The 225,375-nt window shown below is 37.1% G+C and overlaps 4 protein-coding genes and 2 long non-coding RNA genes across 12 annotated transcripts in view; 2 read left to right on the forward strand and 4 right to left on the reverse strand.

Moving 5' to 3' along the window:
• Positions 1–49,837: 49,837 nt before the first annotated feature.
• kcnb2b (potassium voltage-gated channel subfamily B member 2b) lies at positions 49,838–174,336 on the forward strand. Its single transcript, XM_051882787.1, has 3 exons — positions 49,838–50,230; positions 51,404–52,102; positions 168,265–174,336. Exons 2-3 carry the CDS (start codon positions 51,521–51,523, stop codon positions 170,200–170,202), a joined length of 2,520 nt encoding a protein of 839 aa, XP_051738747.1. The 5' UTR covers positions 49,838–50,230; positions 51,404–51,520; the 3' UTR covers positions 170,203–174,336.
• Positions 126,405–174,950, reverse strand: LOC127506400 (uncharacterized). Its single transcript, XR_007927972.1, has 3 exons — positions 174,803–174,950; positions 174,325–174,389; positions 126,405–127,903 (listed from the first exon to the last, which is right to left on the reverse strand). It is a non-coding gene; the product is annotated as an uncharacterized LOC127506400 (long non-coding RNA).
• A 1,563-nt stretch (positions 174,951–176,513) lies between these two features.
• Positions 176,514–185,008, forward strand: terf1 (telomeric repeat binding factor (NIMA-interacting) 1). The gene is made up of 10 exons (XM_051882836.1): positions 176,514–176,764; positions 176,947–177,048; positions 178,801–178,925; positions 180,163–180,249; positions 180,328–180,477; positions 180,911–181,011; positions 181,255–181,293; positions 182,174–182,271; positions 182,694–182,764; positions 184,483–185,008. The coding sequence occupies exons 1-10, from the start codon at positions 176,590–176,592 to the stop codon at positions 184,642–184,644; spliced, it is 1,110 nt and encodes a 369-aa protein (XP_051738796.1). The 5' UTR covers positions 176,514–176,589; the 3' UTR covers positions 184,645–185,008.
• Positions 185,009–185,046: 38 nt separating this feature from the next.
• On the reverse strand, positions 185,047–198,290 carry LOC127506386 (somatomedin-B and thrombospondin type-1 domain-containing protein). 2 transcript variants are annotated; one of them, XM_051882844.1, is made up of 5 exons: positions 197,678–198,290; positions 190,661–190,855; positions 189,386–189,461; positions 188,780–188,956; positions 185,047–185,241 (listed from the first exon to the last, which is right to left on the reverse strand). In XM_051882844.1, exons 1-5 carry the CDS (start codon positions 197,901–197,903, stop codon positions 185,124–185,126), a joined length of 792 nt encoding a protein of 263 aa, XP_051738804.1. In that variant the 5' UTR covers positions 197,904–198,290; the 3' UTR covers positions 185,047–185,123. The 2 variants fall into 2 exon arrangements, with proteins under 2 accessions (XP_051738804.1, XP_051738805.1); XM_051882845.1 differs by lacking the exon at positions 185,047–185,241 and having other exon boundaries at positions 188,776–188,956.
• Positions 198,291–203,771: 5,481 nt separating this feature from the next.
• Positions 203,772–207,705, reverse strand: LOC127506390 (L-rhamnose-binding lectin CSL3-like). 4 transcript variants are annotated; one of them, XM_051882848.1, is made up of 10 exons: positions 207,589–207,705; positions 206,355–206,403; positions 206,245–206,268; positions 206,038–206,106; positions 205,836–205,971; positions 204,817–204,926; positions 204,662–204,706; positions 204,235–204,355; positions 204,048–204,157; positions 203,772–203,918 (listed from the first exon to the last, which is right to left on the reverse strand). In XM_051882848.1, the coding sequence occupies exons 2-9, from the start codon at positions 206,383–206,385 to the stop codon at positions 204,052–204,054; spliced, it is 642 nt and encodes a 213-aa protein (XP_051738808.1). In that variant the 5' UTR covers positions 206,386–206,403; positions 207,589–207,705; the 3' UTR covers positions 203,772–203,918; positions 204,048–204,051. The 4 variants fall into 4 exon arrangements, with proteins under 4 accessions (XP_051738808.1, XP_051738809.1, XP_051738810.1 ...); XM_051882849.1 differs by having other exon boundaries at positions 206,355–206,400; positions 207,589–207,699; XM_051882850.1 differs by having other exon boundaries at positions 207,522–207,663.
• Positions 207,706–225,168: 17,463 nt separating this feature from the next.
• LOC127506395 (uncharacterized) overlaps positions 225,169–225,375 on the reverse strand; it is a 3,508-nt gene continuing 3,301 nt past the window's right edge. For all 3 annotated transcript variants that reach the window (XR_007927967.1, XR_007927968.1, XR_007927966.1), the window contains exon 7: positions 225,169–225,375. This exon is cut by the window's right edge. This is a non-coding gene — a long non-coding RNA (uncharacterized LOC127506395).

Below are 225,375 nucleotides of genomic sequence, written 5' to 3' on the forward strand. Positions count from 1 at the left end.
AAAAAGTACCCCTATTTTTCTGCAGGAGGTCCTGGACATCTTGTTCAGATACATGGTATCATGGATTCTATCAAATACCAACAGATAAAAAATCAAAACCTGACCACTTCTGCTAGAAATCCAATAATAGGCCGTGGTTCGATCTTCCATCAGGACAATGATCCAAAACAAACATCAAAACCAACACAAAAATGTGTCACTGAGCACAAAATGAAGCTTCTGCCATGGCCGTCCTAGTCCCCTGACCTGAACCCTAAAGAAAATGAGTGGAGTGAACTGAAGAGAAGACGCACCAACATGGAGCTGGGAATCTGAAGGATCTGTAGAGATTCTGCATGAAGGAATGGTCTCTGATCTCTTGTCAGGTGTTCTCCAAACTCATCAGGCATTATAGGCGAAGACTCAGAGCTGTTATCTTGGCAAAAGGAGGTTGCAAAAAGTATTGAATAAAAGGGTGCCAATAATTGTGGCCAACGTGTTTTGGAGAAAAACATTTATTTCATAATGTGATTTTCCCCCCATTTTCAATTCTTTTCCTACAATGAAAGGTTAGATTTTTGCTAATTTTATGAATTAAAGATCAAAAGGATAAACAATGCAGATTTATTTTTACAGTCATCTTTGATCATATTTACCAAGGGTGCCAATAATTCTGACCACAACTGTATATATTTAGAAACTTTTATGTTAGATGTGATTAATCACAATTAATTAACTTGACAGCAATAATATGAATTAATATTGTATTTGTACAACTTTAAATAAAAAAAAAAAATATATATATATATAAAAAAATAGAGCTTGTTCAGAAATGATCCACTATATTCTTGTTTATAATATTTTTAGAGGCATGATTGTTGATTGTGGTGAAATAATGCCACCACTGTCACAATCACTCCAGGATGTCCCTCACTCACTCAGGGGCCATTTACACGACACTGTTTTCAACTAAAAGCAGAAAAAATTTTCATTTACACGACAACAGCAATTTGGTGGCCTGAAAATGCAAACTTTTGAAAACAGGTTTCAAAGTGCAAGTTTTTGAAAATGGTCTCCGTGTAAACAACAAAAACGCGAATCTGTGAAAATTATGACGTCATGCACATGTGCATTACATGTTCAGTCTATAATGTTTCATCACCATCTAATGGCCTGCCTGCAGAATACAGCGTTTTTAGTCATTTTCATGGATTCGTATGAATGGAGATCGTTTTGACAATGGTGTCGTCTGTACGCAGAAAACTCAAAGGAAAAACTTCTCCATTTTAAGCATATCGTTGTCGTGTAAACGTACCCTCAGCCTTCACAGTCACCAGAGATCTGATCACGCACACCTGCCACACATCAGCACTCATCACCAGCAATATAAGGCACTCAAACACACACACCACTAGTAGTTGACGGGCCTCATCTGAGAACACAGACTCTCTTACCTGGAAATAGTCTACCGTAAGCTTCAGTGATTGTCTGCAATGCTGTTATCCTGTTCCAAGTCATCTTCAAGTCATCCAAGTCATTACTGCCTTCATGTGCTATTGGAATTATTGTAAATACAAGCTTCCTCGTTGAAAATTGGACATGAACGCCATCTCAAGTCATATTTACCACTGGGTAGCTCTGGGATAATTTTGATACCCAAGTTCCCAAGTTGGTCGTGCCATAAACTTTAAACATGGCGGAGTGGAGAACGATTGCTGCTGTGACAAGCGCCAAGTAGGACATTTCAGAAGTGGCAAGTAGGACATTTCCGATTACACGTGAAGACAGCAGTAATAACAACTTCACAAGTAGGAAGTAGGACATTTTTGACAGCACGTGAAGGCAGCATAAGTCATCTCGTCTGCTCCCTTGTGTGTGTGTGTGGGTGTGTGCCTGGATCTCCTGTAAGACAAAACCAGTTACCATCTTCATAGTCACCATTGCAGCTATTGACCCTGCTCATCATTGCTTACCTGCATTGGACTGTGTTCCTGCTGCTTGTATTAATAAACTTGTCTGTTTATTGTTCATTCAACTCTACCATCGTCATTGTGTCAAAGTCCTGTTATGATAACCACAGTGTAATTTTATTTATTTATTTATTTATTCATTATATTTATTTCACTCTTGTTCAAAAATGTAAATATATATATATATAATGTAAAAATATTGTTTATTATTATATTTTTATTTTAAGTTTTGAATGTTCATAATTTCAGATTAAAAAAATTTCAGCACAAAAATGGCCTAGTAAAAACATTTTCAGACTGCAAATTCTCTTCATAATTAATAAAGTTTTTTGTTTGTTTGTTTGTATTGTTTAAATTGAAATCTGTTAGTTTAATAAAACTAAACCCTTGGCACCCAAATTTTCTACTTTATGTTATGGTCTAGACACTATTAGCTCAGCTGGTGTGTATTCAATATCTGTTCAGTTTTGTGAAAACACCTGTCATGATGATTGAATGTTTGCCTTCCCCAAGGTCATATTTCAATAATTTCCTTACAGTTTAATTACTCTACACTAGTATACTCACAAAGCAAATAAAATCACAATGGACACCATAAAAAGGTGTAATGTTCCTTTTATAAAGATCCACATTCACTATCCTAGAAGTCCGTTTTATATTTTCCAAATGACAATTAAACACCATTTTCCATAACCATTTGTGGTTTTAAATATGTCTCATGTTCTAATAAATCTATCCAGTTGTCCTTCCTGACCATAGCATATTACTAAGTGCCTTTATAATGTAATAGGCCAATTGAACTGCATGTAATGCTTTTCACAGAACAATGAAACCTGATCTTCACACTTATTGTCATGGGCAAACTCCTCCACATCCCCAAAACGTCTTTGAAACTGTTGTTTAAAAGACTCAGGATCTGAGAATTATCAGCTTTCTATCTATATAACTGTGAATCCCAAGAGAGCAGAGAGCACTCTGTGGAAAGCTTTTTTCTAGTAGTTTGGCTAGTACATTGACACAGACATCCTGGGTGAGTGGTTACATTAATAATCTGCACCTGCTGTACTTACAGAAATCAAAAGCTATGATGTATTTTATACCTGCAGTGACCTACATGGTAATGTAAGATTTACCACCAGATTTATTGCATCCACATGTTTTATGTATGTTTGTCTTGGAGAATTCATAAAAATATAATTTTGTGTCATTAACTTTAAAGCACCCGTATATAACACACTCTCTACTTTAAGTTCATGATGTTCCAGAATTCTGCCTTCGGGCTCAATGTCTGATCCTTTACTTCATAAGACCAGACTGAGGTTAAAAGTTTACATGAAGTTCAATCTTGTTCTAAAAGTTGGGAAAGCACTCTTAAGGCCAATTCACACTGCACCGACAGATGCAGACCAATGTGGACAGTCACCAGATTACAGCACGTCACTTGTCAGACATTCTAATTCCAATTCAGCATGTTCAATTGGCAAAAACAAGCTCTGACAGACGCCCACAAACTCTGACAGGGGTAACACACTGATCCGACAAAACCCGACGAAGTGTCTGTTGCCGTCTGTCGGCGCAGTGTGAATTGGCCTTTAAGAAAAAAGGTTCAACGGGGTTCTATAGAAGAAGAAACGTTGTTTAGACTTAATTTCGATAGTCCACTTTTTGACATTCTACTAACTATAAGTAACTTTGCAACTACATGTCAACTAACTCTTATTAATTTGAAACTACATGTCAACTAACTCTCATTAGAGTATTAGTCGACTGTTATAGTGTGTTCAATTTGTCCTCGGAAGTAGGAAATTCCTACTTCCCACTAAGAACTTTTAACTGGAATGCCCACTCAAGTCAGAGATGCAACTGGAAAAACTTGGGGGAAGCGCAACAACCCCAACTTCAGAATCCAATATGGCTGCATAGCACATCAACTGTATTGAAACAATAGTAATATATTGTTTATTAGCACTTCTGTTCACCTGTCTCAATAAACTCAATCACCCACACAGTACTATCGAACTTCTATTTGTGGACATGATACTTCGGCATTATATGTTTGTATTCCGAAAGAGCATGCACAACAAAGGTTTCTTTTGGTTTATTTGTTGTTGTTTTTTTAATTTAGAAATTTAGATTTAGAGTGTTTCTTTTCTTTCTTTTTTTTTCTTTTTTTTTTTTATTGAAACAACAGTAGGGGAATACATTTGAATCTATAAAACAATTAAATCAAAATTCTGTATCTTATATCACAAATCAATCATGTTTCTATTTCATTAAGTATCCTTTTCAACAGCTTAGATGTCTTAACAGCTTTTCGATTGTTCTGTATTGAAGTTAGAGAGTGATAAAAAAAAAAATCTTCAAATCAGTGGAAAATAGTCTACCATTTGGAACAGTCGATATATATTTTGCTTTATGTATATGATATTTCCCTAATAGAATAAGAAGTTTAATTATGTTATCCATTTCCAATATACCAGTATCACAATCCATAAATAAGACCATTACATCGGTTATTGTGACAAACTTGTAAAACAAGTAAAAAAGAAACTTGGGACCAAAATAATTTGGTATAATTACAACTGAAAAATAAGTGTACAATTGTTTCTGTTTCTTCTTTACAAAAACTACATAATGGCGAAAACCCTTCTTTAAATTTACTAATAAAATTGTTACATGGATAGTATCTGTTTATTATTTTAAAGTGAGTTTCTTTGACTTTATTAGGAATTACAAATGTATTTATATCTGACCACAAATTTTGAAAAAGTGATAATCCTGTTTCCACTTCACCATTGCCTTAGGTGAAGCACTTTTTTCTTTGGTTTCGGGGAGATACAATGAATGAGTTTTAAATATTCTTTAGAAGATACATTTGTCCCAAGATAATTAACAAAGGCATTATAATTATATAAGTCACCTGACTGATTTATCAAGTCTGTAACAAAAATTAACCCTTTGTTAAACCAATCATTCCAAAAAATGGTTTTGTTTTTGAATAATATTGATTATTCCAAATTACACAGGAATGGGGAGAGAAATTGTGTTTGTAGATTAATTTCCACGCATTCAAAGCTTGTTTGTGAAAATTAGACAACTTAATTGGGAGTTTAGTGCATTTAAAATCACAAGCAAGTAGAAAATTAAGACCACCACATTCTTTGAAGATTGGATTGGGAATAAAGAACCATGGAAAGTTATTTTCACAAAGACAGTGCTTGATCCAATTCATTTTAAATATATTATTGATAGTGTCAAAATCTAAAGCATTTAGTCCTCCTTCTGATACACTTCTGATTATGGTTTTCCTTTTAATATACTCTGTCTTGCCTCTCCAGATAAATTTAAATAAAATGTTATCACCTGCGGCACACATTTAAGAATCTACATTAAGAGACAATGCAGGATATACAAGTCTGGAGATCCCTTCAGCCTTGGAAATCAATACACGACCTTGATAAATTTCTTTGGAGCCAACAAAGAAATAGAAATATTTCTTGTTTTTTGTAATCTTTGCGAAAAATTCTCTGTGAGTCTCTCTGAGGCTGATTTACTAAATACAATACCTAAGTATCTAACTACCTGTTTAACCTGTATTCCAGATATACATGAGTCTTCTAGTTGGTGTACAGCCATAATCTCACTCTTAGACTGATTCACAGACAGACCTGAGGCATCAGAGAACAGTTTGAGTGCCTCCAGAATAGCAGGGACCTGATCTTTGTTTTTCGAAAATAAACAAGTGTCATCAGCAAGTTGACTAATAGTTCAAGTGAAATCTCCTATCTCAATACCTATAATTTGGGAGCAATGCAGAGTGTAAAGATTTAAAGTTTCAGCTGCTAATAAAAATAAAAACGGGGAAATAGGACATCCCTGTCTAATGCCTCTTCGGATAGCAAAATGAGAAGACGTACCACCGGATAAAGAAATACTACTTGAGATATTATTATAGAATGTGTGCATCATATTTGTAAAGGTTGGGCCAAAACCAAAGTGACTAAGGGCCTGATACATGAAATTGTGCTCAACGGTATTGAAAGCCTTACAAAAATCTAAAAACAAAATAAGAGCTTCCTCATTTACTAAATCTGAATCATCTAAAATGTCTAACACCAATCTAATATTGTTTTGAAATATTTCTTCCCTTCATAAATCCAGACTGTGTGACAGATATGATTTCCTCCAAACATGGTTTTAACCTATTGGCATATAGAGACGCTAACAATTTGTAATCTGAGTTAATGCGTGTGATTGGGCGCCAGTTGTCTAAGTGCAAAATGTCTTTATTAGGTTTTGGAATTACTGTAATTACTCCCTGTTTCATAGATTCTGTAAGTTCTCCATTTGCTGCACACTCATTGAACACATTCAAAATAAACTCTCTAATATCTTCCCAAAAAACTCTGTAAAACTCAAAAGGTAAACCATCGGGTCCTGGGCTTTTGTTAAAAGGTGTTTTTTAATGATATTATCTAATTCTTTCAATGACATTTCCTCTTCACAAAGGTTTTTGTTATTTATACTTATACAAGGAGTGAAAGGCCATATCTTGTTTAAAAAATAAATCACTTGAATCAGGGTTAAAAGACGATGTATATAATTTTTGGTAAAAGTCCTGAACAAATTTTGAGATTCTTTTGTCATCTGATATAATAGTGTCATCAATATACAAAGAGGACATTTTTTTTAGTTTGGCTCGCTTTTTTCCAAATTGAAAAAGTATGGGGTTTTTTTTCTCCCGGCTTCTAGCCATTTGGCCCTAGGATCTAATAAAGGCCCCTTTAGCCTTTTCTATGTAAAAGGAGTCTAATTTTTCTCTTAATAGGTATAAACTTTCTTTCTCTGCATCATTTGGATTGGCAAGACAAGTAATACGGTTAATTTATTTTAATATAGATTCAAATTGTAATCCTTTTGATTTTAAAAGATCTTTACTAAATTTTATAGAGAACTTTCAACACTCATATTTAAACAATTCCCAATTTAAGGTATGAGAAATATTAGTTTTTTTTTTTTAAAGAAACAATTATGCCTTTAATACCCAAACAATAATTAGAATTGTGTAATAAAGAGGTATTTAATTTCCAATACCCTGGTTTCCTAAATGAGTTACAGTTAAGGTCAGAAATTATTAACTCGATACCTGAGTGATCAGTTAAAGGTGCATTGGAAATAGAATATGATTTAACAGAATAAATCAGACTATCAGATATTAACCAAAAATCAATACGTGATTTTTGTGTCAAATCAGATTTGAACCAAGTAAAGGAAGAGGACAAGTCATTATGTAAGAATCTATGAATATCTACCAACAAGAGACTGGAACATATTTAACTTATTATTTTGTTAACAGTGGTAGTGCCATATTTTGGAGGAAATCGTCTCGGTTACGTATGTAACCCTCGTTCCCTGAAGGAGGGAACGGAGACGTACGTCAGTAGTGACCAACGAATTGGGATATCGCTAGAAAGCCCTATCAGCTTCGAGTAAACTACAACAGGCCAATGGAGTTGGCGTGCGATATTTGCATAATGCGCACCGCCCCCGCCAGGTGGTATAAATAGGGGAGCAGATGCCATCGCACTCTGTTTTTCGCTGAGGAGACAACCTAGTCCGCACTACAGCGAGGGTACAGAAACTGTGGAGACGGGACGTACGTCTCCGTTCCCTCCTTCAGGGAACGAGGATTACATACGTAACCGAGACGTTCCCTTTCAGTCGGCCACGTTCGACGTACGTCAGTAGTGACCGACAAATTGGGATCCCAAATAAAGCGCCAAAGTTATGAACCCCTTCCAGTGCCCAGCACAAGCTCTAGCCATCCAGCGCACCAGTGGGACGGGGAAGGGGGCGAGCTTACGCCGAGAGAGTCTACTGCTGTTCCGACATACCCACTAAGTAAACTAGACTACACTGGGGAAGCGAACCCATGGGGGACGCTGCGGAGACCACTACCCACCCGTAGGGGAGGAATTTACATGGAGAGTACACATATGGACTGGCCGTGGGCAGTACGCATATGGAGTCCCTGGGATGGCTCCACCTGGGTAGGGGGAGACTCATCTGACAGGTGACAGCAGAGCTGGTTCTGCTAAGGGAAAGACACAGGCTCACCGTGGGGGAGTTGACCGTAGACAAATACACACATGGGACCACTCACGTAGAGGGGTCACGACATGTGTAACCCAGCCAAACGTCAACGTCAGTGACGGAGGTTTGGCCTGGCATCAGACACTCCACAATGTCCGAGCTGAAGGGGGAGGCGGAGGAACTCGACAGGGTTCGCCAAGCAGGGAACTCGACTGGAGTAAAAAGGATGTACGTATCCGGCCCAGGGGGCGGGAGTGGCATTGCAAGCCAACACTAGAACGGGCTCTTCGTGTCTACCGGCTGGTGGAAGCGAGTACACGGGAAGATACCAGTTCTACACGAAGGCTATAGAATCTAGCGAATGTGTTAGGTGTCGCCCAGCCCGCAGCTCTACAGATATCTGTCAGCGAGGCGCCGTGCGCCAGCGCCCAGGAAGAGGCCACTCCTCTGGTGGAGTGGGCTCTCAACCTGAGTGGGCAAGGCACATTTATATGTTGTCCACTGTAATTTTCTTCCCGTCGATGATGGCAGCTGAACCCTGAAACCCTGCACGTTTACCTTCCAGTCTAGCTTGGTTCATGAGTGGCCACAGTTTATTTCAAGCTTCCCTTGTGCGTTGTGTTAAGTCCTCTGTTATCCTGATATTCTTTTGTTTGAGAATTTCGGAACACTTCGCGTCGGCCCAGATGAGGTCACAATGCTTGCGAGAGGTGAACTGCACAATAATGTGATGAGGCTGAGTGAGTCCTTACTTTCCAAGCCTGTGGGCCACATCGATAGAAGACTGGAGAACATCTACTAGACATGGTGAAACAAAACGCAATATTTCCATCACAGCCATCTTTACATTTTCACCTTCCACTTCAGGGATACCAGCAATCCGTAGGTTCCACCATCTTTTGTATGCCTCCAATTCATCCAGCTTTTCCCAGAGTTGCTTGTTTTCGGTCTTTAGTGACGTAACTTGATCCTTCATCGCACTGGAGTTAGTAACGGCAAGATCGGCCTTATCAGAGATCATGTCCATTTTAGTTCCGAGTTCAGCGATGCAGTTTGAGTTACACGAGACAGAGTTTTCAATTGCCGTTAATTTCTCTAAAAAAAAAAAGAGAAAGAGTTTTTTTCCCTAACTGTGGACTCTTGGTGGGAGTATCAGGTAGTAACGTTGAAAGAGCAGCTTTATCCTCCTGCACAGGTGCCATTATGTAATCATGCACACGTTTCACTGCTAAAGCATCTTCCATTTGTTGCGATGAGGAAAATAAATTTTATGACGAGACCGAATTGTTATAACCGATAGAAAGAGCATTCACTTCTCAAATAGCAACTAGCAGGCTAATTTCCAAGAAAGTGCGTATAGGAAACATCCATGATCCTCAAGAAAAATAAGGGTTCTTAATTTTGTCAAATTAATAACATTTAATACTGTTTTTACTCACATGAGGACAAGTTAGGTCAAGAATTGCACAAAAAACGTTTAAGAGCAACTAACAACACGACTTACACAGGTGCCATCTTGTCTCCGCCCCTAGCACAACAAAGGTTTGCCTGGACACGTCAATCTTAGTTTTCTTTGACCTGTGTACTGGCATATGGTCAACTCGGGTGTAACGTCATTCCCAGCTATGACATCCTTTTTGCAAGGTAAATGGAACACAGCCTTCGGTAGGGTTCGGGTTAGTAAAATAAGTTGACATGTACTTGCAAAGTTACTTATAGTCAGTAGAATGTCTGTTGGTGGACCATTAAAATAAAGTGTTAGCAGTTTTTAAGCAGACAGTCTACTAATACTCTTAGTATTAGGAGACTGTCTGTTGACATGTTAGTTGACATGTAGGTGCAAAGTTACTTATAGTTAGTAGAATGTCTAAAGTGGACTATCAAAACAAAGCTCGTTACCGTTATTATGATTGCATTATACTTTCATGTTTAACAGGTTATTTAAATTTTTAATTTTTTTTCTAGTAATACAATATGAGCTTTTTAATTCATAAAATGTAATTAGAATTAAAAATTAGAACAAAATTAATCTCTGCCTAAACGCGGAACCAGGTAAGTGTTGCGATGCACACTCAGATCCCACTGTGGACACACCTGTGGCCCCTTTGGTCCCGCTTGCACGGTCTTTGCGAGCCTGGCTAGCACTCCCCAGTCCGTCTCGCTGGCTCATTCGGACCATCAGGCTCGGCTATGCGATTCAGTTCACCCAGCGTCCCCCCAAGTTCAGAGGCATCCAGTTCACTTCTGTGAAAGCTGTCAATGCTCATGTCTTGCGAGTGGCGATCGCAGTTCTACTGGTGAAGGACGCGATAGAGTCCCTCCAGCCGATATGAAGTCAGGGTTTTACAGCCCCTACTTCATTGTACCCAAGAAAGGCAGTGGGTTACAACCAATCTTGAACCTGTGAGTTTTGAACCGAGCCTTACACAAGCTACCATTCAAAATGTTGACAGAAATTCATTTTTGAATGCATCCGTCCCCGAGATTGGTTTCCAGCGATCGACCTGAAGGACACGTACTTTCATGTCTCGATTCTGCCTTGACACAGGCCGTTCCCGTTCCATACTAGCACAGTCCCGAGATCAGTTATGTGAACACAGGGACTTGGTACTCAGTCACCTCAGCCAGTTGGGTCTTTGGGTCAACTGGGAAAAGAGCAAACTCTTGCCAGTGCAGAGGATCTCTTTTCTCAGTATGGAGTTGGATTCTGTTAAACGGACAGCATGCCTCACAGAGGAACATGCCCGGTCGGTGCTGACCTGCTTGAACATGTTCAAAGGCAGGACGGCGGTCTCACTGAAGATTTTTCTGAGGCTCCTGGGGCATATGGCAGCCGCAGCGGCAGTAACACCACTCTGCTTGCTTCATATGAGACTGCTTCAGCACTGGTTTCACACCCAAGTCCCGAGATGGGCGTGGCAACACGGCACTCACCAGGTGGAAATCACACCGGCCTGTCGCCAAACCTTCAGCCTGTGGTCAGACCCTTCGTCTCTCCAGGCCGGAGTGCCCCTAGAACAAGAGTCCAGGCATGCTGTGGTATTCACAGATGCCTTTGCCACCGGCTGGGTTGCCACGTACAACAGGCATGCAGTCTCAGGGGTTTGCTGGCAGTATGTCTTGCATTGAGTTGCCTAAAAAAGCGCCTACAGGGCAAAGACATGCTGGTCCGTACAGGCAACACTGCGGCAATTGAGTACATCAACCATCAAGGTGGTCTATGCTCCCGTTGCATGTCGCAACTCGCCCACCATCTCCTCCTCTGGAGTCAGAAGCATCTGAGGTTGCTTCGCGCCATTCACATTCCTGGCACGCTCAACTTTGTGGCCGATGAGCTATCACAAGCTGCGCTCCCAGGAGAATGGAGACTCCATCCCCAGGTGGTCCAGCTGATTTGAAGGCGTTTCGGAGCTGCTCAGGTAGACCTGTTTGCCTCTCCAGAAACCGGACACACTGGCACACAGCTGGCCCCGGGGCCTATGCAAATATGCATTTTCCCACTGTGCAGACACTGTGTAAAGTCAGGGAGGATGAGGAGCAGGTCTTGCTAGTTGCACCCTACAGGCCCAACCGGACCTGGTTCCCAGAACTGATGCTCCTTGCGACAGCCCCTCCCTGGTGGATTCCTCTGAGGAAGGATCTACTTTCTCAGAGACGGGGCACCATATGGCACCCACGTCCAGACCTCTGGAAGCTCCATGTCTGGTCCCTGGACAGGACGCTGAGGTTCAAGCTGACTTACCCCCAGAGGTACTTAACAAAATCATTTCAGCATGAGCACCGTCTACGAGACAAGTTTACGCTCTTAAGTGGAACCTGTTCGTCGAGCAGTGTTCTTCTCGCCAAAAAGACCCCCAAAATTTTTCGATCAGTGTTGTGCTTTACTTCCTGCAGCATTGGTTGGAGCGAAGGCTGTCACCCTCCATCCTCAAAGTCTATGCTGCTGCAATTTCTGCGCATCACAACCCCATAGGAGGCAAGTCGATTGGGAAGCACGAGCTGGTCGTCTGGTTCCTTAGGGGGGCGAGACGGTTAAATCCTCCTCGACCTCCCTCCATACCCTCTTGGAACCTTACTCTGGTGCTCAGAGCACTTCAGATTGTCCCATTTGAGCCTTTACAGTCAGTTGATCTAAATATTCTGACCATAAAGACTTTCCTTCTGTTTGCATTGGCCTCCAACAAGAGGGTAGGGGACCTGCAGGCATTTTCAGTCTACAAATCGTGCCTAGAGTTTGGGCCGGGCGATGCCCATGTGGTACTGAGACCCTGGCCTGGCTACGTGCCCAAGGTTCCTACCACTCCTTTCAAGGACCAGGTAGTGAACCTGCAAGCGCTGCCCCGGAGGAGGCAGACCCAGCTCTTGCTTTGCTTTACCCATCCATGCATTACAAATGTACATAGATTGGACCCAAAGCTTCAGGACCTCAGACCAGCTCTTTGTCTGTTATGGAGGCCAGCAGAAGGCTGTCTCCAAGCGGAGGATGGCCCACTGGATCGTAGATGCCATCCGTCTGGCGCCAGGCCTACATCTGTTGTATCCATGTGAACCAGTTCTAGGCTGGGTGCCCATATGTGCGACCCTGAGGGGATCCCATATGTGTAACTTCCACGGTAAGCTCCTGAGCGGAAGCTCCGTGTCTTTCCCTTGGCAGAGTCCGCTCTGCCGTCTCTGCCATGTGTTGCCTCCTCCCAAACAGGGTGAGAGCCACCTCAGAGACTTCCATATGAAGCACAGCCCTTCAGGGTTAGTCCATATGTGTATTCTCCACTAGACCTCCTGTGGAGGATGTGGCTTCCACAAAAAGTTCATTTTTCTTATGGAAAGGGTATGCTTTCCCAGTGTTATCCAAGTTCACTGTGTGGGCAGTGTTCATCTCTCTGCGTAAGCCCTGTCCCATCTTCGAGAGGGCTCAGCAGGCTTACACAGGACACTGGAGGGCGGCAGCAACTGTGGCACTTTGGTAGGGATCCGAGATGTCGAGAGTGACCGTCTCATCCCATCGCCACAGCTGCTGTACCGCTGCTGGGGTGCCAGGTCACCAACTTTGGCTCAGCTCCTCAGCAAAAACCTGAAGTATGCGATGTACCTGCTGCTCGTTAAATACCTGCATGGCAGGACAGCGCAGCTGATGCAATTATCACATTTTATTTACACTCGAAGTAGATTGGCCTCTCTAATGAGATCCCAATTCATCAGTTCATCTCCGACGAGACGGCTCCGTTCCCTCCTTCAGGGAATGAGGGTTACATACGTAACCGAGACGTTTCCTGTGTTCTAGTCACTAGCTTGTTTCTATGGTAACTGATTATGTTGTACACCTGTTTCTTATTTTGTTCTCATTATCCTGTGTGTATAAGCCCCTATAACAATAATGATAACACTTTACAATAAGGTTCATTTGTTAACATTAGTTAATGTATTAACTAACATGAACTAACAATGAGCAATACATTTGTTACTGTATTTGTTAATCTTTGTTAATGTTAGTTAATAAAAATACAGCTGTTCATAGTTTGTTCATCTTCATTAGTTTCACAGTGCATTAACTAATGTTAACAAATACAACTCTTGATTTTAATAATGTATTAGTAAATGTTGAAATGAATTATCAAAGATTATTAAATGCTGTAGAAGTGCAGTTCATTATTAGTTCATGTTAACTAATGTAGTTAACTAATGGTAACCTTATTGTAAAGTGTTACCATAATAATAATATTTTTGCATTTAGATCCTTCCTTCTCATTTTTGCCTGATACTCTATGACAATGGTTTGCTGAGTCATGTTCAAAGTGTTTGTAAAACACTGTATAAACACACCTGTGACCTTATTACATCAGTGATACATCTGTGTTTCTTGACAACCATTCTGCTACACTGCTGAAGAACTACAATGCTTGGTGGAAGAATTATTATTTGTTATCAATAAATTACTAAAATTTTTTTGCTGTGTATTTATTTTATGAAACCTTGCCAAAGTATATGTACTGTAGTAGATGCTCTGTGCCGTGCCCCTTTTCTGTTCTAAAATCACTGTAAACCACAGCTTTTCGGGGCTTATTGCTTTATTTTATAATCTGTTTGTCTAAACCAGGGGTGGGGAACGTTGATCCTGGAGGGCCATTGTCCAGCAGAGTTTAGCTCCAACCCTGAAAAAAACACTCACCTGCCTGTAACTTTAGTAATCCTGAAGACCTTGATTAGCTTCAGGTGTGTTTAATTAGGGTTGGAGCTAAACTCTGCAGGACAATGGCCCTCCAGAATCAACATTTCCCACCCCTGGTCTAAACTAACCGATTTACTAGAATGAATTGATAATTGAATGAATCAGAGAGAGGACAGAGAGATAGCATTTCTACTTTTAGTTACTTCCATAATAGTATGGTTAGTTACTGCATAATAGTATGCAACCACACAGGTGAGGAAAAGGTCTGATAGGGTCACAAATGCATTATAAACATGCACGTATGATAATATAATATTAAATTGATGAGGATGGAATAGCAAAGAGTGCATTAAATACAGAGAATTCGATCAAAAGTGCTGAGGAAACTGTATCTTAGTCAGGAACTGCATATTTAAGTAGACTGCCACATAACTTAATAATATGAGTCAGAATATAAGGGACAGGAATGTAAGAAAAGAAGAAAAAAAACTCAATTCATATTTATATTTTTTAATTTAGCAGAACCTTTTATCCGAAGCATCCTACAAGAGAGGAATAATAAAAGGAGATAATAATATTACAAGTCAATTAATTATGTTCCTATGAAATATTGGTCTAATGCACCAATCTGAAAAAGACAAACAATTGAAAGTCAGCAATATGTATGGCTGTGCTTACTCAAATACTTAAATGAGATACTTTGAGGCATCACACAAAAGTATGGAAGCCCATTTCTACCAGATAAGAAAAAAATGCTTTGGTAAATCATAATTATGACATACCAAGTCATATTAATGAGATGAAAAGTCAAAATGATGACATTCTGTACTGTCATAATTGAGAGATGAAAGCTGAAATTATGACGTAAAGTCATAATTATGACACAAAAATTCGACATTATGGCAAAATGTCAAAATTATAACATTTTGTCATAATTATGACTTAGCATTTCATAATTTTGACTGTCATCATTTTGACTTTTTAATGTCATCCTTATGACTTTTTAATGTCATCCTTATGACTTTTAAAGTCACAATTGACTTTTTACTGTCATACTTTTGACTTTTCATCCTATAAATATGACTTAGTATGTCATAATTATGACTTAGTATGTTATAATTATGATTTACCAAAGCATTATTTTTTCTTCTTGTGTGGCAGAAAAGGGCTTTCATACAAAAGAGATCCACAGATGCTATAAACTGTATAGTCTCAAACAGGGTGAATTGTCTTTACAATAAGGGCTTCTCTGGCTGGTATAAACTTTTAAATAGCATGCTGGTGCTTATTTTACTACGTAATACTTTTAGTCATATTATATTACACAGCCAATGATCATGCAGATGATGTAAATGTAATGACTGATCTCATTTGAGTATTCAAAATCTAATTCAATGGTCAGAAATCTCTAAATGCACCAATGTTCTGTGACTATTTGCTTGTCTCTAGTTCATTCCCTCCCAAAAAAGAGGCCATGTAATGTAATCTAAGGCAATGTAATAGAGATACCAGGATTATAATAGTTGAAATGGTTCCCATAAAATTCAGCTTTAAAGTGAAATATATTAGGCCTACTTACTTTTTTCCAGCTCTTCATAGAAGAGACTTTATCAGTCCAATTCAAGAGGATTTTCTTCCTCTCTGCAAACATTCGTCTGTTATCTGACTGCTAGGTAAGCCTTAGTTTCAACCTCAGACGTCACGCCCACAGACCGTTGGCTGAACATCTGATTACGCTTGCATCTTTTGCTGTTTTACCAGTATTCAGTAAAATCTATTGGATTATAGCATTGTGTTAACTGTATTTCATTGTCTTTCAGGTGTATCTCTTAAGCTCTCTGTGTGTGTTGGTTTGCAGTTTAAGGAAGATATTCCATTATGTCAGCCGGCACCTTTGAGCTCTAAGTCCTCTTAATTATCCACAAATCTGTACTTACTGATATAGCTGCAAAAACGCAATTGAGAAAAGCTACCTGAGTACTACAGGTTAAGCGCATTACAAATGCATGCATGAATGATCATTTTAATACACTGATGCATATTTTCCCAAAGATTTGAATCCAATCAAGCAGAATCAGTTCTAGCATTGGTTAAGTCTCTCATTGATAGCATTTGTTTACTTCTCAGACCCTTCCACCTGCTTTAATCTTATTTTCAGGCACACCACCATATGTCTCCATTTCTCTACCCCAGGCCACTTACTGAGAAAAAGCAACAGACAGAGTGACTTTTAGCACCGTTAGAGGCCATATAACCTCTGCACATTTGATGCTATTTGGCAGGAAGGGTATGAATGTATCAGCTCGAAATGCCTCGCTGTCAAGTGCGTTGAATAATGAAAGCATCTTCCTCCCGTACCAAGCCAGTCATGAAGGTCAATACCAGAGGTCACAAGTGCACTCAAGCGTATGATTCCTTTCAGGCTTCATAATAAGGAGTGTGGTGTACAGTTTCATGACAGTGGATTGCAATTGGATAGAAAAACACTCCGCAGGCTTTCCGTACATGACTCTGATTGAAACTGACTATTTTTATTTCTCTTCCTACAGGAAAAACACAGTTATGCAATTCTGCAGTTCTGTTGTTAATTGTTTGAAATTGATTTATTTGATCAAAAATGCAGTAATACTGTGAAATAGTATTATTATATAAAATAACAGTTATCTATTTTAATATATTTTAAAATGAAATTATTCCTGTGATGGCAAGCTGAATATTCAGCATCATTACTCCATTCTTCAGTGTCACATGATCCTTCAGAAATCATTCTAAAATGCTGATTTGTTGCTTACGAAACATTTCTTATTAATATCAATGTTGAAAACAGTTAATATTTTTGTAACAACCATGATTAATTTTTTTCCATGATTCTTTGATGAACTTAAAGTTCAAAACAACAGCATTTGTTTGAAATGGAAATATTTTATAACATTATAAATGTCTTTGCTGCCACTTTTGATCAATTTAATGCATTACTGAACAAGAGTATTCATTTTGTTAAAAAAAAAAAAAAAAAAGTAGTGTATGTAGAGAACAATTATTTTTTAGCACTTTCCCTTAAAAATGTTGCATTGGTTCTATGAATGTTTATAAGTTATGACAGTTTGGTGGGCCTATTTTCATGATCTTACCTACAAACTCACGGGCAGGCCCTAGTATTAACCTTTAAGCTATATTATTAATAAAATCATTTAAATGTGTTTGTGTTTGTGGATGGCTGACGTTCAGCTAATAGCTAATGAGCACATCTCCACCTTGTGGACATATTTTGACAGGCAAGATTTAAAGAGAGTGGAAGAGTTTGAGGTTCAAAATAAAGAATAATATTTGACATTCAGAATAATGTAGGTTTTAAAATATGTTTCTGTGGTCCCATGAAGCTTTCTGCATAAAAAGCCTATTTGCATTTCAAATATACCCTAGATCAAAAATAAGTACAGTTTCTCAGTGCTGACTCAGTGTGGACACTGTGAGTTTGTTCCATCTGTGCACTCTTTGAAATTACTGCATGAGCTCATAAACACACTGGTTGGCTTCCTATCATCGGCTGAAAAGTAATCTCATGAGTATTCGTGTGTATTTTTAAATAAAGTGTGGTTTTACCACATGTACATTTTCATACACACTGAAACATACAATACTGACGTATTGACAGCACTAAAACGTGAACTGTATGAACAACTTTTAGATTAACAAATGTATACGAATCCTTATTTATCACTAGTAAAATCGTGGCATTAATATTTTGATTCTATTGTATTTAATCATCATGTCAATGACAGTATGTTTTCAGTCGCATTTATTAAATGCAGTTTACTCATCTACTTTATATGAAATTATAACTCTGTTGTGACTTCTGCCTGAAACTTCATGAAAATGAATTCATATCTGTATGATATTAAAGGATTAATTCACTTTCAAATGAAAATTACCCCAAGCTTTACTCACCCTCAAGCCATAGGTGTATATGACTTTCTTCTTTCTGATGAACACAATCGGAGATATATTAATAAATATCCTGACGCATCCTAGATTTATAATGGCATTGAGCGAAACCAACAAGTATGAGTACATCCGTTCATCATAAACATACTTCACACGGCTCTGGGGGGTTAATAAAGTCCTTCTGAAGCGAAGCGTTTGTGTAAAAAAAAGCTAGATATTTTACTTCATAACTTGTCAAATATGGATTTTTTTTTTTTTACACAAATGCATCGCTTCGCTTCAGAAGGACTTTATTAACACCCCGGAGCCATGTGGAGTACGTTTATGATGGATGGATGTGGATGGAAGCACTTTCTTCAGCTCATACTCATTGGTATCGCTCACTGCCATTATAAAGCTTGGATACGTCAGGATATTTATTAATATATCTCAGATTGTGTTCATCAGAAAGAAGAAAGTCATATACACCTGGGATGGCTTGAGGGTGAGTAAAGCTTGGGGTAATTTTCATTTAAAAGTGAACTAATCCTTTAAGCTGTAGCCACATTAAACCACATCAAGTTTTCGGACACAGCTTACAACTGATGTATGCTCACCGGCTACAGAATACCCATAATGCACTGTGAGGGTCATGCCGAATGAATTCCAGCGTCTCGCTAGAAGATGGCACCCGCAGCTACCTACTACTGGAGCTGCCAGTTTGCCAAGTTTCAAATGATTATTAAACAGCAAGCAAACTATACAAAAGCGGAAGCCCTTCCAGCTCACTTAGTGTCCGAATTCACTCACTCGTTTTTATTCACTCCTTCAAGAGGACTATTAGTGAAGTAATATAGGGAATAATGAATAGGAGGCGATGTCAAACACAGTCCAAGTTTTACAGCAGTTGATATAAAAAATTACATCAGACTAACTTCTCAAGGAAAAGTCCTGTCAAAAGTCCTGACTAAATGTCTAGAGGTAACTGGCTGTAAATATTGATAAAAATCAGAAAAGGAGCCAACATAACATCATGACCTTCATATTTTAAAAGATCAAGTTTAAAGCAAGATGCTGACACAGATTCAAAAAGTGTTTGTAGGAGCTTGCATATAAATAATGCCCAAAACATGCCTCCTCAGCACGTTATAAATAATGAACGTGTTTATAGTTTAGAGATATTTACAGCCTCTTAGAAGTTGTGCAGTCCAGTGATGGGGGCATTCGTGTTATTACCCCTTTTATCACATAAATAATCACAAGTTTGGAGGGAGAAAATTTGACAAGAGATTAGATTGATTGGCCAGGCCTTATATAGAACGAGTTTCTATACTAGACGCTTTTCATTTTAGAGTTGTTAAGGATGGTACTCGTCTCATAGTGAGCAGCTTCCCACATGCAGAGCCCAGGCAGAGGTTAAGCACAACGTCCTGGCGTAGAATCATTATCCAACCCTGGACGAAAAGCCTTATGAAATAAAAAGTTTAAGAAGAATCAGTTTGACTGTATGTGTATGTGTACTGTACAAGGAAGGTTGAAGACTTTGACCTGCGTGTGGGTATGTTCTTCCTAGCGTGGGATGCAGCGCCATGGGAGAAGACATGCCACCCTGACCTTGCAGTAAAGCATGGAATAATTTATTCATTGCTTATCGTACTGGTTTTGCACACGCTGATGCAATGGAAATGTGCTTTTCCCCTCACTTTCTGCTGTTTTAATAGGTTCCCTTTGAATTGTTTTTTGACCCGGTGTGAGACCTATTGATTCCATCTCCATCTTTGCTTGAGAGCACTCAGATTGTGATCTTAATTTGCAGTCTAATCTATTTGTTTTCAGTGACTTTTTCTCCAGTTTAGATTAAGTGAAAACTGCTTCTCCCCTTTAGCACATACTCATTCATGCCTACCCCCATTGTAAAGTCAAAAGTCACCTTTAGATCTAATTATTTAAACTGCTGTGCCTCCCGGAGCCATTAAAGTGGCCCTTATCTGAAAGTGTCCAGCTGGCAATGTCAGATAAATGGCACGCCATGAATCTCTATAACTTTTTTACAATATCAATCAACTGAGTTGTTGATGGCATGGGCTTTCGCAGAATAAAGACAATATGTACATTATATAAAAAATTAATATAAAAATATAAAGAATGCCTTCCATAAATAATCATCAATGAATTCACCAATAAAAACAGTAGTAAGGAGAAATGAAAAGAAATATGATTTCAGTTTACATCTGTCAGGATCGATTAGTTTAGTTGTCTTTCTGTTCCTGTGTTTTTGTTTCTTGAGTTTCATTGTGGTTTAGTCTTGACTACTTTGTTGTTAGTTCCCTTTCATAGTGGAACTTTGACGCTGCGTCTTTGTGTTGACGCTATGGGGAACGCCCTCGGATTGACCGGTGTCTGAGCACATGTGAACATGCCAATCTGTTGGCAGACGGCAGTCTATGACATCACATGCAAAGTGCCCATGCATATAAAAGTTACACATCATCAGCTTTTTTTGCCTTTAGGAGCCAATTGTTTGTAGCACATGTCAATGGAGAACAAGATTTTCAAGAAGTGTGTTCCTCCGTGTCCTTGCTTTATGACCACAGAGGACATGCACAAGCTCTGTGTTATCTGCCTTGGAGCGTAGCACGAGTATTCAGTTCTTGAGGGAGCTGATTGAGCTCACTGCGAAAAGTTTTCAGTGAAAAAACTTCGATCATGCTCGTCCCTTTTTTCAAAGGAAGGGGAACGAGGTTACCCGAGGTTCGGTGGCGCAGACACTCGTCACCAAGGCAGCACGGTGGCTCCGTTTGTGGGGGTCGCAGGTTGAGCTGGCAGGGGAGTTCAGGAAGGGGGTGTCCATTTCCCAATCTCCCAAGCTCATGAGAAGCAGGAAGTCTCTCGTGGTTGATTGGACAAGGTTCTAAATCTTTATTTAATGTTGTTTTTGTATTATTGTGTGTCTTACCCATGGTTACTTGTGAGTTAGTTCACGTTCCCGCTTACCGCGCTCTCCAATTGTTTAGATTGAAGTTTCAAGTAGGGTTAAATGCTTCCCTCTAGAAGCCTCTTCTAGTATGATCCGTGTATAGTAGGGATGACAGTGGAGGTAGATTGCTTGGAATATGGTGTCCCTCTTATTTGTTACCCACTTAGGCACAGTGCTGGAGATCGCTGGAGATTACCTTTTCTGTAGTCAGGGAAAGAGCTGGATAAATAGGAAAGAACATAGTGTCCCATTCTTATTCCACTCTCCCCAACTACTTATTGGGATTTTAAGTAGGGGTTATGCTCCCCTCCAATTCCCTTGGGGTATAGAACCTGGCAAATGAGTTTTGGGGATGGGTGAAAAACAAAAATGATATGCCCCATTTCTCTTGTTTGTCAAGGGACATTGCTCCTCTTTGGGTTATGGCATTCTGAAGGTTGTAGCCTGCCCTTCTTACTAACTACTGAGGTTGGAAACATTTGCATGCACCCTTCAGTTGGCTGCTCCTGATGAGCCTCTCAGGCAAGAATATGTTCTGCTTGGGACAAAGGCTTTAGGGAACAGAGCCACTGTACAAGTCACATGGCTAGGTGTTGACATGTTTTTTGACTCTAGCTAGTTCTGCATAGTCACTTAATGGGTGCGTCTCAATCAGCTCCCTAGCTTCCAAGGTCGTGAATCAGTATATCATCTACACAAATTTGGGCACTGGTAAGGACAGTAAGGAAGACCCTGGCTCACTACACATTGGGACACTGATGACTCTATGTCTGGTGACATAACAACGTCCTCATTGTACAACATAACTACTGGTTTTTATGAACAACAGCAGAACTGATATATTTCTGACATTATGTTTTAATGTTATTTAAAGTACAGTATGATAAATACTTTTCAGCTGTCAACATTTCAGCTGTAAATAAATTATAAATGTTAGATTATGTTCATTACCTCTCTAGCGATGTGTTTATGCTAAAATATAACTAAATGGTTTGTATCAAAAAACAAACAAAAAAAAAACATCTATTGCATGTCATTATGTGTAGTGAGTTGGCTCATGTGATTTATGTTTCGCACATCAGAACTTCCGTTAGGGGAACATATCAAGCATCATATCATATCATGCTCCCTGATTTTCACAATGCATTGACATTTTATGAATGAGGCCCTTATAATGGCCAACTCCCTAATCAGTGCCCTGATTATTGAACTAGGAAGCTGAGTGAGACACACCCAACATTTCTTACTCTGTTTGTGCACATTTCACTACCTAGTGAGCAGAAAATTCCTCAGCATGGTGTAGTGGGTATTGTTTTCCCCATAGCGTCAATACCAAAATGCAGTGTCAAAGTTCCACTTCACAAGGGAATAATGGAACATCTTAGGTTGAGAGGGGAACCAGGCGCTGTGTCTCATTGCCATACTTCAGGGCATGCCTGCACATCTCCTGCAGACAAAATAGTTGATGACGTGTAACTTAGGCCCAATCCCAATTCTATTTTATACCCCTTCACCTACCCCTGCACCCTTCCCCTTGCCCCTTGAAACAGAGTGGCATGGTGTAGGGGTGGAAATATTCCCCTAAGAAATGGGACACCACTACTACATGCCATCATATCTAGGTTCTTTTATCAGTGTCCTGCTGTATGAACATCATTTAAGTGCGCAAATCAACAGAAATCAGGCGAGGCCACGTTTAACAGATTACTCACTCCCAAAAATTTTTTTGCGCTCAGTTTCAGTTCGAAAACGTATGAGCTTTCAAGGTTCAGAAGACGATACGGAATGATACAGAACATACAAGACTGGTGGAGACACTTTTCCATTGGGCTAAGCTGTTTGTTTAACCATTCCATTTTGTGCCGAGCCGGCTGTACGGATATGGTTTCGTTTTATATTGTGGTGCTGCGATAAAGGAGCTCTTTGAAATGTAATACAAACGAGTCAGTTGTTGCCTTAGTAACGCAAGAGTTTACAGACGATACAAGATGTAAATAGCGACTGCGCTAATGACCAGACATTTCAGTATAATAAGTATTTAAGTATTATTTATTGGTGTTCACATCATTCAAGCTACGGAGAAACTGGCAGCCAGGTAACACACAAGTGATCGATCCTGAGTGGAAATATCACTACCACGATCACTACACGCATTCTAGCAGCACGGTAGTCAGTGTATTCAGGAAAATTTCTCATACCCCTTTGTTCGAAGTGCGGTCCCGAAAAATCTTCGTTTGGAGGGTTATCTGGCCCTTCCCCTTACCCCTACCACTCCAGCCAAAAGAGAATCAAGACACCCCTACCCCTTCGTTTTGCGCATTCACATGAAGGGGTATCGGTGTCTTGAAAAAGGGAAGGGGTAAGGGGTAGAAATGGGATTGGGCCTTTTATGTGCACGGGTGCTCCGTGTGTGAAGTAATGGACTGCCGCCTGCCAATAGACTGATGTGTGTTTACACATGCGCAGTAGAGGTTGCACAGACTAGTCAACTTTAACGCTTTGCCATGACACTTTAAGCTTGACGTTGACTAGTCTCTGATCATGTGATTTTGACACTAACAACATGGCCGCCTTGCCAGTGGGTCATTTATTGTACATCTAAGTTAATCACCGTTCTAAACTAATGTGCTGCTACATTGTAACATGCACACATATACAGACAGTAAGTTGCACTTGTCAGTGCTGTCCTGTGATTTATCAATAAAACAGCTTAAAAACGGAAAAGTTCTAGCATATTTTTCTTTCTGTTTTTTGAAGAAACTAAAACCCTCAGCTTCACTATTAGTAGAGAGACGCTGCACAGACAGGATTAATTCACACATGCAATCGCTCTCTCACGAATGCATTCAAATAAATGTAATCTTACTGTGCTACTTTATCTGTATATGATTTAGAATGAGCAGAAATATAGCGACCCATAAACAAAACAACCGATAAAAAAATCAGCTGTTACGTTGGAGCAATAGCCTTGTGGGCAACGTTCTGACATATGCCGCAGCTGTGTACAAGGTGCCCCATAGCATCAACACTACAACGCAGCATCTCGTTCTCAACCTAAGACGTTTCCTTGTGTAGGTAAGGACTAGGACAGATGACACTAGAACAAAATCTCTGAACATACAGAATAGAAAGTTGGCTACACCATGCATTCAAGAACAGGGAAATGACTATCCATTTAAGAATAGGGCACACATGTTCAGTAACAAGGATGGCAAAAAGATGTGGGTATCATTACAAAAACAATTTATTAATTCCACATAAATAGATAAAACAGTCAATATGACAGGGCAGGGCATAAGATTACTTCGATGAGCAAAAATCAACAACAAAAATCAACTAACTTACACACAGCCGGTATCACTATGACAAAAGGGCAGGTGCGTGTGCACAACTCAATCACATATGGCAATAAGCAGGGCAAAAAAGTGAAAGTGACATGATGTAAAGGCCAAGTATGTTAATCAATACTGTTAACATCTGTATTTAATCCATCCAAGTTAGTGCACACACATTAGGAGCAGTAAGTAGCGAATACAGACACATTGCAAACCGTAGACACACACCCAGAGAAGTGGGCAGCCATTTGCTGCGGCGCCCAGGGAGTGATTGGAGGTTAGGTACCCTGCTCAAGGGCACTTCAGTCGTGGGTATTGAGCGTGAAAGAGAGCGCTGTTCATTCACTTTCCCCACCTACATTTTCCTGCTGGTATTGAGAATTGAAACCGCAACCTTCAGGTTACAAGTCTCTCTAACCATTAGGCCCACAATTGCCCTAAACAGATGCTATACCACCCAGCCACCAGCTTTAGCATGAGAGAAAACAAAAAATAAATTAAAATAACAAAACAACCACAAACTGCACACAGCAAAACTGCACACAGCAAAACAGCAGTGCCGTCCTACTATTATTTATGCAAGAAGTGATGACCTTAACGTCCCTATAGAAACAGAATGCCCACAAAGAAGTTGCCCTATTAAAAAAACAAATAAAAATTTGTTAACCAAAAACCCAACTCACACGTTACTATAAAAAAAATAATATGCGTACCAGATAATGATCACTGAAGCATAGGTCATACAGTTGCCCATGGTACAGTTTGCAGCAGCTTATATTATGAATGGTACAAAAGCTAAATAAAATAAACACACAAGTTACCTCCAAATAAACAAGTAGTCAAAATCAACATACTGTACCTGGGAGTAATAGACAGCTTGCACACACCCGCAAAGCCTCAAAGATAGATAAGGATGATTTAATAATGCATGTGTACAATTAGCCAAACAGCTAAAAACATACCTTTAAACGGAAGCGCACACACCAAGGGGCAGAGATAGCAATAACACATACAGTACCCAGGTGGCATAACCACAGCCTTTAAATAAGCAGGGATTGAGTGCTGAGATTCACTCCTGACAATCATGCAGTGAAAACAAATACAAGTGAGGGAACTTACCTACCCTGCCATACTTGGGCTGCGTCTGAAAGCTTAAAAATGCTGCCTTCGAAGGATTCATTCCAAGGTAGGAAGGCATTAAGGCACGTCTGAATCGAATGTTAGCTTCACTTCCTGTCTCCTGAGATACCTTCATCCTTCGCTGCCTTTTGATATCCCACAATTCTCTGCGTTCCATTCCATGACAATTGGGCTAAAAATAAAAATGGCGTCTGAAAGTTGTGGTTGGTGGTCAGTTTGTGTGTAAATGAACGTTTCTGACCGTTATCCACTTTTGATGTAATTACAAATATACAATAAAACAAAGATACAAATGAAATAAGCAATGCTTTAAATAAGAAACAACAAATAATTATCAAATGTAAAAATAAAACACTGCATAGTCTTCACATGAATTAAATATACATTGATTCATATTAAAGCTACAAGTTATTCAGTCAAGAGCAGTGAGGGATTTTCTCTTTTTCTTTTGTTGTTTGATGGACAGCAGCAGGTATACTGTATTAGGCTGCTGTCACTTTAAGACCTAATAGCTCTGATATGTTTGATTATTTCCAAATGTAAGATCTTTGGAGTCTCTTCTGTGCTATAAGATCGAGTGGGTATATTTTCCATCAGAATTAATTACGTGATGTACCTTTGTATAAAAATATGTCTGTTTCAATCTCTGCAGATGGGATAATGCAAGATCTGTGATATTCTCTATCTATTTTCATCTATCTTTCACCGGTCATGCCGACCTAGCCTTTACACCAACTATGACATGATGGATAAGTCCGTTTGACTTTTTCTTATCAGACCAAAACATAAGTCTAGGAGGATGTAAGTTTCTTGTATATACAGGTGCTGGTCATCTAATTAGAATATCATCAAAAAGTTGATTTATTTCACTAATTCCATTCAAAAAGTGAAACTTGTATATTATATTCATTCATTACACACAGACTGATATATTTCAAATGTTTATTTCTTTTAATTTTGATGATTATAACTGACAACTAAGGAAAATCCCAAATTCAGTATCTCAGAAAATTAGAATATTACTTAAGACCAATACAAAGAAAGGATGTATAGAAATCTTGGCCAAATGAAAAGTATGAACATGAAAAGTATGAGCATGTACAGCACTTAATACTTAGTTGGGGCTCCTTTTGCCTGAATTACTGCAGCAATGTGGCGTGGCATGGAGTCAATCAGTCTGTGGCACTGCTCAGGTGTTATAAGAGCCCAGGTTGCTCTGATAGTGGCCTTCAGCTCTTCTGCATTGTTGGGTCTGGCATATCGCATCTTCCTCTTCACAATACCCCATAGATTTTCTATGGGGTTAAGGTCAGGCAAGTTTGCTGGCCAATTAGAGCAGGGATACCATGGTCCTTAAACCAGGTACTGGTAGCTTTGGCACTGTGTGCAGGTGCCAAGTCCTGTTGGAAAATGAAATCTGCATCTCCATAAAGTTGGTCAGCAGCAGGAAGCATGAAGTGCTCTAAAACTTCCTGGTATACGGCTGCGTTGACCTTGGACCTCAGAAAACACAGTGGACCAACACCAGCAGATGACATGGCACCCCAAACCATCACTGACTGTGGAAACTTTACACTGGACCTCAAGCAACGTGGATTGTGTGCCTCTCCTCTCTTCCTCCAGACTCTGGGACCCTGATTTCCAAAGGAAATGCAAAATTTACTTTCATCAGAGAACATAACTTTGGACCACTCAGCAGCAGTCCAGTGCTTTTTGTCTTTAGCCCAGACGAGACGCTTCTGACGCTGTCTGTTGTTCAAGAGTGGCTTGACACAAGGAATGCGACAGGTGAAACCCATGTCTTGCATACGTCTGGGCGTAGTGGTTCTTGAAGCACTGACTCCAGCTGCAGTCCACTCTTTGTGAATCTCCCCCACATTTTTGAATGGGTTTTGTTTCACAATCCTCTCCAGGGTGCGGTTATCCCTATTGCTTGTACACCTTTTTCTACCACATCTTTTTCTTCCCTTCGCCTCTCTATTAATGTGCTTGGACACAGAGCTCTGTGAACAGCCAGCCTCTTTTGCAATGACCTTTTGTGTCTTGCCCTCCTTGTGCAAGGTGTCAATGGTCGTCTTTTGGACAACTGTCAAGTCAGCAGTCTTCCCCATGATTGTGTAGCCTACAGAACTAGACTGAGAGACCATTTAAAGGCCTTTGCAGGTGTTTTGAGTTAATTAGCTGATTAGAGTGTGGCACCAGGTGTCTTCAATGTTGAACCTTTTCACAATATTCTAATTTTCTGAGATACTGAATTTGGGATTTTCCTTAGTTGTCAGTTATAATCATCAAAATTAAAAGAAATAAACATTTGAAATAAATATATCAGTCTGTGTGTAATGAATGAATATAATATACAAGTTTCACTTTTTGAATGGAATTAGTGAAATAAATAAACTTTTTGATGATATTCTAATTATATGACCAGCACCTGTATATATATTCGTTGCTTTTATTTTGCTCTTCACTTCTGCTTTTTCTCTTCTACCTCTTCTTTCATTCTGCAAATATAACCTAAAACTTTGACTTTTTGCAACTTTCTGAAGTAGCCTATTAAAATCATTCAGATATTGCAAGCCGCTGCGATAGTTTCGATATATCATGCAGCCTTAGTGTATATATACTTCCTGTTTCATTCTGTTATTTGTTGGTTATCATCTTTGGTTTGCAGTGGTTGATGTCGATATCTCTCCTGCATGTTTTCTTTATTAAAGAATATTTAATAATATTGATTTTAATGATTTTAGCATTTTTAATTAGAGTTAGATTATATTGTTGCTTTATATTTTTGCTGAGGTTGAGAACCATTAAAAAAAAAAAAAAAAAAATGGTGAAAAAAGTGATACAAAGAAAACATTCTTTGTATCACTTACACTTAAAAAGAGCCACGGTCAAGTTTCTTCTTCATTCAATACGGTACATACTGTAGTTTATTATTTATAGACTGCAAACAAAAAACAAAAAAAAATGACTATCAATTGTTAAAACCACTATATCTTCACTATATCCTGAGTACTGACGTTTTCCATGACTTTGAAGTTTAATGATGCCAGTCTATTGCACGCAGAATTGAACACCAAAATAAACATTTGATTAAACATTCAGGGACACGCACTCTGTGTAATTAAACTGTATTAGGTTAATTACCTCTCCCTCGACAGTCTAATTAAGTAGACCGAGCTTGACATCCCTTCAGGTGTGGGTTACACAATTAGGTGTACTCTTACAATTATGGCAAGTACACAGAGAGGTGAGTCGTAAAGACTATGATCCCCTGAAACTGACCTTGGGGGGAAAATTTTCCAGAAACTTCCTCCAGTTGCAGGACGTCCTCAAATAGACACTCACTGCTGGCAATTTCCCCGTCAACATCCCCCTTTCAACACAGTTGTCCATCATCGGATGGCTGATCTGAAGGTTATTTCGCAATGAGCACTAAACTAACTGTCTTTGTATGGTTTTTTTTTCAGTATTGACCTCTAGTGTTCAAATTGAGCTTCTAGTTCTATATCACATTGGATTTATTCAGCTCAACTCTACCACTAGAAGTGGGGGAAGTATAAAGCACTAGAACCAGGACTTGCATGTGACCGTTGGGTCTTCTAACACCCGTTGCAACTGGAGGATAAGATCAAACAGGCCAGAAACAGGTATCATTACATGTGCTGTCAAGGCCATTGATACGTGTCTGTAAGCATGAGCAGCCTGCTTGCGCACATAATCAATATTAATGAGGTAAACATTCCGCTGATTCATTTTAAATGTATTAATGAGATAAGTATTCTGCTGATTTATTTTTAAATTGCTTTAATTATTCTTGCAATTCACTTGGCTACAAGGTATCATTAAAGTTTAATGATGCTTGTTGCAAACAAAGTTAACTGTAAAGACTTGATAGTTAAAGGTGAAGTGTGTTTATTTTTCTACGTTAAAATACTTTCTCCTGTCCTGTGATTAATATGCAAAGACAAACATCATTAATATGCAAAGACAAACATTATACAGCTCAAAAGTTTGAGGTTAGGAAGATTTTTTTAAATGTTTGTGAGAAGTGAAAGTGTCTAATTCTCATTAAGTCTGCAATTATTTGATCAAAAATAAAGTAAAAACTGAAATATGTTATTTAAACCGTAATTTATTCCTGGTGCAAAGCTGAATTTTTAACAGCAGCCATTACTCCAGTTTCAGTGTCACGTGGTCTTTCAGAAATCATTCTATTATGCTGACATTTCTAATAATTAACAGTTTAAAACAGTTGTGGTGCTTAATATTTTCGTGGAAACTGATTGTAGAACATTTTTTCAGGATTCTTTGATGAATAGAAAGTTCAAAAGAACAGCATTCATTTGAAACAGAACATTTCTGTAACAATGTAAAAGTCTCCACTCTAACATTTGATCAATTTAATGCATCCTTGCTGAATAAAAGTCAATTTAAAAAAATCGGTAAATTAAAATTAATCGTACAGACCTCAAACTTTTGAATGACAGACTTTTGTAAGTAGTTTGACTTTCTGAAGAGACGTTATTGTAAGAGAATGTATTAGTCTGTGTCTGTCTTCCATCATTTGTCCAGCAGTCAAACATTTTTGAATAACACTATTGTCGAAGGCAACCCAATATAAATAATACTAGGGATGAACCAATGTTAAAATTATCGCTGCTACCAATGTTCCTTTTTTAAACACAGCTCTCTTGAATACTAAATTCTGATTGGTAAATTGCGCCATCCAATAGTCTGATATTTCCTAATTGCCTTCATCCATGGCAAGACTGTACTGCATATGTCACAGGTGATCTGTGTTCTTAGTATGTTTGGGTGGTTTTGCACTAGTTTAGTTCAGTTTCTTGTGTTTTCAGTTAGTTACCTTGGTTATTCATTGTTTGATTATAGTTTGCACTTGTGATTTGTTTGTTTAATTAATTTGGTCTGTGTATTTAAAGGGTTAGTTCACCCAAAAATGAAAATTCTGTCATTAATTACTCACCCTCGTGCTGTTTTACACCTGTAAGACCTTCGTTGATCTTTGGAACACAAATTAAGATATTTTTGTTTAAATCCGATGGCTCCGTGAGGCCTACATAGGGAGCAATGACATTTCCTCTCTCAAGATCCATAAAGGTACTAAAAACATATTTAAATCAGTTCATGTGAGTACAGTGGTTCAATATTAATATTATAAAGTGACGAGAATATTTTTGGTGCGCCAAAAAAAACAAAATAACAACTTATTTAGTGATGGCCGATTTCAAAACACTGCTTCAGGAAGATTCGGAGCATAATGAATCAGCGTGTCGAATCATGATTCGGATCGCGTGTCAAACTGCCAAACTGCTGAAATCACGTGACTTTGGCGCTCCGAACTGTGGATTCGACACGCTGATTCAAGATTACGTTCCGAAGATTAACAAAGGTCTTACGGGTCTGGAACGGCATGAGTGTGAGTAATAAATGACAGAATTTTCATTTTTGGGTGAACTAACCCTTTAAGCTCTGCATTTCTTTCAGTTCATTGTCAGTTCTCCTCATGTTTACGTTGGTTGTTCTGTTGTTGTTTTCTAGTCCTGGGTTCTATGCTAAATAAACCTTCAGATCGCTGCATTTAGATCCTGCACTCATCGCTGTTGCAACCATTGGTGATAGAAGAACTGACCTCAAGATGGACCTAGCAGCAGTAAAAATTATCCTCCTCTCGCAGGGGTAACAGTCCCTCAAGAGACACACCCGAGCTTTCCTGGACTAATACCACCTCCTCCACAACTTTTCCCCCTTCACCATCTGTGAGAGTGAGGAGGTAAACAGCGCACCTTCTGCCGCCACCAGCCCAACGACAGACCAGTCTAAGCCCACTGCAGACTATGAACTGGAGCCCACCACGATATCAGCGGCAGTAACTGAACCTGAGCCAAGGATCGTCCTGGAGCCTGACAAATTGTCTGACTAGGTGCGTGAGCCGGCTACAAAGTCAGTTTCTGAGGGATTACTGGTGGAGTATGAGGGAATGGAATGGAGCCTGTGGTTAATGAAGAATTAGATGCGTTTGACTTTTAGCCCCTAATTGACTCTAAAAGTTATTGTATCCTGTTTTGTCACTATGCACTGAGCCTGTTTCATCGCTCAGCACCGAGTTGTTGATGTCTGTGTTCCCTTCCTGCCTCCCACTCCCACCACCTCTGCCTGTTCCGCGTCAGCCAAGAGAGCCGTTCCAGAAATGTTTGCCTGTTCCACGTCGGCCAAGAAAGCCGTTTCTGAAGTGTCTGTCTGTTCTGCATTGACCAAGAAGGTCGTTCCTGAGATTTATGTCTGTCCTGTAACAGCCAAGAGAACTGTCTGAGAAACCATTGTCTGCACTGCCTAGTACTTCAGCCCTGCCTGAACTGCCTCTCCTGAGCTCTTCATCTCCTGCTCAGTGCACTATAGATTCACCTCAGGCTGAGTATATACCAGTCAATCCCTAGAGTGTTAACCCACTAGCTCCACCTAGAACCTCGTCAATTCACCTCGGCCTGTCAACCAGTCGGCTCCACCTGGGACCAACATCCCTACGGCTCCACCAGGCTTCCTCATCCCTCCGGCTCCATCTTGGTCAGTCATCACTCTGCTGTCACCATGGATTCACGGTACTTCATTGGTGACTCGTTCCTCCAACCCTTTGGCTCTGGTGGGCTCCTTCTTCCCTCCAGCTCCGCCTTGGTCCTTGGCCGCTCTGCCTCCACCTCGGTCTCTCATCGCTGTGGCTCCACCTTCTGTGTCACCAAGTCCCTTCAGGTCTTCATCCCCGCCTGGGTCTCAACTGCCAGCAGCTCCGTCTTGGTTCATTGTCCACCTGGTTCTGGTTACCAAGCCTCCATGGCTCCTCCCTCCCTCGACTCCACCGTGGGCCTGCATCCTGGCCTTCCTGCTGGGGGTTCCACCTTGGCTCAACCCACCTTCATCTCTGCCCTGGCTCCTCCCACCTTCATTTCCACCCTGGCTCTTTTCATCTCCATCCTTGTTCCTGTTTTGCATTCCTGCACAATGTCCTCTGCCTAAGTCCCCTCCCACCCTCCTCTGTTGGACTTTCTGTTATAATTAATGAGGCGTGAGGACGCGCCTCCTTGATGGGGGGATATGTCAAGGGTGATCTGTGTTCTTTGTATGTTTGGGTGGTTTTGCACTAGTTAGTTCAGTTTCCTGTGTTTTCAGTTAGTTGTTTGGTTATTCATTGTTTGATTATCATTTGCACATGCTGCTCAATTGGTTATTTAGTTTGGTCTGTGTATTTAAGCTCTGTGTTTTTTTGAGGCGATCTGCGGGATCTGTTCTAGTATTGCTAACTTGACAACTCAGCCTGTTCATTAACAAAATAAAATAGTCAACCAAACATATAAAAAGTTACACTACTCAATTTAAATAGTCTGTAGTTTGCCAAGCAGATTTTTGCACATGTGAAGGATGACGTTTTACATAAATATTGGAACACGAGTGAAGTACACAGCTTAGTTTACATAATAAATAATAGTTTAGCATCCAAATACTTCGTTAATATAGAAACATTTGGATTCGTGCCGAAATGAGAAAGGTAGCCTACATGAGCCCAATGCCAGTTTCTGTTTCGGTTTCACTTTAAATGATTTTGTTTTGGTTTGATGTTAATAGGCCTACTTGTTTTTCATTCGTATACTTTTCTGAATTCTGTTCAATTTAAAGGATTTGTTGTGGAGTGAAGGGAACTAAAATAGATTTTAGCTATGTTTATCTGTGTTTATAATGTTAACGGTTATGAACACCCCTAATAAACTGAAATTGAAATAAATAAGCTAAAGCACTAAAATTATTAACTGAAAATAAATAAAAACTAAACTAGAACTGAAATAAAAAATGAATTAAACCTAAATGGCAAAATTAGAAAACAAACTAATAAAATCACAATCGCAAATAACGAAATTACTAAAACTCAACGCTCGACGCTATATCGGAGTGGGGGGCCTTTAGACAGGTCCATGCCCAGGGCATTGCAGTGTCATAATCCATCCCTGGTTGTAATAGACTATTTTGCTCTAAACTTTAAGGAATATACAGATAAAATTATAAAATTATTTCAACTTAATCCTCATGTAAATGCATTTATTTATTTAGTGACAAGCTTTGTATTAAGCAGGATAATGTCAACTAGTTATTATTACAAAATAAATCCCTTCGGGGTGATTCAAGACGGGGTCATTATCCCTGTACATTATCCCTTACATATCCTCTTACTTGAAGCAATTAAAAGGTATGCTGCAATGCTAATTTTGAGCTAGAAACCAGAAACTGATTGCCCTATATCACTTTAGGATGAACTGTCTGGCCTACAAAAGCCATTTTCACTCCTCATCACTATCAGATTCAGTCACAATGATTTTAGCAGTAAACAATTGTATTAAACTTGAGGACTTTACCAAATTAGATAAGATTAGATGCACTTGTTCTCCCATCCATTTGTAGCCTAAAAAGCTTTTGTCAACCACAGTAATGGCACAAATAAGACTCTCTTTCTGACCTTTTCCCAGATACCATGGGGCACAGCCTTGGCTGTCTGTACAAATGAAGACTGCCAGCAAAGTGGCACAGAGGGATGGCAGAATGTCAAGAAGTTCTTCATTGCTGTGATATGACACCGATCTGCTTGGAAACCGTAAATAACGAGCCCTCGTTCATCAGAAACCAGACTGCTGACGTTTTGTTGCCCAGCCAAGACTGACCTAAGCAGATAGGTGAGTTTCAAAGAAACTTGACCCTGATTATTTGTGCTTACAGTCAAGTGGAAGTTAAAATTTTTATGGTCTGAGATTTTGATGAGTGCAGAGAAATTTCTGAAGCATAGCAGAGACGGAATACATGAATACATAAACTCAATTCATCCAAGCATTCAAACAAGAGCAAACTAAATGGCATAGTACATACCACAGGGACCCAAGAGAAACAAGCTATCATCTACTGTGCTTTCAAAGAAACATGTAATCGTGACCTGCAAGTAAATAACCAAATAACCATCTGTAGGATAAACATAAACTTCTCTTTTCCTCCTTCTCTCATAAACTTTTAAATCGATACTTGAGATGTTAAAGTCATCATGAAATGAAAGTGTGATAGTCTTTTCTATTGTGATGTATATCCGAGTGAAACGGCTTCTTGAACAAAACACGCAAACAAAAAAAGTAGGGCGGGACTTGATTTTGTCCATTGGGAATTGATCGTTGGATGTGGTTTGCTATTGTTGTGACAGATTTTCCCACCCTTGCGCCAACAAACATGTCATCAGAGAAGAGATGTCGCTGCAATAACGAGGGGAAGTTATTTTTATTAAAGATTATTAGGGCACATCAGTTTTTTTTAAATAATGATGTGCATGGATAAATCATTTGTAATAAATACTGCAAAATTCCATAAAAAAAAGAATTGCCATTTTGATTTCATGGTGACTTTAAGCACGGCGTACTGATTCTGCCTAGAAATATATTCTTTTATTTCTTCATTAGATTTTACTCTTTTAATCTCAAGATTAGTGTTATTATCTAGCTAGTTATCTATGCCCTTGTGCAAGTGGCTGTACATTTCAAGATAAAAGTAATATATTTGCTTTATTATCTCATGTCAAAGAGGCGAGAAACCCTTTACCCCTATGCAGGAACAGTAATTTTTTTATATTGTGTGATTTATGGGATTTCACCTACACTAAAATAAATAAAAAAGTGTGTTTTTTTGTTACAAAGTCTTAGAAAACATGGCTTTGTGTCTTTTGCTTAAATATGACCTCTAAAATGTTCGACTTGTTCTGTACTTCATATTGAAGTCCAGATACTAACTATATAATTAAAATTCATGTTTGGACTGCAGTGAGTTTCCATCCTCTTTTATATTTAGCCCTCAGCCTTTTTCAAGTAAAGTTTCAGAAATGATCCCATTTTAAGAAACATCATTACACAACCTTAACTTTAACTCTAATAAGGGGAGTCTAATTTCTTTATAATATAAAGAAATATGTTGATTTTATGTAAAAAAAAAAAAAAAAAAAAAATTGCGCTTTCTGTTTATACAATAATTGAAGTCATTCATTGAGGTGCAACTGAGAAGATAACAGTTCAACACAGAGGTAAAACGCAGTGGATCACATATTTCAGGAGTGATGTTAGTATTCACAGAAAGTTTGTGTGGGCACATCCATGAGAGAGTCTATCTGTGTGTGGGCCTCTCTTTGCGTGTGTGTGTGTGTGTGTGTGTGTATGATTGTTGAGGACTCTTGTGAAAGAGAGAAAGCTAGCAAGTGATGGAGCTTCGTGTGGCCTTGTTACTACGAACATGAAACGTGTGTAAATATGCTGCTTGAGCGCACCTGTCTCATTCAGGGTTTGACAAATCACCTCTATAAGTTTGTTGCTACAGTAATTACAATGTGAAGCAGGCCCGTATTGCCCATATTGATTTTAGTTGCTATCAACGTCTGTTTCATAATGTCTGTGCAGATACACATAAACAGTGTCCAAAATTAACACCCGCCAGGTGCCAGTAAAGTAAATAAAACTAGTTACTTGCCAATTGACCAGTAGCAATTTTTAATTTTATTTATTTATGTTTTATTAAACATAGCATGTGGTTCAAATCACAATTTATAAAACCGATCTAGTTTCAGTCCTGGCTTTTGCTCTGCATCGTCCTCAGAAATAAACCTTGCAAATCCACCATAAATATATTAATTATTATACAACCCGAATTCCGGAAATGTTGGCACGTTTTTTAAATTTGAATAAAATGAAAACTAAAAGACTATCAAATCACATGAGCCAAAATTTTATTCACAATATAATATAGATAACATAACAAATGTTTAAACTGAGAAATTTTACAATTTTATGCACAAAAGGAGCTCATTTCAAATTTGATGCCTCCTACAGGTCTCAAAATAATTGGGACGGGGGCATGTTTACCATGGTGTAGCATCTCCTCTTCTTTTCAAAACAGTTTGAAGACATCTGGGCATCGAGGTTATGAGTTTCTGGAGTTCTGGTGCTGGAATTTGGTCCCATTCTTGCCTGATATAGGTTTCCAGCTGCTGAAGAGTTTGTGGTTGTCTTTGACATTATTTTTGTTTAATGATGCGCCAAATGTTCTCTATAGGTGAAATATCTGGACTGCAAGCAGGCCAATTCAGCACCCGGACACTTCTATGATGAAGGCATGCTGTTGTAATAGCTGTAGTATGTGGTTTTGCATTGCCCTGCTGAAATACACAAGGCCTTCCCTGAAATAGACGTCATCTGGAGCAGAGCATATGTTGCTCTAAAACCTTTATATACCTTTCAGCATTCATACATGCAAGCTGTCTATACCGTATGCACTTATGCACCCCCATACCATCAGAGATGCTGGCTTTTGAACTGAACGCTGATAACACTCTGGAAGATCTCCTTCCTCTTTAGCCTAGAGAACACAGCGTCCGTGATTTCCAACAAGAATGTCAAATTTGGACTCGTCTGACCATAAAACACTTTTCCACTTTGAAACAGTCCATTTTAAATGAGCCTTGGCCCACAGAACACGACGGAGCTTCTGGACCGTGTTCACATATGGCTTCCTTTTTGCATGATAGAGCTTTAGTTGGCATCTGCAGATGGCACGGCGGATTGTGTTTACCGACAGTGGTTTCTGGAAGTATTCCTGGGCCCATTTAGTAATGTCATTGACACAATCATGCCGATGAGTGATGCAGTGTCGTCCGAGGGCCCGAAGACCACGGGCATTCAATAAAGGTCTTCGGCCTTGTCCCTTACGCAAAGAGATTTTTCTAGTTTCTCTGAATCTTTTTAGTTGTAGTAGTAGTAGTCTTTATTTCAAACTCGAGTTAATAAAAGAAAAAGACAAAAATAACAAAATATATATTGAGGAAAAAATAAAAAAATAAAAAAATAAAAAAATCAATAACATAATAAACAACACAAAATTTCAACATAATAATACTCAACCCGTTCGAAAAGGGATAGGTAGAAGCCTTAGGCTTATTAAATCCTACCCCAGTACTTAACAAATCCAAATCACAATTAAACCAGATAAATCCAACATACCACTTTGACTAATACAAAAATGCTACTCCAATTTCTATCCTACATATCTAATATAAGGAAGAACAAACCGAAACAAAATTCAAGCAGCATTAACAACAACTAAATTATCTCTCTCCTTCCCCACTTCTTTACTTATCAAAAATAAATCTCTTATACCTTTTTTTAAATTGCAAGATATTTACACTTTCTTTGATAGAATTATTCAAACTATTCCACAAAATCACCCCACAAATTGAAATACACATACTTTTGAGCTTTGTTCGAGCATTCTGCTGTCTAAAATTTAAAGCCCCTCTCAAATTATAACCCCCCTCTCTATCTGTGAACAGTTGTTGAAAGTTTTCTGGCAGCTGTTTATTTTTTGCTTTATAAATTATTTGTGCAGTCTTAAATTCTACCATATCTTTAAACTTAAAAGTACGTAATTTTAAATACAGTAAATTGGTATGCTCATAATATCCTACATTATTTACTATCCTAATTGCTCTTTTTTGTATTGTGCTTAATTTTTGTAAGGTGGTTTTGTAGGTGTTGCCCCACACTTCAACATAGTAATTCAAGTACGGCAACACAAGTGAACAATACAAAATATAAAGTGCTTTCTCATCCAACACATGCCTTGCTTTTCCCATCACTCCAATATGTCGTGCTACTTTTGCTCTGACATGTTTAATGTGGGGTTTCCAGCAGATTTTGTAATCAAGAATCACACCCAGAAATTTATTTTCATATACTCTATCTATTTCAACATTATTAATAATTACTTTTACTTGTGTATCAATTTTACGATTTCCAAACAGCATAAATTTGGTTTTATCTAAATTTATAGATAATTTATTTAAGTCAAACCACATTTTTAACTTATTCATTTCTGCTGTGACCATCTCCAACAGCTGCTGCAAATTTTCCCCAGTACAAAACATATTGGTGTCATCAGCAAAAATCACAAATTTTAAAAAGTTTGTCACCCTACATATATCATTTATATACAAAATAAATAATTTGGGACCCAAAACTGACCCCTGTGGGACTCCACATATAATATCCAAGCACTCTGATCTATACTCCCCTATTTGCACAAATTGAAGTCTGTTACTTATGTAACTTTTCATCAAATCAAGTACAACCTCTCTGATACCATACTTCTCCAGTTTAGTAATTAAAAAATGATGATCAATTGTATCAAAGGCTTTTTTCAGATCTATAAATACACCCACTGCATATTTCTTATTATCTATATAACTAGTAATGTCTTCAATTAACTCCATTAATGCCATGGATGTTTATTTAGCAATTTTCATTTTACTTGGAAATACACCTGTTTTAAAGGATAAATTACAAATATAAGTTAACGGTTTTACAATTACACCAATAACTTCCTTAATTAAAACCATAGCAATGTCATTCCAGTCTGTAGACCTTTTATTCTTCCATTTACTAACAATTTCAATAATCTCATTTTCATCAGCAGGTTTCAGAAACATTGTATTTGGGTTACTATCTAAATAATCCACAACATTCACCTCTCTTATTTCTATCTCTGGATTTTAATTTACTCTGCCAAATTTGGTCCTATACTTACAAAAAAAATATTAAACCCATTAACCACATCATTCATGTTACTTATAGTCTTCTCATTATCTATAAAGTACTGAGGGTATTCTATATTCATTGATCTATTCCTGACAATATTATTTAACACATTCCAAATGCCCTTGATATCATTTTTATTATCATTTAATATTTTATTATAATAATATTTCTTACTTATCCTCATAATACTAGTCAACTCTTTTATACTTGTTCTCAGCTTCTATATTTCTATGTTTTATAAATTGTTTAAACAAAGTATTCTTTTTTTTTTTACAAGCATTTTGTAAACCCTTTGTCATCCATGGTCTCGCTTTATATTTTTGCTTTTTATTAAATTGTTTCAAAGGACAATGTTCATCATATAATGATTTAATTATTGTCAGGGATGTTTTGTAAGCTTTATTAGTATCAGTCTCCTCAAACAATTTATTCCAGTTATGTTTTAATAATTCTTTTCTAAATGTATTTATTGATTCAACTGTTCTAACTCTCCTGTAACTAATCCCATTAACATCATTATACTTCACATAATCACAAATACACATCACAAACACTGGTAAATGGTCACTTATGTCATTTAAAAGTAACCCACTCTTTATGCTATTATCCATTCGATTTGTGAATATGTTGTCTATTAAAGTTGCACAATGAGATGTTATTCTGCTCGGTTTAGTTATTAATGGAAAAAAAAATCATACTGAACATTACATCAATAAATTCATCAGTAAGTTTATGCTTGTTGGGATTTAAAAGATCTAAATTAAAATCTCCACAAATGAACACAACTTTATGATCTTTCTTAGCAAACAATCTTTCCATACTGTTCTCGAATGTTTCAATATTAGACCCAGGCGCTCTATATACACAACTAACGTGCATAACATCAAGTGCATAACATTTGATGATGTTACGCACTGTAGATGATGAGATTTGCAAAGCCTTTGCAATCTGACGTTGAGGAACATTGTTTTTAGTATTCCACAATCTCTTTACGCACTATTTCACAGCTCTGCCCATCTTTACTTCTGAGAGACTCTGCCTCTCTAAGACATCCCTTTTATAGCTAATCATGTTACAGACCTGATTTCAATTAACTTAATTAGTTGCTAGATGTTCTCCCAGCTGGATCTTTTTAAAATTTCTTGCTTTTTCAGCCATTTGTTGCCCCCGTGCTAACTTTTTTTGAGACCTGTAGCAGGCATCAAATTTGAAATGAGCTCATTTAGTGGATAGAAGTGTAAAATTTCTCAGTTTAAACATTTGTTATGTTATCTATGTTCTATTGTGAATAAAATATTGGCTCATGTGATTTGAAAGTCTTTTAGTTTTCATTTTATTCAAATTTAAAAAACGTCCCAACATTTCCAGAATTCGGGTTGTATGTTTATCACTAATCAGCTAAAGAAATAGCAAAATAAACATAAATCATTACAATTTTTATTGTAAGAAGCTGATTTATATACATTTTTCAAACTTACAATTCTCACAAAGTTGTATTCAGTTCTGCCATACCAAGCAATTTTGCCCATAACGTTTAAGTCTAAGTAAAATTAGTGTACTTGGTTACCAAGTATATAACAGCATCAATGAAAAGGTTAAGAAGAAATATGAGACGTGATATGTGAAGAAAACCTAGAAATCAAGGTATCATTGAACATCATATTTTTTGCGTCATTACCAGTCGAGCTGTAATTTTGTCAAATTATGCGAACAGTGTGAAAATATTATTTAATTGTGTGTTTACGATATATAAATATAATATGAAATTAGCCTTGGTAAGACAAAAGAGTTGTGTTGTGTTCAAGCATGAATTATATTGCGACTATTATTTTGAAATGTTGTGTAATGATGTTATGTGTGTGAGAACAGAAGTGATGAGTAAGTACGAAGATGAAGTATGCTTTTCCTGTCTCGTATGTTTCATGACTCCTGACAGATACCAAAAGTTGGCCATTTTATTCTAAAAATGTAAAAAATGTTGTTACCATAACTGTCACCATCACAGATTTCTACTAAACACTATATATATATATATATATATATATACATATATATATATACACTGTAAGAAGTGGTGGAAATGACATTGTCTAAAATTTCCATTACTTTTAAGAAAAAGAAAAAGTCTAGAATGTCTATTTTTGGAAAAATAAAATACATCGCTAGTGAAAGTGTGAAAACTGTGTTCTACAAGACTTTTTCAAATCATCCACAGGGCCAAAATTGCCCATAGAGGACGAAACATCCATACTGTATATGACTTTAGTTATTTTCCTTTACCGTCATATCTCTAGAACCTCATAGGGTGATCTTTTTCTGGTGTTAGTGCACCAAAATGAAAATTTGGAGAGCAATAAATAAATAAATAACAATGGCGCTTAATGTAAGAAGAGATATTTAATTGAGGAACTGGCTATGACATTGCTCTGCGAACATGCAGTGGAAAAACAGCTAAAGACATGTTCAAACAGGGAAGGTGTTTCAATTCTGTTATCCAGAACTGAGATTTCTCCGTAAGATAATATCTTTCACCGCAGTGGCTTTCTTGAGTGTTGCTTCAGAGCCTAAAAATACCCCAGCAAACAAATGGATGAGTGCCATTGCTTTTTTTCCTGTTGACATCAACCATCTCCCCCTCATCCTGGCCTGACCATGGCTGCTAGTCCAACGGCTGCTTCATTAATGCGTTTTCTTCGCCTTGCGCTTCAGAAATCCATTAATCATTAGAATTGAAAAGTACATCACTCCAGGTCTCTCACTTAATTTGTAATGTCGTCTGACAGAAGGCTGTTTAGTTGACACCAAAAAAAAAAAAACTGTGACAGAATTTCCTACCACAGCCATTATGTGTAGTTTCCAATAGGGCGTATTTTTTTCTTATTTTTATTGTCACTTGTGTGACATCACTAAGAATAAATGAGTGTTTACACAGGTTCCACTGTGTGTACATCATTGACCCTATATTATCCTACTTCTTTTATGGACACACACACACACACAGCAAAATCCAATCCAGAGCTGCTTCTATTTTTAGCAAGGGTCCTGCATCGATTGGGAGCTTATTATTATAATTTAACTGAGCGGTCCCTCCCGCCTCTCCTTCCTGCAGACGTTCACTTAAATTATAGCCGTCCACCTCCCCCCACTTTCAGCTATCTGATAACTTAATGCCATGCACATACACATATATACTGAGTAAATAAACAGAGCAGCTCACTAGTACCAAATGTCTTGCAAACTCACAAGCTAGCAGCACTGAAATGCTTCAACCGTGTCTATATGGAACCATTAGTCTTTCTGTGTATATGTTATGCTGTTTATTTTTGGTTTCATAGAAACGGAGCATCCGGCACTGTGTATATTTGGAGGGGTCAGAGGGACTTTACAGCAAATGGGAAGGAACAACTGGGTACCGGTGTGGGCAACTACCTGTTAGATGGTTAAGCTGAAACTATTTCTTAAATCCCACCATAAACACTCCCACTATAAACACCCACCCGCAAACACACAAGCATGTACATACCAACACTGGCATGCACACATGACACATGCATGGGCTGCATACGCTTGCATATTTTCTGTTTTGCGAGCACTTGTACACACACTTTTATGTACAAGGCCCTCATGTTTGCTTTATGTACAAAATCAATCAGATATATTGATAGCATCATGCAATTCTAGCTCTGAGGCATAACCCTTTTGCTGTGCCAAAATGTTACTTGTGCATGATGCTAGGATTGGTGTTTCTATGGCAACTGCCTACACACACATGCCCACATGATACTGAGTATTAAACATGCATTACATTCCCAAAATGTTTTGTAGTCTTGGTAACACGGAGTGCTTTGACACAATGTAAAGTTTATGATTAAAGATGAAGAAGCTCAGTATCATTTAATCATCATTCACATGAAGCCCAGAGTGCCTCTAGACAGCAGAAATTCAGCCTTATTTACACTGGTAATACCGATGTCAACACACACCACTATATACACACTGAACTGCATGACTTTTCAGATGGAATAACATCATAAACTATTATAATTAATTATTTTAAATAAATATCAAATATCAATAAAATATAGTGGAAAAAAAATGATCACAGTCCATCATATATATATATATATATATATATATATATATATATATATATATATATATATATATATGCAATATCACACGAGTAGGAGTGCGATATGGCTCTACAGACCTTAAGCGCCAGAGAAACAAGCATGCAGCCATCTTTAGAATTTGTGTGCTCTGTATATTTCTATGGCAGCGCTGTCAAAAAGTAATTAGTTGGTAAAGTGGATTTACTTATTGTAGAGTTAACAAAAGTTATCATGAGCATTGTAATGAGCATTGTAATGTTTGTTATCGTGAGCATTTGTAATGTAGACCGGGAAGTTTTTAAAACATGAGGTTCAGTCATAAATCCATCAGATCTTACCTTCATGCTGTGGAAATACAAGTATTATGAGAGAGAGATGAGAAAGCGTTATCTTTGTCTTATCCTTTTAACAGTTAAGGGGATTTCCCATGACAGCGCTAGTCAATGCATTTGTCTTATAAGGTGTTGCTCAAAGTAAAAATAATGTCTTTGTTTACAACCTTATTTCAGTCCCTTTCAATATAAAAGTCTTTGCTACTGACTAGCTCATAAAAACAGTCTTTGCTGCCATCTAATGGTGTAATAATGTAGCTTTCACTGAAGTCAAAATCACAATACAGTAACTAAAAGACCCTTTCTCAATACCAAATACGGCATATTAGTTCTATTAAAATAAAATATTATTTAACAATAATAGCCACTATAAAAGTACACTGTAAAAAAGTAATGCGCTATATCTACTCATAATTGTGGCAACAGATTACAAGTAATATTATTAATTAAATTCAACAAATAGAATTGAGTTAGAATTAATCAAATTAATTCCCTAAATGTCAACCATTTAAAAAGAGTAAAATTTAAACAAAAACATCTGAATAGCAGGCAGACGTCAAAGATTAATTAAGAACTCTTTATTTTTTATTGACAGACACCTGATGATAACAAGCAGAATTACTGAAGGAAAGAGAAACACATGAATTAACAGAGGTTTAGATGTTGATGTTGATTTTATTGAAAATGTTTGGTTACCATTATGGCAATCAGTGTTTCATTTAGTTGGGCAATTTGACTATTTGCTTTTTATGTCAGTTTGGAGGCAAGAAGTTTGTACAATAGGAAATAAACACAAGCAACCAATTCAGTCAAAAGTAGAACAAGTAATAGATTAATATGACCAAAGACTGTCTGTTTGATATACCTAAAATGAGTTATATCTCATGTTTTACCACTATCTACATAAAAGCCATCATCAAATTCCCAAAGGACTGTCCGAGATAAAGCTGTTCTCGGTGAGTACATGAGCTCTGTGAACGGCCGCTGACGGCCTGGAGCTCACATCTCCTTAAATGTCTAAACAAATTTTCAAGTAGGCGCTGTTTATATAAACAGCATATTTGAGGTCTAACTAACTACATTCTCGCCTTAAAAAAAAAAAAAAAAAAAACTGTTAAAGGATTAGCCATCCTAGCTTTCTTCTTTCAGATGAATACTATCGGAGTTATATTCATAATCACCCTGATGCCCCTAAGCTTTATAATAGCAGTGCACGGAAATCACCTGTTTGAAACTCAAAAAAGTGCATCCATCCATCATAAACGTACTCCACACGGCTCCAGGGGGTTAATAAAGGACTTCTGAAGAGAAAGCAATGCGTTTGTGTAAGAAAAATATCCATATTTAACACGTTTTAAAGTAAAATAACTTCTGCAACGTCAGTTACGTTTTTTTTTGTTTGTTTGTTTTTTTGTTTTTTGTAAGTTGAATACAGAAGGCGGTCTGGCGGAAGCTAGTTATTATATATTATATATCGACTGTCAATGACGTCATGTGTGCACCACCTTCGATTTCCAGTTTTACTAATATTGAACTAGATTACTGCAAAGTGAAACTCTCATTGCAGCCAATCAGCTAATGCACAGAGTAACGTTATAACATAACTTTCAACACACTCAAATGTATTTATTATCATTGCTTTAACCATATAAAACGGCATTGCATTACCCCACATACGCAACGAAAAGAGTGGAAGTGGCCGACTGCAGCAAAAGCATAATAAAAGCTCCGCTAAACTCGAGATCGGTGTGCATCGCAGGTGTCTATCATTATCACTCCAGAGGCCTCATCCCACTCCCACAGCTCTCGACCCGTCCTGTTTCATCCCACCGTAACGTTAGTAAAACTTTAATACATTAGCTCATCCATGAACATGATTTCTGCCCATCGGATTCCTTTCCATCGGCTGTGGAGCTGAAGACAACAACGCCCATGATTCACACGCTCATTCACGGCATCATCAAGCTACGCCTTTGTTTTGAATAAGCGACCTCTAGTGGTGAAAAATTACATATTGTGCCTTTAAAATCAAAATATTTTTTTTTATTATTGATGAGAAATGCAAACTACATATACATACACAGAAATCCATGAAACTGGTCCCATTCTGTGGCTCGATGGGCATAGCAGAAAGATGTTTACTAGTTATGGAACACTGATATAGATGGCTTTTAATATATCTCCATATATACAGGTGCTGGTCATATAATTAGAATATCATCAAAAAGTTGATTTATTTCACTAATTCCATTCAAAAAGTGAAACTTGTATATTATATTCATTCATTACACACAGACTGATATATTTCAAATGTTTATTTCTTTTAATTTTGATGATTATAACTGACAACTAAGGAAAATCCCAAATTCAGTATCTCAGAAAATTAGAATATTGTGAAAAGGTTCATTATTGAAGACACCTGGTGGAACACTCTAATCAGCTAAATAACTCAAAACACCTTCAAAGGACTTTAAATGGTCTCTCAGTCTAGTTCTGTAGGCTACACAATCATGGGGAAGACTGCTGACTTGACAGTTGTCCAAAAGACGACCATTGACACCTTGCACAAGGAGGGCAAGACACAAAAGGTCATTGCAAAAGAGGCTGGCTGTTCACAGAGCTCTGTGTCCAAGCACATTAATAGAGAGGCGAAGGGAAGGAAAAGATGTGGTAGAAAAAAGTGTACAAGCAATAGGGATAACCGCACCCTGGAGAGGATTGTGAAACAAAACCCATTCAAAAATGTGGGGGAGATTCACAAAGAGTGGACTGCAGCTGGAGTCAGTGCTTCAAGAACCACTACGCACAGACGTATGCAAGACATGGGCTTCAGCTGTCGCATTCCTTGTGTCAAGCCACTCTTGAACAACAGACAGCGTCAGAAGCGTCTCGCCTGGGCTAAAGACAAAAAGGACTGGACTGCTGCTGAATGGTCCAAAGTTATGTTCTCTGATGAAAGTAAATTTTGCATTTCCTTTGGAAATCAGGGTCTCAGAGTCTGGAGGAAGAGAGGAGAGGCACACAATTCACGTTGCTTGAGGTCCAGTGTAAAGTTTCCACAGTCAGTGATGGTTTGGGGTGCCATGTCATCTGCTGGTGTTGGTCCACTGTGTTTTCTGAGGTCCAAGGTCAACGCAGCCGTATACCAGGAAGTTTTAGAGCACTTCATGCTTCCTGCTGCTGACCAACTTTATGGAGATGCAGATTTCATTTTCCAACAGGACTTGGCACCTGCACACAGTGCCAAAGCTACCAGTACCTGGTTTAAAGACCATGGTATCCCTGCTCTTAATTGGCCAGCAAACTCGCCTGACCTTAACCCCATAGAAAATCTATGGGGTATTGTGAAGAGGAAGATGCGATATGCCAGACCCAACAATGCAGAAGAGCTGAAGGCCACTATCAGAGCAACCTGGGCTCTTATAACACCTGAGCAGTGCCACAGACTGATCGACTCCATGCCGCACCGCATTGCGGCAGCAATTCAGGCAAAAGGAGCCCCAACTAAGTACTGAGTGCTGTACATGCTCATACTTTTCATGTTCATACTTTTCAGTTGGCCAAGATTTCTAAAAATCCTTTCTTTGTATTGGTCTTAAGTAATATTTTAATTTTCTGAGATACTGAATTTGGGATTTTCCTTAGTTGTCAGTTATAATCATCAAAATTAAAATAAATAAACATTTGAAATATATCAGTCTGTGTGTAATGAATGGATATTATATATAAGTTTCACTTTTTGAATGGAATTAGTGAAATAAATCAACTTTTTGATGATATTCTAATTATATGACCAGCACCTGTATATATTTTTTTATAAATAATTTATAAATAAACATATTATTATATAATTAAATATTATAAATATAATAAAAATATTCACAGATCATCATGAAAAAATGTTAAATTGTTATATATTTTAAATAATTATAATGACATTTATATACTTGTATATAAAGTACTGTATATATAATAATGTTTAATACGGAAGCCAATAAGATTTTTTGTAATGATGAGAAATGTAAACTAGACAGAAACCTGTGTGAACTGGTCTTATTCTGTGGTTAAGCTGGACAGGCATAGCAACAAGGTGTTTACTTACTAGGGTGAACTGAAGTAGGCGGCTGACTAGCATATTTCTATTGAACTGCAGTGGCAGTAGATTACTACTCCTTATTAAATTGTGTCTATTCCTTTGTCACTATTTCATCTATTTTTTCCAACTTGTCCTTCACCCTCACATTATGGCTCATAGCAGACTATGCACAGGAGTCAGAAAAATCAATGGAGGTGTATTGATCACCCATCATTTGAGGCTAGAACATCAATCACACGCCGCACTGTTTGGCTTCACAAAAATGCCGTGGTCAGAGGAAAATTTCAAGTGACAGAAAACATTAAGGTGAAAGGCATTTCTCTAAAATACTAAAACACTAAAACACAACACAGTGTGTGAATTCGATTTGATAATTGTTATTAGCCGTACAAGTCATCTAAAAAAATGAATGTACACATAAATGTCACCCTTTATTCCTTTTCAAGTATCATTCACGGATCACGGATCTATTGAAATCAAACCACGGCCCCTTTAATACGCATAGAATATATTTATAGCACGCACCATTTGTTCCTCAACCATTGTGTCTCCTGTAGTCCTGTGACATCTCATGCGTATAAATGGACAGTCTCCAAACTATTGCTTCCTTTCATCTTTTTCACTTGGCCCTGTTTGAAAGACAAAGCAGATGCAGTTTTAGAGGCTTAATTACTGTTATGGAGGGAACTTTAATAGCACAGTCCCAGGCAGGTCATTCAACACTGACTGAAACTCAATACAGCTGCTTCATATCTAATAATTGCTGTGACTACATATCCTCACGTAGTGTTATACATTTTAAATCACACTTCATACCGTACACATGGCTCCCCAGGCCAATGTAATAAAAACAAGGTCCCACTGCTGCCACTGCATGGCAAAGTGCTAAAGAATTTTATGGTTTCTTATATCCTGTAAAATATTTGCTAGTAATGCAGTACATATACGGCTTAGTGCCAAATCACATATACTGTACAACATATTGACTGCTGCCAGTCATAAAAAAGTCAATATATAGAGGTTTCAAGTCACCTTTACTGGTGATTATCAGTATAGATTTATTCATTATTATCTGTCTTAAAGGGTTAGTTTACCCAAAAATGAAAATAATGTCATTTATTACTCACCCCCATGTTGTTCCACACCCGTAAGACCTTTGTTCATCTTCGGAACACAAATTAAGATATTTTTGATGAAATCCGATGGCTCAGTGAGGCCTCTATTGCCAGTAATGTAACGAAACAAAAGATTCGTAAAGATTCGTGTTTTGAAATCGGCTGTCACTATTGTTGAAAAGTCGTTATTTTGGGGGGTTTTTTTGGCGCACAAAAATATTCTCGTCGCTTTATAATATTAAGGTTGAACCACTGTAGTCACATGAACTGTTTTAAATATGTCTTTAGTACCTTTTTGGATCTTGAGAGGTTCAGTGACATTGCTGGCAATAGAGGCCTCACTGAGCCATCGGATTCCATCAAAAATATCTTAATTTGTGTTCCGAAGATGAACGAAGGTCTTACGGGTGTGGAATGACATGAGGGAGAGTAATAAATTACATTATTTTAATTTTTTGGTGAACTTACCCTTTAACTGTAAGTCACGCTATACAGCACAAAAATGAGATTATATTTAAAAATGCAATTTTACTGTAAAATATTTTAGAAATAAAAGTTTGGATTGCCTAATAATGTACAGAGAAAGATATTCTATGTAAATAATATCATGTTTAACAAGGCAATATATATTCTTTTAGTGTTAAATATTGTTAAAAATGGTTGTTTTTTAAGTAAAAATGTATATATATATATATATATATATATATATATATATATATATACATATACTGTATATATAATGGAATATAATTTTATATAGACTATGCTTCCTGTAAGTGATACATTTTACAGGTGGTCAATATATATTCATTATACTTTGTTTATATAGCTACTCATAAATGTACGGGACATAAACTTGATAGAGAGAGAGAGTTCCTGCTGAAGTTGATCTGCTGCTGCCCTTGCTGATGTACAGACCAATCCAATTAGGTTTCACCTCTAGGCTGTGATGCAGTTCGTGCTTCAGACGATCCATTCCGTCCACACACACACACACACGCGCGCTCAGTGTCACTCTGCAGCTTCACACACAGTGCGCGCGCCCTCCGCTTTTACGCGTCCGACATCTGCAGACATCCCGACTCACCGTATCAAACCATCCATGGAGGTAGCGCTCTTAGCAAGACAAGGGGAGCTCTTTTAGTGACAGTAATTTCCCGGTGTACTGCGAGATCTGAACAAAATGTGGAACACATGTCCGGTCATAACTGAAGCCTCCGTTGAGAGCTGGGAATTTTGAAGGAAAGCCGCAGACGTCTTTTCTCCCGTTTGCACACACAGCGGTTTGTATATGCAAACGGTGGTTTACTTCAGGAAGGTAAGAAATATAGTTTGTTGGATTGGCAGAAACATTGTTATGGCAAGTCGTGATGCCTGGACGTCACTTGTTTGAGTGGAACAGCTGAAATGAAGTGAAAGGAGATTTGCTTTTCAGAACAGGTTCATTTTTTAATAGCAAGGCTACAAAGTTAAAGGCACTGCAAAGCACCGAACGGTTTTAATATACACTGATGACGGCTCCTAATGTGAGAAACAGTGGCACAGATGGACAAACAAGTTGTAAACGTAGATACTTTGCTGTTATATGATACTTTATTGCCTTGATATATTAACTTCTAAAATAAAATATGATAATAGAAAGATTACTGGAGTGAAAGGGTCTGTTTGGGTTGCAGTTCTTTTGTTCAAGAACATGTGCAATCAGTACTAAATGCAAATAACTGATAACCTTGTAAACTAAAATCTTTCTAAATTATATAGTTTCATTAGAGTCAAAAATCATGTTTATTACATGACAGAATTAACTTAACACTAATGAATGTCATCTTTAAGGGATCAGAAATAACACCAAATATTGCTTTTTGAGTGCTGTTAATGTCAGTGAATGCAATCAAATTTGTGCAAAAAAGTAAAATAAAGAGGTTCAGAAGTAGCTGAATATCAGTAGTGTACAATAAAACATTATTTGCTGTTATTTTATGTTTTAATATTTGTTTAAGAAAGAAGAAGGAGAACAGCATGTTCTATAATGACATCCTTTATATCCGCTCACATATCGGCTTACATTAGACTCCTGAACGTAACCTTGAAATGATAGAAGGCCAATGATGAATACTGAATGTGGCAACAAGATAATGCTTGTGTTAATTACTAATTCTCTTTAGTTTAAACAAGATGTGCTTAGATGTAGCTTAGGCGTTAGTGAAGTATACCTTCTTTACATACAATACATGCTTGGCTTGTGATAAGTAAATGGGATCTAATGCCTCCAAATGTACTTTGCAAAACATATACAGTACAATCTAACATATTCCTAATGGATCTCAGAAGAATGCCATTTCCTAAACAATTTTGAGCTGGAATATTGTGCACTGCATGAAAAAATGTTATTTCACACAACGTGCAAGGTGGAAACAACAGGTGTCTGTGCATGATCAGAACATTTACTTCAGATATTCCAGCATCCTTTTTCTTGTGTCTGTCTTCACAGCCATGGAGGGACTCGTCTAAGGAGGACCCAACATAATTGTCTTTTCCCAGTTGTCTTCTGGTTGATTTTAATCTTTACACCTCTTCCTGGCAAGAGTCGCCTGTCTCCTCACGCACAATGGCAGAGAAGACTGGACTGGGGGTTCCGAAACCTGGAGGCAGATCCACGTCTTCGCTTCCACCTGAGCCGATCGAGATCATCCGGACCAAGGCCCGCTCCAGGAGGGTCCGCATCAACGTCGGGGGCCTCAACCATGAGGTCTTATGGCGGACATTGGACCGGCTTCCCAGAACCAGATTAGGCAAGCTTAGAGACTGTAACACCCACGAGTCACTAATGGAGGTCTGCGACGACTACTGCCTGAATGAGAACGAATACTTCTTCGACAGACACCCTGGCGCGTTCACGTCCATCTTGAACTTTTACAGAACTGGAAAGCTGCACATGATGGAGGAAATGTGCGCTCTGTCTTTCGGGCAAGAGCTCGATTACTGGGGCATTGACGAGATCTACCTGGAATCATGCTGCCAGGCTCGCTACCATCAGAAGAAAGAGCAGATGAACGAGGAGCTGAGGAGAGAGGCAGAGACTCTGAGAGAAAGGGAGGGAGAGGGGGAATTTGATAACACCTGCTGCTCAGACAAGAGGAAGAAACTTTGGGACCTTTTGGAGAAGCCAAGTTCCTCAGTTGCTGCTAAGGTAAGGTGTTGCGGTACACCTTGCGGTACAGTTTGGGCCTCCTGGGGCCTTTGACGGCTCCACAGTAACCATTGTCATGCAACAACACAAGCCCTTCTTTCCTTATTAATGATGAAGTGCAGTTGTGTGCTCTGTTTTGTCAGTACATTTGGTTGATTCAGAGTAGCTCTGTTCCAGAACCGAGTGAGCTACAGGTTCCTCGCGTGTAAGACAGTATCCTAATCTATGAAACCTCATAAATGACTGGCTTTGGAACAACCTACATTGGCTGTACCGCACGAGAAACTCAACTAAAGAGTTTGATGTTAGCATGTTGCTAAGCTAACAACACGATACTCTAATAAGCATGAATACTGCCTTCTGTTTTGTTCTGTTCCAAAACTTAGTAGCTACTTCATTCACTCATAAGTGACCGATTTGGAACACTCCTCATGGGCAGCTCTGCATGGGAGACAGTAGCTGTGTCTCATTTCGAAGGCTGCGTCCTTCGGAGGTCGCATTTGTTATCAAGGATGTTTCACTTCAGAAAAGGAACCAGTTATAAAATTGATAGTCATTCCTTGTGAAGTAAATAGTTGTAATTCCTTTATAACTTTGGAATGTAATTGTTACTTCACTGAAATGAGGCAGCCTCAATGACGTATGAGGACGCAGCTTTCAAAACGAGACAGCTTATTTTGACGTTAAAATCTTTGACGTTAGCATGTTGCTAAGCTAAAGCACAATAAAGGTGCAGTCACATTTATTGCTGTTTAGGCGAATTTCCGCAGACAAAATCCAGTCAATCAATAGGAATCAACGCGATTGGGAATTTTGTGTGAGGGCTAAAGATTTTTTCATGCAGATTTTCCAATGGGTTCAGATTGGTCATGTGAATTCACTGCATTGACCAACAGAAAGCTGTTTGGTTTGAAAGTGACTTCTGTGTGAAATGACAGTGGACCTTTTTTAAAATTTCGCTAATGTGACTGTACCTTAATTAGAATAAAAACATAATGCACACAAATATTGTGTAACCTCCGGGAAATCACTGATTATAAAAATAACTAAATAAATAAATAAAAAATGAACTTAATTCATTTGTCCATCCACTATGATAAGATGTTCTGAATCCATACGTACAGAGCCAAAGCTCAACCAAAACAATGTTCTTCCGCAAAACGCATGCAGTTTTATTTTTTAACCCTTAGATGGCCAATAGTTACATAGTGTAGCTTTAAAAAAGAAACAAATTTCATATATATGGTCTCATTAAGTTTTGGAACAGAGCATTTGTGTTTGGATATTATATTGCTCAGGTGGTAACAGACTTATTAATTGATTATATTTATGCCTACTGGAAAAATGCTGTGCAAACATGTTTGGCAAATTGAGTGTAATGCTAATTTCAATAGAAAGGAAATAACTTATTTTTTTTGGACCGGAATACTAAGTGTATCAAGCAGAGCATGATTAGAGTGGATGCAAAAATGTTATAAGTTTTGATGCTGCAAAGGTTTTCGTCTGTGGTGGAAGGGCTTGTTTTGCCGTTTCTGATCACAGACAGTTGGCACCGGTTGGCAGTTAGCTGTTGAATGCAATGTGTGCAAGAGCAGCTCTGCTTGTTGAGTCAGAATGACCATTATGTCACATTAAAACTTATGAATATATCTTGCATAATTTTTAGATGATATTTAGTGCTTGCTGAATTTTTGAATGTCACATTATTATTTAAATATATCATATAGACAATTTCCTTTTGATGTGGTTCATCTCACACAATGCTACATCTATCCGATTACATTCATTTGATCTTTCATTGTATTTGCTCACAATGCAGGGAGAACGAATGGTTGTATGTCCTGTGTAGTTTCTAATGTGTGCCTGTATCTAAGGGTGTACAGTGTGCTCTAAGTCATCCATTGGCTGAGGGGAACGCTGATGAAATTCAATCACTGATCATTTACGAGGAGTATCCAGCATAGAGCTCAGCGCAGAGAAGGATTATATTTCACGTCTGAGATAGCAAATCATAAAAACATCCCCTTAAAGTATGACAAAACTACACAGCCATGTGAGACATAATGAAAAAATACAGTTGTTAACATAACCGTTTTGGACGTCCTGCAGTGCATGTTGTTTTTACCACAAATGCAGTGTCATCCGTTTTGTTGGACATTTCCTCCACCTATATGGGAATCATGGCTGATTCAATTTCAGCCTGCCTCCACCCACTTAATTTATGATACAGGCTCATGATGGAAAGAGCAGGAAGATTGTGGTAATATAGAAGAGGCATTGGCTGTTTCCTGCACAGGGTGTGGATTATAAGAGCTCAGACACTCACTGTGGTCTGGGAACACTGTGGTAATGCCTTGATTTTACCTCACAGGCAAGTGAGGGAGAGTCATTTGTGTTTGTCAGTGCTCTGTTAAGGCTTTCTAAACAGCATGCAAAGGCACAAAGAGAGGAAATTACATGCTTGAAGTGAATAGAGTGCGCATGTGTGTTCCCAAATGTACAAACAACAGCTTGCTCATAGATCTTTGCCTTAGAGCTTCATGCAGTTTGAATGAGGGAAGCCTCTTTATATTCACAGGAAACCCCTCATATCAAAATGTGTGCATGATTTAGGGAAAACAATTTAAAGCTGAAGCGTGTCATTTTTTTTTTTGTCACAAAACAGAATGATTGTGTCAAACATGGACAAATTGTAATTTATTTATCTGTTTTTAATTTTTTTGTCAGTTTGTCTTGTCAATGTAGTTTGTTTCTATATACATAAACATCTTTAAATTAATGGTTTTATATTTCTCTATTTTTAATTCAATTGTCACTTGCAATGCTTCATGGGATTGTAGTTCTTCCCTTCATTAAAGCTGTTAAGTACACAGTCATGTACCTTTGTCTTTTTGTACTATTTTCAAATACTTTTTTGCTTCAAATCAAAATTAATTCACCTCATAGCTGGTTGCTTTGGTTCATGGCCTATAACTCTTTAATGACTTTTCCTTAAATCCCTGTGCGAAAAATTTATGGAAAAAAACGGCCGCTCAAAAAGTGGACGGGCATTGTTGCACTCTATAACACTGTAAAGTTTCCAAAACATTCCCCTGACCAACTAATGTTGGTCACGCCCCTTGTCTGCAATTGGTTGGACAAACAGATAGTCCCTCCATAGTCTCGCTTAACCTTGGCCAATGAACTACTTTCATTGGCCAAGGACCGCTCAAGAGGACGTTTGACTGACATGTAACACAACCAATCACAGTTAGTTTTTTTTTCCATGTCATGTTTAGGGGCGTGAAAATGTAAAGTCGATGTCCCTACAAGAACAGACCGGCGTGCATCTAATAAATTATTTGAAGGATTAGTTCAAATTTCAAAAACTTTCAAATTAAAATTTCCTGATAATTTACTCACCCCCATGTCATCCAAGATGTCCATGTCCTTCTTTCTTCAGTCGAAAAGAAATTAAGGTTTTTGATGAAAACATTCCAGGATTATTCTCCTTACAGTGGACTTCAATGGACCTCAAACGGTTGAAGGTCAAAATTACAGTTTCAGTGCAGCTTCAAAGTGCTTTAAACGATACCAGACGTGGAATAAGGGTCTTATCTAGTGAAACGATCGGTCATTTTCTAAAAAAAATTAAAATGTATATGCTTTATAAACACAAATGCTCACCTTGCAAGTGCTTCCTGCCAGACCACCTTCCGTATTCAACTTATGGAAAAACGTAACTTGTGCCGTGTTCGTTCCGTAAGTTTAATAGGGAAGGCGTAGACCCTTATTCCTCGTCTGGTATCGTTTAAAGCCCTTTGAAGCTGCACTGAAACTGTAATTTTGACCTTCAACCGTTTGAGGTCCGATGAAGTCCACTATAAGGAGAATAATCCTGGAATGTTTTCATCAAAAACCTTAATTTCTTTTTGACTGAAGACAGAAGGACATGGACATCTTGGATGAAATGGGGGTGAGTAAATTATCAGAATTTTTATTTGAAAGTGAACTAATCCTTTAATAACATTGTGCAAGTTTACTGCAACAACAGAGCCGCGAACTTCACATACTTTTGAAAATTCAGCGTTTAGTTGATCCTGGTAAGCGCTCATTGTCACAGTTGTAAACACGACGGCGTTCTTCTTCCACGAGGGGGTTTGGCGTCACGGCATTTGTTTCCAAGCGGACCATTAAAGAATGCGAGACACATGTCTCTGGGAAATCCTGTAGAATTCAACCAACCAGATGATGACTTCGAAAGTGTTTCTAGTTAAGTGTGCCATATGCATTAGACGTTCAGCCAACGGTCCGTGGGAGTGATGTCTGAGGATGAAATTAGTCCCTCCCTAGACTCAGGAAAACAGGAGCTTTTTTTTAAGGAACTTGCTTATTTTGGGCTTGTTTTGTCAGATCAAATTACTTATTTTTCTAGAGAGAATTGATAGACTGACAGTTCAACAAAGTCAGCATGAAACGGAAGTTGCGATAGTCTTTTCTTCCCTATTGTGATGTATATCTGAGTGAAATGGTTGCTGGAATGAGGGAAAAAAAACATAGGGTGGGACTTGATTCGTCCTCGGGAATTGACTGGATTGTAGGAAGTTGGGCTTGGCTAACTAAATGGACTCAGATATGAATGCCAGTTTGCTGTAAGTTATGGAGGATATTTAGTCCCAACCTCTGCTGAGACATTCGTCATAAAGAGAACAGTTGTGATTTGGAGGGAGAGGGGAGATTAACATTTTTTGATGAATGATTACAAGGGAATATGAATTTTAAAAAGTGATGTGTACAGATAAATCATTTATAATAAACACTGCAACATTCTATAAAAAATATTTAGATTTCATGGTGACTTTAAGCTATAGAACAGAGAGAGAGAGAGAAAGCAGAAAAATAATATAAATGCTCCATTTGGAAATGATCCGTTCTTTGCCTGGTCAGTAAAGGACCATTACATGCTCGAATCCCCCTCGCACCACTGCGACACTGCTTGCACACATGCAGAGATCTTATTACATCTCCTCAGAGGAATCTCCACTAATGTGTCCAAACATTACAACACCGTGCAATCATTTACCACACTTCCTTCGCTGTGAACACAGGTTAAAAATGGAAAGAGGATGATTGACACATTGTTTAGGGGGTCCGATCAAAGGTAGAGTTGCATGAGTCCAGTACAGCACGTATTCTGAGAAACTGATAGACTGAAGAGAGAGAGAGAGAGACTCTGTGGTAATCTAAACGAAACCTCAGCATGCATCTTTTTCTGAATCAGTTCTCTTCAAACATTCACCATGAATAATAAATGTATTGGTCAGTTCACACTCGGACACGCACACATGCAGCTCGATGTAATGTTGTGGTCCTGGCTTACAGAGGTAACATTCACAGAGGAGAGAGAATCATTTGGGAGAGTTGCACCTTGACGCTATAAATAGGCAGCTGGCTAATGCAACAGTAGCCTTAGGTGAGGGTACAACGTTTTCACTCACCAGGGGGATTGTACTAAAGGACATAGATATAGAAAGTCCTTCACAGGACAAACCAAGAAGGACTGGTAAAAACAAAACAAGATACATTAATCCAAAGAAAGTAATTCATCTTCATAATGACTTTATCTTTTAAAGTTTAAATACAGGATTTAGATGATGCTGGACTGCATCAATAAATCAAGGTGGAGATGATCGAAATGCACTTTTATGTACTGTAGTGGAGTGTTTGTGGGGCGTTATATAGGGTCATGCATCATTAAAGCATATGTTTGTCCACATCTGCAAAATTTTCCTCCAGGAACTAAACCGCATTGGGTAAAATTGGGTCGCACACGTCTTCCATTTTATTATAATCAGAGTTGTACTGTAAATAAAGAAAGTAACTGTAAATACAGCATTCAACGTAATGGTCGACCACATTCCTACCAGATGCACTGCTTCAGGTGATCTTAGTAAATGTGTCAATGAATAATTTCTTCTTCTTTTCAGGCATTTCCTGCAAATCAAATTTTCAGTGCCATATTCCTATGAGATTTCATTACTATTCATAGTTTTTTTTTGGTAACACTTTAGTATAGGGAACACATATTCACTGATAACTATGACTTTTCCCTCAATAAACTCCTAATTTACTGCTTATTAATAGTTAGTAAGGTAGTTGTTAGGTTTAGGTATTGGGTATAGGATTAAGAATGTATAAGAATGTAGAATATGTATTAGATGATGGCAATGATAATCTAAATGTAAAAATGGGGCATGTAATAAGTAAAATTAAATATACTGTACATTACCAATACCAATTTATTCCATTTTCAAATATTGGCAATGATGGTTGCAATAATGATGAGAAAATCATGATCTAATCACAGCATTAGTAGGGCTGGGCGATATGGCAAAAAAAATAAAATCTAGATATTTTCAGAACGATTGACCGATTCACGATTTCGATTTTTTTTTTACTGTTTAACTAGTCAACTTAAAAACTTAACTACAATATGATATTTTTTACATTCCAACATTGTAATGTTGGAATGTTACATTTTACATTTGTTTTTTACAAATGTAAAATTACATTCTTTACATTACATACAATGTTACATTTGTAACATTCCAAGTGCACCACACATGAAGTGATCAACATGGTGTAAATGTAAAACAATTTGTTAAATATCTTTGCAGAAATATGCCTGAAATATGAAGGCAAATGTTGTAAAAACTTATCCTAAACACATCCTATATACTCAGAAATAATATAAAATAAGAAAATGCTAAATATTTCTTAGCCAAAAAGTAATAGCAATAAATAACACCAGTAATAGGCTATTATTAACAGCAAATGCTTTGTAAAAACAGAAAACAACAGCAGCTTTCAGCCTGTCACCATCATGCAAACATGAAATATCAAACAGGTTTACAGGTTTTTGCATTCCATTGCGCTATTTGTCCTATTGTTTTTATGTTTGGCGGACATGTTTGGGTGTTGCACTCGTGTCTCGCGTCTTTTGCAGCGTCTCACCTATGAAACTCGGCGGTCAAGTTAAAAAAAAAAGCTCAACTCGTGTTTAATAACTTTGCCTTTTTTTCCTCATTCCACTGTCTGCGTCTCATTTTTATAACGCAATAACGCATTTCTGAATGAACAGCCGCTTAAGAATAGTGATGTGTTCTACGTTCATAGAGCATCACATGAGAGCAGTTAATCAGACGCGCCGGCGCCATTATGAGGTTGGTTCATTTTCTTCTCCTAATACAGTTATCATTGCTGTATTGTCGACATGTCCAATTGTAACGCTTGCTAACATTTTTATTCAAAATCACTATTTCTCGATTTTATAAATAATAAAATCGAGGCAAAACATTAAATTTGAATTAATCGAAAAAATCCGAAAAATCGCCCAGCCCTAAGCAGTAGTGATGTTTATTAACAAGGAACTCAAAACATAATATTCAGGAATACTCTTGACTTGAAAACTTGAACAGGACAACCATGTGAACAGATTATGAACTGAAAGAAACATAGCTTAAATACACAAACAAACCAGTCAACAAAATAAATAACAGGTGCACATGATCAAATCAAAGAAAAACCATGGAAACAAATACAAACCCAAGAAACAGAACTAGAACATGTGTAAAACCAAAACCAAACAAGAACTCGAATATCCCTTAGAAATATCAGCCAGTGTATCATGCCTCTTTAATCTATAAACAGCATAAACAGGATTTGTAAAGATATGTACATATAGAGTACATAAAAAGTACTTTTAGAAGCTGTCCATACTGATATTCTATGTATTAGTGTCTACCTAAAGGTGAAAAAAAAAAAGAGCTAGAACTACACTGCATGTACTTCACCACTTGATAATATAAATAATAATGAAATCATGTTGCATAATCAGCCTAAAACTGCCTTGATTCTTCAAAATAAATAGAAATGCACAGCGAGGCCTTGAAGCTCACTCAATTCTTGGTTGGTTCATATTATGTGATTTATTTATAGTCGCATATGTCTCACATTCACCGCAGTGCCAGTGTATCTTTGTTATTGCAGAGTAACAGCTGTGCCCTGTAGGTTTAAGTGACTGTCGCAGAATTGTAGAGCTCAGTCAAACTTAAGTTAATAACCTTACTGAGGATTCATGCTAGAAGTGTCGTTTTTACATATTCAGCTAATGCACCTCTCGCCTTGTATTTATGCCCACGTTTCAAACAGAATTATGAGGCTAAAATATGCTACAAATCTCCACCACACTGGAGCTCGCACTCGCAGGCTGATTTAAATGAACTGGCTTGATTTAAAAGAGGGGTACAGGTCCACTTAATGTCAGGTCTTCGAAGCAAGAGTATATTTGCCACCGTCTCAAATGTAGAGGAGGTCTCGTCATAATGGAGTGTGAATAGATTTAGATTTCGTGGGTCTGCTTCGGGATTATTATAGATTTTAAATTTAAATGTAATTTTATTTAACGCTGCAGTCTGTAACTTTTTTTGGTTAAAAATGATCCAAAATCAATTTTTGAGCAAGTACATAACCAGCCAGTGTTCAAAACTATCTCCTTATCTTAGCCCGATTTATAACGGTAAGCTTGTAATAATGTTTTCTAATTCGGGTGGCACTGGTGAGTTTCCGTGGGAAACTTGAGCATGCAGCCTTTCGTCTTTGCGTCATTACGTCATGTTTGTTTACATAAAGGAGTCCCAGCTAGTAGGCTATATCATGTGAGGATGCTGCAGGTGACGGATCATTTATAGCCTTTTCTCACAGCAGCTGGAATAATTAAACATCATTTTGATGGTGGATTGTATGGTATGACAAATTAACGTCAGAAATTAGATTGTACAGAAATTTAAATCTACAGGTAACACTAATACACACTAAATACACGTAGTCACGCAATGCTGATGTTGTTAACATTAACAATTTGAGAACAAAGTACAACAATAATAATAATTTGCACGGTTTGACTTGATCCGAGCTAAGCGATCGTTAGATTTAATCACCATTGGTAGTGTGATTTATTGTAATGCTTTTTTTCTCAGTTGGTCAGAACAAAAGTGGCAGATTTGGTACATTTTCCAGTGAAAATTCTTATTTTGGTCATACTTCCAAGACTACAATCTGTGATTCCGAAGTAACTGTACAGTATCCACCGGTGCAGTGACTGACAGCCACACATTCTCCTCAAAACATTAGATTCATCTGCGCTGAGGAGCCGTGCCGATGCACAACCCACGTAAAGATGATAATTCCACAAATAACTGCAATTGCAGGTTTTAAACAGAGATGGCGACAAAGAGGCAAAACTTACATACTGCAGCTTTAAATTTTGCAAGTTTTCACTTTATTTTTTAAAGGGTTAGTTCACCCAAAAATGAAAATAATGTCATTTATTACTCACCCTCATGCCGTTCCACACCCGTAAGAACTTTGTTCATCTTCGGAACGCAAATTAAGATATTTTTGTTGAAATCCGATGGCTCAGTGAGGCCTGCATAGCCAGCAATGACATTTCCTCTCTCAAGATCCATTAATGTACTAAAAACATATTTAAATCAGTTCATGTGAGTGCAGTGGTTCAATATTAATATTATAAAGCGAAGAGAATATTTTTGGTGTCCAAAAAAAACAAAATAACGACTTGTATAGTGATGGCCGATTTCAAAACACTGCTTCATGAAGCTTTGGAGCGTTATGAATCAGTGTTTCAGAGCGCCAAAGTCACGTGTTTTCAGCAGTTTGGCGGTTTGACACGCGATCCGAATCATGATTCGACACGCTGATTCATAACGCTCCGAAGCAGTGTTTTGAAATCGGCCATCACTATATAAGTCGTTATTTTGTTTTTTTGGCGCACCAAAAATATTCTCGTCGCTTTATAATATTAATATTGAACCACTGTACTCACATGAACTGATTTAAATATGTTTTTAGTACATTAATGGATCTTGAGAGAGGAAATGTCATTGATGCAGGCCTCACTGAGCCATCGGATTTCAACAAAAATATGTTAATTTGCATTCCAAAGATGAACGAAGGTCTTACGGGTGTGGAACGGCATGAGGGTGATTAATAAATGACATTATTTTCATTTTTGGGTGAACTAACCCTTTAAGTGTTATATCGTTGCTGAAACCTTGTATCTCCAAAAACGCTACTTTTCAGGAAAAACACTCTATTATTTTAAAATAATTAAAAACTATGTTGTCAAAGTTGATATTGTAGCTTTATATATGTATGACACTTGCATGCATCGCATTACGTTTTGATCAGCTTACAGGTTATAAAGTTTATTGTAGCTATGTTGGTGCTCAGTTTTTTTTCTGTCATTTGGCCAAAATCGTATAATATTATAAAAGACGAAGTGCTTCGCACAGGCTTTTTAAAACAGTTGTAGTGATTTTTTACTTTCGCCCATCCAAGGATGCGAAGCAAAATAGGGATTGGTACTCATGTCACCACTGACGTTGTAATTTTTGGATCACACGTCTCTTAAGGTGTGGTTATGAGTACATCAGATGACCACTTCCCCCCTTTTCCTAGTTCAGGGCACCAGTCAAGGTCTTTACCTTGGCAGTATGAGAACACTCCCAACAGGGGCTTTCATTCATTTGGAATTAATGTAAAGTGGTCAGCTGATTTATCTGAAAGATTGGTGAGATTGCTAACTTGTAGAGCCTTTTCTGTATTATCAGCACAAGGAAGACACAAGTGTAATAAAATAAATTTTATTAACAAAAGATAAACAAGAATAACTAACACAACTACTAAATGAATACCATGAATGATAAAGGAATAAAGTGCATAAGATACATAAAATACAAGTGATTAAGTTGGTGTGGCTATGGAAGAGTTACGTTATCTTATGGAAAGATAAACTGTTTCTCTGAAAAATAATAAGGTGGAGAACCTTATTATGCACTAAACAAATAAACGAAAGATTATTTGTTATTAACTAACATCAGCTATATTACATCTAATGGGAATTAGGAAATTATATACTGATAATATACAACAATGCCAAGGTCTCTGGAAAGAGGTTTGGTTAAGTGATATTTACGTTCCACGTGGTTGAGTCCGATGACGGTGACGTCTTCCACTGGTTGTGCTGGGTGACAATGCAGTGGGGAGAGGAGTCAGAATCTGTTTCAACAGTCTTGAACACGAAGCTCTGCGGGATGCTGATCTCCGGAAGCACCAAAGGGTCCTAAAATCTGGAACACGCAGATGAGGCCCTGGTGTAGGTGCAGAAGGTCCTTAACAATCTGGAACACGCAGACGAAGGTACCTTGGAGTGAAGGTTTGCTCTCCTGAGCTTAACCTTGTTGCAGATGTCGTTACTGTCTCGCTGGACGGAAACTCTGAACGTAGTGTTTGTTAATGTCTCTTTCCTCACAGGCTGGAGGCTCAGAACGTGGTCGTCTCTGTTGCTGCCTCGCCAGCTGTAGACTCAGATCATGGGATCTGTTGTTGTCTCTCTGGACGAACCAGAGGCTCAGAACGAGAATGTATCTGTCAATGCCTATCCCCGTGCAGGACAGACTCAGAACGGTGTATCTGTTAATGTCTCACTCCTTACAGAGTTGAGACCCAGAACGGTATATCTGTTATGTCTTTCCCCTTTGAAGGGCAGACTCAGAACAAGGAATGTCTGTTGAAAGGGTACCTTTATCCCTTTCCGATGAGGAGGAGATTGCAATTTGGCGCTTCTCCATTCGAGTGCTGTGATTGGCTGCTGGCATCAGAGGGGACACACATAGTGTGGCCCACCCTTCTTTCCCCTGTGGAACTCATTTGCATAAAGCACAAAGTTGGAAGTCTTTACAGTGTCTTTAAAGTTTACCAATGCATTTCTCACTTTCCAAACCACCACCAGAATACCTTTGGCAATATTCTAAACAAATAGAGACTAAACATGATGGAAGAAGATTGAACCGTCATGCTTTCATTCAATTGTACATTAACAGCTGAATCTGTGTCAGATGTTGCACTGCAAATAGCTGTCACTGAGAATACTTATTCCTGTGAATAAGTATGAAATGGATGTGTAGTTTGCATCAGTTCTAAGGTTTTCAAACATAGTTTTGAATGGCTTTGGATGGATCTTTGTGATCTCTCTTTGCTTCACCCATTGCTGCTGAGGTCCCAAGGAATTTTTATGGCAGTCTCTGGCCAACCTTAGGAAGTAGTCTCTAGATGGGTGAAGGGCAGAAACTGCATGTGGACCAATGAGAAGTCCTGTCCTTCCCAGGCTTGGTACAAGAGGTCGTCTTCTTGCCCTCTAAGAGAGGTCTGGATGTTGTCCTTACATCTTTATCTGATGGCGTTGGACAGTTTGTTTGTGTTAGTCCACCAAGATCCAATCAAAATGTAGCAAACCTTTGTCCGCTGTTACGGACAGAGAGGGACCCAGCCATAAACTGGGCCCTGGAATGTGCTGTTCACTACACAGTTCAGCTATGACTCGATGACAAATACTAGATTAAAAATACTTGTTTAATAAATGTGGGTTAAAAAATTTGAAACCTTTACAATAAATTCTGTATCTGAAACTAAATTAATTTAATTTGTGGTCATTTTTATTTTATTTTAGTTGGTTTTGGAGTCATGAAAATGTAGTATAGTTCATTTCTTATTTTAGTATTTTTGATGAACAATTATAACACCAGTCTGCGCAACACACATCTTCACACATGTGTGAATAGGCAACTGTGGTCTGTTCCCAAGAAAGTCTCAGTCAGAAGTTGACATGGTTCTTCACTATTACCAGTGGTGAAAAGAAGCAGCTGGCGGATCTAGCATTTATTACTCACCTTTCATCCGTGCGAATTGTGTTTTGTTCTAAAAAAGGCGAAATGTTTTCACTACATGGATCTTTTCTGATGCTTCTTCCTACTTTTGTGGAAGCTTAAATAAGAAGTTGGACTGTACAATAGTTTTGACGTTTTATTAAAATCATTACTTTTATCAAGACGGAATACTTTGGGTATCATTTACCACTTTGCTTGTGTGCTCTGTGGCTGTGTATAATAACACCAAACTTACTTTCAACGGCATGTGGTCCTTAAATTAGAGGACCCCTCAGGTCCAGCTGTCATTTACAGAGCAAAGGCACCCTCTTCTAAACTGCACTAGTGTAGTTACATAATACTTTCCAGAGAGACCTAATCAGCATTGGCTAACATTTAGGTGCCACGTCCTAAATCCTCTTTACGCATTCATAATCAGATAAGAACTCTTTGGATTATGGGTAACAACGGTTCCTCTGGCTTTGTATTGGTTGCAGAGCATCATGACTGAAGGGGATGTTCCAGATTTTGCCCTTTGTTTAAAATGTAATCAAAAAAGCTTAGATTTCATAGTGCTCTTCATAATGCTTTTGAATGCTTGAGCATTTACATTAACATTCAACTTACTGATATACAGTAATCCAATTTAAGCTGTGCTCACATATCCATTTAATTCGATTATAGTCATAAAACCTTTATTTTGTCATTATTTACTCATCCTCATGTTATTTGAAACCCGTATGACTTGCTTTCTTCTGTGGAACACAAATGAAGATGTTTAGGAGAATGTCCAAGCTGTCCTTTTTCTTTTTTTCATACAGTGGAAGTGAATGGTGACTACATACTACACACATATATTTTAGTGAACTTTGGTCTGTTCTTCACACTTTTAACCACTATTATGATGCTTTTGTCATGATTTTTTTTTGGGGGGGGGGCTTGAAAACCCCAGTCTCCATTCACTTTCATTGTATGAAAATAAACTGCAGCATAAACATCTTTCAAAACTTCTCGTTTTGTGTTCTATAGAAGATAGAAAGTCATACAGTATTGGCACTATATGGAAAGGGGTCAATAATTTATGACTTTTACATTTTTATTTTCAAATTTTAATTTTTAGGTTAAATGTCCCTTTACATACTGAAGCAAAATACAAATCCTTTTAAACAAATGTAGTTTAGAGACAATCCACTTGCTTGTAAAAAAACTGAGTGGCAGACTGTACAACCATGTGGACATTTTTCATTTTGTAAAATAAACCCAGCACAGAAAAATTACTAAATTTATAGGTCGGAGAACAAGTGATGGAAGTGGCAGAGTAATTATAAAATGGTGCCGGGATAACACTAACCACAACAAAGAGCAATAACCCCAGACACAAACAAATCAGTGTAAATGACATGGGGATATGATTCAGGAGGCTTTGGTTATCTCAGGAGCTTAAGGCATCTAAAGTGATCCCATTTGGCCCTAGTCAGGTATTTAAGGACACAGCGGTGAATAAGAAGCGCAAATGTATTTTACCTGAAGAGCAGGAGTTACTAAACTGGAAAAAGAGAGGAAATGTCACTGGGTAAGAAAAGCTAGCATTTGCCTCTTCCTGTTGGACTCATTCATTGATCTGCACCAATGAAATCCTTGGCATTTCTGATTTGCAGTTTTAATTATTTCACACATAACCCAGAAATCAATGGCCCCGGTAATTACAAAAGCATGGAAGTGTAAAAAACAAGAAACAAGACTTTCACACCAAGCTCAAGACAAATATGCTTCACGCTTAGTGCTTTGTTTTAATGGCCCGGCAAGAGAGCTTGCTGGCGGGAGACATCTGAAATGTTGGCCGGGGGTCATAACATCCCCATGAGATGCTAAGGTATTGCATAGCATGGCTTAATTTTATGTGCTGCTGTGGTTGAAGACAACACAGAGACGAGCATGGGGTGAAAACAACATTTATGTCTAATGTTGATGAAAGACGTAATTTGATGATTTGGATGCCAAAAATAACTGTGAAGCAATATGTGTAGAACTCACATCTATAAAAACATAGATCAAAGTCATGTTCAAGAGGGAGGAAGACTTTAATAATTGGAAAAGTTGACAAGAAAAAGTCTGGATTTGCGTTTTGAAGTATTTGAGACAGAGAAGCACTGAATGAAAATGCCTGGCTCTTCTAAATGAGGTGATGGTCTAGTAGCTCTATCGAAGCCCCGAAGAGACCTGGTTTTGAATTCCTCAGTGGAGAATTTTGATCTCTGGTAAGAGTCCTGCCATAAAAAATAAAAAGCTAGTGCTGTAAAAGTGCTTTAAAAAATAATAAAGGTTTGACAGCCTTTTTAAAAACGTTTGCAGTTGTGAAAGAATATTTTGACCTGACATACTTTACAACTCTCAACATCTTCATCCTCAAGAGACACACAGGTTAAGTTCATAGCAGAATGCACTTGTCAGTCCTGTTTAAGAGTGGCAAATTGTGAATTGAAAATATATGGAGAAACATAAATTTCGCAAAAACTCCCATATATTGCAAAAACGTTTTTACACTCGCATGAGGTGGTTTTTCAAGCAATTCGAAAAAGGAATATTTCGCAAAACTGCAATATAAAGTTTTTTTCGCATTTACAGATCACCTGCCGTATGTAAAAGTCAATCATTCTTTAAAGAGGGCTTGGTATGTTTGGACAGAAGACAAGAGTTCTTCATTAAACTCATAAAAGACAAAAGTATTATGGGACTACTGGATTTTAAACAACAAAGAAATGCCACAATTTGAATTTATCAAGACCTCGAAGCAGATAGGAGGGAGAAACACCCAAAAACACCTCATGGCCACTCCCAGGTATAAGGGGCTTTCCTTGCCATAAATGCTTGGATAACATGCCTACGTCTCCTTTGATTAAAATTAATGGCTAGTGCAGTGGCTGGGATATGCGTAAACCTCCCAACATCCGTTGCCATGATTTTTGGAATGAGGAAAAAAAGACGTTTTAGTCGCAAGTGTAAAAAGTCGCAAAAAAATATCGCGAACGTTTTGCGCAAATCTGTAATGGAAACGCAGCTATTAAGTCATTCATTGAACCAGTTCATTCAAAAATTATGATTCGTTTTGGAACGAAACATGCAAACAGTGCAATTTAGTGAGTAATTGAATCATTCATTCAAGCGATTTGTTGATCCATTGAGCAAGAAAACACAACTGTACTGAGTTTTTGCTTGAAGACTTGCACTGGCTAATTCACTTTTTGAATTATTTGGAATTATATCGATTGGCACAGCGAAAATACACAGAAGAACTGGAAAAATGGAAAAAAGTTACTAATTTTAGCTTTGTATTTATTGAACTGTTGTATAAATATCACACTTGCAACAACTCCTGTTGTTGGTGTGATTATGGTCTGAACTTTTGCCTCAAAGGGACACGCCAAACTGACGCCAAAGAACTAGCGCTGATGAAAGCCGACTGCGTTGTTGCCTCGCGTCGGGGGAAAAAATCTGTGCTTGAACACACCGAAAGGACTACAGGCGACTGTCAACTAGCACACACATTCTGCGCCTGCGCGTAAAGGAGATAACTGTCTATTTAAGCAGATACATTCATCTATATTTGTCATTCAAAAAGGAAAAGCGAAACTAAGGGCCCTATCATACACCTGGTGTACCGCAAGTGTTTTTTGCTAGTTTCAGCCTGACGCAGTTATCATTTTCACATCCTGCGCCACGTTGTTTAAATAGCAAATGCATTTGCACCCATTTGTGAGCCCATGGGCATGCTGGTTTGAAAACGAGGTGTGTTCAGGCGCATTGTTGGCACGTTACTATTTTGAGGCAACTGAAATAGACTGTGCCATTGAATAACTGAAACCTGGTCTAAAGTCAATGGCGTAGTATTTGTTTTGTTATTTAAAGAGCACGTTAGTAATGCGGGTGCACAATGTGCACACACTCTGTTTATTACACACACACAGGGACGCGCAGCAGCACACAAACATGCCAAATATTAAAAATAAAAGGATTACAATGTAAAAGATTATTATTGTGTGCATAAAGGTAAAAATGCTTTGGTGGAATCCGGCTTTTCCTGTAGATGGTCTGCTCACGCGCTTTAAGCAGGTCCGTTTCCTCGCTAGAGAAGCGTTCAGTTTTTCCGCTTGCAAATTCCGCCATTTAAATAGTGAATCTGCCATGGCGCAAGCGCAACTGGCTTTTAAAGGGAATGGGAGATGAGACTCTGATTGGTTTATTGCACATTACGTCCAAAACACACTCATTACTCATTGAGAGAATAGGGACAACCCTTTTAGACCATGCACCGGGCGCTCCGACCATTTTCCCCGTTCTTAAACTAGCAAAAGCATTTTTGAACTTAAAAAAGCAAGATGCAGGGCAGTGGAATGAAAAAAAGGATTGGAATGCAATAAAAAAATCTAGAGATGTGTTTTTAAAAAAATGTAACTTCTTTTAACGTTGCGTCGTGCACAAGATACCTCAAAAGACGCGAGATGAGAGCGAGAAAAACAATGAAAAAGCAGCACAGTGGAATGTAAAAATCATGTTCTTTGTTAACGTATTCTTGCGGTTATGGAAGACTTTTTTTTATATTTACTGTAGCTATTGTTCCAGACAAGAACAGAAAAGCTTCACTTTCTGTTATTAATTTATATTAATGTTATTCAGTTAACTTCTGCAAGTTGTTCTTTAAACAGGACAATTTAAGACTCACACCTGTTGAGGCCAATTCACACTGCACCAACAGACACTGACCAACAGTTTTGTTGGATCAGAGTTTTGTTTGTCGTCGGGTTTTGTTGGATCACTCCTGTCGGCATCTGTTGACGTTGGTTGGTGCTTGTTTTCGCCAGTTGAACATGTTCAGTCGCTGTTTGTCAGGTCGTGGAATGTCTGAGGAGATGTGATGTACTATGATTGTCCGTATCTGTCAGTACAGTGTGAATTGGCCTTTAGTAAATACAGTTGTCAATCTCAAACTTTGAGCGGATAAACATTGTCAAAACACGTAGAATGAGATCCAGCCAGTCAAACTTTTGTCCTTTTTTTTCTTTTGTATGATCTAACACATCACGACTGTTAGTCTGTAACTCCGCCCTGAGCTGTATCTTTCTCGAGGTGTGGGAAGACGTGAAATCTTGTGCGTCCTGTTATCTTTCGGGGATGAGAAGACATGGTGGCATTGGCACCTAATGCAACACTTCTATATTTGGCTGGTAGTCAATCATGTTTGCGATGCTGTATGTGTTCCTCCAGGTGTCCCTGCCATGATGGGCCACCTGCTGCTGGTCATTGTCAGGGGGCAGAAGGCGTGTCGTGACTGCATCCTTCACAAACACTCGCAGTGGGAGTGGTGCAGATGATTGATGAACTAATTGACTCAGTAAAACATCATGTTAGATGTCAGCAACTGCCCCTCTGGTTGTTTTTTGTCCTTGCTGGCAAAAGAAAATAGTCATAACAGCTGAAACGGAAGTGAGAGGGTTGGAAAAGTAGGAATAATAATTAACTACACTTTTTCACCCCTCTCTGTGAAGAAAGCCCATGTTTGCGGTGTTGCCATGGAGATCTGGAAGGGTTTGGTGTATGGGTGTGAGTCTGACTGCTATCTTAAACTAATGACTGAGCACAATTCTACTTACCAGCTTGGAATAAAAAGGCAATCATTTAGACCAATAATGTGCATAAAACAAAAAGGTGACTGCAGTTGGACTTTCGTCCTTGTTTATACCTTATTTATGTAGGACAGGATGTTTCTTTATTATTGTTAATAGTGCTAGTTTCATTTTTATGCTAGCAACAAAACTGGAAGCTTTGGTAACCATAACTTTAGCATAAATTGACAGTAAATAATTTGTTTTTTTTTTTGTTTTTTTTTATATTTTAAGTTCATTTTAAATGATTTGCTCATGTTTACAATATTTTACATTAAAATGACATGCATTGTCTCGTTTCACATATAATTTCTTTGCCATTAATTATAATTAATTTGCCTTACTTTAAATTATACAGTTGCAAGAAAAAGTATGTGAACCACTTGCAGAATCTGTGAAAATGTTAATAATTTTAACAAAATAAGGGAGATAATACAAAATGCATGTTATTTTTTATTTAGTACTGTCCTGAGTAAGACATTTTACATAAAAGATGTTTACATATAATCCACAAGGCAAAAAAAAAAAAAAAAATAGCTGAATTTATTAAAATAACCCCATTCATAAGAATGTGAACCATTGATTCTTAATACTGTGTGTGGTTACCTGGATGATCTACGACTGTTTTTTTTATTGTGTGATGTTTGTTCATGAGTCCCTTGTTTGTCCTGAGCAGTTAAACTGAGCTCTGTTCTTCAGAAAAAATCTCCAGGTCCTGCAGATTCTTCAGTTTTCCAGCATTTTTTGCATATTTGAACCCTTTACAGCAGTGACCGAATGATTTTGAGATCCGTCTTTTCACACTGAGGACAACTGAGGAACTCAAACACAACTATTAAAAAAGGTTCACACATTCACTGATGCTCCAGAAAAAAAAATGATGCATTAATAGATGGGGGGTGAAAACATTTGGAATTTGAAGATCAAGGTAAATTGTATTTAATTTGTCTTCCAGGAAACATGCAAGTATCTTCTGTTGCTTCCGAAGGGCAGTACTAAATGAAAAAATGATATTCAAGCAAAATAAGAAAAACTTGAACCTCTTCATCCTGTTCAAAAGTTTTCACCCCCCGACTGCATCGTGTTTCCTTCTGAAGCATCAGTGAATGTTTGAACCTTTTTTAATAGTTGTGTTCGAGTCCCTCAGTTGTCCTCCATGTAAAAAGTCAAAATCATTCGGTCACTGCTGTAAAGGGTTCAAATATGCAAAAGATGCTGGAAAACTGAAGAATCTGCAGGAACTGGAGATTTTTTCTGAAGAACAGAGCTCAGTTTAACTGCTCAGAATAAACAAGGGACTCATGAACAACCATCACACAACAAAAAAACAGTCGTAGATCATCCAGGTAACCACGCACAGTATTAAGAATCAATGGTTCATAAACTTTTGAACTGGGTCATTTTAATAAATTCAGCTATTTTTTGTCTTATGGATTATATGTAAACATCTTTTACGTAAAATATCTTACTCAGGACAGTACTAAACAAAAAATACCATGCATTTTGTATGATCTCTCTTATTTTGTTAAAATTTTGCACATTTTCACAGATTCTGCAAGTGGTTCACATACTTTTTCTTGCAACTGTATATATATATATATATATATATATATATATATATATATATATATATTTATAATTTTTTTACAATATGTTTCAGTGAAATTACATCTTGTTCAATATCATAAAAACCACCTAAAAATCACCCATTTTTATGGTAATTAATTTGCTTCTAAAAAAGAAAAACTTTGACAGTAAAATGACTAATTATATCAGTTTTCATTGTATAGGGTGAAGTAACTTACTGGATTTTTAGCATTTTACATTCTTTAAAATTGAGATTATTAATTTTTTTAACAGTGTAGTTTATGTTTTCACTTCTCATATTCATCTCTGTGAAAGTCCGAACGAGTGCATGAGAGAACGAGAACAGATGATGTTATGCAGCAGCCCCCTCAGACATACTTACACGTTCTTGATTTTTTGGCACCTAAACTGCCCCATCCACTCTATAACTGACCCATCTGCGAGCAGAAACAGTGGTTGAGGAAAATAATTGTTCTGCAGGACATGTAATTCTTTTCTTTGCCATTGATGAGCTTTTCCATCATTTTTGACACAACGCTTCCCCACCATTGACAAGTTTTTCCGGCTTCCTGTGTTTTCACTGTTGTGCGTAGGTGGCGCTGTTACAGATCTTCTTCATTGTTTTCAAAATCCGAAAACAATAAAGAAGAAGATATGCATAAACCAGAAGGAGCGGATAGAAGTTGTTTATGCACAATTAAGCTAACGTGATTGTCAAACAATCAACAGCATATAAATTAAAGTGTTAGCGAATGAATGTTACCGAATGAAATGTCAAACCCATGAAGAGGTATAGGACCCTGCAAGCTTTGGGGCTGTTGATGGACTCGATCTACTCATTCTGTGTTTTGATCATCGTTCTGAATCCAATCCAGACAACGTCTTTGATAAAAATTTGATTTTTGTGAATATAATCCAAACTGCTGGCTTGCAACTTTTTTAGGGGCCTTTTACATGACACCGTTTTCAACTAAAAACAGAAAACTTTTTATGCGCTTTGGCCGTTCATTTACACAACAACAGCGTTTTAGGAGCCTGAAAATGCACAGTTTGGAAAACTGGTTTCAAAGTGCAAGATTTTGAAAGCGAATTTGTGAAAACGTGACGTCATGTACAAGCGTATTACATGTTCAGTCTATAGGTGCGTAGTTTTTTTTACAAAGTGACACCACCAACTACTGGCTTCACATGAATAATACAGCATTTTTAGTCGTTTTTGTGGATATGTCTGGACAATGTTGTCGTCTGTACGCAAGTGTTTTGAAATCGTCCATCACTAGATATTGTTGAAAAGTCGTTATTTTGTTTTTTGGCGCACAAAAAGTATTCTCGTCGCTTTATAATATTAAGGCTGAACCACTGTAGTCACATGAACTGTTTTAAATATGTTTTTAGTACCTTTCTGGGCATCTCAAAGTGTTAATTATCTTGCTGGTGATGCAGGCCTCACTGAGCCATCGAATTTCATCAAAAATATCTTAATTTGTGTTCCGAAGATGAAAGAAGGTCTTACGGGTGTGGAACGACATGACATGAGGGTGAGTAATTAATAACATGTTTCCATTTTTGGGTGAACTAACCTTTTAAGATAAGACAATACTAACATTTACTACTTAATACATTCAATTTTAAATATTAAATCATCTAGCTTGTATTTTGATGAGTTGCCAGCAAATGAATGTACGCACTACTGATTTCACAGTGAAACTCTGCACTTTGCATGGTGCTGTAAAGCACATGTATCATGGCTGCACAAATGTGGATGAACAGTGCCAAACTGGAGTCGTAGCACATATATTTACTTAATTAAATCACAGTCTGCACGATTCAGTGGTCGCACTAAGCCATATCACGATAGCGATATCATGCAGCCCTAGTACAAACTGTTATCAACCTTTTAGAGTGTTACATCAAGCGGCACAAGCCACTGTGGGTCAATGCCAATTATGTGTCCACACAGTTTATTTAGTGTGTGCCTGTAGACAGCGCTGTTACTCTCCTGGGTCTTCACTCCTGCTCTGCCCTCAAAGACCTATGCCCTGATCCGGTTCATGATGCGTTTGGCTTTTAATGAGCTTAAAGTCCAGGGTCTTGGTCTTGGACCTGACGGAGTCATTCCCAGTGCCCCATTGTGGTCAGAACACCATAACCCCTGTTTAACCAACCTTATAATTCATTTTCAGTGCCTGAGGGTCATTGCAAATGTCAAGAAAATAGTACGAAGGTGCAGTATCTGTGTGCTGGAGACTTTTGATGAGCAAAGGTAAACTTGACTGCTCTTTCTTTGTCCTTCCTGTTTGTCTTGGTAAGTCTCCTCCCACACACTCGGAGTTGCAGGTGCTATTTTTCCACACAGGATTTGGCACCGTAGTAGGCTATTTGTCTAAATTCAGTGACTGCTGGAATATTGCCTTTCTTATTTGTTTGATAATGTGATAAAGCATGGCTGGATCAGCAAAGACCATAGGGCTGAAATAGACCCCCAAAACACTCAATGGCAAAATGGCTATTGCTTTGACAAGAATTACAGTTACGTAGATAATGAAAAGCTGCATCATATTATTCTTTCTGCAATGAATTAAACTGCCAAATACCAAAGTAGTGTAATGTTTCCCGATTTGATAAAGTACAACATCTTCATTCAGATTTTTTTTTTGTATATATATATATATATATATATATATATACATATAAAACCAAAAGGATTTTCAAAGAACAACAGTTTAAATCTTTATCCAAGATTAATTCAAAAGTTTGATTCCCACATATTTATGTACTGTATATTGTCAATGTTCTGTGGGATAATACAGATTATAGTGGGCTTTAAAAATGTGGAAGTCAAAAACAATCTTTCATATTCTGTGACTGTCATTATTTCAGTATTTGTTTATTCACATTTATGTGAGTCAGTTTGAAATGGCATTTTCTTTCAATCTGGGCTTGCAAACCAGCCTGAACAGTTGGCATGTTCTGACCTTGATATATACTTTCTCCTTGTCACTCAGACAGCTATTAGCTGCTAAATCAGACTAAAGAAGATCATTTCGCATTTACAATGCACTGATATGTTATTTTAAAGAAGAAAGATCATTTTCATCTTCAGGCTTATTGTGTTTTATATATATATTTTTTTTAATATGAGGACTGAGTGGTGAATAAATACTATTACTAATGCAGGATTTCAATCATATATATTACTGTTCAAATTTTCAGGGTTAGTAAGATTTAAAAAAGAAATAAATTAATACTTTTATTCATGTAGGACACTTAAAATCGATCAAAGGTGACAGTAAAGACTTTTATAATATTACAAAAAGTTTCTATTTCAAATTAATGCTGTTTTTTATCTTTCTGTTCAATCGTGGAAAAAAATGTAGCATAATATTAAGCATCATAAATATGAATTGTTTTCAGCATAGATAAGAATAAGAAATGTATCTTGAGAAGCAAATCAGCAAATTAGAATGATTTCCGAATGATCTTGAGACACTGAAGACTGGAGTAATGATGCTGAAAATCTAGCTTTATTTTAATATTTATTTTAAATTGTAATAATATGTCACAATATAACAGTTTTACTGTATTGAAAAGAGACTTCTTTAAGTTTAAAAACATTTAAATATTTTTTTCAGGAAAACTTTTGAATCATAAGCCCTATTCAGGCGGTAGTTGTTTTACATCTGTATAAATAAATTTGCATAGCACCTCAGTAATAAAACTTATGCATTCAGATGACGATTTATTCACGATGGAGGAGCGAGTTTAGTGATCCTACGAACTCAGGAACGTGCTGCTCACACGGTCACATGATTGTCTGCTGTAAATAAAATGGCATAAGCTTGGAATAATACAAATAAATTCATATTTAATTTAATAATAGAAAGATAACAGCCTGTTTATTATGTGATTATTTAAGTCTCCTGTTTAAAAATAGGAAGATAGACACGCTATAGTTGAAATGGTTTTCTGTCTTGTATTTTATCTCAAAATGATGGATGTAATTTAAAAAAAAAGAAAATTAGCGGAAATAGGTTAATGCAGTCTCTTATTTACATGAGGTAAACAGAAAGCTGCTTGGTTTATATTTTTAATGTATATAGCTAATTGTACAAAAATACAAAAATCGTATTGCTGTAACGACCCATTTAAAATATTTACGTGCCTTTTTTTGGCTGAGGTGGAGCGGTGATGAAATATTATCCTTGTAAATACTTCCCAGCATTTCAGTAATAAAAGTGTATATATTTAAAACGCATACAAATTACAGTGAAGTGCAACAGTCGTACGGTGTTCCACAGTGGTCAAAAAGGATTTAAACAGTGAATTTTGAATTGATCTCCTCTTGTAAACTCAGAGATGTGGATTCGGACTGCAATTAAATTACCACACAACCTTGGTGTTTGTCAAAAAAAAAAAAAAAACGTAGGTAATTTGGCTGGGGATTTTTACCCAGGTATTGGGAGGAAAACACTGACATTCTGGATTCGGACGGCAATAAAATCACCCCTGTAAATGCTGAAAATATCTCAAGTCCCTATAAGAAACAATTACCGTCCGAATAGGGCTATATTGAGCTGGGGTCCCAGCTGGTTTTGTGGGTGGGGACCCTATCACTAATCCTCTTTTGCGGCATTACCAAGTCTTAATGCAAATAATTCTGCTGTACTTTCGGGTCAACGTCCCACATTGTTTATCCTGGTCTGGTCTGTCACAGAGATCATGAGTTGATGGTGGCAGTTAATCAATTACTGGGTTTCATGCATCTAATGAAATCTGTGAGACTTGGCTTGTCCGTATCCTAAACAAAACCCTAATGAGACTGAATTACCATGAGACTGCATGTTGTCTGGGTTGGCCTTTTATTCCATGTGTCTTAAGGATAAGCTACAGAGGGAGCATGGAGTCTTGAGCGCAGCTGGGTTCGTAAGGTTTTAAAAGAAGATAAAGGCTCAATCCTAAAACATATAGTGTGCTGCCTACATAGACAGCATTTTTAGATATGTGTGCTCTTTTTTTGTCTCAAACTGGAGGCAGTTAATTGTATGTCATTTTGAGTGTACGTTCCCAGCTAACAAAACTATGTTCTAAAACAAACATTTTAAAAATGTTTTTTCTTGGTTATGCAAACATTAAGGGAACATTCCATTTTATCATTCTTGAAACATTATGGGAATGTTACCTTTGAATGTTCTCTAAACATTCTAAAACAAGTAGTAACATTTAAAAAACAGCCGAATTTCCAACTATAAACCATTTCAGAAAAAAATGCTTCATGAACAATGTAGAAATAACGTTTTTGTGTTAATGTTTTGAGAACATTATTAAAGGATAAATTACTTTGAACGAACATTCCATTAATATTACTGGAAGAACGTTTGTTCACCACTTTGAGAGAACCTTGCCAGAACATTAGCTAAAGTTCTGAGAACATTTCCTGTTAGCTGGGTTGTGTGTCCTTTTAAAGGGATAGTTCCCCCAAAAATGAAAATTATTCCATAAATTACTCACCCTCAAGCCATCCTAGGTGACTATAACTATCTTCTTTCAGACGAACACAATCAGAGATATATTTAAAAATATCCTTAGTCCTCCAAGTTTAATAATGGTTGTGAATGGCAGCCCAGATTTTGAAAACAAACAAACATAAAGCATCTATCCATAAAAAAATGAATCCATACAACTTCAGGGGGTTAATAAAGGCCTTCTGAAGCGAATCGATGTGTTTGCATTTAACCCCCTGGAGTCATATACACCTACGATGGCTTGAGGGTGAGTAAATCATGGTATAATTTTCATTTTTGGGTGAACTATCCCTTTAAAGGTAAAGCAATCCCACAATGCACTCTAAGTGGGGATGTTTTTAAGTAAGTAACAACAAAGTGGTTGTTTGTGTACATTTTCACATTTACAGTTTATCTAAATGTGATCTGAAAGACAGAATTTTTTAGGACAGAATTTTAGGTTAGCCTATCTGACAAGCTAAGCTAAATATTTACAAATTTGGACGGAGCTTAGGGAAACATACATGTTTACTCATGCTCAAAAGTGATTAGGAAAGGCCAGTTTGTAAGGATCACAGATTTTATCCAGTGTTCATGTGCGCTGCATATTCATTTACTTATTGGTGTATTGATTTTTAACTTTGCTAGATTCATGCTAATGTGAAAATTAGCTGTGTGCATTATCTCTCTACAAGAACATTATTTGCGAGAGTGCCTGCTAACAAAGTTACCGCCTATGAAAAGTGTCTTAAATCAGGTGCTAATTTTCCACTTAGGTTAGTTTAATGTATATGTAGACAGCTGCATATATAGGAAGTAGACATCAAGTGAGCTCATATGGTTTTTAGACAAAGCCACTATAACTATAGGGAGTTTCAAAATGGTTTGGAGTGCAAGAAAAGCCTTGTGGTTGTTTGTGGCCAATGTGTAAAAGCCATTATGTCAAAGAAAGCAAAAGTATGTGTGTTAATAAAGAAACAAGAAGCCTATTGCTTTTATAGTTGTGTGCTCGTTTTGTGGTAGACGATCGTAAATTAGTTTTATGAAATAGTTTCTTTATTTTCATTAAACAATGCTTTATATTAACTTTCAAAATATGTTTCAGAACAAGTCCAAAGAGGCTGGTGCCTTGCAGGATCCTAATACATCCTTTATTTTGATACTCGATTATTTGGGTACTCAATTAATCTGTTGAGTATTTTTCCGATTAATCGGAAGAAAAAAACTAAAAACTTATCAATTTAAAATGTTTAAAAACAATATATTATTATTAATATATATTTTGCTGTGATAAACAATAGGCTTTAATTTGAAGCCCCTAATATGATGAAATCCCATGTTTAGGACATCTTGGGTTGTGCACTTTTCCTCCAGCACCTCACTCTTTGTTCTGCACTGTTTTCCAGATGTGTTTTGTCCATAGAAATGCTTTATTCACTGCTGTAAAATGACATGACTAGGAGATGTTTTTCGTGCACAGTGTGCAGACGTAATAAATCGATAATGCAATTCGCTTTCAAGTATTTTCATTATCAATTATTATTGATTTTTTTTTTTTTTTTTTTTAACGATTAGGTGTTGCAGCCCTACTTTCTTGTGTTTGATGTTTTAACCTGTACTCTAATTTTTATTTAAACCAGTAGGTCAAAGAACAGTGACCGAAAGTAACATAAAAGCTTGTTGTGTTTCATTCCTATCGTTATTTGTTTAGTCCAGCGAAGCCTTCAGTGTGGATCTGTCAGCATTTGTATGTTCCATTGAAAGCATCTGAGCACTTTAGACTGAAATATTGATGGGAACGACATTCACTACAAAGCAACAGAGCGCTGCAAGACACAATTTGAAGTTTATGAACAAAAATGGAAAAAAGAGAATATCAAACTAAAAGCGGAGGAGTACTTTCAAAGAGAAATGTTCAGACCACAGTGACACCGGTTGGTTACTCCAGTGGTCAGTCTGTTGGGTTGTTTTCAAGACATGTTAAATCCCTGTAAGCCCATGTTTTACCCCCTGAGGGATTCCTGTATTAAGGTAATTGGTCACAATAGACAGTAGATTGCTGTCTTTCCACTCTACTGGGATAAAAAATTGCCAGCCAGTGTTGTATGGATGTGATCCAAGATTTGTCGGAGGTTTTTCTTGACTGTAGTCAATGGTGATGTATTATGGGAAGTTAAAAGCCTCCCAGACCATGCCGGGTAAGTTTAAGCACCTTTGGATTTGAAGGCCATGGTTTTGATCTCTGTGCCTGATTGACTCAGATCTAAGTCTGCCATGAGGAGTCCACGAGGACCAGAGACCTTCTGCTGACTGAGCAAAAATGATCTTCCTCTCAAAGAACATTTTAAAGCAAAATGACGTTTTATCAGTGCCATAACAGTTATTGGTCGATATTAGAGGTTTTTTTTTTTTTTTTTTTTTTACTGATATATAAGTTTTTGGTAACACTTTACAATAAGTTCTCATTAGTTAACATTAGTTAATGTATTAACTAACATGAACTAATAATGAACAAAACATTTATTACAGTATCTATTAATCTTTGTTAATGTTAGTTAATAAAAATACAGTCGTTCATTGTTCATTTTAGTTCACAAAGCATTTTCTGATGTTAACAATTACAACTTTTGTTGTTTTAGTAAATGTTGACATTAACATTTAGATGAATAAATGCTGTAGAAGTATTTTTCATTCTTAGTTAAGGTTAATTAAAGTAGTTAACTAATGACACCTTATTGTAAAGTGTTACCAAAGGTTTTTTTTTTTTTTTTTATTAGACTTTTAAAACTCTGTATTGGTTGATATTGGATATTTAATTGTGAATGCTTAATAGATTATAGTTTTAAAAGATTTAGTTTTGCTGTCATCTAACTCTCACTTAAAATGAATCTTAAAAAACTCAAAAAATTTAATAACATGGCTAAATTTAATCTTTAGCAAATCTCAAAATGAATATCCATTTTTATACCATGCATTATAATGTTTTAATTATTTATTTATGGCCTTATCATACACCCGGCGCAATGTGGTGGCAGGCGTGCTGGCGTGCTGGTCTGAAAACGAGGTGTGTTCAGGCGCATTGTTGGCGTGTTGCTATTTTGAGGCAACTGAAATAGACTGCGCCATTGACCAACTGAAACCTGGTCTAAAGTCGATGGCACTTTTATTAATTTTTTGTTATTTAAAGGGTGTGTTACTAATATGAGCCTATAGGCAGGTGCGCTTTAACCTCACGCACGAGCAGATCCGTTTCCTCGCTGGAGAAGCATTAATTTTTTCTGCTTGCAAATTCCGCCATGTAAATAGCAAATCCGCCATGTAAATAGCAAATCCGCCATGGCGCGAGCGCAACTGGCTTTTAAAGGGAATAGGAGATGAGACTCTGATTGGTTTATTGCACATTGTGCCCAAAACACACCCATGACACATTAAGAGAACAACCCTTTTAGACCATGCCGACCTTTTTTCCTGTCGTTAAACTATCAAAAGTGGATTCGGACATGCCCTAAGTGCACTTGCTCCATGCGCTTCAGACCATGTGCTTAGATCATTAAAATAGGGCCCTTAGTGTTAAATTGTTTTAGACAAAATAGTAAAGAGTTTTAGGTAACACTTTAGTTTAGGGTCCAATTCTCACTATTAACTAGTTACTTATTAGCATCCATATTACTAGAATATTGGCTGTTTATTAGTACTTACAAAGCACATATTAATGCCTTATACTGCATGACCATATTCTACATTCCTTAATCCTACCCAATACTTAAACTTAAAAAGTAATTTACTACCTATTAATAAGCAGCAATTAAGAGTTTATTGAGGCAAAACTCATAGTTAATAGTAAGAATTGGACCCTAATCTAAAGTGTGACCTAATTTTAATATCAGCCATTTATCTGTTATTGGCCATAATTAAGAAAAAAAAATAAAAAATAGTGGCTCATTGGTATCAGCCAAGCCCTAAGTTGCTTTAACTTTGGCACCAAAACTAGGCTTGGCTCTGTGTTGAGTTGACACTTAATGTCCAAATCTGACTCCTGAAGCAAAAGCACTTGAGAATCTCTTTTGTAATGCTTCAGTGTTATACAGCCTTTATTTAAGTCAGAGGGGCATGACATACTCAAAATATAATTTTTAAATATTGATGGTATCTATCATCTTCACATTACCTGTTTTTGTGTGTCAGTTCTAAAGATGAATTTCTGGCACCTTTGCCTCTTCTCTATTTCTAAATCTGCCTACTTGAGGTTATTCTTACCATGCATCTCTCTGTCATGTCTCCTACCTGTCCTCTTTCCACCCACACACCCATCTCCTATATCCCACAAAGCACTGCAGCACTGCCCTCTGAAGTAATGTGGTGACAAGCCCAAGACTGCAAGGAGTACTGACACGCCGCTGAATATCGCACGGTGTCATGTTGTCAAACGTTCACAAAGAAATATGCGAGATGAAACGACTGTGGGTGATGCCTGTATGCTGTGTTAGCTGTTTCAGGTAAATCGGCTGTCCTACCATCTCAGTGAGTCTGCTCCCTGCCTGGTCCTCAACAACTTCTAGGGAAAAAATAATCCACACAGTCATGTTTTCAGTAAAAAGAGTTTTCATTTTGTGAAATGGTAAGCGTGTTTGGTGGTTGGGTACCTTAGATGTCTTTCTTCACCTCACTGAACTCTGAGTAACAGACTTCCTTCTCACGAGTGCAAGTCACTCATCTTCATCTGACGCCACCCTTTAAGACGTCTTAAGCAAATGAGGCAATGAGTGGCGTGCCTGCGGTAATCCTTCTATTTTAAGTTCAGTTTCCACTGAAATAAGTCAGAATTAGACAGCTGTAGTAGATGCAGTAGATCATTTTTGTTTATCATTTATTATGGAAAGATGCATATAATTGAATTGAAGATCACACAGATGGAGTGCAGTGCTAACTGGAAGAAATTTTTGTACTGTATGTACCCAAATGGTGAGCAGTTACAGGAGCTAAAATACAAAGTACTAGAGTAAATTTCACATACATGGATATAATAAAATGATGCATGGAAAAGAAACTGTCTGTGGTCTAAGGGGCCGTTTACACAACTAAAAACGGAAAAATTTTAATGCGTTTTGGCCGTTCATTTACACGACAACAGCGTTTTGGTGGTCTGAAAACGCAAACTTTTGAAACGGGTTTCAGAGTACAAGTTTTTTAAAATGGTCTCCGTGTGAACAACAAAAAAGCGAATCTGTGAAAACGATGACATCACGTACATGCGCATTACACGTTCATCGCCATCTAATGGTGTTTCATCACCATCTAATGGCCTGCCAGCAGAATACAGCGTTTTTAGTCATTTTCATGGATTCGTATGAATGGAGATCGTTTTGACAGTGGTGTCGTCTGTACGTAGAAAACTCAAAGGAAAAGTCTCAGTTTTAAGCATATCGTTGTCGTGTAAACGTACCCTTAGTGAGTTTAATTCATACATTGATCGTTTGCGTTAATTATACGATACAGTGAGCAGTTTAGCACTGCTGCAGTTCATATTACAGTTTCCCCTGCATTGTTGATTATTAGGGACAAGAAAATTGATTATTTGACAAATTCGAAAGATGTTTTAGTAATATTTAACAGCATGAGTGAGATTAATTTGTTGATTGATCGATCATTAATCTGGTTAATGATTTAATGCACTGAGCACTGCTTATATCACAACACTCTCCGACAGCAGTATGCTGTGTAATTTCAAAGTGTAATTCCTAATTAGAATGATATCTTAGTTTTATATATCATTTTGTGATTGCGTTTTCTAAAGAAGACATGCCATGGTAGACACAAATAACATTAAAGCGACAGCACTGGGAACTCTTACAAGCGTTTTCACAGTACAAAGACTAGCGACAAAGAACGGGGTGTGAACAGGGCTGAATATGACATCCAGCTATCGCTGTAGCTTTTTGACTGATTAAACATGAAGAGAATTAAAGGGTTAGTTCACCCAAAAATGAAATTTCTGTCATTTATTACTCACTCTCATGTCATTCATAACATTAAGGTTGAACCACTGTAGTCACGTTGACTATTTCAACCATGTCTTCAACCCTTTAACACACCATTGCGACAGTATATGGTTTATCCTATGGTTTATGGTGTTGTTGTTGGTGTTTTCATAAGGATAATGTATATTTATTATGCAATGCCAATCGACATAGCCTTTATCACTGTATAGAATACTATAAAATAATATAATTTCTGTCTCATTCTGTGATAAGAAGCCACATGAGTTCAAAAAAGGACGTTATTGGTTTTTTCCCCATGAAACACTACAACAATCGGGTGCCCTCTTAAAAATACTAAGTGGATAACGCCCCTGACCAGAGGCTAGTATTGTACCAAAACCCAGAATTTCGGGATATCGATCCAATCCTACTAGAAACTTCCCGCTTTTTTAGATTACTTCCAGAAAGCTCTGTGTTGAATTGATAAAGAAGCCAAAGGGACTGCGAGTCATAATGCGAACCCTCTCTTAGCCTTCAACACAATGTGTGTCATCTTCTAAGACATTTATCACTAAATATCTCAAAATGTTCCATTCTTAGCAGAAATGAACACCAAGCAGTTACAGCAGGGCTTTTCCCGGCGAGTTTCACTCCACTAGCCGCCGCAGATGATGTCTAATGTGTTCTTCATGGTGCAGCACCATGCGGAAAGAGTCCATTAGCGGGGCACCGCACTGGAATGTCCTTGCTATGTCAGCTTGACAGGGAGGGCAGGATGCTTCTAACACAAACCAATCTGTAAGGCATTACCCGTGATCCCTGTGTCACCACAAAAGGAATGAGGCTTGTATGGTAAATCTGCTCAATGGCATTAGACTACAGAAGTAATTGGCGCCAAACAGAGCCACGTTTAATAGCAGTTGCCTTTTCGAGCACGTTCTGAACTAGCCAACCCCTTACACGCCCAAATGTAATTAAAGGGCTGATCTGAGATCAGTATGAAAGGTAAGCTGAGCCACTCCAGGCATCCTGATGCGTGTGCGTCAGCTGAATCATCACCTGCTGCGGTTGCTCTTCGCTGTTCACAAAGGGCTTACAAGCAGAAAATAGCAGATAGGTCATCAGACAGGAAGGATTTTAATAGCAATGTGTTGCTTAATCAGATATGATCGGCTCTCCTCTGTCACTTGTGACTATTGTCACACTCTCTAGTAGTCACTGAGAAATTATTGCAGGACAACAATGGCTTTCAACAAGAGTTATATTTAATACAACAACAATAGAACTGTACTAACACAATATGATTTGTTCTCTACAAAAGTGACTGTAAAACTACGCTGAAACACCGTAGTCTGTTACCAATAGGACAGGGTCTTTTGCCTATAGGTAGCATCCTAACTGATGTGGAACCACAAAAAAAAAAGTGACTCTACAAAGGCTGCAACTATGGAAGACTCGACTGGCAGTTGTTTTCTATGGAGTGCTTGTTCACTTTGTTAGAATTTTTCCCATTTTTTACATAGGGATTTAAAAAATGTCCTTGTTTAAGAGTTATAAGCCATGAATCAAATCAACTAGCTACGAGGTCAATCACAACATTACAAGCAGAAAAAAAATATTTGAAAATCAGATAAAAAGACAAATATGTGCACTTAAGCATCGCAAATGACGATTAGATTAAAAACAATGGAGAAATATAAAACCATTAATTTAAAGATTATGTATAATATACAATTCACGTTTATTGCAAAAATATGCATATCTATACAAATATTTAAGTAGTCTGACTCTTGAGACTGGCTCTATTACCTCATATGCAGTGTTTCATGGGAGTGGGCTGGTGCTAAAGAGTTGCCACAATTTGATTAGGCTCGTTTGGGATGAGCCGAACTGATCACCGGTGATCACTGCAAAATTAGAAATGTATCCGAATGTGGTCCGACTTGCTGTGCTGTCATACTGACGTATATCAAAACCTCTCGCGACGACAAGGCGACCATGCCAGATTGCGCAGACAGATCTGATCAAAAGCATAATGGGAAACGAAGCATAATTGGTTAAACAACCGTAATGTGATGTATCGTTTCTTATTTATAGTTTGATTTTATAACTCTGATATGTGACAGTGAGATCTCTCTATGGGATGTGTCATTCTAAAATAAAACATAAATAAAATACATGTCAATATTAAACTATAATAGATGGAAACACGTCTTTCAGATGGAGTTAATAACAAGCACTTTTGGTGTCTTGTTTATCATATTTATTTTCATATAAAAGCAACAGAACTTAAATTACACCTAGTTTATTAGCATCAAAGTGCATGAGTGTGAATCACGCGATATCTGCCTTTGATCTTATAGCTGTCTGTCCACTATGAGAAGTGAAAACTGTCCATCTTGCCTACACTTATTTCACTCCTTCCCATGCAGCTGCCTACTTTAATCTAAATTTCAGGCGAGGTAAGGCGTATCTCAAACGAGTCTACTGTTGCAGTTCTCTAGTTTGTTTTTGCAGAATCATAGGTAATGTAGTTTCTCACCAGGAATCTAAAATATAAGTTGAAAAAATGCGGGCTGAGGGCTTCGACAAAAGCATTTAGCATAGTTAAACGACCTCGTAACTCATAGTAGGTCTGTTTTTAAAGGTTTGTAAGTGTTAAAAACCAATTCCCCTATGGATAAGATGAATTGGATTTTTACTTCCAGAACCTGACTATAGAGGGTATGCATAGACGTCACTTTCCCGCCGGAACGCGCTCCCTCAGCTGGACTGAGTGGCAAAAGAACCTGCTGCATGACTGGATTTAATAGAGGAAACTGTGAAAACGCGAGTAAAACAAACGATTACACTAAAGGTTGGGCTTGAAAGTGTTCCTTATGACATGTCAAAGAAACCTAATCCATGGATATTGGCATGCAGCCAGGAATTATGTTTCCTGACATTTATATGTGCCTGATTTCGACGCCGGGGAAATACATAAGGCAAATCGGCCTGTGAACGCTTTATATAAATACAATATAGGTAGGTCTAAATTGGAGCGATCACTTATATCAATGTTATATATTTCGACATATCGTCCAGCCCTAAAACTTGTATAGTTTTTGTCAGTGTGGTAAGATGGTAAATATTTAATTGATGAGTTGTCAAAACAATATATAACAATACAATATATAGGGTATGATTTTACCCCAAAATCCAACATTTTGGGACAAAATGATAACTGCAAAACATGTTTCTTTGCCTGGAGTCCAGCTGTTTCTGTGAATTGCTTCGACCTATTTGCTTCTTTTTTCTGTAGCTTTCAGCAGTCTGTAAAAATATACCTCAGATTTTGTGTCAAAGCTATTTGTACAGTCATTCGCAAAGCTCTTTCCCGTTTTGGATGAGTTTTGTTCATTATTCACGGCATTCACGCTGAAAACCAACACTGCCACTCAGTCTTTTGTCACTCAGTGGGCGTAACTGCAGTCGTAACGGTCGACGGTGACGTCACGTGCACACCCTCTATTGCATTCTATAGAGTTTGCTGTTAGCATGTTGCTAAGCTAATGGCAAAACACATACATAGTATGCAGAAATCTTGGGTGAACGAATTAATTATTATTCACACTAAATCTTTACTGTTGTTTTTCAGTATTTAAAATAATAAGAATTATTAGATCTGAATTATAAGCTATACGTGGCATTTCTTTACCCTAGTCAGCCATTTTAGTTGTTTTCCTTCACTGAGCTCCTCACAGTGCATTCTGGGATTGCCTTCTCTCTGAAGCATATATGTGATACTGCTTTAGGATAATAAATAATGCATAATAAACTTGTCTACCTTTTGAAATAAGCCTTGGAGCACATCAACAATTCTGTAAAATGTTTCCTCAGTAGGCAGCTCTCTAGATTTTGGAACAGAGGAAATGTTTATGTACAGCTTGTTTACAGTACAGTAGCTTGACGTATAAGTGTTTAAACAGCATCTGTACAGCGCAGCGGGCTGCAAAAAAGAACATTTCCTAACATTTGGAATGCTCATATTTGGTTCAGCTGGGAATTTTCCATTCCGTCCCCACCGGTTGTGCTTGTTCTATTCTGTAAATTATCAGGGGAGCGTTTAAGATTTTTCAAAACAAAACCATTGCTGGTGATGTAATGATTTACTTCTTCTGCAGAACACAGTGCGGCCGTCCTCCTCGTCGAGAGCTGGACATTATTTTTAGACATTCGGTGAAGGGGGGGGGGGGATAAGTAACCAAGACAACCGTGAATTCCATCCACAGGCAGTAGTAGGCAGTTGGCAGTGTGATCACCTTCAAGTAATTTTCGCAGGGAGTGAAAAGTCTTTTTTATTACATCACATTATACAATGCAGTATGGTTGGTGTTGAAATTCATGGGTTATAACACAAAAGTTTAATGGGTGCCCTCCCACTACAGTATTTCCTGTTGTCCCTTAGAAAAAAAGTAATTACATCAATTGTGAATCCAGTAATGAACATGTATTGCTCTCTCTCTCAAGTGATATTTGACAAAATGAGGTGGAACCTCCTTCTGTGCACTTTATATTTGGCTAATAAGCTTGCGACACTGGACTCTGCCTATTTGTTTGACTCTTAGCCATAGATGATGGATGAAGGAGACGTGGCTAATGAACAGTAAAAAAGGGCAGAAAAATATGATTCGGACCATTGGTTTGCTGATTAGAAGACTGTTTTAAAAAGAGTGATTATGCTCACAGTGTATGCAGTTAATTAAAATGAACTTGGCAGAATGTTGGTGTCATGGAGAGGACGAGATGTAAAGTTCTCAAAGGGGAAAGGACACACTGCTGTGTACTGAAGTTTATGCCTCTGGCCTTTCATAGAGCTCCCTGATCAATGCCAAATCCCCCTATGAGGTGGGGCACCTGGCATCTCTTAACATAATTGATTTCCACCTGTTGTTATCGCATTTCAGTGGATTTAACAACCCCTGACCAAAATATCTACTGAGTGCTGCTCACAGAGGTTGTTTTCATTCTTGGCTCTCTAAGGCCATGTTCAGACTGCCAGCAAAAAATAATTTTTTTGCATATAAAGATTTTATCCAGATGGGTTTTTGAAAGTCTGGACAGCAAAAAAACACATGATATCAGATTTTTTTTCAAATCTGATTCAAACTACATATGGAGGTGGTTTGAAATGTGATTCCAATCAGCTTTTTACAGATGTATCTAATCAGATTTCAAACTGTCTTTTCATTCTGCGTCACTCTTAATGCGACACACAACAATAACGTCAAAACTGGTGATGGAAATGCTGGAAGTAATCATAAGGTGTTTAAATGGTATGTCCAAAGATTTTGGCATTTTCCTGTGCAACGGAGGAGTTCTGCACCGCAACTCGACAGGGCGCTTATTTGGAGAGCGAGATGATGCACCTCCAAGCCTCGCCACATACGTGGGTACGCCCACGTCATTACCAAAGTAAACCCATGCAGATAGGTTGGTTATGTCTGAATACACAAATCTTATTTGATCACTTGCAATTAATATTGCGGACATTCTGCATGAAATGATCTGATTTGAGAAAAAAAAACTGATTTGCCTGCAGTCTGAACATAGCCTGACATATTGAATAGCTGTAAATTAATTTTTGGTAGCACTTTATTTTAGGGTCTTTTAACTAGTTGCTTATTAACATGCATATTAATAGAATATTGGCTATTTATTAGTACTTATTAAGCACATATCAATGCCTTATTCTGCATGATACATTCTTAATCCAACCCAATTCCCTAAGTTAACAACTACCTTACTAACTATTAATAAGCAGTAAATTAGGGGTTTATTGAGGGAAAGTCATAGTTAATCGTTCATATGTGTTCCCTATACTAAAGTTTTACCGAATGTTTATATTTTAAAGGTATGTGAAAAGTGGCTAAAAAATAAAACCTAATACAAAAAAAGGTATTTGATACATGAAATGTAAAATAATAAATGACTACACTACTGTTCAAAAGTGTAGGGTAAGATTTTTTAACGTTTTAAAGATCCTTAAAAAAAAAAAAAAAATGTTTTAAAGATCCTTTTAAAGATGTATTTATTTGGTGCTTGAAAACGTTGAAAACATTTGTGCTGCTTAATATTTTATTGGAAATTGTTGAAATTGTCTTTGATGAATAGAAAGTTCAAAAGCATTTATTTTACATTTTTACATACTGTAACTTTCGATCATTTCTTTGTAAATTTTGTAAAAAAAAAAAAAAAAAAAAAAATGTATAAAGATTTCCCAAAGTTGGATACACGTCACACTTTCTATGCAATAATTATACACTCTAAAAATGCTGGGTTAAAAACAACCCAAGTTGGGTTGAAAATGGACAAACCCAGTGATTGGGTTAAATGTTTGCCCAACGTGCTGGGTAGTTTCATTTAACCCAACTATTGTTTAAAAATTACTATATGGCTGGCTTAAAATGAACCCAAAACAGGTTGGAAATTAAAAATCAGACACATATTTACTAGAGGCAACAGTAATAATCAAAAGGTGAACATTTATTAATAAGCAATTTAATAAATGTTTATTGTTTAATTATTATTCATTAAACTTATTAATAAATGTTCATTTCCAACATACTTTGGGTTCATTTCAAGCAAGCAATACAGTAATTTTTAAACAATAGTTGGGTTAAATAAAACTACTGAGCAGGTTGGCCAAACATTTAACCCAATCACTGGGTTAAAACAACCCAGTCGCTGGGTTTGTCCATTTTCAACCCAGCATTTTTTAGAGTGTATAATTTTGTATAATAAAAAATGACTTTTAGCTCTATGTTTGTTATTAACACAATCCTACTAGCAATTTTAAACATTTTCCTGGCAGCTCAAGAATATGTGACTGTTTAAGATTCATTTGACCTTTTTAATGTGGTCTGACTTGTTCTTGTCCTCATGAACTTATTCATTAAAACATGTTGTCCTGCGTACTGTAGGTCTCTTGAACCTTACAGCAGGGGCTTGTCCTGTTTAACATTTCAATTCACAGATGTGTCATTATACTCATCTATAAGTCAAACGAGTGAGAAATGCCATCCTGCCTGTCTCAAAAACCACATCTCCATATGACCTTTGCTAATAAGCTCAATGTACACAATGGCGTTTGACTATCACTACAAAGGCAACATCACAATTAGTTAAAGTTTCTGAAGAGGTGAAATAAAAGGCATTGGTTGTTAAAACCAGCTCCTGCAGTGAGGATTCAGCTGCTCTTGCATTTAAGTTCATTTGCATTTCCCTTATTTTACAAAGTCTTGAGGGAGAATTTTTGGTGAGCAGTTTTTGTTCCTGTCCTTGGCCCATCGCAGTTGATCCCCATCCTTCGCTTTAGATATTAACTGGATAGTTCAGAGAGCTGTTGATTCTTTATCAAAGATGTCAGTTGCTGTGGCCCTATCATAGTGAGTTTTGACTTCTGTCTATCCTAACGGCTTATTAAAATGAGAAAATTGTCCAAAGTTAAGCAGAAACGTGATTTACATCAGTTTGACGGCTCAGAACACTTTCTGCTGACAGATATCTGCCAAATACTAAATGTGCTTGAACGACCTTGTTTAAGGCAAGAATTGCCTATTTTACATACTTGACCTGTGTGTTAGTCTTTGAAGAAAATATGTTGACAGCATTGGTGCTGTTAAAATGTAATCGTTTTTTGGCAGAAAAAAAAATCTCTTTTATGCAGATTGTATTATTTGTTGGACTAGACTATTTATGTCTGTATTTTTAAAAAGAAAAGGACATAAAACTGATCATCTCTGCTGGAAAAAAAAAAAAAAAAAAAACAGTTTAGCATTTATTACCATGCTTTCCATGTCCTGTAAACAGTCAACAGCGCCACAACACTACTGTACTGTACCTACAGCGATCTGACTAATGTAGTCCAATTCACAAACTAATAACTCCTACACTGTGTCTACACTGGAAGCTGCTTGACCAAGGGAGGCTTCCTGGTTAAGCTAGTTATGAAGCTGGATGGGGAAACCAGCACACCATCATCCAAAATACAAACATATGCTGTTGACCAGCAGTGCTGGTATTTTCAGCTGGGATATGTCCACTGAAAACTGATGCAGGATTCTTCTGTGCCAAGACATCTCTAGCCCAGAATGTTTGCTTACACTGATTGTACAGTGCATTCAAATGTATTCATAGGCCACACTAGAATCAGCATGCACTCTAAAAAATGCTGGGTTAAAAACAACCCAAGTTGGGTTGAAAATGGACAAACCCAGCAATTGACCATTCACAAAGACTTTAGTTACTGTTGCTATGTCCAACAAGCCATGCCGATCTCTCGCCACACATCATGTTCTCACGCAGTGAAAAATACATTCCGGAGCAAAGAGGACAACGCGTCGACAAGACAGAGCAGGTTACTTTTGATATTAAACAACGTCTCAAATTTCAAATTTTGTCATTTTTAAAGAAATTTAAACAATAAATACCGTTTTGTGGCTCTTTAATGTGTCGTGACAGACCGCTGTAGCGACTTGGTTTAAGCAGCTCGTGAGCCGATCATTTCTTATTACTAGTTCATTTATAGCATCTAAACATGAATGAACATCATAAGGAATGTTGTTTCAATCGCGGAAAGACGCCAGTACACACCAATTTTCAAGTTCAAGTCCACCGACGTTAATCTGCTAACTCCCCTGACTGCTTTGTCGGACAAAATGGCAGATTCGGCATTGGATCGCCTGTCAATCAAACTCCTGGTGAAGGGTCAATTGGATCGTTTTAACCCAGCGGTTGGGTTAAATGTTTGGCCAACTGTCACATGTCCTGTGTTTCTGTGACCTAGTTTTCCCCAGTCTGTTTGATTAGTTCATTTGATTCACCTGTCTAGTTAATCATCTCATCACCTCGTTAAGTTCCCTTTGTTTGTCACATGTATTTAAACCCAGCGCTCTCCTTCACTCCTGGTCCATTCTCGCTTACGTTTACGTTAACATGTATGTTATGCTGTCTCTACCCTGTTGGAATCTCCTGTGTTTGATTAAAGACCTACTCGTATACTCATCTTCATCTTTGTTGTGCGTTTATATAACAGCAACTGTAACAGAAGAACGCAAACAGTGATTTTTTTTTTGCGGCGTTTTTTCCTCAGTTTTTTTTTTTTTTTTTCCCTCATGAATCTACCTGCTGTCCAGCTTCTCTGCCTGGAGCAAGGAGACCACTCGCTGGAACAAAATACCAGTGACTTTCTCCAGCTTACGTGCCTGACTCACTTCCCGGACCGCTGTGTATTTTATCACACCGGCCTGAGCGAGCGGTCTAAGGCACGCATTCGAGCGAGCGGTCTAAGGCACGCATTCCAGCGGGCGGTCAAACGGAGGACTTCGCCGCATACGTGGAGTGGGTGCTGGTGAACAACAACTCTCCGTTCACCATCGGCCCTGCTGAGGATGACACCAGCGCCACTCCACATCCAGAGACCAGCCACCCGCCACCGGCTACGTGCACGATGGAGAGACGAGAGGCCACAGCAAACCGTGGAGTTCAACCTGCCGGGACGAACGAGACCGAACCTGAGGAGGGGACGGAAGGAGTCGTCGCCCCGGGATGTGAACCGCAAGGTGTGTCTGACCAGGTGCGTGAGCCGGTTACATCGTGTGCTGCCGAGGGAGTGTTAGTGGAGTTCGAGGGCTGGGAGGAAGACCCCGCCCACAGCCTCACTGCGGTGGATGAGATCGCTATGGCCACTGGAACTTTTTTGGAATTACTGGATGTGTTTGAGGAGGTTAATTCCCTGTGTCTCCTTTCCCCGCTGGTTCCGTCCAGCCCTGAACTGTCTGTCTCCCCGCTGGTTCCGTCCAGCTCTGAACTGTCCGTCTCCGTCACCAGCCTGACTGTCCGTCTCCCGCTGTCCCAAGCCCTGTGTCTCCTGTGTTCCCTCCCAGCCTCCCTCTCCCGCCTCCTCAAACTGCCTGCTCATCATTCCTGCCTCCTCTGGTACCCTTCAGCCCCTCTTCAGCTCCATCACTCAAGTGTATGGACCCGATTCAAGGCTTCAGGCCACCAGCTCCACCTAGGCCAGAGGATCTCCTGGCTCCGCCTCCAGCCTCCGAACCCAACACTCCACCGCGGCCTGTCGACGCGTCGCCTCCGCCGTGGCTCCTCCCTCCCTCGGCTCCACCAGAAACCCTCAGCCTCAAGACTCCACCGGGCTCCCTCGTCCCACAGGTTCCGACATGGTCAGACGTCGTCCAGCCTGCACTTTCGGTTTCACCTGGCTCCCACTTCCCCCCGTCTCCTCCTTCATCCTCAGTCACACCGCCTCCGTCTCAGTCTTCAGGTTCCCGGACTCCACCTCGGATCCACCTGGATCTCCATCGTCGGTGGCGTCTCCATCGGCCGTCCCTAGGGTGGTGCCTCTCAACTCTTCACTATGGCGTCTCCCGTCCTCGACTCCACCCTGGGGCCTCATCATGGTTGGTCTCTGGACCAACATCTGGCTCCTCCTGCTCCAGGCTTCCCGTTGGCTCCTCCCACCCTCCACTCCCCCTTGGACTATTTTAGTTGTTTTCTGTGGACTTTTGTTTAGTTCCTCTGCCCTTCGCCCCCCCTCCAGAGCCCCCCCACCCCTCAGTTGGACTCTATACGGTGCGAGGCCGCGCCTTCCCAGAGGGGGGCGATATGTTACATCTCCTGTGTTTCTGTGACCTAGTTTTCCCCAGTCTGTTTGATTAGTTCATTTGATTCACCTGTCTAGTTAATCATCTCATCACCCCGTTAAGTTCCCTTTGTTTGTCACATGTATTTAAACCCTGTGTTCTCCTTCACTCCTGGTCTGTTCTCGCTTACGTTTATGTTAACATGTATGTTATGCTGTCTCTACCCTGTTGCAATCTTCTGTGTTTGATTAAAGACCTATTCGTATACTCCTCTTCGTCTATATACATCATTTATATACAGCAACTGTAACACCAACCTGCTGGGTAGTTTTATTTAACTCAACTATTGTTTAAAAAATGCTGTATTGCTTGCTTAAAATGAACCCAAAGTATGTTGGAAATTAACATTTATTAATATGTTTAATAAATGAACATTTAATGAATAATAATTAAACAAACATTTATTAAATTGCTTATTAATAAATGTTCACCTTTTGAATATTATTGTTGCCTCTAGTAATTAAAAGTGTCTGATTTTTAATTTCCAATCTATTTTGGGTTCATTTTAAGCCAGCCATATAGTAATTTTTAAACAATAGTTGGGTTAAATAAAAAAACTGCCCAGCACATTGGGCAAACATTTAACCCAATCGCTGGGTTTGTCCATTTTTAACCCAACTTGGGTTGTTTTTAACCCAGCATTTTTTAAAGTGTGAGATGAAAATCACACCACTTTTGTTTAATTGCACTTTATTTCACCCTCTTAATGTGTGAGTATTATTTTGGCATGTAGTTTCAGGACCACCATTTTACATAAATACAGCTGATGTTGTATCCATCACGGATCTCACAAATATTCCAGGTATTTCCATCTGTCCCATGCAGACTTCCCCGTGGGTGTTCTGGAACTGTGTTTATGCCGTCGGTCAGCTTTATCGCGCTGTGTTTTGGAGATGTGAGCAGACTGCGTGATACTTCAAACACATCCTCTAGTATTTCACTCACTCTATATTCTCTCTCTTCTTTCTTTTTTCTCTCTCTTTTTTAAACCATCTCCCCTCCCTCCTCTCCGTCTCCCCATATTGCGGTGACCTAACCTTGACTCATCCCTCCCCATGGTACTTTTATCATTCACTTCCCAATTCTCTGGAATTTCCAACCAAAGTCTTTGTATTGTGCCGAATGTCAAGGTAATATGAATACAGCGGGACATAGTGTACTAACATTGTGATGTCATCACACCTTCTCCCTGACTCAGACCGTATATGAGGTGTTACATTAAAGTCGGCCTTCCCGACATCAGATTGTGCCGCCGGCGTCAATAATGAACAAACATGGAGTTCAGCTGATAAAGCAGTGCATCATGGGATGCGCAGAATACTAAATGAGCATCAAGGACATGCAGAATCAAACTTCAGATCTTGTCGCCCGACTTGGCTATGCCTTTACATGCCCTGCGGATGTATATCGCAGAATGATTTAGCACAGGTACTGGATATTGCGGCCCAGGTCGTAAAGGGCAATTGACTGTGGCTCCGCCACGTCCCAAAATAAAACCAACCGCACACCTTTTTCCCTCGTCATACAGGACTATTCTTTATAAAGCACTAAATGCTGGCGGTAACTCTCAGCTAGATGGATTACAACAGCCTTTAATGAAACAAGATAAAGGGTTTTTACGATAATGACATTATGCTGTACATTCACACAAAGGTTAGTTGTAAGTTTCGAGAATAATTGTCCGGCACAATTCCTCGTAATCAATAATCTGAGCCGATTAGGTCCGCTGGAGTAAAATCAATGTGGTATGAAATGTAGGGAAGGGTGTGCCGAAGGGCGTCCATCACCTGAGTCACATGCTATTTAATAAGGTAATCCATTAAGAACGGCCGGGATGATGAGCTAAAGAGGAGATTAGAAGCGCAGGTCCACTTTTTTCGTTCCTAATATTACTTTGACATCACAGTCACGGGGCGGGAGAGTAACTCACGCTGACGCGTCTTCTTTTTGCAGTAACCATCATTTTCCAGGTCCATTTGTCAAGCGAGGCACGGAGGACAGCTTGTGATTAATGGACGTTTTATATGAGCGAACACGTGTTCAGGTTCCTTTCTCCCTCTCCCTTGCCGCGCTCTCGCTCCTCGTGCTGGCATTTGACACAGACACCTGTGTCCGCTGTGAGTTATGTATTTTTACCTCTTTCCCAATGACACATAATACCCAGAGCTTCTTTTGATTTATGCCGTTGATTGTGAGGCTTCTGTCGCATTGGCGGACAGATGCTTAAATTCTGACTGAGGGATTACAAGACTCGATGCGCCCATGATACAGTGTTAATTGATTTTCCTCGGAAAGAAAAAAAAACAGAGATAAAAAAGGAAAAGCTTGGCTTCTGATGAGATGAGATACCACATGCCTTCCTATCTTTTCCAAAACAAGACCGGAGAGGCTGTGAGCCGCCCAGGAGACCATGTCTCTCGGTTTCATCGCTTATGTTCCCGCTTTACTCTCTCAGGCTTTTAAGCGCTTGTTCACCACACCCTTTGACATATGTGGTGTAACCGCAGAAGAGATTATGGCAGCAATTATGAGAAACAGAAAAAGGCTAGTGCAGTTTGTAACCCCTATTATTTATGTGCAGTTCTTTGATACTTCTGTAAGCACAACTTTATAAGTTTATAATGCGGATGAAGAGACTAACATAATTGCGTAAGGTTGGCAAAGGAGGAACACCAGAACTGAAAGTTTGTTTTTTTGAATAATATTCCTATTTTCTAAACAGTACAGCAAAAAAGTTTGAATTATTTATGTAATGTTTGCCTACAAATCCTGTAGCTCGATTCATTCTAGTGGATCAGTTTGTCCAAATGGTCATCTCTTATATGTAGCTTTGGAAAATTGGATTCATTCAAGTAAATTGGTTCATACTGTTCTATCTCTCAAAAATGTAGCTTTGGAAAGTTCATTTACTAAATGGTCCTCTCTCATTTGGAAAATTGTATTCATTCCAGTGAATCTTCATACTAACCATTTGCTCTCTCATTTCTTTGGAAGGTTCAGTTCATTAGAAAATCAGTTTGTCCTAAACATTTCTCTCTATCTCTCATATTTAGTGTTTAAAAAGTTCTATTCATCTCTCTCTCTCTCTCTCTCTCTCTCTCTGTCATTGGTAAATTTAGAAAGTTTGATTCAATGTAGTCAACTGTTTCGCCTAAACAACGCCTCATTCACATACGTACTGTTGGAAAATTTGATTCATTCTTGTGAATTCAATTGTTCTTAATGTCTTCTCTCTCCAATATAGCATTGGAAAGTTAGGAAACTCATTCTAGTGAATCGGTTCCTCCTAAAAGATCCACTTTCTTCTGCTCTCATATGCAGCATTAAAAATTTTGATTAATTGTAACGAATCAGTTTGTTGTAAACAATTCTTACTCCTATATGTGGTGTTGAAAAGTTTGATTTACTCTTGTGCCTATATTCTAAATGGTCATCGCTCATTCAGTCCATTCTAGTGAATCAGACACCTTGAACATTTCATTCATTAATACAGTTTAGATCTCACAGTTAAACTGTGTCAGAAAAAAATAATCTTATTTATGTCAGATAACACTTAAGCAAAACATGGTCAGGTCAAAGTGTCTGAATAATTTTTGGTTCCAAATTTTTATCATTTTTACTGGTATTCCACTGTATGAAGAATTTTTGGGTATAATATGTCACAGTTTACTTTATTTTGCTATCCTCACTTACATAAATGAACTATAGTGTATCAAAAATATCAAAAATGTCTGAATAATTTTTGGTTTGACTGTATATTGCAAAGTTTGATTCATTCCAGTCAATCAGGTGGTGGAAGGTTTGGTTCATTCTAGTGAATCATTTCTCCCTAAAGTCTCTTTCTCTCATATGTAGCATTAGAAAGTGTAATTAGTGAATCGATACGTCATAAACAAGTGTCACTCTTATATGTGGTGTGGAAAGTTTGATTAATTCTGATTTATGTTCTAATAACGTTGTGGGAAAAGTGATGTGCAATGTTTCTAAAATGCTAAAATGTCTTTTTTTTTTTTGGCAACATTATGAGAACATTCATCAAGTACAAATAATAATCATAAGGATGTTTCAAAAAAGTTTTTCTCAAAATGTTTTCTCCCAACAATATGAGAACATATCATCAAAGTCTGTTTCAAGGAAAGTCTGCTCACTCGGCAGCCATATTCGCAATGCCTCTGGGCAGCTATTTCAGGCATCCAAGACCAAGTGATATCTATTTGAATGGGGGGGATCCTGAAATCTCAAAAACTGCTTGGCAAACTTACATTTAAATAACATATTTCAAATCAGCAACAAAATCTGACATGAACTGTCCCATAAATGTTGTTTCTTATGCTCAAATAGCGTTTAAAAAGCTTATTTTTCAGGCTAGACCAGCCTATGCGCATGTATAGTCCTAAGCGTGAGTCTCCGGTTTCTACAGGAACCGGAGCTTCTAACGGCAGCTGCAGTGACGTAATGGCTTTACCAATCAGCGACTGGCTCATTTACTTAGAAGGTGGGACATATTCTGCCATATTGCGCATTGCAGTTTCACCCATTCATAATTAAAAGGAGTGAACCGTCTTTCTCTATCTATAGTCTTTGATATCATATTTAATAATAAGAGGAACATTTTATAAATGTTCTTTAAAGAATGTTTTATCTTAACATTTACAGTACGTAACCTTTATAAAACATTACATAAATATACAGTGAATCAGTTCTGATTCTCATATGTAGCGTTGGAAGGTTAGGTTAATTTTAGTGAATCGGTTTGTCCCTGCTCTGCTTCTTTTTTAGGAATATTTAGTTAAACACTGTCGGTGCTGTTCATCACCATGCTTTCCTAACACCTGGAACCTGCAACAACATTGGAAATTCATGTTGTTCTTTTCAGCAAAAAACAAAAACAAATCTTTCACAGTCTTCTGTTAGTGGAGTGTGGTTGTTGTTTGTACAGGGTAAGCTATGAGTATACACGCATCTTCTCAGTATTTACTGTGCTATTGAACAGTGCAGACAGCCGCATCTGGATTTCACCACGTGTGTTTATCATTAAGCCATTGGCTCTGAGCACTGCCTTGCTCTGTGAACAGTATCATTATCTCCTGCCGTACTGCTATCAGAACACAGCAAACTTGAGAACGCAATAAATGATTTACACCCCAGTCCGCATCTTATGCACTAATGGAGGAAGACGGGCTGCCCAGCGGAGTCGTTTGCTGAAAAGCAAAACTGCAAATGCATTTGAAACCTGCTGCAAAGTGAGAGTCGCTATCAAAGCTTTCTGTTACATGCTGGTGTTCCTCTGCAGGCCAATTAAACCTTGTATCATTTGAGAACATGAACAGTATTGAGATTTACATATGCGTAACTATGACTCCATAAGGAGGCATTCTTTACATGCCTTCCTGCTCATACATGATTCATGGGTTTCATTCCCCTTCTTTCTACCTTGCACAAGCCAAACTCAGAATCCATGTTTTAGATGATAAATCACTTCCCAAAAGACATGTTCACTTTAATTCAGTTCGATGGCCATGTTAAGTGTATTTATTAGTCAACTATGCATAGCTGTAACTTAAAAGTGCTTGAGCAAACAAAACTGCTGAGTATTTAGAGTTTGAAAGTATGTCCAATATTATGCAATATTACCACCATAGCTCATGGATGATTAATTCAGTTATTAAATATATAAGAAGCTCCTGCAGTTCTAATAAGAAAATTCTGTGCAATCAGCTTCATCAGGAACCCGCTGCATATGTTCAAACACTAAAAACATCTCCATAATATGAATCAATGTCTCACAGATGCCATTAGCAACATTATGATTAGTGGAGCTGTTGATGAACACAGACCTTCAAAAAGGGATGAAGTCATGTAATGGGAACTGTACCTCACTGAATCTATATAATATCTATATAATATATAGGTTTGAATATATGAGCAATTTAACAGTTGAGCCCAAGCCACCGTTATTAATTCTAAAATGTCAATTTAGAACTAGTAACGAAGGATCGTTGAGTCGCTTCATTGAAACTCACTGTAATATGTAGAGTATTATGAGAGAGAGATCGCCTGAGCGAGTGTATTACCTGCATCTAGCTGATATTCTTCAGGTCAATCTTATATTCATAATCACTAAATCAGTTTGAATGTCCGCTGAGGAAAGCATATCTTTGTCTTTGTCCTTTTAACATTTAAGACATTCCCATGACAGTGCTAGTCAATGCAGCTGCGTCTCATAAAATGTTTAAAGTAAAAACAATGTCCTTGTTTCCTCAGTCCATTTCAATATAAAAGTCTTTGCGACTGACTGACTCACTCATAAAGTCAGTCTTTGCCACCATCTCATGCCGTATTAATGTAACTTTCACTGAAGCTGAAATCACTAAACAGACTCTTTCTCAATACCAAAAACTACAACATGTTATTTATATCTAATATTATTTATTAAATAATAATCGGTCCCTCCAGGATTTTGCGGGACTTTTTTCTGATTTCTGCGGCCTAAAATGACTGATTTTGCGGCGGCTTTTCTCAAATTTTGCGGCAATATTTGCGGCATTTCTTGTGTAGTTTTTCAGTAAAAATAGTCAATATTCTTCTAACATTTTTATTACTTTTCTGAGTTCAAGAAAAAGGAGAACACTGATAATAACTTAAAATATAATTTCAACATTTTATTTCATATGTAACACCAAATAAAACAAACATTTTTTTTTTTTATAAAATGTTATATTGCAGTGTTTCCCACATGATTTTGTAAAAGGGGGCATGGTTGTCAGGTACTCTAGGTGGGGTCTGGGGGTATATGCTCTCCCTTTAGAAAGGTTTGTAATATTTTATCAAACAATTTTGTATATTTTATGTATCAAATATGATACAACAGGCTTTCAGGAACATTTATTTGTTCATCTCTCAATCATCATTGTATACCTATTGCATTGCATTGTGTTTTGCCCCCCACAATAAAAATTATAGAGCTTAGTTGCGCGCTTACAGCGGGAGCGGGATTGTTGCGGTGGTTGACTGACTGACAGATGCATTGCCGAAGCAACGCCGCAAACAGTTGTTTATCGATTGATTCAAGTTCAACGCACGTTCTACTTCGAAGTGGACTTTCCTTTGGCTGAATGTACGTTGTGATGACGCCACACGACGCGTTTAGGCCCAAAATCTGCGGAAAATATGCGGCAATTTAGAAAAGTTGCAAGCCCCTCCGCATTTTGCGGAGTTTGCTTGATTTTGCGGTAAATTCTGGAGGGACTGAATAATTTTTAAATTAACAACAACAGACATTATAACAGTATAAGAAGTAAAACAGGAAATAAACACAGTTCAGTCAAACGTACAAAAGCAGCATTCTAGTTAGTACAGGATGTAATTTCAATGTAAATATGAAGTTATGAAATTTAATATAGCCCTTAAGCCAAATCTATTATCTCTGGAACAAGTAATATATTAATAAGACCAAAGATTGCCTGTTTGATATACCCAAAACGAATTATACGTCATGTTTAAACACTATCTACATAAGAGCCAGCGGCAAATTCCCGAAGGACTGGCCGAGATGAAGCTGTTCTCTGCGGGTACATAAGCGCTGAGCGGTCGCTGACGGCCTGGAACTCACATCTCTGAAAGCATCTAAAAAAATTTTCAAACAGGCGCTATGTTTACATATAAATCACATATCTGAGGTCTAAACAACTATATTCTTGCCTAAAAAACTCTTAAAACTACATTCCGTTACAAAATAACCGTAGTATCTATAACAATATGGTGGGTTTGCTCGTCCGCGTCCACTCCATCTGTGAGAATGCTGACAGCGGAGTGATTCACACAGTGTAACGGTTCACATGGCGATATTGAATATCACATGGCTTGAAAGACCTCTCATCCAATCAGATTCGAGAACCAAAAATATGGATGGATGGATAAATATATTTGGTAACACTTTAGTATAGGGAACACATTTAAACTAATAACTACGACTTTTCCCTCAATAAACTCCCAATTTACTGCTTATTAATAGTTAGTAAGGTAGTTTTTAAGTTTAGGTATTGGGTAGGATTAAAAATGTAAAATATGGTCATGTAGAATAAGGCATTAATATGTACTTAATAAGTACTAATAAATAGCCCATATTCTATTAATATGCATGCTAATAAGCAACTAGTTAAAAGACCCTAAAATAAAGTGTTACCATATATTTAATTGTTACTCTGATAATAAAATGAATAGAATTTAATTAATGGAACATTTTGTGTTTAACAATGAAAATAGGAGTCTTTTGGACCTAATGAGTTTATTGAGTAATCATTTCTGTCTGTTTTAAGATAGCACTCTGGTCCATTTGTACTTTGGTCCATTGCTGATCTTTCAGTAGCACCTTATAGTAATGGTGTGAGATAAACCACTTCCAAGTTCATCGTAGCCTTTTAAGTGGGCTGTTCGAGGTGACTGCTCAGGCAATACAACAATGACAGTCTTATTAAGAGACTCTGCTGGCACTGGGCCCTTCTTCCAATTTGGGAAGAATAAAACTGGAATTAAAAGAGCTTCTGTTCCTCAAAGAAGACAAAAAAGGTAGAGAGGAAGGAAAACTCATATTAATCAGTTAACGTTTCTGTATCTCCCCCACCACACCCTCAGCCACACTTCCTCCATCTCCTTCCCTGCTGCGGCCCATACATAATTCATACGGTCATTACATGAACTGTACAGTGTCCTCCTCCCTTGATGCACTGATTAGGCCCCGTGTCATTCTGTGTCCCTGAGTTGGCCGCGCCACATGCCCCCGTGTACGGCCCAGTCGCAGCTGCATGGGCAGCGGAGGAGAATCTAGATTGCGCTGCAGAAAGAACTATTAAATATGGATGTACCTGTTTTTTATTTGCCTGAGATTCAGCAGAAATGGATACGTTTTTGTTACTCAGTTTTTGTAAAGGGATAGTTCTAGTTATTGCTTTTATAAAACTGTTACCACACAATACAAATATTAAAGTCATGTCAGGGATTCTGCAGGTCTTAAAAAGGTCTTTAAAAGACTTAAAAATGTGTCCTTCCACAATTTAAGGCCTTAAAAAGGTCTCAAGTCAGAGCACAAAGGCATTAAGGTCATGGCATTAAAGGGTTAGTTCACCCAAAAATGAAATTTCTGTCATTAATTACTCACCCTCATGTCATTCCAAAACCGCAAGACCTTCGTTCCTCTTCAGAACACAAATTAAGATATTTTGGATTAAATCCAAGAGGATTTTTATCTCCCATAGAAAGCAACAAAATTACCACATTCAAGGTCCAGAGAAGTAGTTAAGACATGGTTAAAATAGCCAACGTGACTACAGTGGTTCAACCTTAATGTAATGAAGCGACAAAACATACTTTTTGTATGCAAAAACAAAACAAAAATAATGACTTTATTCAACAAATTTTCCTCTTCTACACAGTTGACAGTGAACGCAGTGCAGAGCTTCCGTGTTTACGTCAGAACGCTGGCTCAGAAAGTATTCAAAAAAGGCAAAAAGTATTCTTGTCACTTTCTATGGGAGATTAAAAAAAAAAACCCTCATAAAAATACCTTAATTTGTGTTCCGAAGATGAACGAAGGTCTTACGGGTTTGGAACGACATGAGGTTGAGTAATAAATGACAGAAATTTCATTTTTGGGTGAACTAACCCTTTAAATGTTGCATGCGCTGCAAAAAATTAATATCTTCCTCAGTATTTGTGACTTATTTTTCAGTACAAATATCTAAACATCCTTAAATCAAGATACATTTACTTGAGAAGCAAAATGAAGATATGAGGTCTTGTTTTCTGAAAAATTAAGACAAAATTAACTCAGATTACACTTAAAAAAACAAATATGGCAGATATTTCTTCTTGTTTTAATCATAAACTCACTTGATTTTGATCAATTTCAGAGGAAACAAGATGACTACTTATCTTAAAACAATTCTTATAGTAAATGTATCTTGATTTAAGAACCTTTAGATATTTGCCATGGAAAACAAAACAAAAATACTGAGAACACCAAGAGCATCACTTTTTTACAGTATGATCAGAAGGTACAGTAAAAGTTATATCCTATATTCTAGTGGTTGTGAGCAGTTATTCAAGCCTTAAGCTATTTTTTGTAAAATGAATTAGTATCTGTTGTTGGATATCTGTTGCTTGATTGATATCTGAAATGTTGCTAATACAACTCAATGTGTTTCTCCCTAGATATTTGCATTTATTGACATATTGACATGCTGTGTTCCCTTGACTTTATTGCTTAAATTTTCTTTACTTGGCCTTAAAAAGGTCTTAAATCTACCTTTATAAAACCTTCAGAAACCCTGCATGTCATTTATTTTTTAAAACAATATGAGATATTTCCTCACACGCATACATATGCTTATCTCTCAGCATGAGAAAACATTTGTTTTGCTGAAATACATAATACATGCAACAGTTTTGACAATGTATTGATTGTTTATGTTACTAAGAGTGGTTTCACAGTTATACACATATGTGTTCGGTGAAGTGGTCATAGAACACAGCTACAGACCAATCAGCATCAAAGACCGGAACTGTATCCATTTTATAACATACAGTAATTCACACTATACATCTGTGCAGTGCCGACAATGCGTGTGTGTTCAACGTGGGCCCTTAATGAGGATTAACACAGGAAATAGGCATGGAGAAACCGTTTTCAAATCATCTTTCAAGAGGTTCCAGCTTCTGTGTGTTTAGGCTTGGCTTTCTGTAAAAGCCATAATCTTGTGTTCCGTCAGGGATTATTGAATGTTTACCCTCCGAGCATGTCCAATAATGACACCATGCGGGCTGAAATTATGACTTCTACATTAATCTGACATATTCCTTTTGTTATTCGTGTAAAAATGTCGTCTCATTTATCCAGAGCTATCAGACATCCAGAATGCGATTGCAGCTGTCACTGTTTTATGCCAGAAAGGCTTCAAGGTTTGAAACGTGTTCAGCTTTATGTAACTCTATTAAGTTGGGATGGCAGAGAAATGTAATCTAGTAGTATTATAGGATACTGACAAACATGTCAATTAATATGATACCCATAATAATCCACCTTTTCGATAAAAGGCTGTTGGGATAAATCTGAAAATATTTTAAATGAATTAACTGTTTATCATGTAATTAATTTGATTAATCATAATTCATTTTTTATGGTTCAATGACACGACGGTTAATTTTTTTGTGCAAAGGCCTTAATAATAATAAAAAAACAAAGATATGACATTCAAAGTATGTAAGGTAGTACAACTAGAACTTTAATTATATTTTTCTATGGGTATTTTAAAGATTTTGAAGTGTCAAAAGGTCATTCAGTTTAACCATCCAAAGGCCAATACAGCCATTTCACTTGTGATTAAAATATCTTAAAATGTAATAAATGTATATATTTTTTATTCTGGCATGATTTTATAACATCATATATCAACATGCAAAATGGTATTAAAATTATGTGTAGAAGTCGTTGCTTTGTTATGAGAAAGAATGTCCGGGAAAATTAATTTAATTGATGTCATTCGGAGTAACCAATATAAAGGGACCATTTTGGATCAAGTCATGCCGTCAATATCATGTGACAGGATGTGACATCATTCAGACACCTGCAAAGGACCACATGGTCTTGAAGCAAAGTAACTAACTCTCCTTTAACCATTTGAAAAATTCATGTTTTCACTTGCTCATATGCATGTTCCAAAACATCAGGTCATTTGGTACAACCGCTATAAAACATGGAAAATGTTGTAACTTGTACTAAATTTGAAATGTCTGATTGTCCTTTTGCAAGCTAGCTAGTAAGCTAATTAGCTAGCTAGCTAGATATCAGCCTGTTAGCATTGTTTGAAAACATCGTCATTCGGTATAACCAAAAGTGTAATTCGGTAAAACCGAAATTTTGGTTAAACCGAATGGCGTTTTTGGTGACAAATTTTTTTCATCTTGTAAAAAATGACAAAAGCAGTGTTAATTGATTATAAAAAACACAATCTCATTGTTAACACTTAATAAAACCTCAAAATTACCGTTTAAACGTTTGGGGTCACATTTTAGTAAATACTTATAGTGTTACAAAAGATTTCAAACAAATGCTGTTTTTTCAACTTTCTATTCATCAAAGAATCCTGAAAAAAATTATCACCATTTCCACAGAAATATTAAGCAGCACTACTGTTTTCAACATTGATAATAATAAGAAAAGTTTCTTGTGCAACAAATCAGCATATTAGAATGATTTCTGAAGGATCGTTGTTTTGGACCCCATTGAGTTTCATTGTGTGGTCAAAAAATCTACAGCTTTTTTCATTTTTACACGCTGAATTTTATTTTCTGGTGAACTATAACAGTAGTTGAACTTTAAAAATGTCTTAAAACCATTTTTGACCTCCATCAAGATGTTTTAATTGGGGTCATTTTTTTCCATACTCAATCACACTTAATTAACATGTTAAATTGACAACCCTACAGACAAGTGATGCCTGTAGTCACATGTCAGCCTCTTTTTCTGATCGTTCAGGTAATGAAAATCTTTAATGGGCAATCTTGGACAGAGCTGCTGATCAGCACAAGTACTTGTGAGAGACAGAACGCTCAGGACTCACTTCATTAAGTACTAGTGATTTCCTTGTAATGCAGTCAAATCAATTGCATCTGGTACGCTGTGCCCTGCTATTGTTGTGTGATGAGATAATATTGCAATCAATTGCTTTAACGCAGGTCAATTCAGATTGAAGAAGTGAGGTTAAGTGACAGAAGGTGAGATACTGTAGGCAAACAAAGACGGCAATGTGGCTGGTTACCATGACGATCCATGCCATAGACAAATCACTCTGCATATGTGGTAGATATGGAAATGCAGTCAGACCCACAGGGTACACACAGTACGTATCTCAGAGCTCGACCGCAATACATTGTGGGAAATATGTTATTACCCATGTTTTGTTTAGTTTATTTATGTTTCTCATTCTTATCCCTCGTCTCTCTGTCGGCAGGTATGATGATAGGCACTAAAGTGGAAATGGGATTGTGTGTTTGTTGGATTTATTTTAGTTTCATTTTGTTATCTTGCTGAAGCTGCATGTCTATAGTTACATAACCCAGGGTTTTACAGAATGAATATTTAATTTGTGGCCCTGTGAAGCATTCGCACATGAGAGCATGCAAATGAAGAGGAGAAAGTGGGCGTGGGTCGACGTGCAGTTCCTCTGCCAAGTCCCTTCTCTGCTCCCCTTTAATGCAGAATGAGTACCGCCATATATATATATATATATATATATATATATATATATACACATACACATATACATATATACATATACACACATATACAGAAATATTTACCATTGCTTTCACGTTATCTGTTTGTCACTCTAAGACAAACTAAGAACACAAAAGAACTAACTGAAAGAAAGAAACAAACAAACAAACAAACAATAATGGATACCATGGCTTGCTTTTGTCTTGTGATTGCTGTGTAAATTCAGATGTGGCTTCTTTAAAGGTCTTGCTTATGTTAAATGTATTTCTAACCTCTGGCAATGTTCCTCAAATATTTTATTCTTAACTATAAGAATTAAAACTGAGAATAAAATCTATAAAAAAAAAAAAAAAAATGTCAAAAAATGTCAAACGGTATACTCTCAATGGTAACCATCAAAATCATTGCTAAAACCAGTGTTATTTTAGTATTATTTGTATATTATTTATTATAATTTATTATATATTTATTATTTTTATATATATATATATATAGTTTTAGCTTTCATTTTATTTTTAGATTACATTTTAGTAATTTTGTTATGTATTTTGTTACTTTTTATTAGTTTTTTAAATATTAAAGCTTTAAAGGCACAGTATGTAATTTTCGCCACTAGAGGTCACACATTCAAAACAATAACAAAGGTGTAACTTGCTAACGCTATTAAAGAGCGCGAAATGATGGGAGTTGTCGTATTCACCTCCGCAGCTGATGGAAATCAATCCAACAGGACTCACAAATCATGTTCATGGATGAGGTAATGAAATAAAGTTTATAACCATTACATTTGATCACATGATTTTATTTCATTCTAATGAATTAGCAGCAAATAACAATGTTTAATGCTAAATTACTACTCGTAGGTCACTTCATTTGTCTAACTAAATGGTGGACTAACGCAGCGCAATTTTACATGTTCAGAAAAAAGAATACTAAAAGTACATTAATAAAATGTTTAGCTCCAGTCCTTGATTCTGATTGGTCAATAGCTGTGTTTTATTCACAATAAAACACGGCTATGACTGCTTCACCCAATGGTTTTATGTATCACTTGCAAAACACTCTTAGCAACATAAAAATATGTTTGTTCTCATTGATACTGTTCACTGAAGCTTGTACTACCTACATCTATAGCATTTTCCTTCAGGTCAGTCCTATGTTTATATTAAAAAAAAAAATCAGTTTGAATGTCAGCTGCGATATCTTGGCCTTTTAACAGTTAAGAGGTTTTCCCGTGCCCTGACACTGACAGCACTAGTGTTCACAACAGTATCAGTTCTTTCAAAATAAAAGTCTTCACTACTGACTGACTCACTCAAACAGTCTTATGGGGCGTTCACATCAGACGCGACTTGCGGCTATTCGCACGTAGTTGGACGCTTGAACATTTTGAGTTTACTCGCTTCATTCGCGTGTGAATTTCGCTTCATTCGCGCATGAAATTCGCTTCATTCGCGCGTGAAATTCACTTCACAACAGACGCGAATTCACGTCATGAGAGGGGCTTCTGCCAGGTGGCTCCAGTCTCGTTTCTGCACACTTCCTCTGGATAAACACATCAACTCGTCAGCGGGAAAGTAGTTGTAAAATACGGCGAATAAGCTCAATTTGCCGGCTTTAGTTAGCTTGTAGTCTCAATATGTGTATATATATATAGCTCAAATTGAGTAAAGAGCGTTTTTTACAACTTACCAGATTGTCCAACCTCCTCATTCACTTTCTTCCAAGCAAGATCCTTTTTATTCCTGTTTCTATAAAAGTATGAAGATGTATCGTACAGCTCGGGGTATCCACATACAGCGACAATGATTTTGTCCTCCATTGTTGTTTCGGATTTCTGTCTCCTCTCGATACGTCGTAATCACGTCACTACTAGTGCAAGCTCCTGATTGGTTAACGCGGCACGAATTTTCGCCAAAGTTAAGATTTTTTTCTATTCGCGTCTTTGCATTGACTTAACATGTAAATCACTCGCGCTTAACGCTTCATTTGCGTCTGGTGTGAACGCACCATTAGCCACCATCTGACTTTTCCTAGTCTGTTTTAGTTAATCTCCATGACATGACACATTTTTTTAGTGATTTTACTTCATGAAAGTTGCATTGATTATATACATATATTTGCTTTAATATTTGTATATATGGAATATATATGGAATAACCATTTTATAAAAGCAATAAGCTCCTTTCCACGTCGTGCCTAACAACACCCCTTAGCTGTTATAAATTCACTGTAAACCACGGCTTCTTGGGGCTTATTGCTTTATTGAACGTACCCACAGCATTTACAAAAAGGCTGACTTATTATTTATGTATAACACATACTGTATTTAATTACACTGCCATAGACTTGTTCATCACACTTGTTAAACAGTGTTAGGAAATGCCACACCGATATTGATCCTGGTTTTATTCCTCCTCTCCTCCAAAAATCTTCTTGGGTCACTTGATTAACCCGTAGATTTACGTTTCTTGGATCTATTACCCTTTACCCATTACCCTAGCGACAGAACCTGCTGCAAACAATAACGAATAATTGTGGTCCATGACGACTGGCGAAACAACAACATGGCCTGCTAGACACTACAACTAGTACTTCCAAATTTTTCATGAGACTCACTGTGTTGCCATGGTTTCTACGGCACTAAAAGCGTATGCCATTGACAGGCGACACAATGAGAAGGGACGTTACACTGGTTAAATTGCGAATTTCTCTGGATTTAAAGGGTTTGTTCACCCAAAAATGAAAATTACCCCAAGCTTTACTCACCCTCGAGCCATCCTAGGTGTATATGACTATCTTCTTTCAGGCAAACACAATCAGAGATATATTTAAAAATATCCTTAGTAAAAAAATAATCCATACGACTCCAGGGGGGTTAAAAAAGGCCTTCTGAAGTGAATCGTTTAAGACAAGTATCCTTATTTAAAATTTTATAAAGTTAAATAACAAGCTTCCGGCATGACGTCCAAAAAGCGCTAACTTCCATGATGTAGTACACAATGCCATTACGTTCTACACAATGACATAACATACAACGCGTAGTTCGTCATGTCATTGTGTACTACGTCGTAGAAGTTAACATTTTTTGGATGTACGTCGAATGCGTATGGCTGTCACGCTGGAAGCTCGTTATTTTACTTTATAAAGTTTTAAATAAAGATACTTGTCATACACAAACGCATCAATTCACTTCAGAAGGCCTTTATTAACCCCCTGGAGTCGTATGGATTCGGGTTACCATTCACAACCATTATTAACTTCGGAGGACTAAGGATCATTTTAAAATATATCTCCGATTGTGTTCTTCTGAAAGAAGATAGTCATATACACCTACGATGGCTTGAGGGTGAGTAAATCATGGAGTAATTTTCATTTTTTAAACATTGTTGGAAACATTTAAGATAATGTAAGTACACAAGTGAACAAAAAATAATACATTGTGCTAGTGGTTTTTATATCTTTTAGTGCAATAAAATCTTACATATTGTGCCTTTATTTTTATTTTAGTAATTTTAGTTCTCCTAACTTATTTTATTTTAGTGATTTTAGTATTTTGAGTTATGTTTTTCATCTAATGTGTTTTCAGCATTCTTTCATTTAACAAAACTGAAATATAAATTTAATTTTAAAATACTATTCAAATAAAAACATTTTAAAATTCAAAACTATAACAACCTTGCTCTGACATTCTTTCTACTTAGGCGACATCCGCAAAAAAAATGCAGTGAGACTGCTAAGTTGGGAACGGCTCAGAGGGAGCAGAATAGTGGAACATGCCACACAGCTGTCTGGGGACGGATGAAGTATAGGCTCACAATGCCTCCCTGGGTAAACAATGTGAGGTGATGTATGACCGGGAGCTCGCCTCTCAAATCCCAGATAAACAGATCTGAAACCAAGCGCTTCTGTAATGAAATTGTCAGCTAATATTAAACAGGCTGTATTTGCATATGAGGCCATTTATAAAAGTGACAAGAAGCTTGTTTTGGTCTTTGCCTTGATCTGTTGATCTTGGGTTGATTACAGGTAAGATGGGTGAACAGGTACCCGAGTACTGAAGTACTCAGAAGTGATCAATCATGAACAAAAAAAATAGTTGCATGACTTATTTCAACTTCAAAACATTTTCGACAGTACCTTGCAGTCTGATTTATGAGACAGCAATTTCCGTCAACACTGCTCATGGTCACTTTCTGTCCCGGGCCACGCTCGGTACTCTGGAGATGATTGGAGGTGTTGCACAGGACACGTTATTGCTTTCTAACAGCTAGAAGTGCGCAATTGAATGGAACAGGGTGTAGGGGTTTGTTTTAAAACTTTTTTTTTTTTTTTTTTTGTGAGAAGTATTTATATAAAAGGACTATTTTTAACATGAAACGTGGCAAAAGATAAAGCTAAAAGACAGCAATTTGACGGCCAATTAATTTATCTGTCGAGTACTACATACAAAATGACCAAAACACCCATTCCTAACAAGAAGTAATGCTATTAAAAGTTTCACAGAGGTGTTTCTGATCCCATTATAGATTGGTCTGAGGAAAATACCAAAAAAGCTCTGGAAAACTGTCACCTACTTTTAATGATCTATTCATAGGCTACCCTATTTTTTGAAAAAGTGAAACAGCAAAGCCCATTGAGATCAAAATGAACTACTTTCACCCTAAATAAAACAGCTTAGTCAATAAGTTTTCACTCAGGATCATGCAAGCTTCCCCCAGCACAGGTTTTTTTTTTCACTTCTAAATATAGTCGGCATTCAGCTGTAATTTACAGTCTTTGACAGTTTCAATGGTCCAGGCTTGTAACTGGACTTTCTGTTGATGCTTATAAAGCAACAGAACACGAAAGTTAGATACAGCCTTTCAAGTTAATTATCCTGCTGTTCAACTCTAGATTTATAGCCTAAAACAAAAACACATACACAAAAATCACTCACATTATGGCTATGAACAACAATAAATCTTTACCAGAACAATAACTCACCTAAACCGACATCATTATATTGTTTTGCGGTCTGGCGTATTATGTTTGATGTGTGTTTTAGAAAGAGTGAGTGGTGCTAGGGAATTACGGGTGTGAAGAAAACTCATCCTGCTGTCTTTCGGTGGCGTGACACCACCGAAGCGGAGGTGTAAGGGTCACGGTTCTGAACTAATACACCTTTAATTGCCGCTCCCAGGTGAGAGTGTTCTGCGGCAAAGACACAAAGCTATTGATAGCAGCGCAGGTGCCCTGGGTCACCCTGCTCGACCGGACCCGCTGTGTGAAAGATGAGGTAGTTAAAGCTGAAGGGGGATCCAAAGGCATCACTGCACTGCGGTTCAAAAGCCCCAGTGGACAGAATGAGGCCCACCGCTGTGGCGGATGTGAGGTTTGCACCATTAGATTCTCAACTACTGAATGACACAATAAAGTTGAGTGAGAGAGGATGCGGTAAGGATCATAAAACCTTAAATTTACAATGAACTTTAACTGCAGCACTGCAGAATGTGTTTTGGGAGTCTCCACTAGACCGCTGTGGCTTAGCATTAGATTACTGATTTTATAAAGTCTTCACAGGATATTAGAGATTCTGAAACTAAAGTATGGGTATTCTGTGTTTTATTAATAGAATTCGCTGGGAACAATACGGCAATATCCAAATTAACTGTAAGTTTTTCAAGAGAATGTTTTCAAAGCATCTTCAAGCCAGTTCTTGAAGGATTCTGAATTTGCAAGTATGCAAGTAGAAATGTTTCTAGCTAAAAAAAAAAGAAGAAATGTTTAATTTGACCGTTTTTAGCTTTTATCTTTGGATAATGTTACCTTAACATTATAAGTTAGACTTTAAGAAACATTTTCTTGATTAAAGGGATAGTTCACACAAAAATGAAAATTCTGTCATTTACTCACCCTCATGTCATTCCAAAACCATAAGACTTTTGTTCATCCTTAAAACACAAATTAATATATTTGTAACGAAACCTGAGAGATGAAAGTTCAGGTAGCCAAAACTTAGCAGATCCAAAAAGTTCATAAAGACATTGCAAAAGAAATCATATGTATTGAGCGGTTTAAGTCTTCTGAGGAGACACAATCACTTTATATGATGAACAGATTAAATTTAAGCTTTTATTCACATTAAAAACATTACAAACATTAATTAGTAACACTTTACAATAAGGTTCATTTGTTAACATTAGTTATCATGAACTAATAATGAACTGCACTTATATAGCATTTATTAATCTTTGTTATTACACGGCTCTGTGGAATACTTGATTCTGACTGGTCAATTGCGCCATCCAGCGGTATGTTATTCCCCGATAACAACCGCTAAAAAAAGATAACACAGGCTCATCCGGGTAACTGAAGTCTGCAGCGCTATACGCTTGCTAGGAATGGTTTTTCTTCGTCGAAGTACTTAGTCAAATCAGTATTTTGTGTACCATTATTTAATTATATCATGCAGTATCGTGGACTTGCTCTCTCTTGTTTCATACAAACGCAGCTGCTGCCATTTTTTTGACTATTGTTTTGTACACTTTTTGATTATAAGATAAAGAACAGGTATGATTTTAAAACAGTTTCATCTCAGATCAATATCTCATATCCCCATAATTATTTATGTGGCGAAATGGCTTTTAATAAGTGGTGTGGCTGTACCGTATACCTTAAACGTCCGTCTAGTTTGAACTTGCCACGCTAGAAAATGCTCTCTATATGTAAGCTTTGCATTCAAAGAGCTAATAAAATATTTCGACTCAGATCAATATTTCATGTCCAATTATTTACTTATGTGGCAAGTAGCCGTGTAATAAGCGGGATAATGTACATCCAGCCTGTTGTTATCTCAGAATAAAAAAACCTCCTCAGGCTGATGCAAGACCTGATCACCCTGTCGGGGTTTATTCTGAGATAACAACCGGCTGGATGTACCTTATCTTTTAATTAAAATGTTAATTTCAAGATTTACTAATACATTATTAAAATTTTGTTAACATTAGTTAACGCCCTGTGAACTAACATGAACAAACAATGAACAACTGTATTTTCATTAACTAACATTAACAAAGATTAGTAAATACAGTAACAAATGTATTGCTCATGGTTAGTTCATGTTAATTAATACATTAACTAATGTTTAACTAATGAACCTTATTGTAAAGTGTTACCCATTAATTAATACTATGGCTGTCAAAATTAACGCGTTAACACATGCAAATATTATTTTCAGTTTATTATTATTTATTCATTTACACATCAACGGCGTTTTGAGGGCCTAAAAACGCAAACTTTTAAAAACGATAGTTATTGTCTCCATGTAAACTACAAAAATGCAAATTTGCGAAACGGTGACATTATGCGCATGCGTATTACATGTTCAGTCTATAGGCGCGTAGTTTTTCTTTACAAAGTGACATCGCCAACAACTGCATTATACAGCATTTTTAATTGTTTTCGCGGATCCGTGTGAAGGGGGAGCATTTTGACAACGTTGTCATCTGTACGCAAAAAAACGCCATTTTTTGTATATTGTTGTCATGTAAATATACCCTAAAGTAAATTTCTAGCATAAGCTGAAGATGTAACTGTTAGGATGCAGGGAAGTGAGGAAATATTGGCAAGATCTTAATAAAATGAGAGAATTTCTATACAGTCAAAAAATTCTTCCTTCTCTTGCAAGAGCATTCACTTTCATCTTACTTGCTATTTAATACATGTTGTGATTCAAATAATGTAGCACGTTAATTAAAAGTCACCTAATTTTAGTTGTAATGTGACATGAGCAGTGGTTAATTCATCATACTTTTGTTATTAATTGTTTCATAAAATAATCATTATGTAAATTGAGGGGGGTTCATTTAATTTGATACAATCCTTGTCTGAGGAAAGTCATTAACCAAGCTGCAAAGGTTCTTGTGAATGATTTGCTGTGGCCCTTGCTCCAAACTGAGTTATTCTTAGCCTTGTAGCTCCAGGCAACTGTTGCCATGCATGCATATCCATAGATACGCTCTCGAGGCACAGTTTTGTTGCTCGAAAAGCAATAAAATTTAACCTAAATGCAATGTTTTGCAGGTGAATGTTTTAAATCGAATGACTGAACTAGGTAACTTCCAATCTGACTTCCACTAAATAAACCTAATTCAAGATTCCATATGTGTAAATGCATCACAGCACCATAAGCATTGTCTCTTTGTCCCTTCATGCGTATTATATGCTTACATGTGTGGGCTTATTTGTGCGTGCTTCCATACATGCAACCAGTGTTGCGCCAGATGTGCCAGAGAGAAATTGTGGATGAAGATTTTAAAAAGAAGCATTGAAACAATACTTTAAGCTTCTTAAGGCCCTGGTCATATACACAAGACCATATTCTTCCTTTCTTCTAAGAAGCCACATCAAATGATAAGAAATCACAGATCAAGAGTTTGTTTTTCTGATCCAAATCAATTGCAGTCTGCCTGTGTATAAAATATTCTGGCTTAAACTAAAACATTTTAATCACAGATTACATATCCTTGTTTTGTAACAGAAAAACTGATCTTCTTAGACAGACCAGGCAGTGTAAAGTATCCTGAATTTGATCTTTCATTAGATCCTATCAAGATATACAGTTTCTCCCATATGTTTGCGAGTACCAATCAAAGATTTAGGCTATCAACTCATATTAGAGTTTTTCATTGGCCAATCTTGGGTATACAGTGCAATATAAGATATTTAATTGCACAGACTCATTACCCTATTTTTACTTTTACTTTTTAATTGCCATCATCTAATGCTCACAAAGTTAATCTTTAAAAGCTTTAATTTAATTCACAAAACCAACAAACCAGGTTTCAGCCATATGGACTACTTTTATGGTGTTATGGTGACAGACCATATAGTAACTATAAACCGTCATTATATGGAAAAAAAACTGTTTCTCCTTTTATTTTCCACAGATGAAAGAAAGTCATATTGTTTTGGAATGACATGAGGGTGAAAAAATGATGACAGTATTTTCATTTTTGAATGAACTATCCCCATTAAATGGTCAAATGAAGAAGTTGAGTCCGTTTGTTGAATGTATAATGAGACGTCTCAATCACAGATGCAGTTCTCTCAATAAAACCCTGCCGCACTCTAGCAAATGCATATTGATTTGCCTTTGTTGGCTTCTGACAGTGTGAGGCATGCGTAACCACAAGCAGTCACTTTTTCAAACAACCTAAACTGCATTTGAACTCTGCGATGAGTGATTTGGAGGCTTTTCATGTTTCACTTTGACAACCTGACATCGAGACATATACGGGTCAAGCACTTGTGCTGAAGTAGGTGATATTGCAGAAGCAAAGGTTACGTCAACAGATGGATCTTCCCCTGTGTAACGCCGCAGATCGCTCGCTCTCCCTCCCAGACACTCTTCCCTGCCTTGCATTCTGGTCTCACTTCAAATTTCTGGCCCGCGTTTGCTCCTACAGCTTCAGTGTCAAGTAGCAGGAACATAGTTTGATGGAAACAGTGTGGCCAGTGAAGCTGGGGAAACTTCTGCTGTCAGCCAAGTTTCTAATTCAACTGCCCATCGATCGGCCCTCATCGATTTCATTATTTATTTTCATGTCGCTGAGAGAGGCTAGGCATGCCAGAACATCACTGTGCACTCCATAAAAACAACAAGCAAACAGCAGCAAAACTATGTGCAATACTATGTTTTTTTTGTTTGTTTGTTTTGTTTTGTTTTTTAACAATTCCAGTTGATTTGATCAATCTGAGCAGGAAGAAATGAAGCGATTACTATTTTGGGTCCCCAGTGCATCTACCAACCCAGAAAATGTGAAAAAGGACAACCAAATAACTTTGTTTTGGCAAGCCTTTCTCTGCATGCGAAAAAATGAGCCGCTCAGATTTCGCTCTCCTTGTGACGTAGGAAGGGGATCTTATTATAATATTACCGTCCCTTAATCTGCACGCTTCCACTCACCATTTTGTCATCTGCAAGTTGACCCTGGCAAGCTCGATTGCTAAAAAAGGAGCATTTCTGTTCAAGCGATATTTTGGAAAAAATATTAGACCATTCACAGCATTTGATAGCAATTATAAACGTTAGCCTGGTGTGTAAATGTAAACCGGTACGCTATGTATAGTGGGCGTCCATAAGGGTTTTGCACAAAAGATTAACATGACGGGAATCAACTCCACAGCAACTACATAAATTTATCCACTAACCATTCAGAAATGTCCAGTTGCATTCTAAAAGTTGTAACTTCTTCCTGAGTCTCTCCATCAGTGTCCGACTCCGGTAACAATGTACTGAACACTGTTACTGACAATCGTCATTTTGGCTGCGTGAGATTCTCCAGCTTTGTTGTTGTTGAGCAACCAAAGCATGAGCTGGTAAAGCTCCGCACTCTTTTGGAAAGCGGGCCTGGAGCAGCAGCTCATTTGCATTTAAAGGGACACACACAAAAACGGCATGATTTTGCTCACACCCAAATAGGGGCACATTTGACAAGTTATAATAAATTATCTGTGGGGTATTTTTAGCTGAAACTTCACAGACACATTCTGTGGACACCAGAGACTTATATTACATCTTTTGAAAAGGGGCATAATAGGTCCGCTTTAAAGCAATAAGCCATGAGACGGTGTGCATTACAGTGATTTTACCCTGGTTAAGGGATGTTGGCGTGGAGTGTTTTTTACAATTGCTAAGCAAAGTAGCAATTCATAGACATATAATTCAATTAGCATGCAGTCACATGTATGCACACAATATATGCTAACCTTTTTGCTATGGCTTCAAACATGGCTCATCCAATCAGATAAAGAAGATAAACAATATTTCCAGTGATCAGTTGTCTGACTGACTGCAATATAAGTATTGAATGTCATGTTTCATCCACAAGGTGTGGTGACAATAGCAAATTTTTGGTCTGTTTTCTATTGTCAATATATATGTATTAATGTATGAAACAGTTCACACAGAAGTCACTTTCAAACCAAACAGGGCAGCGAATCTGAACCTAAGCCACTGTATATCTTTTTTGGTAAACACTTTATTTTAGGGTCTTGTAACTATTTGATTATTAGCTTGCATATTACTAGAATATTGGCTGTTTATTAGTACTTACTAATCACACATTAATGACTTATTCTGCATGACCTTATTCTACATTAATCCTACCCAATACCTAAACTTAACAACTACCTTACTAACTATTAATAAGCAGTAAATCAGGAGTTTATTGAGAGAAAAGTCATAGTTAATATGTGTTCCCCATACTGAAGTGTTACCCTTTTTTTGGAGCAAAATCAATACAGCTTGTTAAAATAACATGCTTTCTTAAAATGTTGATTTCAGCAAAATGCAGATACTTCGCATTTCAGTTTCTCAACTGTTAGATACAAACTGCCAAGAAAAATCTTTAACAGGCCTACATAAAGGTAGAAATTTGGGAATTCCTGTGTGTATGTGCATAATGAACAGTTTGAAAATTTCTCTACCAACCGTTCACTCTTGATTAAGATGCGTTTTGTGGCCTAACTCGTGCAGTGGAGCAGAGAGCAGGAAAGAGCCCTTGGCTATTGGAAAAGTCTCACATGGGAGCCTGTGAACAGTCCAGAGGCCTGAGGACTCCTCAAAATAACCCACTGTGCTCTGAAGCCTGTCTCTTTTGTTGTAAAAACGGCTATATTTAGTTACATAAAGCTCCAATATGACCATTTATTCACTGAAGTAAGCGTACGTCTGTTACAAAACAGATTTTAAAAAATGTATTCTTAAAAAATATTTACCTAAAAAGTAAGATTCGGGGTGTTCACACTTGTAGCTCAGTTCTCTTCGTTTTTTTGGTCTGGACCAAAAAAAGAAAGCGATGAAATGATCATTTTTAACACCAAACCTAGAGATACAAAATAAACAAAAATAAAAAACGTCTTTTATGATATATATTTTGTGGCGGAACTTATCGAACATCCAAAACAAGCTGGGCTAAATAACATGCTTGTTTTATGTGCGTACATATAATGGTATTTTTACCAGCTGAAAACTCACAAAGAACTTATAAAATGTGTAAAGGAGTCAAAACAGTGCCAGGAATTCCTCCATTACACACAAAATCGAAGATCTGCTGCAAGGACAGTGGTTCCGATGCCTATACTGTACTGTAATGGGCAAACGTAGCTCCTATGATGAGAGGAACCAGGCATTTTTGAGCATTGTCCTTTTTAGAATCACAACTTGTGACATCACGTCCTGTTTTTGGTTTGTTTAGATGTCTTTGGTCCACATTGTGTTCATATTTCTGTCGAACCGCACCAGAATTTGTTTTAATCAAACCAAACCTGACAAGTGTGAACACACACTTAGTCGAACCACAGTCCGTTTGTTTGTTGCGCACCAGGATTCGGATGGCAGCGTTCACACTTATTCAAATAAACTGCACTAACAGAGCAATCGCAGCAGAATTAGTTTTAATCAAACCAAACCTGCCAAGTATGAACACACTCTTAAAGCAGTCTGGTTTGTTCTGATATCATATATATGTTCTTTAGGCAACAGCGGCATCATTCCCATGCTGCACACCAACCCTGCAGCTCCCACGGTGGAGGCTGAATCTAGGTGTATTACAGAGGATAAGATCAAGAACTGCTGGGAGGTTATTCACAGATTTCTCTCATCTCTCTCTCTTTCGCCATCTGCTCCATCTCTTTTTCTCACTTCTCTTGGTGATGGTGGACGTGCAGCAGGCGCTCATTAAGATGATTGTCCTCATCCCCCAGGGAGAGTCCAGGGTTACGGTCTAGAGAAATATACATTCATTACAACCACTGGCCTTCGGTTGCGTTAGTCACGTTTAAAACAATGTACAAGGAAACCAGGGCTTGACGAGATGGTTGTTTTTTTTGTTTTTGTTTTATTTCTCTATTCCCAAGTCAGGCATTTATTTTTGAACTCTCTTTTATGGTGACAGATGAGGGCTGTTGTGATTTAGCGCTGTCTGGTTCAAAACGCTAATTTGTCTAACAGCGTGACAGCAACGGGTGTCTGAAATGTCACCATGTTGTGTGTTTTGTACAAAGGTGGGGTAGGATTTCAAGACTGTGGATCATTGACACAATGGCTATTCCAAGAGGAACATTTTCTTGGAATGTCATGATAATCATCCTTTGATTAAAACTGCAGGTGAATTTGTGGCTCTTCATTTTCACTTAAAATATCTTAGGCTCAACTTAATTCAATTATGGACAATGGAAAATGAGTTTCCCTTTTTTCTAATTTGAGTTAAAAATTACCTTTAATTTAAACATACTCTAATCCCCCGCCTAGTTTCAGCTAATGCTAACAAAAATGATTCAAGTGGTCTCAACCAGTTTCAGAAATGAATTTTTCCATTAGGAGCCAATATTTGCTCCTTGAAATTGATTTTCATGGGTATTTTGTCTTTTTGTATTATTTTAATAAAATAAATGTAATGTATCCTTATGCTGAATACTAGAATACAATCCATTCATTAACACAATACCATTTACCCCAAAAATTAAATGAACAAAAACAAAGGAACTCATTTAAGGACCCATATTTTGAATTTCAAAATGTTTTTCCTCAAAACCCACTTAATTTCTGACTCTGGTCCTGATGAATTAATTAAACTTCCTTAGAAATGTAAAAGCTTTTCACACAGTGCAACTAAGTTAATTTAAAATGTTAAAAATGCTTTATAATATGTGTAATCAGGAAAAAAAATAATTGACAAAATTGCAAAAATAAGGATAAATGATGTTTAAGAGTTAACACATCTTATTCTTATCAATAATAATAAATGATTTTGTATATAAACAATTTAACAATATTAAATGAGTCCTAAAAGATTTACCACACCATTGAGAAACAGCACTGTAATGCTGTGAGACAACAATACAGAGGATGCATGTGTAATTCTGTCATGTGACATTGTATTTATGTTATTTCTTGACAAAAAGTGTTTACAAATTAGTTTTTCACAATACGTAAAAGTATCGACTTTATTAGAATTGATGTGTTAAAGTTAAATGAAAAAATACATTTTATCAATAATTAGCATTTCCACAACCATGTCAGTTATTTTTTTGATGCGCTAAGCCTTTTTCTGCAAAAAAAAAAAAAATCCTTGGATGGAAACTTGACTACTGTGTTCTAACCATGTTAAACATGCTAAGTTTCTATTGACAAGTAAAGTTATTTCCGTCATGACAAAACTGAGTGTTTGGCATGGAAATGGATATGACAATATTGATATGTTTGGTCTGCTTTGGTGCTGCTGCTGCAAAACAAGTACGGGACTTGCTACTGCCAATACATACACAACATGCTGCTGTGAGCAAGTAAGACATGCTGCTGCTGTACAAAATAGCATACATAAATTATACGTAACAGATCTATACAGGTGGAGCTGGGGAAGGTGGAGGGTTTCTGAAAGTGCGCAAATCAAGTATTTGAAGGTTGAGCAGCGAGCTCATTGGCTACTGATACAGCAGGAACCAATCAGCCGTGCCCTATGGAGAATGTTGTGATTGCAAGCAGATTGAGTTAAGGACCTATTAGCATGCGCCATCTAGAGTTTCATGACAGAACTTTGTATTTATCTCATTTGATAATTCCTAATGACTTGAATCTTTTGAATCTGTTAACCAAAAAGATTTGTTCAAATCCATTTACTGATTCATTCAGTAAACTTCAGATAGCCAGTAGGATAACTTGAAAGATTCATTCAAAATCAAAACATTACTGTATATACCGTCACACCAGTCAGCAGGACATGGGAGAAAGTACACTGAGTGTTACGCTTTTGATCACCATTAAACAAGACCCAAGATCCATATGGTTTTAAATGTTATCTAGAAAGGCAGTACTATTTGTAGACCATATTAAATATGTCAAATTTTATCTAGTGTATTAAAACTTCTCAAACAGCATTTGAGAATTAAACTCAATGGGGCAGTAGCAATTTTCCTCACATGCTGCTTTATAATAAGAGGAGGCCACACAGCAGTTGTGTACCTCTGCCCCGGCAGTTCTACAATTCATTAGTCCCAGCTTTATTGGCAGCCGAAACAAGTATGCTGTAGCCAGAGGGATGGACACGGTCGCAGGGACTTCATGATTCTGTGACAGAGCAAGAAAATTACAGTGATTTCCCCTTGCACCCTGGCATTAGTGTCATGTGCCCTGAGACCAAAACTGGTTGGTTATCTATCCATCTTTTAGGACAGAACAGAAAACTGTGACAATGGACAGTGAAGCAGGCAGACGGACATCATTATCGGAGTGGATTAGGTGTGCCGTCTTGGAGGCTAGCTGGATTGTGGCAGATTTGGAAAGAACAGAAAGGTTCACACAGAGGGGTACTGAGCAAGGACAAACATTTCTCCCCTCATTAGCCATGAGCTCCCTCATCTGCTGTCACTTCCTGCTCTACAGCCCCAGGGAGCACCTGAACCCACACCAAAGGCACAACGCTCTTTTTAATGTACTTTTCCCTCCAGCATTGTGTCAAATTACTTGGGACTGTGTGTGTCATGCACCTGTTTTTCATTGTTTTTTTGAGGGGCACCAGTGGCAGTGTTGGCTTATTTGGTGCCCTAGGCAGGATAAGACGTGACCAATTACTTAAAGAAAAAAAACATTACTTTATTTAAGTGTAAGATATAGGTATAGATCTGTGCTTCAATTTTGGGAGACATGGGTTCAATCAAAGATTTTAGTTATAGAAAGACTCGCTCCTATTAATTATGAATGGGAGAAACTGCAACGCGCAATATGGCGGAATATGTCCCGCCTTCTAAGTAAAAGAGCCAATCGGTGCTTGATAAATCATTGTGTCACTGCAGCTGCCGTTAGAAGCTCTGGTTCCCATAGAAACCTGAGACTCGTTCTTAGGACTGCACATGCGCATTGGCTCATCTAGCCTGAAAAATAAGCTTTTTTTTAACACTATTTGAGCATTACAAACAATATTTATGGGACACTTCATGTCAGATTTTGTTGCTGATTTGAATTTAGTTGAGAATTTATTTAAAGGGATAGTTCACCCAAAAATGAAAAATTGATGTTTATCTGCTTACCCCCAGGGCATCCAAGATGTAGGTGACTTTGTTTCTTCAGTAAAACACAAATGATGATTTTTAACTCTAACCGTTGCGGTCTGTCAGTCGTATAATGCTTGTCAATGGTAACTCCATCTATAAAAGTCAAAAAAACATGCACAGACAAATCCAAATTAAACCCTGCGGCTCGTGACGACACATTGATGTCCTAAGACACGAAACGATCAGTTTGTGCGAGAAACCGAACAGTATTTATATCATTTTTCACCTCTAAAACACCACTATGTCCAACTGCCTTGTGCATCCAACTGCCTTGGATGCCCTGGGGGTAAGCAGATAAACATCAAATTTTCATTTTTGGGTGAACTATCCCTTGAATTGAGAGTTTGCCAAGCAGTTTATGAGATTTCAGGATTCCCCCATTCAAATGGTCTTGGATGCCCGAAATCTATCTATCAAGCATGGGAATCAATGAATCAATGAATCAATCTATCTATCTATCTATCTATCTATCTATCTGTCCATCAGTCAGTCTATCATTCTTCATGTCTGATGTCTATGGATGGATGGATAGATGGAGATATATAGATCTGTTTGCTGTTTGAAATGCCACACATAGAGATCTGACCATTTTGCAGCTTCAGTTCATAAACATTTCCCCTGTGCTATCCTCAAAGAGTGGATGTTCACCACATGGTGCACTTACTTATGCCAAAGGTACAAATCACTGCAAACTATGACACACCTGAGTTCACAATTGTAGCTATGCGCCTTAAACATTCATGGCATTTTTATTTTTGTTCATACACTTGTTTTTTTTTCCTGGCTTCAGAGGAGCCAGCTGGTGCCTCCTCCAACTGAAGGTTTCTAGCTACATTTTACATTTGACGAAGTTTCCTTCCATATAATTTATCCCCTTATAATGTTATTGCTCATAGAAAACGTGGCAGTATTGATTAAGGCATTTCTCTTCTGTGGGTGGTGCTCCTCCAGTGCCAAATGTCCTAAAATAAATTGGCCGTTGTTTCACTAGTATGCTTCTTTAATTATGAACACAGCCCTGGCCAGGCAGGGGAGTGTGTTTTCGGGTCTAATTGGCTGTCATCTTATTTACCTAGCGTTAGATGACAGAGCGATCATGCTTTTGCTGAACAGATGGATCCACGTAATCTTAAGTCACCTGAAAGGGAAGATCCGCCACACAGGATCACCTATTGTGAGGAGAACACGGTACAGGAACCTCTTTGTACACTTCTGGGCATTGAGCGGCCTCACTGACAGCGACACACGGCGCACACAGATCTGCAAGCACAGCATACAGTATGTGCATATGTTACCAAACAGACTGCTAGTAGTTTATCTAATCTTACAGGAGAATAGTTTCATACAGACATCCATTGCACAATACTTTTTCCATCATATATTTGAATACATTACCGTTCAAAAGTTTGGGGTTGATAAAAATACAGTAATAACAGTATTACTGTGAAATATTATTAAAAATGTACACTTTTCTTAAATACATTTTAATATATTTTCTAAAACTATGCTGGTCAAGTTAACCAAGTTTTGCTTTCAGTTGGTCCACCTGCTAGGCCAGCACTAATTAGCATAACCCATCAGTAAAATTAAAGCTAATCTCGTCAACAGAGTGATTACTGATTATTTAGTTATTTAGTTCACCCAGAGCCTTGATCAAGGGTATGATGGTGATAGACGATCTTGTTAACTCAAAGGTCAACCTTACCTGCAACTTTAATGTTACCAGCTCAGATCCTTAACCACCGGGCTCCAGCCATCTAACTTATGTGTGGGTATTTAATTACACTAACAGAATGTTAAGGAACATATTGATGTTAATAAGGCCTTGTTAATTAAAACTATTGAAAAGAAAACAAGGAAAGACAGCAGCTTCTGTGAGGAGAAAAGCAGCACTTGCTCTTCGCCAGCAGTGTCAGAGAGCATTATAATAATAGTTTCTATACACCATGAGCTTCCTTATTCACACCTGAATATGCATCGTAAAATGTAATATTGAGATGTCTTGAATAAAACTGAGCAGCCGTGTAGACCTCTGTCTGCATTGTTCAGTGCTTTTTCACCTCAGAGTCTGACACAGAAGTTTGAGGAGGACATTGTTCTTTCACTTTCTTGACAGTAAGATTTGTCATAATGTACTTAAAGGGACGGCAGTAACATACTGTATATTTCTTTGCTTTGTTTGCAGTTTTGGTTTTTCCTGACTTTGGAAACAGCATAAAATCAGGCCCACATTTCAGCTTATTCCAGCCATGAGTTTGACAGGAAGAGATTGTTTCATTGACAGGTTAAAGCAACCAGATGATCCATTTACATCTCTCATCTAAAATCTCTCATTTCTTAAAACCAAGCCCGTTTGTATTGAAGCTTGTTTCCGCCATGAAATAAAAAATAATAAAAGTAATTGCGACTTTTCATCTCACAATTCGGAGTTTTTTTTTTTTTTTTCGCAGTTGCAAGTTTATTTCTTACAATTCTGACTTTTTTCTCAGAATTGCGAGATCTAAACTCACAATTGCAAGTTATAAAGTCAGAATTGCGAGTTATAAAGTCAGAATTGAGCAATATAAAGTCAGAATTGAGCAATATAAAGTCAGAATTGAACAATATAAAGTCAGAATTGCAAGTTATAAAGTCAGAATGGCATGAGTTATAAAGTCAGAATTGCGTGATATAGAGTCAGAATTGAGCAATATAAAGTCAGAATTGAGCAATATAAAGTCAGAATTGAGCGATATAAAGTCAGAATTGAGCGATATAAAGTCAGAATGGCGTGAGTTATAAAGTCAGAATTGCGTGATATGAAGTCAGAATTGTGAGATATAAACTCGAAATTCTGACATTTTTTCTCAGAATTGCAAGTTCTCACAATTCTGACTTTAGAACTCGCAGTTGCATGTTATAAAGTCAGAATTGCAAGACATAAACAATTCTGAGAAAAAACGTCAGAATTGCGAGATATAAACTCGTAAATCTGACTGTATAAGACGTAATTGCGAGTTTATATCATGCAATTCTGACTATAACTCGCAATTGTGAGTTTATATCTCGCAATTCTGAGAAAAAAGTGTCAATTGTGAGATATAAACTCAGAATTGCGAGTTATAAAGTCAGAATTGCGTGATAGAAAGTCAGAATTGTGAGATATAAACTTGCAATTCTGATGTTTTTTCTCAGAATTGCAAGTTTATATCTCACAATTCTGACACATTTGTCACTTTCAAACCAAGCACCTTACTGTTGGTCAAATCTTTCACCCAAATTCCAAATTGTGTGGATTACTATTGAAATGACTGGATTTTGAATGTGAAAATTCACAAAACAACAGTAAATGTTCTCCAAAATGAATCTCCAAAAGTGAGTCGGTTCAATGAGTCAGTAAGTTGTTGACCACCCAGACCATTTTTGTGAACAAAAAAAAAAAAAAAAAAACCTCAAAAGAACGATTTACTTACAAGTAGGACATTGTGACAAAGAATCCAGAGTGTATCTTCCAAGCAAACATTTTGTTTGTTTCTTTCACATTGGCAGCATATTTAATCTACACAACTACCAATTTCCTGCCCATGTTATGTCTAAGACTAGAAGAAACATTTAATTGTATTGTGGACCAATCTGCTGGCCAGTGCTCATGTTGAGAAGTGTTTTGAAGGAACAATATGTGTTTTTATCTAGCCCTGGACATTAAATAATAGCTATGTGTTCAAGGTAACTCTTATCTCACTGCCAAACCAGCTAAATGTAACTGGCCTGAGGAAAAATGTTGTAAATCCAAAGTGACCTTAGTCCTCCTGTGAACCTGATAAGCAATAATGTTTATGTGATTTCTAAGCGGCCCATAGAGCTCAAAGCAGCTTACTTGTAATCAATACAATCGATCAGACGGCCTGTGTGTTGTTTGTAAGTCAGAATGGCATACGCAGTGCCCTGTAAACATACTCTGTATAAGGGGCACCTATGCTAAGTCGACATTTTTAAGACATACTGTCTCTTCACATTAATGTTTGTGCATTACTTTTCTCCATTCACACTTCAAGAGGCTAAATCAGTTTTGTACATTGATTGAAGCCAATTCAGTCTGAAAGAGCACAATTCCAGAAAAAAAGTATAGATTGTTTTGGGCTTTTATATATTCAAGGCACTTTCGAGACATCAAAGGCCACCTTGAAAGCTCACCTTTATTGTGAAGTTCTCACCATCATCTCCTCTCATTACTGCGGCATGGGTTTGCCCTCAGGTCTCCCTGCTGGAAAACACACTCTCCATCAAATGCAAATCAATGCTTCACAGACCATGGATGAAATCTATAAACCTGAAGATCTCAAAGGCAAAATGCGAATGGAGATCAAGCCTAAATGAGTTATGACATATTGTCTTAGAGGAAGTTATTGGTTCTGTGTTATAATGAAATTTTGTTGCAGTTTTTCCCTCTTGCACATGACATAATGCTTGACAAGCTTTCATTCTCTTCATAATGATCACTGAACACGATTTGTGTGGTCTGTGGCTTTTTACAATGGTATGTTGTTTTTCTCTCAGCACAGAGGGCATGAGTCTGAGGCTACGATGGTCTTGAACAAATTGTTTACCCAAATATGAAAAGTTCTGTCAATATTTACATTTATTTACATTTCAAGTCATTTGAAGCCATAGCTGTTGTAATGCGCTGACAACAAAACTTGCATGGACTAGAAAAATTTGAGTAAGATTTGACATCATTATAGCCAAACGCCATTAAATATTAAAGGGATAGTTCACCCAAAAATGAACATTACCCCATAATTTACTCATCCTCAAGCCATCCTAGGTGTATATGACTGTTTTCTTTCAGTCAAACACAATCTGAGCCCTTATGGAGCCCTTTAAAGGTTTAGTTCACCCAAAAATAAAAATTCTGTCATTAATTACTCACCCTCATGTCGTTCCACACCCGTAAGACCTTAGTTCATCTTCGGAACACAAATTAAGATATTTTTGATGAAATCCGATGGCTCAGTGAGGCCTGCATTGCCAGCAAGACAATTAACACAACATGTGACTACAGTGGTTCAACCTTAATGTTATGAAGCGACGAGAATACTTTTTGTGCACCAAAAAACAAAATAACCACTTTATTCAACAATATCTATTGATGGGCGATTTCAAAACACTGCTTCATGAAGCTTGGAAGCTTTACAAATCTTTTGTTTCGAATCAGTGGTTCGGAGTGCGTATCAAACTGCCAAAGTCACACCCCCCAGTGGTGAACCATTGAAATTTCGAAACACTTATGAAATAACGAAGCCTCGTTTACTGAAATCACGTGACTTTGGCAGTCTGATACGCGCTTCGAACCACTGATTTGATTCGTAAAGCCTCGAAGCTTCATGAAGCGGTGTTTTGAAATCGCCCATCACTAGATATTGTCCTTATTTTGTTTTTTGGTGCACAAAACATATTCTCGTCGCTCATAACATTAAGGTTGAACCACTGTAGTCACATGAACTGTTTTAAATACGTCTTTAGTAGCTTTCTGGGCATTGAAAGTGTTAATTGTCTTGCTGGCTATGCAGGCCTCACTGAGCCATCAGATTTCATCAAAAATATCTTAATTCGTGTTCCGAAGATGAACGAAGGTCTTACGGGTTTGGAAAGACATGAGGGTGAGTAATTAATAACAGAAATTTCATTTTTAGGTGAACTAACCCTTTAAGCTCTGAGTATTAGGAGTATTTTAACATTGAATAAATTGCACACTTCAATGGCTACAGTGCAAAACTGATTTATTTTTAACACTGCAAAAGATGTTAAGACATTTTCAAAGATTGTGTCATATATAATATTAAATACATATTAAAGATATTTTGTCTTGCTGCACTGGCAACTTATTTATACAAAACACTGGATTTCACAGCACTCATGTTGTTTGTTTCCTTAATCTTTTGAGAAGAGCAGGAGCAACCCAGTCAGTCGTTAACTAAATAAGCGAATACAAATCTTTCAATCTGCTTGCTACTCTTGCAGCCAGATGTTTGAAGACTGCATAGCGACACAGGTCACAAACGGACACATCTGTCATGCGATCTTTCTTTCTCATTCTTTTACTCTAGTCTTTCTCATTCAGTGAACAATTACCATCTGGCAGTGGTGTAACATCCTGTGATGGATTTTGAAAAGACGTATAGATTTTAGTCTGAAATGTAGCCACTCATTTCTGAAAGAAAGCATTATCCTAATAATATTTCAGCAAAACACTGAACATGACTGCAGTGGCCTATCAATGTAATTTGATGTCAGAGTGCTTTGTCAATCAATCTCTGTTATAGTGCACAAGACAAGCTAGGACGTCACTCTTATGGCATTCTGGCCAAGCACGCTGTCGTAAGCTGTCCATACTTTTGGGAAAGACTTGTGTGTCTGAGAGAGATCATCTGGTTTTATTGTAATCCATTGTCAGCATTCTGTTACCCAAGAATAGAGATTGCTCTGTTGTATTAATCTGAGATGATGTCCAGTGCAATCTGATGAATTGCTTTTGAGTTTTATTTCAGGTGAACAGTGATGACATGGACTCTGCTGTTAGAGTCTGATAAAGTCAAACCATAAAACAAAACAAAGTCAATCATTTTGTCTGTTGTCCAGTGAAATAGATATATTATTATAAATAAATTTACCTATTTTTCACTCAAATTTTTTTGAGATCTATGATTAAATACAAATGACAAATTGTTATTAATACATTAATTAATAATACATGTAATTTAAAGGATTTGTTCACTTTCAAATGAAAATTATCCCAAGATTTACTCACCCTCAAGCCATCCTAGGTGTATATGACTTTCTTCTTTCAGACGAACACAATCAGAGTTATATTTATAATCCCCCTATGCTCCCAAGCTTTATAATGGCAGTGCACGGAAACCACCTGTTTGAAGCTCAAAAAAGTGCATCCATCCATCATAAATGTATGCCACATGGCTCCAGGGGGGTAAAAAAAGGCCTTCTGAAGCGAAGCGATGCATTTGTGTAAGAAAAATATCCATATTTAACACCTTATAAAGCAAAATAACTAGCTTCCGCCAGACCGCCTTTCATATTCAACGTACAAAAAAAAGACGCAACTGACGTTTTGTAAGTTGAAGACGAAAGGTGTAGGACGTAGAGTAAACGTTTTGAACTGCGAGAGGCATTACACTTTCTTCGTAAGTTGAATACGGAAGGCGGTCTAGCGGAAGCTAGTTATTTTACATTATGTTGTCCATATAAATATGGATATTTTTCTTACACAAACGCAGCGCTTCACTTCAGAAGACCTTTATTAATCCCCTGGAGCCGTGTGGAGTACGTTTATGATGGATGGATGCAGTTTTTTGAGCTTCAAACAGGTGGTTTCCGTGCACTGCCATTATAAAGCTTGGGAGCATCAGGCTGATCATTAATATAACTCCAATTGTGTTTGTCTGAAAGAAGAAAGTCATATACACATAGGATGGCTTGAGTGTGTGTAAATCATGGGGTAATTTTCATTTTAAAGTGAACTAATCCTTTTTCTTAGAAAACAAGACAAAAATACTGATGAAGAAAAAGTTTTGCTCGCAGCGTAGGCAGTATTAAGCACTCGAAAAAGCTTGTCATGCTGAATAAATGATGCTCTCACTTCAAAATGATTCATCTTATATCTGGATCTGTATTTACAGTCGAACAAGAGTTTATTTTGACGCAGATGCGTGCCCTAAGGAAGCTGCGTGTTTTGAGTACATCCACAAGACGTGGAGTGTTTACTGCTTTGATGCGGGTGTTGACTTACTGTGAGTTTATTGCTTCTCTTAATACATTTTGAAAGAGACTACGGGTGTGCCTTTCTTCCATAAAATAACTTAATGTGACTAAGGCTAGTGGTATGATTAACAGTCATATTGAACTGCGGGATAATTCAGTGGCTTATACTTTCTTAGCTGCCAATGGCGTAGTAATCCCTTCCCATAATTCAGCTGGTAATGCTGCCAAAAAGGAATGTCTTTCACGAGACACACAAAAGAAGAGCGCCTTTAAAAAAAATGACATGAATCGGGTTTTTATTCTCTTTGAGGCTCTGAAAATGAGGAGTAAACAAACACGGAATGAGAATGCTTGCTATGGGAAGTTGAATATATTTATCCAGCTGAAGGAATCGAATGGGTTGCATATCCCTCTTACTGGCTGTGCATGCCTTGTTCCAAAATAAAAATGCCTATTGCCTCACACACACACACACTATTGCATGCGCACAAATTAAACCTGAACTTTAAAAGAACCTTTTAAGACCTCAAAAACTAAAATAATGTGCATTACCATGTATTTTCAGTTAATTATGTGTTAGTGCAACTAAAAAAAGCCTTGACAGAACAGAACAATATTTATTCAGGATGATTCATCCCTGTATTAGAGATTGTTTACACTGGTGTCCATGCAGCTGTTCTGTTGGTGGTGGCGATAAGACTTTTCTCTGCTTTATGATTGATTTATTGAGAATGAAAAGGCAGAGACGTCCCATCAAAGAGGTTGTAAGAGGAACGTTGATGGCTGTAGAATAGACAGAGTGTATCTCCGCTATCCAAACCATCCTGTAAGGGGGCATCTTTCTTTTTTTTCCCCCTTACCCATGCTGTCGCCTCAGCCTGTAGGCTCATTAACAACAACAAATTTGTTCTTGACACTAATTACTGCTTCCCAGGAAACTGTGAAGCAAGGCGAATGAAAGGCGGCAATCTACTCATCGCGGAGGCATTACATAATTTAACCTGGGCAAACGAACACAATGCCTTTTGGGTTTTTGTATGACTTGTCGAAGAGATGGAGGTCAGGTTGTACTTGTCTTTTGTCTTTATTGGCGTGGAAGATAAAAAATACGGGAGGTACAAACCTCGCTCTTTCCCAATACAATCTCATTTGCATTGCTTTTTATAGCACTTAGGCCACCCTGAGGTATTTGGCATTTACGCATTGTGTGCGGTTTGACAGTACATGGCGATCGGCATGCACAGATTTGTTTAGTGGAGTGCAGGCAATCTGCCGCACGCTGCTGAACAGGCCATTGGGCCGAACATGTGACGGCAGAGGAGGATGTTATAACGGATTTGCTTACAGGCTGAAGGAAGAGTTGGAGATAAAGGAAGAGAGTGGGTGGACGGGCAATACTCCTCCCTCTGCACCAGATGTCAAGTGTTAGTGTATTATCAGAGGACAACAGCGCAGCCGGTTATCCCTTCAGGCAAACGCAACGAGTTAGTAGCACTCATTCAGTATCATTACCGAACGTGAGGTTTGTTTTTTCCGACAGACTGGCTTCTGTGAAAATTTCCGTGTCTAGATTTGTCTTGAACACCCAAAGGAGTCGAAATGTCTGCTGAAATGAATTATGAATGCAGGATGACAATAATTGCGACGCATTTTGCTGCCAGGCTGGGCTGTGTGGAAAACTGCATTTGAATGTTGAAAATATGACACTGCAGTATGGCGCTTGTTGTTCCCTGATCAGTATGCATTTCAGAGCTTTATTTGACAGCTGTTTTATTGAACAAATAAATTGACAATTAACTGTGTTTGAGACGGTGTTAGTGAAGCTACTTTGAAACTGTAGCTCCCGAGCTACAAACTACAACTACAGTCAAGCAGTTCTTTCAAAAATGTAGTTTGCTGCTAACAAGCTAGGCTAACTGGATTGATGCTAATTATAGTGGCATTATTTACACAACTGTTCAAAAGTTTAGGGTCGGGAAGATTTTTTAATTTTAATGTTAAAATCACTCATTCTCACAAGGCTGGATTTATTTGATAAAAAATACAGTAAAAAAAAAACTGTAATATTGTAAAATATTATTACAATTTTAAAATAACAGTTTTCTATTTTAATATATTTTAAAATATAATTTATTCCTGCGATGCAAAGCTGAATTTTCAGCATCATTACTCAGAAATCTTTTTTCAGAAATCATTCTAATATGCTGATTAGGTGCTCAAATTATCAATTTTGAAAACGGTTGTGCTGCTTAATATTTTTGTTGAAACCGTGATACATTTTTTTCAGGATTCTTTAATTAATAGAAAGTTCAAAAGAACCGCATTTATTTGAAATCTTTTTTAACATTATAATTGTCTTTTCTGTCACTTTTGATCAATTTCGTGTATTATTGCTGAAAAAAAAAAGTATTAATTTCTTCATACTGACCTCAAGCTTTTGAATAGCAGTGTATAAATACAAAATATCAGACAATATAATTTACAGTTTAATCAGAGCTTTACTTTTCTGGCACAAAAACAATCAGTGATTTGTTTGCTACACTGTTAAAAGGTCATTTTTGTAGACTCTGACTTTTTACTATTTATCTGAGGTCATGTTTTGTAATTTGAGTGGGGTGCGTGACAGACAGTTAAAGACAGTGATTCCTTAAGTTCATAATGTAGTCTGCTTGACTTCCTGGTTAAATTGCAGCACTATTCTGATTTCACAGGTTCCAGATCAGTGTTTTAAAAAGGGCTGTGTAAGTCCGTCTGCAAGAAAACCCCACTCATGTAACCACATTTGTACAGATCTGAAGATAAGATGGAAACCCAATCTCTAAATGCATGCATGCAGCTTCTCACTCAGTGTAAATGGATGGGCTTCATATTTGCCAGGAAACAGCACTGGATGGGCAAAACATTGACATTTCACCCTTTCAGAGTAGCCTAACTAAAAGCATTAGTCAGACACTGGTTGCTGTGGACTAGGACACCTAAGAGCGTTCATTATATATAGATGAAGCAGTGGGAAATGTTCTCCAAGTCCTGTGACTTGAAACAGGCCTGCTATATGTCTTTTTGAGAGAGACAGCTGAAATACTAAGTGTAAACACAGGTTTCTTTTGAGTGAGGGTGATGTAGGGCTTGACCAAAATCTAATATCACTGTATGAGTATTTTTAATGGTATTTTTAATAATATAGATTTTATATTATTGTTTTTGATGGAAAATGAGCCCAAAAATATTGTATACATCATATATTAACCATGTGGCAATGGACCAATGTTATTTTTAATTAATTTTTTATTTTATTTTTTTTTATATATTATTATTTTTGTATTTTTTTTTTATTTATTTTTTTTTTTTTATATTTTAGACCAGTTATTACCAGTTATTAATATTACATTTTATGCTGATTTATCAAAATAAATTAACAATGAAAATAAAAATAATAAATAAATAAATGCTACTAGTGAATTTAGGCATCACAGCATAATATTGTACAGCATGGAATTTTTATTAATTTTAAGATTTTACTAAACATTACATTTAACAGTGTTATTAAATTATTAGTATATTTAAAAATAAAATATTGAAAAATAGGGGAAATAAGAATATAAACAATTAGCCTAAATATCTAGTATCTAATGAAAAAAAAAAAAGTAATGCCTATTTTAATTAAGTATGTGTGAAAGGTACTTTATCATTTGATTATTTTATATTTTTATTTAGAACTTAATGGATACAAACCAAAAGATAAGACTGTAGATAAATCATAAGACTGGCATTAATGCAAAAGAAACAATATACAACACTTGAGAAACTCAAAACAGCAGTACATTATAAATATGATTGGTTGAGCCATGTTTGAACCATTGTAAAATAGCCAATATATAAACACCAAACAGTGTGAGTAAATCTAAATGAGAACGCCGGGCCTTCCCATGCGAGTGCAGGGAAAAGCCTGCAGGAGTGCTGGAAAAGACATTGTCAGATTCACAGACTCACACTCACACCTGTGAGTGATAGAAAGGAGAGAACAAAGAGAACGACTTTACTCATTAGAGCAGACGTGGCTAACGAGAAGACAGATTTCTGCCATATGTTTAGGCTTGGCTTGTGTTGGTATACTGATAAAGAACAGTTCTCTGTCTTGGCCTGGTGTAATGCCTTTATTCAGGCAGACTTTTTAAACTTTATTCTTCAGGACGTCTGCCAATGTCTTACAGTAGGCAGAGACTGTAAATAAAGGAGGAGGTAGATCACTCTTAAAAAAAATTAATAGGAAGAATCACAACACTCATGCTGTCTTCAGGTCCTCCTGGGAAGTTGCGAGTTTGGAAATTGGAAAATATGACACTTTTATGTTCCTCTTTTTCACTTACTGACAAAGACAGGAAGCTTTTTTAGGCCTAATGGAATAAAATGAAGAGCAAATGATGTGCATTAGAGCACCTACATACTAGAGAGAGCTGTAAATCTGTTGATTTCAAGGAGGAAGAATGCAAGGGTTTGAGAAACTGATGCTCCATGATGCAAAATAAGGAGCTAAAATACAGTTTTACCATTACATTTTGCCGCAATGCACTCTGTCTTTAGTATCTGTTGACTGATGAGAATTTCAGGGCAGTTCCAGTTGTGCTTCTTGCTTTCTTTCAAACTGATATGACTCTTTCCACACCCTCAAAATGTGTCTTGCATACATAAAGCATTTTACACATCTAAAGGCGCCTACATAGTAAAAAAGGCTCTGGTGGTGTTTGATAGAAAGAAAGAGTGAAGAATAAAATCTTGTACAACCACAGAATGATGGAAAATGTAGTTTTGTCAGCTAAATGATATACATTTTCTGTCGTGCTTCAGCACTGTTCATCACACTGTAAAAAAATATTTTCATGATTTATCACATTTTTTCTTTTGTCAAATCAAATTCATTAATTAAAGTGGTTCAGATAACATAATATTTTTGAGTTTCTGTTGATTAAACCAATCGCCTTCATTGTATTAACTCAAATTTTTTATTTCAATGAACTCAAAATTTTAAGGCAACCAGGTAACTTACTTTTTTAAGTTAAACCAACAATTCTTTTTTTTTACAGTGCAGTAATGCATAACATGTGCCTAGTTTTATTTAGTCAAAGTTATATTGTCAAGTCAGGACCATCTAAACCCTAGAATGTTAGAGGGAAATCGCCAACTGCCTCAAAATAATCAGCTTTCATGTAGTGTACAAATTATCATTAGTTTATATGATTATACAATGCCTTTCAAATGTTTTGGGTCAGTAAAGGTTTTTTTTTTTTTTTTTTTTTTTTTTTTTTTTAAAGAAATTATACTTTTATTCATCAAGGATGCATGAAATAAAAAGTGACAGTAAAGACAATTATAATGTTACAAAAAAATTGTAATTTCAAATAAATGATGTTCTTAAGAACTTTCTGTTCATCAAAGAATCCTGAAAAAACTAAAACTAAATCTTAAGCAGCACAACTGTTTTCAACATTGATAATAAGAAATGATTTTTGAGATCTGAATATTAGAATGATTTCTGAAAGATCATGTGACATTGAAAACTGGAGCAAAAATAAAATATATATCAGCCTATAATATGTATATTAGTGCAGTTCTAAATACATATGTGGAATACAATTCTCGTCTATTTTAAACTTGCAGTTACCATGTTTAGCAATTTAATGTGTGCCCCAGCTTATTTAAATAAGTAATAAAAAAAAATAATAATAAAAAAAAGATACAGGGTTTGTGGTTGTTCTCTTTGGACATAGGGTAGTAATTTTATTTAAGGTCTTAAAAAAAACTTGATTTAAAAAAACCCTGCAGATATCCTGTCACAAGATTAAATTACATTTTAAAATACATTAAAACTGTAACGAAGCGAGACTCAGGCGGGAATCCATTTGCTAGCTTTATTATAAAAGAACGTGGTCGTACAGGCAGGGTCAAAGCAGGGGCAAACAGGAACAGCAGGGACAGGCAGAATCGTAGTCAGGATACAGGCAATAGTCAGGGCAGGCAGAAAACACTCACAGAACAGTATACCAGGCAAGGATCAAAGGTAGGCAGCAACGGGTCGATAACGGGTAACAGACAGGATCGGAAACAAACAGGCAGACAGGAAATAAACGCTCAGAATTGCAACAAGGGTTAACAAGACTTCGCAATGAGGTGGTGTGTGTGTGTGAGTCTTTTATAGTCCAGGTAATGATCTGCAGGTGTGTGTGGCAATTGGTGATTGGAGTGGAGTGTGCATGTGATTGGAAGGGAGGATTGTGGGAAATGGAGTCCAGGAACTGACAGGAACAGACGGTGATCATGACAAAAACAGAAAACAGTGATTAATTACATTGTAATAATATTTCACAACATGACTTTTTATTTTGATCAAATAATTTGAAATCAATATGATCAGAGACTTACTGACCCCAGACTTTTGAATGGTACTGTAGAAATATGTAAAACTGTTGAAAATATCTGAAAAAGTCTCATGTTAGAGTTTGATAAAGCTGAATGTTAATGGAAAATGACTCATAGGAGAGAAGTTGCATTCAACCTGAAAAAAATCCAGATTTATCACTGTTTAGTCAGACACAACATCTGATCTTATAATAATTTTTATTTCCCATGCTTATCATTGTAATATGTTAAGAGCTTGAGGCTGCTGAAGTGTTGTTTTGCATTTAAAAGTTTTAGCTAGGAATATTTACATTGCTAACATCCTGTATAAAACTATGTTTACTCTTGGCACCGCAAAGGTCCGGCCAGTTTCTATTTGTGTACGTGTGTATGTGTGTGAGAGGGTTGCCCTGTCGGCAACACAGCGATCCAAATATGGCCGTTCACTAGCTCACTTCATTTCACCAAACTAGGCTGTCACATGCTCATATAAACATGTGAAAAGTACAGTGTTTATGTACCTCAAATGGAGGCACATGCTCCACTGTGAGCCATGTCTCCGCTGTGCTTATTTATGTGTGTCTCTCCCACTGTATTTTAGAGGAAAGTTTCTTTTCCTACTGGACTGAGATCTGTTCTGGAACGACATCTAATAGGGTTTCCAAGGTTAAATGTCTGTCGTTCTTGTGACAATTGTTGTCGGACCTCTGATGTCAACATACTCTCCACAAGCATCTGTGGATTTCATCGTCCCTGAGGGCCCCTGAATGGAGGCATGTCCAATCACATCTTCCTGTTGCAGGTTATGCCACTGTAAGACATCACACTGCTGCAGTCTCTCCCAGCATGCAGCAACCTTTTTATTGATGTGTTCATGAGAACAAAGTGCATTGTATGGATTGCCCAACTGCAGTTGCATTCCTGCATTCCCTGGACAATCCCCATTGCATGCAATGTGATTATGCCATTGCTATTTGTGTTTCAATGGTGTCATCTTATTACTGAGAAAAAGGAAGGGAGGGATGACACTGTGGTTTGTGGGGGGTGCATTTGAATTCAATCTCCTACAATAGTGTTGAGGAATTTATAATACCTAAGACAAGTTGTCACATGACATTTTTTTTAAGCTTAAAGGGGACTTATTATGCAAAATTCACTTTTACATGCTGTTTAAAGTGCCCCTATTATGCCTTTTTTAAGGTTCCTAATATTGTTTTGGGAGTCATGCATGCAAGGTCAAAAAACACTTTCGTTTTCACATAATATACATTTAATTTCACCTCAGTTCTCATTCGTAAACGATTCATTAGAAGCAGTTTGAAGAATCAGTCTCTCTAAACCCCTCCTTTCCGTGAGCCTACACTGCTCTGATTGGTCAGATGGCCCAATCCTTTGTGATCGGTCTACTGCACGCACCGCGTGCCGGAAACGAAATGCCCATCGCCATAACTGAATGGCAGCTATCAATTCGCAAGACATTGTATACAATGTATGGACAGAAAAAAAACGATTTTACTGTATTAGTTCGAGCCCAAGTCCGACGATGAAACGTCTGAAGTAGTCGATCAATGTTTCTCTATGGTAAGTGTCACCTTAGTTTGCGTTATTAGACATGATAGCAGCGTCACTGTTATACTTTATGTAGGTGCACAGAATGCCAAGTGAAGCTCTATCTGTATTACAATACATTTTGTTTTACAGTTATGTAAGCGAACCGGGCCCACAGCTATGTTGTAAACTCCCACATTAGCCAAGCACAAATGTAAATAGCTGTAAACAAAAGTCGTGCTCCATCCTTGATCATTACTCCTCCATTAAGTAATAAGACAGACAAGCTGTATTAATGGACACATTTTTATACAATATTGGACCCACCTTTGAATAGCACAACTACAGAAACGTGAGTTAGCGGGTTAGCAGGAGACATACAGACTAGGGTGTACATTACACAACATGTTACATACTACATGAAAGGTAATTTTCAAAAATCCATAATGGGGCAGTTTAAACAATGTGTCGGCAGTGTGTGTACACAACCACCCTATAATGGTAAAAATCCACCCATTCCTTTTTTAATACCCAGAAATCATAATCAGTGTTATAGAATAAGCCGTTTGCAGTTTCTGTGCAATTGTGACGAAACATTGCACAGGCCCCGCCCATGACTGCTGACTGACTCTGACTAGTGTTGTCAAAAGTACTGACCGTGATACTAAGTTGGTACTGAAATTTTAAAAATGTTCAATCAGCTCCCATTTATTCAGTTCTTCAAATTCAAACAATTCCGTGTGCTTTAAAACGCCCCCGTACGTTGATCATTGTATCCAATCACAGACATATCTGATGAGCGCATGAACACAAAGGCCAATCAGAGGTGTCTACGAATCCGCTCAACAGCGCTCAAAGCATCACATTTTTTAAATTTCAGTACCGACTTGGTATTGCGGTCTATAATTTTGACAACACTAACTCTGACCTATTAGCATAGACCCCGCACTGAGTGAGCTGTACACAGTCCTTCATGTTTATCTCCTCACCAGAGCATTTAACAGCAGAATTCAAGTAAGATATGTATTCTTATTAAAGCTACTAAAGTTATTCAGTCAAGAGCAATTAATGATTTTCTGTTTTTCTTTTGTTGTTTGATTCATATTAACAGCATATATAGCAGTAGGTACTGTATATTATGCTGCTGTCACTTTAATACACAGATTTAATACACAGATTTATAACACATGCGATTTCTTTACTTGCCGTTTATGTTCACAGACATAACCGATTGCGTTTATGTGAACTTTGTGTGTTTTTGACATAACCTTTTGTGTATTTGACAGTTTAAGCTCAATAAGAAGTGAAAGAGAACTTAGTTTAATACTCACGGGACGCTCCGTCTGACAGCCAGCTTTCTGTGCGCGTGCTTCAGATGTGTGTGCTCAGAAAACCATATATCAGAAGTTTAGACTGTTATGGCTTTAAAAAACGCAAACAGTTAAAACTTTCATTATAATGAAGAACTGCAATGTCGCATAACCACTATACAGATAATCAAAACCAAACAGATGTTTGTTAGTTTTTGGCAGAGTATCTGAGGCATGAGCTGTAAAGGCTCCGCCCTCTTCTGGAAAGCAGCTCATTTGCATTTAAAGATACATGCACGAAAACAGCACGTTTTTCCTTTCACTCAAAAATGGGCATTTACAACATGGTATAATAATGTGGTGTATTTTGAGCTGAAACTTCACAGACACATTCTGGGGACACCAGAGACTTATATTGCATCTTGTAAAAAGGGGCATAATAGGTCCCCTTTAATAATTAGTACCATACTAAAGGTACATGGAAATCAATTATCTTTATTGATTTTAGATTTGATTTCTTTGGAGCACAGCTCTATTATATTTAATGGTAACAAATTGCAGTTGATGAATTATCCAATAATGCCTAGAAAGCCTCCTCTGAAGTACAAGCTCACTAATGTTGTTCATTAGATACATCACATAATGGCTCTGATCTAAAAGACCTGTGATTTTTATTGACCAATCTCTGTCACAGTTCATTTGTCATGTTTTTTCCCAACAGAATGAAATAATGGAAGGAAATGTTACATAGTGTTACAAGATTAATGCTCATTTATAAATTACAATGCTGTTTCTTTACCTTAATATCTTTTGTATGTTGCTTTTATATGAGTATTATCTAATTCAGTGACTCAGTAATTTTCTATTTTGCATTTTTCTTTCAGTTTCATGTCATATTTTGTTTTGAATAACAAAGACAGTTTTATTGAATAAAAACCGGAAACAAATGTTCTTTCAGTTATCACTGTTTGTTGAATAATGAACATTTACACTGTTACAACATGTACACTATTTTAAAGTGATGTAGTTACATTGTACTTACTCAAATAAGTACTGAGTAATATTAATTAACTACATGTACTTACTATAGAGTTACGGTTAGGGTTTGGTTTAGGGTTAGTTACTTGTAATTATGCATAATTTACTGTTATTACTATATAAGTACATGTAGTAACGTGTAACTGTCACCTTAAAATAAAGTGTTACCTTGTTATTTTCTGTTTACTTTGTGTTGCAAAGAAATACATTAAAACCTTTTATTTGTAGACGATCAATTTGATTCACAAAAAAGTTCATATTTTAAATTATTTTAATTTATAAGCTAGTTTTGGACCTAGTCAAAAGCGGCCTTTGTTAAGCCAAAATGTTTATTAATATTATTATGTAAGCAATAAGGTATGAGAGGCTGTGCTGTATCATTAATAAGCCATAGCTGAAGGGCGTTGTTAGGTACGACACGAAGCAGAGTGCCTGCAACCCCTTCAGCCGTGACTTATTCATGATACAGCGCTAGCCTCAAGTACCTTTTTACTATTATAAAACGGTTACCACACAATACAAATATTAAAGCCAAAAATATGTATCAGTGCAACTTTCATGAAGTGAAGTTTCACTAAAAGCCTTCCTCCCGCCGGAAAAAAATAGTCCCTGACCGTGAACAGCAACAGAAGTTACATCATTACGGCATTAGATGGCATCAAAGACTGTCTTTATGAGTGTGTCAGTCAGTAGCGAAGACTTTTACATTGAAAAGACTGAACTGTTGTGAACACGGAACAAGACGCAACTGACAAATGCTTTGACTAGTGCTGTCAGTCATGGGAAAACCCCTTAACTGTTAAAAGGACAAGATAATACATCGGACATTTAAACAGATTTTTTTATTATGAACATACTGTAGGACTGACCTGAAGGAATATGCTAAATCTGAATGCAGGTAATAAATTCGCTCAATCAATCTCTTCCTCACAATACTCTTCTACATAATATAGTAAGCTTCAATGAACAATATCAAATGAGAACAAACAGCTTACATTGCTAAGAGTTAGAATTAAGGACAGGAACTAACCATTTTATAATAGAAATTGAGTAATTAAGTGACCTTATCTCTTTTAACTGCTCTCTTAAGGTGGGACTTCCTTTCCTATGGCTGCCATATTGAGTGTTATGATGCTTCTATCAAAAAGGCGATTGGTTCTTTTAACTGTAAGGCGGGATAAAGCCACCCTATAGATATTTATGAGTGTATCATATCCACCTAATACAGTCTCTAATATAAGCCCTATTCATAGATATTATGCTCAGAATGGAAGAATACTGGCAGAGCTCTATGGCTGCTGTGGCCTGTCTGGAATTTGCGTCAGCAGCCCTCAAGATCCATATAAACAGTGTCAAAGCTCTGAGCTGCAGGAGAACAAATGACGTCTGAAATCTTGATTGACTGCAACCTTTGATTTTCAGACATGCAACGGATGCCATCTTCTTGAAGGAACAATAAATACAGAGTGGAGCACACTTCACAGAATCTGTAGTCTGCCAATACACCGTGTTCATGTTTTTTTTAATTTCCTACTGTAGTTTTATGATGGATTTACAGTAAGACAAGCCTAATTTCCCCTCTGACATCTCTAAAACAAACACTATCTCTATACAGCACTAATGGGAAATTAACCAGGGGTGCGTTTCCAAAAAGCATTGGAAACTATGGTCGCAAGTTACGTAGTTGAACAATTTGGCATTTCTCGAAATCATAGTTCCAACGAACATTCGCAAACAGTGCCGACAGCGAACAAAATCAGTGAAAAATTCAGAAAAATTACATTGTGGAGTAATCTACTGACAGAATGAACCACATGTAAACGGGAGTAAAGTGTACACCAAATATTGCATGTTAACGTGATTAAAAAATGAATAGCTTCTACAACTATGCATTGTACTTTACGTCACCGTAAGATAATTGATATCAATATCTTGTTTTGGCCAATACTGATAACAATTAAGTTTTTATATTGAAAAATTAGAAGCATTGAATTTGATTATTTATTACATATAATTATAATACTCCTACATTATTGTATGATTATTTTAATTGTATTATATAATATTACACTGTTATATCATGTCATGTGTTAATGTGTTACAAAAAATGCTCAACAAACTATACACCATAAATTATCAAATAAAATTATCAGCTGTAATTCCACTATTGTTATCAGTAACAATAATTTTCATAGTTATCCATGAATAATATCACCACTGGATGTGCTTATTTAGTGAGAATACACTTCATTCTCCAATAGAGAGACCAAAAAGGAAACCTGGCACAAAACACAGAGGAAATTCATGAGACAGCATGAGGTCTCAAATTTTAAAGAGCATATTAATGACTCCAGGCTATTTTAGGAGCAGGTTACAGCTCCTAACATAGCATCCAAATATAAAATATGCTGTTTAGCATTTAATGGCTCCTATTTACTATTTGCATACTAGACAAATTATTAAATGATCACACAGGAAATGTTTAAAGAGTCATACAAAGTCAATCTGTCTGTAGGTTTTATGAGCTAGAATTAAAGTTAAATGGAAATGCCATTAAGATGGAGCAGTTAAGACACTAAACGCCTCATGAAGCAAACTTCTCGTTGTTATAGGATTAGTTTTTATACCAGTACACTAAACTGAGACATGAACCAAACATCCCTGTGGAGGCACTGGTTTTTGATTAATAATGTATCCTTCTTTATCTTCTTAAAGATGTTTTTTTTTTTTTTTCCCTAAGACAAAATTTTTGGGTTCTTGTGTCAGATTGTTGAACTATTATATGAGCATTTTAAGGGCCATTCACAAAGAAACCTTTTTTTTTTTTTTTTTTGCAGTTAAAAACACGAGACACAAGTCAGTGGAGCATTTTTTAGTTGAGCGCTGTGTTTTTACAACGCAGTGTCATGCACGAGGGCTGCAAAAGACATGAGTGCAATGGTCAAACACATCCATCCAGTGCATGTGTACAAAGAAACATGAAAAAGCGGTGCTAAGGAATGCAAAAACGTGTTCTGTTTGAACACGTTATTGCATTCTTTTTTTCTGTGGAACACAAAAGAAGATATTTTAAAGAATGTTTTTGAATTGTTTTGGTCCATATAGTGAAAGTCAAAACAACATTGGTCCCCATTGACTTTCATTTTTTCCTAAATATCTTCTTATAAAGAAGATGACTTATATCTTGAGTATTGAAGTTTGCCAGGCTGCAAAATTCAGTTGAGTTTCAGCTGTGCTGATGTCAGTAAAAATAAAAGAGAAACTCTTTTCTCTATAACTTTAACAAGTTTACAGTGAAGCCTTGTTGTGAAGGACACAGATAGTAAATGGTCCCGCCTCAACCTCCTGCTTTTCAGTGGTTGTTAATTTGGCCTCAGGCAATGCTTAGATCCCTAGATGTGTCTCAAGAGAGGTTGCACTGCTCCTTGGCGCTGACACACAGGTCTGTTGGGCACCAGCCATCGTAATAGTGGTTAAGTAATAGTTAGGCTTATATCATTTGTGAATGACTCTATCAGAGATAAAGAGAGTGAGAGAGAGTCAAAGTTGCTATCATGACAGGAGCATTCATACAGTCCGAGGACATTTTGGGATAACTCTAATAGGATTTCTATTCTATCTTTAGTAAGGATATAAGAGGTTATAACCGGTTACTCATTCTTTCCCTACAGGAAGAGTTGTCAAATAATCTGATACTTCTTCATTTGCTAGTAGATAGTACAGCATGGAAACTTTTGAGTTTGTCTGATGTCACTTCCTCCTAATCCCTCAGTGCTCAGGGAATACGAGCACTAAAAATGACTCTGCATGGGTTTTTAATGCAGTAGATTGTGTTGCTGAAATCTGACAGCACTCCATTATAAAGATCTCTCTCCTAAATGTCCAAATTATTCTGTGCTCACACTCATTTGAATGAATTAAAGTAAATATCCCGTGAGGAGAGAGGGCATAGCATCCAGCCTCCCTCAAGCACAGCCATCCCATCAGCACCTCATAAAGCCATGGCAACAGACATTTTGGTTAATAATTGGTTACAGTTGCAAATTGTCATTAAAAAAAAAAAAAACTGCTGCTAGACTAATTTTTACTTTTTGAATTCCAGTTCATCTGATGCATGTCAAAATTAAAATGTCATTTCTGGCCCTCTAGCATCTCTAAATGGAATTGCACAAATAAATGTACCATTAGTCAGACAAACAGATTGTCCCACCCCAAACTCACATCATTGGTTGAGCCAGTGTTACTGCGTCAGGTTGGTTGGGATGCACAAACAAAACAGAGCAATTTTTTTGTAGATGTTAGTATGAATTAAAATTAAGTATCATAGTTTTATAAACAGTGTTGGGTGTAATGCATTCCTAAGTAATTAATTACCGTAATGTAATTACTTTTCTAAAAAGTAAAGTAAGGGATTACTCTTAATTTGATTAGTTACTTCTGATTAAATACTGTAAATTACATACTCATTAAATACTGTACAGACTACGATTCTTTATAAAACAATAGTGGATTTAACATTTGATCAATTTAACATCTAATGTTAAAATGTATGTTTTTAATGTATACTTTCGTCAGTTCAAGAATAATTTATGCAATTTTATATTATTTATTTTAAAGAAATAAAAGAGCAGTTTCATGTTTATCCTTGTACTGTTCAACTGGTCGAGGTTGAGATGGGATTTAGAAAGTAATGTGTAATAAGTAATGCAATGCTTTTTAGAGAAAGTAATTAGTACAGTAATCTAATTACACTGTTGAAGATGTAATTAATAGCTAGTATTTAATTACTTTTTAGAGTAGCTGATTATAACAATGTACCAGGTTTTTTTAAATACTAGTGTAAAGTACAATTAAGTACCATATTAAAAATACCATGTTTTTAGACACTAGTGTGAAGTACAATGAAGTACCATAGTATTATAAAAATATACCATGTTTTTAGACACCAGTGTGAAGTATAGTGAAATACTATAATACTATAAAAAGTCTATGGTGTTCTTCAAAGTATAAAATGCCATGGAATATGAATATGTATAGTCAAAAGTACCATGGTATATATATCAAAGGACCATAGTATTTCTAAATGAGACCACAGTACTGCCACAGTCCCTTTTTTGTAAGGGACAGACGTACCACAATATGACTGATTTGCTTTATGTCTTTTTTAATACTTTAGGTTTAATTGCTACTACATTAAATTTTCGGTAACACTATACAATAAGATTTAATTTGTTAACTTTACTTAACTACATTACTTAACACGAACTAACAAAAAACAATACTTATACAGCATTTAAAAATCTTAGTTAATGTTATTCTCAGCCATTACTAATAAATTTTTAAGATCAAAAGTCATATTCGTTAACATTAGTTAATGCGCTGGGAACTGTCATGAACATGACCATTTGTATTTAACATTAGCATAGGATAATAAATGCTGTAAAAATATATTGCTTATTGTTAGTTCATGTTAATTAATGTATTAACATTATTGTTAACAAATGGGACCTTAGTGTAAAGTGACTTCCTATTTATTAGCTACTAGGCAAATGACTGGAAGAATAATGTAGTTAAATGATCATTTCAGTAAACTATTACTATTTCAGTAAACGGCAAAACTATTTGCAGTAAAAACAGTGTGTTCGTGATTATGATAATATATTAAAATAATATGACAACAAATACCAGTTGTCCTTTAACACACTTACGTTAAAAATATTGTGGATAGAAGATCTGGAAATATAGTGCACAAGTTATACGAACTACGTTTTTATTTATTTATTTTCCATTGTAATGAAAAAGAGAGGTTTGTGCATTCATTCAAAATTTCTATTTTAGTATTACATAGGAAAAAAATGAACAGCCTACAGGTTTAAATGCAAATTAACAGTATTTTCATTCAGTTCAGGTGAACTATTGCTTTAAGCAAGAAAAACTGGAGTCATATTGGTTTTACTACAAAGAAAACACCCCCTCAGAACAGGCCATTGATCTCGCTAAGAAAAACATGCGTCTTTTCTATGCAGATCACTACCTGTTTCCCTCCATCCATGAATGGGAGATCCATTTGTCCGTTGTCATGGCGATGGCATACACCATCATCACCACAATGCTGGGGCACCTTTGTCTCAAGAATACATGTCATTATCTGGCCATCAGGCTAATGCAAACCAAGAGCTTTTGATTATACACACGCTTCTACAAGTGCCGTTCATAACCCGTTTCAAGTGAAAATGACCCTCACCCTCTAATGTCCTCTAGAATGTTGCTGATTCTACCTCTGTAAGCATCATTTAAATGTGTTACAGCTAACTAAGGCAGAGGCACTCAAGTGAGCGTGTGAATTGTACTGCCAGATAAGAATCAGCTTGTTTTTCCTGCGTATGTTAATTAATTTGGGACTGACTGCTGAGTTCACAGCTTAATAAATTTATTCATGAGAACATCATTTAAACAGATCCCATTTAAACCTGATTAAAAGTGGCTATACAACTGCTCTTTTCTATTCCCAGTGGACATACAATATCCACTGGCTCAGTAAAATAATGCTTACGGTGTGTCATCCCGTGAAACTCATTTTAAAGATAAAAGGAAGTCCACTAAGGCTTTGCTCCTATCATATGAACATATTTCAGGCATTTTAGGGGGATGTGCTCTGCAAGTTAATCGGAGGTGTCATGCATCTATTTCATATACTATTTTTCATAAACCAAGTATAATTGCAAGAACTTTAAATTAAGTATATGAATGACTATGAGTAATACTCTAATACTCTAATGACTAATACTCTAACGACTGGTAATTGACATGTAGGTGCAAAGTTACTTATAGTTAGTAGAATGTCTAAAGTCGACTATCGAAATAAAATAAAAGTCATGAACAAAACCCAAAACCAACGTGACATATTCCCTCAAAACCGTGGAGCCGTGGCGGTTCTGATGCGGCCTTTATGGCTATGATATGGAGCATGACATGACGAGACACTGGAGTGGCGGCCATGACGCGACGAGACTCTGGCGTGGCGGCCACGATGTAACAATACTGGTGTGGCGGCCATGACGTGAGAGACTCTGGCGTGGCGGCCATGACATGATGAGACTGTGGTGTGGTGGCCATGATGTGACTGTGTGGCGGCCATGACGTGACTTACAAGCGCTGGGACCACTGTACTTGGAGGCACCGGACTTGAAACCATAACGCCATGGTTACTGGAGCTTGGTACTTTCGGCGGCCATGACATGACGAGACTCTGGCGTGGCGAGCACTGGAGAGTTGCAGAATCCCACATCCGCAACTCCCACAGTAAACGGGGATCTACTTAATAACAAAGCATAGTTACTATATTCATCAAGAGTCCCCAGAGAGTCCATTTCAGGCATAAAGTACCTCAAAAAATAATTTAATCCATTAAGAAAAATGCCCTTGATGGCAATTTCATTAAAGTCCACAATGTGACAGCTCACAAAAGTCTACCAAATAATCCTTGAGGGGACGATTCCCCTGGCGCAGACAAAGCAGGGCAACTGCTGGGTTCATGGTTTGGGTCTAGCTTTCTGTTACAGAAGTCCACTGAAGGCAAGCTGAATAGAACCCATGTGCAGTTTATTGAAAAAAATCCAAAGTAGTGATGTTCCATATGACACTGTTCACAGCGCAATTTCTCTGTGCCAGAGCTTGTATTGTTTTCAGAGAAACACTTGATCAACGAAAAACACAGCCTCACTTTCTTTCCAGTCATGTGAATGCTTCGCTTTGGGTGTCGGAATTTTTAAACCCAGACCACTACTCTACGGCTTTATCGAAGTTCAAGTCCATTGGCTAACATATATATATATATATATATATATATATAGAGAGAGAGAGAGAGAGAGAGAGCCTATATTACATTATCATATAGTCTGCCATATAAACAGTATAAATACCATAAAATAATTAGAGCACCACTTACTTGCTTCAATCAACTCTGTTGGTATTATAATTATTGTTGTTGTTACATTTAATTTATTGCCTCACTTTAATATGTGAATTATATTCTCAGACAACTAAATACATTTAGCGTTGTCAGGCTTTTATTTGCGCTTAATGAATAAAACAATGGGTTTATGGCTGCTAAAAATTTTACCTGCCACAAGATGGCACTGTTTTCGACACTCCTGATGCTTTGAATCTTTTCATGAAACAATCAGAGAAAAGCTTCAAAGATTTAAGAGGCTTCATTTCTCCATCCCTAATCCAAAGTGAACAACAACAAAACAATGACTTTAGTCCACTTTCAAAAAAAATTTCCTGATAATTTACTCACCCCCATGTCATCCAAGATGTCCATGTCCTTCTTTCTCCAGTCGAAAAGAAATTAAGGTTTTTGATGAAATCAACCATTTCATCAAAATCATTCCAGGATTATTTTCCTTATAGTGGACTTCAATTGACAGTTTCAGTGCTGCTTCAAAGGGCTTCAAACGATACCAGACGAGGAATAAGGGTCTTATTCTAGTGAAACGATTGGTCATTTTCTTAAAAAAAAATGAAAATGTATATGCTTTATAGACACCAACATTCGCATCACAAGTGCTTCCGCCAGACCGCCATTATGTATTCAAAAAGCTTACGCTGTATGTCCTACACCTTCCCTATTCAACTTACGGAACGAACGCGGCACCAGTTCGGTTTTTTCAGTAAGTTTTATGTCTATAAAGCATATACATTTTCATTTTTTTTAAAGAAAATGACTGATCGTTTCGCTAGATAAGACCCTTATTCCTCATCTGGTATCGTTTAAATCACTTTGAAGCTGCACTGAAACTGTAATTTTGACCTTCAACCGTTTGGGGCCAATTGAAGTCCACTATAAGGACTAATCCTTTAACTTGACTACATGAGACTCACTGATAGTAGGCTGACACAAAACAAAGCTATACAAAATAGCATAAAATATGTTGGAAACTCCAAGATGAGCATAAATTCTAAAAATGCACATAAAAACGTATGTGTCCAATTGAGGCGGATACATTTTTGATCTGATAAGAAGACGTGTGCATAAACTACGATGAAAACACATTTACAGAACAAATCCCTTGATGTACAACGAAAAACGTGACTTTGCCTCAACAGTGGATGTGATTGGATAATTGGACAAACCAGCTGACCGATTTCATTGCACAGCATCTCAAATGTTTATTTGATCATTCTGAAAGGCCCAAGCCAAAGTCTTGATTGCATTCCCAAACTCCATGGCATCCAAACACAAGATGAAATGACAGCGTTTATTGTGTTTGTCTGCGCGTTTTGAGGTGCAAGTCATTTATGATGTACTGTAGGAAAAAAGAGCCTTGACTGCAGCAACTTCCATTTTTATTACAGGTATTTTGCATCAATTTCCCAGGAAGTGGGACGGAACACTTGGGACGGAATCGCTGCTTTATTCGCAAATGTTTTATGCAATATTCCAATACTTCTGCATGTTGTGAAAGTGAAAAACCTTTAAAAGCCCACTGGTGTGCATACAGTAACTCCCCCTAGTGATTAGAAGTGTGACATACCAGTTGTGACAGTATGTGGAGTCACATAAACCTTTGGCCTTATGAGGTTGTGTCTCAGACTACGGCCACCCTTTGGATTGAACTGGAAGGTATTCCCAAAGTCAGACAGCTCACTTAAGTGCTCACAACTGTGGCCACCTCTCACTTGACGCACTGTGAGTATGTGAGTTTTCAAATGAATGTAGTACCTCAATTTGACAACTGACTGAATCACTCAAGTCTGAAATAACCTCCATAATGCTTGAGGTATGATATGAAAGATGTCAACCTACTGACATTCAATGTTGCCTCTCAGGAAGACTGTTGTGAATAGAGCTACTGGCATGCCTAAAACAACTTTAATAGAAAATGATGAGACAAGTCGTTCTTCCGTGCATTGTATTCTCAAAGGGCAAACAATCTTCTGCATACATAATTCAGCTTGAAGGACAGCTACTCAAAGAGTGTCATACTTAGAAAGGATAGAGTCAAAGCAGGAATTCAGCTCTTTATCAGAGGGTGCTTTCATTAAACTACCTATTAAGTAGTTGAGAGCTTTCTTTTACAAATCGGCAGCAAGAGACAAAAGAGTTTGCTAATTCACTTGTTTGGGACAGCTCGGTTTTGAGCTTGTTCTATTTCTCATGAATATAAGTATCTGCATCTTTCTTTGTCCTTATTTATTTCCAATTTCTTATCCCTCCACTTCTTATACTCTGGAAAGGGAATGAGATCCTAAATCCACTTGACATTAAATGCCTGGATCTGGTATTAGGATATGGAATATCAATAGGAACTTTAGACTAATTGCTATATTAGCTGCAACAATGACAGATAAAATGAAATCACATTTCACAATCAATGCAGCCAGCGATCGGAGAATGTGCCTGACTAAGGAGATGCATCCATAAATCTTAGTGCTTAAAATTTATGAGTGCATTATTTATTTATTTTTTGGTATTCAATTACATTTTATATTCCTCAGTGTCTATTCTTCCATGTTCTTTTTTCAGAGCACATTTGATCACATTGAGGTTATGCATGGGATGTTTGGTTGGAAAGAGAGCGAGTAGCCTATAACATAACTTTTGAGGGGTTTTTTTTAGGTTTATATATATTTTTAGGTATATATATATATATATGTGTGTGTGTGTGTGTGTGTGTGTGTCAATATTTATTCATTTATTCAAGTACAAATGTATGTAAGCCCATAGAGCAACACAGACCATCAGAAGAACATTTCAGTTATTTATTCAGTCTTTTCATGTTTGGTTTATTAGGGAGACTGTTCAAAACCCTTAAAGTGTCATTTATTCTTTAGAAACATAAAAAAAGTGCCATACACAAGTGAAAGTGAAATGACAATTCAGAGAGACACAGTTTAATCAATGTTCATATAAAAACCTGCAAGCTCTGTATTCAGCGGCACATCTGTCATAAATGTCACAAGGACGTTTTGCAACAGTAATTGCACTGAAGATGATGGTGTACAATAATGCGGGGCAGAATTGAGATGTATATACGAGAAGAGAAAGGAAATAAACAGAGCCGGATTCCATTACGGATAATCATGTCATTTCCAGAACTGTCAACGTCTTAATCGCACATCTCAGGAAAGGGATGTGAGATTCTCTCTACATTACTTTGCTTTCCTTCTCAGCTCCTGCTGCAGGTTCAAATCCGCTGTAGAAGTAACCTCTCTTTCTGCTAAGCATAATTTTAAAAGACAGTACTGCACATTAAAATCCCTTGATGCATTTGGGCACTGATGACATATTAACCTACATGCTCGAACCACACACTGATTCACACTGTAGTTCAAATCTATACTAACTCGGTTTTCTTGTTTTTGCTGCTATTCTTGTGCCGCTATCATAGAGGTATGGTTTCTGGGCTAGCAGATATATTACATAGAATAAGGTTTCTATTTCATTCTTCATTTTACTAAAGCTCTTCTACATGCCTAAACCATTAATTAAATGATATTATGATATTTACACACTAATATCCAAAAGTTTGGGGTCGGTAAGTCTCTTATGCTCACCAAGACTGCATTTATTTAATCAAAAATACAGGAGGAAAAAATTAAAAAATTATTATTATTTTATTTTTTTTTTTAGGCTATAAAAACTATAAAAAATCAATTTCATTGAAAATCTATGAAAGACTATTTACACCTCAGAGTAAGTTACTAATAATTATAATTCTTATTAACATTTAACCATGACATTTTATATTTTTTCAGGATTCTTTGATGAATAGAAAGTTCAAATAACAGCATTTATTTGAAATAGAAATCTGTCGTAACTGTCTTTACTGTCACTTTTGATCAATTGATTGTGTCCTTGCTGAATAAAAGTATTCATTTCTTTCAAAAAATCCTCCTGACCCCAAACTTCTTTTTCTTTTTTGTTATAAATATGGATATATTTCTTACAAAAACACATCGCTTTGCTTCAAAAGGCCTTTATTAACCCCCTGGAACCGTATGGATTACTTTTATGATGGATGGATGCATTTTTTTGGGCTTTAAAATCTTGTTTACTTTTCACCCCCACTGTGAAGCTTGGAAGAGCCAGAATATTTTTTTTAATATAACTCCAATTGTGTTTGACTGAAAGAAGAAAGTCATATACACCTAGTATGTCTTGAGGGTCATTTTTGGGTCAACTAACCCTTTAATGGTACAGTAGCTGAAAGCATTAATCGAATTTGCCAAAATATTTATTAAGCAATCATGATTTTGTACTGTATGTACAGTATCACTAATTTTACAGTAATACTGTAATTCCCTAATTAGTTCTCAGGTCAAAGTCTTTCTCTATCTGCTTTGTTAGCCTTGTGTTTTAGTACAGATATACTGCTTGCCTGCATGCTTGCTGTAGGTGACATGGTGCTTGCAAATCATGAAGAAATGAGAAAAATGCAAAATTCAGCACAGTCCTTGAATAAGTTCAGAGAACAGATGGCAGACTGCAAGAGATGGTATTTAAGAGGCTATCATTGCTTGGAAAAGCACCAGAGAAGAGTGTGTGGAATGTGAGAGAGGGAAATCTCAAGTCATCTATCTCTGAAAATGCTTCGCAGTGAATAGAAACACCAATTAGTTAAAGTTACATGGGCATCTCTTCCCACAATGCAGTAGCTCGCAGCTCTTAGCTGCACAGCTCTCTCTTGTTTCTGAAACGCTGATAGCCTGCAAAACATCCCAAAGAAAGAAATAAAGAAAGAGAGAGAGAAAGAAAGAAAGGATGACCAGTGAGTGGGTGTGAATCTGTTATTCATTACGGTTCCTTTCATGTCCTATCAGCCCACACAGCTGGAGATGCTGCTCATGAACTGAGCTTCACATTTTAAGGTATAGATTGATTGAACCCCCGAGAGTGCCGTTGCATAGTTACAAGACAAAAAAAAGACTCCAAAATGCTGAGTGCCCTCCTTTGAATATAACTGGCTATGTTTAAATTACTGCAAGTAATAATGGAAGCATGGCATGCATGTTTAAGAGGAAGGATGCTCTGGCCTGTTGTGTGTTTCCAGTGTCTTCAAGGTGGCTGTGCTTCTGGACATTGAAAGCCATAGGCCAGCTTATTCTCAAGATGTTTACTGCATCCAGGGTTCCCACACTTTGGTTAACTTCAAATTCATGGACATTTCAAGGACTTTCCAGGTTCAATACCCTAAAATTCAAGGACTTAATGTGGGGACACATTTCAAGTGAGAGCAAGGTTACATCAAGTTACCTTGTAAGATACATTGTTACAGTTTTCATGAGTCAAAAACAACTATGCAAAAAATGCATCCCCCCTCCCCCCATTTATTTTTGGCCATATGACAGAGATCTGGTATTCTTTTATTTGTCGTATTTCTGTTTTGCATAAAACTGAAGAATATTTGGTACATCCTATACTGTATTCTAAAATGATCTCAGTGCTTCCTACACATAGACTTTACTTGGGCGGGCCGCCCAGGTATACTAACGGCCGCCCAAGTATATTTGGAGACACATTTATGCTTTTATTATTTTTATCCTCGTATACTTTTGTATCCGCCCAAGATAATGCAACCATCCGCGATCGATTAACTAGTGGAAAATCTCCCCTTGCCCTACGTGTTTCGTACCTGCTCGTTACGTGTGCGTCAGAACTGTTTACTCCCGCTGACATTCCCACGTGCGCTGCAGAGATGCGGTGGATATTTCGCAAAGAGCGCTGCATGTTGCAAAGTCACAAGGCGGCGTTGTTGCGCATTCTACAGGGCTTATGGGCTTATGGGCTTTATATCAAATGTTTTAGACGGTTGTAAGAATCTGAAGGATCAGCCCGCAATTGTGTAGACATTTCAAAATAAGAGTCCTGGTGTATTTCAGGCTTGTTTATAATTAAAAGTCACACGCTAAGTTTTTTTTTTTCTTTCTTCTGGGGATTATTGGTATTTTGGTTACACAATAAATTGTATTTAATTTTGCATAATTTACGATGCATAATAATGCATAATATTAGTATGTAATTAAATGTAATAGTATGCTATGTAATTAAAGTTAATTTCAATAAATAAAAATACTGTTAAAAATCACACATTATTTGTTTGTCACATGTATTAAACCATTTTTGTGCCATGGGTAATAGGAGGATTTTTCACCCGGCTACCACCGCAAGTATATTTCAAACCTGTGGGAAGCACTGGATCTGATATTAACATTTGCATGGATTTTATTGAATAGAGCTTTGGCTCATGTAACCAGAAGTTTTAATGGCAAGCCATTCTTTGAAATCTTCTTTGGTGAGCCAAATATCTTGAAACTTGCATTTTTTCAGGCATCATTTTTTCATTTCAGCAGTTTCAGCCCATTTTTGCAATGTTTCACGGTGTGTCTGTGAAACGGTGAGGTACCATCGTAGTAGTTTCGTGAGCACGTGAACGTCATGGCAACGTACAACACAAAGTACCTCACGCGGGAAACACCGAACGTAACGTGTAAATGCACGTAACTAACATAAATCAAGCAAGCTAGTATGCATAGGCCACGAAGTGATGGCGAAATAACACATTAGCGGATCGTAGGGAATAATATGGAATTTTTCCCCAGTAAACTTCTTGCACAAAATAAATTCAAGCACTTTCAAGGACTTGAATTTTTTTTTTTTCAAATTCACAAACTTTCAAGGATTTCAAGCACCCGTGGGAAAATAAAACGCTTCTCCTTTTGAGTGACAATGCATAAGCATTCTAAATTAGGACTGGGTGATATATACTGAATATTCACAATATATTTCACTGCAATATCAAATTAAGCGATAATGAATATTGAGAATATTTGGAAATAACATTTTGTGCTAACTCGCAAATATGAGAGTGTTTTAACAGCATCTCTGATAAAAACTTCAGCACCAAAAACGGCACCAGACTAGAGTAATTTTCTTGAATCTGTTCAAACTGTCCATTCAGTGAATCGATTCATAACTCTTAGTCAAAGAATAATTGTTCATGGATGTCTCCATTGTGCAAAAAAAAAAAAAAATGATTCAATTATTTTCTGGCTTGTATTTAGTGGAAAATTTGTCTTGAACATTGAACAGTGTTTTTTTTTAGTATTTTTTATTTATATACTATAATAGTATTTATATACTATTATAGTATTTATTAGTAATTTGAATTGGCTTTTATTTTTAGAATTTCAGTTTTCGTTTTAGTTTCATTTTAGTTCTTTTGTGTTTTTTATTATTTTTCTGTATAGCTTTATTTTTTATTCAGTTTTAGTTTTAGTCATTTTACTTCAACTTAAATTTATTTATTTCAGCTATATTTAATTTACCAAAAATTATTTTAAATAGTTTTAGTTAAGAATAACAACACTGTTTTGCATTTAACACTTTCAGTCTTCCGTACTTGGCTACTGCAATGGCTGTTTGGCTGAAATTATGTTTCCTCTAATTGTATTATTTTATTATATTACAATTAACATTCAGCATTGTATACTGATGTACTTGATATACAGTATATCTTAATGTTTAAGTTATATCACCCAGCCATATCTGCACTATATTCTTTTTTTTTTTTTTTTTTTTTTTTTAGCATTTACCTTTGCATTTTTTGTGCATGACAGCTCAAAGGATGGATACATATGGAAAGGCAGGTACATTGTGGGACACTGGTGCTCTCTTAAGGGATTTCACCAAATCTGGCTCAGCTTTCTGTATATGACAGAGCATTTTCATCCACTCCCCCACACCCATCAATCTGTCACAGAACCTACTGTACAACATTTACAAGGGTATTTACTGGTGCATTCAAAGCATTGCCTCACATTGAAGCTCAAGGCTAGATTGTTCTCCCTGAGCCTTTGACAAAAGGTTTAAGAGAAGCTGTATCAATAATATTGGCATCTGTCAAAGAGAGAAGGACAGACTTTGTAGAGAAGATGTCAAGCGTCAAGATACAACAGACGGGTTTAGAACGAGACAATGCCAGTGGTGCTGTGAAGAGCTAGGTGAGTCAATGAGAGCTAGCACTTTCAGTCTGATTAGATTTATCCATTGGAAAGTCATTACACTAGAAGCCGTGGCTCCAGGGTTTCCCCTCAACCTTTTACAAGAGTGCATCAATTATACATGGCAGTCATTTGTCAAATTGATTTCAAAAACGAGATATTTTGTTTGCACTTCTGTCTTTTCCTTGTGTCTCGAAAGCGATAAGTGATGTCTGTCTTAGTGAATTTTAGATTAAGGGCCTCATTTAGAGGAAAATTCTAAGTGTTGATGAAATATTCACTAAAGCATGTCGAGACTCATTATTGATCATATTAGGAATTGTTAAAGGAAGATGAAGAGGCTAAAGGTTGTCTTCATTACCATCAATAATTGAAAACAGCCAGAGCATGACGCACAAAGGACTGAATTTAATCAAGTACATCGATAGATTCCTCTTTCACATTCAGGGAATCCACAGTAGGGTTGTCAGAACTTTGAGGAAGTGGTGTAATTTGTAGACCAAGCATTCGGTGAAGCATATCTCTGCATCATGAAATATCATCTGTGGGCCACTTGACACTCCTGACTTTATTTTTCTGTGGTTTTTCCTCTGCTTTATGGATCACTGGTCATTTCTCTTGAAGCTGACATTGGCTTAGCTCCCAAAGTCCTCACAACCTTGGAGCTTGTACAAACAAAATTTTTCATAGCCCAGTCAATAAAGTCTCCGGGGTATCAAACGCTGTGGAGATGACCCAAGCGGAGCTCTCTATAGCCAGTGCCAATCACATCACTCGTATTTGCCATGGCAGTCAAACAAAGGCTGACGTCCTGAAGCTCTGAAACATTAGCATTCGTTTAATTTTATTCGCCACATTTTAAACAGCCAAGATTCCTCGGGATAAATCAATGCTTATAAACTAGTAACTTTAAATGTAAAGGCCGTATTTTTAAAAGGTGCTGCCAGCACCCCTCATTCACATTCCTTGATAGTCGCACACATATGTCATGACTATACATAATAAAATGCATAAACAGAAAAGACTGGTCACAAAAACAAGAAGAAGAATGGAGCCCTTAAAAGGGCATGGTTGGTGATGGTAAAAAATTATAATTCAAATTATAAAAATGTATATTTCAATGCTTTTGCATTCCCAAGAAGCTTTGCATTTGTTCACAAAATGTTGTGCGAGATAATTCAAAGTTTCTTGGGAGAACACAATACTTTTGTAAGAGAAGGCAAATGTTTTGTGAACAAATGCAAAATAATCGAAATAATATTTCCTCCTATCTCATTTTTTTCCCCCATTAACATGTCCCCTTAGGGGCTCCATACATGAGCACTGGAACATAATGTGGTAATATACCGTACTGTATAACATCTGTAACATTTAAATGGACTGTACTGGCAGAGCTTTCATGAAAATATGATGCATATCAATTTGCTTTTGTTGTCCCATCCTACAAATGCTAAAGTTTCTTACACTGGATACAGTTAAGCAATATCACACCAGATGTTCTGAAGTATCGGCCTGATTGTGAGTGCGATATTACTTTTATACAGCAGTTCTACAAGATGTTAATATTAAGTAACTACATATTAGAGACAATATTGTCAGTTACTTTGTCTATTTTTGATTTAACAGCGAAAACAGTTCCAAACGAACCCACAGCAGAATAATTATTGCACATCTCTGACTCAATGACTCAACTAAGTAGAAGCATTTCTAATTGAATCAGTGTTTTGAATGAATCAGTTAAGTGAATGATTCACTTATAAAGAAAATGTTGCTGAATCTGGAACCGCAAACTAGCATACTATGCGGTTCCAAATTTAGCAAGTCACTTGTTTTGTTTCCCAAATGAATCGAATAAATGATTTAATAAATCATAATACAGTCACGTGGCACCACCTACTGGTGTACTGATGTAAGTGAAAAGGTCTTACCACTAATGCTCTGACTGAGTGTACTGAGTAGGCCTAAAATGAATTTTATAATGCAAATATCAAAGCTGCAAATGTGTGGTTAAGTGTTGTTTTATGTTTATTTATATACTATAGTAGTCAACATTTGAAATGGATCAAAAAAGTTCATCAAAGTTGTCCTAAGAAGAAGGTTTTAGGACAACTTTGATGAAAGGTTTTGATACACTTCAAATGTTGACTACAGTATTAGGCTATATACAAATTAAGTTATGACAAAATGTTCAAAAATCGTGTTATTTTAGCCATGCTCATTGTAATTAATTAAACTGAACAAGAGGCATTTGAGTGTATAACATTTTTACTGATGCAATGTAACATTTCATAACTGGTACTACACCTGAATATATATTATTCCCTGTTGATCCTTTGTCTCTATGAAGGAAGCTCATATAAAGCTTTACAACACCACTTTCCACAATGACAATGTTTTTCACCTCTCCTCCCTGCTAGAACACCAAGCACAGTGTACAATATATTCCTATTGCTCTTAGTAGATCATCTGACTCTGTTAATAACAATATTTGAGTCTCACATTGGGTGATCCTTCAGCATTTCCCCAGTCATAATGACAGGAATTGATCCCACTTAAGAAATAACCCAAACTGTGCAGTGTGTATCGATGACGCGGGACAGCAAACTGTCCCACTTCAAGGTGCATGAGGCACAATAATGTACAAAGTGGCCGATCGATATGGCTTGGCAGTGCTTGCTCTTTGCAGTGTCCATAATGTGATGTGTACTCAATCAATAACCCCTCTTGGCTGACAGGCAGACTGGTGTGGCCTAGGGCTTTTTTTCTTGCATGCCGTGTAGATAAGAGCCAACCAGGCCGAGACAGGAAATTACATGGCTGTCCACCATGACAGGTGGCTGATCGGAAGTTAGAGTCCCAGTGGAAGAACATATCCATAGGTCTGGATGAAAGAGGTAACATGTGACTAAAACCTTGGGACCATAAAGCAATCAGATGTTGCATGGGTTTTGGTCAGATTTAAGTCTTTCCTTATTGAACATCTTTAAATGAAAAGATCTGGATTGACGAAAGAGAGGCTGTTCAAAGATGCTTCCTCAACTCTCTTGGTTTGGCTGGATGTGGCGAGACCAAAGACTCTTGAGCTTGTCTGAGCAGTCATTGAGACTTATGTCCACATAAGCAGAGGTTGAAGTGGAATTTCTTTTATTTATTTGCTCTCCTCATTCACATTCCGATGACACAAACCAGTCTGAGAAACATCACCCAGCCTGGGAATACGTCCATAGCCCTTTGATTATATGCTGCAGTCTTGGAAAACTCTTTGTGAATATGCCAGTGATTTTGTCTCGCATGCAGCGTTCAATATATATTTTCCATATTGATTTGTCATAGGCATTTTACCCATATTTTGAATTATGCTTTGCATTGTGTTGTGTTTTAGGGTTTAATTAAATGAATAAACAGATAAATGTCCATAAATGAATTATGTCCTGGCAGAAAATTATCAGTACCTTTTCAGTTTTTCTATGGGTTTTGACATTGTTTATAAATATTTCATATTCATATCATGTGCATGTACATGTCATATGTGCAATTTAGTTTTAGTAAATTTTACTAAGACTAAAATTTTAAATATTAAAATAGTTTATTTAATTTTGCACATCATCTAAAATGTTACTTTCATCATCTAAAATTCGATTTTTACTAAGACTAAAATTAATTAAATATGTAAAACATATAAAAATGTAATTTTTCTCAGACAAAAATGACTTGATATGTAAAATAATATTAAAAATGTTTGAATATGTAAAATGTAACATTTAATTTTGCACTCAATTTGGCACTTTCGTCAACTAAAATTAATTTTTATCAAAATTAAATTTTGGGTCAAATTAAGGTTTTTGTTGTGGCTATATAACTTTAGCCTGAGCAAAATCAAATTTTCTTTCTTCTGACCTTCTTAATCGTTTTCTTCAGTGATTTTGTTGATGACATTAACACTGCTCCCATGCCAGATCTTATTAAAGAATTTTTTTCCCTTTTTGTTGCATTTGTCTTTGCACCACAGGACAAAACGTTTAATCCCAAAACTCATGTAACACATTTTATAGATTTACTGGAAGCTGCTGGATGAGCTTTTGTAACAGACCAAACAACTACAGGCAATGTGTCTCCTCATAGGCAATGATGTTAATGGACAAGCAGAAGCGAGCGACCTTGCAGACTGTTCCTGGGTCACACTGAGAGGGCCATGAGTCCTTCCAAAAGGATTATCCCAATGAACCCATGAAGCAGACCTGGGTGCACGTCGTAAATTATCTTTTTAACAACTCCCACTTCATTTAAGTTAATGCAGGCCACTCCTATAGGATTCACGGAAATAAGGTCAGACACTTTGATCCGTATTCATTTGACCCCACTCTCTGTAATGTTGCCTGTGGGTATGTGATTTTCAATGCGGCTCCAGCTGTTTCCGAGGTGCAAGCATGTGACCGACTGATAGAAAGTGCTGGGGCAGGAGGTTAAATCAAATGTATGACTTTAGTAACTAAATAAATTCCACAACACATTGTGTACAGACAAGTACTGCACATGCAATACAGATAAAGGACACGTTGCTATTGCTATAATCCGGAACGGGATTGAAATTGCTCAGGAGAGTAGAAGTGAGATGGCACTCAGTGTCCTCGGAACACCATGACTTCACACTTCTTCAGTAAATCCATGCTTGACTGATGGGACATGCTGCTAATAGGTTTCCACCCAGTGCTCATTATAATACTTCCTGAACCACAAGCGCTCTTGCTTTACAAAATGTAGAACAGCGGGAGCTTTGTGGACTGAGATAAAAGGCATTAGCTCATTTCATGGCCAGTTCTTTGGTCTTGAGCATGCCTTATATTATGGTTTAACCATGTATGCGGTCGGCTTGTAATAGTGGGCCGATTCAGAGGTTTTAAAAGAGCGGGCACTCAAGCCGCTCCCTTTATGACATCATAATCACTTTATTCACCACTGCAGACATGCAGTATAATTTGCATTAACGGTGCAAAAATCAATGCAGAAGGGACAAATGGAAAGATGAGCCCCATTTGTGGGACCAAAGCAAATTGTTAAAATATTTTATACATTACTGTTCAAAAGTTTGGGGATTTGTTTAAATGTTTTTGAAATAAGTCTCTTAGTTATCAAGGCTGAATTTATTTGATCAAAAATACCGTAAAAACAGTAATATTGTGAAAAAGTTTTAGAATTTTAAATGACTGTTTTCTGTTTTAATATATATTTTAAAATGTAATTTATTCCTGTGATAGCAAAGCAGATTTTTCAGCAGTCTTCATTGTCACGTGATCCTTCAGAAATGTCTTTATTGTCACTTTTGATCAATGTAATGCATCTTTGCTGAATAAAAGTATTAATTTCTTATTCCTACTGATCCCAAACTTTTGGACGATAGTGAAGAAACTATTTATTTTTTATTAATGGGTTAGTTCACCCAAAAATGAAAAGAAAAAAAAAAATGTTGTTCCAAACCCGTAAGACTTTCGTTTATCTTCTAAACACAAATGAAGATCTTTTAAATGAAATCGGAGAGATTTCTGTCCCTCCACTGACAGTCTATGCAATTACCACTTTGAATTTTAAAAAAGTTCATGAAGAGATTGTAAAACGAATCCATATGAATCAAGTGGTTTAGTCCAAATATTCTTAAGAGACAAGATCACTTTATATGATGAACAGATTGAATTTAGGCTTTTATTCACATATAAACATTAATCAACGCACACATCAGATATGTTAAACGGAAGCTCAATCAGGCTTGTTTGACATGCGAGAACCAGTGAGGTTCATTATCATGTTAAACAGCACGTTTGAGTTTCTGCAAGAACCAATGCGGTTAGTTCTTGTGCATCAAGCAAGTACAGTTGAGCTTCTGTTTATGTTCACTGATAAATGTTTATATGTGAATAAAAGCCTAAAATCAATCTGTTCATCCTATAAAACAGGGATGGGCAACATCGGTCCTCAAAGGCCACTGTCCTGCAGAGTTTAGCTCCAACCCTGATAAAAACTCACCTGCCTATAGCTTTCTAGTAATCATGAAGACACTGATTACCTTTTTCAGGTGCGTTTGATTAGGATTGGAGCTACAGTAAACTCTGCAGGACAGTGGCCCTCCTGGCTGAAGTGGCCCATCCCTGATATAAAGCAATGGTGTCTTTTCAGAAAAGTACCACTAGCATACTAAACCGCTAAATTCATAGGGATTCGTTTTACGATCTCTTTATGAACTTTTTGAAGAGACAAAGTGATAGTTGCGTGGACTGTCAATAGAGAGACAGAAATCTCTCAGATTTCAGTTCAAATATCATTACTTGTGTTTCGAAGATGAACAAAAGTCTTATGGGTTTGGAATGACATGAGGGTGAGTAAATGATGACAGGTTTTTCATTTTTGGGGGAACTAACCCAATTTTTTTTTTTTTTTTTTTTTTGCTTTTGCTTTTGCTTTAGTAAAGTGAATATTTAAAGGTTAGTTATGTTGAAAACAACATTTTGTATATATTCTCATTTTAATAGGTCTTCCCAGGTGAAAAAAGTACACTTCCACTTGTAATGTACATAATGTCCTATTTTTGCGCACTAATTTTGCATCTAAAAAATATACTAAAAATTCTTCTTTAGTACTTCTTAAGATAATCTTAAGAACATTTAAGTGTACTCAACTGTGCTATTTTGAGACACCATGAATCTGAACTAAAATGTGCTTTTAACATACTATCTCTGTATTAAAAAAATGTATTTAGTTACCACTTGTAGTACACTTGAACCCATCTTTCATACACAAAGTGTACTAAAAGTGTGTACAGAAATGTGTTAAAAACACATTTTAGTTCATATTCATGGTGTCTCAAAAGAGCACAGCTAAGTACACTTAAATGTTCTTAAGATTATCTTAAGTACTAAGTAAGTAAGTTCTTAAAGGGTTAGTTCACCCAAAAATGAAAATTATATCATTAATTACTCACCCTCATGTCGTTCCACACCCGTAAGACCTTCATTGATCTTCAGAACACAAATTAAGATATTTTTGATCAAATCCGATGACTCAGTGAGGCTTCCATAGACAGCAATAACACTCCCTTTTTCAATGCCCAGAAAGCTACTAAAAACATATTTAAAACAGTTCATGTTACTACAGTGGTTCAACCTTAATATTATAAAGTGACGAGAATACTTTTTGGGTGCCAAAAACAACAAAATAGTGACTTTATTCCACAATATCCAGTGAATGGCAATTTCAAAACACTGCTTCATGAAGCTTCGATTCTTTATTACTATAGTAATATAAGCATCTTGATGCTTGAGATGCATAAAGCACACAAGAACAGGCATACAAAAGAAAGTTTGGTGATTGCTTTTGAGGCTGAATTCAAGAAAAATAATGTCAGACTATTTTTTAAACATTAATTGGGTTATTGGTGCCAACAATATTTAATTGATGGATCCTTAAATAAAAACAAATCAATTTTCAGTGGAAAATTAAACAGAAAGTAAGATTAACTTTCTATTAAATTGTCCTCTAAAAATGGATTTGTTTTTATTTAAGGAACGAGAGAGACAGAAGGGCTTTGTGCTTTTATGCCTCTGTTGGTTGCATAAGCGTGTACACAATTTAGCTCAACATATCATTGCAAGTTTATCTTCAGCATTGAGCTCCACAAAATCTTTAGCTCTAAAGATTCTTTTGTACATGATCTTTACGAATCATAGGTTTTGAATCAGTGATTCGGAGCGCATATCAAACTGCCAAAGTCACGTGAACTATTGAAGTTTCAAAACACTTATGACGTAACGAAGCCTCGTTTACTGAGATCATGTGATTTTGGCGCTCTGAACCACTGATTCGAAACAAATGATTCGTAAAGATTTGAAGCTTCATTAAGCAGTGTTTTGTAATCGCCCTTCACTGGATATTGTGGAATAAAGTCGCTATTTTGTTATTTTTGGTGCACAAAAAGTATTCTCGTCGCTTTATAATATTAAGGTTGAAACACTATAGCAATATGAACTGTTTTAAATATGTTTTTAGTAACTTTCTGGGCATTGAAAAAGGGAGTGTTATTGCTGTCTATGGAGGCCTCACTGAACCATCGGATTTGATCAAAAATATCTTAATTTGTGTTCTGAAGATCAACGAAGGTCTTACGGATGTGGGACGACATGAGGGTGAGTAATAAATGATATAATTTTCATTTTTGGGTGAACTAACCCTTTAAGTAAGAATTTTTAGTAAATTAAGTACAAAATTAGTGTGTGAAAATAGAGCACTTTTAAGTACATTATGGAAGTGTACTTTTTTCACCTGGGTTTATACATAAATTTAAGCAATGACTATGTTCATAGACATGTTCATATAATTTTACAAAAATTATAGACATACAAGTTGAAATACCTAAATGAAAACTTGCTATTGATTGCATTAGTGGCACGGTGTGCACAATTTCAGTATAATCCTGACAGAATTCTACAAAAGAAAGTAGATTGTTCAGTCCTCTGGCACGCCAAGGTCAGAGAAAGCTATGCACCCTTCAGAATCACCTGAACTGCGCTAGAGATGATTAAGAGAAATCTCCCATAATAAATATCAATCCTCCTCTCATTTATAAAAGGTTCTAGGTCTGCCATGGAAGATTTGATTCATTAGCCCTAATACTCCTGGAGACCTTCTTTCCATCACCATCAGAATAATAGTCACCTTTCATCCGCTGCTATTTTGACCCCTGGAGATTAATTTGACATTTATCAAATAATGTTTTAGGTTAGAAGAGTTAAACAAAAAAGGAAGGAAAAAATGCAAGACTTTTGTTTCTCACTGTAAATAATGATAGTGGTAACAATAAAATGTTATTTATTTAAATTAAAAAAAAAAAATATATATATATATATATATATATATATATATATATATATATTATAATTTGTATTATTTTTTAACATTACAATTTGATACTTCTGAATATTCTGATCAATATATTACTTTTTATCTATTAGTATTTTTGTATTTATTGTTTGTTTTCCAAAAAGCAGAGTAAGTAATTGTTACTTGTGCATAAAACTGTCTTCTGCAGTTTCAAAGCTGTTCACTGCACTGGCTTATGTAATAGAGTTATGGTACACCACAGGAAATGGAGCATTAGCATGTGGTTTTACATTGACCAGGAATCAATATTTGTAAAGGAAGATAAATTACATAAATGAGACTCTTAAGTAACTGATTTACCATTTAGAATTATGCAAAAGGAGCCAGAAATGTTAGAGATGTTTAATCATTTGAATTTGCTGCTTGTTCTGTAGCTGAGCCCTGAATTTATTTTGTTTGCGTATCACCACAATCTTGCAAAACATCTGAAGATGCAGGAGATTACAAAGGAATACAAGATAAAGAACATTATTACAGTACGTCAGGTGGCATGTCCATGTGACGAGTTACATATAACCAAATCCGTCTTTCATGGATTGGCAGACTTTAAAGAAGAAGAAAAAAGCAATCATTGCGAGAACAAAGAATTTGCCAGGACTGTCTTTAAAAAGGCATAGATCGATACTTTATCTTTTTTTTTTTTTTTTTTACTAGACTTAATAAAAGGCCATGATTTAACACAGCTTGTGGAAGGGTGACAAATGGTACATGTTGAATAAACTACTCTCAGCAGATAGGGTGCAGTGAGAGATACGTGGGTGAAGGGACGGCTGTTGTCTTTGACCTGCTCTGACTGGAAAAGCTCAGCCTGCAGTTGGTCAATACGGGCAGGAAGGTCTTCTCACGCTTGATCCTCCCACTCATTCATTTACTAAAGCCATTTACGGGCAGAGAGCTGTGTCACTTCATTCATGCTCATGTTTGATATTTATTGCATATGCCCGCTCATTCATTAAAGTCTGTTTTAACACAGGTAATCAAAGAAAATGGGATGCTATTTTTGGCCCGGTTTTATTTATAACCTTATTTTTATGGTTTCCGGTCCCACCTACTGCACACAAACAGAACACACACGGAAACTGACTCCTCTTATTGTAGCAAAAATTGATTGACTGCGTTTTTATGTTATCAAATTTTTCAGAGCTGTTCTAGGTCCAAGGAAATTGATCTTGATGCTTAAGATGCATAAAGCACACAAGAAAGGCGTGCAAAAGAAAGTTTGGTGATTGCTTTTGAGGCTGAATTCAAGAAAAATAATGTCAGACTATTTTTTAAACATTAATTGGGTTCTTGGTGCCAACAATATTTAATTGATGGATCCTTAAATAAAAACAAATCAATTTTTAGTGGAAAATTAAACAGAAAGTAAGATTAACTTTCTATTAAATTGTCCTCTAAAAATGGATTTGTTTTTATTTAAGGAAAGAGAGAGACAGAAGGGCTTTGTGCTTTTATGCCTCTGTTGGTTGCATAAGCGAGTACACAATTTAGCTCAACATATCATTGCAAGTTTATCTTTGAGCTCCACAAAATCTTTAGCTCTAAAGATTCTTTTGTACATGATCCAAGAATGTTAAACATTTTTTTTAAAAAATAACTTAAGCTTCTTTTTTTCTTTCTCTTGCAGATATTGGCCATCATATCCATTCTGTTCATCGTTCTTTCAACAGTTGCACTGTCCCTGAACACCTTGCCCGAACTCCAAGTGACAGACGAATTTGGCCAAGCCAATGACAATCCTCAACTCGCTCACGTTGAAGCCGTGTGTATCGCATGGTTTACAATGGAGTATCTCCTGCGCTTCCTGTCATCACCAAACAAGTGGAAATTCTTCAAAGGGCCACTAAATGTCATTGACTTGTTAGCTATATTACCCTACTATGTCACTATTTTTCTGACCGAGTCGAACAAAAGTGTGCTGCAGTTCCAGAACGTGAGGAGGGTGGTGCAGATATTTCGCATCATGAGAATATTGAGGATTCTGAAGTTGGCGAGACATTCGACAGGACTGCAGTCTCTTGGATTCACCCTCAGGCGCAGCTACAATGAGCTCGGCTTACTCATATTGTTCTTAGCCATGGGAATCATGATATTCTCAAGTTTGGTCTTCTTTGCAGAGAAGGATGAGGATGCAACCAAATTTACCAGCATACCAGCTTCGTTTTGGTGGGCTACAATCACTATGACGACAGTGGGCTATGGAGATATTTACCCCCAGACTCTACTTGGCAAAATAGTCGGTGGACTTTGCTGCATTGCTGGAGTGCTGGTCATTGCCTTACCCATCCCTATTATTGTGAATAACTTCTCCGAGTTCTACAAGGAACAGAAACGACAGGAGAAAGCCATCAAGAGAAGAGAGGCCTTAGAACGAGCCAAGAGGAACGGAAGCATTGTCTCAATGAACCTGAAAGATGCCTTCGCACGAAGTATGGAGTTAATGGATGTTGCTGTGGACAAAAATGACGATAAACAGCCAATGGACAACCACCTTTCTCCGAGTCGGTGGGGTATTCCACAGCGCACATCCTCGGATACCAGCCTCAGATCCTTTGACAAGAAGTTTCCCAACAGCGGCCCACACGAGTCACGGGAATACGTCAGAACGCCGAGTCCACAGCATCTGAACGCTCAGAAACTGGAGGAAATGTATAACCAGATGACAAAGACACAGTCCTTCTCGGATCTCAGCACAGCCAACGGCACACAACCTGCAGCCATGTCAAAACATGAGGTAGAGTTAGAGATGAAGGAAGTCCCAACTGCCAATGAACACCAACCCAAGGAAAGAGCCATCACGGATGTCAGAAGCATATCGAGCGTTGACAGCTTTGCAAGCTGCACTGCTGAATTTGGACAGGGTGAGAAGGCATCCACCCCTTCTTATACAGCAGAGCAGGTTCAGCAAAGGCAACCGAAAGTACCTCTGAACCTTCAACTTGGCCAGCTGACCCCCTCTGACATAAGTCCCGAGGAAAACTCTGGGACTGTCAACCAAGACACCGACCAGCAATCAGATGATGAGAACTTCAATGAGATGGTGGAGAACATCAGAAGCTCCATTCGTGGCACGAATCCAATGAAGACAAAAGGCCTCAAAGTCAACTTCATTGAAATGCCAGAGGATGCTCCTCTGACACCGCCCAACACTTCATCTCCACAGGATGTCAACAACAGTCTTCTGGAAGATGACTCCCCGGAGGGAGAGTGCTCTCCTCTCTGTTCGGATTCGGAGACACTGGGTAGTATCCCAGTAAAAGGCTTGGTTCTTTCTCCAAAGATGCTAGCTGGCGGATACCATCCTGGTGAGACGGTGCTGCTTCTGGGGAACCTAGATGAAGAGGAGTATGAGGAACAGAACCAATTGGAAGTGGCTTCCGCAGCCATCTCCTCACCCAAACTAGCAGCACAGAACTGCACTCAGGGTGTAGTCAGTGGTAATGGGGAGGAAAAGCCAGACTCCAACCAAACTGAACACAAGATAGAGAACCACATGTTTACGCCAGAGATCCATCTTATGCCAGGGGATGGCAATCACTCGCCATCTTGCGAAACCGGGATGTGACTGTGGCCTGACATTCGGACAGAATGGAGTGCACTGGAGGAGAAAAGGGCACGCGGATGTGGTCTGAATGATATTTTTGCATGGCATGAAAAGTCCCTTGTAATTGTGTTATTGTCAATAGCGCAAACAAGACTGCAGTTCTTGCAGCCGAGACCTGGAGAATGCGGGTGCAAACTAGAGGCTTGTTTAGAATGTATTTACCAAACAATGAGGACATCGTTGACCTACCTGTACATTTTACCTTTTCACTTCTTTTATTATTTTATAGAGACATACAGAACCATAGTGGGACAGATCTACAAGAGCATGCATATTAACAAAGCTGTTTTACGGTGCTTAGTTTGCTGAGAGCACTCCACGGTAAATATAGAGACTACCGCAATGACAATGCACATAGCCACAGAGGGCAAAGTAGATGTCAAAAGGGTTTTTTGTTAGCCTTTTTATGTTTTAAAGAGGGAATTTTCATCAAAGACTGTGAAAAGTGAGCTGCAAAGTAGCGACGTATTGAAACATATCATGACTTTCTGTAGAAAAGCAATGTGTACCTAATGCAGATGTGTTTTGTGTTAAGATTTAGGAATGGTCTATAATATCATATTTATTTGGGGATTTTATTTTAATTCTTTTTTTATTTTTGGTTTGGTACTTAAATTAGAAGCATCAAAATCTTTATTTATTGACCAGATAGATTGCTCCACTTTTTTTTCTTGATATCAGAGTTGCATATACACCTATAGTTGCCAAATAAGAATAGCAAACAGATAATATACAGTAGCTAGAAATGACATTTTGACATTTATGTATCGCGATAGCGATGCCTGGATAAAGTTAGATGTCAACTTCTCAAAAAAAAAAAGCTTAATGGCCTGCTTTTAAGTTCAAACACATATCACACAAACACATGGTTACAGCAGGTATGTATGTCTTAACTTATCTTTACATACTCAAATATACAATAGCACAAACAGTTGATTTAAGTAAAACTAGTCTACGTAGTGGAGTTAAAGTAATTTAACTATCAAATCATTAAATCCTCATTCTGGTCATTAAAACCTACAAATATTGTTCACATATTTCCCTTTTAAAACTAAAAACCTCAATCCTCTTGGTAATGCTATATTTACTTATCAAAAGGACCAAAACCCAAACTGTGTTTTCATTTACACACAGACATTAAACTTAATAATTTTTCACTTGACAAGAGTACAGTAGTGTAAATGGCACTATAGTTTTAATTTTTCACATGAGTTATTTCATTTTTATTCATATATCACCTTATCTTTTCCATTCAGATGCCTGACCTTTGAGTCATTTCTTACTAGAAACTCACATTTGTCTGGTTTTACTGAGTATTAAGAAATATTTATTTCTCTTTTGAGTTATGTATTATCATCTGGCTGAGTTTTGTTTTTGTTTTTTTTTCCCTGTCACCTGAGAGAATATCCATTTTATGTTGCCTTTATTCCAAGATTGCTGGAAGTATATGTATAATACTTGCTTTGGCATGGCAGTTGGCTGATTGTTCAAAATGTACATTGTGTTTGGAGAAATCTGAATGGGCCGAATGAAGATCGTGAAAGACAAGGAGGAGGAACTCAAGACTTCAGCTGGCTCTCGCAGTTACGCTATGGTGGAAAGTGCAATACAGCATACTGCAATCTATGCAGGCCAAGAATTGTGGCACTTTATTTACAGTCTAATGGATTTGTAAGTGTACAGGCAGAGACTTCAATTGTATTTTTCAGATGATATATCTTTAATATTTAAAATATCAGTGTTACCACTCAAAAAAGATTTGACGTTTTACAAAAACACCGCGTGGCTGTCAGAATCACTCCGGTTATACTCTTCAAAAAAGATTCTCTTGACAAAATCGACCAGGAGGGTCTTTTATAAATGTCTACAAACAGGTTTATTTGAAATCTGAAAAACAAACTTGTGAAATGATTTAATGGGCTCATAAAAGGTATTTTATGTTTTATTAATTAATGCTGACAGTGGTTCTATTTTTTCTAAACCAAAATTCTGCACGACCACAATTTCCTGCCATATGGTGGTTAAAATGACACGTGCCTGTTCATAAACATTTATGAGAAGGCTACAAATGAGTTGGCTTTGTTCATATAGCACTGTACAGAAAATTATACTTTTTATAGGGGAAAAAAATCAGGTCTTTAAGTAATAGATATGCGTAATATTAAGTTCTCAGGTTTTCTACGACACTAATCTTCTGATATGGTGGATGTCTATGTTTTCCTCATTTAAAGAAAGCATCATCTTGTTTCTTTTGTTGTCATTGTTTTTTTTTAAAAGAATGTCGTCACATGCCTGTTTTGATTTTGACAGACTGTTGAATAATGGCCCATCTCATGCATTCCCACAGGATGGTCAGCTTCCCTGCTGTGCTTTATATGCCTCATATACAATGGCCCCAAAAAATATTTGGACACAATGTATGATATTTATTTTATTACAAAATATCAAATTACGTGGCATTATTTTAAAGATATATAGCACAAGCACACTTTTAAAGCAAAACATTTTTACAAAAAGTTAGGTTTCAAGATTAGGACAGATGATTTTGGACACTTTCTGGTTGTCAAATGTTAATGTACAGTATATACTGGTAGGAAATAGTACTCAAAAATGACTCAATCACTTTGACAAATGAAGAAAAGTTGAGAAAAGCATTATGCAAATGCTACTTGGTGTGATATTTTGTATCAAATGCAATGACATTCACACAAGTGTCCAAATATTTTGCGGCGATACTGTATATAAATATCGAGGGTACAGTCACTGATGAATAAAGTTTTATTACCAATTTTGTGCCTGGCTAGCACTGCCTGTAGGCACCTCTGTTATAGTAAATGAATAGACTTTGTTTTCAGAGAAAGATATTTTACAATTTCCTTAGTACCGTATAGACAGCAACAACTGCTTAAAAGGAATAGCTCAACAAAAAAAAAAGGTAAATTCTGTTATTTATTCACCCCCATGTCTTTCCAAATGTGTGACTTTATTTCTTCTGTGGAACGTAAAAGACATTTTGTCCTTAAAATGAAAGTCAATGGGGTTCACTTTTGTTTTGGACCCCATTGACTTTCATTATATAGACCAAAACAGTTTTATATCTTCTTTTGTGTTCCACAGAAAGAAAGAAAAAAACATCAGGGTGATTAAATGAACGTTTTTGGATGAACTATCCCTTTAAAGACATTGGATACCATAAACACAAGCAAGATGAAATGCTAGCTCATATCATATAAGTGCTTGCATATGCTTAGAAATCCAATTTCAGAGCCTTGATCATCTGAACAGCTCATTAGATGTTATTTATAGCTAGTTTGTTGGTATCCCAATATACTATTTTTATCTGTCAACGGCAGACTCTCATTTCATGATTACAGATCAGATTCATAAATTGCACAAATAAAAGTTTCACACCATTTACCACCCGAATAAAGGCAAATGAGTGGGGCTCAAAGTCGGTACTGTTAAACTCTTTTGTTTTCTTCATAACTCCAGGCAATCAACTGCTTTTTTACCTGTAGCATGTCATCATATGACTATAGAAGCATCTCCCATGAGCCTTTATGGGAGCAGTAGATGCAAAGGGATTTGTGTATGTGTGACTTTGCTCATGTGTAAATGGTAAAATGAACTCTAACAGCTGATGGACTGTGAACAAGCATGTTTCTCATTACATGATCATGTGTGATATATTGTCATGGTAAGCGTGTGTTTTATTTTATTTATTTTTTGTTTTTTTGTTTGAAAGCGAGGTTAAATATGAATGTGTCATCCATGTGTCATAGCCTGTTCTCCCATGCATAATTGCTACATTGTATTTCTTCCTCTCACTTCTTCTGCCTCTTTTCTGTTTTTGTTTGTTTAAATGTTATCTTGTATCTTAATGTCCGTAGACACCTTTACACTGCAGACTGTTTCTGCACATATCAGCATCTTTGAATGCATGTAGTAGTCTGTACAATTATGTGATCACTGAACACTTTGTCATGGTACATGTATGTCAACATTTCTGTAAAATAAACCGCATTGTCTATGTTAAGTCTACTAGCATATGCAGGATATCAAATAAATGTGTAAATAACTCACTTGTGTTCTGCACCTTCCATCTCCTGTCTTTATTCAAGCCTTTTCCTCTTCATAGTACAGAAACACTGCAAACGTATGCAAAAAAATTACATGGCTTAACATGTACAACATGGAACATTCAAAACATTGTGGTAGTATGCATGAAAAAATGGATCGGTTTCCACAAAAATATTAAGCAGCACAACTGTTTTCAACATTGATAATAATATGAAATGTTTCTTGTGCAGCAAATCAGCATATTAGAATGATTTCTGAAGGATCATGCGACACTGAAGACTGGAGTGTTGATGCTGAAAATTCAGCTTTGCCATCACAGGAATAAATTACATTTTAAAATATGTTAAAATAGAAAAAACTTATTTTAAATTGTATTAATAATGTTACAGTTTTTACTGGATTTTGATCAAATAAATGCAGCTTTGGTGAGACTTTATTTAAAAACACCTTACCGACCCCAAACATTTGAACAGAACTGTACCTGCGTCTCTTTAAATGCCTCTTCTGTCCTTGCTCTTGGGTTTATTTTCTGTAGGATGTAGGAAAAACAAAAAAACAGTAAACATGTTTACATGATTGACATGTAATCGAACATAATATCTTGTGAGGTTTCACAGCCTGAGACAAAATCATGAAATGTTTTTCTTGTTCAATAACTTCGTCAATCCAAAATTAATAGAAAATAGGTGGTATCATGAATGACAAACTAGCTCCTTGCCTATCAAACACGGCCTATATTCCACTCTATTGTAGGAAAAGGCCCAAAGAGTAGAATTATTTTTTTTATAAATACTATAAATATTTATAAATAGAAAATTATTTATTCTTAATATAATTTGCATGTTCTAAACATCATTTCGACCTTATTAAACAATTCTCTACACAAGTTTTGAAGCAATTACATTAAGTACTTTGCTTTTGTGCAAATGTATTCTAAGGCTTTTATCAAAATATAACGAAATTTGGCATAATTATAGAAGCAAATTCCACACACAGCTGTACTGCTTTAGTCATCTAATGCCAGGGTTCACGATTCAACGTGTTCATGAGGTTGAACTAGTCTGACACCTAGTGTTGGTTTATTTGCTACACATGTTTTTCTTTCAGTCTTTCAGAGAGTGAACAGAGAAATATCATTTCCAAATACTTAAGGAGTGAAGGGAATGACTTGATCACTTGTTAGTCTACATGTACTTGGTGGTGTTTCCTCCAACATCACTGTCAATTAATTGAAGGATTTTAAAAATGTATTAGGCATTAAAGGGATAGTTCAACCAAAAATGAAAATTATATCATTTACCCACCCATTGTTCCAAACCTGTATGAGTTTCTTTCTTCTGTTAAACACAGAAGAAGATATTATGAAGAATGTTGGTAACCAGATGGTTGACGGTGGCCACTGACTTCCATAGTACTTTTTTTCTCCTACTATGGAAGTCAATGGCTACTGTCAATAGTCTGGTTACCACCATTCTTCACAAGAAAGAAACTCATACAGGTTTGGAACTACATAAGGATGTATAAATGATGACAGAATTTTCATTTTTTGGTGAACTAACCCTTTAAGGTTCTTCTTTTAATTTAGTTTATATATTTGTTGATTTGAGTATGTACAGTATATAAATTGTATCCAGGTACGTGTATTGAGAGCTCTCAATGAAAATGCTTATGTTGTCATTTAAGGAAATATAATTTTATTAATTATTAATTGATTATTTACACAAGGATAAGACAATTAACATCACTGACATTATTATATGTATATAATTAACATGATATGATGGAAATAAGTAGCTAAACCTGGCCACTCAGTGAGGGATTGACTGTTAACTTGCATGATGGTCAATAAAAAGTTGATCATACCAATTTTTGTAATTTTATCAAACAGGATGTAATATTGAATATTCAGACAAACTAGCTAACACAGCACATCACAGAAATCATCATATCCGTTGCTAATTGGCTACTTACTGATGTTTGTGCTAACGTTAGTTCTCCCACCAAAATGATTATGATTCGTCTCATGGTGGAAGTTAGTGCATATTATGCCTAGATGGGGACACGGCAAAAATCAAAGCAAAGTGCTATAAAATTCACCTTAGAGTTCACTTAGTTGTGATATTGTGAGAAAAGAAAACTGTTATTCAATACCTAAGATTCGTTATAATTGTTTCTTCCCCGCCGGAAGGGGGCGCTGTGACCAGAGCTTCTGATAAACTCCGCCCGCACAACAAAGTTGGCGGGAATGTTTGTTATCCTTGCATAAACATGAATATGGAGTGCGCGTCACAAGAGATATCGAGCTCAAATGAAAACACGAATTTAGTTGGAGTCGAAAGTGTTGTTCAATCATGGATGATCGACTATTATTTCGCGACACTATGTCGGCACTTCAAAGCAAGATCTGCGCCGGAGTTTCATAAAGCTTTAAAAATATTTGAAGGTAATGTGTTTTCATCCTTTTCATAAGGATTTTTAATGTGTAATGCTAACTTCGATGCTTTTATTGTTTAATGTTACTTGTATTAGATATATCGTTCGTATTATACTAATGATATCTCTAATACAAGTAAACAATAAAAGCGTATTGCATTCTCATATGTTGGTGAATTGTGTTTTCCGCAGCATTGGTGGATGAGCTCGAGTCCTGTTCCCACAGGTCAGATCATCCTTCTCAGAGAACGATCTGCTGTTTGCTTGCCAGAGTGATAGACGGGGAAAACCTGGGTAATGTTGTCAACATAATTAATTAGCAATGTATACTTACATGTGCCAGAAAATATTATACTTTGGTTTAAATGTTTCTGTACAAAAAAAAAAAAAATGCTAGGCTTCACAGTCATTTGCAATCCTGGAAAATCATAGAAATTTGACTGATTTTTAAAATCCTTTTTGTCTAGAGCAGGGTTTTCAATAAAAAAAAAATAATAAAATATATATATATATATATATATATATATATGTATAATATAATATACACACGCACATATATATTTGTAAACTAAATATGAAAATATTTAGTTTCTGTTGCGTTATTACTTTTTTCTACTCACTATAATACTGTAATAATACAAATTTGATTAAACAATACATTTTCTTATTTATATATGGGGGGAAAAAAATAACGTGCATAGTTTTGTGTCCAAGTGCATTATTTCCTTTTAAAATAATTTGATAAATGCATGACATGTATCACTTTATTCTATAAAACCTATTTAGTTTAAATGATTTTAATGTAATGAATACATTATTTTGTTTTTTTATCTTAACTCCCCAAAATGTCAGGTGGTGCAACTGTCCAAACAAATTAACTTAAAAAAAATTAGAAACTTTGAAATTAAAATGATGTCTTAAAATAAAAATAAAAAACTATGGCATTTCAGGTTTGAAACCTTTCATATAAACAAATTTTATAAATATCAGTAGTTTTAAAGGATTAGTTCACTTTCAAATGAAAATTACCCCAAGCTTTACTCACCCTCAAGCCATCCTAGGTGTATATGCCTTTCTTCTTTCTGATGAACACAATCTGAACACAAATATTAATAAATATCCTGACACATCCGAGCTTTATAATGGCAGTGAGCGATACAAAGGAGTATGAGCAGAAGAAAGTGCTTCCATCCATCATAAATGTACTCCACATGGCTCCGGGGGTGGTTAATAAAGGCCTTCTGAAGCGAAGCGATGTATTTGCGTAAAAAAAAAATCCATATTTAACAAGTTATGAAGTAAAATATCTAGCTTCCGCCTGACCGCCTTCCGTATTCAACGTACGAAAAAAGTGTAAAACTCTTGCAGTTCAAAAAGCTTACGCTACATCCTACGCCTTCCCTATTCAACTTACGGAACTGACAGGACGCCAGTTTACACTTTCTTTGTAACTTGAATACAGAAGGCAGTCTGGTGGAAGCTTAATATTTTACTTCACAACTTCTTAAATATGGATTTTTTTTTTTTTTTTTTACACGTTATGATGGATGGAAGCACTTTCTTCAGCTCATACTGGTGGCCCCTGTTCACTGCTATTAAAAAGCTTGAATGCGTCAGGATATTTATTAATATTTCTCCAATTGTGTTCATCAGAAAGAATAAAGTCATATACACCTAGGATGGCTTGAGGGTGATTAAAACTTGGGGTAATTTTCATTTGAAAGTGAACTAATCCTTTAAAACTGTTGGAGTGGCACAACTGGCTCTTTTATTATGTATTAACAAGGTAATAACAGTGAACATAATGCTTCATCCAGAGGACCCCAACTGATCCTTTTGGCAGAGTGAAAATTTGTAGATCTGTCAAATACTGGTAAAAACTACTAATTTCAAGTATGAGTAGGTTGGTACACTTTCCATGTCAGGTGGAACTACTAACTACAGTATATATACATAATATTTGGTTGTACCACCTGACATAAAAATGAATTTAAACACTTTGAAATGTTATTTAACTACCTTCATGTGTGGTGTTGTGTTTTTAAGATGTCCGTTATGATCGCAATGCTCACATCACTCCCTTGATGTCAGCTCTGCCGATTTGGGAGTCATTAAAGGAAGCATCCGATACAGCTTTACACACTAAGATCAAGACGCTACTGATTGTTCAGGTACGTATGCTTGAGAGTGACAGTTGTTTAACATTGTAGGGTTTCAATAAGTTAAAGTCAACTTGAAACACAAGTTGTGATCATCTTTTCTTCACTATTGTGACCTTTATATCAGAGTGGGACGGATTCTTAAACAAGAAAAATGTAGTGCGTGACTTGATTTTGTCCACAGACTGTTTTTAAAAAAAAAAAAAAAAAAAAAAAAGATGATCAGCGCGTCTTCACTTCCTTCCACTAGGAATCCTATTACAAACTCAAAATTCCTTTGTTTTGCATTATTTATGGTTGCTCAAATCTATCAAACCGAGAAACCACAATGAGCTTTTATCATTTATGTAACTTATATCGTTTTTCAACTTTAAAAGTTGTTACCTTCTATAGCGTTTTGCGTCTGCCAATACTGAAATGAATATGGATACCTGCTTACCTTATTTGTTTTTGACTTGGTTAAATAATCACATTCTTCATCGTATCGTTTGCAGGGAAGAGAAGATATTTTATCCCATTGCATGATTATTTGGTGTTTTCACTTCAGTTTTGTAGAATTCCGTTTACAATGTTGAACTGGTTACCATGAAATCAGTGTCACGCGCTGGGCACGTGCTGCTGCTTCAGCCATCATATGGTAGAAAATGTCCAAATTAAAAAAAAATGTTCAAGCTGACAGGAGTCGATGAAGCGCGCTTCTGTTGCAATTCTCGATTCAGCACAAATGACCTACAATGGCGACATTTTTTACAGTCACAACAGAAAATCAAAAATACTGCCCTTAACTTCACTAGTAGAAAGACAACGCGATATAAACAAACCCAGACTAGAACTGAACACCGCGTGACGGCAGCTTCACATTCTCTATATCTACCTCCTCGATGGCAGTCAAGTCTTTCAATTCAGTAGAAAAATCGTTCCTCTTTATAACATAAGGTTCACGTCCAAAATATGTTGTAGTTTTCTGTTTATACCTTTCTAAACCAGCACAGTACGGACTTTTCCCCATCTCTTCCATTCTAATTTTCACTGCTTGCCCTCCACGTTAATTTCGCGCGTCACCAGAACCACATGATTGCAAACAACCTATTGATTGAATTCATGTTAAAAATAATGATGTTCACAGATACATTTTTTTATAATTAATTATACTGCAATATTTCATAAAAAAAAAAAAGAAGAAGAATTGTCCATTTTGATTTCATGCTGACTTGAAGTAATAAGTGAGTGTTTTTATTGTGTGTCCAAGTCTGTTGCTGTGTGTGTGAAGAAAGGGAATTCACAGTTGGCAAAGGAAACCCTGCAGTGGCTGGAAAAAGAGACTGAAATACCAGAGGTGTGCATTCACCTTTTACAGTTTAACATGCTTTTCCTTACAATACAGCAAATTAACATCATTTTATGTCTGTCTTAGAAACTACAAGGAAAGCTTACCACCATTGTGAGTAAGAAAGATGCATATGATCAGCTTCTGATGAACCTCACTTTCGACCAGCTGTTGGAGAGCATTGACGTGTTCCTCGACACATTCAGTCTGGAAAGATCCTCCGTTTTCTTAATCGAAGTATGTGGCCTTTTTTGTTATGCATACAAAAAACTGATCCACTTTAAGATAAACTGTCTGTGATTTGTGTGCTACATCCTGTGGGAAAGAGACTCCCACCGTTAATGGGCTTCATTGACTGGTTTCAATGTGGTTACCGTATATACTGGGAATTTGCCTAATGATCTCTTAGAATTGTGGTGTTTTCATGGAGGTATTGAAATGTTGCTATTAGCTTCACCCGCAATATCCACCTAAGAAAAGTAGAGATTTGGTGGCAACACATTGAATATACAGTCATGTTGCTGCTAATGAGTTACTTTGACTGTGATTTATAGGCGGTGTATTTTGCTGCTTTACAAGAAATTAGAAATTTCAAGAAATGTGAATTTTCATCACCAGTTTTTTTTTTTTTTTTTTTTTTTTTTTTTTTCCCTGTGTGTGTTTGTTTTAGGCAGCATCAAAAGTAGTTCAAGCGCGTCATGAGAGACCAGAAAAAACCTTATCTGAACAGGACAGAAGCGAAAGGACGCCATCCAGCCCAGAGTCAATTCAGTCAGAAGAGTAAAATCATCTCTCTCATCTATGATTAGAATAACATAATTTTATTTATTCTGTGTAAATATGAAATAAAGTTTTCTAAAATAACTTAATTCTGGTCATTTATATATTTACTAAAGCTTTTTGTTCTAAAGTAAAATCTTTAGAGACTTTTGTGGATTTATTTAATGTGCATTTCAACTGAAATTGTATGTTTAGTTATGGTTTGATTTATTTGGTGCTGGTGTTTCCATACAGAAATGAGAAACAGGTGGATCCACTGGTGCAAAATATGAGGTGAGGGCCTTGAAAGTTATTTCAACAGCAGCATACATTGTTACAGTATATGAACTTTAAAGGCCTGTTCACACCAAGGACTATAACAATAAAGATATAGATCTATAAATCATTCTAAATATATAAGAGTAGTAGAGTCAATGCCACAACTATAACGGCATAGAGAAACAATATTGTTGGAATCACTTTCAGAACAATGTTTTTTTTTTTTTTTAGCTGATGAACAATAAAAACAATGACAGCCTTTCAGCTGTAAAAAGCTCAAGCATTTAAAGTGGCAGATGACAAAACTGCAGCGCACGCTTAAAATAAATGGAGCGTTATTGTCCGCTTGTTCAGATGCTAATATAGTTATTGTTGCATTTATAGTTATCGTTCTTGGTGTGAATGGACCTTAAGAGTCACCATAATGACGCAGTTATTGGTTAATTGTCTGATCGCGGTTATACAATCTAATCACAATTATTTGAGATAAATAAATAGTTGTGAAGTTTAAATTTTCAATCAGGTTTTGCCATCCAAATAAGTGAAATTACATTGTGGTTATATAATATTATATTATACACATTATTAATTTTCACAGCATTTAAGTAAATCATATAGGCCTATTTTTATTATCAATTTTAATATTATTATTATATGTACAATTCCAAGGGAAAAAAATGGCTTACACTGTGAGTGACATAAAACAACAGAAAAAAACGTGCATTGCAACTATTTGTATGACAAATGTAAGACAGTGAATTTTCAAGTGGAGCTGGCATCAAGGATGTCACCTTATTTTCTATCATTCCTACCAAATTGTTGCTTTTATACTAATTGCTTTAATAATTGAAAACAAATTAAAAACATAAAATTAAAAATTCTGTATGTCTCACAGGCACAAAAGGAAACTTCTTTCCACACAAACGAATGACCTGTGGAAACCAGAAACTGCAAAGAAAGAGCGAACCACATGCAAGAGAACCTCCATTTGCAGTAAGTTCTCAACCAAGAGATTTTCTTTGTGGTTTGATGTATATTGTTTTACTGAATTATTTTGTACTTCTGTATGTTGTTAAAGGAGTGGTTAACCAAACATTTGCTCGCTCTCATATTGTTCCAAACCTACTTTATTTTTCCATGAGAAAAATACATAGAACTTAACATACTGTAGATCTTTTAAATGCAGCGGTTCATGTTCACCATTTTCACACATAATCATATGTTCTGGTCTTTATAACATCCAAAATCATTGGTTTTCATGTCTCAAAAAACATCATGATGATTTACAAATGCACATTTCTTCAAATTCTCTTTTTGTGTTCCATGGAAATAACATTATGCGGGTTTGGAACAACTCATTCCGATTATAAATCTCTAATCATTAATACATTCTCGATCTCATTTTATTCACACAGAGGTTTCTAGGAGAAGTAGTAGCCCTTCGGAATTACAAAGCAATGTTAGTGTGATGAGCAAAATCAGGAGGGTGAGTTACTCTGAAGGTGGACATCTTCACTCCGTGTGTGTGTGTGTGTGTGTGTGTGTGTGTGTGTGTACACTTGTACAGTTATCTTTGTGAGAAATTTTAGTAGGGCTGGACGATTAAAGGAACACTCCACTTTTTTTGAAAATAGGCTCATTTTCCAGCTCCCCTAGAGTTAAACAGTTGAGTTTTACCGTTTTCGAATCCATTCAGCCGATCTCCGGGTCTGGCGGTACCACTTTTAGCATAGCTTAGCATAGTTCATTGAATCTGATTAGACTGTTAGCATCTCGTTAAAAAATGACCAAAGAGTTTCAATATTTTTCCTATTTAAAACTTGACTCTTCTGTAGGAAAATTAAAAGTTGCGATTTTCTAGACCGATATGACTAGGAACTATACTGTCATTCCGGCGTAATGATCAAGGAACTTTGCTGCCGTACCATGGGTTCAAAAAAAGTGGAGTGTTCCTTTAATCGAAAAGTAATCGAAACCGAAATTCAGAACCTCTAACCTACGTAATTTTCCCATGTCGGTTATTTCCGTTTTTTTAATCCTGTTAACACTTCCCCCTTAAAAACATACTACCGCGTGTGTAGCCACGTGACTCCGCCCTGTCCAGTCAACACGCAGGTGAACGCCGAGTCAACACACGGAGACGGCATGCACGCAAGCGAGCCTTGCGTCTTCACTAAACTGTGTCAGTTATATGTGTTTTAAGGTTTGCCAGTTTGGACATTCAAGCGATTTTAGACAATAAGATGTGCATTATTATATCGAGCTACTGTGCTCGCGCAGCTGCATTGTGGCACAAACAGTAGCTGCGCAAAACGTGAAGATCGCGCGCACAGAGAGGAACGCAGAAACTAGTTGTCAGCGCTGTCCTGTGATTTATCACTAAAGTAGCTTAGAAACTCCACTTATTATAGCATATTTTCTACTTTTGAAGGAACTATTTACAACCCACAGCTTCACAATTAATAGAGAGACTTTATGACTAATTCACAACCGCAATCGCTCTCATTATGTACTGGTACTGTGCTAGTTTATCTCTATCTGATTTACAATGAACAGAAATCTGTAAGAAATGTTACAAACCATAGATAAAATAGCTGCTGAAAGTGAGCTATGATGTCAGATCACTCTTTCAATAGGAAAAAATATCCCACCTTTAATAGTCAAGCATATTTACAGCACAAACCTTTTTAAGTGAACTATGAGGGCAAAAAAAGAAAAACAAAACAAAATAATCGTTCATTAATCGTAATCGAGCTAAAATATTCAGTTAATCGAGGTTTTGATTTTAGGCCATAATTTTTCAGCCCTATGTTTTAGACCATCGGAGTGAGGACAATGCGAATAAAATGAAGTTAGTTTTTTGTTGTTGTTTAAAAGCAGAGGCTCTGTTCTCTTTTTTTTTTTTTTTTTTTTTTTTTTTTTTTTTTTATATATATATTGCATGTTGCAGATTTTCATACAACAAAATATTCTGGGGGCCATGAACTTGTGAAAATGATCAAAAATGCTACCGCTGGCAACTTTATTTAAAAAAAAAAAAAAAAAAAAACGGGCTGGGAAAGAGTTATGGTTAGGGTTAGGTACTTGTGATGGTTAGGGTGAGGGACTAGAGATTGCATTATACCAATGAATGTCCTAACAAAGATAGTCTTACAAACACATGCATTTTAACATATAAAAAGCATCGATGTTTGTTCCTTTCAGAAGTGGACTGTGGAAGAAGATAGGAAGCTGAAAGCAGGTGTGAGGAAGCATGGAGAAGGTAACTGGAGAATGATCCTGAATGACTATGAGTTTAACAACCGCACCGGTGTTAATCTTAAGGATAGATGGAGAACCCTGAAGAGTAAGGGAGAGGACTTCTGAGCTGCTGCTGCCTTTATTTTATTTATTTTTTTATTGTATTTTAGGACCTTTAGACTTTAAAGTTTTCATTTTTTGACCTGTGCTGATTTCAAATTCAGCAGTGCCTTTCTTTTGTAAATTAAAAGTTCAAAAATACCATTTGGCAGAACAGTATTGCTAATGAGTTGTATAATAACTTTCAAAGTGTCCTGTTGCTGTTTGTTTGACCTGTAAGGCCAACATTTGTCCAGTAGAGGATGCAAGTGAGACATATGAAAGCTTTGTTTGCCTTTAATTCTGTTCCTGGATTTATTTTACAGAAAGAAAAAAAAAAGTTTATTTGAAAAAATACTGTACAAAAAAAAACTAAAGAGCTTTTATTAAATGTGTGTAAATGTGTTTTTTTTTTTTTTTTTTTAATATATATGTGTAATAGAACATTTTGCTCATTTGTGGATTTTAACAAGGAGTTTGAAGAAGCATCTTTATTTATAGACCGTTTAAATGAAAATGAAGCTGTGCACTTGTGGGCAGGAGCAGTACTGTAGTTTCTGTACTTTCCTCCATGTTCCTCTGCAGCGAGGACTTCCCACCGCCTGCCAGTGTAGAAGCTCATCCCTGCCAAGATAAGGAGTCACTTTAGAATACTGTTCTGTCATTAATGAATAACTACAAATGAACACATGAGTAACACGTTATTAATATATAATTAATTCTGAAGTGAAGGTCATGGTAACCCACTAGTAATGACTCAAGTATTACCAAATCCTTCAGAAGGAATAACTAATTACTTGGATCAGAATTCTAAAGTGAAAAGATAACTCTAGTATTGAAGTTTTTGTAAGGTTTTGGTCTGGACCGTAATTGCTTTTGATGGATTTGGTAGCACTTGAGTCATTAGCTACTAGTGGGTTACCATGATCTTATGATCTTCACCTCAGAATACTGATCCAAATAATTAGTAATTCCTTTAGAAGGACGTTCACTGTAAAAATGTTTCACCTATTTCAACTTAAGTTCAGTTAATGACTTAATTTTAAGTTGAAACAACTTAAAAGCAAAAGTCATTTCAACTCACTATTTTAAATTTAATTTAGAATACGGATATTAATATTTATTAATGTTAATTATTATATAATTAATAATTCCTCCAGAAGGATTTGGTAATACTAGTCATTACTAGTGGGTTACCATGATTTTTACTTTAGAATTATGCATTACTCACATGAATTATGAACCTGTTTATAGTGGTTCTTAGTAAAATTACACTGCTCAAAAACATTAAAGGAACACTTTATAATCACAGAATAGCATCAAGTCAGTTAAACTCCTGGGATATTGATCTGGTCAGTTAAGTAGCAGAGGGGGTTGTTAATCAGTTTCAGCTGCTTTGGTTTCAATGAAATTAACAACAGATGCACTAGATGGGCAACAATGACACGACCCCCAAAACAGGAATGGTTTTACAGGTGGAGGCCACTGACATTTCTTTTTCCCTACTCATCTTTTCTGACTGTTTTTCACTAGTTTTGCATTTGGCTAAGGTCAGTGTCTCTACTGGTAGCATGAGGCAATACCTGGACCCTACAGAGGTTGCACAGGCAGTCCAACTAGTCCAAGGTCCTTAACCCATCAGCAGGTCTGGTTTCTGCTCCTTTGTGCAAGGAGGAACAGGATGAGCACTGCCAGAGCCCTACAAAATGACCTCCAGCAGGCCACTGGTGTGAATGTCTCTGACAAACAATCAGAAACAGACTTCATGAGGGTGGCCTGAGGGCCCGACGTCCTCTAGTGGGCCCTGTGCTCACTGCCCTGGCACCGTGGAGTTCGATTGGCATTTGCCATTGAACACCAGAATTGGTAGGGCGCCACTGGTGCCCTGTGCTTTTCACAGATGAAAAAATGCTCCCCACGCTTGTCTGACCTAAATCCAATAGCACACCTCTGGGACATTATGTTTCAGTCCATCCGATGCCGCCAGGTTGCACCTCATAATGTCCAGGAGCTCAGTGATGCCCTGGTCCAGATCTTGGAGGAAATACCTCAGGACACCATCCGTCATCTCATTAGGAGCATGCTCCAACGTTGTCAGGCATGCATACAAGCACGTGGGGGCCATACAAACTACTGTGTACCATTTTGAGTTGCTGCAATGAAATTTCAGCAAAATGGACTAGCCTACTGCATCATTTTTTCAGAATGTCTTTGAATTCAGTCCTCTGTAGGTTGACGATTTTCATTTCCATCAAACGATGTGGCATCCTTTCATTCCTAACACATTACCCAGTCCATATCAGTACAGATATCCAGCCTGATATTTTTCCCCATTGAGATATGATCTGTTTTTAAAGTGTTCCTTTAATTTTTTTAATTGTTAATTAGAGTTTCTTGTTAGTTAATAGTAGTTATTAGAAGAGTCTACAGCATCAGTTGACAGGTAACAAAACATTAGTTAACACATTGGGTGCTTCTTCAATTATTTTGTTTTTCACAACATCCTAACAGCATTGTGTTTAATGGCATTCCATAATGGAAATAATTCCATAATGGGGTTCAGTAATATTTCATCCTGTATTTAATCCACATATTACATATAATCCACAACATATAATTAATTTCCTATATACCCCGCATCAATTAGGCACATATCAAACCTCGAACAAATCATATTTTCCCACTTCAGGCTTTAAAGACCTTAAAGATTTTTAGGTGTGTTTTTTTGTTGTTGTTTTCAGACTTAAACAGCTTTTATTCTCAACCCCGTATAACGGACAAAATGGAATTGGTTTAAAAAGGATTTTACACAAAACTTGTTATAAAACCTACTGCTCATGTGTCCCTTATAAAAATGTATTAACTACAAATGAAACATTTATGATCACTTTCACATTTTTATGGAACTGAAGTTAAAAATAGACAAATTCTATCTGTGGTGTTTTTATTTTTGTAAACAATGTTTTCAATTTAGATGTTTAACTAAAACCACAGTTTTATTGAGTCCATAACATGTCAGGTGCTAATCAGCAAGAAATGCCTTCATTTTTAATCGCCTTCCCTATTTTTTTTTCCAAAGGAATAGTTAAGAATAGTGTGACGGGAATGGAGACTAACCAATTTGAAGGGAGGCATTGCCTTCAATTTTATATTTTTTAATTTTGTCTCTCTCATATTGTGCCCTTCTTTCTGGGTCAACATATCTGCATGCACAACACAGTATTTCTGCTGCTGATGTTGCTGCCATTTCTGACATGGGATGCTTAATGTTTAAGTGGACACATTACATCAAATATTCTATTTATAACAAAATTATGAGTTGTCATGATTTTGGTAAGTATATCTTTATTGAAACCATGACTGTTTTATTTTATTATTAAAATTGTTCATAAATGAAGTGGAAAAACTCAAACCTGTCACACGTTCAACCCCGAAACAATGAGAAATATACAGATATGTGACGGGGTTGAGCTTTTTTGCACAAAATGGCCACTGCTCTTCTTGTAGTGTAGGAGAGTAGACCATATATGGCCACAATGAAATATGTACATTGTATTTATGGATCAAAATAAAAATTTGAAAAATGATTTCCATGTTAACTTAATGTGATGGGGTTGATTTTCCTAAGCTTGACAATTGGTCAAATAGTCCAACGTTAAAATAGTCCATGTGCCTGCAGTGGTTCAACCCTAATTTTATGAAGCAATGAGAACAAATTTTGTGTGCAAAAATAATGACTTAATTCAACAATATCTTCTCTTTTGTGTCATTCTCGTATGCTGTTTACGTTCAGTGCTTCCAGGTTCTACATCAGAATGTTCTAATGTAGTACCTGGAAAAAACTGCTGTCTATGGATGTCATATACTTCTCGGATTTCATCAAAAATATCTTCATTTGTGTTCCAAAGTTGAACAAAGGTCTTACATGTGTGGAACAACATGAGAGTGAGTAATTAATGACAGAATTTTCATTTTTGGGTGAACTAACCCTTTAAAGGGAGTAAAAAGTCTGTAAACCAAAATTTTCCATGAATTGTGTTGTTGTTTCGGCATGAAGACATACTCTGACCTCACAATGAACTGGCGATACAATGTGCTGTTGTTGCTGCATCAGAAACAGGTCCTCTAAACAACACCGCATGTGGCACTATGGGTACACTACCTCTCAGCTTGGTTACCGTCTCCTTGACAGCCCCGACTGTGGTTGCTCATTGCTGGAGGTTGGCAAGCCACACAGACAGTGTAGCCCTCCCTCAAGTACTGCATCCAGCGTGTATTGGGTCTGTTCTCCACCGTACACTGCGGTGTCAGAGACTCCATCTTGAACTCCATACAGAAACTGTGGAGCACATCATCATCATCACAATTTTCCATTGTGTTTATTGTGAGATAAAATTATAAGAAACAGTCACATTGTGAGATATAACATTGTTTCAATTCACAGATGAAGTTTTAATTACAAGGTCACATGAAATAAAGTCCCAATTGCCTTTTCTCTGAGATGGACAGAGTTGTTTTACATGGCATATCAAGACAAACCAGTTGCTTTCAATGAAAGCTAAATGCTAACAGCTAAATGAAGAACTAATTGGGGCATTTGTTATTAATACTGAGTATAAAATGTTTGCACAAAAACAGTTAAGAGTATTAAATACTGTGCCTGACTTTTTTTTATTTGTTGAAATGAGTAAACAGGCTTTTCCTCGCAAATTCTCATCATGAACAGTCTCTTTGTGTTTGTTTAATCGACGGTGATAGTGATACATACCCAGCATCCACTTGGGCCCCATACAAATCATGTGTTCTGCCTTTGCTGAACTCTATTGTGGTGATAAATGCTGCTCCTGGAATTAATCCAACACAGACGCTGTTTAGTTTCCACCTATAAACAGCTCAGTGATCAACTTTAGACCATTAAGTTGAAAAGTCACTAGATTTTTGACTGAAGTATTGGGTTCTTTAATCCGCAATGTGTTACAAAACAAGGCAGGACCTTTTAAAAGCAATACTCCCTTGGGAAAAAGAAGTGTGCTTAATTGTACTGAATGTACGTTTGTAGAGTACTTGAAATCTTGAAAGAATAGAAATGACATTAAAGTATATTACATATGCCTGGCTTCACAGACGAGGCTTAAGACTAGTCCAAGACTAATGCACATTTCAGCTGTTTTAACTGAAGCAACTTGCACTGACATATCCTAAAATATGTCAGTGCCATTGTTTGTCTCAAGATGCACACTAATAATGTTTTTTATAAGGCACATTTAAAAAAGCTACTTAAATGCCATAATTTAACTGTGGCTTAATCTAAGCCTTATCGGTAACACTTTACAATAAGGTTCATTAGTTAAACATTAGTTAATGTATTAACTAACATGAACTAACCATGAGCAGTACATTTGTTACTGTATTTACTAATCTTCGTTAATGTTAGTTAATGAAAATACAGTTGTTCATTGTTTGTTCATGTTAGTTTACAGTGCATTAACTAATGTTAACAAGATTTTAATAGTGTATTAGTAAAAGTTGAAATTAACATGAACAAAGATTAATAAATGCTGTATAAGTGCAGTTCATTATTAGTTCATGTTAACTAATGTAGTTAACTAATGTTAACTAATGAACCTTATTGTAAAGTGTTACCGCCTTATCTGTGAAACCAGGCCATAATTTACCATAAATGCTTTTCAGTGCATTTGGCAGTTCACTTTAACCATTTTTCAAAGACAATGGAAGTAATTATGAAATTACTTAAGTCCTACTTACGTGGGTCAAAAAAGCACTCTTAAGTTTAACTAATTGCATTTAATATAAATTTGTACTTTAATATATTTTCATTTAATTGTAAACAACATGCAATTAAGTGTCTGAAAATATTCACACTTAACTATATTCCTGTGTATTATTTCTGTAATAAGTTCTCTTTTTAAAAGTATGCTAAAGTGGATTTCTTTTTCACAAGGGTTGGCAGTTTCAAAAGAAAAATATCCAAAAGTGTTGTCCGTGGAAAAGATGTATAAGCAACGTTGACTCAGATTCATACCTTGCGTATGAGCACAAAACTGGCCCTGGCGATCCTGATACTCCATGCATCCGGCCTGTTCCTCCAGCCTTGGACAGGCCTGTCCGCTGTTTTGGGGCAGTCTCTCAACACTGCGTCTCCGGACCCGGAATGAGGGCTGGCAGGGCTGTGCGCACCCGCTCCAGTGACTCCACTCACTCACTACACACGGCTGGGCTAAAAACACAACCCACGGGTGAGAAGTTGCGCAAATCTATCAGTTGTTCTTAACCAAGGGGTCTGGGGCCAAGTAGGGTGCCCTAAAATAAAGGTTCCAAAAGGGAGTTTTTGCCATTGCATAAAGGAACCATGTTGGGTTCCCCGAAGAACCTCTCAGTGAACAGTTCTTAAAAGAACCATGTTTTTCATTTTATGGATATACATTTTTTCTAGTTATACCAGGATCTAAAATACTTTATTGGGTAGAAATTGTGAAAAAAAAATCCATATCCAGTAAATTACAAACAACTGGAGAAGTCATGGGGCCTTCGAACATGGTTGCAGACAATGGGGGTCTTGAAGTCAAAAAGGTTAAGAACCACTGGTATATAAATATTGTCATGCTGTGACGGGGCAACCAAATCAAATGACTCAGGCCTACATGCAGTGTAGATTTGTAGATTCGTCAGTTTAGTCTGAAAACAGACACTGCCCTGACAGATAGGACAGAAGATGAATTCTTCTGATTTGCTCCTATATTTAGTGTTTTACTCATGCATTGCAACAAATGCTTTGATGCTGAATGCTCTTGTATAAAAAGAAAAAATACTGTCCTAAGATATAAATTGCTCCACATGCCCTGGAAAAGCTGGAAGTTTTGTGTAAATTATTTATCACGCTTTACCATTTGCACATTATACTCTGGTGTCATTTATTTACAAAAGTAATTTACTGAAATTATACTGTAAAACTTTAATCTATAAAATTGACTATAAACTGGATTTACAGTATAACTGTCACAGGATAAAGACTGAAGATGATATGTAGAAACATAAACAGGTTTATTTAAACAGAGAAGGTAGGGAGCGCAACAGTGTGTAAAACACATACAACAAACAACAATCAACTGAGAAGAAAACGGAAATTAAGTACTGAATCAAGAGGGGGTTTTGGAGGTGGACGAGGAGATGGAGAAAGGGTGGTGAGAGGCTGAAGTGAAGGGATGGTGGCAGGATGTGGCGAAAAGATGGTGATGGGAGGACGACTAGATAACTGCGGCGAAGATGTAAACAGCCCGATGGCACAGACCCAGAGCTCCACAGTGCCGACAGCCCACAGCAGAGTCGAAGGAGGGAGGAGCCAAGATGTAGTGGTGGCTGACGGCATCTGGGAGACGACCAACAGAGACTAAGCTGATGGATTCGAAGGCGCAGACTGAAGGCCGATGGAACTGAGCGATGTCACAGGTACCAAAGACCTTATCAGAGCAAGAGTACCGAGGACTGGGGCAGAGATGAAGCCAAAGGGAAGAAGGAACCCGCAGCAGCTGGAGGGATGGAGCGCAGCGGACGGCCCGTAAGTCCGTGGCAGAAGTAGAGTGACAACTGACCAAGGGAGAGCCGGTGGGACAAGGGAACCCGGTAGAGCCACTAGGCTGAGGGTCTCCTGTGGAGCCAAAGGTGAGAGGAGCCAAGGCAGAGCCGACAGGCCGAGATGGAGCGAAAATATCAGGGTCTGGAGGCGAAGGCTCAACATCACAGCAGGGCATCCCCGGATATGCCGCAGGGCTGTAAGACTGGAGGACTGGAGGACTTGCTGAGCTCTGTGGTGATGGTGGTAAGACAACACTTGACAGGATCACAGTAATAATGACACAGTCCATGCAGGTCAATGAAACGAATAAGTCACAGTTCATATACTGTAATCCTTAATGCTGTCTTTAGCCAGTGATGATTCAGAACTGACAAGTGATGGTTCATATAGTTTTTACTGTTTTCCGGAAGCAGCGATGATGAAAGTTCAACAGAAAAATCACAGTCCATAACTTTCTCCGTGCTGTCTTTAAACAGCGATGATGAATCAGATACAGGCTCGATGGTACCTATGGCTCTGCAGAGTTCCACTTCCTGTCTCCTTTACCTTGGGCTCTGGCTCACTCGTCGTGGCGGGTGGTTCCTCAATGTCTGCGAGGGGTCCCGTGAATAATCCCTGATTGATGGTGTAGAAACAGTCTCTGGGTCTGGCTGTGCTCTGGATCGGAGCAAGATGCTCTCCAGACACCTGATGACGGCTTCTCTCCAGCAAGTCCTAAGGTGTCTAGGAGGTCTACAGGGTGGTGGTAGTTGCCCCCGATCCAGAACAGTGACTTCATGGTCTTGTCATCGTAGGGGCAGGTGACGGCAAGATGACAAAAATGTTCTGATTAGTCTAAAAAGTTGTAGCTCATTTTAGCCACCGCGGTAAACTTACAGTAGCCACATAATCCATGTCATGGCGCTACTTTCATTTCTCTCTTATCTCACATGCAGACTCTCTCTTGTTTCATGCAAATGCAACTGCTGCCGCTACTGAAATGTTGTTGCTGTGTTTGTCTTATTGATAAGCCACTTGTTTTGTGCATTGCCACAACAATTTTATTTTTCATAGCAACAGCTTTAGGATGATATACTGTCCACATATTTATTTGATGAGTAGCCATGTATTTTATGGGATAATGCACAGTTGTCATGTTTTGTCATTCGCCATGTTGTCATTATCATGTGACCTACAGCGTCAGTTGCGTCGCTTCACTACCATTCACAAATCTTCTCCCGTGGCCCCATGGGATAGTAAAGTGTCTATTGTATGCACACTTCAGAATCTCGCCGGAAGTAGTAGGTCATTCAGGTACTTTTTTGCCTACACTTTTATGAGTACTGTGAATTCGGACATACTTCTTTTGTTACGTACTGTTTTTCGCTTACTTATTTTTAGTAGGGAAGTATGTAATTCAGATGTAGCCATAGCCCTCTTTGGTCTAACATTGTTGGTTATTGGCTTGATTTACCCATGTTAAAGTCAGCATGAAAGTTGTGATTGTCTTTTCTTCCTTACTTTGATGTAAATTGGAGTGAAACAGCTTCTCAAACAAGAAAAAATGTAGGCCGGGACTTGATTTTGTCCATTGGGAATTGATTGGATCATTCAGGTTTGCTATTGCTGTGATGTCATGTGAGTGACAGGTTGTCCCGCCCTCACGCCAATAAACACAACATCAGAGAAGAGATGTTGTTGCAAGAGAGAGTGGAAGTTATTTTGATTAAAAGTTATGAGGGCACATGTTTTTTTTTTTTTGTTTTTTTTTAAATGTGCATGGATAGTACTGCAATATTCCATAAAATAATAAAAAATTAGAACTGTCAATTTTGATTTCAAGGTGACTTTAAGCTGTCACAGTTTGCCATTTTTTGGATTGTGTAGTCTCCTTTTTTTAGATATTCTTCATCTGGTTTATGCTAATAAAACATGCAATTAGATCCTGGACTCAATTAGCCTGCCTGCAAACCATTACAACAGTCAGCTGGTAATTGTCCCAAAATATAAGATTTATTCACACTGTAAACCCTAACGCTAAAAACAATTGGTTTGAGTAGGACAAACTTAAATTAAACAAAGTTAGTTCAGTCAAATTAACCTTTATAACCTTTTATATCATTTAATAGATTGTTTTTTTGTTTTGTTTTGTTTTTTCAGAAATATAAGTTACACTATGTACATTATTGATTATATACATTATTGAGTTGTGGAGTCTGATTTATATACTTCATTTAACAGATTTCTTTTTTTTTTTTACACTACGTATATTACTGAATACATTATTGATTTGTGGAGTTTGATTTTTATATTTAATTTCACTTAATTTATTGTTGATTGTTGATTTTTTTTTTTCATATAAATATAAGTTAATATATACATTATTGATTTGTGGAGTCTGATTTGTATACTTAATTTAATAGATTTTTTTTTTTTTTTTTTTTCTTTCTCCATTACACTATGATTATACCTTGTTTGATTTAATTTGCTATGTAATCGTCGAACTTCCTCTCTTCTGTTTGTCCTGTTTAGCATGACCAGGGGATTGTTATTAGACTAATTAATTGCTGGTCAAAATGAACTCTGATTGTGTTTGTTACACCCTGATGAAGGCAAAATAGCCGCAATGCGTAGGTGTGCACTTGCTTTTTAAAATTTTTTCAATAAGATTCGAGTGCCTTGGACTATCATCATTTTTATGAGTTGAACTATCCCTTGCATCCAAAGCGCACTGAAACAAGGAACTCATACCCTGTGCAGCACTTCTTTTGCATTTTTTGCTTTGAGGATCCTTTATGAATATTTAGTACTTTCTTTTTCTTTTAAGTTCACAGAACTGATATATTTTAAGTAAACTGAACTGTTTCATTGCTTTAAGTTTTATAAACTAATTTCTTTCAATTTAGATGAACTATAAAAGTTTAACTAAAACTGGGCTGGGATTTCTGTTTCCCAGCATGCTTTGCCCATGGCACTTAAAATTGAGAGTAAATGCTAAAATTAAGTGTTATATAATGTCTTTTGTGCAAGATTAATGTTAAGTGGGAGATTAATTGCGGCTTGGTTTGAGAGCAGTATGTTAAAAGTTTTATATTGCTGTACTCATGCAGCAAGTTCTATACACACTGGTACATTTCCCACAGCTTTTAAGCAGGCTTGGATTACACCACTGCTTAAAAAACCCACTCTGAATCCAGCACTTTTAGAAAACTATAGACCGGTATCCCTTCTTCCATTCATTGCGAAGACACTTGAGAGAGTTGTGTTCAACCAACTGTCTACTTATCTCACACAGAACAACCTCCTTGACAACAACCAGTCTGGCTTCAAGAGTGGCCACTCAACTGATACTGCCCTGCTCTCAGTTACTGAAGCCCTGAGACTGGCACAAGCAACTTTAAAATCATCGGTACTCATCTTGCTGGATCTGTCTGCTGCTTTTGACACAGTTAACCACCAGATCCTTCTGTCAACCCTCATGTCGAAGGGCATCTCAGGAACCGCACTCCAGTGGTTCGAGTCTTACCTCTCAGGTAGGTCCTTCAGGGTATCTTGGAGAGGTGAGGTGTCCAAGTCGCATCATCTTGCAACTGGGGTACCTCAGGGCTCAGTGCTTGGACCACTTCTCTTCTCCATCTACATGTCATCACTAGGATCTGTCATTCAGGAACATGGTTTTTCCTATCACTGTTATGCTGATGACACACAACTCTACCTCTTATTCCAACCAGATGATCCGACGGCTGCTGGTCGCATCGTAGCCATTTCTGCCTGGATGAAGGACCACCACCTTCGACTCAACCTTGCAGAAACGGAACTGCTTGTGGTCGGTGCCAACCCAACACTTCATCATAACCTTTCCATTCAACTTGGGTCATCAACCATAACTCCTTCCAGGACGGCCAGGAACCTTGGAGTGGTGATAGATGATTGTTTAAGCTTCACAGATCATATCGCTACAACAGGCCCGGTCCTGCAGATTTGCCCTGTACAACATTAGGAAGATTAGACCCTTCCTATCAGAGCATTCCACACAAATTCTTGTCCAAGCTCTTGTTCTATCCAGACTGGACTATTGTAATGCTCTCTTGGCAGGCCTTCCAGCATGCACTGTCAAGCCTCTATAACTCATCCAGAATGCTGCAGCAAGACTGGTCTTTAACGAACCGAAGAGAGCGCATGTCACACCTCTCTTCATCAGTTTGCATTGGCTGCCAATAGCTGCTCGCATCCAATTTAAGGCTCTAATGTTTGCCTACAGAACATCCACTGGCTCTGCACCACTATACCTAAACTCACTACTTCAGACTTATGCGCCCTCCAGAAGCTTGCGTTCTGCAGGTGAACGGCGTCTTGTGGTGCCATCCCAAAGGGGCACAAAATCACTCTCACGGACCTTCTCCTGGTCTGTTCCTGGGGTGCGTTTCCCGAAAGCATCGTTAGTCAACTATGGTCGTAAGTCCCATTGAACTCTATTGGTAATGACAGAACTTGCGACCATAGTTCGCTTTGGTAAACGCACCCCTGGTTGGTGGAATGACCTACCACGCTCTATCCGAGCAGCTGAGTCTTTAGCCATTTTCAAAAAACTGCTAAAGACATATCTGTTTCGTCAACACTTGACCCAGTAATATTAGCACTTTTTATTTATATTTTACTTTTCTTTTTTCAAAAAAAAAAAAAAAAAAAAAAACCTTGCGACGAGCACTTTACTGATGAAACTGTGACTTGACACGGCACTTACATACTGTTGTACTCATGTTGATTTGATTGCTTCTACTATTCTCATTTGTAAGTCGCTTTGGAGAAAAGCATCTGCTAAATGACTAAATGTAATGTAAATGTTCTATACCATGCTATTGCTAACATGTTAGCAAATTAACAAGTTAGCATTGTCTGTATTATCTAGTTATATAGCTAAGTTTCTACTAATAAAAATGTTTATGCTGAGATTACATGATAATTTTAAATGTATGAATTAGTTTACTCAAATATTTCAATTTAAGAACAATTAAAATGTTTGAGTGCCAAATAAAAATCTGCCAGTTCTGCTTACTTAAACTTTGACTTTCTTAACTTAAACATTTTGATATAACCAATTGGTTCAATTTTTTTGAGTTTTACCAACTTATTCGGGTTTACAGTGCTTCAGTATTTTATTATGGTAACTGTGATCTTGTCAAGTACGACATATTCCTGGATAAACATTCTCGTCTGAAAATTTAATCCTAACCATATCCCAACCCCTAAACTTAACCCTATCCATAACTTATTCCTAAAATCAGAGGGAAATGATAGGTGAAAAAACTTGACATAAACAGTAAACTTGTCCCTCAAATCTGATTGGTTGATTAGAATGTTCCAGGATCAACTAGGACTATTTAAATGAACTGCATGCATAAAATCTTTTTTCCTTAAATCTATATATAAAATATATTCTTTACTGTGTCAGGTTGTCAACTGCTTAAATATGACTATACCACTTACCTGGGCACTCCGTTGGGTAGTCAAAGCAACAGTCTTTAGTCTTTACACACCTCTCATCACAATAACACATCCCATAGACACGGTCCATCCTCCAGTCTGTAGTGAAACAGGTGAAATCTGTGCCTTGACAGCACCGTCCTGTGCATCCCCCTTCAGCAAAGTGGTACATCTCAAAAAGAGCGGCCACCACCAGAAGGGCACTCTGATCCATTGAAAACAGCCCCATAATGTCCAAAAAGAACTCTATGCTCTCCCAATGGTCTAAAAAGGCAAAAGTCTCTGTTACCGTCTTCGGTTCCTCTTAAAGTCAATGCCACAGGTCTCATTCCTGAAGAGGAAATGAATCTGTCACAGGTGAAGTCATCCTTGCCAGAGGAATCCTTGTGACCTGGAATTCCTGTGGCCACACAGCTCTTCTGTTTACCCAGATAAAACACGTTTCCAAAGAGCTCGGGCTGAAAGAAAAGAGTTATTCTGTGGAACTAAATGTCCTCTGCTGATTTGTCTGTAAAAATCGTCTCTGCCCTCGTTTCAGCACACAAAAGTGGACGAGGTAGAGAAAAAGAGAGGTGGGGAAATGCTGTTTGAGTGAAGGGTGTGTGAGAGCTTTCTCTCTCTCTCTTTCTCTCTCTCTCTCTCTCTCTCTGTACTGCTCTTTTGGCCGCTGTGCCCTGGTGTACCACGTCAAACTGATCTCAGATCAGTGCCCAGGTTGTTTCCACCGGGCAGCAGAAGCTTGTACAGTAGGGAAACATTGGGAGGAATGTGAACATTTGGCCTTGCTCCAGTCTACAGAGCCTGGGGCAGCACACGGCCCTGTTGCTGTCACATCACCATGCTTCTTTTCGAGCCCACAAGCAGACAATACATGAACGCATCCACCTCTGCTATGCAAACTCCCACAGGGAGCCTCTATGTTATGTTTGTTAATTAACTGTGGTATGTCTGCAACGTTTCCTCTTTGGAGTAATGTAAATGTGATTAGGTGAGCAAATAAAGTTATTGAATTAGTTCTTGTCTAATCAGTACATTGCATTGCGGTGCCATAACTGAATCAGTGTCAGGATTCACATGCGGGTTTTATTTACAGCACAATGGCTCACTGGCACTGCAGAGTTCAAAGTTCACATAAACTATACAAAGTACAAGATAAGTGGAAGTAGAAATGAGAGAAGTTCAGAAATGCAGAAGAGATTTATGAAATACTTATTGGACGCATTCAAAGACCACTGAACATTTAATTGAACTAAAACAATGAATATATTACATTAGGGGCTTACAAGGGGGTCTGAAAAAAATTCCAAGGGGGAAGGAATTTTTTTTTATAAATTGTTGTTATAATGAATATGTATGGTCAAAAACACTGGTCGGTCATCAGTTTTTATATATCAGTGTAAACTGGCAATCTTATTCTATTGACAGATAAAATATACAAAAGATACAGTGTCAGCTTAGAAGAATGTTTTTATTTTCCAGATTTTACACATATTTATAAGATTTTCATTTTCATGGTAAATGTATTTTTATACATGAAAGATTTTGGTTAGAAAGTTGGTCACAAGGGGATTAATTCCCCCTGCACAAAAGGTAAAAAATATGTGGAGACACTTTTTTAATAATTAGATTTGGTTATGCACATTAATTCCAAATTCCATAATTCAAGAATGAAACTGCAGAGCCAAACTCACAGCTACAATGCTTTGAGTGTTTTGGGTGGTTATTATTGCTACACAGTTGTAAAAGTGTTCTGAGTGGTGAATGGAATAAAAATTAATGGAAAAAACACTTCTAGAACCAGCATTGCTGAAAAAGGGGGCTGGAACTGTTTTGAACTGATTCAAGCATTCAACAGCCCTATAGTATAAGACTGGAATACACTATGTTTGCTCTGATTTTTGTCTCCAGATTAGTCAACAATAATTGTCGAAGATCTGCACCAGTCTGCAGATTTTGGGCAGTCCTGAGTTGACAAATTTTACAGAAAATTGTGTCGTGCATGAAGGGCACGAACTTAGATTTTTAGCTTCAGACTATGATTCCATCCAGTCAGAGGATATCAAAACGTTTAATATTTCGAGCTGATTTTAACACATATCGTATGATGTGTCCCTACTGAAATCGAAGCTGTCTTTTATCCAGAGGTGTCAAGTAACAAAGTACTTTACTGGAGTAATTATTTTTCAGCCGACTTTTTACTTCTACTCCTTACATTTTCATGCAATTATCTGTACTTTCTACTCCTTACATTTTCACCCAATTATCTGTACTTTGTACTCCTTACATTTTAAAAATAGCCTCGTTACTCCTATTTCATTTCGGCTTGTTTTCATTCCGGCTTGTCATCGTTCAAAAAAAAAAAAAAAAAAAACCTATCCAGATAAATCGCGCCATCCGGATAGAGTGAATTTGATTGTGGTTGGATGCGAAGTATAAACACATACCATTCCGACACCCTATTGGTTTGTACGCAATCCATCGCACCTGCACACATACCTGCCAACTTTTCAAAAAACCTTGGAGTGAGATTTTGTCAGGGGTGATCAAAATTATGCCGCGCACGCAGCCACACAAGTTGGTGGCTCAGATATCAGAGAATTGGAATTAATTTGATGTTGTACCCTGCATTCTGGTGGTTTGTGGGGAGGCACAAAGCCGTTGTTAAGGTGGAGATGGACAATATTGGTTACATTCTGTGAAGCAGACATAGCTGAAGGTCCACCCCCAGGAAATTTTGGATTAAGTAGATGTGATTTCCTGCATTCTAGTGGATTTTTGGGTGGTCTGCTAAAATGTGAATACCTGAACTTATTCTGATTCATGTTCAGCATCATGACTTGTAGGGCCTTCTAGACTTGAGCTGAACATTCAACCAGAAAACTATTGTTGTGCCTAAATGACTGCCTGTGTACCACAATAAAGCCTTATTCATAGACCAGTGTTTAAGATTTGATATAGGTAGGTTGATTGATATTTTGATTAGAATGGTATTAAACTAATTCTTAACTGAAACCTACCCTATGTTGTGAATAATTGTATTCTTAAGGGCACTTGATGATTTATGTTCAGCCAAAAACGACACAAGATTAGTTAGGGAGGGACATTATTCTTCATTCAAAGCCTCCCACCACATGGTCCATCAGAAACAAATAAAGTGTAACAAATAAAGTGCTTAAACAGTACAACTTTTTTAAGCAATAAAACAGATGAATGCATTACAAAAATAACTAAAAATGAGGCATAATCAGTATCAGAAGCAGATCAGAAGCTGGGTAAAGTCCTTGTCTATGATCTGTGGGCATGGTTATACTGGCCTGCGGCCTTCTTGGGGGCATTTCATTGTTACATACTTAGTCTCATCTCAGATTCTCATCATCAGACTTCTCAAGGTGGTAGTCTCTCTCGTTGTCTTTCGGGGTATCTCTTCTTCTGTCGCTAACTTCGGGGTGCAGCCAGGCATAGACGCCATCAGCGCCATCTACTGTCGGGGAGTTTGAAAAGGAACGAACGAGTCTTGGCCCAAGATCGAATTTTTTTTTTTTTTTGCGTGAGTAATTGGATGTGTGGCGTGAGTGCGTGTGAAAACAGGGTTTTGCCTGTTTTCACACGCACTCACACCACACATCCAATTACTCACGGCGAAAGCGTGAGAGTTGGCAGCTCTGTGCACATGACACAAATCACGTCACACTCCAGCAAGGAGGACATAGTCAGTGTTGGGGTCGTTACTCAAAAAAGATTATTTCTTAAAAGTTATTATTTCTCCACTACTGGCTCATTTAACGTTACAGTACTTAGGAGATGGCACCCTCTGGTGGTTGGAGGAATGGATGGCGGATGCAGATGTTACAACAAACAAATTAGCTTCAATATTTGACTCATCAGCACAGATAAACTCAGCTGACTGCACCACTCACCACTAACTCCCGTTGTAATCTGTAGTCCATACTGATTACGTCTACCCACCCAAGGCCGTATACAAATGCACTTTGTTCATTTGTGACAAAGTCGGCAAGTGTATGATGCCTAGTATTTACAAATTTGTTCAGATTTTAAATGTCGTGTGGCGTATTCCAGCCATGTTAAACATTCTGAAACATGAAGTAACATTTAAAACATGTTTTGAGAACATTATTAAAGACCAGATAACTTTGAACGAACATTCTCTTAACGTTACTGGAAGAATGTTTGTTCATAACTTTTAGGGCCAAAACATTAACGTTCTTAGGACGTTTCCTGTTAGCTGGGGAACATCACACAAGGCATGAAAATGTGGATGTTGAGAGCAGATCTGAAATCCTTCATGTTTTTTTTTTTTTTTTTTCTATGCTTGGCTCAGACTGTTGTGCCCTCCACAGGGAACTCAGACTAATCATGAGAGGAATGAGGGTCTGCTCATGCACAGAGAACAGGATCAAGGGAAAGACAGAATATTAGTGAGAATTAATCTCTAGGAGATCTGTTGTGACTGTCGGCAGTCTCGACTGCTTTGATTCTTCAGTGTAACAAGGGAGCCAATTCAAGCAAGAGTAACACTTTTTAACATCATCATCAATATCACCATCCCAGTTAGCAAAAATTTTGCTTATGAACAGAACATGTTGCTTATGTTCTCATTAAGTTATGAAAATGTTGTTTCTGAACATTAAGGGAACATTTCATTTTATCATTTTACAAACATTACGGGAACGTTACTTTTGAATGTTCTCTAAACATTCTGAAAGTAGTACCATTTAAAAAAAATTATCATCTAAAACGTTTAAAAAAAAAAAAAAAAAAAACATTCCATGAACAATGTATAAATGATGTTTTTGTGCTAACATTTTGAGAACATTTTTAAAAGACCAAATAACTTTGAACAAACTTTCTGTTAACATTTCTGGAAGAGCGTTTCTTCGTAATTTTGAGAGAACCTTGCTGAAATGTTCTGAGAACGTTCTGTTAGCTGGGATCAAACACAGGAAATGACCTCACTACTCAGCAGGCACAATAGATTCATATGTGGTTTGGAATCCTATTCAAATTGCATTTCTGGAAATCCATTTCAGTCTGACTGCTCTGATCTAGGCCTGATTTCACAGCCAGGAGTAGGCTTTAAGTATAGGCTTTTAGTTTTAAGTAGCTTTTATAAACGTGCCTTAGAAAAAGAAAAAGAAAAACCTTACTGGTGTGAGATTAAAAGATGCTGATTCTATCCTGTGTGTGCATGGAGCTTAACCAGCATCATTTTAAAGGTTCATTTTTTGCCTTTTATTATGATAGGAAACTATAGACAGGAAGCAAAATGGGAGAGACAGAGGGGGACGGGATCAGGATCAGGAAAAAGTCCATGAGCCGGGACTTGAACTCAGGTTTCCTGATGTGCAACAGAACTAAATATCAGCACACTGCCCACAAGGCTATCAGGATCAACTAGCATGGGCCAGTTTAAATGGGAGAGAGAGAGAGAGAGAGAGGGGGCCGGGAACAGGAAAAAGTCCACGAGCCGGGACTCAAACTCAGGTTTCTTGACATGCAACAAAACTAAATATCAACACGCTGCCCACAAGGCTATCAGGAATAACTAGCAGTTTAATAAATATTAGAACCTCACTGTGTAAAAAACATGGAACAGAATATAATTAAAACATTTAAATTCTGAATTTATATTTAATCAGTAGATATAGTTTTGTGATCTTTGTCATAATACTGAAGGTGTTTTATGACCAAGGAAACCTCAAAAGAATTGAGCATGATTGAGCTGCATGTTTTGATCATACATTAGACATTTACGGTTTGGGCATGATTATAAAAACAACCTACTCAAACCAAATACCCACAATTTTTATTAGAATGCTTCTGCATATGCCTTCATATTCAGGAAAGTGTTTTGCGTTTGCCTGCTGCATCTGATAAGATTGATGAACTGCCCAAATTGCAATTCAGAAGAAAGTACAAGCTTCTGTCAGTGTTCTTTAGCCTATACAACATATACCCAGCCATCTCTTATTTTTCTAATCAAATTTTAACATTCTGCAGAAATTATATAGTAACACAATGCTACCATTAAACGCCACTGTAATTGTGCCATCAGTGTCTGTGAAAGGGAGGAGGCAGATTTCAATTCAACTGCAATTTATTTGTGTAGTGCATTTTTACAATAAACATGATTTCAAGAAAATAGAAATGCTAAAGAAAAGGATGTGCGGCTTCTGCTCTTTCAGGCGGTTTTGACATTTCCTCACCAATGGATGCAGCATGTGCTCTATGACATGAAGACAGAATCAATTGCAGCATTATAGTTTTTCCATTGAGATCCGAGTGAACACTAGATCCATTTTGCAATTGGCATTTTTCATATTTTTAATTAGAAAAATAAGTAATGAGAACTCACAAACTCATACACAGAAGAATGTCACGTCCAGGTACTTATAGATGATGTGACGATGATCAGAGAAGGATAAATGCGAAGCTTTTAGATGACAAGACTTCTTTCCATTACACCTTAAAGATAAAAAGCTTTTTACATTGTATGATTCTTAAATGACACTATTCTATATAGTTTTTTTTTCCTGCGGTACCTGGAACGCAGGCTACTGGTCTGAGGTAAGTAACATTTTGGTGTGGCCGCTGAGTGATCAGGGCAGACACGATCCTGCCGTACAGAACTTGCATGTTGAACAGCAATAATACCATTATTCTCTGAAACACAAAAACAGGAAGGCTATTCATGATCATTTCATAAATTATGGTTAGCCAGCACATGTTAAAATGTCACAAATGAATAATTACAAAACAGCAATTTGTACCTCCATGTTCACAGCAGTAAAATTTGGTTTGGAGTCCAGTGCGCTAAATACTGTTCCAGTCACACACGGTTTGGATATTAACAAGAGTGACAACCGCTTTTCACAACTGAACTGACCACTAAAGATTAAACACTTTTCCCTTTGATTTCGACTTCACCTACTTCTATGTAAAAGAACTGATGAAAAAGATGATTCTTACCACAGTCAATGACACATTTGGGGTCCTTACAGGTTATGGTTTTTTCTAGTTATGTTGGGGAAAAGGAACAGGAGTCAATATTAACAATAGGATTTACCAAGAATGTTATGATCAAATTTAGGGTGGAAACTGTGTGCAACAAATCACTGACTTACTCAATGGGCAACAATAATAAGACACATCCAGGTATTTATAAGTCCCAACACAAGGGTCAGAGAAAACGGAGTTCGTTGCAGGAACAGAACAGTTTTTTCTTCCATCACACCTGATACATGGACAGACAATGACAAGTACTTAAAGGGTTAGTTCACCCAAAAATGAAAATTGTCATTACTCAACATCATGTTGTTCCACACCCCTAAGACCTTCGTTCATCTTCGGAACAGAGACATTTTTATAAAATCCAATAGCTCAGTAAGGCCTGCATTGCCAGCAAGAACACTCCCTTTTTTTTAATGCCCAGAAAGCTACTAAAAAAAAAAAAAAAAAAAAAAAAAAAACCCAGTTCACATGACTACAGGGGTTCAATCTTTTCGAATCAGTGGTTTGGAGTGCGTATCAAACTGCCAAAGTCACGTGAACTATTGAAGTTTCAAAACACTTATGACGTAACGAAGCCTCGTTTACTGAAATCATGTGACTTTGGTGCTCTGAACCACTGATTCGAAACAAAAGATCCGTAAAGCTTTAAAGCTTCATGAAGCAGTGTTTTGAAACCACCCATCACTAGATATTGTTGAATAAAGTCACCATTTTGTTATTTTTGGCACAGGGAGAAAAAAAAAAAAAAAAAAAAAAAAAAAAAAAAAAAAAAAAAGTATTCTCGCCGCTTTATAATATTAAGGTTGAACCACTGTAGTCACATGAACTGTTTTAAATATGTTTTTAGTAGCTTTCTAGCCATTAAAAAAAAAAAAAAAAAAAAAGGGGAGTGTTCTTGGTGGTGATGTAGGCCTTACTGAGCCATCGGATTTTATCAAAAATATCTTAATTTGTGTTCCAAATATGAACAAAGGTCTTACGGGTGTGGAACGACATGAGGGTGCGTAATTAATGACAGCATTTTCATTTTTGGGTGAACTAACCCTTTAAGAAGGAAACATACAAAAGCAGTTTCTTGCTCTTGCATGGAAATGCATAAAATAAAAATCCACAAGTTTTCTGTTAATCTTACCGAGCAGACATAGTACTGAGAGATGTTTCTTGGAAGCATTGAAGATTTGAGATCTCATTAGGTGGTCTTCCAGTACAGCATGCTGTGCGATCAGTCCGTCCATAGTTGGCTTCAAAGACCGTTATGTATCCCCAGTCTGACAAAGTAAAGATTGAGTAACATTGTAAAGTTTAAACACAGTGAATGAATCTAGATTACTCACCACAGCGGAGTTCTGCAGATTCTCCTTCACAGGCCAGTGTTGTTATTTTATTTGCAAAGAGGAAGCATGCTGTGTAGGTGAGAAGATACAGCAAAATAAAAATATTTGAAAATGACATTTTGACCTGTACTTAAAGCATTAAGCGTGTTTTGTTTGTTTGTTTTTTATTTTAATTACATTGTACTTTTATATAATGGCACATCTTACCATGTTGACACAGCAACAGCAGCACTGTAAAAATCAAACAAAAAGAAAATGAAATCATTGAATTGAAAATACTGAATTGCACGTGTTGGGGTTGGAGGTAGGCTACTTACAAGTGATCCAGTTGATCTTTTTCACCAGCATAATAGAGCTGTAGGCCTACTGTTTAAAACAAAAACAACCTGATTGCAGGATATTCTGTTATTTAATGCATAGACTCAATTTTAAGTAACTTTCTAATTGTTTTATTGAGAATGTAATGCTAGCCTTCAGTTCTTGCCTTCACTGACACACTATGTATGAGACGTAATTGATTTTCTATAGGCTAGGCCTACTTCAATTTTTAAACAATTTAAAACTAAATGATCACATTTACATGCATCACACGTGAAATGAACGGTTTGCTGAATGAATTGGAATGCTTTTCTACACAACTTCTGAACACAGATTCCATCTGATCCACATCAAAAGCATTCGTTTGTACCCGTTACCCTGGTTACTAGTAAAGATCAGGAAGCTGTGTCGACACGGGGTGCAGGTAAAACTTGTTATCGATCACCAAACAAAACTGCATATTTCCCAATGGAAAAATCTCCAACGGTGGCGGTCGGCAGCTGCCAGAAACACCTTGTGTTTCCAATGCACTTTGCGCCTAATCGCGTGGGCAATGAAAAGGCTGGCGCTGTACGGCTCAACTAACGACGGTACAGCGAGTAGCCCTATGAATTAAGACAGAGGGGTTAATAACTTACACATTAAGTAACGTGTTCTTTTCACCTAACCTCACTCTTTTGTTAGTTACTTTTGTAGTTGTGTTACTAGCAGCCCGCAGTTTTGGAGTCTCGAAATTTTCCGTTTACACAGCAATGTCTCGAACACTGTCTATATGAACTTGCAACAAGACTCAAGCCTGTATTCTTACCAGTAACCATAGAGTGGCCAAAGTAATAATCAAAGATGGCAACGTCCATAAAAATAAAAAGTCTTAGCACTTTTGACATGACAGAGTCCAATTGAGTAACAAGTTCATCCATCAAATCATCATTAACCGACAGCAGCATCAATGAAAACATGCCTAGCCAAACAGCTTTAGCCGTTGCACTCGCGTCTTACGTCCTTTGCGTCTCGCGCATGACACTTCATTTGAGTCGCGCACAGAACTAGCGATTGGCGATTCGAAGGCTTCAAAACAGTGAATCATTTTGCGGAGCAACTGGTTCAGCTGATTCAAAGCTCTGAAGAGCTTAGGCTTGTTCGACTTAAAGCAGCGCTGCACAGACCTGTCGGTGTATGACATCAAAGTACCATGAGAGTGATCAGAAAACCGTACGCTTTTTGAAGGATTACCTAGAGAAATCAAACAGTTGCTGAATTAGTTGTCAAAACGCAAATGTAGAATCAAAGCAGCAAAATTCTCAGTTAAATTAACACCACCACTCTGTTTATGAGTCCTCTCTAAATACAAATAAATAAATAAATAAATTGAATTAATATAGTGTTGCAGTTAATGAGATAATTAAGTGATGATTGAGCATTAGTGATGACACCTGCTTTTAACCAGCAGAATAACCAAAATAAGAGAATGAGCAGGAACACAACTAACTGAATCGCAGCCTCAAACTAATTAAATATATACTCTGATAGCCTAGTGGTTAGTGTGCTGACATATGGTGCAAATGTGTTTACGGTGACCGAGTTCGATTCCCGTCTTGAGGTTCTTTGCCGATCCAGTGTAAATAGATCATGTTTTCGCACTGACCTGCATGCGCAAAAGCACGATACAAATGGGGTTGCCAAGTTTTTACCACAAAATCCACTCAATTGCTTCTCAAAACTAGCCCAGTCACGTTCTGGGGTTAAATATCGCGTTAGTACGGTCGCTTCAACCCACGGAGTTGCAAAACAACCCGCGATAACAGTGAAAAAGTAACCCAATAGGGCAGTGGTTCCCAAACTTTTTAGAGTGGAGTACCCCCTGAGGCATTTACCATCCTTCTGCGTACCCCCTCTCTTCCACTTAGACTGCACCTTTTCAATTAAGAAACAATATTTGCCCCCTAAATTGACTTTCCAGTGCATTTTTTTTTTATCTTTATAAAACCTTTACAACATTAATAATGTTTTAAATAAAAAAAAAGGTCAATAGAGAAATATGCAATGATAAAACTTGAAAAGTGATTCTTTTAAATACTAAAACCGCCAGCATGGCGGTAAGTCACTGTCTTAATGCATGGGAGTCATCGAGTCGTTCGTTCAACGAAGCAAGTGGCATTTATGAATGAATCATTGAATCACGAACAGTTCGTTCAAAGCCGCAGATTCGTTCACGAAACACCGCTGTGTGTTTCGCTGGAGCTATTATTTCGTTGCAAAATAGAGCAAATACTGACAATATTGTGAAGAACATCACTTAATATTACCCTTTTGTTTGTTGAAATGTTGTATAAAATCAATATCACATTTGCAATTGTGTGGATATTTGGATTTGCATTCTTGCTTGTATTATCAACATTAAAAACAAGAACTCACAAAAGGTATGTTTTTGTATCAAGAGGTTGAGGGCGGCCATTTTGAGTTTTGCTACATCATTGTAGTAAATTTTGAACGAAACGAAATTTTGACCGGAATGTAACCAGAAACGGAAACGAAATCAAATTTCTGAACAGAAATGCTAATTTGAAATGGCCATTAACCGGTTAATAACGTTATTTTATCGTTCTATTTAATATTTTGATTTGGCAGTCAACCAATCACGAATTCAAATAGTACAGCCTATGCAAATGTGACGCTGACGCATCCAAAGTGTGTGAAATGCCCGCGCTGAGGCGCTCAGGCTCAGCTGTCAAGTCATCATAGGTTAGGTAAGTCACCATGGCATTAGTTTTTCCGATGATATAAGTGAAAATGAATGTTAAGTAATATGCAGCTTGTTGTGCGTTTTGAAACCAGCGAAAATTGCTATGTAGAACATGAGTTCACACAACGCCACATCACGCATCTGCAGTGCTTCTGTGAACAGAGAAAGCAGAATAAAACAATAGGCCTACATAACACATATAAAATAAAAGGGAATAGGCCTATAGGCTACGCTATATTTCATTCCAATTAGGTCTATTAACAAAACGAAAGTGGTTCATTGTGGCGCACTCCAAAGATCTAGGAAAGGAAACAGACATTCTGCTTGTTTTCGTTATTTGAGTGTCTTTTGTAAATGTATGAATTATGTCTTGCTTTTACCTGTATGACCATAAATTACGCAGTACAGTTTACTGTCTTAGAAGGGGAAAAAAATCCAGTGGTCGCGCCGGTGCCTCACGCGCGCACACACACAAATTCTTGCATTGCTTATAGGCTACTTGATATCGCAGCTGTTAAATATTAAAATAAAATACAATCAACCAAACATATAAAACGTTACACTGCTCAATTTAATTCTGCAATAGGCCCTATCTGCCGTTTACCACCCGTGACCACCGCCTGCTATGTGAAGGATGATGTCGATACTGCGAATATAAAGCTATACTAGTTTAGCATTCGTCTCGAAAATGGAAACAGTTGGATTCGTGCCAAATGAGAAAGGTGGGCTTCAGATTCACTTTAAATGAATTCGTTTTGCATCTTATTTAGTTTTATTTCTAATAAATAACCCTGTTTCTTGCCTTGAATAGTAATAGAAGCTGGAATTATAATTCAAAGATAATTTTTTTAATTCGTTTTGGCTTGACGTTTATTTAGCCTGAATAGGCCATCTGTTACTTAGATGTTTTGTGGTAAAATAAAATAGGGCAGTTTTGTTCATAATTTATGTTTACAAACATTATAAACAAAGCTATATAGGCTAGGCTATTTGTAAACATTTTACTTTATTTAGCTAGCCTACCGATAAATTACATTGTTTCTGAATAATAAAATGCGGCGTATACGCGACTTATCTTTTTTCCTCTCAGGAATAGCGTCGGTATTTTTAACCATGCAACAAACATTTTAAAATATCTTGAAAAAATACTTTAATTTATAAACTGTTGTTTTTCCTTTTGTTTAATAGGTTTACATTAGGACAGAATCTTGTTATAAAGATAATTGTAGGCCTATTGGCTAAGACGGCAAATACTCTTTGTTTTTAATAAATAAAACAATGTACGTATTATTATTATTATTATTATTATTAAGTAGGCTACATGCAAACATTATTGACGTTATTAACCGTTATTTTTTCTGATCAAACCGGTCTCGGAACGTTAATAATACACAAGGAACGCTGGAACAGAAACGTTAAAATAGGCCTACTGATTCTGCTCGAAGTGCAACGATTGAATTTTTTTTTTTTTCTCGTTTTTAAGCCCTGGTTTTGCAGTTAAATTACTGCACACTGATTCCCGCTAGAGAATGAGGTGTTTAGTGTCATTGGTAGTGCATTCACCTCGCGTGCCATCAGCGATCGGGTCGGGGTTCGAGACTGTCTCGGAGCAGGGTAGTTAGTATTGGAGTGTGAGTTTTGGAGGCGGAGCAATGAAGAGAGGGGTGTGTTTGTTTGGGTTGATTTCAAATATCAACAGTGTTCAACAACGAATTTGAGAAATCGCTTACAGCACCTTTAAATGTATTATAATGCATTAAACATATTAATTATTAAGTAATATTTATTAAATTTATAACATTTATTTAAAGTTATTACATTTCTTATTAGGTCAGTTACAAAAAGAATTGACAATCAATATTATATCATTTTATCAACTCCATGTCATCATATAACTCCAATACGTCATATCTTCATTGGGAAGCGTGTGTCTCCTCTTCTTTGCTGCCATCTTGTTACTCCTAACTAGGTTAGGAGACCTCTCCAGCTCTCCTAAATAATTTAGGAGCTAAGACCTAGTCTTAAATGATGTTAAATTATGTTATAACGTTACTCTGTGCGTTCGCTTGGTGGCTGCTGTGAGACACTTGTTTCACACTGCAGTAAGCTAGATTGATTTAAGAATATCATATTAAATGCTGGATGGCTTGTGTTGATAAATGGCATGCAATTAATTTTAAAACGTATTGTATGATGGAGAAAATTCTGTACTACTGTTACTAAAAATAAAGCTGCATCTGATTATGCTGTGTTAGCTACTTCACAAAATTGTGTTTTTCTCAGGCATGCTAAAGCATGGTATTTACAAAAAAAGCAAGAAAATTAGATTTAAGCAATAAGACTAAACATGTTGAGCTATATAACAATAATTAGTTTTCTGTCTATAAATATATCAAAACAGTTGTTCCCTTGTCTATTAAAACATCTAATATATTAAAGCGTCTTTGGTGTTTCCATGGTTTCTACAAAATAAAACCGGAAACCAAGGGTAACGCAGGTATGACGCAATTGAAAGGCAACTCCTCACACGTCCCGGAGCCTTGGTTAATATTACAATTTTCTCACGATTTACAAATAGTTGGAAACATTTGGGATATTGTAAGTACTCACAATATATAACACTGAACAAAATATATAACACTGGCCTAGTGGTTTTTGGATATTTTACTGCAAAATTCTTACATATTGCACCTTTAACAGCTTTAATGAGGGAAAGAGCTACAATCATTGTGAACTGCATAATGGAATTAAAAACGGTGGAGAAATATAAAACTGCTCATTTAAAAATGTGGATTATATATATGTTTTTTTTTATATATATATATATATATATATGTGTGTGTGTGTGTATATATATATATATACATACAAATATTTAAGTATTTTTAGACCGTATAGGGAGATTGTCTCGATTACGTCATTTGCTGTGCTTCATGAGAGTAGGCGGAGCTAAAGAGCTGTGATACATTTAAAGGGCAGCAAAAGTCAATTTTTACTTACCAAAACACTGTATTTTGTGCCTGGTTTCCCTGCTGTCTCTTGAAACATGTTTTGAGAGTCCCTGTCTTTAGTCTTGACTCTATGGTGTCTGAAATACAGGTTCATTCATATCATTCTTTGGTTGTTTGAATGGACATTTTGCATTAGGCATGTTTAATTGCATTAAGATGCATTGTGTGTGTAAGAGTGGTTAGTGTTTATTGTGTATAAGTGAAAGAGTGTTATGTGGGGTCATGCCAGTGTTATGCATACCACAGCTTCCTGAGAAAACCGTCCTGGATACAAACTGCCAATGTGAATACCAACCAATGCAAATAAACACTAAATCAAACCAATCCCATAGCAGTGGTGCCAGAGGACCCCTAAATATGATGACATCTTTGCAAAGATTTCACCAATGTTAGCTGTTTATACATTTTCATCTAATCTACTGTTCAAAAGTTTATAAGATTTTTTAAATATTTTTTATAGGTTTATGCTCAACAACACTGTATTTATTTTATTAAAATTATAGTAGAAACAGTAATATTGTGAAATAATATGTTTTCTATTTTAAAATGTACTTTATTCTTGTGATGGAAGTTCAATTTTCAGCAGCCATCCAGACTTCAGATTTGGTGCTCAAGTAATTTTATGTATTTATTTATTTAATTTTATCAGTTGAAAACAGTTGTGCTTGTGATTGTTTTGGAAACTGTTACTTTTTTCAGGATTATTTGATGAATAGAAAGTTCAAAATAACAGCATCAATTTGAAATATAAATCTTTTGTACATTATAAATGTCTTCACTGTCACTTTAATTCTTTCTTACTGAATAAGGCCCCATTTACACTAGTGCGTTTTAAAACGCCTAAGTTTTGCTACGGTTACGCGCCTGTCATTTACACTAGGTGTTTCAGTGTAAACGTACCAAAACGGAGACTTTTGAAAACAATGGAGTGGCTGCCCACATTCGCTCTGTGTATCCTTGACGACAATGTAAACAATAACATGGAGACTGAACTACAATCATGTACGCGCATACCCAGTGTGCATGAACGGTCATGTGACATGCGTTTTCAGCTGTGTAGTGTAGACGGAGATCGTTTCTAAAATGCTGTGGAAACGCCAGTGTAGACAAGGATCGTTTTCATTTTAAAACGCCGTTAAAACGCACTAGTGTAAACGGGGCCTAAGAGAATTAGTTTCTTTAAAAAAAATCTTGCTGACCCAAAACTTTTGAACATTAGAGTACAAAAAACTTAATTGTACTAAAACTTAATTTAACACCACAGCTACAATGATATAGAGAAACGATATCATTGGGATCACATTCAGAATGATTTTTTTCCAGCTGTTCAATGATAAAACACTGACAGCCAATCAGAATCCATTCTAATTTAAGGGCTCGCACATTTAAAATGGCAGACGACATTGCAGAGAAGTTAATCGCTGAGGTCCAGAAAAATCCACCACTGTTTGACAAGTCAACCCCACTTTTCAAGGATACTTCACAGAAAATGGATATATGGAAAACAATCGGTAATACCCTCGGAATAAATGGTGAGAAGTATACGATGAGATCATTTTGCCAAGCTAGCAAACAGTGTAACATAAAAATTACCTCAGGTATCCAGCGCTAGTTTCGACAACATTGTCTTGCTTCCTTTGAAGTTGCAGTGAAAAAGACTAGGCGTTGTTTTTATTCCACTATATTGACTTCATCAGCTAAATTCACTGTTAGATAAGATCGATTACACTAGCTATTTATCCGAAACATAGCATGCTGAGGACATCTGCTGGTTAAATCTGTGTAAATGCAACAAGAACAGCAAAAACATGTTGTACACACTTTGAAACCGCAGCGCGTGAGCTTAGAATAACAGACTGTTATCGTTCATTGGTGTGGATGCAAATATAGTTATCATTATAGTTATCTTTATATTTATCATTCTTAGTGTGAACGGGCCTTTAACTCCAAAGCCCAGGTTGAAAACCTCTGCATTATATAAGGACTGGTTATTTTCTCAGACTGTATCGGCAACTGTATATCTCTTCTTTTAGTGTGATGTTATATCTAATGTTTAGCACTTCCTCTGCACTCAGTTTATTATGGCAGTTTCCTTCTGTTACAGTCTGATGGCTTGTTGACTCAGCTCTTTGATAATGTAGAGAACCAGACTCCCGTTTCTGTTTGTCTAAGGTGCAGGTGTGCCCTCATTGTTGACAATAGACAGAACAGAGAGTCTGTTTGTCATGGGCATGTGAACCAGAGTGCATATATAGAGGGTAAACTGTACTCTAGCCAGAAGATTTCAGACAACAACATTTGTTCAGCCATTTTTTAAAGACATAACAGTGGACCAGTAACCCCTGCTCTCTTGTAATAGTCGACTGTGAAAACATGATTGACTCTCACAGTTCTTACAGTGGACTTTTTCTTCAGAATCCAGAGTTCCAGTGAGGTGTTACTCATCATTATCACATGAGGGAAGGTTGTAAAATTGTACAGGATGTTCTCTGACCCTCACCAAAAGTAGTGGGTCAAGGTCAATATGTCTAAGATGAAATATGAAAAAGATAAATGTGATTAGTCAGATCTCATTTAATACATAACCTTGATGAGTGCAAGATGCCTAGAAGTCTATGATTCAGAACACATCATTTTATATCATACTCAGACTTTTAATGGCTTTTAATAATTTTTATTTGGGTTAAATGACAGATAAAGAGTTGAAATGAGGACATAAAAAGTTATTTAGACAAAAATTAATGTTAGACTAAAATTTTTAGACAAAAAGTCAGAATTATGACATGAAAAGTGAAAATTATGAGAAAAAACAACTTATGACATTTTATACACTGCTCAAAAAAATGGGTCTGACAATGGGTCCAAGGATTTCATCCCGATACCTAATGGCAGTCAGGGTGCCATTATCTAGCCTGTAGAGGTGCGTCCATCCATGGATATGCCTCCCCAAACCATCACTGACCTACCACCAAACCGGTCATGCTGAACGATGTTACAGGCAGCATCACGTTCTTCACGGCTTCTCCAGACCCTTTCACGTCTGTCACATGCTCAGGGTGAACCTGCTCTCATCTGTGAAAATCACAGGGTGCCAGTGGCGGACCTGCCATTTCTGGTGTTCAGTGGCAAATGCCAATCGAGCTCCGCAATGCCGGGCAGTGAGCACAGGGTCCACTAGAGGACGTCGGGCTCTCAGGCCACCCTCATGAAGTCTGTTTCTGATTGTTTGGTCAGAGACATTCACACCAGTGGCCTGCTGGAGGTCATTCTGTAGGGCTCTGGCAGTGCTCATCCTGTTCCTCCTTGCACAAAGGAGCAGATACCGGTCCTGCTGATGGCTTAAGGACATTCTACGGCCCTGTCCAGCTCTCCTAGAGTAACTGCCTGTCTCCTGGAATCTCCTCCATGCTCTTGAGACTGTGCTGGGTGACACGGCAAACTTTCGTATTGATGTGCCATCCTGGAGGAGCTGGATAGAGATGTTCGGTTCTTGAACAAATCGTTCTTTTGAGCCGGTTGAAACCAGTTCATAGGAAGTAACCAGTTGAGTCGGTTCACTAATCGAACTGAATCGATCTTTAGTTCCGGATTGATGACGCGAGACGCACAAGCCGAAGTAGCACATCCGACTCAAAAAGAATCGAATGAGCCGGTTCAACCAGCTGTCGAAGTTTGCCGAGGATTACAGAAGAGTCCGATGAGTGAGTTGACGATACCATGCAAGCCTGAGGCACGTACTGAAAATATGCTTATTATGACTATTGTTATTAATTAACATTTTATTAAAACCTGCAAAAAAACTTTTTGTCGAGAGATGTAAATAAATTTTACTATGGTTTATTATACATGTAGATTATAAGTTGTTAAGTGAAATCAATGAGTTTACTCTTTCTATATACTTTAGACATGTAGAACATATCCGCGTTTGTGCATGAATATGTGTGTTGTAGTTGCGAATCTTATCCAAGATGTAGGCTAATCAATATTGGTCTGTCGTATCCGACATAAAGGATCCGCGAATGAAACTGTGACCACAAACTCCATTAAGTGAATGAAAGGCAATAATCGTGCACACAAATAACTTTTAATTTGAATGTTTCAATATGCGTTGACACAAATGACTTTATTTGTACGTTTCATTGATATAACATGACACTGAGAAAAGAACTGCATAGTGACAGCATAGCATGAAAGGAACCTATGAATTGGCTTTTTGAACTGGTTCATTGAGCCAAACTGTCTGAAAAGAACCAGTTCGTGTAAATGAATCGGACTTTGCATCACTGGAGTTGGACTGCCTGTGCAACCTATGTAGGGTCCAGGTATCGCCTCATGCTACCAGTAGTGACACTGACCCTAGCCAAATGCAAAACTAGTGAAAAACAGTCAGAAAAGATGAGTAGGGAAAAAAATGTCAGTGGCCTCCACCTGTAAAACCATTCCTGTTTAGGGGGTTGTCTCATTGTTGCCCATCAGTGCACCTGTTGTTAATTTCATTAACACCAAAGCAGCTAAAACTGATTAACAACCCCCTCTGCTACTTAACTGGCCAGGGGTGCGTTTCCCGAAAGCATCGTTAGTCAACTATGGTCATAAGTCCCATTGAACTCTATTGGTAACGAAAGAACTTGCGACCATAGTTCGCTTTGGGAAATGCACCCCTGATCAATATCCCAGGAGTTTAACTGACTTGATGCTATTCTGTGATTAAAAAGAGTTCCTTTAATTTTTTTGAGCAGTGTATCATACTCAGATTCAGATTTTTAATGACCTTTAATCCATTTTTATTTGGGTTTCAGGACAGACAATATGGAAGCCCATTTCCACCACATAGGAAAGAAAATGCTTTGGTAAATCATAGTTATGACATAAAAAGTCAGTCATAATTATGACGTAAGTTGAAATGATGAGATACTAATACATATACAGGTGCTGGTCATATAATTAGAATATCATCAAAAAGTTCATTTTTTTATTATTAATTATTTTTAAAAATGAAACTTTCATATATTCTAGATTCCCTACATGTAAAGTAAAACATTTCAAAAGTTTTTTTTTTTAATTTTTATGATTAGAGCGTACAGCTCATGAAAGTCCAAAATCCAGTATTTCAAAATATTAGAATATTTCCTAAAATCAATCAAAAAATGGATTTGCAAAACAGAAAAGTTAAAGTTCTTTAAAATATGTTCTTTTGTGCACTCAATACTTGATCGGCAGGACATATTACAGCAAATGACTTGCTCCTAGCACAAATTACTGCATCAGTGAAGTGTGGCATGGAAGTGATCAGCCTGTGGCACTGCTGAGGCACTATTGAGCCTTCAGATCATCTGTATATTGTTGGATCGACTGTTTCTCATCTTTCTCTTGAAAATATCCCATAGATTCAGGTCAGGCATATTGGCTGGCCAATAAAGCACAGTAATATCATGGTCAGCAAACCACTTGGAAGTGGTTTTTGCACTGTGGGCAGGTGCTAAAGTCCTGCTGGAAAAGGAAATCAGCATCTCCATAAAGCTTGTCAGCAGATGGAAGCATAAAGTGCTTCAAAATCTCCTGGAAGATGGCTGCATTGACTTTGCACTTGATAAAACACAATGGACCAACACCAGCAGACGTCACGCCCCCCCCAAATCATTATTGACTTCAGAAACTTCACACTAGACTTCAAGCAGCTTGGATTCTGTGCCTCTCCAGTCTTCCTTCAGACTCTGGGACCATGATTTCAACATGAAATGCAAAATTTACTTTTATCTGAAAAGAGGACTTTCGACCACTGTTCACTGCCCAGTTCTTTTTCTCCTTAGCCCAGGTAAGATGCTTCTGACGTTGTCTCTGGTTCAGAAGTGGCTTGGTAGTCCTTTTCCTGAAGATGTCTGAGTGTGGTGACTCTTGATGTGCTGACTCCGGCTTCATTCTACTCATTGTGAAGCTCTCCCAAGTGTTTGAATCGGCTTTACTTGACAGTATTGTCAAGCTTGCGGTCATCCCTGTTGCTTGTGCACCTTTGCCTACCCAATTTCTTCCTTCCAGTCAACTTTGCATTTAATATGCTTTGATATTTCACTCTGTAAACAGCCACCCCATTCAGTAATGACCTTCTGTGACTTACTCTCTTTGTGGAGGGTGTCAATGATTGTCTCCTGGACCATTGCCAAGTCAGCAGTCTTCCCCATTAGTGTGGTTTCAAAAAACAAAAGATACCCGGATTTTATACTGTAGGGATGGTCATTTAATGAAACTCAAATGTAAATATTCTAATATTTTGAGATACTGGATTTTGGACTTTAATTAGCTGTACACTCTAATCAACAAATTTACAAAAAAAAAACTTTTGAAATGTTTTACTTTACATGTAGGGAATCTAGAATATATGAAAGTTTCATTTTTTAAAATAATTTACAATAAAAAAATGAACTTTTTCACAATATTCTAATTATATGACCAGCACCTGTAAAGAGTTAAAATTATAACAAAAAAGTTGAAATTATGAGAGATACTAGTTAATATTTGAGACAAAAAATCAAAATTATGACATACTAAATCATGAGATAAAAAGTTAAAATTATGACATAAAAGGTCAAAATTATAATAATAGTCATAATTATGATGCAAGTTGAAATTTTTTTTGTCATAATTTTGACTTTTTGTTATAATTTAGACTTTACATCAATTATGACATTATCTCGTAATTTTGATTTTTTGCCAGTTTCAAATTCATAAATATGACTTTTAATGCCATAATTTTTATTTCATAATTATGATTTACTCACTCTTAAGAGCTCAAACTTTATTACTTAAAAAACATGAAGGCCTTCGTCATGTTTTTTTTAAGTAATAAAGTTTGTGCTCTTAAGAGTGAGTGTTGCACCTTTGTTCAGCTTAATTGAATTTTGATTTTCGATTGCACCTCCTCTTGTGTTGGTAGAGCACCTTTTTTCATATTTGTTATAATTATGATTTACCAATGTATCCAGAAGATGCCTGCAACCCTTTTTAACTGTGGCAATTTCAGAACCAAAACAAACTTCATTCAAATTCAGATTGTTACAATTCAAGATGAAATGCCATTCAAAACTTATTTTTGAGTACACAAGGTATTTTTGAGTAAAACAGGACATTCAAAAATGAGTAAAAATGTAGGGCAAGGCCAGGACCATTTTTTTTATCCACCAGGAATTGTTTGGATTGTGAAAAGTGGCCTCTGTATGACAGAAGGGCAAGGGCTGACCTGGTGATGTCAACCAAAAAAAAAAAAAGAAATTCGTTTCAGAAGCAGAGCAAGTTATTACATTTTGATGAAAGAAGACACCCTTTTTTCTTTGGAATAAAATGTACCAGTGAATCCCCCACAATATGACCAAGAATGTGTCTTAAGAAGGGAAATAGATCAATTTGAAAGAAAGATTAGTTTAACATTTTATGTCAACCTACCTGAGAAAAAGACACTAAAGCAACTCTGAAAGGTTTCTTATGTTTTATACTGGACATATTGATGTCACCTGATAACAAAGTCTTCTTTGAACTGGACTTTTGAACCGTTCTATTGAGAAAACCCTCAAAACTCTTGCCAAATCTGGGCCTTTTGATTTGTGGATTTGGCTGTGTTTAGGTTTGGCTTGGGCACCGTCTCCTTTCTCAGATTCATGAAGATAGAGGAGGACACTGTCTACTCTCCGTGAGTAAACTTACTGAAGTATATCATTACCATTAACCTGACTGGGTTGCATTCCTTTCCAGTGCACAGAAACCTCATGTCACTGGGGTTTGTGGTCACTTTATGGGCCACAAATGCCAAATATCTTGTATGATACACTACTTTTCATACATAATACTTGTCATCATTTCACAAGTCCTCATCCTAATTTACTCTTCCTTCAAATTTCATAAAGATTGTCACTTTATCATGTATTTAACAATAAGCATTATTCCATACCAAGTTTTAAACTACTTCGAAGATGAGAAACCTTTATAATGGCTCTGAACTGTAGGGTATGTGAGACTGATTTGGAGTGAGTTAAAACGAGCTGAGCTGAAATGATAAACCTCTTGTGGGCAGGTCTACGGCAGCCTTTATTAAAGAACTCTTTGTTTACTGTTTGTTCCAGGTCATTTTGATTGACTAAAGTTGAAAGCCAGGGTACTAGCTGAAAAAAAGCCATCAAAAGTGTTTGAGCAGCATGCTCACTTTGAACCACAGCAAATGTCTGAAACACGCTTTTCATGTCTTCAGATATCGGCACCTCTTTAGACAGAACTGTAGAAAACAATACATTCTTGGTGATTAAAATAAAAAAAGTTAAAAGTGACTTTGCTAAATAAATATTTTAATTGTTAATACTACTACTACTACTAATAATAATACTAATAACAAACCCTCTAGAAATCATTACAATTTTAAACAAATAATATTTTAATTAATTTGATTAATATTAATAATGATGATAAAAACCCTCTAGAAATCATTACAATTTAAACAACAACAAAAAAAGAATGTATTGATTATTATTAACAATAAACAACCCTCTATAAATCATTACCATTTAAAAACATAAATAATTACATTTATTTATTTATTGAGTAATAATAATATTATAATAAAACAACACTCTATAAATCATACCATTTTAAACAAATAATAATTGAATTAATTTATTGATTAAAAATATTAATAATAATAATGATAACCCTCTATAAATCATTACCAATTAAATAAATAATAAATAGATGAATGTAATGATTATTAATAATAAACAACTCTTTCTCAATTACTGTTTTAAACAAATAAAGTGATTAATTTATTGATTAATAATATTTGACAACTAAACAAATACAATAAATCATTACCATTTTAAAATATAAATAATTACATTTATTCATTTATTTATTTAATAATAACAATACTTTTTTAATTAATTATTTATTTAGTTAATTAATAATAATAAACCACCCTCTAGAAATCATTACCATTTAAAAATAAATACATAATGTAATTAATTTGATTAATAATAATAATAATAATAATAATAATTAACCCTCTGGAAATAATTACCATTAAAATGCATATAATTAAATGTATTTATTGATTAATAATAATAATAATAATAATAATAATAATAATAATCTGGCTCTCATTGCAGGTGGCTCCTCTAATGAAGTCTTGAAGCCAAAAGACATTATGTCTCTTCTCTCTGCCCAGAATGTGCCAACCTTGTGTTGAACCGAATCAACCTGGCCCTTTTCCTTTGACAAAAGACACTTTGGTGTAGAATGGAGCTCTCTCACACTCTCTTGGACAACCTGCACAAAGATGCAGCCTGCCACCTGCATTAAACTGCTCTATCTGTAATATACAGTATGTTAGCAGCTAAAACATAAAGCAGCCATTTGTTTGTGATTGCTACTGTCTGGTATATGAGACTATCGAAAATATGAATCAAAAATATAATACACTTATAGTTTCATTTTGTTTAATATTGCAGTTCCAAGAGCCACTAATAAAATAACTTTTTGATAATGTTGAAGCAACTTGCTTCTTTGACAAAAAAGTTGCATAATCATAACTAGGCTACATTAAGTGCTTTCTTAAAAAGTTCAAGTGATTACTCAAGGCAGTACACAAAACAACATTTTTTCCCATATATGCATAGACAACATATAAGTGCTGTAGTTCAAGGCATTATTAAGGCAGTTATTCTTGGCAAATACAAAATACACTTTCAGGTGAATTTGATTTCAGATTCAACAATCCCTGATAGTTTTACACCAGAAATGTAATGGGTTGCTACAATCACCATTTTTATTTGTAATTACAGTGGATATAAAAAAAAGTCTACCCACCCCTGTTAAAACAGCTCTGATGAAAAAATTGAAACAAAGATAAATCATAGCCCAGACAGATGGAGATTACAGGAGATAGTTGTCACATAGGGAGTAACCAGGACAACCAGAAAGAGCTGCAACTCTTTTAATGTTGTAGGCCTCTTGACAGCCTCTCTGACCAGTTTTATCTTTGTCCTCTCATCAATTTTGGAGGGACACCCTACTTTCTGTACTTGCTGATGACTGTCTTCACTGTGTTCCACGGTATATCTAATGCCTTGAAAATGTTTTTGTAACCCTCACCTGAGTAATTCTTTTAAAGCAAGGGTGCCCAATCCTGTTCCTGGAGATCTACCTACCTGCAGAGTTCAGCTCCAACCCTGATAAAACACACCTGTAATTATCAAGTGCCCTTGAAGATCTTAACTGGTTCAGGTGTGTTTTATCAGGGTCCGAGCTGAACTTTGAGGGAAGTATCTCCAGGAACAGGATTGGGCTAAAAACAATGAGATCATGTTGATGATTTGTAAGCTTTTTGTGGCCCATGGCTCTCAGAAAAATCTTTCAGGAACAGCTGAGATTTATTTGGAGTTACTTCAGGTGAGAGCATGTGTGTAGTATTTCAAGCTGCATCCTAATATGCCTACTACCCTACTATATAGTATGCAAAAAACTGTGTGTGAGCCGAGTAGCATGTCCAAATTCATAGTATTCATAAAACAGTGACCTATTACTTCCAGCAAGATTCAGAAGTGTGCATTGGATGGGCACTTTACTATCCCATGAGGCCACGGCAGAGGATTTGTGAATGGAAGTGAAACGACGCAACTGACGCCTTAGGTCACATGACAACGACAACATTGTGGATGTAGTAGATCTGTGCTGTGTTCGAAATCGCCCCCTATACCCTCATTCACTATTCCCTACATTACTCCACTAATATAGTCCACTTGAAGGAGTGAATGAATTCGGACACTGGGTGCACCGGAAGGGCTGCCGATTTCACATAGTTTGTGCTGTTGTTTAATAATCTTTTGAAATGTAGCAAACTGGCAGCTCCAGTAGTAATGAATATTTATGTTGAACTAGCATGTTCAAACCTTGTAAACGATTTAATGATCAATTAAAAAGGAATTTATACCCGTATGATAATGCTGGACCAGAGCGGTTTGGAAAATGAATGGATGATTAAATCAGCTGCGGTCGCCATCTCCTGGCGAGACGTGGGAATTCACTCTCACAGTGCATTATGGGTATTCTCTAGCCATTGAGCGTGCATCGGTTGTACACTCGTTATTGCGGTGCATTGTGGGATTTAATGAGTGCACTCAATATCGTCCACTATGGTTTCGGACACCACTACAAATGGCTGTCCCCTCAAATAGTGCCCTATTGAAGGGTATAGGGGGCGATTTCGGACACAGCCCTGGATTTCATTCATACTACACACATTCATACTATATAAAACATACTGATTTCTACGGAGCCTCTAAAGGGACATGGAGGTTGAAAAAATGATGAGATGGGAGGAAAAATAATAAGTCAATGCATTTGCATTTTCTTGCAAATGTTTTGCGTTCCCCCAAGAAACTTTGCGTCTACTCACAAAACCTTTGCATTCCCCCAAGAAACTTTACATTCGCTCGCAAAACCATTGCGTTCCCCCGAGTAACTTTGCGTTTGCTCGCAAAAAGTTTTGCGTTCCCCCGAGAAACTTTGCGTTCGCTCGCAAAACTTTTTGTACGGAGCCCAGCACATGACATGCAGGAAAAAAAATTGTAGGCTAAATCGTGCGCACGATTTACTCATTTGTTCCCTCGATTTGCTAAATCGTGCGCACAATTTAGCTATTCAAGGGAACGAGAGTAAATCTTGCACACGATTTTGCAAATGGAGGGAACGAAATAGAAAATCATGCGCACGATTTAGCAAATGGAGGGAACGAAATAGGAAATCGTCCACAAGATTTAGCAAATGGAGGAAACAAAATAGGAAATCATGCGCACGATTTAGCAAATGGAGGGAACGAAATAGGAAATCGTGCACACGATTTAGCAAATAGAGGGAATAAAATAGGAAATCGTGCGCACGATTTAGCAAATGGAGGAAACGAAATAGGAAATCGTGCACACGATTTAGCAAATGGAGGGAACGGAATAGGACGCGATTTAGCAAATAGAGGGAATAAAATAGGAAATCGTGCGCACGATTTAGCAAATGGAGGGAACGAAATAGGAAATTGTGCACACGATTTAGCAAATGGAGGAAACGAAATAGGAAATCGTGCACACGATTTAGCAAATGGAGGGAACGAAATAGGACGCGATTTAGCAAATAGAGGGAATAAAATAGGAAATCGTGCGCACGATTTAGCAAATGGAGGGTACGAAATAGGAAATTGTGCACACGATTTAGCAAATCAAGGGAACTAAACAGGAAATTGTGCGCACGATTTAGTAAAACGAGGGAACGGATTAGTAAATCATTTACTTTTTTTTCTGCATATCATGTGCAAGGCTCTGTACTTTTGAGCTCTTTGCAAGTGAACGCAAAGTTTCTAGGTGGAACGCAAAAGTTTTCCTGAGGGAACGCAAAAACTTTGACAAATAATTTTTCCTGCATCTCATATTTTTTTCCTTCACCATGTCCCTTTAGGGGCTCCATAGATTTCTACTGAATAATGACTGTTTACTATTGTCTTTTTAGACCTGCTTTACAGCAGAATTGAACTCTATTTGCATCATTGAATCATTTTTTTCCTGTTATGACTGCAAAGATGCTTTGAAACAATCTATATTGTATAAAGCGCTATATAAATAAAGGTGATTTGACTTAATGGTCGCAAAGTAAGTTTCAAACCAAATGTAGTACTACTATACAGTATGCGATTTCGGACGAAGCGTCATATGAGCTTGTTGATTAGTTCATTCTGAACACAGCCACATACCCAGTTTTAAAAGGGTGTGCACACTTATGCAGTTAGTTTCTTTTAAGTTTTTTTATTATTATTTTTTTTTTTTTTTTTTTTCTTTGAAATGTGTTACTTTGGTTTTCATTGGCATTGCATAGGTTGTAATTTTTACATTAAAGGTGCAAAAGTTCTGATATGATTTATCTTTGTTTAATTTTTAACACAAAAACCAGCTGTTTTAACAGGGGTGTATAGACTTTTTATATTCACTGTAGCTATAATAAAGTATTATAATAAGTGTCTGCACTACAACACTCTACCTCTCAGGTTTTTCCTCTTGACTTTATTTACTTGGCACAGTTGTGATTTCAGGTGTCATGTGTTTCCTCTTTGGCTAATGAACTATTTAGAGTCCTGCCTATTGATCTTCCTGAGTCTCTTCGTTTTCTCCTGCCGGACTGTTTCTGCTTCCAGACAGGAAATCTCAGTAAGCCTCTGAACAAAAGATGCCGAGGCACCCAAGTGTGGAT

Source organism: Ctenopharyngodon idella, chromosome 23 (genome assembly GCF_019924925.1).
Source record: "Ctenopharyngodon idella isolate HZGC_01 chromosome 23, HZGC01, whole genome shotgun sequence".
NCBI lineage: Eukaryota > Metazoa > Chordata > Actinopteri > Cypriniformes > Xenocyprididae > Ctenopharyngodon > Ctenopharyngodon idella.

Excerpts from the sequence above, each read along its gene's own strand:
- kcnb2b (XM_051882787.1), top strand. The coding sequence starts at position 51,521 with ATGGCAGAGAAGACTGGACTGGGGGTTCCGAAACCTGGAGGCAGATCC. Across the intron at positions 52,103-168,264 it reads GTTCCTCAGTTGCTGCTAAG|ATATTGGCCATCATATCCAT; the intron begins GTAAGGTGTTGC and ends TTTCTCTTGCAG.
- terf1 (XM_051882836.1), top strand. The coding sequence starts at position 176,590 with ATGAATATGGAGTGCGCGTCACAAGAGATATCGAGCTCAAATGAAAAC. Across the intron at positions 176,765-176,946 it reads AGCTTTAAAAATATTTGAAG|CATTGGTGGATGAGCTCGAG; the intron begins GTAATGTGTTTT and ends TGTTTTCCGCAG. Across the intron at positions 181,294-182,173 it reads CCACTGGTGCAAAATATGAG|GCACAAAAGGAAACTTCTTT; the intron begins GTGAGGGCCTTG and ends TATGTCTCACAG.
- LOC127506386 (XM_051882844.1), bottom strand. The coding sequence starts at position 197,903 with ATGGGGCTGTTTTCAATGGATCAGAGTGCCCTTCTGGTGGTGGCCGCT. Across the intron at positions 190,856-197,677 it reads CTACCCAACGGAGTGCCCAG|CCCAGCCGTGTGTAGTGAGT; the intron begins GTAAGTGGTATA and ends TTGTGTTTTTAG. Across the intron at positions 185,242-188,779 it reads GACGGTAACCAAGCTGAGAG|GGATGAGCTTCTACACTGGC; the intron begins GTAGTGTACCCA and ends TTATCTTGGCAG.
- LOC127506390 (XM_051882848.1), bottom strand. The coding sequence starts at position 206,385 with ATGCTGGTGAAAAAGATCAACTGGATCACTT. Across the intron at positions 205,972-206,037 it reads ATCTGCAGAACTCCGCTGTG|ACTGGGGATACATAACGGTC; the intron begins GTGAGTAATCTA and ends TTACTTTGTCAG. Across the intron at positions 204,927-205,835 it reads CTCAGTACTATGTCTGCTCG|GTGTGATGGAAGAAAAAACT; the intron begins GTAAGATTAACA and ends TCCATGTATCAG.